General features: G+C 40.9%; 1 protein-coding gene across 1 annotated transcript; it reads right to left on the bottom strand.

The window, feature by feature from the left end:
• Nucleotides 1-17,920: 17,920 nt before the first annotated feature.
• On the bottom strand, nucleotides 17,921-184,190 carry NELL2 (neural EGFL like 2). Its single transcript, XM_034063122.1, has 20 exons — nucleotides 183,788-184,190; nucleotides 183,508-183,636; nucleotides 160,465-160,615; nucleotides 147,009-147,182; nucleotides 146,810-146,906; nucleotides 142,425-142,497; nucleotides 142,167-142,249; nucleotides 141,082-141,210; nucleotides 139,682-139,784; nucleotides 119,161-119,252; nucleotides 116,252-116,354; nucleotides 113,141-113,269; nucleotides 99,041-99,166; nucleotides 60,057-60,179; nucleotides 57,384-57,479; nucleotides 34,493-34,633; nucleotides 25,112-25,305; nucleotides 23,981-24,157; nucleotides 21,625-21,849; nucleotides 17,921-18,708 (listed from the first exon to the last, which is right to left on the bottom strand). Exons 1-20 carry the CDS (start codon nucleotides 183,840-183,842, stop codon nucleotides 18,658-18,660), a joined length of 2,451 nt encoding a protein of 816 aa, XP_033919013.1. The 5' UTR covers nucleotides 183,843-184,190; the 3' UTR covers nucleotides 17,921-18,657.
• Nucleotides 184,191-225,139: the final 40,949 nt, after the last annotated feature.

Here is a 225,139-nt window from a genome sequence, read left to right as displayed (position 1 = left end):
CTCTGCAGTTCTGTGATTCAGTGAAATAATCACAGTTTTGCAGATGTTTCAGTTTATGTCTCACCTTTTTCTTGTCTCAGTGAGGATACAGCAGTAACTCTAATAATGCCTTTACTATAGGTGCAAATATAAGAAAGCCTGTATACCTAGTGGATACTTGCTGACATGTAAGGCAACAAGAACACTGATGGCAAGCATTTTAAAGACCAAAGAAAGCTTCAGTGATGTGCTTGTGAATAAAAGTTTCCTATCTGCTGCTAGACAGGTTGTGATACATGTTTGTGCAACAAATATCCACTTCACAGATATGACCACCAGCTCATGGGTGACTGATCAGACTCACAAATACTACTTTCTGTACAACACTACTGATCACCATGAAACCATATGCCAGTTGCCATATAATGTAGTGAAAAGGGATATTCCATAGGGTAGAAACAGAGCACATGGAGATTGGCAAAAAGATAATTTCCTCCCCACTGGAGAAGATCAGACCCTACCTTCCCTACCCAGTGCTAAGATGCTGTTTAGTTAACCAGGGTCTCATTCCAGCGTTTCACCTCTGTGTGGAACTTCTTAGCTTTGGAGACACAGACTTGTCATAGTCCAGTTCGGGATTATCCTCCTCAAGCCACCTCTGGAAGTTTCCTCCCATGAGCTCCACCTTCACAACAGGGTCCACCAGGGTACTCCTGAGGTTCAGAACAGGTGACCATCTTTACTGGAGATGCCCAAACGCACCCTTAATCTCAGGCAGCACCAGGTTAATTGCTCTCACTGTCAACATGACAGGAGAATTGGAGCTGGGTGTTGCTAGAATCTTCAGATTAGATGACAAAGTTGTTTTCCCCATGACACTGTTGTTTTTGAGGTCATGGCATGGGAGTTTCCACAGGGAGGTAGCTCAGGTCTCCAAACTATGTCAGAGGGGATAGGAAGACATTTATCTGACTATTAGCAGCACCTAACTAACTGGCAATCACCCAACTAAGTATTTAGGATTGGTATAATAAAACAGCAAATAAATCACAATTCAAAACAATTAACAAATACCCACCTAGACATTTCTAAGTGTCCTTTCCATGACTAACACACAGGTAATCCCTCCCTATTGTTTAATTCAGCCGATGGTTGTCTCAAGTAAATGTCACCATTCCTACTTTCCTCATGTTACCAATTTTGGGTAACCACCTATCCAGAATGCATAGTTTAGTGTATTATGTTCACACCTGCTTTACACACTCACCTCATTACCACTTTAGCTGTTGTTGTTTGGGCATGCTACCAAGAGGGAGCCGTACAAACTCCCCCACAGCAAACTGCTGGTGGTGGGTAGTAGATGTGGCTGATATTCCCAGCATAAGCAATGGTCAAAAGACTACAGCAAATGCCAATGAGATCTGAGAACAGCAGGCAAGTGGGACTCAGGTTAGCCACCTCTCAGGTCAGCAAGGTTCTGCAGGTCTGGCTGAAGCCACTGGGATCATTTCCACCAACGCAGGATGATTGTCAAGTTTTTATTGTAATGTAGGAGGCTTTGGTGAACATGGTTAAAGGCAAGGAGCTGAGATGAAATTCAGCCCATTTTGTCTCCCAAGCTCCTATCTGTGTTAGCAATTCCAGCTAGCTGCTGCAAATCAACCATAGCATTAAGGGAAAAGACATTCCTTCCAAATAGTAAACATAAAGCACTATACGGCTGATCAGAGATAGACCTCAAACAATCAGAGATAGACCTCAAATGCACTTGAACTGAATGGTGTGCCATGCTCTAACCCACATAGATGTGGGAAAGAAAGAAAAAGGATGCAGCATGGGAAATCAGAAAGACATCTTCAGTGAGGGGAGAAGGGATGAAGATGGCTACAGCAACGGCTGCAGTGAGGATCATGTCTGCAGCTGATGCCAGCTGATGCCAGCAGACGTCTATGAGCCACTGATGAGCCCAGGGTGAAAGCACTGGCACCTGCTCTGCAGAACCCAATTCCAGAGGCAATGTTCTCAGCTGCAGGTTGAGGATGAGGGCATGTGCTGAGAAATGCTGAAAATTAACTGATGGAGATGACCAACAATTTAGGAAACAAGTCACAGCAGCACTTTGAAGTCTTCCCTCCTCCATACTAACTAATCACTTTTTCCAAGGCTGTCAAGATTCTCCCTCACAGCCTCCATACCCCATCTTGCTTACCATGTTTTCAGGTGTTCCTTTGTAAAGGGAAAAAAAGCAGTGAATTAACATGCTGACTGCAAACTGTCACTCAGTCCTGATTCTTGGCTGCTGCAACTTGTTCTCTGAGCCTCTGCTTGCATTGCCTTGCATTGCCTTGCCTTGTTAAACCCTTTTGGAAAAGAACTGTTTAATGCCCTGGGTTGTGGTGAGAATGGAGTTTCTCAACTGGGCACAGTTACCAATAACAAAAATACTTTCCTTCTTGTTTACGCTTGGCAGCTCTCAGCATTGTGCGTAAGTTGCTTGGTTATGGGTGGAAAAAGTAGCTTATAGCTACTTGCGTGAGTGATGACATATTGTCAAGTAAAAAATATAATTAGCAATAGTACATGAATTGAATGCTGCACTCCCATGGTTTGGTGCTCAGACAGTGATTTATGCTTCACAAAAATAGCTTATAGCGATGATCTCCATGCTACCATCACACCAAAGCAATATTTCATCTCAATCTGTAGATCCCCTGAGAATTTTAAGTGCAATCTGAGCATAGAATTGTCCAGAAAAGGAAAAAACATTGCTTTTGTGTCATGGTTTTTAATCCTTCCTTGACTCCAATTTCAGTCTTGAAGTTAGACCAGCTAAAAATGAGTTGTGCAAATGTTGTTTCTTTGCGCTTTGTGATGTCTGTGACAAAATGATCTTTAAATTCCATTTCCAGAACAGTACAGTATTCTTTATCAAAATTAAGCTTCAAGAAATACAGTATGGAACATTGTATTCTGGTTTTGCCTGTGTTGTGTGTTGATGTGTGCTGTCATTGATTTTGAGCTTTCAATTGATATTAGGCAAAATAGAACCTTTGGCCTGAATCAGCTACACTTCAGAAGTTACAAATGGAAGGAAAATGGATCCATGCCTCACTGCCTTAAATTTTGCAAAGCAGAACCTGGCTTCCATAGCTTCCTTTCAGTCATTTAAAAAGCTGTATGCAGTCCCACTATGTTTCATAGTTTTGCACAAGCATCGGGAAAGACTGTGTCATTGCTCCTGGCTCACATGAACACTGCCTCAGGTTTGAGCCTCCTGGTATCAGTTTTAGATTTTGAACCTGAAAACCCAAGGGTAAATGAAGGACCAAGCCCTTGAGCTTACAGGCTTGTACTGTAATAGAATACATTGGTCTAAGGTTGTGCCAATGAGGCTCCAGAGTAAGCAAACTCAGCCTGGGGAAGGGAAGCCTTTGTCACTCTGGGTGTGCAGGAGGACCAGCTTCCCCAGAGACCTCAAGGTCTGAAGAAACTATATGTAGCAAAGCAGAGGGAAGACCCAGGGTGAGCTTTTGGATTCATCACAGAGCTTGGAGTGGTCTGCATTTGAAGATGATTTAATACAAAATTGTTGTACAGATCTTGTTTGTATTCCGTCGCTTTCCACCAGCATATGAAGGGTCTGATTTGCACACAAATTCCCTTTGTGAGCTGAGCTGCCTCTGTAGCTCTCCTGATGGTGACATGTGGAAAATGGAGTACCTGCATTTGAATTTAAATTTCTTGTATTACAGGGGAATTAGGTATACTGATAGTACTTTACACGCACTAAATGCTAACATTCGATTTCTTGAAGCCAGCTTCACAAACATCTCATAAGGCAGTGATTTTGCTATGAAGAAACTTTCAAGGGAGACTCTTCATACACTCGGCCCCTGCTAATACAGAGGTTTTACAAGGATGAATCAGGCAAATGAATGCAGTTTCTTTTTGCCAAGCAGCATCTCTCTATGGAAAAAGTAATGTGTAATAAGCACTGTGAGTAGGAACATATTAAGCACTGTGAGTAGGATGGCCAACTGGAGCTAAACGGATAATTCTTATTTGGCATTCCCATACAATGAGTGAATCACTTGGCAATCACAAGGTCCAATTATCTTTTAATACTCTTTTTTGGATGTGATTATGATATATTGTGCACAGAAGTAGAAAATCAAAGCTTTCACTAATGATGTTTTTAATTTTATTAGTGAGTGCATTGCAAACATAACTTTTTTTAGCTCTCTTTTAAGTGTGAAGATATTTTTTATACCAATATTAGTGTTCTCCCTAATCCTGTTATTAAAAATCACCTGTTATTTTAATGTGTTCCATGACATCCACAGACCAGAAAACCACACTGTTTCTACTGCCAGTTGCCAACTTGTTCTTCAACAGATATAAAGAAGAGCTGTGCCATAGATCCATACAGGGAAACTAATTCCATCAGTGGGCATGGAAATGTAGTTGCCAGGCTTTTGTAAGCCAAAATCTCATGTCACCTTTGGGTTTTTTTTGTGAGGATCACCATGAGCCAGGCTGACTGTATATTAAGAATATCTCCTTTATTCCTTGGATAATCCCGACATTTAGCAAGCACATGCAAAAGTAAGAAGCACTTAAAGAATCTATAACTGTACTTGGCAGGTGGGAGGGAAGGGGGTAAGAAATACAGCAGAGCCAGCAAGACTCTAAAGCTCTACCATGATAGATCTTACCTGGAGAAAGTACTGCAAAGCTGTCAATAGCTGCTTGTAAACAGTAGAGCTTGGAATAGGGAAAACATGTTTTTTTCCCTGTCAGAATGGCACAAAGCCTTGGCTGAAGCTGTTGCCTGGCCTATCCATCTGACTGATGTGAGAAATGAGATATCGATTTTTCTTGAGCCATACGGTCAGAAACGTAGAGGAGCCACAAAGCTAGCAAACAACACACAGTTTATTCCACTCTAAGTGAGATGTTGGAAAACTTTTGCAACACACATCTTTCTTTTTACCAAATGCAACTTAATTCACATTATTAACCAAAGAAATGTAGAGCACACACTGTTAGATTTGCTTCTGCTGAGAATTGATATAGCTAGGAACACACAGGCTTATGTGCTGCAGCTTTCAATGTTACAGATGATTTGTTCACTAAAAGGAAATAATTCCTGTGTTAGAAATAAGCTGTAAGTCTGCAATTTTTCTGAATCACTCCATTAAATTAGAAACACGGTTGCTTTCTCAAGGAAATGGGCACATCCAAATCCATTCTGTATCCTTGAAATTATCAATCTGGGTACCCAGAATGATCTCTTATCTAGAAAACAGTATAAAAGAGGAAATCAGAGTGGAAATTTTCATATATATTATATAAAATACATATAATAAAAAAATGCAAGGTAAAGTCCCTGCTAGAAAGACACAGCAGCTTGAAACTTTCTTAATAAGCCAAAAAGTCCCAGAGGGCTGTGGTTTCCCTTAGGAGGTCTTTTAATGATAGACCAGCACTCACATCCTAAGCATCTGTTCTGCTGACTGCCATTACTTTAAATAGCCACTGCATTAGCCTGTCTGCATGTAAATAAGCAAAGGGAGCAATAGGGCCATTTCCATTTCTGAAAGTGTCACTGGTGAGATGGACAAAACACCAGCAGGATGGCCACAGCGAGAGACGTGAGCCCAGGAGGAACTGTATGCCACAGGCTCACAGACCTTGTTCTTCTCATGGACTGCAGGCTGTGAGCAGCTTTGTTAGGAGCACACTGGAGAACACGATGCTGTTCCTAACAAGCAGCTTTCTGGGGTCTGTTTCAAAGCAAGCCAGTTCAGAAGTGGGAACATTCCTCAATGTTTCCCCCAGAACTTGGACAAAAAAACAGAGTGAACCAGACTCTGCAATCATAATGAGAGATGACAAAAGAAGCAAAACCCAAGCCCAGCAATTAACGTAAATAACCTTCATAATGGAAGCATGAGGAACAAGCCTGATCATCTATAGAGATATTTAATGTGAGAAAAATGTAAAAGACAGAGTCCAACCCTTGACCAGCACTAAGCTGATCCTGTGCAGTGTGTGCAACCCCCTTCTCTGCTCCCCAGAGGTTTTCAGTTAGGGCAGTATACCCTATCCTGGGGCCTCCGCTGCCTAACCATGGTCTTTGGGTACCTCCTGGGCACATCAAGCAAAGAGCTTTTCCCCTCTGCGATGTTGTCAGAAAGTCCATCATCCCTTCAAACTCTCTGCCTTTTTCTGTGGGACCAGGTCCAGATTTGGTCTGGGCCCCATGAAGGCATATGGGGACTCCCCATGCTCATACTGCCCTGGGAATATCTACTTATCTCAACAGTGGTTCGCAGGTGGGTGTGGAGGCTGAGGTACCTCTTAGGTGGATTGCACCGTTCAGTTTTGGGGTTTGGAGGTAGGTCCTCCTGGTGAAGTGAACGGGGAGTGAGTGCTTTCCCAGGGAAAGAGAGATAGAGCTGTTCTTACCTGAAATCCTGTGTCCAAACCACTTGCTGCATTGACTAATAGTCCTTCTACTCTGTTTTGTTGTGCAAGAGAGTATAACTGTTTAGCTACAACCTGTTCTGTCCTGGAAAGCTTCACAGGACCTGACAGACACTCTTTTCCTTCTACTGGAGGAAATTTATTCTGCTTTAAATATTCATTACATCAATGAGAGGTACATAAGAATGTCTTCTCTGGTTAATTTTCGGTGCGTTCCTTGTCAATACAGAGCTTTTTACAACTCACTTTCAATGAGAGCTCTTTTGCTGAAGAATCCCCTGTGGCATATAGCCACAATAACCATGTGAGATCCAACTGGGTGTCGCTCTGAGCCAACAGTCAAGTGTGCTCTTGGATAGGGGCAGGTGGGGAAGGTATGGAGTGTAGTGTTACATGACTAAAGCTGCACACACACCTTCAAACATCACCATAAATCACACTGCCCAGCAACACCTGGGAGCTCACAGGGGCCACCAGCCCATGAAGGTTCATCCCTACAGCCCCAAAGGCATGCTGGTAGAGGGGCCCCAATGCCCTAGTCAGAGACAGAAGCCCCTCTTCTGCCCCCAGAGATGTCCCAGGACAGGCCCAGCCCCACAGGCCAGGGGTATAGGGCTTGTTGTGGGCTGCAGGGAAGAGCATTTTGGGACTGCACAGGACTACACAGGGAGGATTGACAGTGTAAAGAAAGCCAAATGCTTTACACCCTTCATGACTTGTGGTTCAATGAAAGCATGCCAGGAGGATTTCTCACTATTTAAGGGAGCCTGTATTCCCCAGTCTGGTGTGGCCCACTTCTAGTGATTTGTGATGCCATTTTTCTCTGCTTTAAGCTTTCAGATTCAGTCTTAGGAGTGTATTTGTTTAACTAGGTTCGGGGTCATAAATAATTGAAATATACTAAGGAGTGGTGGTTTTGGTTGCCTGTTTTGTATAGTGAGGAAAGTAGTGTGGTTGTGACCTTCTGACTCTATCTTTGACAGGCATATAATTGAGAGACAAGAAAGAGGCTCAAAAGCATGCCACTACATGGAAAACCAGCCACTTTTGCATATGAAGACATGACGTTCTTATAAATTACATCTCATTCATGCAATGCATAGTCTACATATTCATCTTCAACAGCCCTGTTGGCTTTTCCAGACATGCTGGATATTCCTCAGAGTCTTGTTTGGTTAAGTTTGGTTTTAGTGGTCAGAGAATATAGAAGCAATGCAAGCCTCTTGAGTGAAAGCATTGTGCATACAGTGCCAGGAACCTCAGCAGATAAACCCCAGGAACATAGAAAAGCACAAGCAAGGAAAGGAAAAGGCAGGAGGAAAAATGCTCAACCTGAGCTTTGGTTTCTTTTTCCTGTCCCACAAATGGCCCTCAAAGAAAGTCATGAAGTCCTTCACACAAACATTAATTCCTCTGGCTTAGCCATGGTGCAGAACCAACTCCCTTCCTGGTCATTTGTGCTGCCTGAGTTCATGCCCTCTGCAGGTTTCATTGGCTTTAAGTCTTCCATGTCAAAGTAAATTACTTGTGATCAGAAAGACCAGGTTCCTTACCTATCTGTTATCATCTGAACGTGGAGTGACTCTACTGTACCATAATACAAACTGCTACGATACCACAATTTCTGCCCATCTCCACTGATCTAATACTTTCAATCAGTTTATTATTTATGAAAACAATTTTAGGTCTAGTGTAAAATACATTTTTCTTTTGAAGAATCGATCCTCTGTGTATTATGCATGGATGGTATGGAATATTTTATATTGTTAGTGCTTGGTGCATATGAGGAAATGCACTTTGCATCAGTCCTTGCAGCCCTTCATGTCAATTTTTAATTAATGCTTCCCTTTGTAATTCTGTATTTGTTTTTAGTGTAGATGGGGAATAAAATAGGAGCTCTCCAGTGACTAATATGACTTTTTTAAATTTTCATGGATCTTAACAAAAGACTGTGTGGTCCAGTGAATAAAAGCTACTTCGTAAGTTAAAGTGATGCTGAGAGTACATCCCATGTGGATATTTTTCTTTTATTAAAACATAATTCATTAAAATCTTGTTATTTTCATGTGAGACAACATTCCCAAAAAAGACTTAGCAGTCCATAAATGAAATGGGCTAGTTCATGATCAGCTGTCATTCTGTCGTTTGATTAGCTCTAAATCTACATGGGTTGTGAGCACTGTTGTGACCCTGTTATCACTGGGACCTTGGTCTGCAGTATTCAGCTTTCTGTCTCCTAAGAGGCACTCACTAAAGTACATTTGAAAGCACCAACTTCAGGGCTTGGGGGGCATATGGATGGTGGGTCCTTCCTCTCGTCCACCCCATGCCCTGCGGTAACTGGACATCCAGGAATTCAAGTGTCCTGGCCACCAAGCTAAATACAGCATGGCTAGCCTCAAGGCTATGGCACTCAGGGAAAAGGTGGGGATAGGATCAGAAGGGTGCAGCTGGTAATGGCTAGGCACTTGCTTCCTATGCAACTGAAGGAAGAACAGAGTGGTCTTACACTCCAGGTTCCTCCATTCCAGAAGAGCACTGAGATGTGCCACTGCAACACAACTTGACTGAGTACAGCTTTTATTTAGACAAATAATTCTAGCTTGTCCAGAAGGCCCTCTGAAATGAAGCATTCACCTGATTCATTACTGCTCTCTGAAAAATTACAGTGTTGAAGCTAACATTTCAGTAAAAAAATCCCAAGTTCTATTTCTTTCTTTAGGCTAAATATTTTCTGATATATACTTTACAATTTCAGACCATGATAAATGGTGTTATTTAAAGACAGGATTTGGTTTGACATAATATGTCATCACCCTATGTCAAAAACATTGCCAGTTCTAACAATACACATTATCTGGTGAGCTTTCAAATACATTGAAAAAATGTTTGTTGTTTTAATGGGGTACATATGTAAAACTGTAATATAGGCCAAGTATGAAAGAAATACACATTTGAGGAACAGCTACTGTGCAGAACTAAAGATGAAAGTGATTAATAAGAAGAAATTGTATTCAGAGTTACAAAGCAGCTTTGTCCCAGAATAAATACAAACAAGCTTTTTGCTGCTTTAGGCTTGTAGGGTTTTTGGGGGGGAGGGTGTTGGGTGGGTTTTTTGTTTTGTTTTGCATTTGTTTTGGTTTCTTTTCCTGGGTTTAAAGCTATTATTCTGACCACAAAGAAGAGTGGGAAATTATATGCAGTCATACAAATAGGATCAAAAATTTGTTCCATTTGAACTTTAGCCTGTGAACTAAATAGGATGTGGATTAGCTCAGGCTGCAAATCTGAGCAGAGTTAGGAAATGTCACCTATGTTAATGAGCAAGCAGACATTTATCAGGGAACCACTGTGAAAGTAATCTTCTTGCTAAGCTATTGAAGATATGCCAACAGGTTGCATGTGTAATTGGGGGCACCAAGGCGCACAATTAGACAGACCGGACCCCTCTTTTCACAGCTGTGGTGTTTCAGTCACATGGCTGCAAGTCTTTCTTGTTCTTTGTGTCGAATTTTTTGCATCGCTGCCCCTAATTGTGCACTCTTTGAAAAGCTGCCCTGTATCGAATGGATCCTTTCTTCACGACACTTCAAGGGACACAGCCAGGGCCTTCCTGATGTTACCAACCCAAGCTCCCTCTCAGAAACCAGGTACCTTTAAAGCAGATAAGACATTTTTGCATTTTGCCTCAGTCAAACAAAATAGACAAACTTTATTTCTAGTCAACATAATTTTCAGGTTTATATATATTTACAGCCTCTTCAAACTTCATCCCTGCAGAGAAAGTGATGGAACAGCATGTCTGCACTGTGCCAGATACAATGTTTAAGTACTCCAACCCTACCAAAACCTATGGATTAATAGCACTCTTTCATTTAACATTTGCATAAATATTTCAGGGCCTCGGTCCTAAGATGAGGGAAATATCTCTTCTGACTTCCCTGGGTTTTGGATCCACACTCTGATACCTTCTTGGCTTCTTCCTGGCTGGAGGTCACCTCTCAAGACAGCAAACTGTTCAGCTCCTGAAGACCTTCAGCCACAGCACAGTAGTTGCTGTGTGCCTGATCCTACCCCACTGTAAGGAGAGCTATGGAGAAGTCAGCTGAACCACAGCAGAGAGGAGATGACAGCAGCATCCCTGGACTGCTCCTCCATCATCATCTGACCGCTTGTTCGGGTGCCTTTTAACCAGTTGTGCAACATGCCCAAACCTCAACACCAAAAGTTTTTTCAGTCCAGGACACTTTTTAATCTTGAAGGAGTTTTTAAATAGCTGACCCATATCTGTACTATTCAGTCAGTGCCATCTCAGGATTCCCTGCTGTATAGCACATAAATACACTATGAATTCACATCTCAGCTTTCCTCTGACGTTGCTCTCACTGAACCTCTGGAAAATTTATGACCTAATTCACTTGCAACCATTCTGTATTTTTATTTTTCTACATGGAAAGCGTTTTGGTTACACTGAAAACTGCTTCTCTGCATTGTTACAAATGTCCACGAGGCAATGGGTGTAAGCTGGAGCACGTTAACATCAGGAAGAACTTCTTTACTGTAAGAGTGACAGAGCACTGGAACAGGTTGCCCAGGGAGGTTGTGGAGTCTCCTACGTTGGAGATATTCAAGGCCCGCCTGGACAAGTTCCTGTGTGATGTACTCTAGGTTACCCTGCTCTTGCAGGGGGGTTGGACTAGATGATCTTTCGAGGTCCCTTCCAACCCTTGGGATTCTGATTCTGTCTCAGGCTTTGATTCACACCATGCAGTCAGTGGCTGCAGCTGACCTTCTACTGATTGATTGTTCAGAAACTTATAAACTAGAGTAATGCAAAACTGCTGGAACACAGCTGAAGAGCACAATAAAACAGAGGAAACAGTTCAAACACAAATCAAACACAAGTTTGGCTTCGCTATTATGTATACTGGGCCAAATTCATCTCTCTAGGACTTGCTTTTGCTGACCAGGTGTACACAAGGATATATTTCATAAATGAACCTTAAATTCTAACAGCTCAAGAAAGTCGAATCCACAGCTGAGAAGCTTTATGTGCAAATGGTTATTACCCACAAGAAGCAATTCAAATACATGAAGCATGCAAAAATCACTTGACAGCTACACAAATGACGACAACTTGCTATATAAGAAATAAAAATGCCCCTTAAATGGGCTGTATAAATGCCTGAATATCTATGGCTTTGCTGAGAATTGATGAAGCATTTTAGATTTTGGAGTAAGGCAATTCAAGAATTTAGACCTGTGAGTATGGGGGTGCAAACTGGCCACAGGGCTGCAGATTTTGGAAGCTGCTTCTGATAAAACAAAAACCCAAACAAAACCCTGGATCCTTGGTTTGCTTTAATCCACATTAAGAAGAAAACCAAAGATAATTAGGATTTCAGCAACCACTTCCTCACCCTGGTTCAAGTCCCAGAGCAATAGAAAATACAGATGAGTCTGAACTATGAAAACTGGGACTAAAGAGGGAGTTTGACTCCAAATTCATCCAAATTCAGTGATGTCAATTGCACAGCTTCTTAGGAACGTATAAAATGCACTGTGGGAATGTATTTAATTTTTGTGAAGGGATGATTCACAGTGGCTGAAACCTCTAAAACAGCACAAGGGATCTCTAGCCCAAGGAGTATAAGAAAGTTTGAAGGCATGGCAGAATAAAACGATCTGTTATGGGAATCATCAGTGCTGTGCTGAGATAGGTCAGCACTGAAAGTGATCTGCCATGTACTGATATTGGAGCCCTTAGAGGAGTCATAGGCAGAAGCAGCACATCATTCCCTGAATAAAAATACCAAGCAGAGGATAATGCGATTGCAAACCCCAGTATGTTGCCTCAATCTATTTCCAGACAGGAAGCTAATCCAATAGATTTATGGTGAAGGAGTTAATTTGTTGTAGCAGGGATGTTAAAAGCAAGTGCTTGTGCTGCTGAGGCTGGAGGGCAGGAGCTGCCCTAGGAGACAGGGACTAGTCTAGGTGCCATGTGTGTTTCTGCTGAGCTGTGCTGGTTTTGGTGGGATCACGGGCTCTGTGGGTTGCATCTCTCCTTCCTTTGAAGGCAGCAGCAGCTGAGCAGCCTCTCAAGTTTACTAAGTGAGGCAAGAATTATTTCTTCCCCCCCTGCTGTCTTCTTCACAGGAGCATCAGGGCCCATCAAATATAATTATTACCCAATGGAATCTTAAAATGGAAACCAGACTAATTAAAAAAAGATCACTTAAGCAATACCAACATTGCCCCCTCGTTTTGCCACAGGCAATGTCTGCAAGGCCAATTTTTCACACCATCTGCATTAGCTTGGCTTGCTCATCCATTTATCACTGTCCTGACCTGTCTGGGCAGGATAAGAGGGGCTGCAAGGAAGCATCTACAGGTATCTCCCAAAAACGGTCCTGTAGAGGAAAACCTGGCCATAGAAGAGGGCTTGCTGTCAGTTGACTGGGGTAGCTTCTGGAGATCTCTATGGCCATGAAACATGAAAGCAGAGAAAGGACTGCACACTGAGGGGGTTGTGAGCACTCATATGCTGTCCATGGCCAGTGCAAATGAGGCGAACACTAGATTTTTTACTTGGAAAACAAATAAGGGGGCTTGGCTTCTTGCCTCTTCCCAGGGAGAAATACTTTTAAGACAATAAGAACTTTTTGTTCCTGACTTGAAGGCAGGACTTGCCTTTCCTGGGCTATGGCTGCACATGTTGGGGTGATAGCAAAGCTCCTGGGACAGTCCTAATCCTACTCCTGTATCCCTCTGCATGGACAAACCACTTGATTTGCAAAATCCATCTAAGTCAGCCAAAAGGTGGGGTTTAGGTTTCCAGAGGAACCAGTTTCAGGTGGGTCATTCTGGTCAAAGCTCATGGAAGATCCAACTACACATAGCTAATACCAGGGCAGGACTGCACAAAGACACTTTTAGCTAGGGTGCTACCACCTGCCAGACTGGAGCCTGCAGCTTGTGGTGCAGTGCCTGCCTTTGAAGGGGGCCAGTCCCAGCCTTGGGAAAAACCAGTTTGCATTGTGGTCATCCCAAGCATTTTTTACATTTTTACCAAAGGCACCAAGAAAATAAACTGTGGCCCACTCAGCCAAATGAAATATTCAAAAGCAGCACCAGCTGAGGAGCTTCTTGCTCAGAACTAAGGTCACCAGGCTTTATCCCTCTTCTTGTTCAGATCAGCAGTCATTGAAAGAGGGACAGGACTGAGTTGGCATCGCTGGGATTGCTGGTTGATTTTCTGCTTTGTTCCCTAGTCCCCTCTATGAAATTGTCCTACCTCCCCATCAAAAGTTGGTACCTTGTTTCTGCTATTCTATTGAGAAGGATGCTCTACCTGTGGTGTTGCAGTTCTGGTTACTTTGCTTTTCAAATATGACTCAGTCTTAAAATAAGCCCTTAAACAACTTTTTTTTATGGTTCCAAGCAATACTGCTGATACAAAAATGACATCCTAGGATTTACATTTGGCTTCTAAAATGGTAAAATGAGATTAATGATAAAAGATGAAGGATAGTTATTGAGTTTGGCTCTCATGGATGAAATATTATATGATCAATAGATTATTATGGTTTGTAGTAGCTAAAGTTTCGTCTTACAGAAATAATCTATGAACAGATAAGTAGAATATAGGGTTGCAAATCTCCTGTTACAGTAAACAATGCCTATGTGGCATTTTACAAACTGTGTAAACTCTGGCAATAAGAAAATACTGATTAGCGCAGACCTAGATGAGTAATTGATTTTAACAATTGATTTTTTATTATTTTCCATTAGCACCATCCTGACAAAACCAAAAAACCTGAAATACACTAACATGCTCGTGGCTCTTCACATGGCTGATGAACAGCCACAGACCTCTGAGTAAAGGGGGTTTTAGCACCATCTTTTTCATTTCAGACTCTCCCCAAAACACCGCTTCTTATTCAAAAATTCAATGGTAACACTTTGTCTTTTCTCTCAGGGCAAACACTTGGCCAGATAAAGCAAAAAGAAGTTTTAAATATTTAATTAGAAATTAAAACAGCAGCAAAAGAGATGGCCTGGACTGTGAATTGGCAAATACAGCTGTGACTTGGAGACATGTCTGCAGTGGGCTTTGCTGATGCACTGAAGAGATGCTTCACCACGGGTCACCCACTCAGGAGATGCCAGAGCTGCTTGTTTTCTTATTCATATTACACTGAAACATTTTCTTTACATAATTGGCAAAACCTATCTGGTGACTTTTAACTTTAATTATTAACAGGTTTGGGGACAAGTTAAACTGCATTTGTCTGTAAGTAAGTTTTACTGTTAAAAAGGACTCAGTTGAGCCCTACTTTAAAGCTACTGCTATTTTTATCTGAGAAATCAAGGGAGCCCCTGACTGTTGAGAGGCTACGTGAGCTGAGCTCTGTCACTGTGCTGCAGTGAGATTCTCTTTCAGCTCGGAAGAGACCCACTGTCCTGGTTTCAGCTGGAACAGAGTTTGTTTCCTTCCTAGTAGCTGGTGTAGTGCTGTGTTTAGGCATTAGTTTGAGAACAATGCAGATAACACACCAATGTTTTAGTTGTTGCTAAGTACTACTTACCCTAAGTCAAAGACTTTTCAGTGTTCCATGCTCTGCCAGTGAGGCAGACCCATTCAAAGTGAGATTCACCATGTCAGTTGAGGAGATGTCACCCCATACACATCCTGCCTTTGAAGAGAGCAGGAAGATCCAGGCTCTGTCGCTCATGAGGATGTGCTTCTCTGAGGTGCCCCAGGGTGAATCTGCTGTAGCACAACAGAGTTAATGGTAAGACCCTATACTAGCACTCAATGAGGACAGTTCTACAGCACTCCCTGCAGGAACTTCTGCCTTTAGGCATTCTACAAAAAAGGAATGGCTAGTATTACAGTTAATGACCATGTTTCACCAGTTGCGCTGTTAAAGGTGGAGCTCCCACAGAAGCAAAGATGTCCTTAGACATAAGGATGACTGAGGCCAGCACCCTGTTCTTTCCTATGGCATATTTCTAAGGAACTGAATTTGCAGCTGCAGTTAGCTCCCTTTTCAACATTTTACAATACTGTTGCTTTTTGTCAGCTTGTTTCACTGTAGCATTGAATTCAGCATTGTAACTGAAAGACATCTCTGCCTTACTATCTGTAGGTCTATTAACTTAGGGCAATTATTCTGCAGAGAGGTGACAATTCCTTTATGGAAGTTATTGAATTCTGGTACTGCAAACAGTGCATCAATAATGAAAGGCCAGTAAGAGAGCAGAACGTACCTGCATTGTTCAGAAGTATAATTTTGCCTTTATGGACTCTATCATTTGACAGATAATTTAGGCCTAGAAATTGGACATCAATTTTTAATAATATTTAAATTTACTTTCCAAGGAAAATTAAAAACATGAGCTACTAATTACAGGCTTGAACGAACAGGAGGAAGATGGGGAAGAGAGGGTGAAAGGGAATGAAAACGAGGGTCACTGAGATGTCTCACTGGAGTTTGCTGACCTTTAGAACTCCCAACTGATTAGAAACCTTGAACATTGATAAATTAAACAATATTCACCCAACTCATTCCCATGTTTTATTTAGCAGAGACTTTTAGCTTTGTTCAGCATTATGACTTCTGCTCTTTACATACATGTAACACTGACTGTCTCTCCAAGGACTTGATTCAAGTTTTAGCTATTGAATTGTGTCTCAATTCCTGGCTTCTTAGCCTGCTGCTTATTGTATTACACAGTGCTTCACAAACCTACAATAGCAGAAAGATCCTACAAGGTCAGTGTAGGCAACAAAAGGAGAGAGTTCTTTTCCATCTATACACCATTTTATATGTGATTAAAAGCTGGGATTAAATACCTGTGTTACTCTGCCTTTGAGAAAGGATTGAGAAAATTTTTTATCTATCCATGGACCCAAAACGGGATGCTCTGTGGCTATCTGCCTTCTCTCTAAGTGCTCCATAGTTTTCCCTTAGAGCTTTCAGCAGCCTCTATCAGAGCCTGAGGATTCTGCCCTTGAGAAAAGTTTGCTCTTTTCAAAAAGAGAAGTCTGCTCTTCATGCATGTCCTGTGTCTATCTTATGCTTATTCTTGAAGGAAATTGATGTGCCATTCTTAAATGGTAACACTTTCTGCTAAACTTTCAGAAACAGGCATGCAGCTGCCACTGAAATCCACTGGAGATGGGCCTCTGTGTCTGAGAGGAAACCATGACCTCCTGACAACTACCATGCAGGCAAGAAACACTGTACAGAAAGCAGCTTCTTTTTCAAGGAGCTAACACTCTTCTTTAAAAACTTTGATTGCAGCTTGCCAGGAACTGAACAATACAGTAAAACCCTTGAGGACCTGTTATTTACAGAGTAGGTGAGGAAAAAGGTGTATTTAGTCTGAAAATCATCATAACTTTAATGGTCCAATGTAAACTATCCATTTGGGGCTTTTTTGCACATTTTTAGTTTCTTGGTTTTGTTTATTTGTATTCTTTACATTCAGTGGTCTAGCCTCTCTTGTATTCCCTGCTCCAAAAACATACAGTACTCCACAGACATGAAGGCGCAAGGGAATACCTACCAGATACATGCAGTTGCATGACATTCCTTTGATCTCCTGTTGTACTGGAAAGACTGTTAAGGAGCATCTGTTTGCAGGAAAAGAATTCTGTTTGGTATAAAACATATACATTCACTTCCTTGTAACTTAATAATACACAGGGGCAATATTAATGGAAGTTTTGCCTGTCCAGGTTGCATGAAAATCTACTGAACTGGTAAGAGAGATGCTGAAGAGCAGCAAGGCACTTTGAAAAGAACATGACTACTAAAGCAGTATTCAAAGGATGCTGTTATCTTGGGCAGTTTCCTCCTCTCCTGTTTTGCCTCTACTGTTTGTAATGCATTCCATAGAAATTCAGCCTTTTCAGCCTGTAATTTGTAAGCACTGCTTTATTCTTTATTTCTTTTCCAGACTAATGCAGCTTTGGTCATGTAGCCTCTTTTCTTTATTGTCCCAAGAGTGCAGAAGCGAAAATAGGGTTTGCATATTGAAGTGATCCCTGCGCATTAAGATGCTTTACACAAACAACTAAAACGGCTGTGGAGCTTACAGAACTCATGGCAGCTGGAGAGAGGAGGAATCTGGAGAAGATCCCCTGTAAATCTGAAGAGATGTAAGTTGCACAAAAACGGTCTGTACCCACTCTGGGTGACAGCACCCCACTGGCACACAGGGGCTGAGCTTTAGGCACATGAATTTGTTGATCAATCCACTGTAATGACTCAGATGCATGAATTTACTTAATGTGTTGTCAGAATAACAAAGGTAAGACATGACAGGCATAAAGTTGTGCTGGGCAGAAGCTCCCATGCCTAGGCGTGCTGGTAAAGAAGAAACAGTAACACACATGAAAATCACATCCTTGAAAAGGAAAAGGAGCCCAAGCAGAAACTTAACATAAGAGAAATATTTATTTAAATTTGCACAATAACGAGCTTATACTGAACAAATTCAATCAAGAAATAATAGTAAGTGCAGTAAAACAAGGAAATATTGATGACTTTTTCCATCAGAAAACATTAAGAAGCCATGCCTGTGCATCACGGGTTTTCTTTTTGTTTTTTTTTTGTTTGTTTTTACAATAACTTCTTTTTTTTTCAGCGCACATACTGTACATACCATATCTTAGCTGCTAGGTTCTTTATTCCTGAAGGCTTCATCCTTTTACTCAAATGTCTGCTAAGTTCTGCATTAAGCAATCAAACACATTTGTGCAGTTCCAAATAAGATTAGGTTAAAATCTCTGTATCTGGTCAAGTGTTAGAGTCTTAAAGCTTTGGAAGACCCTCTAAGAGCTCCTAGTTACTTTTGGATCTTGACATCGTTATGTACAGCATTACAATGTGTCACTTCACACTAACCTAAATATTCTGCACAATGATGCCAGACAGACAAATAGCCAGAAGATTTGGGCCTAACCTCATACAAAGGTATACACATCTGAGCTTGTCTTGAGTCCCATAAATTTCACTCTGATTCAGGTAACTGAGTTCATCACATATCTGCACTTTAGATGGACAAACCCAATCTAATTTTAGCTTTCATTTTGAATGATTTTTGGTCTAAAGGTCTTTATTGTGAAGGAAAATTCTTCAACCAGAAACTGCTTGTGAGAGATGGTTGTTGGTGTCACAGTTCCTGAAGGCACTGTGGGTCCACTGAGCAACAGACGTGGCCATTCTAAAGGGATGAGAAACAAAGAAGAATTGAAGCAAGCAGCATTTAGGACAGAACAAGTAAATTTAATAAGCTCAGCCATTTGAAAACACCCACCGGATTTGAATGTACAGACTTGTAAAATACAAGACATACAGATTCTGATCAGATTCATGACATTGTTGTCATGTCCTTCCCTTACCCAAGGGAATGGGCTACTATGATTCCATTAGTTGCTTGATTTGCTGTGCTCTGTATCCCAGAGCTACAATAATCAAACTGAAAGAAGCTGGCATCACTGGAGGAAATGCCCCCAACATAAAGGTATCAGGCATCTGCTCAAGTACACAAAGCTGTTGAACAAGGCAGGTCACTTGGGAGTTTTATTTAGGTCAGGCAGAAGGGACTCTGGATTTTATTGAGCCATGAATGCTTCAAGTTAATACATCCTGGCTGTAAAACCAGCAAACATTAATCCATAATTTTTTCCCTGATACTCCAGATATTCTTCTGAGAATATTAGCAATTAAGGGAACAGATTGCCTGTGGACACCATTCAAGTACCGGAGAAACTGTTTTCTGCATCTCTACTACTTCTTAAATCTGATTCTTACAATGCAAATAACAGCTGTTACAGGACATTAGACAATCCTACTGTCCATCTTCTTTACTTGTGATTTGAAATGGTTTTGTGGCTAAGTCAGCTTTAGCTGATGCCCAGGTTTCTGAATTCTTAAAGGATTTGTGTAAACCTATTTTGCTATAGCGTGCTTAGAGAGGCTTAGACCAGAGCTTTGACCTTCCATCTGATGCTCTGCAAGAAAAGACTGGGGTGACACAGGATGAAGGAAGAGAATGATTCAAAATGGGCACACAATTAACCTGAACCAGAGGGAACAGGCTGTTTGCATACAGAACTACAATATCAAAATGCTGCCAATATGAGCAGATAGTGTATTTTAAAAAAGACAACTGCTCTATAAAGAGAACTGAATAAGATTTAACTTGCTGAGGGACAGAGATACATCCACTGTTAAGCTGGTTCACACCTGAGCCAAAAACTGTGCTGTTTGGAAGAGTATCTGTTTTAAACTTACATGTTCAAAATGCAGTGATGGATTTTATTAGTCTGTGTATGTGTTTACACTGAATACAAATTAGTTGATGCTTAAGGTTAAGTCTTTGCTTAAGAGGAAAGGGCAGATGGCAGCAGTACACAGGTGGTCATCAGCAGAACCGATACACAGCTTCTGCATTGCCATTGATTAGCAGTACAACGAGAACACACTCCCCATCACTGAATCTCAAAAGCACTTTAGAGAAGAATCACACCTATTTGTTTTACAGATGGGAAAACAGATGCACATAAGCCTCAGCAACTTGCCCAAGCAAAAAGGAACTTCTAGCACTAGAGTTGGTATATGCCACCAGTTATATATCCCAAAAGCATGGGCTTCTGCACACAAGCTTGTTTCAGCATCCTTTGGACAGCAGCTAGCTTTCTAACCATTAGCCACTCTGCCAAATCATAGAATCAGAGAATGGGTTGGGTTGGAAAGGACCTTAAAATCATCTAATTCCAACCCCCTGCCATGGGCAGGGACACCTTGCACTAAACCATATCACCCAAGGCTCTGTCCAGCCCGGCCCTGAACACTGCCAGGGATGGAGTATTCACCACTTCTTTGGGCAACCCGTTCCAGTGCCTCACCACTCTTACAGTAAAGAACATCTTCCTTACATCTAACCTGAACTTCCCCTGTTTAAGTTTGAACCCATTACCCCTTGTCCTATCACCACAGTCCCAGAAGAAGAGTCCCACAGCATTTTCTTCTAATCACCATACCGTTCTGAGACCAGACCAAATGCCTATGCTGACTTGGTGCATAACCCTTCCCTCTTGAAAGGGACTATGCCTCAACAGCAACAACTACTGTTGCACACAGTAGTGAATCAGGCAAAATGGAAAAAGAAGGTGGCATTTAACAGCTCTGCTACATCGTCAAGTTACTCCCCATCTTTCCCAGAAGGAGATGTTGTAGTTACTTTATTTTTTATGAGAAACTTTTCAAAGTAATCAATTGTACGATGTACTAGAGTTTGGGAAGTATCTTGCTTGGGAAGGACATAGACTAAGGACCAAAATCAACTGTGAATTTCAGTAATAATTAAATATCTACGGATTAATCCTGCTGTCTCTCCTTGGCTACTGTGGATACACTCTTTGTCATTCTTCAGTATTGAATGGTGGAGAAAACAGTTCCCCTTACAGGCTTATTTTGAATGGAAAGATTTAATTTAAAGTCCTTTTGCACCCTTAAAAAGAGATGCCAGAATTCATAGTCCATAGCTATTAACTCTTCTCCTCAGACAAGGAATTACTTTGACTACAAAAACTATAAAATGTTTTAAACATTGTTTGTTATATTATTAATGTTATTATTAATTCTAAATATTATTAATAATTGAAAATTAATATATAACTAATTTTAAAGTAATAAAGGCATGTAACCATGTAACTAGTCCCTTAATTCTCGAAACAGTTACTATTCTCAAAAAACCATTTGATCACTTCTGGTGATGCTATAGTATGACAACAATTTATTGTGTGCAGCCTGGTCTTACATACCTATGTGTTACTGCATATGTTTCCAAGATAGCACGGAGCTATACAGTAAGAACTGCGATCAAACTTGAATTCAGCTATCCTGATGAAAAAGCAAAGCTCACTGCTGTGTCTACAGCACACTGCACCATGATCTTTTGGCTTGCTTCTGACCTGCTAGCACATTAAACCATCCTTCTAGCACACACAAGAGTAAAGTTGACTAAGCTGAACACTCTTATCTCTGCTGCTTTAAAATAAGTGTAGACACCAACTGGTCACTGACCAGACGTGCTGGGAAACAAGCATCTCGGCTTAATTTTTATGCTCTTTACCTTGCACTGGCAGAGGGTGCACTCTGTGCCATGCTTAATCCAAGAAGATCCAGTGAAGCGAACAACATTGGTTTCATCCAGGCAGGTTTTAGTGATGTCATTGCGAATAGTGTCTGCTTGGCAGGGGTCAGTGACGCAGTGAGGGCAGCACTCGTTTTCAGGGAGGACACTGAATTCACAATCCACCTCTGGGCATGGCAAAGGCCAGCAGTCAACTTCACCTTGCTGTTTACAAGTATAATAAGAGCGAGAGAACATTATTAGCTCTTGTTTTGTTTCATCATCCAGTCATCTGAATCAGCATTATTTTTCTTAGCCAGCTAATTTTGCCTATCTGGCCCTATTCAGAAGTCAGTGCAGAGAACACTGGAATTTGAGAGACACAGCAAGTTGGGTGCATTTTCTGCATTCTGTTCAGGAAGTGTATTAGATTTAACTTCCTTCAATACACTCTACATCAAACTGCAGCTGGCAATTCTCTACCAGTATCATGCAATGCAGAATATGGACCTGTCCTTGTGAAGTCCTACTTTTGCAAGTGACAGAAGCCTTAACAGGACTGCACTGCAAAAGTGCTTCCAAATAGCAGGTTTCACCTAGTTGTTACTTCTGTTCCAACTGTTCGCCACAAAAAGCCTTCAAATTGAGCTCCAGATGGGCTAGAGTTTGTCTTTCACAGTTACAAATGCATTGGCTGGAATAAGTATGTCAAGCTGCCAGCAGCTCAGTGTAACAGGAAACACCAGTGTATTTCCACTGAGAAGACCCCCACCAACTTACTATCCATTTAGGATGTTACAGTCAGAATACCTGAACTTCCAGACTTAATCACACTTCCTGCATGATGGGTTTAGTACAGCCAGGGTATGAAAAGGTTAGAGCAGAGATTTGCATTGGGCCAGAATATTCCTGGGGGAAGTTACTGTATTCCTGTACACAAATCTATATATGTCTAATTGTTCACATCAGTGACTAGAAAGTTGGGGCAGCTTCTCTTCAACTCTGGTCAAAGGCCAAAGTTTCAGATTTATTGGTCAAAAGAAAGACTTCACAGAAGTCAGTAATGCATATGTCTTCCGGAATAGGTCCATCTCTGACCCTCAATTACTTTAGCTCATTTGAGCACAGATTGAGTAGTCTGTTATGTATTGAAGTGGAGCAGAGAGAATTTGTGCCTCGGAAAGAAGTCTACTGACAAAAACCGTACCTAAGGTTTTGAGAATGAGGAGTCCAGTATCTACACAGCAAAAGCTGAAAAAAATTCCCAGGGATTTGCAATAGCTCCAGATTTACTCTTCTTGTTGCAGAAAGTATTGTCAAGTTACTCTTACAAAATTCTCATCTGGATGAATTTTCCTCTTTTTGAACCACAGGATAGTTAGAATGAAAGCGATCTTTAAAACCATTGACCTTGATATTTCAATTTATGTTTGCAGTGATGGACAGTACAAGGTTTAGACAATACACTGTCACAAAAAAAAATCCTTGACAACTGAAAGAAAGCAGACTTTAGATACAGAAGTAACATGTTGAAAAAAAGCCCCATCTATCGAGATCCCAAACTGTAAGCTGTTTTGGTTTGTTTTTAAGACATTTAATGAAGCATCTGGGAGACCATTTCATTGAATTTTAGCAATGGTAACACTGAAAGCACAGTGTCTACAGAAATAGGTTTCTGACTGTTATTTGTGATACCCTGACAAGGCAAAGCTGCTAGATGGACTAGGATTTACATTTGAGGATGACCTGTGATAAAAACTAGTTATTTTTATCTTGGGATATTTTCTGTCATAGAAACTTCCTGAGTGGCATTATTCAGAGTAGTTTTTGCTCAGGCTCTGAAACGCAGGCCTAGGGAAAAGATTACACACTTTAACAGATTTTATTTTTTTCAAACCTCATTTTACTGTTTAGAAAAATGCATCAAGTTGCATTATTTTTTTCTGTTACTAAAATTGTCTGAATGAATAAACAAATTTTAGTCTATCAGCATCTTTGAAATTATCAACTGGGATAACAAATACACATTTAGAATTTCCTTACTCAGCTTCATCAGTCTTTGAATAAGTGAACACATGAGTGCTGCTGTGTAGGTGCTATATCCAAATGACCTCCACTCTTTGCTAAAACAATCTTCATGATTGAATAATTTATATTACTCCTATTGTGTCAAAATGCTTTTTTGACTGGAACTTCATAATACCGACTAAAATCCATGAAAAAGAGATTTTGATTATACACATACTCCAGGGGAAATTAAATAGTTGCTAATGCATGAAAATTAACTATTCACAGATCAGAATATCTCATACCCTCCATCCCTCCTGTCTCTCCTGCTGTAATCAAGCAGCCTTACCAAACAGCGACACTGCTGACAGTTCTGTATCCAGGATTCACCGCTGTTGTAGGAAAGCTCCCCACTCTGATGTAAACATTGACTGCTGAGCCTTGGGTCACATTCAGGACAGCAAAAGAGGTCAACAGTGGGATTTTCACAGTCACAGACCATTCGTCGGCACATCACGTATCCACTCTGTTGTTGCAAGACAGACATAGAGTGATGACAAAAAAATCACAAAACTCCAGCAATGCTTTTACCAAAATCTGATTTTTTGGCTTGACTGTAAGCCACCAGCAGCTCACAAGTTTTTCCACTATACCATTTCTTTGTCAAAATGCAATTCAAACAGAAGCAGAAACCACAATACACACTCAATAACTGCCATAAATTTACCTTGTTGTCTTATATATATCCTTCATAAAACCAATCTTCAGGCAGCTCTCCCCTAAGGTGATAAAACCCAAGGGTGTCTTTCCCAAGGGTCAAATTTTAATGGATTGCACTAAGTTTATGTCATTCTCATACGGATGCTAGTCAAGTCTTGCTTTAAACTTCCAGATCAATCCCTCCCTTCTGTAATTATTCACACAAGCAAGTTGATAGGTAACCTGAAATTAAATTAATGCTCATGAAACCTGAGCTGCTGAAATGCTCAGGACTTTGTCAGCCGTGTATTGGGCATTTATTCTGCATCAGCATTTAGCTTGTGATCAAGCCTCCCACAGCAAACATTTGAGAAGGTTAAGCTGAAATACTCTGCAGATACAGAACCTACTTCTATTTGTAGCCATCTGTTAAAGATACTGGCATCAGTCATCAACTCCAATATGTGTCTAGACAGAGAGCTTCTTTGCATGAAAATGCTCCCACTCCCACCCAGGAAACACGGGTGGCATCTCTGTTAACAAAATAGCACTATCGCCTTTCTTCCAGTATCATATAATAAACTTCATGTGGAGGTTCTGCTTGCGCAGGTTGGAGTGAGCTCTCCCCACAACCATATATAATATATAATACCATTTTTCTGTAGCACCAAATGCACACCTGACAAGGCAGCTAAAACAGGAATTTCACTTGAATCACACTGCTCTTCCTTTCATCCCTAGTACCATCTTGCAAGAAGCAGCTCCTTCTATTTCTACTGACCTGGCATGAGCAGACAGAGCACCTGTCATTCTCCAGCACCCAAATCTGACCATTGTGCTTGATTTTGTTTTCATGGATACAGTCTCCTGTGCAGTTCTTGCCATGGGGACATCGACAGTCGTACCCACCATCCAAGTTAAAGCAAACAGTGTCGTTGGCACAGCTATGCCTTCCAGTTGCACATTCATCAATGTCTGCAAAAACATGCCATGTAATGCTCTTAGACCACATTCAATTAACAAAAATGTTCTTGCGGCACTCAATATAAATGATTCTTGGCCATTAAGTCTTCAGCGGAAATTTAATTTGCACTTCACCAGAAGAGGGAGAAATAACTTACAAGTTCACAAAAAAATATTCTTCAAGTCACATCAACTTTTAAAAGACAATACTCTGAGTTTTCCTGTACACCTTTTTAAGTGAAAGCTATTAGGTAAGGTAGTTAGAGTGAAGAAATCACAGGTAACATAAGAACAAAAATAATTCTTAGTTCCCTAAACATTCATGAGACATGTTCAGTGAAACAAGAAAAGCTGCAGAATCTTCTTTTCAAAACCTTTTGCTGGCTTTGTCTGTTATCTTTGAGTTCACTTGCTAAGAAGTTAATGTGAAAGTGACGTCTGACCTGTAAGCTCATTTAAACTAGCACACCACGCTTTAAGTTGCATCACTTATTAGGGTGTGCAAACAAGAATATTTCAATTATTCAACTTGCAGTGACATCTATAGCCCTTGTGTCTAGCACAAAAAATACAGGAAAAAAAGAATGTCTCCAGTGAATAAAAGCAAATGACTTCAAAACAATCATATCTCAAAGAATTCAAGAGTACCTTTAAAGGCCTAATTCATCAATTGTGCCCTTGCACGATTATTTTGCAAGGGCAAACTAGCAGCAAACACTGCCTTCTACTTGGATAGTCTTTATTTAGTGTTTTCAGCTGTCCATATGGAGAAAAGTCATCTGGGAAAAAAGCTTTGAAAGGGCACGAAATAAACAGTTATAGGCAATAAAACATGGAAAATACTGGAAAATACCAGATCTATGGTGACTGTAAATATTGATACACTGAGTTCAACTCCAAATACAATTTCACAACAGTCTGGCCCAAGCTCTTAATTAGAGTTCATTAAAAAGTAGCACTGCGATATTTAAATGTCCAACAGATCAGCACAAGACAAAATAAGCAATATGGTCTTGTATGTATCTTTTGCCATAAAAATATAATAAAACACTCAGCTTTGGGTTCAATAATGGAAACGAAACCTCCAATTCACCTCAAGTGCATTCAGTTTAAAGCAAAACAACACAATTATCATTTCAAGTGTGGCTGCAGTTAGAAAAAAAAGTAAACATGAATATGAATTGGGATGAAAAACAGCAGGGAAATTATTAGAATTCCAGGGTATAAATAAGCAGCATTGTAGGTTTCCTTCAAACACTGTGTGCAATAACAGTGGCACCATCTCAAAAAACCCCATATTGCAAAATTACTAGGGCTTATGGGAAGGATGAGGAAAATGTCATTTGAGAAGAACTGAAAAGAAATGGATTGTTCATCTCTAAAAGAACATTAGCAAGAAGGGATATAACCAAAAATAATGAATACTCCAGAGGAGACATGTTGAGAGCTTTTGTTCTCCACATTGCCAAACGCAGAAGGTAGGGGACAGGGAATGAAACTGAAAGACAACAAATTTAAGCCTGATAAAAGGAAATAACTTTTCATACAATGCATAAACAAACTATGACACTCACTGCCACAGAATGTTAAGAGGGGAAAAACAATTGCATAGCCAAGACCATACAAGGCTAGCAAGAATATTCAACTAGCAATGCTCACAGATTTTATAAGAGATTGCATTTCATGCATTAGGGTCTATGGTGTCCTTATTTACATATGAGATAACCCAGAACAGGCAAATCATCTCAGATCTCCACATCTTCTCTGTTGTTATATTCTGAAGCATTTGGAGTCAGCCACTGTTGCAACAGGGCAGAAAGTAACTGGGATCAGGAACCTAATTCAGTGTGGCTGTTTGCATGGACCTGAACTGCTGAAATGTCACAGGCACATCAGGCAGAGAAACCCATGCAAACTGTAAGGACACGTAGTCAGTGGAACAGACAGCCCTGTGGAGGCTGTCCAACCTCCAGCCTTGAAGGCTTTTAGACAAGAAGCTAACAGGAATGGTTTGAGTGATGCTGGTCTAGGCAGAGCAGAAGGATAGACAAGCTGCTCTCTCCTTCATCTTCTCTTAAATCCATACTGAAAGCAACACAATTCAGCAATTTAAAACTAAGATCTCCATATACTCTAACTGGTTTTAAGCTATGCAATACAGAGAACAAACACAAATCCTATTTAAATATAATGACACAAATTAAAAGCAGGATTCTTGGCTATCACTGAAGTAATTTTTAATAAATTACTTCCCTACATTTGCATTCTTTTGTTTAAAACACCCTTTTGTACAAAGCTTTCACACAGTCTGTGTCATAAAGGAGTAATACATCACTTCTCAACAACCTGGCCACTTAACTGAAAGCAGCCATACTTGGACAAAGTTCAGCTGTCATGTAAGTAAGAACAGTTTCCTTTAAGCAACAAATGGTGACCCTATAAACACGAAGTCTGCATTTGGCATTTATGTACAAGTGTATTTCACAATTTTCCCATGAGAAAAAGGCTTCTGGGGTTCGTTTTCCAACATGGTAATGGTTAGTGCTCTGTTACAGAAAACAATTGCTGAGTTTATTCAACAGCTCACAAAAATCCCAACTTTGTTTATTTCAGTTGTTTGAGTCATGAAAATAAATGTTCTGGATAGGGCAATTTAAATATCCCTGGTCAAAGCAGGAGCTATTTACATTTTGAATCTAACCTAACCAGAAACAGCATTGTGTTTATAATGCAACAAGAGAAACACAAAATTTGCTTGCACCAAATTGTCATCTGCCCTATTTATCCATATCAAACTTCAGGCATTATCTGCAAAGAACATGCACACAAATCATCCATACCAAGCAAAACTTTGCTCAGCTTTTTTTACTTTGTATTTGTAATGGATGGTGAATTAAGTTACTGACATTTTGTTTACAGCCATAACCAGCTCTCCAATTTCCATAACCGTATGGATAGGGGTACACTAGCCCCTTGGATTACAGGCTGCATATTTCCAGTATATCCAGACATAGAGGCATGTTATTATAAATCTCATACTGGTTTGGGGGGTGTTGTTTTTTTGGTGGTGGTGGTGTTTCTTTTTCTTTAAAAAGGATGACAAAAAACCCAACAAATAATTAACTTCAGGCTATTTGCAACACACTGCTTAGGAATCAAACAGCTCGAATGTTATGACATTAGAACAGTAAGTCTCAAAAGACTCCGAGGTTTGCCTCAGAAAGCAACAGAAACAAAATGTAACTAGTTATCTAGTGCTAAATTGAGAACCAAGACTTTTGTATCTAACCTACACTAAAAATTACTGCAGATATCATCTGGCACATATTTTAAGGATTTTAGTTTTATTACCATCATCCCTGGATCCAACTTAATGTCATAATGAGTGCCATGTGATGAAGAAGCAGTGATACATATTACAGAAAGCTGAGAGTTAATTGCATCTCAAGTAATCTCATGCCTACACGGGAAAAATACTGGGCAGTAAAGCCATAAACAATGGTGACAGTGCCTGGAATGACTAAACTCTATTTGCAGTATTCGAGAGACTGCAAAGGCAGAAAACTCCATAAAACTGGGAATTTCAATTGCCCCACCAGGTTGTGACCCAAGGCTGTATTTAACAGATTTACTGACTGTTTCTTGGAACAGACAATCAAAGGATCCCAGATGAACAAAGCACCATTTGACTTGGCCCTGTGCAGTGTGAAGGCTCTGATTCAAAATGTCTCTGCTGAGCAACTTCTCTGTGTTGGTGACCAGCAGCAACCACAGTGTATGCAAGTTCAACATCCTCAAAGAAATTTAAATGGCTGCAAAAAAAGAATCTCTGTGGTAGTGCTTAGTTTCAAAGAGGGTATTATGCTAAAATGATGAAGTTTAAGGATGTATTAAAACTAGCAACCAAAAGACTGTTTTCAGAAAGAAGAGTGTTTAAAGAAACCACATTATAGATTCTGAGTAAACTAAACAATATGTCAGATAAGATTCAACTGTAAGGTGCATGCGGAAATACCCATTCAAAAAATCAAATCAGTCCTTTAGATCTGTTCTGGATAGAGATCTTTGAGCCATTGTGGATATCTCTATTAAATGACACCTCAATAATGTTTTGAGAAAAAATCCCCAAACTACAACATTGATAACAACAGACAAGAAAACTTGTAATAACTCACAAGGAACATGAACAAGGCACAATTAGAGAAGAAAAAAACCAAACCAAAACCTGTGTACACCTTGCTAGGAAGTGACAAAGAGCTCAAAGATTCATTCTGATAGTAGCTGATGGAAAGTTGCAATTTTCTCTCCTCTGATGAGCTATCCAGACTTACATTCAGGATGCTCAAATAAAGCCCCAAAAGGCTCAGTGTCATCTGTGTAAAGAAGAGATAAACAGCTCCATCACTGAGAAATATGCTGCTGGAAGAGACAGGTTGGGAGGGTGGAATATTCCTTTGAAGCAACTGAAGTTTCCTGGTTACCTTAGCTCTGAAGCATTAGCTCAGGAAGGTGACAACATCAGGATATCTGAGTACTTTTTACTTAAGGCAATGAACGAAGGAGTGCAACTGATAGTGAACCCAAGACAGTCTGAGCAGAAAGTTTGGGGTTTGTTCTTTTCTTTCCTAAGTAAATCTATTGACTGATGTAATCACCCTACAAGGAGTGAATAATTTATTTGTGACATCATGCAAGCCATCTGTCAGAGTGCTTAGCAGATGTGGAAGAGGAAGAGCTGAGAATTCGGACAGCAGTAACACCAGCTTGACAGAAACATTGTTTCCTGATACAGTAAAGGTGTTCAAATTACTACCTTACAAAATATAGTGGTTGAGTTTCTGGCTTATTAGCTCTTTTATAAAAGAGGAGAAACTCTGCCAACTCTGTATTCTGCCCATGTTCCTGAATATTTAAATACTAATGTGTCTCTGTATGTGTCTTCTGTTTGGTGATGCTCAAGTTGGGTTCTCAAACTCAATAATGAAGCCTTAATGCCTATAACCCTTTTTGGGATGGAAAAAAAAGAAGTTAGTTTATTTGTTGACCTTTAATGATCATGAATAAAAGCAAAAGGATTTTGATTGAGCTTTTGAAAGCTAGTAAGATTTCCTGCTGGAGTAGTGATTATTTCCTGTCTCCTTAAGTGCTATCAATAACAACGATTCTGTTAAACATTACCAGCACCACAGAAAGATCTAAGTGTAGGACTATGAACTGACAGTGGTTTCCCAACTACAAGAAATTTCATGCACTAGTTAAAATACTGGATGTTGTGTGAGATAAATTCAGAGTTCCTGACAGTCTGAAATTCCTCTGCTTTCCAGATCCAGAGCCATGGATGCTGAAGTGACTATTTTGGACTTTGTTAATTCATAAAGGCTGGGGAGGACACAGGCTTGTAATAGACCTCCATCTTGTGGAAAATATTACTCAGGTAGAGCCCCAGCCCTCTGTATTGTCAGGCAGCCTGTTCTATCACAGAGAAGGAAGTGATTCTACTTCTGGATGCAAGAAAGCAGAAGAAAAACATAAGACATTTCAGACCAGAAATCTTAAACTGCAAGTTAACCCTTACAAATAAAAAAGATCCAGTTTGAATTGAACATTCTGGATTGATGCTTTCCAAACCTTTCATTTGCACCTGTCTCAATTAAGGAATGTGCTACCTGCTGAGAGTGATGGTATGTTGATCTCATATTCTGTACCAGCAACAGCTGGTATCTGCCAGATACTCTTGGTAAGTCCTAAGGTGCTGCATTAATTAGATGAACTACTCTTCAAATGTGGAAGCAAGCAAAATGTCCAACAACAGATGAGATATAACCTTCACTATTCTGATACTAACCAATAGAGCCTCTTTTCAACTGATTTTGGAAGCTTTTAGACATTAAAAGGGACAAATTCAAAGGAATCAGGATCTTATACATAAGCAGAGCAAATATTAACTGGGCCTGAACATTCTTATTTTAGGATTTTGCCTCAGAGGTTCCAGTTTTTTAACACAATGGAGCATGAGACTTCAGCATCTACTGTCTTAGCCTAGCCCTCTTTTATGTAATGGTACATGAGAGACAACCTTCAGACCACCAATAAGATTGTGTAAAGAAACTATAAAGAAAAGCTGCAGGGGCAAAGAGGAAGGTACCAGGTAATATAACATGTTGAATGCTATATTTATATATGTTTAAAATTTAAGACTTCCCAAAGCCATGTAATTATCAAAGACTAAGTGGCTGGTCTTCATCACTTTTCTGGAAATACGAGGATGTGTAACATAATTCTATTTCCAGGGGAAAAGCAGCAAATGCTACATTTCCCATCATTCCTCTCGGTAACTGTTATAGAGACCATAGGTCCACCCAGGAGTATAATGCGAAGCAAAACCCAGCAAAGGAATCTCTAGGTCTTCCATTGCCTGTAGGTGCAATAAAATAGGATTATGAATTTTTGCGTTCAAGTACATTAGTAAAAATATTCAGTATTCTCAGATGTGGCAAAGAAGTAGCAGTAGCCAAGGTCAATATATGTGTGAAACAGGCAATTCAGCAACTATTACTTCATTATTAAGCACTGGCTAAGTCTAATGCTGCCAAGGAGTCCACCTCTAGGTAGGAATATTTAGTACAATGTCCTAACGAGACCATTTTCTGCAAAAGAGGTAGGTGCAGATTTGGTATTCTGTTAAAATGAGGTTTTTAAGGAAATGCTCCTGTGCCTCTGTGATCTTAACAAAGGTGTTTCCACCTGGATTTTTAAAATTGGATGCTTTGCTCTAGAAAACAAGGAGCTGACTAACACTGATCACAGACTTGCTCTCTGTAGTACTACCAGCACATGTCCAGGGGACATAAACAGAAAAGGATTTGAGGCAGACCATATGGAAAAATCAAGAAAGAAGAGATCTGAACCCACACTTCCTCGGCTTTTAAAGGTTTTCACCACTAAAGGAGGGAACTTTCTTCAAAGCAACTAAACCTTTAAAAAGATGAGTCAAAGACAAGCCTATTATGTACTCTATATAAAACACTACTTTGAAGTAGTCTTCTCAGAAAGCTAAAGGGACAAGCTCTCGAAGAACATTTCCTAATCCTCCTGAGATTTAACTTTTTTGTTCCACCAGGAAATGAAGCTTCTCTTCTGTGCAGTTTTGCACTGTTCTTTCTACAGATGTGCAAGCTGTAGCACTTGCATGAGGCAAAAGCTTCAAGAGGACACTGGTCCTGGGTATACCAAGAGGCTCATACAGTACCAAGATTTGAAATCTGAGATTAGTATAGCATGAAAGCTGCCCCCCAATACTGTATCTAAAAGACCATCCAAAACAACTCAAAATGATCAGGTCTCACCAGGGATACTAGAGAAGTGACAAAAGAAAACCATTTCTTTATGTCTTTAAATCCAGCAGCGGAATCTCTCACAGTGGAAAGATCTGACAACAGAAAGGCTGACTGCTTTTGTGCTCCTGTGCTCTGCTACCGGAAGCTCAACCTTCCATATCGCAATCTATTTTAGGCTGTATCTTTATACCTTTTAAGGGTTTATTTTGTGTCTGAGACACAATGTCCCAGGCTTCAATCCAATAAAAAGTGATGTAGTAAAACTAATAAAGTATCTGACCTTCCTCCCCATCTCAAGTTGCCACACATTCCAAACTTTGGAGCCGCAAACAATCAATTGAAAGTATTCCGCTGATAGTGACTATGGTTATCAGCAATGAATATAGTTTCTTGGCATCTGTGATTTAATTCTAATTACTTATTATCTTCAGTGTATGTTTAATAAAGAGCTGTTGGTGCTTTGTAGAAAAGGTCAAAACATTCTAATAATTGCCACTTCTGTATATACATAAGCAATCCCCAGATTTATTTTTCCTTGGCTTTCCATTTGCTTGGAAATTGCTGCCTAATTGTTACCTGTTTGCACACATCTCAACAGAGTCACTTTGTATCATGTGCATCTCTTGAGATAGCATGTGCCAAACCATTAACTTCAACTAACAAGACAAATGTTATATTGATACTATAGACAGAACTTGGGGTATTGAGGGTATTTCCATAAATGCCTGGGTAGACTGTTACCTGTGCTGCGAGTGACAGAATGGCAACGTTATAATCAGAGGGATCGCAACTTCTTCTTTGCACCTTCTTGCCTAACACCTGGCCAGCTAACAGTGACATTTGGTTAGTTCTTGACAAAGAAAGCTTGACTTATGAAAGTATTGGCTGACTCAAATTGCTGATTCCTCCTGAGAATACAGGCTTTCAGCTGTGGTGAAAATGTGTTGAAATAAAGTATTGATGATGGGGATACTGAAAAGGTCATCTCGCTCCCAGAGAACTGTCTGTGTGTCTGCCTTAGTGAAATTAATTCAATTGCCTTCCCTTTGGGACTGATGCAGCCCACCAATGTGAGTTTGAACAGCAAGGTAAGAAAGATTACAGTGTGGGCACTGAATATTTCAGCACTGAGAGACAGAGGGAAGAAAAGTGCCTCATCTGCCCTTAGTCCATGGCAAAACAGAACAGTTTGTTCTCATTTAAGAGAAATTTATTGCCTCAGACCTAAGTCTGCTGAGCTTCCCAGTCTGCAAGGTTGTTCTTCAAACTGCAAGTTTCTACAAGCAGTTAGCCTATGCAAAGGAGAAGCACCACAGTTATTAACACAGGAGGGAGGGGGTGTAAGTGCTTCATAAACATTCTTTGCAATGGGAAATATTTTCATCACAGGCTATTCTAATGTCCATGGAATGAAGTGGAAGAACTGAGGTTTGGATTGAGACCCATTTCTACATATAAAGAATCTGACATATAAACAGATTACTGTGGAGTGACGGGTTATAGTGAGTCCTATCAGCCCATGGGAAATCACTTATGCAAGAGCCATGCACAGAAGCAGATGCAGGGCCAGCGAAACTGCATTTTAAGCACCATGCCTGACTTCACATGTTATCTTGGCCAATCACAGAAATGTCCGCTAATGCTCCACCTATGTGTTAGGAATAGTCACACTTCATATTCTTTTGCTTTTTGTTATAGTGCTTATTTATACTAATATTGCCTTGGGTCAAGGTTTAACTTCCAGTGATACAATGTCCAAGGCAATATTTGATCAGCATGGTCAGAGATACTAGAGATTCAGAGATACTAGACATTACTGTAATGCGAGTCACAACAATATCCCACCTTTTTTAGATACTGACCTTCACAGGATTCTCCACTTGGTGAAAACATCCCATTGTCATGGTAGCCGTCTCTGCATTCACAGTGGTACCAACCAGGCAGGTTAATGCAGTTAGCACGACTGTCACACTGAACAAAGCCATCTGAGCATTCATCAATGTCTGTTTAATAAGAACAACAATAAAGGAGAAAATTCACACAGAGGAAATTGCTATATTCACCTGATGGAAGAACAATGTCTCTGTATTTCTGGGTTTCACAGAACTATTTTCATTACCAATACTTGAATTTCCAGAATTATTTGCAGTAAGGTTTTGAATCACTTCCATAAAAAAACTTGGCTAATAGTGTAGGCGCTGCCAACCGTGGAGGTTCTGCTAATCCCAATTTACTGTTTACATATTAGCAACTCATTGTGTCACAATACATCATAGGTAATATGACATCTGTGAAAATTGCCCACAGTGTGAAGAAAGGAATTGGATCCCAGTTCAAATAACAAGATGTTAACCCTTTGAGAGGTGCAGGCTGCCTGATAAACAAACACTTCTTCTAAGGGCATATCAAAACATCAAACACTCACATTGGTCCTTGCTTATGCTTTTGGTCACACCAATTTTTGATTAGTAAGGCTTTCCTCTCTTGTGGAGTTCCTGTTGACTTACACCAGCACCTCTGACTCTCAACATAACTGACTGAAGTCTCTTACTGTCTAGGAGAACAGCTGGGATCCTAAACAAATGCTTAGACCCTGAAAATTAAATACAAGACATTCTCCTTCCCTTAATAATTCCTTTGGGATGTGTGGTGTTTTTTCAAATATCAACTTCCACTGACTAACCTTTACAGTAATAATTCACTGTAGAATGGATTTCTGGGTGCACTCGCTGGATCAAAAATCCACCAAAGCACATCCTGCAGACACCTGAATTTATGGACTTAGCAGAGATGCAGAGAACTCTGGGACATGTTCATTTCCAGTGGCTTCAATTACACAGTAAGTCATATTAAACAATAGGGGTGATCATACTCATGTTTTTAGAAGTTAGGGAATGTGAGGAATAATGGAGTCAAACACGAATAAAACTGTGTCCTCCCTTACCAGATTCATCTCATTGTCATTGTGTTTTATACTGGTGGTAGCATACCTACTTGAGGTGCCTATAAAACTAGCACAGAGGGAGCCACAACACATGCAAACTGCCTTCAGAAACAACAAGCTCTAAACCCTCCCACTGTGAGTCTGAATAATGAATAAACCCTCAATATACTGGCCATTCTATCCAAAGCAGGGATATAACCCTTCTTTCAAAGGTTGAATCTTTAAACCAAGTGGAAACTTTGAAACTAAGAACAAATTAAGCCTCAAACTCTTAAAAGTACCTCAGCAGTTGATCTAATATCCTCTGGGAAGCAGATATGAAGGAGAGGGAGGTGTGATGTGACTATTGAGATATATGTAAAGTATGTCAAAATTCTGCCCACAGTACTTGTTATCTCCCATTTATGTCATCTGTTATTTTTGTAAGAGAAAGTGTAAACTGGCTAAGAAAATAATTTGTGAGCTGCAATAAGGTAACAAAACTGTTTTCTGAGAATACTAATGTCTGCCTAGATAAAGATATACTCACTCCAGTCCCTTATGAATCCTATTCAAACACAAATTTAAAAGAAAAAACAGCGAAGCCTTCCTTATCCATCATAACCACTTTTATCCACGTTTGAAGGTAAGAAAATTATTAGCTATGTGAGGGACACCTACACAAACTATAAGGTGTCACTCAGTCACTCACATTCGGTTTTGAGTTGCATTTTTCTTGTACATGTCGGGAGTAGGTGGTACGTGCTCTGGGTATTTTGTTTACATGCCAAATACATCTCCCTGGAATTTCTTTGGAATAACTGTACAACCATTTCATAAATTTATTGGTTTTTAAAAGCTTTACAGATACTTGATGAAATTTCATTAGAAAATTTCATCATTACATCTCAGTCTAATTTTATATCAACAGCATCTCTAAGTAGCTGCACCTGGCCTACACCACCAATATTGTTGATGATAAAAATTGCTACTACTCCTGCTGGAATATTGCACCAACCAGATATTTTGCACTTTGTGTACCGCAAATTAAGTCATCTCGACTGGTTTAAAACACAGAATTTTCAACTCCACTATGAATTCCAGGATAATCATCGAAGTAGTCCTGCTGCAGGACTGAGAAATGCCAAACCTTTACAAACCTTCTGCTGCTCAGTGTGTCTTTCTCTAAACCAATATAAACTCTGGCCTTTTTCTTGTGAGCAGCCAGGAGCCAGTGGGACCTCAGAGGTGCTTGAGAGATCAGAGGAAGATCAATGAAAATTATGTTACTGTAGTGAGAAAAGGTTGGTTTGCAGTCTGTGCCTTATCTACTGCTATTCGCTCACACACCTGCAAATTACTTAAGAAAAAGGATAGGAAAAGAAGAAAGGACTACAATCTAGGCGTTCCTGTACCACTAGGGAATATGCTGCCTGGGAGACAGCTTGCCTGGCAGAACAGAATCTAGGTGACCGTGCTAAATGCTTGGGATCACCTGGTCAGTACAAGGCAACTTGTTAGGTTCACCAAAGATAGGAGCCCCAGGAAATCAATGAAGCATGTAAACTCAGAGGCTGAAAGGGAAAAGCTGTTGTTCAGACTTGATATGAATCTTTATACAGCCTACTTAATAATGTACATTAAGACACTAGATGGCATATATTTCTTCCATGGGAAAGTGGAATGTACTTATTGGTGGAGAAAAGAGTGGTCAAAGTAACAGATATGAATTAAAGAAAGCCTATGATCCTCTCTTCAGAATAATTTATTTCTGAATCTGTAAGCCTTTTAATTATAAGCGTGGTATTGCAGGCACAGGCTGAATGCATTCTGATGAACTCCCATACTGATTATTCAGGAAAAACAAGCCTTGAATGTCACATCAGTATTGGTAAACTGACAACAGAAGAGGCTTTTCTGCATTTATTTGCAAACTAGCTGACAAACCTAGATCACAAGAAATATTACTTGGGATAAAATGCCTTTACAGATGCCAATAAACAAAGAAATACATTCTTCTGGTTTTGTTATGGCTGCATGCAAAGTTCAGTGGAGTTATATAAGAAAGCCTACAATAATAAGCATGGGTGGAAGCATGCTGCTGGTCTTGAAGAAACATACTATACCTGACAGATGGTTTGCCTGAAAGCATTTCATTGGAACCATTGCTGCATTGACGCTGAATAACCCATTCCTCCTCACATGATTTTGCAGCAAACAAAAGAATTCCAAAACAATTCCCATCACCACCTACATTTTAGGCAAGCAACAGTGTATAGCACGTGCCAGTGGGTTTCAGAATATAGACAGATGTTCCTTATGCACAGAATTCTGTTTTAAATTTCCCAGCTAATGCCAATTATTAATTCCAGCACAGCCTTGCTCTGTAATAGGACAAAATGTAACTGTTGCAACACTGTTAAACAGGAAAGCCAGCAGAAATGTCTTGCAAAGCCAAAGCACTGATTTCATGGAAAATTTTCTTGACATTTGGATAAAAGGATTTCTATTTTCAAATGGGCATAGCATGGCTCAGGAAGTGCTGCAAAAGTATCTACAACTGAAATTATCTTCTTAGTATGGGAAAAGCAGCCGGAAATAATTTTTCTCTGTCCTATGGTGAAACCTTCTCTGATGAATCATCTTGCAGCTGCTCAGTAAGAGGTGTGAGCTGACAAAAGAAGAAAAACTGATTGAAGTTTAGCTTGGCTAGTGGCTATGGTGTATCAGTGGGCTATATGGAATATTAACAGCACTAATGAAGTCCTGTTTGATGCTATACTAGAAAGGTATGAAAAACAAAATATTACTCTACAGAAGGATGTTACTTTATATTTTCACTTATGAAAAGAGTTTAAGTACAAGAAAAGGAGGGATATATATTTTTCAGTAGCAGGCTTTCATTTTTAATGAAATAGACAAAACACATTCTAAGTATGTAAGTTCTGCTCATTAACTGGCTACAAGAAGCTGTGACAAAGTGGGGGAGAAGAAAAAAAACACCATGGATGTGGCATTTTTTTTCTATTTTTCTCTTCACCTAAAGAGCACAACTGCACATAGCAAATCTGAAACACTGGTACCAGTCTCCAGGTTTGGAACAGAAAGTAATACCAAGACAGTTACTGGAAGGAACTTTCACCCCAAGCTGGAAAGCAGCCACACTACTGTAGCACTTCAGCACCACCTGCTCTGGCTGTGCTTCCACATTATGGCATCTGCATGGCAGATGATTTGTGATTTTGGTGCTTGGAACGCTGTGTCTGGAGAACACACACACACCCCTGCCATGAGACTGGTGAGGCCACAAAACACCAGGAACATGGGGACTCTACTTACCTTATGTAATTCATGGATGCATGGCAATACTGTACATTCCCTACTGCCACAAAACAACCAATTATTACGCAGTTATGTTGCACATGATTTGATTTTCAAATATTCAGGTTTTCTCCTGTGCATTTTACTTATGCTGAAATCAGTCAACCTGCTTATTTCCATATTTTGCGACCTGTTTTCCACCAGAATAAAACTTCTTGTTTTGCTACCTGAAGCCCCACTCTAATAGACACACAGCCACAGGCATTTTGTAAGTTAAATATTGTATACACTTAGCTCACCTTGACATGAAACTATCTTGCTCTTCCAAATCACCTTCTTTATACCTCAGAATCATTCATTACCTGAACTGTGGCAACAGTTTTTGCTATTATACCCCTTGCTCTTGGGGAGACTGAGAAAAGTCTACTCCCTGAAGAGTAAAATAAGATCATTAGCAAATTATCCACTGGTACAGTAAGAAAAAAGGAAAGCTAGCTGTCATATGAATATTATTAGAGAATTTCTGTATAATAAGAGCTTTTGAAGATTGAAAGTGGTATAAAATTGTCAATTTGAAAGATAGCAGTGCTCTTTCATCCAGCAATAGGACCAAGCTCTTTCTAATGTGGTCAAGCTGCACTCAACAAATAACCATGGCGTGGGGGAAAAGAGGGGGGGGTATGTTCTATCATTTTACATTACTCACTTCATGACTGAAATATTAAGCATTAAATCCTCTCAGAAAAAGCTGTATGCCACTATCAAGCACAAAGTTACAGAGACACAGAGCTCAACTTAGTCTTTCTTTCATAAACTGCTAGATCCAGGTCAATACAAACCAAAGCCCCAGTAGCCCTTTCCTGACAAGAAGGCAACACCACAGACTGCCAGCTGTGAATACTTACAGTTTAGTTATTTCCATCATGGAAGTTTTTCTGGGACAGTATAATACACAGCATTCAGCTAAGACTGCCAATTAATACAGACTCCCAGATGCAATAATCTGTCCCAGTGCTAATTGGGTTATTATCACTGGATATACTTATAAAGATTAATGAGCAGCCAGCAACCTCCATAATATTCAATCACTACTGACTTCGGCTAAATTTTAGATCTCATTTCAAAGGCAACAGCCTTTCCAGCCTAATGCTAACCTCCAAAGCCACCTACATCACAGCCCTATATACAGTATGAATAAAGGGCAAACACTGAAAGAAAAGAAATAGATCACTGAAGAAGTGGTTTAGAAGCCTGAGGCTGTTTAAAAAGATAAGCGTGTTTTTTTCACGGGTACATCTTGAACAGTCAGACTGAATGTCTTTGCAAATGTCATGTTTTCAAGGATGTTATGTCTGGCTTGGATATAAAAGACCTTGTCCTAACTATTCAGACTTATGCTCAGATAACAGAATGCCCAGTAGGATTAAGACGATGTCTGGGTTATCTGATTTTACTAAGTATATATGCAAGGGGGAAAAGGCCTTATTCAGTAGGACAAAACAAAAGTTCGCTGTACTGTATAATGTATCTGCTGTCAAAACTCAATTTTCTGGAGTGGCTTTGAAAAGGGTTCATTATCTCTACTGCAAGTTCTAGAGTCCCATCTCTCACATTTAACAAAAGTGTTTGTGTTGGTTTCCATGTGACAGCAGATCTCTAATATGATGATACTTGAAAAGACCCTGCTGTTCAATCAGACCTTTGATTTGAGATCTTATGCAAAAACAGGTATGTAAGAGCCTGAGGCTAGCTCAATATGCTGGAACTATCTTGTTGCTAAAATAGAATACCAGCTTTCGGGATTTCAATCCCACTACATTCGCATATAGCACATGTATATAAATATCATACAGCAAAATAACAAAACCAAGAATACAGAAGCTGAGACTGCTGAAATAATCCAGAAAGACATCAGTTATGCCAGAGAACCGAAGTTGTTTGGAATGTCCTTTAAATGTGTTTTGTAAATTCTGATCAGCTCCTTTCTTCTAGACACTGCTGCCAATTCCCAAAGGAGCTTTCTTCCTTGGTCAATAAACGTCCTAGAGCCTGATTTTGTTTACAATCTTGCTACGATTTGTTCAGCTCCCAGTAACTCTTCAAAAAATATGGTATTATATTGTGAGTACTAGGACATGCTTTTCACTGTACGTGTTCTCTCATCAAAGTCCCCATTAAACTACAGAATATCTTTGATTCTAAGTGTGTTTGCATCCCAACATTTCATTCAGTTACAAGCTTAAATCATGAAGGCCCAGACTACAGCTGCTATGTGGAGCACAACAAAGATAAGAGTCACCCACAGTTTTATCCTAGCATAACATAGTTCTGTGAGCAAAAGGACTTCCTCTACACAGCAATTAGAAACATCAGTTACCTTAGATACACCTTTTGGAGAGGAGTGAAGACCACAGTCTTTCCTCTCCCTACTCTCCTAGATAATTAATTAGGTCTGTGCTGGGGAAAAAAAAAAGCATTTTAAATGCCTTTGGAGTTGCTGCTTCTATCTCTAAATCTAGTAGAAATTCTGTCTGAGTCACTTTTTAACCATAATCTGGCTCAAAGTGCAGGAAACCAGAGCTGGGGCTATAAAAGTCATGTTAAAATCGCTTCAACAGGTTGAGTCAGTGCTGCAAATATGCTCTTTGCTAAAAATTTCCAACTGTCACATTGCACGAAAAAATAACTATTGTTAAAATAGGCTTCTCCTTTTTTGTTTTTAATCCTAGCAAGACCATGATTGCAATTTTTAAAGTACCCTGTCCATGGAAAACCAATTTAGTTCTATTAATGAAAAGGAAGCAGAATGTGATTGAGGATGTAATACAGAATTATAGTTCATTAATTCTTCAAGTATGTAATTTTCCAGACTCCTGATCCCCCATTGATTTCTTCACACCCCCATAGGTCCTGCTAAATGCCAGCAAAAAGAAATTCAATCGTGTTGTTATTTCATGTGTGACAGTAGCGGCACTCCAAAATTAGATAAAAACGTTATGAAAGGGAATTTTCCACTGAGTGCTTCACCATGCAGCCCGGTTAATAATTCTTTGTTGTCAAAAATTGATCAATCACAGACCCCACCGATAACTGGAACTATGACAGTCTCTCATTACACACCCAGTATCATCAGAGGATGTGGTATTTGTAACAGTTGAAGACGGTAATTCAGAACATCTAATTAGCCATGGTGATCTAGGAGCATCCATGAACAGCGTTAAAAAACAGAATTTTCAACAAGTTTCTGTCAAAACCATTGTGCCAATCCCCATTTGAAAGAGTAATTGAGATGTATTGGGTCTGTACTTCTAGTCATTGACAAAGATGTGGTTTTGCTTTCACTTTGTTCATCATTCTCAGTACAGTGCCTCATCCTAATTGTAGCACACACTTCTGTTTCCTTGTTACTCCTATGTTGATAAAGAAGTAATGATTTTCTTTCAGATAGCAAAAGCAATATTATACCTTGAAATACACTAACAAATCCATTTTAGATACATACTAGTGTTTGAAAATTACATAGCTCTATTTGCACATGTTAGAAAAATAGGACTAACACACCAGTGCTACTCGTTAAACGTCTCTGTGTAAGAGTAGCCAAGTCAAAAAAGAGAACAAATTTGTCTGAAAAGAGAAGAGCCAGTTTGGCCAGCTGTTGTCTGTTTTCTAATGGGTGGGAAGCAAGGCTTTACTTGCCTTGTACTGACCAAAGATCTTGAGTTTTCTCAAGTAAGGGTCAAGTCGGTCATAACCACGAGCTATGAATCAGTGATAGCTTATGAATCAGCTTAGTTTGGGTTCAGCGCTGCAAAAAGCTGTTTCAGATCAGCTCTGGTATGAATTACAATAAATTTCTAAGGATTTAGTTCAGAAGCCATTTAAGGAAAAAAAACAGAAACACCCACAAAGCACCTCAATGCAAATTATATACATGCTGAAGTTTAAAATATTCTTCCCCATATTTTCATACAGTGGCTTGTTACCATGACTCTCGGTCCATAGACCGGTGACCATTAATTTACAGTGGCTGATCCTGAAGTGTAAAATCATGTAGAGATTGTGCCAAACTGCTGAAGCCCAGAACAGGAAAAAAACACTGTTCCTTTGCTTGGGCTATAAACTTATCATTGGCATATATCTGCAGAGACTGCAGACTCCTGCATGTTGACAGCAAAAGGAAGGACTCCATAGGGACACGGGGCAATGATTGGCAGTGTTATAGATTTTAATTCCACTAATAGTTGAACGGCTCGTAATTCATAAAAGAGAGAGCTTACAGTGAGTGATGAAGGTCATCTCTATCTCCCCTATATAACTGAAGGAAATTCTATTATAATGCTGCCCAGCTGCACTATTCACATTCTATTTATAGCCCACTGTATTTTAAGAACCTAATTGAAATTTTAGTTTTCATGTTTAGCAAAGGAAGTTCTTTCCCATAGCAAATAACACTCAAGTAGTGGATGTATTTTGATGTTTTTAACAAAAAAATAAAATAAAATAATCCTGTCTTCTCAAAGCTTTTTTTTGTAGCTTTCTCTTTTCCTTGGTTTTTTTTTTGTGTTTTTTTTTAAGCTGCTACATATAGGATGTGGTGTTGCAACAAGCTGAAGAAAATATAAAGAGAAAAAGATAAGTACTAGTATGTGGCTCTTCAGCAGAGAAAAGAAATCTTTTGTTATTTAAAACTGACAGGGACTCTGAGGGAGGAAAGAAGTGAGAAACTGTGTCAAGCAAGAAAAATGAAGGGAGAAAAAGATGCAGAAGGATGAAGCAGCAAAGCATCTTAATCAACCAAACAGAAAAGATGAGGTAAGTAGGATTCATGCCTAAATCCAGAATGTTCATCAAACACAATGTGGACATTTTTTGCTTAATTTCTGACAAATATTTACTTTGTGAATAAATATAAGTTAAAATATAAAGCAAAGTAAAGCATCCCAAGCTTTTGAAGTCACCAGCCCTTGTCTCAGTGCTCATTTTTGTGCTTTTTTTACCATATCTGAGAAAAATTCAGGTGGTAACAGGATTAGGGTCACCTCCCTTCCAGACACTTGCAGCCAAGCAAAATGCATCCCATCCATAGGACCCTGGCTTTCCACTTGACTTACTGCAAATCCCATAGACAACTTTTAAACCTTTTTCTGCAATTTAATGAGCTAGCCATTTTAGAATACGGCCTTTTTGAAATTCAAAGGAAAAACATTTTCTCAGGTTTTATGAATTGACTGCCCTTCCCACTCAGAAAAAAATACAATATAAACTCCATGTCTTCTCTATCTACTGACATATTGAACAGAGGAGCAAGGGGAGCAGAAGTTAGATGACCTGTATCTCATGGGGACTTCTGTTACTGCCTTCTTATGCAAACCCTGTCACCTATTCAACTTTCCCCATGAGTTTTGACTTCCACATCTGTAAAATAGGGAGAAAGTGCTTCTGCCAGGTCCTATTCTTTGTACATAAACAACTATGGGTAAAGAAATTTAATTAACAATGTTGATTTGGCAAATACCACAAATGATGATGCTAAGGCATGGGCTGGGGAATAGTAACACACTGGGAATCAGGAACTAGAGAAGAGGCCAACATCTTCTGGGGAGAGGTGAGAAGAGCATTAAGCTGCAGAGATGGAGGCTGCACCCCTTGGCCTTTCTCCACCACTTTATTTGGTAGCACAGACAGAACATAGAGGTCACAAGGAAACTCACTGATAGTAACTTATGTCTCGAATTGTTTGTTTCAAACAGATCTCACAATGTAGACCACAAGTACTGCTTTTAATAGTCTCCTGTGCAGTTCTGCTGCACTCTAAGGAGCTTTAATTTTTATGGATATCTGAAAGATATAATTAACTTCAGATTATTATACACGTTCAGGGAAAATATTTGGAGAAAGAGAGGAACAAGAAACTATTTTGCATATCAGCACACTGAATTTCAGAATCTTACATACAAACAGCTTATCTATGCCATATATGTCATGTTTGCTACCATGTCCTGGTTGTAAATGTCTGCTTTTCTTTAGCCTGAATTAGCACTTAGAGCATTGTTAAAATACAGTATTCCTTGCAGGAATGGCTCATTCTCCAGGGGTTAGCCGAACACCTCCCTACTACAGTTTCTTAGACTGTCAGTCATATGAAGTCTTGGCTGTTACCTGGACATAGTTACCTGAAGTTTGTTGGCAGGACCTGTGGAGAGAGGAGTCTACACTGGAGCAGTTTTGCTGCAGGACTCATGACTCCAGGGGGGACCCACACTGGAGCAGCCTGTTCCTGAAGGGCTGCCCCCCATGGAAGGGACCCACACTGGAGCAGTTCATGAAGAACTGCAGCCTGTGGGAAGGACTCATGTTGGAGAAGTTCATGAAAGAACTTCCTGATGGAGCAGGAGAAGAGTGTGAGAAGTCCCCTCCTGAGGAAGAAGGAGTGGCAGTAACAACATGTGACAAATTGACCACAACCCCCATTCCCCTCCTCCCTGTGCCAGGAAGAGGAGGCAGAAAAATCAGAAGTAAAGATGAGCCTGGGAAGAAGGGAATGGTGGGGAGAAAGTGTTTTAAGATTTAGTTTTTATTTCTCATTACCTTACTCTGATTTGGTTGGTAATAAATTAAACTCATTTCCCCAAACTGATTGTGTTTTACCCATGACAGTAAATGCTGAGTGATCCTTCCCTCTCCGTCTCTCCACCCATGAGACTTTTGTTGTATTTTCTCTCCCTTGGCCAGCTGAGAAGGGCAGTGATAGAGTGGCTTTGATGGGCACCTCACATCCAGCCAGGGTCAACATACCACACATGTGGTGGCAGCCTGGACAACCTTCAATTGTAACCTATTTCCTACCAGATTATTCCTCAGACTCTACATAAGGTTTGTAGTTAACAGCTTTACCAGCTGAGTAAGACCCTTATCAAATCTGTGTTGCTCCTCCTGTTCATTCCTTAGCTTTCATCTTGCATCTGGATAAATTGTCCCCTTCCTTCAACCTTCACCTCTTTCTTTGAGCATATTTGTTTCAGACAGAGTGCAGGACATGCCCTTTGCCACCTACAGTCCCTGGGAGCAAAGCTGCTACTGCATCATGCATTCCACACACTGCTCTCTCTTCTACCTCCACAGGACTTCAGCATCAAAGGAAATGGCAGTTAAAAGAGAGGTACAGTCAGAAGAGTTAAAATTTTTGTCTTGAGTTAGCCTCTGACAGTGTTTGTTTCTGCTTATGTTCATAAGTGCAACTGAAGCCCAATTTAAAAAGTAGAGACTGCAGTATTTGCCTCTTTAGTGCTCATTGGTCCTTAAGACATTATATCAAATGCTTTACAGTGATTGTAGACTTAGAGAAAGCCAACATATCCTTCATTAATCCATTTAAATATCTTGATGCACAGTAGATGATGCACTTTCAAGTGCATCACACTTGAGATCTTTTCTGGGTCTAAAGCCTCTTTTGCCATCAATCCTATCTTGACTTTTTTCAACCCATTTTGTGCCTATTGTTTCTAACAGTACAAGCACTAGTAGCGAGTTGTTTTATTTTTACACATGTTGGACTGGGCAGCTCTTCACCTATACTACTAATTAGCTATGGGAGAGGCAGATGATTTATGAATAAAGCTATGAGCACATTGCACATTACAGTTCCTTCAGCTAGACTCAAACTTAATGGAATTCCTGCTCCACCCAAGGCCTGACTTCAGAAATATGTGTAAGAGTGAGCATTACAACAGCATGCCTTGTGGTCCTTTTTTTCCTTAGGGTTGGTCAAAGATATCGAAATAGTCTTGACCACCAATGGTAAAGAATCATTTTTGCATCAGCACAAATGGGCATTTTAGAATGACTCATTACAACTTGTTCTTATCATTCCCTAGTAGAAATAAATAAGAGAAACTAGATCATATGCAAAGGAAACTCATCAAAAGCCCATAGCTGTGTATACCATGAGAACTGTGTCAAATTTTATCAGTTGAATACAAGGCCCAGTTTTAGTGAAATGAAAGCATGAGAGGTAGATCAGTTGGGAAAACAGTTGCGGTTTATCACATTTGTCTAGAAACCAAAACAGATGAGAAGTACAGCAAATAAGACAACCACTAATTCTGAATTGCAGAAAAGTGGTTCAAAACCAATAATACTTTATATATTTAAGAAAATACCTTTGGCTGACTTCCAAAGACCATAACGGAGGAATATAAACCATTTCATCAGCAGAACCCTACAGGACTTTCAGTATCAGTTTTTCAGTAATACCCATACAGCTTCAAGCTCCCCCCTTGCCTCACTTAGTGTCCAGGGTTCAGCTGTAATGATTATTTTTCTTCTTCCTAATAACTGGTGCAGTGCTGTGTTTTTGACTTTAGCCTGAGAACAGCGCTGATAACACACTGATGTTTTAGTTGTTGCTAAGTAATATCTACTCTGATCATGGACTTTTCAGTCTCATGCTCTGCCAGTGAGAAGCAGCACAAGAAGCTGGGATGAAGCAGAGGCAGGACTGCATCACTTGTGTTTATTTGTTGGTTGGTTTTTTCCTTCCCTTTTCAGTTTTATATTCTCTCCCTTTGTTATTTCCTTTATCATTATTATTATTGCTGGTAGCAGCAGTGGTTTGTGTTACACCTTAGTTACTGGACTGATCTTGTCTCAACCCTTGGGAGTTACATTCCTTCGATTCTCCTCCCTACCCTGCCTGGAGTGGGGGGGGAGAAGAAGGATGGAGTGAGCTAGTGGCTGTGTGGTTCTGAGTTACTGGTTGGATTTAAACCACAACACTTAGACTTGGGGAGTTGAAAAAGCATGAATTCAAGACCATAATTTGACAGCTTTTTTTCCTCTTCTCTTTCACCAGATGGATCATATGAACAAAGCTCCTGACCAGAACAGAAGCTGTGAAGATGATAGCTCCTAAACTCATGGTTTTATGTAAAGCATATCAACAGGAACACATAAACAAAAACACAGGAACCAAAAGCTACTTTGCATTCTCTGATCTAGAGCTGCGAAACAAACTTGTTCTGAGACTTTCCAGGAATTTCGGGTTTGACAGTATAAATTAGGCCTGTCTGCCTGGAACAGTCTTTTTTACTGAGGCTATTTCCCCCTATTAATCACCAGTCAGCAGTAGATGCAATACATTGTGTCCTAAGCAGTACATCAGAAAACTCTATTAACCAAACAAAACAATGCAGAAGCATGTAAGCAGTGCAGAGGACCAAATTTCTAGCATTACTGTTCTCAGAAACTATTTATTTCACATTGAGGCAAGCCAAAAAACAAAAAAAAAGAGAAGAATGGATATGCCTTCGAAGTACGGAAGGGACTTGGGGGCACCACCAAGGTACTGGATTAGTTGATTCACTGGGGCACAGTGGGGAACAGTATGTGAATCATTGCTCTTAGGCACTCTTTGCCTTCAGTAGCTCAGAAGGCAAAATATGATAGCTTTTACCGTGGGCATCAGGAAAATTATAGTAAGTTGACCATGCAAATTACTGTGTTGATTTTAACCTATTCCATACTAGTGCTTGTTCAAATCTCAAAAGCCACATTGTATTTTGAAAACAGCAAAAATGTTTGCAGCCAGAAGTAGTGCATAGATTTTGGCAATCACGTATACTGGTATGGCTTTGTAAGGAAATAACTCGTACAGTCATATCTTGCTAACTTCTCTTCAAGCCACCAAAAAAATTCTATGGAAAGATGCTTGTTTCACATTGCATAGTCGTAGTTCAGTGATAGGACTGCAAAACACAAATTATGTATTTCAAAATTCATTATTAGGGTTCCGTATCAATTGAAAAATTATCATAGTGACATATTAGTCTTTGTATGTAGGATTAGCTGTTATGCTTAAAGAATACATAGAAATTGATATTATAGGATGCTTCCCATAAGTTTGCCCATGATTCTACAATCTGTTTTTCCTGCAGCAAGACAGCATTTAAAACGGAATAACAGAATAAGAGGTGGCATCACTAAACACACTACTTACAGGCATTACCTCAATAGACCAAGGCCAGCTCAAGCAATACTGTTCTTGCCTCTGAAATCAGTAACTGACATGCAAAATAATAATTTTTGAGAAGGCCTAGACTGTAACACGGACCACTCTTTACCAAGCCTGTGCAAGCTGGGCAGTGACTTTACATAGCAAAAACACAAGTTATAAAGCAAGATGTTTCAGCATCCTCAGCAAAATAATTACATTACTTTTAGTAGCTAGGTCACATCTTTTTCTGCTGAAATAGAAACCAGAGAAAATATTAATCAAATAAAGGCAAGTGCAGTAATTCAGAAGTGTTTTCCTTTCAGAGATTCAGCTTCTGAGAATAGAAAGTACAATTCAATATTTACTGTTCAAAGTTTAAACAGGATACTGAGTACTCTGTCTCCATCTACATCTACAATATGGCTGGAAAGGACAGACTTACCAACCCAACATGCCACATGCCCATATTTCTATAAGACACTTGCCAACAAAATAGAGAGCACTTGGAACACATTTCTCCTCACTCATGGAGGAGAAATGGCAGTGGTTCCCCAAGGCTAGGGCACCAAAATCCAGTGACAAGCTGACTATGTCAACTCCAGCATCTTCCTCACTCTTTTCCTCCCACTGCTGGGTTCTGGGTTACGCCGGGACCTAACACCAGACTCAGCACTGCTTCAGGGCTGTAGCAGCATGCAGCCCAGCATGCAAGCTGGACCTCAACAGCTTACAAGCCATAATCTAGCTTCTCTGGGTTTTGTCCTGGATGACAGTTTTTGCTTGCACCAAGGGAGAAGTTTTGAACAGACTATGAGCTTTGAAAATTACTGACGTTGAAATGCCAGACTTGAGTTACTCCAAAAGACCTAACTTTCAGAATATGATGAGCTCCTACTGCACACTGGGGCCTACTAAAATGTTTTACACTGCAAATCATGCTCGAATACTATTGGTTTGTAAAAATTGTATCCAGGCCCTAAAGATTAACTCATCATCTTCTTATTGCTGTGAATTGGAGTCAGCTCTTTAATGTAATGAAACCATTTCCTGCCAGAAGCATGTCCTAAGTCTCAAACCTAGGAGCCTCCCCAAAAATGGGAGCCTGAATTTTCAGGACACCAGGATCCAAGCAGGCCAGGTGGGTTATGAAAGCTAATAAACTGTGGAAGGCATTCCTAGTTCCTACAGCTATTGCTCTTGACAAGTCTGTGCCTGTGCTACCTTCAAGGTAGCTCCACTTCGCTCTTGCCCCTTCTCCTCCTCCATTCAAAGGTCCATGAGACACTTAAAAGTTTCAGAGCATAACATGATTAACCCTATATACTTTATATTAAAGGATTTAGTATGTTGTTCTGGTGTACCTCAGCATGCAACCGGCTTCCCCTGGTTAGACAATGAACTATTGAAGGGCACTCCTCCTACTCTAGGTTTGTGCAGGACCTTGCACTGCAAATTTGAGCCTCTTCATATAACTGTTGTACATCCCAATCCGACTATCCATAATTTATGTCTTCATCGTGAAAATAAAACTGAACAAAAGGCAGATTCCTGAGTTGTTGGGAAAGTTTTGATACTTTCACATCTTACAGAGAGTTTGCAATAGACTGGAGCCAAGAAATTGTAAGAATTCCGCCAAAAGTAATTCCAGTTCTTACAGAATTGGTTCAGTGCTCTCTGGGCTTCAAATGCCATTTGGGTCACAGCTTTAGCTTCAGAGCCTACCTGGCCACAAGCTGATTGTGGTTGTTTTAGCTGAACATAACGGATCAAGAGCTTAAATGGAAGCAGTTCTCTCATGATGGTAAAAGTACTAAAATACTTCATTTTTGCAAAATCAGCAAAGTTAACAAGCTTTCTGGTTACTTTGGCAAAGCCTTCTATTCCAATAGCAGTAAAATTATTTTCCTAATAACTGGGGTATCAGAATTAAAAGGTTTTCACAAGCTTCCTTTGGAGCATGAATAATAATAGTCTTCAATAATCTGAAGCCTGCTATTACTATAGTCAGTGCACACAAACTACTTAATTTGGATTTGCTGAAAAGACCAACAGTCACACATGTTAATTATTTAGCTTATCTAGAAAGTGGCACAAAACTCTAGAGATCTGGTCTATAACAATTTTCACCCAAATTACTTGCCTGAGTTGTGTTTCAGTAGTGTGAGCCACAAATGTTAAGCACAAAGTTACAAAAATTTGTTTTAGAAACAACATTCTTTTCCTTCTCCATGAAGTACTCACAACACCCACACTGTTTTTGTTTGAGCTTTCCACACATGGGGGAAAAAAAAAAGAGGGAATAAATAGAGAAGAGCCAAATAGTACATTTTCGTTGGTTTTGGCTCTTTCTGATAAGAGATCTGATATGAGGGGGTGATTTCACATAGGCGGTGTTCATTATTTTTTTCATAAATTCAGTTATCCATTTAATTAAGCCAACTGTTAGTAATAACATATGGCTGAATGAACATAGGATCTGTAAGTTAGACTTTTTTCTCAACAGTTCCTTTCAAAGGTGACAGCTTTGTGTGCTGGTTTATTTTCAGCAGCTTGCCATGGATTGTTTAAGAACAGGTGGACATGATTCCTGGGATATCCAAGGAAAGTTCATTATCAGGAACTGCAAGTTACAGCTAATCATCCATAAAAACGCCACATACTTCCAACCGACCTGTTAACAAAACCTACACCAAAACACTACTAGTAGCGAAACTCTGCTATGTGATCGCATGCATGATCAAAAGCAGTCCAATACTCAAAGCACAAATACTCAAGAGAAGCTGTAATCGTGTACACACACACTAGCAGATATGCATATATACTAGGAGAACAAATCCACTCTTAAAGCTCTGTCATCAAATTAAAGGGGAGCTACAGTAACATCGAGACCTAACACAGTCATCTTGTGCTGGACTCTAAAATAACACTTTTCAAATACAATTTAAGAGAGCATTGAAAAATGCCATTGAAGAATTAATAACTTTGCAATCAAACAAGGCAGTATTTAGGTATTTCGAAAAAGTTTAACAGACACAGGTATTTTTAGATTCCCGTAATAGTCTCAGGTCTTCACACTGCAGAAGGTTGCCCTACTGGGTTAGCTACTGCTGTGCTTTGTAAGACTTGAAAAACTGTTTAACACACAACCCACACCTCCCTAAGTCAATAACTGCATCCCCAACATGAACAATGCCCAAACCTACATCCATTGGTAACAGAAATAGGATTTCTCCCATGTCTCATTTTTATGTCCTATTACCAATTTAAAAACAAAAAAAAACCCCAAACCAATAAAAAGTTGCTAGAGGTTGATATATCTGCATAATTCTTCCATCTCCTTTTCGTTCCAGTGATCCATTTCCACAGGGCATGGGCCATGATTAATCCAAAAAGCTTCCAAGAGATCATTCTGAGCTGTTGCAAGGCACTCCACAGTGAATATTTCCTCTCATGGAAGTACCTGACTAGCAGTAGTAGTTGATTCTCCTTCTTATGTTTCTGAGAGATGTGGCTCCTACCGACACTACAGAGCACCCGTTTGAAAGCAAAAAAATTCATGAAACCATTAACGTGTTTAAATACACAGGATTTTAACTCTCTTTGCAAAAGCTGCATGAGTTTAAGGGATATGACATAGCCCTTCCATGGCAGCTGAGTGGTGAAAAGAGTTACAGCTGTGCCTGTAAACACAAGCTTCTGGTGATAATCCACCAGAACTGTGAAAGCTGCTCTGAGTTCGGTGTGAGTTTGCCCTGAAACCACATTTCAATCTCAGGGTAATTCAATCAAAAGACTTTTGACTTTTGACCTCTCCCATCAGAAGCAGGCTTTCTACTTCCTACTCAGTGGTGCCCTGTTGATCACTGCTTCCACTCCTCTCTGCTCCATTAGAAGGCTTTGAGGAGCTGTTATTCCCATCACGGAAAACAGTAAATCTCCCCAGCCAACAAGAGCACCAAGGAAATAGGCCAGGTCTTTGCCACTCTGTAGACAGCCTCATTGCAAATGTAGGGGGATGCTCTGAACACCAACAATTTCAGCTATATCAGATCTGGTTGATTCTTGTTCTTGGTCAATGGTCTGTCTACAACATAAGCCTGGCTCCATAGGCAGAACCTAAGTATGGCCAGAATCATCCCTCTCAGGATTTAGGAGGAACACAGAGACACAAATGTGCAAGGATCAGTTTTGGAATGCAGATGGAAAACAGTGAGGTATTCAGGGCTTTCTCCATCTTGGTCTTTACTGGCAAGTTTTGCCTTCAGGAGACCAAAGTTGCCAAGACCAGTGGGAAAGTCTGGTGCAAGAAAAAATTACCCTTGATGGAAGAGGATCAATATATAAATAAATTGGGAAAAAAACAGGTTGATTAAACCTGACAGGATGCACCCAGGAGTGCTGAGGGACCTGGCTGATGTCATTGTGAGGCCAACCTCAATTATCTTTGAAAGGCCATGGTGTCTGAGAGAAGCTCCTAAGAATTAGAGAAAGTCAAATATCCATCCTATCTTTCAGCCTCACCTCCACCCTGGAAAGCTGATGGTATCCCCCTGGATACCATTTCCAAACATATTAAGGAGATAAGGAGATTTGGAATAGGCAGCATTGATTGAGTTATGAAGAGGAAATCATGCCTTACCAACCTGATAGCCTTCTAAAATAAGGTGACTAGGTTGGGGAATGAGAGCAGTGGATGTTGTTTATTTTAACTTTAGTAAGGCTTTTGATGCTCTTGTAACACCCTCAGACAAGCTAAGAAGTGCAGGCTAAATAAATGAAGTGAGGTGGAGTAAAAACTTGCTGAATGGCTGTGCTCAGAGGGCTGTGATCAGCTATACCAACGTCCAGTCGTAGGCTAGTCACTTAGCAGTGTACACCTGGGTAAACAGTGGGTACTGGGCCAGTTCTGTTTGACATTTGGACAAGAAAGCAGACCAACATGTTTGCAGATGATACAAAATTTGAAGGAGGGGTGGCTACACCAAGTAATTGTGTTGCCATTCAGAAGGACCTCAACAGGCTGGAGAAATGAGCCAACAGGAATGTCATCAAGTTCAGTGGGAATGCCAAGTCTTACAGCTATTAAGGAACAGCCTCAGATACCAGTACAGGTTGAGGACTGGTCAGTGTGAAAGCAGCTTTACAGAAAAGGATCTCAATGTCCTGGTGGACACCAAGTTGAACATGAGCCATGAAAGTGCCTTTGCAGCAAAGAAGGACAACAGCCTCCTGGGCTGTGTTAAGAAGAACATTGCCAGGAGGTCAAGGGAAGGTGATCCTTCCCCTCTGTTACATGCTGTTGAGGTCACATCTGGGTGCTGGGTCCAGTACTGGGTTCCCCAGTACAAGAGAGACATGGAGCAAATCAGCGCTGTGAAGATGATTAAGGGACCAGAGCACCTGTCATACAAGGAGAGGCTAATAGAGCTGAGCTGTTCAGCCTGGAAAAGCCCGAGGAGGATGTTATCAATATGTATAAATACCTAACGGTGTTGCGGGAAGCCAGATGCTTCTCAGTCATGCTCAGGAAGAGGACATGGGGGATGGGAAACTGCATTTGAGCATAATGAAAAGAAATATTTACTTTTCTTTTTTTTTTTCACTGTGAGGGTAACTGAACACTGGAATCAGCTGCCCAGAGACCTTGTGGAATCTCCAACCCTGAAAACACTCCAAATCCAGTCAGGCACAATTCTGAGAAATCAGCTCTATTTGACCCTGCTCTGAGCAGGAAGATTAGACAAAACGATCTCCAGATGCTCCTTCCAACCTCATCCTATGACTCTGAGAAAGGATTTAAACAGAACTATTAAAGGCCTTGTAAAGGGAAACAGTAAGAACTAGTGACTGTATTTTCTAGGTTATTCAAACATAGGGTGTGGATTCAACCTCCTGTTAATAATTCATAGACTCAGCAGCTGAATAAAACATATATTTCTATATATGTTTATGGCAAGTTAAAATTGCCAAGATTCTTCAAGAAGCAGTTTTTAAATATATGCAACATAAACAGAAGTAAGTAACATGAGATTGAAAAATAGATTTGGCAGCTTTACATCAATCCGTAACTAAAGATGTCTGCCTAGAAAAGATTACATCACTTTTGTAGATACAGTGACTCTTCAAAAAGGTAAAGCCTCCAGCATAAATTATTTGTAGTGTGAATGTCTTGAATCACTTCAAGCCTAACAAGAAGTACCTTTGGGAAACTCTGCTGCAGGCACTGGGAGTGATATGTATTATCTGAAGCTTGGGTTTTCTTTTATGGCTGTATACAGCCCCATTTTTCTGACAATGCCATCTCAGAGCAAACCAGCTTTTCCTCTTTATTGACAGAACAGTCCTTCCATTTGCCACTCTGACAGCATTTCAGACCATATGTTTCAAAGCCATGTTCAAGTAGATTACAGTCCTACCCCTGCACATCAACATCCAAATGAAGTAACCAGACCCATACCCCTGTGGCTGCTTTCTAGCATTAATTATTTCACCAGTAAGAAAAAATATGATGTTCAGTGGAGATCTACCAGGACAGAGAAACTTCTGCCAAAGCTGACCTAGGAAACTGGTTTTGAGCTGGCAAACTGACGGCAAAACATAACAGGAACATCACTACCTATGGACTATCAGGTCACTGCCATACTAACCTTATGTTAAATACTGAGATCAGATATTCAGAAAGCATCAGATCTGGTCCAAGTCTCTACCTGCCGTTCTATACGTTTCTGAGGGGCAGGAAGGGTTGTCAGTTAGGCCAGCAGTCCAGTTGCTTGTGAAGGACATTTGGGGCTGAATGCACTTAAGCTTAGAATCACAGAATAGTTAGGGTTGGAAAGGACCTTAAGATCATCTAGTTCCAACCGCCCTGCCACGGGCAGGGACACCTCACACTAAACCATGTCACACAAGGCTCTGTCCAACCTGGCCTTGAACACTGCCAGGGATGGAGCATTCACAACATCCCTGGGTAACCCATTCCAGTGCCTCACCATCCTTAAAATAGTTTAAGGTGCCTGAACTTTCCGAACCAGGAGCAGTGTCCCTGGGTTCTCCTCTAAAGAAGAGAGAAGAAAGAGGACTTCCAAGGGCAATTCAAAAAAGCCAGTGAAATCTCTCTTTGACAGTGGCTGTCAATACTTACTATACAAGGAGAGTAAAGCAAATATGCTTCTAGTCTACACATTTCGGGCAGGAGTTATAAAGCTGGAAAGATGAATGTGAGCCTTGAAACTATACACATTATGTTTAGTTGACAAGAGAATGCTGCAAGGAGCATATAAGACAAATATTACTAAAACAAAGTAACTGTTTTAATACTTGAACATTATCTTAGCACACAATTTGTTCCAGGCAAAAACACAACAGTGTTACATTGAAGAGACCTTGGTATCCTGTACCACATTATTTGCAGTCTGTGAAACAGACAGGAATACTTGAAAACTTGCTCTTTTGACATTATTCAAAAAACAGATGAACAATCAGGGTACTGCTTTTCACACAGCATCCCTCTTGTGCACTGTGGTAATATCCGCTCAAATACAGAAGAATGAAAACAATCACATTTCTCACCTCTCAAATGGACGAGATAACACAGAATTCAGATCAGTCTGTGTTTTTCATTAAACTGGACATGTTTACAAGTCAGATGAAAGCAATACTTGCTCAAATGACCTGCTTTCTTCTGTTTGGAAGATTTATTGAAGGCAATATAGAACCGCAACAACAGTCAATCATAGGTGGCAGACTGGCCTTTTATTAGGCATACTGAAGCCAATTAATCTAAGCAAGCTTTCTCTCTTTCCCTCCTGGAGGCATGCACAGCTAGAATGCCTTTTAAAATACTGCAACAATAAATAAAAGTGCTGAAATAATTCATTTGAACTTTGAGAAATTATTTACAGGAACTTAAGATGCTAAGTATTAACATTCTGCATATTCTTCTGGGCAATACAATTCTACTAGATCCAAGACTTAAAAAGCAAAGCTCTAAAACAAGGCTTTATGGTATTGCCATCCTAAGGGACAGGAGGAAGAGAAAGGAATGCTTTGCAAAAGGAGGCAAAAGCAGTAGGAACAATAAAAACCTGCCTTAAAACTGAATAAAGAAGGCTGAGTTAATCAGAAGTCTTCAAATAAGGTTGAAGGTGGGCTACTGAGCCAGTCACAAATTCACAGCATAGAATTAATCAATTACTGGAATTTATTTCTAGATGTCATATTATCAGTGATTTATAGAAGCTACCAAAGGCCATTTGAGGTGAAAAGCAAGTCTATAATAATCTTATTAATTATGAAACATCAAAACCCAAGATGTCTTAATTCATGTTCTCATTTTTGCAGTCCATGTGCTTCTAATTAGAACTGCTGCAATATATTCTCTTGGGAGGCATATAAGAAAAGTAACTTTTCAGTAGCAGCTTCCTCTTTCAGGGCACACGTTTAAATAATCCTTTATTCTTGGATTACCTCAAACATCCTCCTTGGATTACCTTCATCGTAAATTCAGTTATCATCTTACCAGTTTCGCAGCTGAGCCCAGTGAAGCCTTGTGGGCAAGCACACACATTGGAAGCGATACAGGCTCCTCCATTCCTACACCCATCTTTGCAAAATGCTGCAAAATACAAAATCACAATGTATGGGTAACAGAACTACACTCAGCAACTACACAGGCTGCCACGGGCTGCTGGCAGTCTGACATGAGATGCTGTCTGTGCAGTAATATGTGCAGAGATGGCCTTCTCCTTAAGGATAGAGGTCATTAAGAGATGGTTTATGCCCCCGCCTCACTGACCAGATGGGCTGACAAGCTACAGAAGGAGATTAGAGTAAATCATCTGAAGACAACAGCTTACATATGTGCTCCTTCACATGCACAGCGAAGCAGTGAAAGGCAGCATCTTCTCTAGGAACAGACACTTCTTAGAGCAGTGCTGGTCTTCTCTCCTGCCCAAATAAAGGCTGGGCATAATAGGCATAACTGAACACTGAATTGTCTGGGTACCTTATCCCTTGATTAAGCAATTACATTGAAACAATAAAAATAGTAATTTTGCCTCAAGGGATTCTGAAGAATTTAAAAACTTCTGCTATTTACAGTTTTAACTCAGTCCTGGATTTTTCTTTGGCACGATGCAATCTGAGAAGCTGTGCTTACATATTCTGGCGCAGCATTCTCCAGATACAGTTGTGAATATGCGTAAGCTTTAAAGAGAACCCTCAGCAGACAAAGAAATGTAACCATTCTGATAGAAAACACAGCTGCTGTTAAGTGCTCTGACTGCATCTGCAATACAGAATCAGAAATTCTCTGGTCACAAGAAACTGTAGGTGAAACTAGGCAGATGGAGGTTATCACCAACATGAAGAGTTGCTCCAGGGTGCTGATCTAGCCCTGCACTTGTAAACCAGCCACCAGAGATGCTAGGCTTCAGGTTGAAGCTGCTCTGTGTGACACACCATTGATGAGGTCTTAAGGCTCATCTGAGCGAGAATATGAGTGTTACCGATTTGAGCTTTCCACCTCTCAGTTTCCAGGCACCAGCCTTGTGGCGTGAGATCCCCGGCACTGAGTGAGACATCTAAGCTCCCCAGTGAGGGATGACATGGTACACAGGAGCACAGCTGGCAGCACCATGCATGAAAAGCTGCCAAAGGCCTGGGGACAAGAGGCACATCCAGGTCTCTCTGAAGGACACTGGCATCCAGCCAAGGGCTGCAGAGTAGTACATTTCTCAACAGATTGCAATAAATGGTCTCAGAGCTTTCTCCTGCATACCATCTCTTCTGTACTGAAAAAGGAGGGAGGAATGCACTTTTCTTTCACAGCAAAGCCAGGTGCCCTCTGAAATGTCACACCTGCATTCAGAGTGCTTATTCAGGGAACAGAAGAGCTGAATTCACTGCTTTTAAGGTTAGGCACCTTCTCTTTGACCCAAAATCTCAATTACCTGTTTGTAAGCTAACATATCTCCAGCAGAAGGATTGAGGAACACTCCCAAGCACAGCACAGGTTAAGCTGCACTGGCAGACCTCTCTTCTGAGAGGAGTGGCTCTGGGTTTCAACCTCCTCAGGCTAAGACTTTTACCCTTCCCAAGAGGAGGGAGCCCAGCATAAAAGGGCATATTTGCAGGCATCTCTCCCTCTATCCATGGGTTTGACTGGAAGCAGACCAGGTTTTGTTTTACAAAGTGCTCATTTATGTTAGGAATATTTAGAAAAATCATACTGTGACTCAGGTGAGGGAATCTAAGTACTAAGATCTTAATCAGGCTTAGCAAATAAAGAAATTGTGGGTTGCTTAGCTTTGATAATACACACCAGCAAAAGGTATTTATGGGATATTACCCATGTTAACTCCATCCCTTTAGATTCTGACACCTAACAGATCAATAGGACTGCGGCACAATTTCAAGGACCACTGGGTATGTTATTGCTGCAGCTGGACCACTTCTTGAGTCTAAGCCCACTGCCCTGCAGCTACACTACTTTTATTTCCAAGCATCCTCTAAATCCTATGCTCAGAGCCTGAGGATTTCCAAGGATTTGGGCCCAAGAACTAAGTAACACCTCCTCTGATATGAAATGCAATGGAAATAAATGCAGTGCTGTATCTCTGGGTAAGCATCTTACTAAAACTAGAAGTATAACTTTGAACATTTACCAGTGAATGAGAACATTAGAAAGCAAGGCACCACCTCACGTGCAGCAAAGGTTTTGTGCATGTATGTCTACCGCTTTTCCCATTTACAATAAAAAGGCAGAGCACATCAAACAAATTTCAATTCATCCAAGAAAAATAGCAAGTGATTGACAACACACAGCATAGATATGACAGTGTAGATCTGACAGTGTTTTCACAGATGTAACTTTGTTGGTAACTCTGGGCTTTCTTGAATAGTGTAGCATGTATAGAAACTGTTAAATTTACACAGAAATTAAACATAATTACTTCAAATTTTAGAGCATACTATCTATGTATGCATCATCCTCAAATTACTGTGAACACTGCCAAATGCAAAGTCGTTTTATATCTGTCTGTGAAGATCTTCTTATAGGGGCAGGACCTAAATGCCTAGCCTAGCAATTTGTCTGTCTTCTTCAAGGCACGTGCCCAGATTTGTATCAACTATGACAAAGCACCTCATGCAGTACAAAGACTGCCGAGCCCTGGGGTTTTCAGCAGCTTACCTTTGCAGATGGTACCATTTCCCGTGTAACCTGGTTTGCAGACACAGTTGTGCCCACCAACAGTGTTGAAGCAGAGAGCATTTTCATCACAGTTGTGCTGGTTTGTTACACACTCATCATGCTCTAGAAAGAAAAAAGAATTGGATGGTCCTGAATTTTTAAAACACAACAAAATAAAAGCTTTGTATAGGCTTCCATATTAAAAAGAGATAAACACAGTAGTAGTTACAGACAACAGGGCTATGTGAGCATGTAACCATGGGATAGCCACAGTTTGTATTTTTAGCACATACTAGCATGTGATAACTGTGCTGCAGCATAATTCCACTTTCATTAACAGGGAGCCACTGTCATTATACTTTCTATGTGGGCTACAGTGTTCTTGTAAACATTTGCCGAAGAGCCAGCTAGCATACTGAAAATCCATATGCTGGTTCTACTATATAATTTATTCATGCAGTTTTATCTTATGCAGGATTCACGGGGTTTCCTTCAGAAAGCTGAGTAATGGTGCAAGACACAAGCTCCAAACTGCAAAAGATACAGTTAGCAGAAGGCAGGACTTCAAAACATAGCCCATGTTTTCCATCCCTTTGGTGCAGATGCAGCACTTAATTTAGATGAAAAAAACCGAAAACAAAGGTCTGCCTGCTGTTCAAGGGACTTTTGATATGGTATGCCCCAGCACTAGAGTGTGATGGATGAGACTCCTTGCTCAGGTGATTAGACTTAGATACACCACAAAATACCCCTTTTGGGTAAACGGAAAGTCTGGACAATATGGTTTTGTATTGATTTGCAATTCACTGCTCAATCGGAAGCAAACAAACAAAAAAGTGTGTTTAGATTACTAAACATTTTACTGTTTCCATTTGTGGTGTTTAAGGAATGGAAAATGCGATTTCAAAATAAGATGCCCTAAAGTAACATTTCAAAATGCTACACGAAATGCTCTGCTGTTTTCAATATGCAGTATCTTAGTCTGTAGTCATCAAAATGAAATGTTTCCATTTTCTGGAAATATTCCTTGCATTTTCCTTAAATAAACAGTATTCATCATTCAGAGCCCTGAAATTTTAATTTCAGGAAAAGCAACTGTTTCTGGAACATAAAGGCACCTAACTTCAATCAGCACACATGGACTAACCTGCATGTGAGGTTTTCATAGTAACCATTTTGCCCAAGATTTAGCAAATTCTATTATTGCAGCTTATGCCAGCTCTGGCTATCTGACACAAATCTGGAGCTGAATCATCTTTCTTCCCTCATTTTGGGTATGTCACACTGTTCTGAATCCTCCCCTTCATAAATAAAGTCTGCACAGACTTGTCAGAAAAATTAATTTCTTAACATTTTCAAATCACTATGGAAATATTCAACTTGCTGTTTCAATACTGGCCATAAACTGTAAGAGTATAAAACTGACAGAACGGCACATCTCTAATCCATCAGTAGATATAAATCGTCCTCTTGGTAATGGCAAGAGCCTATTGCTTAAAAGGGAGGGAAAGTCACCACAATGCAGCTAATCAATTTTAAACACTACCTAGATTTAGATGTTTGGGTTTTTTTTGTGGGTTTGCTCTTGGTGTTGTTGTTGAGTATTTATTTGGTTGCATTTTTATAATACTAACCTAATATCCCCCTTCTAAACAAGTATGTATGTCTCTGACATCATCAGCAATGCCCCCCTCAATCCTCAGCCTGGAGGCACCAACACTTACTGAGCTGAGTCCCTCACTGGATGCAGCAGAGCACAGGCTTCAGACCTCTGCCCTGAAGCATGAGATTTAATTACTTTGCTCTCAGCATGAATAACTAAAATTGTTATTGTTCACCAAATGATCCAGCACTTTTAAAAGCCAATTACAATATTTGACTCCAACCTCCTAATACAGTGAAATCTCTTGTGGTGGCCAAAACAGTATTTGTGCTAAATCAGTCCATAAAATAAAAGAAAAATAAAGTGATGACCATGCAAAATAGGCAAAAACTGTTATCTGTACAGTAATAACATCCTGCCTTGCTCAGTCTGTGTTTATGTTCTTATTTAAATATGGTATGCTATTTAAGTATTAAATATATACTGCTTTCTCATTTATAAAGTTTCTGCAGTAACATACAATAGGAAAATAACTATGGAAATGTGTGAAACGTCAGGCACTCAGCAAGCAAAAAAAAAATCTTGCAAAACCATTATCTTTGTATGTTAGAAGGAAGGGTCTATACAACAATGCACCACACTGATAAACTCAGCTCAAATCACTGAATTTGACAAACTAAGTTTATTTAGCTTCCTCAGTGAGGAAGTGTAGCCATCCACCCCATGCCTTAGGAATTCAAAAGCATCCCTGGCACATATGGCAGCTCTTTACGACAGATAAGAGTATATTAGAGGAAAGCAGGCGATCATAGACTGTCACGCTAAGAGGAACACCTCTATGCACATGGCTGGAGCAGCTCTGAAAGCCTATCAAGGCACCCACAGGTAGGGCAAGTGCTCTGGCCTCAGTGCCAAGAAAACTTGCTATTGGTATTCTAGTCCAAGGTATTAATCATATTTATAATACCCTGCATTACCAGGGCCTTGAAGATCATTTGCACAGATGTATGTCCGTCATATAAAAAGATGAATGTCACACCTGAGTGTGCCTTCCTAGCTGTTACTCTCTGGTATAAGAAAAACTACTGAGTCTTTAAGATGGATTTTTCTTAAAGTGTACAGTAGCAACAAAATTAATTTTCCATCAGCTAAGTAATGGGGCTTGAATCAAAGATAATATGCTTGGTTTCCTACTCTAAAGAACCTTCAGTATCTTATCCTCCTGGAAGAAAGTTCACAGAAGAGGCTTGCTAACAATTCAGGAGGCTCGAGCATATAATCCAAACTGTATCAAACCAGACAGCACTTCTGCTTCTGTGGTTATCTGCTCAAACTTCAGGTCTATTTTTATTTAAATCAAAGAGTAGCAACTCATTAAAAATTCATACATCTGATAAATGATTCTTAAATTGAAGTTTACATGTCTTTTTTTAGGAGGAAAATGCCTTGGAGCAAGAGGAAATTTTGTGATTCAATGAAGGAAGCAGAGATTTCAAAATTATAGGAATGGAAAAAAACAGCAAAAAAAAAAAAAGGATCAGGATATTTTACAATGCATATGGATTTGTCACTATATTATCTGAGCTTAGCTTCAATAACACACTTAAAACCATCTAAACATAATACTTCTTAATATTCATTCCCATAGAGGCACCTAATAGAGCAGTCACCCTACACTGCAGGACTGGCTCTTATATGGATTAATTACAAATAGTTAAACTACACTCATAATCCTGTACACAAAGCATCTTACTACCTTCATTCTTCCAGCATATGGCACACTATCCACACCAATTTAAGGAGATCATCAGAAGTAACTTCTTCCAGAATTCCGTATTAGTAACAAGTTGGACTGTCTAGTTTTATTAAAGATAGAAATACTTATTTATAATAAGAAGGGTGGTGCTTCTTTGGTAGCTCTTCCATTAATTCATGCTTATCACTTTGGTTGTTTTTTTAATCATGCACTTGCTAAGCCACCTTAAATAACGAATGCACTGCAGAGGCTGAGTTCAGCAATCTTGTATGTCAAAATAGGAACTGTAGAAGCAGATAGGACTGTGCATTACAGAGAAGCAAAAACGCTATTTCATAGAATCATAGAATAGTTAGGGTTGGAAAGGACCTTAAGATCATCTAGTTCCAGCCCCCCTGCCATGGGCAGGGACACCTCACAATCTCTTAAAGAGAACCATTAATATGATTTTTTAAGTTCAAAACCCAGTATATAAACATTATTTGCTTTATTCAGAAGTGTCAGTACTGGCCAAATGTATTTCTGATACTGCAAGAAGAACACTGAAGTAATCTTTTTCAAGCATCTTTAGAAACATTTAACAAAAGTTCTATATTGTCTCACTGGACACCATAATGAAGATGTGGAGAGGCCAGGTACAGTAGTATTACAGAGGCAAAGAAATAAGAATTACTTTTGCACAGAGATTTTAATGATCAACAAACCTGAATTTGCATAAGCATTTGTATAAAGACCAAATGCACTAGTTTCAATGATTACTTCTAAAGCCTTATTATCTAATATATCTAAATTCCATTTTACACTGTTCAGGATTCTGGTCAGCAGTGTTAAAAATTAATAACATCTCTGTTCTGGGAATCAACCAGAATTTTAAATATGGTATGTATATTGACTAACCTATCTCTGGAATGAGGTCTTTCTTGATAGAAAAAAATTGTCAGCTCCAAAATTTGCTCCATGGTAATAACAACAGTAACAGTGAGTACGAATATTCCATTAAATAGCTGTTATGACATAAATTGACTCAGAGATGCAAAAAAAATATATGGCAACATAATTATTTCACTTATGCACATTTGGGTGTGCAGAAAATCAATTGTTACACATACACAAGCACATATGTATATGCACATACAGTAATGGCGATGTACTTTAATTTGTTTTGAAATCATACTCCAGAATATTCCATATAGTTTGCTTGACAAAAATGTTGTTACTTCAGAAGGATATCTAGGGTGAACTACTGCATCCTAGGGAAAAAGGATGCTGGCATAAACTGATAGGAACTCACTAGATCCTGTGATATATGTCAAGGCAATGACAGCTGCGGATCTATCTTAATGAAGTTCATTATCTGTGTAGAGATTCTTCCAAAACCCAGTAAAATTTAACGTGCTGTCCACGAGGTGTGTCACCTGCCTCCTCCTTGATACCTTAGCACTATGCCACATCCACATCAGCCCCTAACATTCCGGCTGTGTATTTCATGATTAAAAATAAACAACAAAACTCAACATATTTCCTACTTTCATATCGCAAGCCTTCCCAACATTTGCCTTAAGCAAATACCTCAAATATCAAAGAAAAAAACAAACAACCAACACAATTCAATCCAACAGCAAAAAGGAGCAATGACTTGAGTTGCATCATTTACTTACAGGTAAAGAACATTATGTTGGCAGTTTTTCTGAACCATCTATTACCACCATTGGAAAAGAATCGACACACTTAAGGTGCAGAAAAGCATAAAAGTGCCCCAAAATGAAAATAAAATACACCCTTCTAATTGTAATCATAGAATCATAGGATCACAGAATAGTTAGGGTTGGAAAGGACCTTAAGATCACCTAGTTCCAACCACTCTGCCATGGACAGGGAAACCTCACACTAGACCACATCACCCAAGGCTTTGTCCAACCTGGTCTTGAACACTGCCAGGGATGGGGCATTCACAACCTCGCTGAAAAACCCATTCCAGTACCTCACCACCCTAACAGTAAAGAATTTCTTCCTTATATCCAGTCTAAACCTCTGCTGTTTAAGTTTCAACCCGTTACCCCTTGTCCTCTCACTAAAGTCCCTAATGAATAGTCCCTCACCAGCATCCCAAAACATTCCATCATTCCTTTTCTTCTACTCTGGCTGTGCTCCAGACACGGTCTGGGGTTTGTCCTGGTGTCGCAGGTGAATTATTCAGGGAAGCCATCCTTAGTGGGTTAAATAAAAGGGCTTTCTTCATGATGAAGCAAAGATCAAATGGTAAGGAATCAACGACTGAAGGAAATCACAGCGTAAGCAAATGGGGATAAAGTAACAGCGGAATGTGAATGAGAGTCACAGGAACCATTTAGGTTGGAGAAGGCCGTAAAGGTCATCGAGTCCAACCGTTAAGCTAACACAGCCAAGTTCACCAGGAAACCATGTCCCTAAGCTGGCCCTTGACTCTGCACTTGCAGGTGGAGCAGCCGCCCCACTGACCTGGGTGCCAAGGGCTCGGGTCCCTGCCTATGCTCTTCACAGCCAGCCCCAGGTGACCTGTGGGTCACAATGGGTGACCCAGGTCACAATGGGTGCTGTGCGGCCGAGGGTGCCCCTGCCCGTATCTGGGGCACACCCAAGCCAGCGGTGCTGATGTCACAGAGGCCACAGTGACTGGTGCCGGGGGCAGGCCTATAAAAGGGGGAACGCAGGGCACAGTGCATCCCTGCGACCTGGTGAGGTGCGGGGAGCAGAGGGCAGGGACAGGGCTCTCGGGGGCCTGCCCAGGGACTAGGGGGTTCCGCACCACAGAGCTCTGGCCTGTGCTGCAAACTCATCCGTGTCTCTCTCCTGCCTCAGAGGTAGCAGAGGAGCATTTGGAGAAGAAGCCTCAGCGCTGCTGCGACAGGGACTCTCCAAACCCCCACCTTTGACGTCTGACACCTCCGAAAGGAGCTGTAGGACCCCTGACGCGATGGAGCAGGGTGAGAGCAAAGTCCCCCTCCTACAGCCTGGCACAGGGACTCCTGAGGCTCTTGGCATGGACCGGGAACGTTGGCAGGGGGAGGCAGGAGCTCCAAAGACACCCTGAGGGAGGGCTGCTCCTCTCCTTGGCAAGAGGGACCAGGGCTGGGCAGTGCGCACCCTCCGGGACACCCACGCCTACACTGCCCTTTCCTCTCCAAGGCTTCCAGCCGTGCTCAGCAGCAAGCTAGGCAGGGACAGAGCAGCCCTTGGGGGCAATCCCTCAGGGATGCATCCCTGGCCCCACGGAGGTGCTCATTCTCAGTGGCATTTGCTCTCTCCCCTCCAGCATGCGTGCTATGTTGCCGCGCAGAGGCAGACAAGGACATCTGCGGGACAAAACTGAACTATCCAGGGTTCTGTGCCCATTACTTTTGCCTGGTGAGTTCCTCTGGGGCTGCTTTCATCTTTGCAACGCGCCTGCCCTGCCACATGCCCCTCATCTGCTCCTTGTCTCTGCTCTTCTGCAGCGTTTTGCCACTGACTTTCAGCCACAAGGGGCGCAAGCGGAAGATCGAATGAGATCTATTTCTACGGATGCTCTACGTAGAGTCGAGCAGGCAGCCCAGACGGTGAGGATCTGAGATGATCAGGGTGGTTTGTGCCAGGAGAGCTCTGCGGGAGCTTAGTGCAGACACCAAGAACAGAATCCCAGCCTTTCCACCCAGCTCTGGGACAGAAGTCTTGCTCCCAGCAGCTCCACAGAGGCTCCAGCACAGGAGCCTGCTCTGCCAGCTGGATCTGTGGCCTGTGATCCAGCTGGGGACACATCCTGCGCCCTGCCCCGAGCTGTGGGTCTGGCTGTGGAGACCGTTAGGCTGCCGCTGATGGCGGCTGCTCTGCTCTTTCCAGGTCTGCTTTGTGTGTGGCGAAAGGGGGGCCACCATCACCTGCCAGGGGACGGGCTGCGACCGCAGGTTCCATCTCCCCTGTGCCACGGAGGGTGGATGCGTCACCCGTTACTTCCTGCCGTACAGGTACCCCCTCTACCCTTCTCCCCATCACCAGGGAAGGACCCAGCGCTTCTCATCTCACCCATCCCTTCCCTCTCCCATAGCTCCTTCTGCTGGGAGCACCGCCCACGGCAGCAAGACCTGGAGGTTCCAGAGGACACCGAGTGCCTCATCTGCCTGGACCCACTTGAAGGCAGTACCACCTATGGGACCATGGTGTGCCCAGCGTGCAAACACGCCTGGCTCCACAGGGCCTGCATCCAGGTAGGAGCCGTTCCCTTGCTCCAGGCACAGCAAGCTCTCAGCAGCACCAGAGCCTCACTCACGCTTTCTGTTTCTCCTGCAGGGACTGGCCATGCGTGCTGACAAGTTTGGCTTTCAGTGCCCTCTCTGTCAAAATACGGAACTCTTTCCAACAGAAATGCTCCTCATGGGGATCCGAATCCCCACAAGGTCGGTGTCCTGCCAGCCAGCACTGTGCCACACCTGGACCTGCCCCTGCAATTGTGGCCCTCTGCTCAGCCCCAAGTCTAGGCTTTAGCTCCATGCAGGAGCTGGAAACAGGCTGTCGGGGGAAGAGCGGGGAGGCCCTGCCTATGCCTTATGCTGTGGCAGCAGGGGCTCATCAGTTTTCCTTTCTCCATCAGACAAACGTCAGCGAACAACAATGCATATGCAGAACTCTATCAGGGGTACGGGAGCTGCGATGCCAGGGAGTGCCTTTGTCCAGGAGGCAGGGAGGAGGCAGAGCCAGACGGGTAAGTTGCCACAGATGCACCCTGGGGCTCAGCATGGGATCTCCGTCTCAGCAAGGGCTTGAAGCAGAAGGGCTGAGAACAAGAGCTCTGCTGGACAATCCCGTGCTGTGGGCACTTTATCCTTAGAGACATGAACCCATTTCTTTTCCCAGGCCCTGGCAGCTGTTCCTGTGCCGCACCTGTATTGCTGTGGGCACTCACAGACACTGCTCCTATCTGGGCGACAGCGATGAGGCCACATGGGATTGTGACATCTGTGCTGGCCTGGGCAGCTGTAAGTGTCAAAGCACCCGACTGCTCCTGGGCTGGGGCCAGTGGGCAGGCAAGGCCTGGCAGCGGGTGCCTGGTGTGGGCCTGGCAGAGCCTGAATGCTCCAGGAGGGCTGGGCCACCGCTCTGGCCTACCCTGCCCCAGGCCTGGGAGCCAAGCTCTTAATGTTCCTGCTTTCCCTTGTAGCCTCCACTGCCAGCTCACAGCTTCCTGGTCCCAGCACTGCTGGCCCAGCAGCATCGGGGCAGACTCTGGAACCTCAGGCACAGGATTCCAGCAGCCCCAGCAGCAGCACACAGGGGCCATCAGCACCACAGCACGGTCGTCCAGTGTGTGAGGGCAGCAGCCGCTCCAGCCACCCGGGGCCTGACCGACGGCGACACCAAACACGGAGCACCCGTCAGGCCGAGACACCCTACACGTGCCCTACAAGGCTGCACGAGAGAAGCCAACGGCCAGCAACACGCGCTGCCAGCAACACCCGCAGCCAGGATGTGCCAAGCCTGTCACAAGGCTCCCCATCACCTGACACCCACAGGCACAGCACCACCGGGCAGCAGCCATCGGCGCCATCCCCTGACTCTGCACCACTGCAAAGGAGCGGGAGCAACAGATCCGGTGGCCCTATGCGGGCACGAGACCGCTCCCGTGTGCAGCGCCGAGCCCGAGCTCCCTACGCACGGCCCAGAAGACACTCCCAGGGCAGCAGCTCGAGCTGGGAGGAGCCCCCAGCAGGGCACGAGCGAGCAACAGATACTTATTTCTGAGTGAATCAGGATTAAATTAAAATAATTTAAATAAAGAGAATATATTAGCTATTTTCTTCTGTTGAGGCCTTTGTAGTCTTGACCTCTATTTACTTTTGGCCTCCTGTCTCCTCGCCACTGATTAGGTATAGATCTGTAGAACCATGGTGCCAATCTGACTATCCAACATGGCAGTGACAACAGATAAGAGTTACCTGAATTATCAATAGCTGACACACATAAATGCCTACTTGCAATTTATCTTAATTAAAGCTTATACCATTCATGCACAAGATAAGAATTAGCAGTAATTATATGGGTAGTTTGGAAGACTTATTCCATTAAGATCATTTTTCCAATTTAGAGACAAGGATGTCGTGTGGGACAGTGTCAAATGCTTTGCACAAGTCCAGGTAGGTGACACCAACTGCACCATCCCTGTCCATCAGTTCTCTGTCATTTGCAGGTCAGCCTTGTGGTTTCGTTTATTGCCAATAATTAAGCAATTCAAGGTAGATTATTTCACTCACAAAAAGCAAATATGCTTTGGGAAAGCTGTGCTGCAAACCATTCCCGCTTTTTGTCTCCACATAAACTCCATGCACATCACCAGAAATCAGCTACCTTGTTCCTCACTGACGTAAAGGAAAAAAAGGACTGTGGCTTCCCACAGAGCTGCAGAGTCACTGATGCTGCTAGGTACCTGTGAGGATCACCTAGTTCAACCTCAGCTCAAAGCAGGGTCAGCTACAGCAGGATGCCCAGGGCCATGTCCAGCAAGGTTTGAATAGCTGCAAGGATGGAGAGGCCACAACCTCTCTGGGCAGTCAGTGCCAGTTTTCACACACCCACATTCTGAAAAGCTGTGCGTTCTGGGGGTTTTATTAATGGCATTTCCTAAACTTCAGCTTGTGCCCATATCCTCTTGCTCTTTCACTGGATACCACAAAGTCTGTCTCTGTATCTTCCCATCAGATACTTATACACATGGATAAAATCCCCTGAGCCTTGTCTCCTCTGGGATGGTTTCTTCCCATTGTCTGAAGAAGGAGTCATCTCCTTCTTTCTGATCTGGTGGTCTGTGGCGAACACCCACCACAGCATCACCTCCATTGGTCTGCTCTCTGAGGAGTATCACCTAGCAGCTCCCAGCCAGCTCATTGTTTGCTCCCAAGGCAAAGTTCCCTCACATCATGTGCAAAACCTGCTGTGGTTCCTCACTGCCCTCCCCTGTCATTGCTGTGATGGTTTTGCCCCACTTGATCAGGAAGATCACCTTGCTTTGGAGACACCTTTGATCCCCACAGAAGATCCCATATTCATAAAAGCCCAGCCCTTGCTCTTGACACCAAATATGCAAACAGTTGCAGACCTACAGGGTCTGTCCACTCCTTCTCTAGCCCTACCCCATAAATGAGAAAACCATCTGGGCCACATGTCCTCAACCATGACCTGTGAAAACTTATAGCCATAACTCATATGCTCCGGGTGCCATTGACTCTATCACTGATGCTCACCTGAAGTGAGTGATAGCCCAGCGGCTGGACAAGCCCAACCAGTGTGTCTACAACATCCGAGATCTGAGCCCTTGGTAAGCAGAAAACATCCCCTAGAACACAGGTTGGGTTGACAGATGAGGACTCCATCCCTCACAGTCACCCATGGCCACCAGCCTTCTTTCTCAGGCTCAGATGCTTTACTGGACAGAGCTCCAGCCCCGCATCAGCACCCACAGAACTGAAGCTATTCTGTAGTTGCATATCTGCAGGGGGAGCAGAAGCCTTCCTCCTGAAGCCAGAACTCACAGGCTTCTGCCTCTGCCACCATGGGAATCTTCACTTCTGTATCAGTGCCTGATAAGCACAGAGTTCCATCACATTCTTCAGTACAGCCTGGGGCTCAGGCTTTTGTATCTTCAGGGTCCCAGAGAAGAACTAATCTTTTCCTGGACTACTGCATCAACTGCTACCCCTGGGAGCTGTGTTTTAAGGCCAGCAGCTGCATAGGCTTCTCCACAGCACCTGCTGAAAGGGTGCATGATCTTCCCAAACTAGGAGGCAGCTGGAGAAGGAGAAAAAGCTCAAAGCACCTTCTGATCAGACACAGCTGGCAGAGCTCATTACAAGTTGCCAGAGCCTGCTGGAACACAGGCCTCCTGTAGTTATCCCTTCCCAGCTGCAGCCAGCACCCTGAAAACCCTTGAAGAGTTCCCAGGTCTCCAGCAGCCCCACAAGTTCCCAGGAGATCTCAAAGGAAAGCAGAGAAACTGCTCATCTGTTAGCTGCCTCTTTTAGCTGCGCTCACCGCACGAGTTTCATGGAGTCCCCATGACTGCCACGACCAACAGCGGCTTCTCTGTTTTTATGGATAAACAATACACCAGCCACTAAGTGGACCTTTGAAGGTCCATCCAACCCAAAACATTCCATCATTCCTTTTCTTCTACTCTGGCTGTGCTCCAGACACGGTCTGGGGTTTGTCCTGGTGTCGCAGGTGAATTATTCAGGGAAGCCATCCTTAGTGGGTTAAATAAAAGGGCTTTCTTCATGATGAAGCAAAGATCAAATGGTAAGGAATCAATGACTGAAGGAAATCACAGCGTAAGCAAATGGGGATAAAGTAACAGCGGAATGGGAATGAGAGTCACAGGAACCATTTAGGTTGGAGAAGGCCGTAAAGGTCATCGAGTCCAACCGTTAAGCTAACACAGCCAAGTTCACCAGGAAACCATGTCCCTAAGCTGGCCCTTGACTCTGCACTTGCAGGTGGAGCAGCCGCCCCACTGACCTGGGTGCCAAGGGCTCGGGTCCCTGCCTATGCTCTTCACAGCCAGCCCCAGGTGACCTGTGGGTCACAATGGGTGACCCAGGTCACAATGGGTGATGTGTGGCCGAGGGTGCCCCTGCCCGTATCTGGGGCACACCCAAGCCAGCGGTGCTGATGTCACAGAGGCCACAGTGACTGGTGCCGGGGGCAGGCCTATAAAAGGGGGAACGCAGGGCACAGTGCATCCCTGCAACCTGGTGAGGTGCGGGGAGCAGAGGGCAGGGACAGGGCTCTCGGGGGCCTGCCCAGGGAGTAGGGGGTTCCGCACCACAGAGCTCTGGCCTGTGCTGCAAACTCATCCGTGTCTCTCTCCTGCCTCAGAGGTAGCAGAGGAGCATTTGGAGAAGAAGCCCCAGCGCTGCTGCGACAGGGACTCTCCAAACGCCCACCTTTGACGCCTGACACCTCCGAAAGGAGCTGTAGGACCCCTGACGCGATGGAGCAGGGTGAGAGCAAAGCCCCCCTCCTACAGCCTGGCACAGGGACTCCTGAGGCTCTTGGCATGGACCGGGAACGTTGGCAGGGGGAGGCAGGAGCTCCAAAGACACCCTGAGGGAGGGCTGCTCCTCTCCTTGGCAAGCGGGACCAGGGCTGGGCAGTGCGCACCCTCCGGGACACCCACGCCTACACTGCCCTTTCCTCTCCAAGGCTTCCAGCCGTGCTCAGCAGCAAGCTAGGCAGGGACAGAGCAGCCCTTGGGGGCAATCCCTCAGGGATGCATCCCTGGCCCCACAGAGGTGCTCATTCTCAGTGCCATTTGCTCTCTCCCCTCCAGCATGCGTGCTATGTTGCCGCGCAGAGGCAGACAAGGACATCTGCGGGACAAAACTGAACTATCCAGGGTTCTGTGCCCATTACTTTTGCCTGGTGAGTTCCTCTGGGGCTGCTTTCATCTTTGCAACGCACCTGCCCTGCCACATGCCCCTCATCTGCTCCTTGTCTCTGCTCTTCTGCAGCGTTTTGCCACTGACTTTCAGCCACAAGGGGCGCAAGCGGAAGATCGAATGAGATCTATTTCTACGGATGCTCTACGTAGAGTCGAGCAGGCAGCCCAGACGGTGAGGATCTGAGATGATCAGGGTGGTTTGTGCCAGGAGAGCTCTGCGGGAGCTTAGCGCAGACGCCAAGAACAGAATCCCAGCCTTTCCACCCAGCTCTGGGACAGAAGTCTTGCTCCAGGCAGCTCCACAGAGGCTCCAGCACAGGAGCCTGCTCTGCCAGCTGGATCTGTGGCCTGTGATCCAGCTGGGGACACATCCTGCGCCCTGCCCCGAGCTGTGGGTCTGGCTGTGGAGACCGTTAGGCTGCCGCTGATGGAGGCTGCTCTGCTCTTTCCAGGTCTGCTTTGTGTGTGGCGAAAGGGGGGCCACCATCACCTGCCAGGGGACGGGCTGCGACCGCAGGTTCCATCTCCCCTGTGCCACGGAGGGTGGATGCGTCACCCGTTACTTCCTGCCGTACAGGTACCCCCTCTACCCTTCTCCCCATCACCAGGGAAGGACCCAGCGCTTCTCATCTCACCCATCCCTTCCCTCTCCCATAGCTCCTTCTGCTGGGAGCACCGCCCACGGCAGCAAGACCTGGAGGTTCCAGAGGACACCGAGTGCCTCATCTGCCTGGACCCACTTGAAGGCAGTACCACCTATGGGACCATGGTGTGCCCAGCATGCAAACACGCCTGGCTCCACAGGGCCTGCATCCAGGTAGGAGCCGTTCCCTTGCTCCAGGCACAGCAAGCTCTCAGCAGCACCAGAGCCTCACTCACGCTTTCTGTTTCTCCTGCAGGGACTGGCCATGCGTGCTGACAAGTTTGGCTTTCAGTGCCCTCTCTGTCAAAATACGGAACTCTTTCCAACAGAAATGCTCCTCATGGGGATCCGAATCCCCACAAGGTCGGTGTCCTGCCAGCCAGCACTGTGCCACACCTGGACCTGCCCCCGCACTTGTGGCCCTCTGCTCAGCCCCAAGTCTAGGCTTTAGCTCCATGCAGGAGCTGGAAACAGGCTGTCGGGGGAAGAGCGGGGAGGCCCTGCCTATGCCTTATGCTGTGGCAGCAGGGGCTCATCAGTTTTCCTTTCTCCATCAGACAAACATCAGCGAACAACAACGCATATGCAGAACTGTATCAGGGGTACGGGAGCTGCGATGCCAGGGAGTGCCTTTGTCCAGGAGGCAGGGAGGAGGCAGAGCCAGATGGGTAAGTTGCCACAGATGCACCCTGGGGCTCGGCATGGGATCTCCGTCTCAGCAAGGGCTTGAAGCAGAAGGGCTGAGAACAAGAGCTCTGCTGGACAATCCCGTGCTGTGGGCACTTTATCCTTAGAGACATGAACCCATTTCTTTTCCCAGGCCCTGGCAGCTGTTCCTGTGCCGCACCTGTATTGCTGTGGGCACTCACAGACACTGCTCCTATCTGGGCGACAGCGATGACACCACATGGGATTGTGACATCTGTGCTGGCCTGGGCAGCTGTAAGTGTCAAAGCACCCGACTGCTCCTGGGCTGGGGCCAGTGGGCAGGCAAGGCCTGGCAGCGGGTGCCTGGTGTGGGCCTGGCAGAGCCTGAATGCTCCAGGAGGGCTGGGCCACCGCTCTGGCCTACCCTGCCCCAGGCCTGGGAGCCAAGCTCTTAATGTTCCTGCTTTCCCTTGTAGCCTCCACTGCCAGCTCACAGCTTCCTGGTCCCAGCACTGCTGGCCCAGCAGCATCGGGGCAGACTCTGGAACCTCAGGCACAGGATTCCAGCAGCCCCAGCAGCAGCACACAGGGGCCATCAGCACCACAGCACGGTCGTCCAGTGTGTGAGGGCAGCAGCCGCTCCAGCCATCCGGGGCCTGACCGACGGCGACACCAAACACGGAGCACCCGTCAGGCTGAGACACCCTACACGTGCCCTACAAGGCTGCATGAGAGAAGCCGACGGCCAGCAACACGCGCTGCCAGCAACACCCGCAGCCAGGATGTGCCAAGCCTGTCACAAGGCTCCCCATCACCTGACACCCACAGGCACAGCACCACCGGGCAGCAGCCATCGGCGCCATCCCCTGACTCTGCACCACTGCAAAGGAGCGGGAGCAACAGATCCGGTGGCCCCATGCGGGCACGAGACCGCTCCCGTGTGCAGCGCCGAGCCCGAGCTCCCTACGCACGGCCCAGAAGACACTCCCAGGGCAGCAGCTCGAGCTGGGAGGAGCCCCCAGCAGGGCACGAGCAAGCAACAGATACTTATTTCTGAGTGAATCAGGATTAAATTAAAATAATTTAAATAAAGAGAATATATTAGCTATTTTCTTCTGTTGAGGCCTTTGTAGTCTTGACCTCTATTTACTTTTGGCCTCCTGTCTCCTCGCCACTGATTAGGTATAGATCTGTAGAACCATGGTGCCAATCTGACTATCCAACATGGCAGTGACAACAGATAAGAGTTACCTGAATTATCAATAGCTGACACACATAAATGCCTACTTGCAATTTATCTTAATTAAAGCTTATACCATTCATGCACAAGATAAGAATTAGCAGTAATTATATGGGTAGTTTGGAAGACTTATTCCATTAAGATCATTTTGGAAATGACAGATGGTTAATTTCTTTAAGACTTCATATTAACTAGTTTAAACTGTAATTGGCAGGGAAACTTGAAGTCTCAGTATATGCACACCAACTTCAAAGAGCAAATGTTGTAAACTTATTGAATTATGCTATTTGCTGGAGTGGATCCAAAGAGGGGCAGCAAGCTGGTGAATGATGCAGAACACAAGTCTTATGAGAAGCGACTGAGGGAACTGGGGCTGTTTAGTCTGGAGAAAAGGAAGCTCAGGGGTACTTTATCACTTTCTACTACTACCTAATAAGAGGTTACAGCAAGGTGGGTATCAGCCTCTTCTCCCAAGTAACAAGCAAGAGGAGAAGGGGAAATGTCATTGAGCTGCACTAGAGCAGGTTTATATTGGATATTATATATAATTTCTTCACTGAAAGATTTGTCAAGCATTGAAACAGACTGCCCAGGGAAGTGGTGGAGTCACCTTCCCTGAAGGTACTTACCGGATACATTGATGTGTCACTTAGGGACATGGTTTAGTGGTGGACTTGGCAGTGTTAGGTTAGCAGTTGAACTGAATAGTCTTAAAGGTAATTTCCAACCTAAAAAATCCTATGATTCTGTGTTTTCCATATATTTTAATGCTAAATTTTTGGATTAACAGTCCCAATTCAGGTATGCATTCAGGTATGCCCCAATTCATTCTTCTTCATTCTTCATTAGTCTTAGAGTTACTGTCACAAAGTTTACCCTTAGTTAATGCTGAAGTTCTTAATGACCACTAGCAGTTGTCCTCTATTCAAAGATGGGGTTATGAAAGGCCAGATCTCCCTACAACAGTCTATTCACCACTCATCCTGTTGATTTTCACCTTCATCCACTTCCATATATCCATGCTGATCTTGGTCCTCATTTTTTAATTCTTTCTTCAGTGGAGCCTTAAACAATAATTTCTGTAGATCTATGTCCACAGTTTTCCTACTTTTTTATCTTAATTATGTTGATAATAAAAATAGTTCTGGCATGTGCATGCTCTATTTTCAAGGTCTGTTTAGAGACCATTCTGCTTGCTGAAATGCCGTTTCTGTCTGTAATTACTAGTCCATTGTTGTTCTTCAGGGAGAACAGCTGAAATCATCTCATCCAGATGTCTAATCCCTTTTATCTATTAGCTTATTTGATTATTCTATACATGATGCTAATACGAAGAAAAGAAAAAGGAAAAACAAGAAAACATTACAGAAGCCTTAGGAAGAAAATCCTTTTCGGGATACAGCCAAAATCCAGTGTTCCCTTTCATATACATTATGAGAAAGCTCTAGGACTGTATCCTAGTTGTACTGCCAGGAAGATATAACAGGGGAACCTGGTTTTAGCTGAAATACAGTTAATTTTCTTCCTAATATCTGGCACAGTGGTGTGTTTCGGCTTTAGTCTGAGAACAATGCTGGTAACACCAATGTTTTAGCTGGTTCTGAGTAGCACTTACCCTGATCAAGGGCTTTACAGTCTCTCATGCTCTGCCAGTGAGAAGGTGGCACAAGAAGATGAGAGGGAGCAGAAACTGGACACCTGGCCCAAATTAGCTAAAGGGGTATTCCATACCACAGCACGTCATGCCTAGTATACAAACTGGGGGAGTTGGTCAGGAGGAGCCGATCGCTTCTTGGGGACAAGCTGGGCATCCGTCAATGGGTGGTGAGCAATTGTATTGTGTAACACTTGTGTAATTTTTCTCAGGGGACAGGGTTTACTCCTTCCTCTCTCCCTATTTCATTTTACTATTATTATATACAATTATTATGACTATATTTTAGTTTAATCTCAATTATTAAACTGTTCTTATCTCAACCCATGGGTTTTTACATGTTTTTTTCAGTTCTCCTCCCCATCCCACTGGGGAGTGGAAGGGAGTGAGCGGCTGCATGATATTTAGTTGCCAGCTAGGCTTAAACCACAGCACAGGGAATACATATTACTAGCAATTATTGATATAGGATTAAAAGCAGATGAAAAAACACTTGATCAAGAGAAGGAAGGAGCAATGATTCTGTGCTTGCATCTGCCTGTGAAGGTAGGAGGGCTTTGGAGAAAGCCCCAAGAGAATGCAAGAGAGTCTGCAAGAAAAATCATGGGACAAGAAATCCCTAGAGAAGTACTGCATATGTATATGTAAATTTAACTTAAAACATGAGACACTCTAATCATAGCAAACACTAGTTTTCTGAAAACTTATTCTAAGAAGTTTTTCAATTTTAGACTTTATTTTACAACAGACTGTCATCTAAAGAAAGCTATTTCACTCACCAAAGCATCACACAAGAGGCACATACCTTTTTCCACTACCCTTTGACTTTAAGACTTTTTTCTTTGCACAAAGTCTCTTTTCATAGTTTTTTTGTTATTCCTGTTCTGGGGTTTCCTTATTGACTGAAGAAATATGTAACTCTTAGCTGTAAGTCCCTTCAAACTGTTCACTAGTAATCCTGCATTTTGAAGCTCTAATGGATTTTATGGCTGTAAGCAGGGTATGCTGTCCCCTAGGACTCAACTTGAAAAGTGTAACATATGACTTGAATATTGACCAGTCCACCATTTCTTTGGTACCTGCACACCAAAAGGTGCATGCCAAGATCTCCTGGAACTCAGGGAAGACAAAAATATTCTCGGTCTCAGCCACAACGCACAGGCTGATGGGTAAAGTACATATTTCAAGGTAGGCCTACCAACACTCCCTTCACCTTCCTCCACAGCTGTTCAGCAAATCCTTTCTTAAACCCACCTAAGTGTTATCATCTTCAAAATGTGTCTTGTAATTGTGATTTGAGATTTCATTGAACAAGACATATTTTTGCAAAACAGTCACACTCCTCTCATGGGGGCTTCTATTGTAGTATTAATCAGTGTTACTTCATGTAACATCCTGTGAATTTTTACACTTTTCAACCAGTTAGGCAGAAGAAATAGAATGAAGAATATTTAAGATGACAGCTAAAGTTAAAAAGCTTTAATTTATCTCCACTTCCCTTCATGTCTGCCATTTCCTATATTCCTTCTTAGCAGAAAAGTTTAAGGGAAAGATTTTCTAAAGCGCTTAGCATAGGCCTGTTTCCCCTAAAGGAAAATCTGTAACCCCCACTGATTTTAATGGCAGGACTGTAATGCAAATGCAAAATTATTTTGAAAATCCCACCTTAAGAGATTTCAATCTAGACATAAGGTCTGCGACCTTGTCACCCACTTCTTTCTTGCCTTAATTCAAACTGATCTCTTAATATCTTGTCTCTTTTACCACTGACATTTTAAAATAAGGTTTCTATCTTTAAAAAGGTATTTCATCATGTAGACTTTCTCCATGGATTCATCTTTCTTTTTTTATCGAACCAGATGCGTTATTTGTTCCTAGGTAAATCTTTTTTTTAGAATTCCAACTTGTATTTTACACAAAACCTCCAGGCACTTATGATAAACTGATGCTTTCAAAATCTTCTATTATGTTGTCAAAAGTGACAATGATAGCAAATTCCACATCCATAGTAGTGTTTCCTACTTTATTGCTAGTAGAACAGCCAGACCAGAGCTGTAAATATGCTACTCCAATCTCCTCAGCCAACTGAAAAAATGTTTATTTTACTACTTCTCCTAATGCCAACCCTTTTAAGCCTTTTAAGGCTCCATGTTACAACAAGTCTGCCACCAGCAGGAGACACATGTTGGATATTTAGCCTCCATCCTACACCTATTTTGATTATCCAAAGAAAGCAATAAAGTGGCTATCTGACTGCTGCTGAGGATCCTAACGTGCTGCCTGTTCTTGTATTTCACTAGTAACTTACAGACCATCTACACAACCAGAGGGCTCTACAAAAGCACCTCTGAACAGTTTTTCAGCACAGAGATAACAGAAGGGTGAATATACAGTGGGACAGGAGAAAGATGTCTCATGAATCAAGTACTAACCAAAGTTGGTTTGATAAAATACAGGTATACTCAAAGCCCTCTAAGACACAGTTATTGCCTTTCTTCTAATCTTTTGGGGATAGCATCGTGACCAGGTTTTGCCAGCTCATTCCAGGGGCTCCTGGGATAATCACAGTTACAACGTACAGCACCATTACCAAGGACAGTGCTTGCCAGATGAAGAAAATTAGAGGCACCACAGTGATGGATGCAATGCTGCTGTTGCTCTCATCCACAGGAATCTGGAGCAATTTACCTAACCATAAGTACTGGGCAACAAATAAAGTTTCTGTCCTCTTATGCAGCAGGGAGATTTCTTAATGCATGAGGTGGTTCCTCTTATTTCCCTTGCGGTACTGTGACACAGACACTCAAATGACTCACTGGATATCAACTAGAACAGTACTATTTTTGATAAGACAACTGTAGTGCTTGAGCTCTATAGGGAGAGGAGGGCTTCCTTAGTTGCTGTTCATCTGATTTTGAAGAGGGTTCTTTACTTGAAAACTGGGACGAAGATATGCTTCAGTGACAGTAAAGCAGAAGAATACTGATTCTTTGCCCTTAGGTCAGCCTTGATACCATCTCTAATGATGCTCCTCATTTTCCCTAGGGCACATCATCCCTGATAGTTTAGGAAGGCACACCAAAACAGCACAAATGTACACTTCACAAACACTGCACCTAAGCCACCTTTCCTGGAAACAAACACACCTGGAGAGAATGGTACAGCCAGTTCTCACCATAGCATAGTGTCAGGGAAAAGCTAACATACATATGCATCCTTGGAAGCCAGGAAGTCCTCCTTTCTTCTACAGTTTAGATATAGCCCTTGATGTCAGGAGACAACTTGCAGAGCTATCTGTGCTGCTTCTAAAAAGCCAGCACAGCATAGTAGTGGAGATGCAATGAAACTAGCTTTTATCTTCCTTTCCCCACCTGCGTGATATGAAACTCAGCACTGGAGGGCTAACTTGTTTCATGGGTAGATATTCTAGCCCACACCATGCTTCTGCTGCCACAGTTCAACCGCTGGTGTAAACAGAGCTTACAAATAATTATTTCTGTACTTACATATATGGATACTAATGTGCATTTTATAATAACAAATTAATATTTGCACAAGCACATTTTAGTAAACTTTACAAATCTAAAAAATTCTGCCATCAAACCAGCTGTCCTGTTTAAAAACACTATGAATTGCTCTAATAACCAGAACCACAGATTACATTAATTCTTCATTATTGTTCAGGTCTCAAATATTCAAACTATGAGAATTTGAGAAGAAATATATTCATATGAAAAATAGAAAATTGGGAAGAAAGATGAGAAAATATGAGAAAAATATGAGAAAATTGAGAAAACATATATTCATATGAAAAGAGAATCAAACCACAGAGTTAAGAAAAAAAGTAAAATCTAACCAGATATTTCATATTCCTAATGCTCATGACATCCAAGGATGATTTCACAATTGTAATCGTACTTCCTTTATAGAATCACAGAATAGCAGAATAGTTTGGAAGGGACCCCCATCTAGTCCAACCCTCCAGCAATGAGTAGAGACATCATCTAGATCAGGTTGTCTAGAACTACATACATCCTCTTCTTAAATATCTCCAGGAATGGTGCATGTACCATCTCTGGGCAACCTATACCAGGATTTTGCCACTCTCATTGTAAAGGATTTCTTCCTCTCATCCAGCCTGAATCCCCCTCTCAGTTTAAAACCATCACTCCTCATGGTATCACAACAGGCCCTGCTACAAAGTCTCCTTCATCTTTCTCATAGGCCCCTTTTAAGAACTGATAGGCCACATAAGGTTTTCCCGGAGTCTTCTCCAGACTGAATAACCTCAGCTCTCAGCCTTTCCTCACAGGAGAGGTGCTCCATCCATCTGATCAATTTTGGGACCTCCTTTGGACCCTCTCCAACAAGTCCACGTCTTTTCTGTACTGAGGACTCCAGAGCTGCACACAGTTCTCCAGGGAGGGTCTCACCAGAGCAGAGGAGAGGGGCAGAATCACTTTCCTTGACCTGCTGGCCACACTCCTTTGGATATAGCCCAAGGTACAATTGGCCTTCTGGGCTGCAAGTGCACATTGCCCACTCATGTCCAATCATTCATCCCCCAGTTCCCCCCAAGTCTTTCTCCTCAGGGCTACTCTCAGTCCCTCCATCCCCCAGCCTCTATTGATACCGGGGGCTGTCCTGACCCAAGTGCAGCACTCTGCACTTGGCCCCATTGCACCTCATGAGGTTTCCATGGGCCCACCTCTAGGGCCTGTCCAAGTCCCTCTGGATGGCATCTTGTCCCTTGGGCATGTCAGCTGTACCACTCAGCTTTGTGTCATCTGCAAACTTGCTGACAATGCACTCAATCCCACTGTCTATGTCACTGATGAAGATATTAAACAGTACTGGTCCCCTAAGTACTGACTACCGCTATAAGGAACATTTAAAGCACAGTGTTCCCAAATCTGACATTTTTGGGGGACATGAATCATCAAGCACCAAAATAGAGCTTCTTTACACGTCTCCTCTTCAAAAAATTCAGGATTAAGCTGAGATGCTGTGAAAAAGTTTGGAAGACTTCAAACTAAGACGAAGCCCACTCCATGGAAGGTGCTGTAAGTGAGTAAACACCGAGTATTCAATCAGATTGGAATATCCATTCCTACAATGGTCTATTTACCTCCCAAACATTAAAATGATGTAGACAGAAGTTGAATTCTATATCCATTTTCACTTCTGAAGAGCTAGGAACTAGGAAATAAATTCTTCCTATCAAGCATATGCACACTCTGGATTTATTAAAAACACAGGAAAAAATGAAAACAGATTACTCCTGATAGACCCACACCTTTCCAGAAATCAGTCCTCTTATGTTAAAAATAACTGTCATCTTGCCCGCTTTGAACTTTGTGAAACCTTTATCTTCTTTTTTTTAATTGCACCATCAATTAAAGGATTCAGTTACAGGTTTCCAAACCCTGAACATCAAAGTTAGCACTGTGTGACAGCTGGCAGGTTCCAAACTCATCACATTTACTAGTCTGTAACAGGGTAAATGACACAATTACCTGCTGTAATTACTGTTGCTGACAATATATTTTCCCTAGTGATTGGTCTGTGTGACTCAGAGCTGCTTATCTTTGTCAGTCCAGTCTAAATCTCCATTTCCATGTGACTTGGACATTAACTTAGCAAGTATTTACAAATTAGTTTCAGTATCTGCAAAAACAGATATTTGGGATAGTATAACTTCATCTTTCATTGCATGATTAAACAGTCTACCACTCTAATATGATTTTGCATTAGAAAATAAGTATTCACAATGAAACTCTGTTCCCCATTTAAATTAAATTCACAGTTCTCTTATTAATATATTGGAAGGCAAACATTTAAACAGGTAAGTAAAACGAAGGAATAAATTGCAAATAAATAAGTACATTGACATTCACAATATGCTCATTCCCAAAGCAAAATGTGAGGTAAAAAAAAAAGTGATAAAACATTAAGGTACTTTATTCTCATTGTCTTCTTGTGACAATTTTAAAGAACACCTACAAAAGACAGCAGTGATCTTTCATTTGGAGCAGAATGAGTTATAAGCCAATCAAGCCACTTGAGTGCAAGTGTTAACCAGCATACCTTTTACTTTTAAAATATAAAGTAGATACAATTCCTTCAACCATTTTTCCTAAGAATATACTAAGATGATGTGAAAAGATTGCAGCATATAATGACAGTAGGAAACAGATACAGTCTTTTTAAGATGATTTGGAAGCTTTTCAGGAAGAAAAAATACTCCTACAAAAACTCCTACAAACCATTTAGGTAGAGCAGCCTCCTGTTTTACTGCTAAACTTGTTAACAGAGCTCCTGGATCTCAAGAGAAATATCAAGAATGTCAAAGTTTTTTGTTATTTGCTGGGGAGGGCCTCAATTATTGGACATCTGATTACATAAACTGCAAAGGGGACTTATTTCAGGAAAGTAAATTGATTACCACTTTGGAATAATTTCTGTTTCCAGTTTTCTAGTTCAGTCTTGAAGATGCCTCAAAACCCCTGGTGTTTTCTTAAAAAAGGGAGAAAAAAAAGGCAAGACAGAACAGTTCTGGATATTGAGAATGCCCTCAGGAAAAATATAATGTATCCTTTCTAGAAACAGTACTTTCAGAAACACTGCCTCACAATCTGCAACTTCACTCACTAAATGGAAATTTCACCCAAGAACTTTAGGATTATGTTACACAGGAGCACACTGTAGACAGCAATGCTTCCCTTTGTGTCAATGTGACTTCTCAAATTAAAGAGGATGATTTGGTCAGTGTTGCTTGGGGCATCAGCAGAATGCTGATGGGTTCCCAATATATTTTTTCAGTAGGTGCTATCTGTTCCTCCTTGTTGGCCCACTCTTTCTGAGTGCTGTAGAGAGATTCTGTCAATTATTCTGTCTTTATTCAGTTAGATGAGCAGGCAAACACAGACAGAGCAAATTCAGGAACTGAAACAAGTTTTAGACAAAATTAGAATGGCAGAAGAAGCATGAGTTTAGCTTCCATGTTATGCATCTGTGCATCTGTGTAGGACCGGCCACAGACTGGCTTCAGAATCATCAGCACATTTCACTATGAATCAGAAGTTATATATGGAATTAAAAAGATAAGCCTTTCTTCGGGATTACACATAGGAACACAGGCACCGGATGAGTCAGCAAAGTGGATAAACCCATATGTTTACTTTGTACACCAATGCATTTCAGGGCAGATTTCAGCATAATTCTATGAGCAGATAACTACCAAGGATGCAACTCCTGCTATGGTCAAGGGGTTTATGCCGCAAGCAAGTCCACTACTCAAACCAGAAGTAAAGGCACTACTCAAGCACACACCCAGAAGAAAGGGTTGCAACTCATAAGGCTACTTCTGAATTATTCTGGCTGTAGAAATTAATTTCTTATTTGAAGAAGCACTCTGTCTGATTTTGTAAGTCAAGAGTCATCAGTTCAGAAGACTGACAAAAGGGAGTCCTATTGATAAAGATTTATTGCAGAGACAAACCTAGGGAGGATTTGTCAGAGAAGATGACAAATACTAAATTATAATGACTGACAGTATAAAACATGAGTGAAAGAAACAGTTTGCCGTTTAGCATAAAGCAGCTTAATCTCTTATAAAAATTTCATGAAAAACAAATGACACTTCTAAGTTGTTTCAGGAGTCAATGACTACTGCACATGCCATGTGGCATGCAGTGAGAACCAAAGGATAAAGAATTACAAGTTTCCATGCTCACAGATTGTCTGAAATGAAATAATTCAGGGATTCTTATCTGTCCAAACAGGAAACTTTCATATTCATTCAAAGAAAAATCTTGCAACTAGAATATTTAAAGAGAAAGCTTTAAAGTACTGGGCAAAATTAAAAAATGCTTTGTCTCCTCTTACAAATGAGGACAGTTCTCTCTTTTATCCTCTGCCTTTTCTTCACCCATGTTATGTTGAGTTTGGATTTCTTTTCAACAACAGAATGCAAACAGACATTATAACCATATAGTGTCAACTGTATCTACCCTTAAAACCTGTCTAATTTATACCATGGCTATAGTCATCTTGATTTTATAGAATCATAGCATCATAGAACAGTTAGGGTTGGAAAGGACCTTAGATCACCTAGTTCCAACCCCCCTGCCATGGGCAGGGACACCTCACACCAAACCATGTCACCCAAGGCTTTGTCCAACCTGGCCTTGAACACTGCCAGGGATGGAACATTCACAGCTTCACTGGGCAACCCATTCCAGTACCTCACCACCCTTACAGTAAAGAATTTCTTCCTTATATCCAATCTAAACTTCCCCTGTTTAAGTTCTAACCCATTACCCCTTGTCCTGTCACTACAGTCCCTAACGAAGAGTCTATCAACAGCATCCCTATAGCCCCCCTTCAGATACTGGAAAGCTGTGAATGTGTAGAAAACTGCTGACTTCACTACAGCACGACCACATAACCTTAAATAACTCCACTGTTGCTTTTTAAAAACTTGCTTAATAGAGTAGATCCAGTCTCTCACTGACCTTGACTGGAGCCCCTCTGAGAACAGGCTATACTCTCCTCGCATGAGGCAATCACCAGCTGGCTTAGACATGATGGATGTGACACATCCAACTTTCTTAATTTCTGGCTTGCTCAATGAGTCAGCAGCAGATTCCCATCTCCTGAGCCAGGAAGATCCTTGCAACTTCAAAGAAACTGTCTTCAAGGTTACACACTGGGTTTCCTGATCTTTGCAACCTATCTTTCATAGATCATCCACAGAAAGATGGGCCAGGGAAGGTCCAGCTATGAAAGGCTGTCATGTTGCAGCTAATACCAGCCATCCTCTCACTACCATTCCCACAGTCAACAACTACCACCCAGTATTGGGATGAACAGATGAAGTTTTAACCAGATAATACCCCATGTAATATTCAGTTTCTTATACTAGCTCTTACAAAGAAAAACTACATCTGTTTGGCTGCTAGTAATTCTGAGTGTAATTCAGCTCCAGATTTAGATATCTAAATACAGTGTCTACGTGTGTGTTACTAGGCAAGATTCCACTGCATAAACATGCACCAAGCTAGGAAGTCACATCTAGCCTGGCACCTCATGGATATTCAAGACATCAGCAAAGGCTCTATGGGAAGAATATAAAAGCAGTTGGAGAACAACTAGGACACACCACAGAATCTAAAAAGGCAATACTAGACCTATAACTGGGCAACCAGATCTGGCTATAGACATCTAAGTTCCCATATCGGTCAGTGTAACCTACAGAACTCAGTAAGTGCAAATTAGATACCTAGCATTAGATCGAGTTGTGCACAGATAAGGTGCTCAGATCCATGGAAAGAGGTAAATTACTCCACTTGCACCCAGCAAAACTCAAAAAGCTTACCTGTGTTGGATCTGCTAATCCTATGATGACTGCTGCCTAGAACCTGTAAATGGACAACTGAGCTGGGTCCAGCTGAATCCCTGACATCTGTTTATTACAATGTGAACTTACATGAAGACATCTAGATTGGGGTGTCTTAAGTGTAAACAGAATTCCACCTCCTGGGTCAACTTAAGTAATATTCTAGCTTGACGAGCCAATGTAATTAGCTATTGAAATGAATAATTCATTCAGTGCTGTATGGTCTGTTAGATTGTCTATTCTTACAGTATACTCTGCTAATTTTGCTATACCCCTACGTACATCTCTAATTTCCAATCATATTGTACTGACACAGCACATAACTGCATTGTAGAAGTTGTCAAGGGACACAGGGTGCTTGGAAGCTGCAGAAGGGTTCAGAACACTGAGAAATGGGAGGTATACTGTCAAAATACTGCCAGATAAATATTAAGTAATGTTAATGTTTGAAAATACTGTCATTTCAGAATTCCTATAAAAGAAGGTTCTCATTCTGAGTTACTGTTTCAAACTGAGTATATTCTCGTTGATACCTGCACATTCTTTTATATATTGAAAAACTCCTCATCATGCTAACAAGGCAAAATATATTCCTTGTAAAACAAAATAATCAATTCTGATGTCAACAGATTTTAAACAGTATACAGAAACTGCAGAAACACAAAATAGTTAAACACCTGGTTTTGATATAATACCTTTCATCATCCTCTGTTATGAAAGCAAATAGGTACTCCAGCTCTATAATGCATTGACAGACATAGATATATACACACATACATCAAATACATATATATTAAAAGAAATATTTCTGTAAAAGAATTAGGCATCCAATATTGAAGATTTTGTCAAAGGAATGCATTTGCTGTTTAACAAGTCAAATCATATTCTACCAAGGACCCTTTAAAAATGTGTTAGATTTTGATCAGCTCAGAAATCAATCCTGCTATAATTTCATAGCCAGATGAACAGTTGTCATGATCTAGGTCTGTAACCAAGGAGGAAATAGAACCTAAAAAGTATCCTCTAGGAAAAAAAAGGTCTCATTCCAAGTTGAAACAACCTCCAAACTAAGTTGCAAAGATAACCTGATTCAATCCAAATAAAGCATAAATGAGTTCCGTTGTGTAAGATATAGCAGATATATAAAAATGACTTGTGTTGTTATCTTAGTCATGCAGTCACATAGCAACAAGCTCAGTCTGAATGATCATTCCTTTATTAGCTTTGTGAATTATCTTACAGCTAGAAAGTGGATATTGGAAAGAATTTATCCTGAAAGAGGATTGAGAGCTTCATGTAGGCTGACACACTATAAAGCAGAATGGAAACTGGGCCAAGTAATAGAAATCAAAATCCAAAAGGTTTTAAATTAGAAATGCTCTTTGCATTCAAGCTGGCTTCTGGGGTGTTTATGACTTAACCCTGACAATATAGCTGGACACCATTGCCTCAGTGGAGTTTGGATTACACTGTGTGATAATTCATGTTCATGCATATTACTTCTAATATAACTGGGGAAGGGGTCATCAAAATCAGGGATGGAAAAGACAGATGGTTCATCTTGCCCACATCATTCTAAATCCAGAACTGCATGTTTTCTCTGGTGGTTTGCTGACTAAAACATTTCCTTACTCAAGTATGTCACTCCAGCAATGTTAAAACAAGCCCCTGTCAGCACGCTTGCTTATAGCTCTGTCCCTTGCACTACACTGTACAATTATTCTGGCTATATTTAAGCATAGTCAATGAACTCAGCTGTTGTACCAGCTGAAGAATTTGAGGAAAACTTGAAATGTTGCTGAATTCAACAAAATAAGTCAAGGGAAATAAAGAGGAAGAAATTAGCTTTTTTTATTGTCATCATGTCTCCCATTGCTGTATTTTCAAATAACAAAGCTAGTATACTATAAACATATGACTAATCTGAGGTCACAGACTTTCTTTTTACCTTCTTTGCAGCAGTGAAGGGAAAAGGGTATACAGCAGTGCTGAATAAAGTTGCATCTTGTGGCCATATTTAGTCACTTATTAAAGTAGCCTCATTTACCAATGTAAATGAGTGCTACCAGCTCTTATTATTCTCAGGATGACTTGTGGATGCTCTTGTGTGTCTGAAAAAGCAGGACAATTTTATACTGTTAATTAACTGAGGACAAACGTGCAGCTTTAAACACAGAAGCTGGATGACTTCATTTAACTCTGAATTACATCAGTCTTACAGTAGCTTTTCCTCCATGGAATCTGAGGCAACTATACCACTCTTAGAAGAGAGTGGTGCAGGTGCTACAACACAGACCACATTCCTTGCATGTAAACTAGATTTTATTCTTCATTTTAAATAAGGAGAGCCATTCCCTTTCAGTTCTCAGAACGTACTTGTGGGAACATAAATGTACAGTTGGATCAAAAATAACTAGTAGTACATGACATTGTAAAATATCCACACTTCAAAGCTGGCTGGAATCCTACCAGTGTACAGTGATGCAAACCCGTTTCCTCCCCCACGTCAGAGCCCATCGTTTAACCTCTCCTGAATATCTAAAAGGAATGCATTGCAAATCTGGAATTTTACCTTGCCTGTGCCCTAGGGATTAAAGATGGATTCTGCCTTCAGCATCCTCACAACCAATTCAACAGAACTTTTTCTCAAGCATCCCTGCTACTAATCATCACTTCTGCCACACAGGACAGGAAAAGGAGATTTCTCAGTCTGTTGATGTCTCAAACAACTGGCAGATTTAGAAGCTAAAAACAAACCAGCAAAATCTACACAGAAGCCAACAGGCAAATGAACTTATATGAACCTGAGTTTCTAGATGCCAAGAGAATCATTCATCCAAAGTGTGGCAGAGTACTACGTTAATAAAAAAACACGTGACAGGGAGTATATTCCCCCCCCCCTTAAAAATAGCTGTATCTTGCAAGAAGCAGAGAGTAACAACTGGGCAGCCATCAACCCCTCTGATAATCTGGGGATATGAATCATAAAGGATATGAGTTGCATTATTTCAGTAGGTCCCTGCTACTGGTATTTCCAGTCCATCCAGATACAGACTGGTGGTTCTCATAGTGGGGGCATCTGCACTCTAGGGATAAAGATGGGCTGCATTAGCATTGCAAAGACACTGCCTCTGTTTCCTCAAAAGCATCCTCAGAAGACTTACACTGTAAACAAAGTGTTAATGAAGGAAAAGGAGGCAAGACTCAACTGTAGCTATTTGGCTGTCACTATACAAAAAAACAAACAAAATCCAAACGGATATGAGTTTATTCCCTGGCTAATAGGATAGTGAAAACTGAGCACTGACACATATAAAGCAGATCTTTTTATAAGATGTACACAACTAATACTGATTCTTTCAAAGATGCAGAGAGAAGGGAAGGGGAAGGGGAAGGGGAAGGGGAAGGGGAAGGGGAAGGGGAAGGGGAAGGGGAAGGGGAAGGGGAAGGGGAAGGGGAAGGGGAAGGGGAAGGGGAAGGGGAAGGGGAAGGGGAAGGGGAAGGGGAAGAGAAGAGAAGAGAAGAGAAGAGAAGAGAAGAGAAGAGAAGAGAAGAGAAGAGAAGAGAAGAGAAAAGAAGCCCCTACAGGTAACCTCAATTTCTACTGAAGAGTATCACTATACTTTTAACACTTCATGTTCAAAAAGAGTGGAGAAAGTTCTAAAATAAAAGTTTCTCACTCTCTGGAGAACAACATTAGCCCATCATCTCCTGGCCCAGCACCAGCATGGGGATAGAAGTGTTCCAGAGATGTTTCTTTAAAATCCTTCTTCATACACATACAGTCAAAAATCCTACAATGTATCAAGGCTTATCCGAACACCAAACCAACAGATATTTTTCTTAAGTGGGGACGCTGCAGTGGCATTAGCTAAAATCCAAGCAAATGTGTAGGTGTCATGTGTAAACACAACCACACAGTCTCTTTCTCACCCCCCCCTTTCTTTCCTTTCCTCCCCCCCCCCCCCCAGAGGGATGGGGAGGAGAATGAAAAGAATGTAACTCCCACGGGTTGAGATAAGAGCTGTCCAGTAACTAAGATATAACACAAACCACTGCTGCTGCCACCAATAATAATAATGGTAAGGGAAATAACAAGGGGAGAGAATACGATACCACCTGCCGAAACGAGCCCGACCCAGAAGAAGAGCGTGCCCTTCCAGGTAACTCCCAGTTACCTCCCCGGGCATGACGTGCTGTGGTATGGAACACCTCTTTGGCTAGCTTGGGTCAGGTGTCCTGTCTCTGCTTCCTCCCAGCCCCCCCTCCTCCCTGGCAGAGCATGAGACTCACAAAGTCCTTGGTCAGAGTAAACATTACTGAGCAGCAACTAAAAACATCAGTGTTATCAGCTCTGTTCCCAGGCTGAAAGTCAAAACACAGCACTGCACCAGCTACTAAGAAGGAGAAAAATTGACTGCACCTGCTAAACCCAGGACAATAGGTTATTTATAAGCCGTGACTATCTACAATGATGAAACCAAACAGAAGAGGAGGTAAGTTTGATTGCTGTGGGCAAAGCAAATTTAAAGTAAATCACAATGATGTGGCTTGTTAGAAAATCAAAGTAAGGAAACATTTAAAGCTGCATAGGAAAAAAAGCCAAGTATACGTGAGAGAGTATCTGGTATATGAGTGCTGAATGGGAAAATGTGACTATCTGTTTTCTATGCATTATGTTGATGTGAATTTGTTTCAGTCATCCCGCAGTGTCATTAAAGAGCAAAAACTACGTGTCAGATGTGAAAAGCTAACGTCAGAAAGTACTGGGCACTGACCTGCAGCAGTGCAGGCCTTTCCCCTGCATTTTCCCCATCACTATTGAAACTGCCAAGTCATTATGAATTAATATTGTAATCATAATTCCTGCTTTTTGCACATTCATCATCATTATGCAGCTAATGTGTAGTTTTCTCCTTAAACCTTTCCCATATGTCAAGTCAATCTCCCCAGACTCTTAATTATTTTAATGTTGATCTTGGAATTCCTTCCAATTTGCAACAGATTTGTGGTTTAATTTCATTTGAAAAATATTCAGAGCTGCCAGTATTCCGAAGAACTAACATTTGAGGTGTCACTCAACTTGCTACCACCATGCTTCCTGGTAATTTATGTGGAAGTAATTATTAGACTTCAGTTTATGGTGAGACTGTAGAATACAGTGAGAGGCTACTGCTAAAAAAAGAGAAGAAATTAAATGTTGCTAAATGCATTGACACCATTTTCAGAAAAGTGTGAGAAAAAATCTCTGATACTCATAACAACTTAGATGGGCCAGGGCAGAGGAAGAGGGAGGCCTAGCAAGGTCCAGCTAGAAACACCTAGTTAAAGCCCAGTGAGTTCAACATATCTTTTGTTGCTTTGAGTAGGTCTTCCACATGGCAAGGTCAAAAAAGTAAAGACAAAAACCATTCATCTGTTCCACTCAGTCCTTTTACTTCTAAAGGAGTACTTCATCCCCCCACCTATTTAGACTCTGAAGAACAAACCCTGTAAATATTCCCACCACAGTCATAGTACGCTATAGGAATATTCTCCTCAATTTTCTTTAAAAGCCAGAAAACAAACCCAGGAGCACAAACGTGATGGTACCAGATTGTTACACACAATAACAGCCTCACAGACTTAGATTCTCCACCTATTTCGCCATTTCCTTTGGCTTCTAAGCTATTTCTTTCTAAAAACAAGCAGTAGTAAAAAAAAAACAACCAGCATGACTTGGCTTAAGTGAAAAAGAAAAGACAACACTGTCTGGAATAGATTCAGCAAAATAATTATGAAAAAAAATATAAAGTCTGCATGCTATTAAAATATGTACGTGAGCACCTAGCTCTGCACATGGGGGTGGTCTCAGCACTGCCATGGGGATGGACATGTCTACTCACGTGGCTGGGCCATGCGTGGAAGAAGTAGGCCATGATCTGCAACATGCCTGATATGCTTTTAATAATTAATCAGTTAAGAATTCACACGTATTTCCTGCCAAAGTACAGTGCAATTGTAAAACCTCAGTGCTGTCAGGGTACATAGCTGTAGATCACTCCTCTCTCAAACTAAAATATGAGAGAAAAACAATTTAAAACAGAAATACAGAATGGATAATTTACTAAGCTTCACAGATGACAGCACATAAAAACATCAACTCAAAGAATCTGGTTTATACACTAAGGCAGTCCATGCTTCATATGTCCATTTTACATTCAGTCGTTTACCATCCTACCTAGGCCACATGCACAGGGAGAGTCAACTGAAGACACCATCCCAGGATACTTACAGAGAGCCCAACACCTCCCTCTCCAGTTCCATTAAATGTTAAACATATAACAGCCTCTGGGGAGGAATTCTCTAGGTGGTTAACATGAGCTGCGTTACCTTCCCCACATCACTTTGGTACTCCCACCCACAGGAGAGGCTGAGCACATCACCAGCACTTCTATCATTTTTACACTGAAGGTGTCCCATGAGCTTGCACAGAAACAGCTTAAAAAATCATTGGGGGCTCAGAAAATCCATGGCTCCTCCAGCCCACAGCATGCATCTTAATATGATCTAGGGATGATGCACTAAATCTCACAGGGTCTTTCTTCTGTTCCATTTATAATGGGTTACTTAGATGGGTGAGTGGTCCCAAGGCAGGAAACTTAAAACAGCCTAAATGTGATTTACTCAGCCTAAATGTGATTAACCATCCACTGTGCTAATCAGAATTCCTCACTGTTATAGCAAGTGTGAGAAAAAAAGAGTTCTCATCTCTCATTTTCTAACTTCTCCCTTTTCAGTTAAAAAAACCCATTATAAAATGGTGCAGGAAAGGGTATGTATTGTGCTGTTCAGAGCTCTGCTACCAGCTGTGGATTACACAGCAGCCTGAAAGACTGGAGGGAACACTGGCTACATCCTTGAGTCTAGAAGGAAAACTCTGTTCTCCAGCCAGGGAAACAGCCCATGCATTTTTGTAACCCCAGGCAGAGGAAGCACGTAAGTGTTACTATACCAGAAAAATACTAAGACATTCAGATTTAATCATATCTAACAGTGATGGTGTGGCAAAATGCTACACATAGAAAACTACCCCAGCAGAGACTCATGCCTTTTTCTGCCTCCCTTCCTTCAGCTAAACACCATTACATTTCAAGTTCTGTGAAGCAAAGTGGAAGGGGAATGAGATGATACCAATGCAGGGAAAGCATGGTAGCCCAGGGCATATTTTTTATGCCTTTAATTTGCAGTTTGTGCACCCATCTGGCATATGGGTGTAGATTAGGACTCATCTCCCCTTCTCATACCTATGATTGATTTCTGAACACAAAAATCAGTCACGAATGGAATTCTGTGTAAATATGGTTGTGACTAACTCAATCTAACCCTGTGAATTGTGCTCCCAAGATGAATACAAATAACAAAATCTGAAATTGATGTCTTCATTACATCCTTTGTTGTGAAAATATAAAAGTCATTCAGATCTATTGTAAGCCTTGCAATAAACATGCCAAGAAGAAACAGACTGGAGCTGCTTTGGAAGCAACTATATGCTGTCTAAATCAGTCTTTTGTGCCCAGGACTCTGACACAGATAGATAGCACAGATTTCTTTTGAAATGTCTCGTACAAGAGAAAAACTCCTCAATGTCACTGATTTTATGTCTCTTTTCTATTTTGATCAATGACTGCTAAATTATATATGTGTGCATAGAATGGAACAATAAGACATTTTACATTAGTCTGCCAGCAAACTGTGTGGATATCACTCACATCATAACCTGCCTAATCAAGGTTCAGGTATGATTTTTCAACATCTCTTTCTTGTGCTTCAGCTATCCTGTGCAAACAATGACATATTACTGCCAAGCCCCAGACCATTTTTTTGCTGCTTACTAGCATTCCCAAGGATGCGCTTCCAGAGATTCTGGTCTAGCTTACAGTAAGTCAGTTATTTTATGCACAGCTATGGTTCCATAACTGGACTTGATTACACAGCATAGCAAAGAACAGTGTGACCTAAAACACATTTTAAAAATTTAACATTTAGTAACACTCAGGGTCACTTTTTCCTTGTTTGCCTTATTCTTGTTACTCCTGAACTGGATTAAAAATCTCCCTCTTCTTCAGATTCATTGATATTTCAGCCAGCAAATTAAACCCAGAACTGTCAATGAGGCAAACAGAGGCTTGTCAAGAGCTTTAAATTCTGCAGAAGGCAAAAAAGGGTTGAATACCCAAATTTAGTTCCAAACACTGGCAACAAACAAAGTGCATTGGACAACAAACAAAGTACATGAGTACCGAGAGACTTGAACAGAATTGCATACTATATAACCACACCAATTGTGTGAGGAGCCTTCAGTAGTTTTTGTGGCATGTCTGCCATGGAAAAGTGCCCCTAAAATACTCAGGATTGCCTCTGCACACAAGAGATGTCCCTGTGAGGCTTCTGCAGTGTGGTTCTCATGAGTACTTGGCCAGAGGCATCTTTACAGAACCCTTCTGCAGAAGCTGAAAACTGATGCTATCAAAGCTGATGCTTCCAGATATCTTGAGGAAAACAGAAAAGAACAATGCAAGTTAGGTCCTACAAGACCCACTTCTTGCACAGATTACTTGAAACAGAATCTATCCAATGGTATAAATGTAAACATATTTTGCATATCAGTGTTTAAATTGGTTTTAAAATACCATGACTTGTGCAGACATCCTTCCCACTTTTCAGTTTTGCCAGATGTAAACACCGGGTTTTTCTACGGACTATGGAATACATCAACTATTCTGTGCAGCTTTTACAATAAATCCAATTATTAGAACAGAAAAAAAAAAAGGAAAAGGATATGAAAATCCCAGAAAATTCTGTTACAGACAGTGCACAGCCTTATTTTCACAGACATGCCAACTTAAACAGGGTATTCTTCACAAACCCTTTCGAAAATATCACCTTAATTTGCAGAGCTTTGTTTCTTTGGTCTATCATGATTGCTTTTCTCCTTACTCTCTTGCTTTCGTGCTAGACAAAAAGGCTTGGTTTATGCCCTTAACTTCAAGAACTAGCACCGTGATAGCAAGAAAATTGAGCTTAACCAAAACAATTCCCAGCTGTAGTGAATATGCTGTGAGCTCGCAATGAACAGTGAGGCATGGTGGGCATGGACAAGTGGTATCTTGATTCTCAAAGTGCAAAGATTTCTACTTGCTGCTCTCTAAAATCATGAAAGGCAGATTAAACTGATAGAGCAAAGTTGCCTGAGAGAGGCTGAGATCCCTAAACACACTTCACTGCCTTGATTCTCTATTTGGAAAATACTTATCTTTCTCAAGTCCTAGGTACCATTTCTAGCTGAAAGTCATTAAGGCTCCACTTCAATTAGAAACAAACTCACAAACAGACAAACAAAAAAAGACAATAAAGGGAAGTATAATGGATTTTTCTTGTAAAACACTTGCCTTAAAATACCACAGCATGCTGTAAGATAAAAATCATGAGTATAGAAACTCAGCTATACCCAAGCATAACAGTCAAGGTCTGACTGCAGGACAGCAAAGTACTGTCATTAGCATCATACTCCCTCCCACTGTTATTTTCTTAGAATTATGGAATGGTTTGGGTTGGAAAGGACTTTAAGACCATCCAGTTCCAACCCCCCTGCCATGGGCAGGGACACCTCACACTAAACAATATCACCCAAGGCTCTGTCCAACCTGGCCTTGAACACTGTCACGGATGGAGCATTCACAGCTTCCTTGCATAACCAATTCCAGTGCCTCACCACCCTAACAGTAAAGAACTTTTTCCCCATATCTAACCTGAACTTCCCCAGTTTAAGTTTGAACCCATTATCCCTTGTCTTATAACTACAGTCCCTGATGAAGAATCCCTCTGTGGCACCTTTTTAGGTTGCCTTAGGATACTGGAGGTCTCCACGCAGTCTTCTCCAGGCCGAACAGCCCCAATTTACTCAGCCTGTCTTTGTACAGGAGGTGTTCCAGCACCCTTATCATCCTCACAGCCCTCCTCTAGACTTGCTCCAACAGCTCCATTCTTATTTTGCATTGATTTATTAACATACACTTTTCCCAGCAATGTTCTGTAAACACGGTCAGTGTTTCTACTGCACAGAACTTTTTGCTGGTTCTCAGAACAGAGCAAGTTTCTTCAACAGAGACAATGCTAAGCAACCTTGTAGTTCAAAACTTCCATAGACTCTGCTAACAGCCACACTGACATACTCTCCCTACTGGTTCTCACTTTACCTCTTTGATTTCTATCTGGGCATGGAATGCACATGGAATTTTCCAAGCTCAGAAGCCTTAATAGATGGCAAAACCAGCAAAGAGCAAAGCATATGCTGAGGGATGAAAAACCTATGGCAGTCTCCTGTACAGATATATACACTTGCCACCTGTTTTAATACAAGTGCTATAAGGTAAATGTTCTCAGTGTCACTCAGACATATTAAAACAAGCACAAAATGCCATTTACTAATCAAAGCACATGAGTTTAAATGTATACTGTGTTTCCTTTGATTTTTAAAACATAATTGACCTTTCACTCACTAGTTGTTCAGTGGAAATGTCATACAAGCGTCTCATAAGTCTACTTACACTTCAATAACTGACCAGTGCCTCCACCAGAGGTACTTACATTAGTCACAGAACCAGAGAAAAAAACCCTATTATTTTGTGACTTATACACTGATGTGAGGTTGCCATTCGTGGAAATGCTACCAACCAACAGGCACTCCATGCCCCTCAGTGTCCAAAATTCACTGTAGTTTAACTCCAGAAAAGCTCCATGTCCCAAATGACAGTGAATGGTATTGCTCAGACATACAGAAAGTGACTGCATAATTTACAGCTCTTCTGGCCTAATGAGTCTTAAGATTGAAATCTTATGAAACTATTTAATCTATTTTGCTGCCTTTTGCATTTACTTTTCCCACCTTAATGAAGGGAAAGCTGGAAAAGAAATAATTTGTCACCCATCAGGCTGATTTCACAGGAAACTATTATTTACAAATGTGAAGCCAAACTCAGTTTGCAATGTGAGATCTGTAATTGATTTCCATCAAGTTTTGCACCAGTTTGACTGTCCAGATCTTCTGAACTATACTGAATTTCACAACAGTACCTTCCAGCAAATAAAAGAAATGCAATGTGCAGAGTAGCATTAAATACCCTTATTTATAGGCACCAAATGCCCCTGTGAAGTTGCTTGCCATGGTTTATCATTTCCAGAGTTCAATCAGAACAGCAAGTTAAGGGAAGCAAAGCAGAGAAAGTATCCCAGTGATTTAGATAAAGTCAGTCCCAAAATAATCCCAACATTCGCACTCAATAAGTAGTGAAACAATTGCTTTACTCAGCTGAGAGTAAAGTGACCAGAAAGATACTGGTTGCAAGCAGCCGATAACTTGGTCCTTCAAGAACTGGACTGCAGGAAAATAGTGCTCACCAGCGTATATGAGGTGAATGTCAAGTACAGGTAACACAGTAGGCACACAAATCACATATAATGTGGTTTCAAATCCATCTCCCCAAGTGCTGTGCATGTTTGGGCAAGCAAATTATGCCGGCTTATGAAGCAGCTGTTTCTGTAGCAAGACATACCATTGAAGCTCAAAAATGCCAAGACATAATGAACAAAATTAAATAAATTTAGAAATTAACTTCACAGTGCTGTCTCCACATTCTGAATACACTCATTCATTTATAACCAGCTTCACTGATAATGTGAACTCCAAGCAAGTTTTACTGAATAAATATATCCTCTTATAGAAAGAGCTAATTCATTCCCCTGTGCACACAAATTAGTGGCATTATTTTGTTCACATATATTTGTCTTCACTGAATGTGCCACATCTTTGAATCACATTTGCTTTATCTGTCTAGTAGGAAAAAACACATTCCTTCTAGGAACACATACAGTCAGTCTGGCTCTGATAAGGAAGGCTGCTTTAAATGTCCAGCATTCATATCATAACCCTACAATATCTTGCAATAAAAGAAGACTAGAAGACAGAAAATCAGTATGAAACCAACACCTCCTCTACAGCATCCACTGGCAGCAGAACAAAAAGGAGAGATCCAGAGATAAGTCTGACCATGTTGTAAGGAGGCTCAAGGCAGGCAGAGCTCCTGCTCTCTGAACTCAGGATTCAGTTGGGGAGCCTCCCCAGTGCCAGTTCAAAATGAGGAAACAGCCATTTCTAATATGTATCAAATTGAACACCATCAAAAGTTTGCAGAAGAGTGAAGTTATTCCAAGTGAAGTTATACTGGTGTAACACATGAAAACTCAGTAACTCATTGCACTATTTTTGCTTTCTTATTTTTCCCTTCAGACCCCTCCTTCCTTCACCTTTTCCATCAGCAGCCAAAACCATGCAGATATACAGGACCATCCAGACAGCCTTACAATTTCAGGCAAACAGTACAACATATTAGCATGTTGCAGTGCACTGTATCCTTGTAATTATTTTGGTGTTTATACTGTTTAACATTTCATGTAGACATTCTGTAACTCTTAACAAAGATTAACTTTAGAAGAATCTCATCAGTGCTTGTATATACCATCATCTTGTTATTTCCTTTCACAAATGTACAGCTCTTACCTGTACATGAATAATCATCAATGCGTATATACCCAGTTTTGCAGATGCACATGAAGGATCCTGGAGTATTTACACACATGGTATTCTCACGACAGTAATGTCGTCCTTCAGCACATTCATCGATATCTGTCAATAAGGCAAAGAGAAACACGAGTTAAATTCAGCATCATTTTTCCACAATCTTAATACACTGCTATTCACTTCTGCCAGTAGTGGGTTAGATTTAAAAGTTTCTTAAAACAGCAATGCATTTTGGCAAATTTCTTTGTTTTCTCCTTCATAAAACCTGCTTGAAATGTTTAAACAACAGAATTAGCATGAGGTTTCTCTGCACAGCTGTGAGTGGAGTTACAAAGAAGGTTATATTGGCTTACATCTTTCCTTTCGAAGTGCCTATGATGTTATTTCTATGATTTAAATAAGAACAAAAAAATCCTGGGGTCCTGAACAGCAGACCAACTGCCTCAGCACTGCAATGTCATCCATCACTGTACCTGTATAGTCACTGCAGTCATCGGTATACAAACACACTGTTATATGCATAGTACATACCTTTGATCTAACAGGTATTATTTGGGAAGAAACTCTACGGAATATATTAAAATCTGAAGAGACACCAGAACTTATAATAAGTTTCTCTTGGAACTCTAAAGTAGCAAATTGGTAAATTCACTATATATAAACACATAAATCTATGTCTGTACGTATTAACATACATATGTATATCGGTACATATACACACATATCTGAAAGGAACCTGAAAGAACCTAATTTGTATAAAGAACTGCTCTGACAGAAAAAATTGCAACTTGATAAAATACTCGTTGGGGTGGAATACCTGCTGCAGTACAAAGTCATAGAGCAAACTCCAGACATAAATCACTGTAGGTAAGGAATTCACAGCCTGTTTGGTTCTGTTACTCCCTTGGGCTGTAAAATTAGATGCATTTCTTGTAGCAGGTTATATATCAATGGTAAGACAGAGAAAGCACCACAAGTAAGAAAAAACCTGCATATGATTATCGTGCTGTAAAGAAGAAAGCTATATTAATTTGGTAGTGCCTAGTAGCACGCTCTTCCTGTAATGCCAATGATAAAGACAGCATTTCTGAGGTGCTCTGTACATCTAGTTATATTGTCATGCAATGTGCCTCTGAACCTTGCTACAAAATACATTAAAAGTCAAAAAGGTGGATTGTTGGCTTGTTTATTTGTCTGGCTTTTTCTTTCCTGCTTGTCAGTTTTTATTTCCTCCCTGTTTTCAGTGATGTTTACAGCTTCCAGAGCTGAAAATAAAACACCTGGATGGAAAACTGTTCCAGAGTCTGGTGACTGTTCAAAACAATAGACTGGATGTATAAACTCAAATTAGGGTTGATTTCTTAATGCTGTGATGCTAAATGTCAACAGTGTTAACTCCTGTACTTCTGTCTAGGTCATATGCTTATCTGCCATTTCTTCCTCTCTTCGCAATGTCTTTAAATTAATAGCTACTTGACAGCTGTACTCATTGCCTGCTTTTCTGCTTCCTTTTTTATTTCCAGAATAAAATTTGCCTGGAATTCACTGGAAGTACAAAACAACAGGATACACTGGATATTAGCAATCCCACAGAAATTTCCTAATTTCATTCAGTTTTGAAAAAGATTCTATTTCCCCAGTTTCTCTGGCCAGTGCAACTGCTCTGTTGGGTTTTGATGGAGAAGCTGTGGGCACTTGGCTATGAACAATGAAGGTGTCCACTCACTGAGCGAATGCTCAGGGCAGAGAGCCCAGTCCACTTTACACAAATTCAGTTCCTTTGAGTTTCGATATCCTTCAGCTGGTTTCCTTCCCTTCTTTTCCCTATAAGCTCTGCTGGCATGGAGGAATCATAGCTTTAGTAGGGTGCTGGTTCAGAAAAGTTAATTTTAAAACTCTCCTACACCAAAAATGTCTATTTACAGCAGGCACAGTGAGCATACTAAGGCTCAAATCACATTTTGTGAGAGTCATCTACAAAAGCAAAACAAAAAGTGAAGCTATCACAAGACTGCCACAGAGGCAGCTGGTTTTGCACAGAAAGTGGAAAATGGCACTGATCTCCTGATGCACAGATGTTCTGTAGAAACATAAATGCAGAGTTCACAAAACCAGCCAGCAGTAACATACGCCTCAGCTACCAGCACAGACAATGCAACTTGTGTCTTTCATAATTCTAGTTCACATCTCCATATTAAATTAATGGTGTTGATTTGTATTTGTATAACAACATCAGTTTTCCAGTAAATTAGAGACCTTATGTTCTTGATGTCAACAGACTGCCTAGAAGCTAGCTTTAGCACTCTCCAAAAATTCTACTTAAAAGATCCAAGCCCTCAAAAGCATTAAATAGAACTTTCTGAAAACTATACTAATGATTGCTTTGGCATGTAAATAGCCACAGGAGACCAAAAATGCTAATCGTTTTCATATTGCAGTGAAAAACTTAAAGCCGGAGCCACTTTTATTCAAACTTCCTAATTCAGGAGTGTTCAAAATAAAAGCTTTCGTTTTGCCAATATACCACATATTGAGATTTTGCAAAAGGTTTTATTTTTAGCTCACTTTATTTCAAACCCTTGTTTTTTCAATTGTTACAAAAAACCAACCAATCAGAAACAAACAAAATGCCACAAACAAGACACCACAACCGATCAGGTGACCTTTGAAGTGTTTCATTTGAACAAATCTAATAGTATTTTTTCTCAGACTGATTTGCAAAGATATTGTCCACATCTTTTAAACCCTCCCTGGAAAACAGAACTCTTTCCCACCCAGCTCTCTGGAAAAGCTATCCAGGATGCACAGGAAATAAGGTGATTATTACTGCTACTGTCACATTATTATATTACATTGGCATCTAAAGACCTTAATCGAGTGCCAAAACTCCACTGCTCTACACTGTGGATGCACAGCTGATAAGCTGCTTTTACAAACAGTTTGCAACTTTAGCAATAAATCATATTGCCACTGGACACAAAAGATAATTAATACAAAAAGTAGCAATCAAATGACAACTAGTCACACAGAGATCAAGTATATTAAAACTATGTGATTCCATTCCCTCCTTTGCACTCAATACGCAAGCTTTGTATGCATTATGTTAAGGTATTACACATCAAGGAAGACTGAACTGGGGCAGAGAGAAAGCCCAACATCTGTTCCCTTTCAAAGCTACCAAAACAGAAGCCTTTTCATCCTGCTTACTGGTTGAAACACTGGTGTAGCTTTTTATCCACCTTCAGATACAAATGCAGTAACTACAACAGAAAACCTGATGCATTTCAATATCTAAGGAAGACTACAACATTTATCTTCATTTTCTCCTGCCAAAAAGCCTAGTTAGCATATTAATGCACATTAATGTCTTACTGTTTAGTCAGTAAGATGCTAAAATCAGTTCAATAGGATGAATGCACCACTCCAATGGCTCTACACATTCAACAATAAAGACTTGTGTGCTTGAAGTTTGTGATGTGATACTGAGCCACCAGCTGTGATGTACAGACAACAATGTAGTCATGGAGATCATCAACCTGCTTTATTCCCAGTGGAACAGACAAAAGAGGCATCTCTGGGAAAATTGGTTAGTGCAAAAGTGTTTGGAATCTGCACTTCAATGATTTATTTATACTTGCAAAAACATCAAAACTGAAAAGTCTTCCTTTATCCCCTCAAGCACTCAAACAAAATTTATGCAAAACATATAACCCAGGAAAAGTTTCCCTCTACCCCTTCCTCCTGCACCTTAGTGAGTTTGCTTCCCTAAAGTGAAATTCACAGTTATGTTTTACAATCCCATTAGTAAGAAAAGAACTTGAACTGCAGTCTACAAATCATTGTTGACCAAAGCCTCATGCTAACAAAAAAGCTTCTCCTTCGGCCTCACTATCCATCATTGCCGTTATCCACCACAAAAGCCTGCCAGAACAAATGAGTCTGGTACTAAGTCAGTAAATCTGGGCTGTAAAGAAAGGAGGCTGTTTCCAGGACTTTATGGAGAGTGTCCTGCCTCCAGCCATTTCCTTTAAAACTCAATGGTATCTAGCATCAGTGATCTTCCTGGTCACACTTACAGAGGCATATGGTGAGCAGGGAGATGCTCTTGCAGGATTTTTGCAATAAATTATATGAAATACCTAAGAAGAGAGCAAACAGGAGCATAAAAAGCTTTATTTATAAATAAATATTTAATGAATGCCTGCACACAAAAGCAGAGCAGATTAGGCCTACAACTTAAAACAACCCCACATTTTTTATGTTAATGAAAGATTCTGTCTTCACAGCCCTTAAATATGAAACCCGATATTTACCCACTGAAGAGGGTAATGGTTTTCCACCTGTCCTGCACACACCATCAGCAAATCTCCATCCTGACCTGAGGGCTCCACTGCTAAGAGCAAGGGCTTCATTTACCCATCGTTCCTGTGAATCTTGGGTCTGTCTGCTGGGAATCCCAAGGATAGATGCCAGTTAACAATGGCTGGCATAAAGGATCTTCAGGCCCTTATTTTTATTGCTGCTGACCTGACTCACACAAAAACAGACATGCTGGGAAAGGTTGAGACTTTCTCATCTGGTCCCTGATCTGAAGGGTATCACAAAATCAGCAGATGTTGCTCACCCATTAGGGAACTATGAAAGAGTCACAAACAGTGACTGATCACAGCAACCAATACAACTGAAAATGGTAAACATGGATTAAAAAGAAATACAACCTTTCCTGGACAGGGTCACAAAGGAAAAGAAGTTCTGTCCTTTTTCTCTCTCTCTACTGACAATAGCCCTTCTTTTCTCACCTTCCTCTGACATTAAGCTTCTCTGCCGTTTTCCTTCCTCACCCACTTTCTACCCGAGTAAGTTTGGTCCTGCCTCCAATCTTCCTCACTTTGTCTCTCCAACTGTCTTCAACCCATTCCCTGAACAGCTCCTCCTCCTTAAAAAAAACGCTAGACTATAACTTTGATAACCATGATAACCAGCTTACCCATCTGTGAAAGTATGGTTGTTTTTTTTCCTTTCACCACCAAACACCTTAATTCATCCTCAGATTCTTCCTTCCCAGTTGCTCAAGTGTTTAGTACATTAAAACTCCCCAGCCTATTGCTCCAGTAAGAACAGTATTAGTAGGCTCTCTCCCACTTTGCTGACTGTATTTCCAAGCTCATATTATCTCCAGACTCCCTTCACTTTCAGCTATAATCTGGTTTCAGTAAGTCAAGTGCTTTAATTTCCACATTATCTTCCTATGCATCTGCTCTTGCCTATGCCCCTTCTTACTTCCTGTCTAAGAGGACAAAATATGTCTAGGCACTGGAACAGCCCTCACTCCTTCTCTTCCCACTACTATTTATTTCTAGGCTTTCCATCACTAGGCAAGCCTATGGTTTAACTACTATTGCTACTCCAGTCAGTCACAAACCGATCACTGCACTTTGGTTTTGCTTTGCTCTCTTAAATCAAGTTCAGCAGTTTTTCCAACTGACATATTCCACAAAGGATGTTAGCAACAACTTCAAACAAAATTGTGTATTTGCTCTGAATCTTCTGCGCCATTTATTCCAGCTGACTGCACCACCATAGGTGTCAGTATCACTCATACCCTCTATAGATAATCTTTGACTTTTTCTTCTCTTTATGGATATATATAGCCCTGTGCCTTTAGTGCTACCAGTTACCAACAGCCAGAAAAAGCCTAGCTCCAACAGTAAAATTACTGTCTGGCCATATGTATATGATCTGCTTCTGAAACTGTGGGAGGTTTAGTTGTTTGGGGGTATTATTATTGTTTTTGCCTACCTTTCTGGAGTCGTGTGTCCCTTCTCCCTCAAAAGAGAGAAGCACTAAAGACTAATGAATCATAATATAGCTAACCTTGCGTACCTACAGCAAGAATACACCCCATGTATTGAGTTAAAACAGAATCACAGTATCACAGAAACATACAAAAATAACCTCAAGCATGCACAAAGACCAAGGAGAAAAAATAAAATGGCTCTCCACCATCTGCTCTCAAAAAAGAATTTGGGCCACTAACAACTCACTGTAGCAATGCATAGGGAGGGAAGAGAAAATGGGCAGCTACAAGTGTCTATTGATTTTTATTGAATTATTAATGGACCTTAAGAGAAACTGAGTGAGTTGTATTATAAGTGTTAGCACCATTGTAATTGAGCTAATAAGAGGTTGTTATATCTTGACTAGACTCCTAAGCATGAATTAGACTAAAAATAAATTATAATTATTGGATCCTCACACAAGGTGTGTTTTTTCCTCGCCCATAACTAAACTGCATAAGTAACACATACACAGATCATACACATCCTGGTGCTTGTCCCTTCACTTTATTTTAAATCTTGATCTTTGCTTAAGTTTGCTTTTATTTTATTTTCTGTCCCAGTAGCCCCCTCTCAGGCTGCAGGAGATGGACAGAGAAATCACAAAGTCACTCAAGGTCTACATTTCTTGACAGAAGCTCTATATAGCTTTGAAAGGATGCAAAACAACATTACAGCACTTCAAAAATATCATTTTTTAACAGTACAAAGAGTTGTTTTTATTTCAGCTTGCCCCAGTTTTTGGAAAGGAAGACAGATTGTTCAGATAAAACTGTCCTTGTTAAACATGCAGCAGGAGATACTGTTCAACAGCTACTCATGCAAGTGAGACTCTTGGAGGAAAATGAAATCTTCATCTCAGTCTCATGGAAACATCACTGGACACCACATACATTCTGTAGTTAATATATAGATATAAATATGAATAATACGAATATAAATATATATGCATAAAAATAAATTTTTGCAAACAAATATTGTCTGCTATCATGTAACGTTTTACTTGGCAAACTACATCTTCTTACTACTTAATATCTTATAATTAATGCATATGGTAGTGTATACATGATAAAACAAGTAATTATATATAGCTATCTGTCAGACATGAAAGCATCCTAGGGGGCCTTTCCCTAGGCACCAAATAACTGGTGTGATGTACTGGCATACTGAGAATAAAAAGGATGTTGTATATGATTAATTAGTGAACTCTAAAAATCAGGCTTACTGAGACTCCAATTCATGATCTATCCCCCTTCAGCGCAGCACTCAGTTAGAAATAGGTCTTTACATTTGAATTACAAAATAATCTTCTTTCCCCAACCCCCCCCCATTTATAACAGATTCTCATCATTTTGAACTGGGAATGTCAAGAATTTAGAAATACTTGCCCCTGTTGGTGTTTTTGTTTTCCCCTATTCTAAAAGGGGAATAAGGAGCATTTATGTTTTTATACAGAAATCACAAATATGTATCAGATTCTTCTTAGGAAGAGGCAGCACAGATTGTATTGCACACGGGTATTTTAAAACTCCTTGCTGGAAGACAGCTGCACACATAGTACCTAGAAGCTGTGGTAAGACCCCTGTTGGTGGGTTAGACTGTATTTGGGGTTTGAGCAGGAACAGCGCATTCCTGCAAGCTATCCATTAGACTACTGCCTGTTGTACAGGAACAAGTGCCAGTATCACAACTCAGCTGTCTCTCCAATGGTGTCACGCTACTTAGAGGAGCATAACAGACACAGACACTGTGGCTGCTATTGCTCTGCACTCTTCATAAAGGAATATTTATTTTAAGTCTGGTTTGATTTAATGCCAGGCATTTCTGTGTTTTTGTTACAGCTCGTGGGATCCAGATTCCACATATCGTTAGACATGTCGCACTTTTAGACTGAGGTTTTAAAATTATGAAAGAAACTCAACAAACTGCCTGTGAGTACTTTTTTCACAGCACAGGGACAGCATCTAATTCTTTCAGTAGCCCCTTCCCAGCTCCTAGTGAAAGCTGAAAAGGAAAGAAAACAAGACCAAAATGAAGACTTTAGTTTCCTTTCTTTTTTGCTTTCAGGTTGCTGAGTTAAGCAATTTGTCTGAAAAAATTCATCTTAATTTCCCATTTGAACCAAAATGTAACATAAGCTTTTATTGCTGGTGGAAAAGGGCTCCTCTTGGTACACTACAGCATCTCCTGGCAGCACAGAGAAGTTTAAGAGTTTCCAAAAGGCTCCCTTTATATGATTAGTTTCAGCTTTTTTTTATCATAGTAACAACTGTCTGTCCTGGCTATGACTAGATGATAGAATCGGTGTGAACATACTATCTGTAGAAGCAATTAAAATCAAATAACACTGAATCACATCCTGCAATTTCAACACCTACAAACTATCCTGATGCTACAGGCAGTCGTGCTATCTGTACCCTGGTATGCATCGCACTCTATGAACTGGTGTCAGGGATACTACTTGCATGCTTTAAGTTAGCAATATGCTTCAGTATCTTTCTGTGTAAGCACCGTGAGGAGAAGAAGGATCTGTCCCACTCTGACACACTGACACATTAGAAGTGGCTTGATAATTCTTCCTATTTAGATTTCTCAGTAACATAATGATGGAAACAAGATGACACTTCCTTTGCTGAGAAAAATTATTAATAATTGATACCATATTAATGCCATTTAATATGAATGTTTAATTTTAATATTAATAATGCTTAATTACTTTTTAATAGAGAATTGGAAATAACATTCTACCCTCCTGGAGTGAAAGTTTTTCTTTCTGCTTGATTAGTTTTTCAACACAACCCAAAAATGACAAGGTAATGACTCAAACACTGCCAGTTGATGGAGATGGAAATCTTCATTTCTTAGCTATATGTGCTGTTATTACCACATCACACTTACAAAAAAGAATTTATGTATGAAAAGAGAAGCTTGGATAACCTCCCCAGTTTCACAAAACTGACAGCCCTGCAGAGCTCCTAAGTAGGGCTCTCACCTAAAATATATGGTGCGTAGCTAGCAAATAGCCCAGCACTGGTTATTAAAAACCCAGAGGACTTAATAGAATATTTTTTAATACTCTGGGATTTATCTCCATTACATAAGTCTCTATCTTACTTATGCTTCAAGAAGAAATGTATTTTTGATCACTTGGCCAATATGCTGCAACACATATCCTACCGCAATTTGATTATTACTGTTTCTCTTCTGTAAGAGGTCTTCTCTTCACTGCAATCAGTAGAAATCAGACTTATTCTGAAAATATACTTTACTTTTGTTATCCAGTAGTTAAAAACAAGATTAACAGTAAGATTAACAATAGATGGTACTAACTAGGAAAGTGAAATTGTGCAATGTTTTTATTTTGGGGGAAGAAGGCTGAATAAAGCATTAGTATTTTTACCAGAAGGCAGGGATAAATTAGTAAACCCTTCCAAGCAGAATGCGATTGTACAACTCTGAGCTAAGCAAAACCTGATAAAGTCCAATGGAGTGGCACTTCCAGCATGCTTCAGATATCTACTCTGGAAAGAGACAATTCATCCTCTAAGACTGCCTATTTCCCTCTACTGCTGATGACTCAAATCAAGCCAGTTTATTCAAAAGCAGATTTATAAACTGTCCCCTCAGGGGACAATCTGTGAAGCTGATGCAATTCTCAAATGTAGATGAAGTCACTCAGTCTTTGGTCTCATTTCAGCTGCTGCACTTGAAAAGGGGACAAACATGGCAACAGCAGAGAAACTGGAAGAGTTAGGAGGAAAAGGGATACATTGGAATGATAAGGGTTTCACAAAAATCTGTTTAATAATATTGTACGATCCAAAACTATTAAGATAAGTTAGCTAGGTTGTGTACTGTGCAACTTGTATAACTAAATTCCCAAACCCGAAAATAAACATTATGGTCCACCATAAGATAAATAAATTTGTGATGTGGTTGACCTTGGTCAGCGTTTCAGCACCCACCAGTTGCTCACTCACTCCCCCCTCCAGTGGGATGGGGAAGAGAATCAAAAGAGCAAAAAGTGAGGAAAATCTCATGGGTTGAGATAAAAACTGTTAATAAGTGAAGAGGGAAAGGGGGAAAAAAGTGATTCAAAGGCAATCACTCTCCAGCTCTCAGCAACACACTGATGCCCAGCAATTCTTCAAGCAACAGGCACCTTAGAAAGGGTACCCTGTTTTTACTGCTGCACATGATGTTGTATGGTCTGGGATACCCCTTTGCTCAGCTGGGCTCAGTTGTCCCAGCTTTTCCTTCCCAATCTCTTGTCCACCCCCAGCATACTCACTACTGCAGGGAAGTGAGAAACAGAGATGGCCTTAACACTGTGCAAGCACTGTTCCACAATAGCTAGAACAGCCCCATGTTATCAGCATAGTTCTAGTCACAAATCTAAAAAATCACAAACCTAAAAATCACAGCACTACACAGGCTGCTATGAAGAAAATTTACTCCACCCCAACCAAAATCAGTACATGATGTAAAACAGCCTCTGCATCACACAAAACCCTCTTGATAAAGAAACAAATCATCTCTTTTTCTCAGCTCATGTTCAGTCCTGGTGCTTACAAAAGATTACTGCATTATCCTGTCTTTCTTCTTGAGCCTACTCTCCTCTCTAATGAGCATTCCTTGGCAACACCTCTGAAGTGAAATCAGAGATAGTTGAGTGCTACTCTTAAATCAGAAAATCAAGCATCAAACAATCCTTCCAAGTGCAGTCTCCAAAGGGTACAAGTAACACCTCCTCCTCAAACAAATCTTTTGAGACTGCCAAAAGTGCATGACATGGTGCATGAAAACAGCTTAGGTTCAAGGAACTGAAAAGAACGCCTAAATCTGCCACCAGCAGACTGTTTGGAAACCAACTGTATTTTAAATATGGGTATATTTCATTCCTCTAGATGTATCAGAATATCTTAGTAGCCAAGAGTAACAAACTCCATCCTTCAAATCTTTTTCAGCGTAACTCTACCACAAATGTAGTGGGAGTTGAACATGGTCTGAAATATATCCCAAAGGGTGATAATCAGTTTGTGAGCACTCCAGGTGTTGCTTTGGCAAAAACTAATTACACTTCATCAGAACATCTGGTTTTGTAAAGCGTTGATGCTAGGCTATACACCAAGGATGCTGTATTCAGAAGCACCTACACCTAGGCAGCACAGCAGAATCCGTACCTAAACTGCCCACAAGGTATTTCAAACTGCGTAATAATCTGACAGAGAAAGTAGGTTTCAAAGTATTTGGAATAAGGCTTACAGCACATAAACAAAGGAATCCCAATGTTCTAAGTGCTGTTTTTACACAATCCTTCAAGGGAAAACTGAAAGTGACATAAGTATTAACAAATATTATTATTATGAAACTAAAAGGTATCCATCATAACAGTATCCAGAGACATCATACAGCTTTGGAAAAGCACCAGTTCTTTCTAGGACAGAAGCCAAACTCTTCCATCATTCAGATGAAATACATGCAGTTTTTCCAGACCCACACTGAAACCAGCTTTGAATATTCTTATTTTTGCTCTTCTGCCTTATGGAGGAGTTCTGCCAATGGGAGCATCGTTACTTCTGTTTATTCTTTGAACTTTGACAGTGCTGAGGCACAAATCAGGATTATATTTAGTGAAGTTTGGCTCTAACACAGAACCAAGGCATCCAATTTTGAAGTACATCTGAAGTTTGTGAAGCGCAAACATTGAAACAGCTATCCTATCCGCAGGCTCCAGCCATTACAAAAAGCCTTCTCTGAAAGGCTTTGTGTTAACTCGACATTTCTACTCTTGGCATTGCTCGTAATTAAAGCCACAATAATGGCATGGTGAAGAACAGGTATGTGCTGAGAAAGGCAGGTAGGGACCATTTCAGCCTTTCAAGATGAGAGACAGGACTCTGAAAAGATTTGGTGTTATGCTATTGCTATTATGCCCTTTGCTACTACATTGTTTAGTATTAAGGTAAGAGTGTCTTTCCAGAGATAAAAAAAAACCCTCAGTGTTCAAAGAGACATTTGGGCTGGTAAAAAGGATATAATACTAAAAGCACAGCGCTGAGGAAACAAGGATATTTCAATCCTTGCTGCTTCTGTTCCACAAAAACAATCCCAAATTTTAATCCCTAATCTTATTTATTTCCCTTTCTTCCAGCACATCACCTGCACATTCAGGGACAGATAGCCAAGGTCATGTTTGGACCTGTGTACCAAGTGTACATACTTCAAGCAGTGTCTACACTGCAGCTACAGTACGTAACTAGCAGCAAAACTAGACTGTTGTGCCTGCTGAGTTAGCTTTGCCCTTGGCTGGGAGAACTTCATCTGGCTGGGACCCAATCTCATGAGTTCTGCTCACATGGGCACATCTTCCTAATAGGACTTACTGCTGCTGTTTCCAATGTAAGCAAGCGCTCTTGGATCAGGCCGCAAATCATACACGTTTTTAAGAGAAAATTTAAGGCATCCAAGTATAGTAACATATAACATTATTATTTTTATGTAAATAATGTGTCCCCACCTTTTATTCACTTAGGTGAGTTTATTGAAAGCACGTAAGCAGGCTGATAGTTACCACCCAGAAACAATGCCATTTACCTGTACAGAAGTAATTGGGCCAAGAAATCCTCTCGAAAAATCATCATACTGAATTCAGGTACTGCACAAACTGGTAAATCTACTCATAATACAAATACATAATTCTTACATATGATAATCTACTTTGTTCTCATCTAAGTATTTTCTAAGCATTTCATCACCAATGCCAACCAAAAAGCTTTGTCTGGTTTTTGCTTATGACATGCCTGGCAAGTTCCACACATAGCAACAGACTCTAATTTGAGTGACATGTAGATCACTAAGAGAGCATAATTTGGTTTTTCTGCTTTCATTCAGCAGAGTAACAATAGAGCTGCAGAAAAAGACCTTCTTAAAGCACCTGATTTCAGCATAAGTCCATTGCTCCAGTGACCCCCTCAAATAGGAAATGGCTGATGAGTTCCCAGAAATGAGATCTGCGACCTAAGCTTCAGCATAGTCTCCAGGAACTATAGGATAAAAAGTGGCTGATGCTGCAACACAGAACAAGCTATACAGCAGGTCCTGATGTCAGATGCCTGCTGGGACATGATGAGGTGCAAGGGTTTTGTTTCTGCATGATTTTTAGTTCTCAAAACAGGCTTCCACCAGAAGGCTTGCCACAAAGATTAAGCAGAGGTGTATGTGAATCTGAATTAATTACACACTCCTCTCCTGAAAACAGCCATGAATTCTCAAATCTAAATCTATAGGTGATTGTTCTCTCTGACATTAATGCAGCTACTAACTCAAGCCGCAGGCATTAACTTTTGTAGAATTCAGCCGCAGGAACAGTCTTGAAATGCCTTGATGCATCCCATTTAATTGTGCATTGCCAGAGAACGATCCACATATTAGATGGAGCTGCAGAGTACCTTAAGACTCTACTCACACATGCTGACTTTCAATTTAGCAGGCTAAACCTGAACCAAACTGCTTATTAGTCAAAGGCTATCCTGCTTCCAACACATAAGCTGCATGGTACAAATGGCCTGATAGTACGCTAGTATTACGTGTTTGAAGAACCAGGGTTTTCAGGAGGAAGAGTAACAGCTAGCACAAAAGCTAGGAGACTGCACAGAGGAATTTGGCTCTTGCTCATCCTGTGAGGATGTGGTTTTTTTTCCACAGGATTATGCTAGATTGTAAAAGCACAAACTATAGAAACTTCTCTTGTGATTAAGTAGCTTGCTGCTCCCTGATACCAAAAGAGCAGCTCAAACAATAAATCATTACTCAGTATGATTAACAACACTAGTATCTAGTCTATAGCATTTACTTACTTCCCAGGGAGAGAGAATGGGAAAAGGCAGCAGTGAAAAGAGAAACTAAATGTTATACCTATGTGTTATTCAGATGGTTGACTTTTAGGTTGCCTGAATATCTGAATATTATGAAAAAAAAATAAAGGGAAAAAATTTCCTATAGAAGCATGTTTCTAATTCAAGACCTCAGCCACACCAACCTGCCACTTTGACACTGAGCAGGTTTTTAATTTCTGTCCTTTTAAGAACTAAATTGAAATGAGAATTCTTTTTGTTGATTAGTATGCTGTATATCTAATTCATTGCATTTAAGAGGTCTATCCCTTTGACAACTTATGAAACAATATGTTCATCCCATAGTAATTTATACAGAGGAGTTGAGTATCTATACAAGGCATTACCTTCACAGTAAGCATTGTCTTCTCGAAGGGCTCGGAAGCCATCTCGGCAGCTACAGACAGCTCTGTCATCTAGGTTTCGGCAGACCGAATGCTCCATACAGCTATGTCCTTCAGTGCAAAAGTCATGGCCTGTACAGAAACAAATATGATTGAGAGTTAAAAAGAATCCAGGGATTTTAAAACATCCCTGTCAAAGACAGTCCTATCTTTTTCTCAGGTCAAAGAATACCTTTCTATTGTCCATGAGATATAGAAAAATAAATTGTATCAAGCATGAAACAGATGAAAAGAGTAGTAAAGGCCACAAGAACAGACTGTCTCTAGGTCTTCGATTCAATTTCAAGTTATGGCATTGATCTAAGGCAGCTGAATAGGAGGCTTACTTAAATCCCCTTACTGTCTCCTTGCCACTGTAAAGTACTTTTACAGGACACTTCTTAATATTTCTTTGTTATTTCTTTTTAGGACGTTTATAAAAGAGCTCAATCATTTGGACATTTGGTAGCTCATTTACAAGTGGCCTCACTTCTTTTCCTACCACTTTTTGTTCCCAGGTGTGTTTATAAAATCCTCCCACATTTAACAGAAAGCCTTTGATTAACATTGCCTTGTTTTGCTTTTCTCTTCCCCATATCTTTTCCTTTCAAGCTCAACTGACTGAATACTGATTGCATCATCCTTTCCATTTCAGAGAAAGTTATCTTTAAAATCTCCCCTTTTAGCCACCCCTATTTCCCATTCTCCCCCGTACATTTTTCATTAGTGTCACCATTTTGAATTGAGCCTTAATTACAAATTTTTAAGAATCCAAGTTCTTCTGCAGGCTGGAAAATTTAGATTGAACCTTTCAACTCAGTAGCTGTTGGGGTTTCTTCTAATTCCTCCTGTTTGCTCTCATGAGATCTAATGCTGCTCTGCTGCTGAATACCATTAAATCATCTTTTATTATGCTGAATTCAGGGTGGTTGTAGTAACTGACTTGAAGCTTCTGCAGTTTCCACATCTGTCTATAAAGGTGTGGTGTTTGTCTCCTTCATTGTTTTCTCAAGAATTTCATTTGCTTAAAGCTTCCTTCTTTAGCTGAAGCATTAGAACTGAACAAGCAGCAGTACTTCACTGTTGTTTTCCAGTAACTATTTTCTTCTCTCAAAACCTCCCACAGGAGAACGGGGGAATGTGGGTCAGGCTCAGGGGACCATGCCCTGGTATAACAGCAACAGCTCCAGAATGCAAGCTGGAATCAGGCTGCAACAGAGGTCTCTTACAAAATAACAAACAAGTGTTTGTTGGCAGTAAGGATTATTATTTTTATCACTACACCTGGCTTCTGTTTCATGTTTTGCTATGAAAGAGCTTCTATCCCTAACTCCACTGAAGCTATGTTAAATGAGTACTTCAAGGACAACAGCGGAGTCTGCTTGGAGGTCAGGTCAGAGAGCTGTTCTGCACTTGGGCAGCTCATAAACAGTGCGAAGCAAGATAAACCAAGCAAAACAGCATAAAAGAAACAGAATAGCCCATAAAGGCAGAATGTTTGAGTACTGAGACCCGGAGACAGTCATGATGCAAATGTCAGAGACCTACAATGATATGAGAGGTTGATTTTTTACTTCCTCCCCTTCCTCCCACTGTGGATTGCCTCCCTGTAACCTAAAGATATATTACCTAGATAATGTTACTTAAATGTTATAATTCACTGTCACTAACACAATGCTGTTATCTAACATAGGACATTAGGAAGCAAAAAGCTTTACACTTTCACTAGCGTTAGAGGACCTTCAATAGTCACTGATGACAGCAGAATTGTGTGAGTCAAAAGCAACCTCTGGCCATGACATCTGCTCTTTGCTTTTTTTTGTCTTCCTCGTTGAAGCCCAAGTTAATGACAAAGCAATAGTCTTAGTTTTTTGATTTCCTGACCTGGATTGGTTTGTATCAGATTTTTGCATTAAATAGCTACGAATATACATGTCATCCAGAAAGGGTTAGAGCTTTTTTACTGATTTTTTTGTTATTCTGAAAATTCTCAACACTTCTATATCAGCTGTATTAATAAACAAAATACATGCTACTGAAGAATAGGATACAGCAGCTTCTTCTTTAATGAATAAACTCCATAGCTCATGAGAGACCAAGCTAACATGGTTCAGGGAGGATAAAATTGTTCAGAAAGTATTTATCCAACATATATTCAAATTTTCTAGCTATACTAAGCACAATAAACAGAATTTTTTTCTCTAAACCACTGAAGATTTTATAGAAATTATCATTTAAGAAAATCCTTTTTGACTGTGATAGACTTCAAAACTTGTCTTCTCTTAAGTTCTTTTCTTCTACTTTATCGCTTTGCTTGATGTCATTAATCAAATCCTTCATGTTTGCATTGAGTAGCATGGAAGACACTATAGATGCACTTGGTCTTTACACCAAAGTATACCTAAAATCAGCCCAAGAGTCTAACATATTTTTTCATGCCAGGTATTGATTTATCTTATTTATCTACAGAAGAAACAGATGTAGCCACTTGACGATGCAATTGCTCATAGCTTTGAAGATACCAGTATTAGTCCAGATCAAAACAGTGGGCTCATCACTTCCTGCTCCTCTCCTCCTTTCATAAGGATCAGACTAGGTGCAACACACATAGGTATACAGCATACAGAAATACTCCCAAAAGCTTCTGCTTCTAGATGCAGACTACAACCCCAAACAGGTGAACAAGTTACTCCAGTCTTCAAATAGCTGCATAGCACCACAAGCCATCTCAAAGCATTTCAGAAAGATGCTGGTGAACATGGGTATTTCTCCAATATCATTTTGTTTGGACACTGGAATGCATGAAGGGTAAAAATTACTGATTATGTATATGATTTCTTTGACTTTTCACCTTTTTTTTGGCTAAAATGAAACACATTCTCAGAATCTATACCATTCAACATCTACAAACAATTTTCAGTTGTCACAATGCAGATGTTATCTATTCAGCTTCCCAAAATTTAGTGATCACCATGCGTAGAAGTGTCTTATTCAAAATGATCAGAAAAAAAGTTTATATAATCAGTAAGAACAGAAAATTACAGTGAGCTTATATATATCCTGCTATTACCTTACCTTTACAGATTTTGCAGCAACTGTGAGATAAGGGGATCTGTTGAGATTCTGGGCAGTTCAAAGCTGTACATCTGTCTTTTGGAATACGCTGCATTTTGTGGTTCTGTTAAATTGAGGTAATCAATTAATATAGTGAAATATGAAAGAAAGATAAATTATAACTTTAATGGAGTTTTAGCATTATAGCTTACAAACAAAAAACGCCTATGCCAAACTTCAGGTGCCTTTGAAAACCATTTGACAGGACAATGTCACACAAGAAAAGCATCAGGTACTCCCTATACTCAAACTTTTTCAAGCAAGCAGAAGTGTGGCAATGGCTCTTGTTCTTTTCTTATCCTAGATGTCAAGCAATTTGCCTCAGACGTTTCTCCTGAAATCATGCCTGACAGAGTAACTATGGTTTCTAAGAAACTGAAGCAGCAGATTCCACTATCAAGGGTGCTCATAATGAATACTCTAAAGTAGCTGTTATTTATATAGCAAGTAAAACCAATCTTGAATATCTCTGATCTTCACACTGTGGTAGTAACACTGAAGGAAACCAGCACTGATTTCCTGTTAGGAAAGAGAGGGCTTCTCAGCTGAGTTTGGATCAGGCATCTGGAAATGTCCAAGGCCCTGAGAATATCTTCAGGCAGCTGGAGCAGGTCACACACAACCATTTCAGCATAACCACAGGAAATGCCTGCCTTAGCAATCCAGATACTGCAGATGTACCACCTTTAGGCTCCCTTGGGCCCTAATTAATGTGTCTTGCAGTGCTCTAGTCATGCTATGGCAAAGACAGAACACAAGGCAAACAACAACATGGTCCTCAGAGGCATCTGCTTTAAAATCAGAAATCTGGTTACAATACGAGCTCACTGAACTCATGACCCTATTATTTCTGCATGAAAGAAAAGTGCCTAAAATCATGCATATGCCATTGCATAGGTTATTATTATTATTGATATACCATTTAATTTCAAATCCTCTTTTTAAGCATGAAATATAAAGATGAAACACAAACACAGTGGCCAGTATCAAAATTACCACTCAAACTTAACCTTAAACAATGTTGACAAAGAAAGCAACCTTAACCTGGTAATCCTGAACCAACCACAGATGTGTTGTACACCAGGATAAGCAAAAGCCAGCAATCCCACAAAATAAATAATAATAATTAAAAAAATCTTTGATAAAATAATATTCATTGTAGTAGTCTAAATTGCATTTAATTCTTCTACATATTCTAATATAGAAGATAATTTTTCATTTATTTATTTGTTCATTGATATTCAAACAGAAAAGTGCATTCCTATAGCAGGCACAACTGCAGCAGTGAAACAAAACAAAAATTGTGGTTAGAATTACATGCAGACAAAAAGAAGAAATTCCCTGCACTGCCTTGATAACATCATTATAAGCCTTAATGAATTAGATCAGTATTTGTGCCTTTCCTATTAAGTTTCTCTTCAGCTGGACTCACTAATTAAATCCTTTTATGGGAACTCCTGCAGTAATAAAATAGTGCCCACCTATGACTTAACTGACCAAACACAGCTTACAGTATGCGGATTTTCTCCTCTGAATTATCAGTCATAATGCTGTCCTTGAGAAAGCAGCATTTGAATCTGCCAAAGTTGCTACTCAGTATTTCTACCAGGACAATCAGGCTGCCCATCAGCAAAGAATTATAATCAACAAAATACGGAGTAGCACAGCCAACAGAGGCAGTTTGTTCATACAGTATTGCACTTGCCCGCTGCAAAAAACACAAAGCAACATCACATAACAGTTGTTCCCTTCTAACCCAAACTATTCTGTGGTTCCATTCAATGATTCTATAACTTCTGATGGTTGCTAATTATATTTTAATTCATCGTAATTGTTAATCCATTGACTAATCACAGAATTCATGTCCCAGATGTCCTGTTGAAAATACAAGCTCACAGTCCTGGAAAGTATACAACCCAAAGTTACCTCTGGTCATCTTTTCCTTTCTCAAAAGGGTTTTAAAGCATCTATTCCAGGTATAAAGCTCACAAAGATTAAAATCAGCAGCAGTAAGACAACAGTCTACTTTATGTCTATTTTAGGAAACACACTTTTTCATAACTGTATGGAAATTTTTTGAGATTTCCAGGAATTGGGAATAGAGAGCATCAGCATGGCCAGAGGAGCCAGCTCTGTCTGTGCCCTAGAAATGTGCATTCAGGTCTACAACTCCACAGCATGCAGCTCCCTAACCAGAGGGAATTCCTCCCCATCCCTCCCCCAGAGGAGCAACGTGGGACCCACTGCAGCAGTTTGTTTAATTCTCAACCCACAGCCATTCCTGGGGTATATTTTCTCCTTAAAGTGCATTTGTGCCCTGAAAAGCAATTCTGATTGTGCAGCTGGACAAGACTGACTCAGCATCAGACGTCTGTCCACAAATAAAACAGCCCTTTTCCACTTTCATCACTAGAAATACCAGACACCTGGTGTGCCAGCTCTCTTCCTTTTTTTATCTAGCTTTTCCTATAAGAATTATCCTGAATTCCAAATTAAGCCCTCATCACATTCATGCCTCTCCCTTATCTAAGCACCTAACTTTTTACAATAACATTGCACATGTGTCAGTGGAAACATAAGGTAGTCTTCTGGGTTTTTTTGTTACTGATGATGTAGACAATACCTAAGGAGGAAAGAATGCAGCTTGATTGTCAAGCTGCCTAATCAAAGCTTACAGCTATGCAAAGTAAACTTGGCTGCAAAATCTGATGTGGAACACAGTAAGACAAAATAAACGCAGGACCGCTTAGATGCTTTTCTATTGCCATTTCCTAAGGTAGTCCTGTCTGAATTTCAACAATTTCTTTCAGTGGGACTTTGATATTTCTAACATGCAAGATTTTTATGTTCTTTAACATCAACAGTCTTACCTTGCACTCAAACAGAACACAGTCCCCTGAGCTTGAATACACAGTTTCTCTTTGTCCTTCAAAGTAGGTTCTGCCTTCAAATATGCACACGGCTTCAGTAGAAAACAAAACAAAACCACACAACAAGTTTGTGAGAAAGCATTAGTACTCTGCATATAGAACTGATGCATTTTCTTAAAGATAACTGCATTTCAAAATGAAAACATTGAATCAGCTGCAAGAATATTCTAAACCCACCTGCAGGACTCGATGTCACAAGAAAAAAAAGAGGAGAAAGAAAACCTCAGAAGAACCAAAAAAAGCACACGCATGGTGTATAGATAGCTACTCAGAGAACAGAAACTGTCCCAGGTCATGCCAAGGAAGCTAAGACTGCCTGCAACACAGCTCAGGGCAAAAAGTCAAATGGAGCTGTGAGAGCAGTGCAAGTGGCATTAATAGATAATCAGTTTCTTGAAGAAGAATGTTGCATGACAAAGGGCGCTCACATATTTATTAGTTATCAGAGTCCTTGGACACTTCATCACCCTACATAGTTATTTAAACATTACATGTTTGTATCTTATCCCAGTTATTTACCATTACCTGCTAAAGCATAAGGTTTATGAATTTTGTTGTACAGGACCTGACCTTCAGTGACTATCTTCTTTTTTTCCCCCAGCAGAAGGAGTATCAAGTCTCCAATGATCAAATGACACAGTGACCCCCTTAGGATCAGTGTTTGTTATACCACAGCCTGGCCTGGTGCCACCCCTGTGCCCTGCCACTAGCAGCTTTATAGCAGCGTGTGAACTGAGCTCATACTGGATTGCTCACTGAAGTTACTATGCAGTATTTAAGGGTTACATAAAATATCTTCACAGCAAACTGTTTTAAATGAGTCCGTTACTGCAGCTACATTATGCAAAGTATGAAGGCTAAGTAATGTAACTGCTAGGTATAGAAAATCAGATGTCTCTTGCTTAGGACACAGCTAAGGCTCATCTAATAAGTGTAATCATGAAATAGCAAGAGTAGGTTACCGCTTTTCAAGTTCTAGATTACATGTTAGAGATCTGTCATGGTTTAAGCCCAGCTGGCAAACTGAGCCACATAGCCTGCTCGCACATTCCCCCACTTCCCCCCCTGCTCTCCTGGAGGGATGGGGAGGAGAAACAAAAGAATGTAACTACCCTGAATTGAGACGAGCAGTCCAGTAACTAAGGTATAACACAAACCACTGCTGCTGCCATCAATAATAATAATGATAAGGGAAATAACAAGGGAAGAGAATACAACTGCTCACCACCCGTCAACCGATACCCAGCCCGATCCAAGCACTGATCTTCCCCTTCTGGGTAACTGCTCCCAGTTTATACACTGGACATGATGCACTGTGGTATGGAATACTCCTTTGGCTAGTTTGGGTCAGGTGTCCTGTCTCTGCTTCGTCACAGCTTCCCCTCCTCCCTGGCAGAGCATGAGACTCAGAAAGTCCTTGGTCAGAGTAAACATTTGAGCAGTAACTAAAAACATCAGTGTTATCAGTGTTGTTCTCAGGCTGAGAGTCAAAAAACACAGCACTGCACCAGATACTTAGAAGGAGAAAAATGACTGCTACTGCTGAACCCAGGACAAGATCTAATTTGCTAATCAGTTATTCTACAGTTCATTCACATAGAGATTTCTCGATTCTGTTTAAATAGACAATAATCTGTAGATAATTTTAAAATACCTAAATGTACTAGAGTTTTCATTGTGTGACCTATACTAATTACCATCACTGCTCTTATTTTCAATTCTCCTTTACTTTTTAGCTTGCAGCTCCTTGATTTTACAAACTCCTTGTTACTTTGTCAGCATGTAAATGGCAGCTCTTGGAACTGATGTTGAAAAAGACATGATGGGCATAGTCACAAAGAAGTTTTTTTATTCAAATTCCAAATATGGGTTATTGTATATTACAAAATAAAAAGTATTTTGTGTGATATAAGCCTGCAGAGCACTTTCAAGCAGTAATATCACAGCATGTTGTAATGCTCCAAAAACTATGAATGGCAGAGTTTGCAGTCAGAGTTAATAAAGTACAGAAAAAAAGCCACAGAAGAGAGCCCTAGGGCTAACAGAAGGAGGAAGTTTGTACATCATCCACGAAGAAAGGTCAGAAAGAGTCAGAAAAGCTCAATACAGTGCCTCTGTCCTCTCCCAGAAAACAAGGTCTTCTAGAAGGATGTGAAAAAAATCCTATATAAATCTTTACTGGGGACCAGCAGATCTGGAATTCACAGAGGATGAGACAGCGATGCAGTCATATATATCACCTCCTTTGTATTACAGGCCACAACCCTAAACTGAAATACTCATATATTAAGCCCTTTCTTTTGCTTCATACATTTCAAGCTTCCAAAAACAACTACATGTGGCAGGAAAAAATGAAGTATAGTAATGCCTTAGGACCACACAATGGCAATGGACTGATAACACATCCTCATGTTTCCAACAGGCAGACCACACCTGTTCACAGGAAAGGCAAAAAACAACAAAATTGCTGTCATTCTGTCTAGGAAGAAAACATTCTCCTGAAGCAAAAGTACTCCTAACATACAAATAAGACCACCTAGGCATCTTGAAAACTATATATAACTATACCAACTCAAAGCATAGTCCACTGAATCCAATCTTCTCATCAATGGCGACAAACCTCTGATTCCTCAGAGAAACTTAAAAAATAATGTACACAGAAAAAACATCAAAAGAATACATCCAGCCTAGTGTGAAATCATGCAGTTATTTCTTTATTCCACCAACAGCTTTTGGAAGCCTTGGCATACACAATCCTTGTAATGCGGTGATGCAGCAATGCAAACACTTGCTGTCAGCAAGAAAATCAACTCTTCTCTATGAAGGCTTGGAAACAATAAAAAATTACAGATTTCAGGGCCGTGAGAAATGGCTCTGCCCAGAGAGCCCTTGCCCCTTTCCTGTGGGCCTTCATACATGCAAAGATTGCTTTCTCAAAGGCTAGAACGTGTCAGGAGAGTGCATGCATCTAGACACTTGCCTGTGTGGGTCCCAGAAATTTCAAGCAGTGCTCACATCCCCACCTCCACAACCACAACACCTGGCCATCAAGCAGCTAAGAAAATCAGATTTCATTCACTGAATGCCCTTAATAAACGTTGGGATTTTGTCAGCTAGGCTATAAAGCCCCCAGGTATCAGGGACCTGCCTATATAGAGTGAACAAACTATGTTTAAGAAAAAAGAAAACCTAACCTAATAAATGCCCAACTGAAACTAAATTGAAAACCTGTTAACCTGAACAACCCGAACACAAGTTTACAGGGATGCTAGTGAGGGACTCTTCATTACGGACTGTAGTGATAGGACAAGGGGTAACGGGTTCAAACTTAAACAGCAGAGGTTTAGATTGGATATAAGGAAGAAATTCTTTACTGTTAGGGTGGTGAGGTACTGGAATGGGTTGCCCAGGGAGGTTGTGAATGCTCCATCCCTGGCAGTGTTCAAGGCCAGGTTGGATGAAGCCTTGAGTGATATAGTTTAGTGTGAGGTGTCCCTGCCCATGGCAGGGGGGTTGGAACTAGATGATCCTAAGGTCCTTTCCAACCCTAACTATTCTGTGATTCTATGTTTTCTTACAGACTGCTGCTCTCACTGACTACATTCAAAGGGGACATTTCTCCTTAAAATCATCAAAATCAACACTACCCGGATCATTTCTTTCCTACTAGTGTTCTCTAAAACATGAAGGATTCTGCATTTGGGCAGTTCCCTCCATTAAAAAGCAGCAAGAGCTAAAGTACACTGAAGCTGTAATTCAGAGCACTATCGCTTGTTTTTTTCTCCTCACCTATGCTAATCTAAGCCAAATGAGCTTACGAATACCAGACAGGCACTTAATCTACACCAGTACCACTGGCTCCATGTTTATTTAACAAGAAAAATACTAGTGGGTTTAGTGATGGTGTACATTTGCTAGTACAGACTTTTTCCCCAATACCCCCTTATGTGCCTCTGTCTCTCCTTTTCTCTTGTCAGCCTGCTCTTCTACTGCCCACATCCTGTTAGACAGCAAAAGATAAGTTTACATCAGGCTACTTGAAGGCTTCTAAAAGCCTCACTCTAAAGTTGTCTGGTTAGGTGGGCATAGAGCACACTTGGAGAGGTTTCTAGCAAGGCAAAGCTACTAACTTTCTTCTGCTCCACTTTTCTCCTACAACAGCAGGCCCATGTCCCAAGCAGTGTAGAGCAGAATGTTTCTCCTGCCTCCTGACAGCAACTGTCACAGCCAATATGCATCCCATGATGGTGGTGTTTCATGTCTTTATTTTCCTTCAGAAATCAAGATATTTCAACAACACGAACATCTGGACTAGAACTGTGTAATTGGAAAGCCCAGCGAAGATTTAATTTCTGCTTGGCTAGATGCTTCCCACGATACTTTGATTAGTTTGTGATTGGTGTTTCTCCAGGGAAACATATCATCTTTCATCTTCCTAAGCCCTTTCATTCAACAGACTGAGTCACTGTAAAGAAATTAACTGATGATTAGTTGTTCCAGAATCTGATAGTTATTGCCTATGTAGGATTTCATCTACAGCTGAATTACATCAACCATTTCCTTTTGCCATCCCACTTCCACATTCCCCTAGTACCTAAACCAACATATATTATTCAAAGCACAGGTTTCTAAGAAGATGAAACAGGAAGTCTACAAATCCTGCTAGGAAGTTTGGCTACTCTTCATCTATTTGTATACAGAAGGTGATCAAGTATTACACTGGCAGTCGTCAGTACAGGGTCTAAAGAATTATTAGCAAGGTCTGCTTATATTTATGCAGGTGAGTGATGACACAGGTATTCCCTGTTGTATAATTTAATATATTGTGATGACATGGCATCTTCCCCATATTCATTCAGCAAAAGGAATACGATGGCTGTGTTCACTCAGTGAATTAGCAACAGTTTGTCAAACCATCACCTCTCTTCCACAGCCCTTGTTTCTCCCTACTGGCCTCCAAATGACACTTTCCTTGTCTATTTCTTAGAATGGCTATGCAAAATCCATGACCCAGCTAATTCCTTCCTTCCATTCGCTGAGTTCACAGGTTGTCATGTAGCACATTTTCTCATTTATGTATTTATCACCTTTGCTATTTAGATTGCACATACCTTCCTCTGAGGAAGTACACTTCCAAGTGGTATCTAAGCTGATTTTGATTCAGACTTACCACCAACAGAAAGCAGGAAGTTTAGCACACTGGAGAACTCCTGAAAGTACTTTAATTTCTTGTATTCATAATTGCCCAATGAGTGGCAGATGTGACTTGAAGTTCTGTGAAATTTGCCAGTAATTTTCAATGTACGATATAAATCTGGTGACTAAATCTATGTTGCTGCATTCTTTGTTCACAAATGTTGAGTTTGGGGGTGTGTGGGGGGGATCATCCAAGAAAAGCATACAAAAAAAATAACCCTGCCTTATTCATTTAATTTTCCAGCCTCCTCCTGGGGCTCTCCTTGATTATATTTCTACTATTCAGAGATACAGCCTTAGGCATTGTGTAAGTTCTGCTAATCCTACTTTGCAAGCTTACATGGTGCAAGACCGCTGCGTGGCTTTATCCTTAGAAATGCACACAGAGATAATCGTCACCTTTTCTGAATGTCTCTCTCTTGACTGCCATGCCATTACTAGTATTGCTCTCATCCCTTTCTTACTTATCTTTGCAGGGATTCGGCATTACTTTTTCTATGCTCATCTTCTGGAGAGCACAAATTCCTCTGTTACTAAGTCAGTGAGGCTGGAGACTTGCTTTGGGTCATGCCATCTCCCTCAACAATTCTAAGCTATTCCAGATTCCAAGCTGGAAAATGTATTGCTAATTTTTCTAGTCAATCACTGCTCAAAAGCTGCATATATCTGCTTCTGCTTCCTCGGCCAAAAAAAAGTAAAATCTGATTTGAAACTTCATAATGATTAGGAATCAATTACTATTAGCACCTTGTTCCTTGTTAGACAGAAAAGCTACATATCTCTGTTACCCTGAAAACATGCAGTCATTCCACAGTGCTCTTGCAATCATTTAAAAGCATCTGTGGTGTGAGCCACCTCCAGCAACACTAACATGCTGTTCAATCACATTGGCAAGGAGTCAACCTAAAATTATAAATTCTTTCACCTACCTGTCATGTTTCATATCTTTACATCAGCTACTACAGGGGAATGACATAATTCATCTATCCCATGTGTTCTTGCTGGGATATCTTCTGTACAATACATCTGAGCCCTAGAATGAGGGCTCCTTGAGGCATCTTTTAAGACTAAAAAAAGCAATCTGAACACTGAAAAAGCACATCAGAATGTGACTAAAGACTCTGTTGGTAGCAGTTCAGCTGAGGCAAACAGACCTGACAGGTGAAGTAAAACTTTTAAAGTAGGCTGCCTGACAGGGAGCCTGGGAAAGAGCTTGCAACCAATCAAAGCTAAGCAAAGACCCAGTCTGGACAACGTGTTTGATGTCAGCTGCTCTTAAAAATGGCATTACTGCTATCGTGGTAGTAATACCGCCATTTTTGGCATTTGGCTGCCATATTCAACCAATTCACCTTGGTTGAATATGGCAGCCAAAATATTTCTAATGATAGACATGCACAACTTCAGCTTTAGAGCAAGGGACCATATTCTGCTTATTAAACAGAACTGGAACATTTTCAACTCTAAACATGGGATTCTGAAAACTTGACTAACGCAACCAAAATGCCCATCCATTTTATGCCAAATTAGCTATGTTGTCCATTCAATACTCAAACAACTTTTACTGCAAAATGTCAAACGATCAAATGCCAAGACAAAAGCCTTACATGGTGTCAAGATAAGAAAATCAATTAAGGTTAATATTATATGAACACTCTATTACATTTATAAATAAGAATTAGAAATAGCAGAACAGCCTGCCAGACCAAAAGAACTCCAATGCAAACATTACATGCCTGCTTAATTCTCATAAAAGTAGGATTAGATATTATCTGATGGACTTGTTATGTCAGCTATCTGCAATAATAGTGACACAGCTGTATTTAGTGAAGGTGCCAACAGATATTGTATCAAATGCTGATAGCTACTAATGACAGACTTCATGTCTGAAAACTCTGTTAAGAGAAAAATGGCACAGTGTAGAAAACTAAGTAGACACCTCCCTAGAATGCCTGGTACGTCGTGACATGATTAAACTCACACATACACCCACCAGAAAGCCTCAAGTCACAGCGTCCCATATGCAAGACAAAATCCAATTAATAGATTAGAACTGAGTGTTGAAAGTTTCTGAAAGTAATGAAAAACTGCTAAAGACCTGTGCACTTTGAGTCTCTACTTAAAATCTATGACAGCTAAATAGTTATCACCCATCAGCATTAACTTACTGCATAAAAAGAAGGTTGTGTTCTCCACTGCCATGTTGTAAAACCACCTATGGACATGATAAGGGAAGACACCTACTCCTGCAACAACACTTACACAGGGTAGGTGTTACTCTGCCTCACAGAGGCTTCAAACAGGGCAGAGGTAGAAATAAAGCATTTTATTTATTGGGATATTTTGCCCAGATTTGCCATGAAAAAATAGAGTGCACCAATTATGCATCATTTTTCAAAGACACCTTTTTGCACATGACTACTGAAATAGCCACTTTCTGCAGCCTTGTGGACACAGATCATGAGAGCATTTTCAGTAAAAGGTAAGTACTTCCGCATGGCAACACTTTCAGACATTTTGACAGTGTTTCATTCAACAGCATTAAAAAACACCAGATGCAAACACCAAAACTATTTGGTTCACCACAAAATAGTAAATCTGGAATTTATTTGAGTAAAAAGAATTTGGCATTGACATTTCCACGCTCCAAGCATTTATAGCTACTTCCAGCAGCAGTGGGGGTTTCTGACCAGACAGCTTGCCACGCTATTCAAGCACCCATAAAATACACCCATATATGAGTGACTGCCATGGACCCTACAGATGCTCCCATTCTCAGTCAGACTCTGACTCAGCACTATTTTCACACTCTTTGGTTAGAAATTCTGCACTGTGACTTTAATGCACATGCCTCCCTGGCAAAGGCATCCTGTGACCTGGCATCAAATAGCTGTATTTCACTGTATTTAGTTTCCTATTCAAATTCAAGTGCTTTCATTCCCCATACAAATGGCAGGCCCTTGTTAACTTCGATATTACAGTAATAGTCACGTATGCTGTGTCTGCATAATGGCACAGCCCAGTCTAATGTGCTTAAATATTCCCAGGAGTGGATTAGTGCACAGGTGGAGCACCATATCTATTGCTGTTGTTAGATCTCACTTCTTTCAAAGCACCTGCATCTAGCTGCGTGCAGGGTTTCACACTCCCAACTCTTCTTCCACCTATCTCTGCTCCTGCATAATGAAATCTGCCTATTGCCCTGTCTCTCTTGGGAGACCCATCATCTTCCTCCCTCATTTCAGCAAGAATGACAGGATTAGTTGGCATAATCACAAACACCCTAGAGAACTCTACTTAACATTCTTAACCTAAGTCCTTAGCATTAGTTCAGCAAAAGGTTTTCAACACAGACAGCAAGGTAAACACATTTTTTGAAATCCTGATTAAAGTCGATTATGCAAATGGTTTTCCAAATTTGTTATATATTCACTCTTAACATTCATTATCAAATAGCATTTAATCAAAAAATCTAAAAAAAATCTGCTGATACCAATACTGTTGGAAATCTTCAAGACAACTTTAAATAGAAACCTTTGTACATCTAACATCATGACCCTGTTTCTCAAGGCTGCCAGAAGCCACTGTTCTCCACTGTGCATTCCTAAACAATACAACACTTCATGTCTGAAGCCAGTTCAGGATTTGAAATAATTAAAAATGTAAAAGTAGCTGGAGCAGATGCTCACAGATTCTCCTTTGTTACAGCTAATTTCTCCAGAGTGCATCGGTTGATGCTCCAACCCAATAAGAAAAACAGTAAGCTGGAGTTCATAGCAACTGTTAATGTGATTATTCTTTTTGGTTTGGGAACTACATCAAGGAAAGAAATCCTTAGAGTCACTGATAATTAAGAAAAAAGTCATATCTATGCTACTATTCCTATCATCTTCAAGTGGATCTTTCCAGATGTTACACTCAGAGTCCACATGCTTATGTAACCAGGTATGCTTGTCTAAAGGGAGCTGCAGTGTATGCCAGTCTCTAGGAGAGCTGCAATACTTTCATCTTACTGATACATCAGCCAACTCACTTTGTGCCTATTCCTTTGTCTACCACTACCACTATATGGAAACCAATAATCAGAAAGTACAATTAAAAAACAGATTTCACTTTTAATTACTGCCTATTAACATTAAACCTGCATAAGGCCAAGTACAATTCTGCAATTTTAATGGCAAAGAAAATGGTACATCTTTAAATGTAATTCCTTTCATTACCAAGAATCTCAGAAATGACTAGAATAGGTTAAGTAGTATTAAGATGAATTTTAAGAAACCCATTCCCAGTGTTTTTCAGTTTTTTCAAACTCATGAAAACATGAGAATAACAGCAGTGTGCATTGATAAATTCTTCAATTTATTATCAATATGTCAGTAGCAAAGACCTTGTTTGCATCTATATTCAATACACCTTAATCTCTTAAAGTCTAAACTGTCAAATCCTACAGAACAAAGGACTTTCATGTGTACAGTAACTAGACTGACAGGTTTTAAAGCTTACTACAAGCCATTGATAGAAATAACAAGTACAGCTCCTTAACTGAATTGGCTCACTACACCTCCCTGCTTGCAAGTCAAACATGGTCTGTTAAGAACTGCATCCAAAAAAGCAACATCTGATTTGTTTTGCAATTTGACCTTCATGATTTTGGGGGGGGGCGGTTTACCCTGTTTGCTCACAATGTAAGAACCAACCTGTTTATTCCATTGAGTTTTCATGGGTCTCAAGAGGTCACACTGGAAAGGTTCAAACATGTGAATGAAGACAGTTAAACCTGCATAAAAATTAAGATGTGATGCCTTTATTTATATGTCTATTTTAATTTTCTGGCTTTAAATGTATTTATTTATTTATTCCCATATTTCTTCAGAGCGACTCTGCAATAAAGTACTGCAAAATTAGCAAAAGAAAAAATCTGTGGTTAGCTGCTTACACCAGACTGCCAACTCTACACATACAGAGCCACAGAAGACCATGGACAAGATTTAAGCATTCTGAAGTCATATGCAACTACTACTAAGAAACCTGAGAACTTCACAATTACCATACGCAGGATTGTTATCTCTTCTATGCTGTACTCAGATTTGATGTCTCATTTAGGTGTCTTAAGGATCTACACAGTTTCTGGATGTGGCATGAGGAAAACATCTACAAAACAAACTCCCTCTTTACAAGCCTATAAAATTTGCATTGAGAGGATGCTGCACTTCAGTGACCATGAATATAACCTGAAGAGACATCCTAAGGGAATAATTCCCAAATTTAAATCTCTCTATCAAAGTAATAATGATATAGAGAGAATCACACCTGTTCAACTTCTCTATCCTCAAAGTATTTAAAGCACTCACTCTCTAGAAAAAAACCAGGTATGTGCCTATTTTCCACATGAGCTAAGTGTATTTTCTTGCTTTGCCTTCAGGAATGGAGGGAGAAAGGGGAACCCTAATAATTGAAACTAGGTGTAGTCTGTGCCAACTTATTACATGAAACAATGATGTTACTGTAACATCATTCTAACTACAATATGTAAGTATGTACTGGAAATCATAAATGGGCAAGATAAAAATAATCCTGTTCTTCACCATAATAGCTTTTGACAATACAAAACAGCAAATCTAACTATACCTTCTAATTTTATTCACCTGTCAGGAAAAAAAAAAACACAACAAAATTAGATATCAAACAATTTTAAGGGATTTTAACCAAATGTCATCAATTAAAAAAGCCAATCGTATCCTGCGCTGCACCAAAAGGAGCATGACCAGCAGGTCGAAGGAGGTGATCCTGCCCCTCTACTCTGCTCTCATAAGACCTCACTTGGAGTATTGTGTGCAGTTCTGGTGTCCTCAACATAAAAAGGACATGGAACTGTTAGAACAAGTCCAGAGGAGGCCACGAGGATGATCAGGGGACTGGAGCACCTCCCATATGAAGAGAGGCTGAGAAAGTTGGGGCTGTTCAGCCTGGAGAAGAGAAGGCTGCATGGAGACCTCATAGCAGCCTTCCAGTATCTGAAGGGGGGCTACAGGGATGCTGGTGAGGGACTATTCATTAGGGACTGTAGTCCAAGGGTAACGGGTTCAACCTTAAACAGGGGAGGTTTAGATTGGATATAAGGAAGAAATTCTTTACTGTGAGGGTGGTGAGGCACTGGAATGGGTTGCCCAGGAAGGTTGTGAATGCTCCATCCCTGGCAGTGTTCAAGGCCAGGTTGGATAAAACCTTGGGCGATATGGTTTAGTGTAAGGTGTCCCTGCCGAGGGCAGGGGGATTGGAACTAGATGATCTTAAGGTCCTTTCCAACCCTAACTATTCTGATTCTATGATTCTAAAAAGAAAATGAAACCTGGGAAAATGGTAAAAATTCTTCTTGAAAAAAGTTTGCATAAACTTTTTCCAGAAACAAGCAGGAGAGTACCAGAATTTTCATTTACAAGCAGAAAGTTAGAGAAATAATTTCAGCAAGTAGAAGGAAAAAATACTAGTCAGCTACTCTGTACAGAAAGGCTTAGAATAGGCAACTACCCTCTCAAACAAATGGACAGAGCCTTCTTCTTAATGGAAACTAGTACCAAATAAAACCCTCCAAAAAGACACAAGTTAATAAAAACATTCTCTAAACTGGCAAAGAGGCAGACCAGTTATACATGGGAATTACCAAAGATACAGTTCTGTGCCTGGTACAGTGAAAAGCAGCAAAATGGGGGGTTGGAACTAGATGATTTTATGGTCCTTTCCAACCCTAACTATTCTATGATTCTATGACAAACAGCAGAAACTCTTCAAATAAAGATGACTGCAACAATTGCTTTGAAGGGATCATGAAGAGAGTATGAGAAAGGACTGTTACACCATAGCTGATGAGATCTGTTTTAAAGTTGTGTCTCACACGGGACAATGTAGCTGATATTTGAAGCCAAACATACTTTATGAGCTGACAGATGTAGAAACAGTGATCAATAACAGCCTGGAGGTCTATGCATCAGTTACCTGCAAGTGATGGCTAAGAGAAGTAAACCACACAGCAAAAGGTTTACTTCACTGTGTGCTCCCACTGAAAAGCTTTCAAACTTCCACAGTGCAAAAGACTGAATGCCACTGGCCTGAATCATTATCTTTACAAAAAGACAAATAAAGGATAACACTAAAAATCATTTAATGTGACTCTCACTGAACCAACTTCATTTATATTTTACATCCCTTCCTTAGAATGACAAAGAAATAAAACCACGTTATTATTGATGGTTTTGTGGTGGGGGTTTTTTCAATATTTCATTTATTGAGTTTCAGCCTCCACAACCTTCCCATTTTTTTATTTCACATGACAGGCACTGTCAGAAAACTGTACGTGTTGTCTTCTTTTACTCCCATGGCTCCTACCAGTGTCTCCCTTATGCCAGCTTTACACCCAGATGACCCTTGTCAACATAGCAATCCTGTTAGGAATGAGAGTGTCGGATGCAAACTGCACAGGCCTCAACAGGCCATGAATCCTGGTTGGTTACCTGTGTTTTGGTGTTTTGTTCTATCCAGCTCCAAGAAGTGCCTTCTGTCTCCAACTTGTTACTTTTCAGTGACCCTGTCCAAAAACTGCAGTTTTGGGGTTTTCAGCTAAAGAAAAGTTCTGCTCTTTTCAGAACACGTGTCCATTAAAGATCATTGTTACTACTACAGAAATTTGCAAGATCTACAGAGGAAAAGCTCCAGGCAGAAACTAGGACATTGGCTACAAGCTGCTAATTTGGCAATGTGCTCCTGGCTGTGGGACCAAAAAAACCACACTCCAGTGATGCAGTACATCACTGGTGAGAACAAACATACTAAAATCAGCACATAGCCACATGAACACATATCCTAGGTGATTTCTGTAATTATAAATAGAAGCAGAGGGGTTTTTTAAACTATTATTTCATAGCCACCTGACTAAGCAAATTCTAGTGAAATCAGCATTACTAAAGTCAGAATAGTAACTTACTAGAGACTGGAACACTGCCAGTCTGTCCACTCCCAGCTGTCTGAAAGCAAAAATATCCATACCTAACATATGTTAATGTTTCATTTTCACTGGAAATAAACTAGAATAACAATGCACTGCAGGTATTTTGCATTTTTTAACTCCCTAGTAAGAACATAATGAGAAAGAAATAGAAAAGGATAGGTTCTTTTCCCAGACAGCCTTGCCAAAATAGTTTATAAGAAGAGCAAGGAAGAGCAGAGCATGGCTTACAGCAAAATTTCCTAACCCTAACCCTAATCCTCCAGATCTGGAGTCTTGCAGTGGAGTTCCACAATGCACAGGGTCCAGAAAAGCTAGAAAGGCACTTGCCTAGGAGGGAACCGTGCTTTGATGCATGAAAAGCCTGACTGATGCACAGTGCACTGACACCCCCAGTCCTCCTCTGCTAATGTGGAACAATGAAACTCAAAGGATATGGAGGAGGCAGAGGAGGAGGAGGAGGAGGAAAGGTAACGCAGAAGCAGAATATTCTGAGAAGTCCAATTACTGTGAGCTGTATTTCAATTTACAGAGACCGACAGGCATAGGAGGAGTGAGTTTCCTGCTCAGCAGGGAACTGCAAGTGAAAAGACTCAGGGTTTCCTGTCTAAATGGAGGTATACTCCCTAACTTACAAAGGTCAATTAGAGACTACAAGTTCTGCACTGAGAAGCCCCCGATAATCCTGCAATTGGATATATAACAGGCACAAACCAAACATATTGCTATACCTTTACCATGAAAAATATAGTGACTGAGCAGCTACGGTCAAGGGTGAGATTGTCCTTGCCTACCAAAGCCAAGGGGATTCTTTCCACTTTCTTCATCACAGGAAAGGCTTCAAAACATTTTTCAGGCATCTCAATGTTCAGCTTCTCAAGATGTTAACAGTTCCCAGAGAAGGCTCTGAGATCTTCCCGAAGTGTGCAAACTACTGATGGAAAGGAATGAAGATGAGAGAGACTGACTGTTTTCAGTCATGCCCAGCGACAGGACAAGAGGCAATGGGCATGAATTAAAACACATGAAAATCCATTTGGACACAAGAAAGCAGGTTGTGTTTTTTTACTGTGAGGGTGACCAAACACATGCACAGGTTGCCCAGAGTGGTTGTGGAGTCTGCATCTGTGTAGATTGCTTAGTCCTGGGCAGCCTGCTGTAGGCGGCCATGCTGGAGCATAAGGGGGTTGGACCAGATGACCTCCAGAGATCCCTTGGTACTTCAACCATTCTGTGGGACACTGAGATTGTAGGAGCTATGCTTCATTCATGCATCAATTATGCTTTTCCACTATAGTTTTGCAAATCTAAAATAGCATCACTGATTTTATTCAAGGATACATTTTTTTCCCTTGAAAAAGATTTCTTTAGAAAAAATGTGTCTAAATGAATATAAATACTGCCTTTCTTTTGAAGACACAGAGTGGCTGGAGAAATAAAAACGTATAAAATGGGCAGTAAAGTACAGTGTTATCTCAGCAATACAAGCATGCATATAATGCTTTTTATCTGTCATTACAATGTGATACTATCATGGTATGTTTTTCAAAAGCCTGAGAAATAAGGTTGATGTGAACCATTTCAGCACAGAAAATCCAGAAAGTAGAGGCTAAATGGACACTATTCTGCTAAATGATAAATACCATTCATAATTTCTGCATGCTGACTACAGTAGATTTTAATAAATAGCATAGCTCTAGGTAATAATCCAGTGCTGGCTACATTTCAGATATCTGCCTGCTCTGGTCTGAACTAAGCTAATTTATCTGATTCTTCCTAATAAAAAAAAAAATCAAAATAATAGAATTCATGCTTTATTTACATTTGTATCTTGAAAAAGCCACATATAAATATTCATTATCAAAAAGCAACTAAGCTTTTGCATTAGCCAGAATGTTGCTTCTTCTTTATATTCTGAAGTGTGCATTCTTTTAAAAAGCTATGATAAATGCCTAATCATGACTTCACTGCTAAAACCTGCCTCTTCTTCCTCTAGTACTGATGCCTGTTCTGTCGTTCAATCATTTCTCTGCACTGCAGCCTCTTCTCTGTGCCACATTGAATGCAGAAGCTCCTTCAGCACTCAGCTGATCAAGGCAGGGGCTGTTGTGTTACTGTGCCACTGATGGACATTACCTAAGCCAAGACAGCACCACTCCTTCTGCCCAGAAAAAAAAGCTGACAATTTTGTGGAAAGGTGAAAAACTCAGTGAGCAGCACAGGCTTAAATCCATAATACCTTGAATCCACCTGGATAAATGGTGAATTTCAGAGAAAGGTTAATGAATATTCCTGAAGTTTTTAGGTAAACATTTTGCACTCTTGCAGATGGTCGGTTGCTGTGCAATGAGAAGCAGATGGGCTTTCACAGTTCCTTCATTCTGTGTCAATAGGCTACAAGGAGCCTGCTTGTAGGAGCTTGCAGAAGAGTGTAGCTTTGGGGTGGAAAAAAACCAGTGCATCATGAAGAGCAAGAGGGGAAATGCCCTTAATTTTAATAAAAACAATAGAAGTTTCTGTAAGCTAACAAGACAGGTCACTGCATCAGAAACCCATGCATGTTGTAAGAACTGCCATGTTCGTATCTGTGTCTTAATTGTTTTGTTCAAAAATCCTTATGGAGTTATAGCACCCCTTTATACACTCTTTCTTTGTGCCTGCTAGTAACAGGAGAGTGAACTGATCCAGTGCAGTCCAATGCTTCTCATACTTGTGTTAGAGTGCAGATTTGGCTAAAATGCACCAGAAATCCATCAAATGTCTTGTTTAATAAAAAAAAAAAGCAAGTACATGGGATAGTCACACGCTGCAGATTTAAACATAATGGCTCAGACTTTAACCTCCACTGATATCTGTTGGGATAGATTTAAATAGTTTGAGATGAGGTCTGTAAATATCTATGGTATCACTGGGAGGAGGACAGTGATAAGAAGAGAACACTTTCTTCGTGGAGATCAGTCTGGTGATGGGAATTATTACTGCACCAGATACCGTACAAATATCACTTCATCTTTAAAAAAAAAAAAAGGCAAATATGAAAAACACCTGTTTTTTAAAAATGCACTCTCTCCCTTTAAAAAAAATATATATATATATTGCATAAGCTATTGGAAGCAAGGCCTTAGTGTTAATACACTGACTAATAAAAACATTATCGTAAAAAGATTTGCTGACCCAGTACCAATTGTCTCAGCTAAGACATTGGCAGTCCTTCCACAGTTCACTTGCAATAAATGAACTCGTCCTTGTACTTCTTAAGCCAAGTCTGTGGTCTAAAGCAATACTTTATAGGGTCACTAAGGGAGCTTAATCTCTCCCCGATTCCTATCAGTGCCTATCACCACATAGTGCATCTGTCTCTTCAGAGGAGAATTTAACGATCTCTTGCACATACCTTCTCAGATAGGTTTAAAATTGTATTGGGAATAGAAAAGAAAGTTGTCTCTGCCTTCCAGCTTCAAACAATTCTTCACAGGAAGCTCCCATTGATCTAAGATGTATGTTCTGATAGCTGGACTGATTTTTGAGTTGAATAGCTTGTCTGCAGCTGAAACATATACCTAATACACTGGCCAATTTGTGTCCCTTGAAAAATGTTGCTTCTTTTAGCCCATTACGACTAACAGAAAACACAAAGAAAATTTGCATGCATTGCCATTCCTTACACTACCAGCATCAACCTTCGACCAAGACAAAACAGAACAAGTTGTCTGAATACCCTCAAACAAAGGTACAGAGTTAGGGAAGAACATTAGGGTTTTAGGTTGTTTGTTTTGTTTGGTTTACAAGAAACACCAAAGGCAAAACAATGATGATTAAAGATAAATCTACAACATTCCTTACCAGATGTTCTTCCCTGAGCTAAACATTTAAGAAAAACAGGAAGAGTCAGCTGTGCTGAAATTTCTTAAGTGTTGAACTCCATCGAACAAGACACATATCGGACAGTGCAGCTTTGTTGTAAATGCTGGGCTGGAATTAAATTCCTAGGGCTTGGCAGCTTGGTAGGCTCCCACAAGCCTATTAGCATAAGTGCTAATGTCAGAATCAGGTTTAAAAACCCAGCACTTTCCATTCCTAGCTGACACACATTACAGTAACTGATGGAAAGATTAACCTCACAACTACCTGTCTAGAAGTTCGGTATCTACTCTAATCACCTGGGCTCCTTTTACAATTCATGGAAAGAGATATCCACCTCCAAAAGGCAATTCATTCCATCCCTTCCAGCTTCCTCTCAGCACCAAATGTCCTCTGGAGATGCCAATCTCTTTCACTGGCTATCAAGAGAGCTTAACTGATGATGTCCATAACTAATGAATGAAACACAACAGGTAATGAAAGAGTAAATGACAACAGGCTTAAAAATGCTTGATTACAGTCTGCAATCCTCCATGCAGTCTGAGCATTAGCACAAATCATGACACTGTTTTGACCTGTATCAGCCAACATGCTCTGAAGCAATGCCAGGCATGGCTAGGGGAACATCACTGATCAGAGGCCATTCCCAGTCAGCCATCTGGATGCAGATGCTTTGTTGGAGGGAAGAAAGTTTAGCCATGTAGGTGTGGGCCACATGTGCCACCTGGCACCACGGCCACAGGACTGTGCCTGCCCTATTCTATTTACCAGTACAAATGAAGCCCCTTCAGACTGTATTCACAAATTCAGTATGCTTAAAGCCATGCAGAAAGAATCCATCCTCAGTCACTCAGGGGAAAAAAAGAACAAACTAAATAAACCAAAAAACCTGTGAAGCCTGCTTGCTGGCCACTGTAAAAGCCTTAAATGCTCTACACTTTCACTCTGCTACACCAGCTGCCATTAAATCAGATCCCGCTTGTTTCATTTTTGGTGGCTTTCTTTGAATACTAGCAGAAGAAAGGAAGTGTGGAGGGAAGCACTCAGCCCCAGGTAAGACAGCCACAAAGCTACCACAGCTAACACTGTCTGGGCAGTTCAAACTCACACAGCAGTTTGGCAGAAACAACTCATCATCTGATACACAGGACCACAGATACCAGGAAGGAAACAAGAGATATTCATAAGTGTTCAACCTTGAAACAAATACTAAGCCCAGCTAAAGAACAGAGTGTTAGGCATCACCTTTTCTCAGCAGTTATGACTGATGTCCAATACTAAGAACAGGGGCTCCTGGAGCAACACAACCCAATTTGCTGCCTTTCCAATTATAAGCCATCTGTGTTCACTCTACATAATCCAGTCAGATCCTATATCCCCTGATGCTGTTCTGAGAACTGAAAAAAGTTATTCTCAGAACCTATCCAAACCGAGGAACTCAGCTTTGACCCCTTGAGCAAGAATTGTGATCACTGAGCACACTGACCTCAGTCAAGCTCAGATCTTGAGTTGAAGGCACCAAAAAGACAGGATACAGCTGTTACATATATACATGAGCTCAGCAACAACTCAGCAGTTCCACCAAACTGGCCCAGAGAAAATGCAAGGCTCCTGCAGTCTCCATTGCCTCTAACTTCCATCCTCAATGCTCTTTTCACTGGAATTTAACTACCCTGTCAATGGGACTACAATTTAGACTCTCCATCCTTTGGTCCCAGGGATTTGGCCACTTTAAAAAGTTGTTTGGTTTTTTTAAAAGCACTTTAAATAACCTAGATTAAATTAGGCATAATTTTGCAAAGCAATTTTTGTTTATATTTTTTGATCTAATAATTTTTCTGGTAGTTTCTCAAGAGAGTTATACGTGCACATATTAGTTATAAACTGAATTATGCACTGGCATCAAGTTAACAACACTGGAAGCTAAAAGGCTTTTGGTAATATTAAAAATATCAAAAAGGCAGTATCAGAGTAAACTTCAAAGTGGCTGTCCTAGCACTTGCTTTCAATTAATTGAAAGGAGAGTAGCACTGCTGTATGACAAGGTCAGTGTCCATATGCTCATTCACATTTCTTGACCTTTATCAAGACTTCCAATAAAAGTAACTTCATAATAAGTCATACGATGTGAGCATTTCCCCATTAACATCTGGATGGTGAATTCCCAACTCAATTCACAGGCAGTACATTGCAAAAACATACTTCAGAGGATCGGATTTTCAAACTCTGCCAACATGGTCAAAGATCCAAATAGAGGCTTGAACTCCATACATCTCACATCCCTGAAATGCCAATGCCCTGAGCCATCCAATATGCATGGAAATTCTGTGCAGCTGATTAAAAAAAATAAAGTATTTGAATTCTCATTTCCTCTCGGTTAGAATTAATCTACTTGAGTAAGTTAATAAGGTTTCATAAAATGGGATGGTTTGTGTAACTTCTAACACAATTAAATATTAATAAACTCCTGTGGGAGAGAGATCAATGGAGTATAAAACGTCTTCCTGAATTTTATCTTACAACATGTCATTTTAACCAGTTATATATTTCTCTGTACTCTGTAAGAAGTCTTAGACAGCAGTAGAAGAGTGATAAAACCACAGAGAAAAATCTCAGCATTTACAGAATAAAGTGTGTGCATCTCGTGCTCAATTTCAGGAATGGATTCCTCCGTAGCCTAAAATAAATAACCATCACATATGGCACACACATCCATAATCAACCTAAAATATTGTATCTAGTCCATCTAGACAGTGATTAACCTAAAATTTCCCTTCTCTGGCCCTATTTGCAACAAAATCAAAATGATATAAACCCAAAAGGTAACCACCTATCTTAAATGACAATATTAAATTACCTCTTTCCCGTTTCCTTATAATTCTGTCTGACCTTTCGTGAAAGAACATTTCTAGGTGTCTGGTTTTTGGTGCTCTCTTGGGTCTAGTATGAGTTTTCCTTTAATTACAGAAGAATCATAAATCTGAACCTCCATTTCTAGCACTACAACATAAGGTTGAAAGTACATTATTCTTGTGATAGAGGTCTTAGAAACACTGGTAAAAACAAACGCCAGGCAATGGTTCTTGAATTTCAAGCAGTTTGGTCTAAAAGACAGACTATAAAAGCCTGCAGAAAGTTCTTTAATTTATCTTTTCTTCTTAAATATTGATAGGAAATACCTATGATCTAAAAAATAAAAATAAAATTAAATACACTCACCCAAAAAATTAAGACTTTCTGGTTATCAATTTCCAAAAATATTTCAGAGAAGTCAAAGTTCCCCCACTCCTTAGCTCAAATATTTCATTCCCTGACCAGTTCTTCCACTGACATGTTTACAGAAAGGTTTCTTTTCTGTACAGATTTCAAAATATTCACTGAAGGAAGCACCACGGTAAAACTTACATTGACATTCTTTGCAGCACTTGCCATCCACATATGCCAGGGCAAAGTTAAGCGGGCAGTCAGAGAGGGGGCAAATCAAAGCCTCGCACTGCACGGTACCATTCTAGAAGAACAAAAGGTGCACCATTGGTAGTTGCACCATTGGTAGTTATATTTAGAAAGAACAGAAATGTTCTCAAATACAGGAGCTTAAAGTCTATTTTTAAATGCAATGAATTTCTAATACTACCTAAAAATACATTTTAACATGGTTCTTTTAATAACTACAAGAACAGAAACTATACCTTTACAATATCATGCATACAATCTTTTAGACATATATGATGTGTTCTTTGAGATGATAATGATCAAATTTATTTTTTTAGAGGCAAATCTATTTGGAGGTAAAACATTCTGCCAGTCAACAGCAAACTGACAGATCAGTGTGAAATAACAACCTCACAGAACAATACTCAGCCTCCTGATTTTCACATGAGACAATACATGCCTAAAAGGTAGTAATTTCACAGCTGCAACAAAAATCTGAGACAAAAATACCTAATGCATTTAACACTAAATTCAATATCTAAATAGCTATCAGCCAGATTTCATACCATGGACTAAGTCATCTTCTCATCAAACACAAAAAACTGAAAGCAAAATTAATATCCCTATGGAAATATAAAGATCAAAATCATACTGAGCTTAAGGAGAAACATTTAACAAACTACAGATAGCAGCAAATCAATCTAAGGTGCAGTACAGACAACAACAGCCTTTTCACTGATTTCTAATGGCCTTTGGATTAGGCATTTAAGGAGTTCAAGTGAAATTAATGAGTTTTACATAAATGGACAATAACAAAGATTTCATGATCTGGTACCTGAAAGGACATCAGACCATGCTATCACTTCTGCAGTTATGATACCATTGGGAATCTTCCATCCGCCTAACAAATCTTTTTCATTTGTGATATAACAGAGCATGCATATAACCCTGACTTTTTACTTTGTATTACTTACTGAGATGTAACCAAAGGCAACCAAAGAAAATCGGACACAAGGGATCAGTTAAATAATTTGCTAAGAAAAAGGCTACATTTATAGTGACAAAAAGCAGAGAATTCATTATCCAGAGAAACCATTGGCAATTGAGTGCATGGGAATAACATGATAGCTAAATATATTGCATAGCATCTGTGTATGATGACAGGAAATATAGGTGACCTACATATGCTGGCACTGCTGAAACAATAGGAAAACACATTCATTAATACTATTCCTTAGATGTAGAATAGGTTTTCTAGCACTTTTTTGTTACTACCAAGCACACACCTGGAAGTTCTCATTATTTGCCTCAGTAAAACTGCAATCAGAGGAAATACCAGAGTTCCCGACTCTCCACTCAAACTATAGCCATACCATGCAAGTGCAGTTCTTACAGCCATCTGTCCAGGATTCAAATTCTCTGTAAGTCGTGCCTTTCATTGTGCAGGTCCTTTCACAGTAGCACTGATCCAACTTGTTCATCCTCTGCTCAGCTTGAGACAACTGTATTTATAATTTACAAAGAAGTTTTGAGTTTGTAAATGGTTTCCACATTAGCATAAATGTGATCATCAAGCATGTAGATGAAATAATGTACATAGGCAAATGCAGTCAAAGACAATAAAACATGGTAAAATACACTATGATTAAACCATCAGTCATTCAGAGATGGGAATTAAGAAGCAAGACAATTCATTTCGTCTTTCTCTAACATGAGGAACACCATGAAACAAAACAAGTAGGCTTGCTCTACATTAACTACTTGCAGATATTAGATTATACACAAAAGATCTGAATCTGAAGAGAGGCAAAATTGGAGATAAAGCTCAAAACCAACATGTTAGCAATTGTTTCTCCACTTCAACCAAGGCATTTTTAACATTTCTGTATCAAATCAGCCAGGTAACAGCATTCCTGCAGATATCTATAGAACTGACATTTAAAACTAGAATACTTATGTTCACCAGCAGACATTAATGGCTTTTGTGCAATATTCTAGGAAAAATAAAAAGAAAATGCTGCTTTGGATTCTTAATTCTTTGTCTTGTATATATTTTGCCTGAACATGCTTTTGCAGCTCAGGTCTAGAAAAATCTTGGACCAAGAAATCTTGCTGCAATAAGCATTACAAGCACAGCAACCTATTTCATTCTAGATTCATTGACTTATTACTCTAATAAATATATATTGAATATCTAGGAGCCCTTTCCCTGCTCAGGGATTTTGATCCTGTTTCCTATTGAAATACATGATTTTATAAAAATATGAAAACACCAGAAAGCTTTCTGAACTGGGAATTCATACATATAGACACTAGGCACAGGTATATAAATACAAACATAGAAACAAACCATGCAGGGATGTTCCGCACACTCACACACACCTCCCCACATAAGCACAAATAACCTAAAAACCAGAGTCCTCATTTCTCCCATGCTGTGACTCCCAGTAAACATTACCTTAGCTGATGTTTTGGCTAAAATGTCTTGCAGTTCCATAATTTTCTGCACAAGTCCATGGAAGTCATTACAAGTTGGGCATGCTAGAAAAACAAAATATGCATATTAATAAAATACAAACTGTATTCACAGTAGGCTCAATCATGTCAGAGTAGTCAACCAATGCGGTGAAACTCAAGGTTTTAAGAAATCTTGTAGAACAGAAAGTAGGTACAAAGTACACCTTTCATTTTATGGCATAAGGATTAACAGACTTACTGCGATTAAGATCTGGGCATTGAGAAATAAATCCTTGAGGCATGACAAGTAATTGCACATCTTGCATTATGCCCTATGTGTAAGTGAAGAGAAAAAAAAAGAATACATTATTTATACCTGTCAAAATTATGTTTTTTTCATTCACCATGCAAAGCATTAAAGACCACACAGAAAAACTGCCTGATAAAAACAATACTTATACAGCTTCTTGCCTTGATCCAATGCAGTGATAGAAGAATAAACACAAAGTAAAATAGAAATACATACAGACACACTGCACCATTTTTAAAGACATAAGAGTAAATGCCAAGATGTAATTATGTGGCAAGAATTTGGTGGGTTTATTGTTATTTTTAGTTAGCCATTTGAGAAAAACTTGAAAATGACCTTTAAGAGTAATTTGAAAAACAGTTGCAATTTCAGTTACTTTGAAACACTTATAAAATGCAAATCTCTTCCTAAGCTACAACTGTCAAAAAGAAGTGAAGATTAAAGGAACTTGAGTCAGGAAAAACACATTCATGTAAACCCTGTATGGTTTTGTGCTGGTTTTGTCTGGGGTAGAGTTAGTTTTCTTCAAAGTAGCTAGTATGGGGCTATGTTTTTGATTGTGCTGAAAACAGTGTTGATAACACAGGGATGTTTTCCTTCTTGCAGAGCAGTGCTTACACATCCTCAAGGACTTTTCTGCTCCTCATCCCATCAGCAAGCAGGCTGGAGGTGCACAAAGTGTTGGGAGGTGGTGGCATTTGTCTTCCCAATTAATGGTTACTCATGATGGAGCCCTGCTGTCCTGGAGGTGGCTGAACACCTGCCTGACCCTGGGAAGTGGTGAATGAATTCCTTGGTTTGCTTTGCTTTTGTGAGCAGCTTTTGCTTTACCTACTAAACTGTCTTTGTCCCAACCCACAAGTTTTATCACTTTTACCCTCCTGATTCTCTTCCTTCAACCCCCCACAGAGGAGAGTGAGCAAGTAGCTCTGTGATGCTTAGCTGCCTGCTGGGGTTAAACCATGACAGATTTTGATGGTGATCCTTCCATAAAGCATGCAGAATGCTGAGAAACTACATGTCTGCTACACTGCTGCAGAGTTGTATGTTGGCAAGAACTCGGGGGAAGTTTAGCATGAAATTCACCTATGCCTTAACCTATAATTAGTAGACACTTCACTGCTCTCCGAAAGCAAAGGCCAAACAGCAACTTTGAAGTCAGCCATCCTGTCATATCATTCCAGATGTTCCTTTCATCTATGACTTTCTGCATCTCCAAAACTCTTTCTCAGGAAGAAAAGTAAAATAATTACAACATGCTTCTAAAGAGAATGTTTCATGACACTAAGAACACAATGCAAAAGTCCACATTTCATCCACATGCACAGGGCATTCAATACAGATGTTGCAAAAGTTGCAAAGTCAATAAAAACACAACAGAATTTTGACTTCAAGTGAATGACATGGGCTGACTTAGCAAGCTAAGTGACCTACAGAGAAAGTAGGTGTCACTAGAGGGCAACTAAGAGGATACTTGAATACCATGCCTGCCTTTCTCCCTTAACAACACAGCTACAATCTAGGGGGATCAGATGCTTCCCCTTGCTACACAAGGAGCTGCAGTGATTTGCCAATTGTGAAAAAAACAGGCATGCCTGAGACAGGGCTCCATGTCAGGACCTCCCCACAGTATGTGTTCTGCAAGTCAGAAGCAAAGACTTCTTCGAAGAGTGCACCAAAAAGCTCGCTGTATTTATTTATTCTCCCTTCCATCCCCAGCATTATCAAGTTCCAACTCATGTCAATCCAAGTAATGGCACTTTTGTGAAAAAGAGATATGGCAGGGTCCGATCCATTCAAGTTTAAAACACTCTTCACTGAACACAGGGGAGTATTCAAACAATTTAGCTATTAACCACCAGTAAAGTTTCTCCAATTATTTGAGAAGCTTTATTCATCATGTAACAGCTATTTGATTTGAGCTGGGCTCTGCTACTCGCCAAGAATTCAGGATCCTTCTTATTCTCCCAAAGTAACAAAAGGGAGCTGTGACACCAAGCCCACCTGGGCTCCCAAATCAGAACCTCCTGACAATTCATGAGAGGCTTTGCACAGGCTCTTAAAGAACCTAGTATTTCAAATTAACACACCATTGCTGGATGCCAGGTACTGAGAGAAGTTACACAGCACCACAAATCAGATTGGCAGAACTGCTCTCTCAGACTTCAGACCTTAAAGTGAAACAGGTACAAATACATCCCAGTGAATATGCCTACAGCACATTGGTTTAGTACAGTAACATAAGGTTCAAAATCAAATACAGCCAAATAAGATCTTTTTCAGAGCGACTAATGATCTCGACTACTTTGATTCCTCTGGACAATCCATTTAATCTGCTCAAAGCAGCCTGATTCTCAGAAATAGCTAAACACAGGGCCCTCTCAAAATCACACCAGCAGGAGTTGTCCCACAGTGACTGCCTAAAAATACATGCTCTCCAAAACACTAAGAAGCACTGAAAGTCCTCATCTTCTAAAGTGCTGAAACCCCTGTACAATGAAGTCACATTTTCAGATGGAGTTTGACCACTGGCTCTGCATTTTGCCAGAGAAATCACAGCACAGTACATTTTGACTGCATCAATGCTCTTTTAACAGCTGTACATTTCTGTATTTCTGATAAGCTGGTTTATATTTGTAACCAAGACAAAATTCTCCATGCATTTTTGTGTAATTTTATCCTTCTTGAAAGGAAAGAAAAAAGGAAAAACAAAATACTGTCCACTACTGGGGTGTTCCTTTTTCTATAACTAATGAGTTTCTTTGCAGTGACTATGATTTCGCAAAAAAGAAGAATATAATCAAGTCAAAAACCGAGAAAGCACAAGAAAAATAGGAGAATAAAGATTTGAGATTGGTTTAAATAATGCATTAATATTTTCTGATTTTATTGTTGGAGTCAACTGTTTATTTAAGCCAGGAATAAAAGTTTGCAACTTGTTTAGCAGAAATCCTCTTAGTCTTTTGGAGGGAAAGGAAACACATATTGAGTTGATAAACAAAACTAAAGTCATGCTCCAGTTTTCAAATCTGAGCATCCTACTGGGCCTCTGTACAAGGATATATATTAGCATGTAAGTATAGGAAACACTATTTCAATATCCAAAACCTGGTTTTAGTACAAAAGCACAGAACTTGCTGTGAAAGCCATAACCAAAGTGGTTTACATTGGAAAAAAAAAAAGGATTTAACAGGCCATATTTTAAAAAAATGATTGTGTCTGTGATCAACATCATCAATTCTATTTTGCAGTTCAAGTAAAAAGATGCCTGCTGAGAGGAAAATGGGACTGCAGTGTGGAAGGCATCCACAGGGATGCCATCATTTCTTATAGGAGCTCCAGAGAAGACAGGCCAAATGACAGACAGTGGCTATGACCAATGTGTGCTACCTAATGGACTCAGAGGAATCAAAATTTACACTCCAGTTCAACACAGCATTCACTTTCTCAATCTTGCTATACACCAGGTGCTTGCTATATATACATCTCTAAAGCAGAAGCAGTAAGCAAAACACATGTACAAATATTCTTCCTGAGGGAAAAAACATTTTCATCATTGATGTTAGTCATCTCATTCATTTCTGAGCAGAGAAGATACTGTGATGAGATCTAAATCCTACAGAGGAAATTAAATTGGACTTCCCTAGACTGTAGTGTTCTGTGACACACACAAAAAGAAGCATTTATCTATGAAACAGACAATAATCTGACCATTTATTTCCTGGAATTCTGTTGCACTCAGTCATTTATCTTTCCCTGTCTTCGGCTGCAGTTGGCTATGTCACTTTGTGACACTGAGCCCTATGCATCTGGCTCTGCAACTTTATTTATTGATGGAAACACAGCTCACTGCATCAGATAAGCTGCTACACAACACACCATAACACTAAAAACTGTATTATGATTACAGAAGCACAAACTAGTTGAGACTGGGAGGCACCCCAAGATCATCTACATCTTCAACTCCCTGCTCAAGCAGGATCAACCACAGCAGGTTGCTCGGGACTCTGTCCAAATGGCTTTTGAATATTTCCATAGTAGTCCTACTTCAACCAGCCCCACAGCAGAACTGTTTTCTTAAGTTCATATGGAATCTCAGGTGTTTCAGGTTTTGCCCATTGCTCCTTGGCCTGTAAATGGGCACCACTGAGTCTTGATCCCTTACCTTCATTCCACACACACTTTCAGGTATTTAAACATACTGATGAGATCCCTCCTGAGCCCTCTCTTCTCTAGGCTGAACAATCCCAGCTCTCTCAGCTGCTCCTTATATGAGATATGCTCCTATCTCTTCATCATTTTCAAGTTCGCTCTTCCTTTCAGGGAATGCATACCTTAAAATAACCATGTGCATTATTCCTTTGTCCCAGCCAAAAGGTTGTACCCAAAGGTAAGTCCATGAAGGGCTTCTCCACAACTCTTTCATAAATTCTGAAAAGGAAGGAAAAATATAGTCCCAAGTTGGTATAATTTAATTTGCTCAGAGCTAGAATGTTTCAAATGTGAAAACTTCTTATAAAACATTTGACTTACTTATTGCAGTCCACATGCAAAATCAAGTGAGAGGCACTGATTGCTAAGGAAAGCCTGTGCCATTTATCGTCTGCCAAAATGTATGGGAACACTTCTGTGTGGGAGCGATGACTGCCTGAACGATAATGCAACCTGATTTCATTTCGATGACCGCTGCTTTCCAGCTCCAGGTACCTGTACCATAAATGCATCACCAGGTCATGAACCATTCATATCAGCACACCAACATTTTACATAAGACAACTTTTCATTATCATGTAGGAACTATTTAGAAAAGGGAGAAAGACAAGTGAGGAGATACAAAGATGAAAGTAGACACTTTTCAGAAATGCACTGCATGCTTCTCAGCAACACGTAATAGCAGGTTCCAACTTTCATGTAAGTACACAAGATTCCAAGCTAAGTATTTTTTTCCTCTACCAACACCATTCTCCATAACAAGATTTGATTGGAAATATAATTACCCTATTATGAATAATTGCCTCATATCCTGAAGCACAGTGAGGGTCCTCTGTAGACAAGAATGCACAAAAGTTTTGCTATAGGGACATCATTAGCCATTACCAACCAAGGAAGTAAGCAAGAACTGAGACTGAACACTGCTTTGTTTGGGTTTGGATGTACTGTTAACATCTCCTTTCATTTTTGCAATGAAACTTCTCCAAAGAAACACAAAATCAAGAAGAGCTAATTCTTCAACAGAACTTCTATATGTATATTTATTTGTTTTGTTAAATAAGTATCTGTATTTGTAGGGTATATGTGTACATACACACATATGTATACATATGCATATATAGGTATATATGAGGTAAAAAAAAAAAACAGCATTGCAGCTGTACCATACACCAGGTTTGCAGATCACAAAAACAAGCTTAGCTGGTGGAATTCCAGCAGACCCATTTAAAAAGCACCCCATAACCAAAGTTGGTACTTAGTCTCGCAGGCCTGTCTCTTGCATATCTGACCTCTTCTGGCAACAAGCTTGACAAACCAAACCATGTTCCTTCCAATTACTAAGTTTCTTATTTTAAAGTTCCCCCTTAAAAAGCTTTTAAAACAAGAAAGAAAAACAGAAATTGAGATTTTCTGATAATCATATGGAACCTACAGCTAAAGTACAAGGAAATAACATTGTATGTGGGGAGATGCACAGCTGGGAGAATGGACAACTCATTTTCGTCTTTTTTTGCTGCTACATCTAAAATCAGGCATGACGGGTTTGTACTCTGAGTGCACATGTGTTGTAGGGTGAGGTCAGTAACTTTAACACTATCTACATTAAAGACACGACAATGATTGCCATTTTTAAGGGTGAAGATGAGACTGAATCAAACCATCTTGCACAATCATCATCCCTAGGATGACGTTGGGCTCACTACACCCTCCTTCCTTCAAGGTGTTTCACAGTGGAACGTACCTCACGAGCATCAAACCAACTATCCTTTTGCAAAGCTGACAAAGGGCAATTTCTTCTTTGTCCCCAGTATTAACAAAGCGTTTAACTAGAGTCAGCAATAAATTTTATAACCTGAGATAATTTACCTCATCATGGCCTAAAAATAATTTCTGCATTGGCAAGAAATGTAAACGAATTGAAAACCTGGCTGGAAAAAAAAACCTGGGCGATACTGGCAAGACATCAGTCAGCTTAATAACCTCCTTCATAACTCAAGCTTCAAGGATAAAAATAAGGTCACCCTCAACCTAAAAGAGAAAGGGAACATTATGGAATTGGGCTCCTCCAGCAACTTTTAAGTGTCTCCAACCAGTTGCAAATACAATTTTGAAGAAGAAAGGCAGTGGATATGCTGAAACATTGTCTCTTGGTAACTACTATAAACTCCAGCAGTAGACACACAGTCAGTACAGAAAATTTAAAACCGAACACTCATGTTGCCCCTTGTGCAGGTAAGACAATGAAAACTCTGAGAATGAAACATAGATTTCCCAATGAAAAGAGGACATTGCTGTAAAAAAATGATGAATTAAGAACTGCTGAGAGGGATGGTGACATTCGGTGAGGCTGCAATAAGCAAGGAAACCTTCCCACATGAAGCTAGGCAAAAACTGTGGACACCTGGAGCGTTGTTTTAACTTTAACACACTGTTTCAAGATACACAGAAAAACTCTTTTGCTCTTTCATTTGGTAAACTAGCAAATGCATTTACCTTCCAAAGCTTGAGATGATTGTTAGAGAAAACACATATCAAAACAAAAAATAGTAGCCATTAGGAGGAGTAGGAGAATAATTCATGTTTTACTGATAATCTGTAGAGACAGCAGCTAAATGCAAGTAGAAAAGTGTAACAGATGCCACAATAGCGCCTGCAGCTTGAACTAACGCCATGACACAAACACAGGGAAGGGAAAATGAGATCTTGACACTTCATTTTTTACAAAATATTGTGCTTCCTCTTCCACTTTTCTAAATTTGTTCAACTGCCCAAACCTAAACAGCTCTGCCTCAGTCTTGTGAGTTCCAGAAGATGGCACAAGCCTCAGCAGTGACAAACAGACACAGCTAGAAAAGCAAAGTCTGCCTGCAGCGAGGCTTCGTGTGCCATCTGTGAGGCTGTAACACTTGGGTATATGCTTTCCAAAGGTCTGGAAGAGCTTTTGAGAAAGTAAGCTAAGCATGAACAAACATACCTGGATTTCTAAAACTCATTTACAGTGACAAAAATACACACTCAGGATTACTAATCTTTTGAGAGAAAAAGAGGGTGATCTTGGCTTCTAAAGGAAACAGTAACTGCACGGTATTGCAGTCTTCTCCTAAACAAGAAATCTCATTACTGAAAAGTTTCAGGGGGACCTCATCAGCTGAATCAGTAGTTTCTTATCCACACCAGCCCAGCCCACCCACTGCAGGGAGAGCAGCAGCCAAAGTTGTCCCATTATTAATGCCACTGCTGGTTCTCCCAACACTCTCTCTAAGGTGCTCTTTCAGGCTGCAAAAGGCAAACAGCTCTTGGAGTGAAAGATAAAAGTAAACACACTACAACAGGAGAACCTGCTTCCCCCCTTACCACGATCTCTGTGGTTGCTTAATCAATACAAACCTACTTGATTTTAACCCCCCAAAAACCACACAAATACTTTGGGTCAAACAGATTTAACTTCACAGGGAGATGATATGTGCTTAGGTTTACTATGTGTGACATACAGACAAGAAAATACCAACCTGAATAAAAGGGGTTGTTACTCTCTGTAGATCACTTTGTGCATGCAGTCATTGCAAAGGTAAAAGGCAAGGCCAGCGTAAGATCAGATGCTCTGCTTGGAAATCAGCAAGCCAGAAACTCCTTATGTACTGACTTAAGTCTGACCCTATCTTCCTAAGATGAAATTTGTTTCAAATGCCCCAGAGGAATCAGAGACAGAAAGCAGAGATGTTTTCTCTGCTGCCAGCACTCTGGTAACTGCTGGATAAGAGCTGAGAGTCAGCAGGTCAGGATGTACAGTAAAAAGCTGGAGAATTAGGAGTTGAAACACCAGGTGGTCCTAGTGTACCTAGTACAGGTATTAGAGAAGAGCGAGGTATGGCCCTTCCAGCTAACAGCCACATATCAGCCAGTGCTGGTAACCACAAGCCTTTGATGTCTCACTCGTTCATTTGGCATCCCTGCTCACACACCAAACCCACACTGCAGCTGCCCACTCTGACTCCAGGCAACTAATAATTTCAACTTCAATGTACAGCATGTAGACAAATATTTTAGAAGCTATAGGCAAGATATCATGTCTGCTGCTTATGAACTTCTTACAGGGTTGTCTTTAAACTTCTACTACTCACATTTATAGGTGTAGTGTTAAGAGAGTTCTTCATCACTTAGATCTACACTAAGAAAAGAAAAACCAATAAAATTAAAGAGGAGTATAGGAGTATGTACTGAAGAAAAAAAATAAAACCCTTATATCCATTACTTATAAAAATCGTTATCTGAAGATTTTTAATACCAAAGTCCTGGCTTTTTTCATTAGGTGTAATTACATAAAACATCAAAAGAGATCCTACTCAGTAGACCCTATTTATTGCAAACTATGGCTACAATAGCATTAAGCAGTTCTGCTGGATGTAGATTATGAAGATGTAAAAGCAATTCATGCAACACAGCCACCACATTACCACATTCAGTAATGTGTTACTTGCTATTTTCCATGGTACAATGTCTGGGCTGTCAGCATGAGCCATATTTTTTGTGTTTAAAAGTAACACTTTAAGTGCTCTGAAACATTAACTTGGAATTTTTACTGCTTGGTACATTCCCTAGAACAATACAACACCAAAAAATTCCCCAGTGGATTTTAAATGCCAAGTAGCAACTGCACTATACCTGTGAAAACCTAATCCCCACCTCTCATTTACATTACTGCTTGGCCTTCACTGGCTTTGCCCTTTTCCCTGACTATCTAGAGCTCTACCTAGGCAACAGACGACTGGCAGTTTTGCCAGAGAGTGATAAATAATGGTCTTTACTGTTCAGCATAAATTAGTAGCAACTACTGCAAATGCACAGTGGTCAGGAAAGCCACCAATTCAGTCTCTGTCCCTTTCTTTCACGGAGTAGTTTTAGAGGCAGAATTTTCTGACATCCGTTATTTTTGCTCAAAAACGTTCATTCATTAAAACAAAACCTGTTGATAGAAACAAACATTCTTGCAGCAAGGCTTGTGGGGTCCAGGATGAAATGCTTGTTAAAATGAGAGACAGAGAGCAAACTTAAGGCATGTTGAAAGACTCTCAAATACTCTTTAATCCTGCAGTTTTTACTTATGTGAAAGCAGAAGCTGCAAGTGAAGACAGGTCAAAATCAGAAGAGGGTATTTCCCATATCAAACCAGAGCGCACAAACAATGGGACAGGAGAAACAGTCTCCCAAGTGAACTTGATGAGGCTTTTCCATTACACAAAATTAATCCATCCAAAAGATTAAGCTAGGTACAAGAACAACCTAAATTCAGCAAGTTGAGATCAAGTCCTATGGCTGTTCTAATAAATAAAGCCAGCAAGGTCTACTGCCTGGCCTTGAAGACAACTATTAACTGTAGTGCACCACTACAACTCAAACCCACATGGGTGCTCCCTCCCGCTTTTTCCCTGAAATTGATGTTTTTTTCCATGCCACCTGTTGGAAACAGTCCCTGGCCAATGCTGCTCCACAAACCGTGCCTTGACATCATCTGCAAAGGTGCTAAAAGCATGCCAAGGAAGGCGCAAACAATTATGCAGAATAGACAACAGCAGGCCAGTGCTGCAGTCTGGGCACTGTTTGGTTTACTGGCTTAGCCCCTGCCAGGCACTGCCAACAAAGCTTTTTACTGCACTGAGTGAGGAGGGGAAGACAGAGTGGCGCTGCTCAGGACACTTGTCTCAGATGGAAAAGAATCAAGTTCAAGTCCCTCTCCAAATCAGGCACAGCAGAGATTAACACTGCAATGAAAAAGCCTCTGAAGCATCTCAGGCATAGAGCTACTGAGCTCTTCTTCCACCACAAAAGAGGTCAACCACTTCAGCTCTGCTCCAGAGCAACACTGCTCATTGTACTGAATAGCTATGGAGGACAAGTGGGGAGGAGGAAGGTGTGTTCTGATAAGCACAGGAGACAGAGCCCATGATGGGACATGCATAGAGGAACACCCTCCATGTTGGAATGTTCATGGGAGAGAAAAGCCAGGCAATAGGTGACTGGAAGGGCAGAGACACACCATCCACACGCATTCACCCACACAAAACTGCACAGTATTGCAGCTTCTCTCCAGCGAGAAAGAAGCCACAGCACAACATAGGTCTGTCACTAGTCCCAATTCAATCTACAGGATCCAGGCTCACAAGAACATTTTCTAAGAAGTTCTTGACCAAATAATAGAATCATAGAATAGTTAGGGTTGGAAAGGACCTTAAGATCATCTAGTTCCAACCCCTGCCATGGGCAGGGACACCTCACACTAAACCATGTCACCCAAGGCTCTATCCAACCTGGTCTTGAACACTGCCAGGGATGGAGCATTCACAACCTCCCTGGGCAACCCATTCCAGTACCTCACCACCCTCACAGTAAAGAATTTCTTCCTTATATCCAGTCTAAACCTCTGCTGTTTAAGTTTCAACCCGTTACCCCTTGTCCTATCACTACAGTCCCTAATGAATAGTCCCTCACCAGCATCCCTGTAGGCCCCCTTCAGATACTGGAAGGCTGCTATGAGGTCTCCATGCAGCCTTCTCCAGGCTGGATTAGTCGGTGAATACGTGATCTTAAGGTCCTTTCCAACCCTAACTATTCTATGATTCTATGACAGTTACACTCAAAGAGTTGTGAACAACAGCTCAATGTCCAAGTGAAGACCAGTGACAAGTGATGTTCCTCAGGGAACTGGTACTGGAACCACCACTGTTCAACATCTTTGTCAGCAATATAGCAAGTTTGCCAATGACACCAACCTGTGTGGTGTGGCCAAAACACTGCAGGGAAAGGATGGCATCCAGAAGGACACTGACACGGTTGAGAAGTGGGCCAATGCCAACCTCATGAAGTTCAACAAGGCCAAGTGCCAGGTCCTACAGGTGAGTCAAGGCAAAACAGGATGAGCAGACAATGGATTGAGAGCAGCCTTTAGGAGAAGGACTTGGGGGTGTTGGTTGTTGTGTGCACTGCCAACCATATCCTGGGCTGCATCAAAAGGAGCATGACCAGCAGGCCACGGGAGGTGATTCTCCCCCTCTACTCCAGTGAGACCCCACCTCAGTACCGTGTACAGCTCTGGGGTCCCCAACATAAAAAGGACATGGACCTATTGGAGTGAGTTCAGAAGAGGGCCACAAACATGATCTGAGGGGTGAAGCAGCTCTCCTGTGAAGACAGGCTGAGAGAAGACAGGCTGACAGAGCTGGAGGTTTCCAGCCTGGAAAAGAGAAGGCTCCAGTGAGACCTTGGAGCAGGCTTCCAGTACCTAAAAGGCACCTACAAGAAAGCTGGGGAGAGACTTTTTAGAAAGGCTTGTAGAGGCAGAACAGGGGGGAATGGCTTTAAACTGACAGAAGGTGGATTTAGATTAGATATAAGGATGATGTTTAAAGACACTCAAACAGGTTGCCCAGAGAAGCTGTGGCTGCCTCATTCCTGGAAGTGTTCAAAGCCAGGCTGGATGGGGCTTTGAGCAACCTGGTCTAGTGGAAGGTGTCCTTCCCATGACAGGGGGATTGGAACAAGATGATCTTTAAGGTCCCTTCCAACTCAAATAATTCTGTGATTCCCAACATTATTAAAACTTTAAACTGAGTATAACATTTCCATTCAACCACACACTCAAGGATAGAAGTTAATCTCCTGAACCAACAGAAACAAGCAAGCTTTCTCTTTTAGGGTTAGAGGAAAGAGCCCAGCCAATCTGTCAGTATCTACATAGAGAATCCTTTGTCCCATGGAATGAATCTTCTCACACACTAAAAAAGCAGTGAAAAAAGAAAATACTATTTTTTTTTCTTTTTTTGACACCTTTGATGAAAAACACAAACTGCATCAAAAGAAAAGAGGGCTGATAGGAAAAGAGTTTTAAATCGCTAGAAGAAGTCAGCTCAAAAGGAACTTGATAGTTATGAACAAATTTAAGAGGGTTCATAACTATGGTCAGACCAGTAAGAAACAACAACTAAGGTATACTACCAAAAAACCCCAAAATACAGAGTCACAACCCTCCACTCTTCCATCAAAGAGCAGCAGAGTGGTTTAAAAAGCAGAAATATGCTACTACTACTTTTGGCAGAGGGAACACCCATGTATACCTTTAACTTCTGAAAATTAATCCCATGTTATTCTTGCCTAACCTCTGCTCTGCAAGTTGTTGATGGGAGAATTCCCTCAAACCCAACATAGCTCGACAGTATTGGCTTAAGTGGTAAATATTGGATGTTATTCTCAGTGTAATGCTTTTGCAACAGATTTTGTGATGCCTGAGAGAACACTTCACACTAGCTCAGAAATACAGACACTAATACATCAAAAGTTGTTCCACCTCTATCTTAATGTAATGGTCAAGTGACAGAACAAACACCTCTGGCAACTTATCTCCTTGTACACCTAAGTTAGTAAGAAAGAACTAGTTCCAGATAATTTCCTCCTAGATACTGAAAGAGGTCTGAAACTATTGTTCAGTGCAGTCCATTTGACAGCAGACAACCACAAGACACCAACAACTGTGAAAGAAAGTGCTAAGTAAGGTAGAAACTGAGTAAATTAGTAGAGATACACAATTAAGTGTAGGGAATGTCTGTCCATAATATTCTATTGATTTCAGTATTCTGTTTCGAGATATAAAGAGCATTAACTGAAAGAAAAAAATTGGTTAAACTGCAATCCAGTGATTTCATCCTTTAAGAGCCCTAATAGACAGGATCTCAAGAGATATGAATATAACATTAGTTACATAAAGCCATCTAACCACAAAGGGAGGAAAAGCTTTATTACATCTCTCCGCTGTTGCCAGTTAAATGAAAATATACAATGGAATAGTGAGACCTAACATATATTACAGCCCCCTCGCAGATTAAAATCATCTCTCTGCTGATTCTTCCATCAAAAAAAATAAAAGGGAGACAAATTCAGAAGTGAAATGAAGAGGATGATACAGCTTAAACTGAAGGCTGAGAGCAAACACACAGCAATCAGCATTTAACAATGCTTCCACGTGACTTAAGGCAGCATTCAAAATACCTTGTAATTATAAAGAACAATATATTTTAGGCAGGGCACTCTACGTGGTCAAGGTGATACTGTCAAGCTAAGAAAACATTTGTAGCTTCTGCCTTTCAGACATGTTCCATACATAAATCTGCCTAGAAAGATGAAGAAACTCATCTGATGGATCATTGATGTGCAATATGGATTCCCTGACACCACAAGAGTTTTCTTGAAAGTATCACCTCCAAAGTATACTGAAAACTACCACTGCCTGAACATCTTGGTGGCTTTAGTCAGTGGCAAGAAAGCTATCTCTGAAGAAGAATATGAATAAAGTAGAAAGAGAGAATAGCAGGTATCATTTTAGATTCATTCACTTTAAGATTCAAAGCCAGGCTGGACAGAGCCTTGGGTTACATGGTTTAGTGTGAGGTGTCCCTGCCCATGGCAGGGGGTTGGAACTGGATGATCTTAAGGTCCTTTCCAACTCTAACTATTCTATGATTCTAAGATCATTTTTAATAGATTTGATTATATTGAATACTAGAGAAAAACATAGTCATCTTAAAAGGGGAAGACACCTTTGACACTCAACTAGGAAAAGGGAAAAAAAAAAAACATTCAGTAGAGTAGAAAAAGATTACTATGTCTGCAGAAAATCCTTTCAGGGACTACTTTTTGTGGTGACAGCAACAGCTCAGCCTTAGCAAATGCCCAAGCCTCAGACTTACATGAACTTCTGCATCTCTCTGATAGCCTGGGGACAGTATTCACTATATGACATTAGAGGGGAAACTTTGGGAGAGCAGTCCTGTCAACTTCTAAGACTCAAAGCCTTAAGTAGTTGCATGACCATATCTCAGTAGAAGTATTCAATTTTTACATTCCTCACAAGGGAGCCAGCAAAAAAAGAACAAAACACACACAGAGAACAAAAAAAGCCCACAGAACTAGACAACACAGACTGAATCAGTAAACTCTGAATCATCTAAACTATTTTAAGTATACAGTTTTAAAGAGGACTATAGAACTTTAAAAGTGCCTGCAATTTAGGAAATGTCCTCAGTTGCTGTAAATTAGTGCATTTGCACCATAGATCCATTCAAAGACAGGATGAGTTTTTACTCCAATTTATTTTCAAAAACACATATTTCCCAAGCCAGTGAATAAATGAACACACCTTTTTCCACTTTTAAACAAACATTTTGGTTTTCTTGTACCCTACAGACTTTTATCCCAGAGCCATTAATTGTTATGAAACCTCTGTAAAATAAAACACAAGTGAAAAGTCACTTGTGTGATAACTGATTATATCCTTCAGTTACGACCACCTTCAGCCTTCCTTAGCACCATAGAATCATAGAATAGTTAGGGTTGGAAAGGACCTTAAGATCATCTAGTTCCAACCCCCCTGCCATGGGAAGGGACACCTCACACTAAACCATATCACTCAAGGCTTCCATACCACTCTTTGCTTCAGAAAAGTCTAGTACTGACTTCTATAAGTTAAAGACTACAGCCAGGTGTAATTCCATCCCATAACACAGCAGCTAATACTAGTAGCATGACTTTTTGACATCAGAGGAGCTATGCAAGGCTAAAGCTGATGCAAAAGAATGGAGTCAGGCCTGACATTGCTCTTTCCCCTACCAACTATGATGACTGCTGTGACAGGGAGGTGTTTAGGAAATAAAGGACTGTTACAGGCAAGTCCTCTGTCAGAAGTGGGCATGGTCAAAAAGATGGAAATCCAGTACTGAAGAAGCAGTTATGTAATATAAGGCATTCTAGTGCTTATTTTTAACTACATTCTCTTGTCTTTATTGTCATTCATCATAAAAGAAAATTAAAGACACAGGAGATACTACAGAAGACTCAGAAATGCTAGACTAATTCCAGTATTACCCACACCTAAGTCAGCCCTCATTTTAACACCATTAAACTGATCAAACACTACTGTAGCACACAGACATCCTTCTGTATATCCTGGCAGAGAACAGACCAGAATGTGCTCATTAAAAGCTTAAAGGCACATCTAATTTAATAGCCACAAGTTCTTTCTGGCCTTACTTTTGTTGAGACTGATTTTACACCTCCTGAAGATAATGAAGATTTTTTTTCCTGACTGTAAAGGGATCAGATTAGGTCTAACATTTTAAAAACAAATTCTTCAAGTTTCTTTTTAAATAGGTTACATAATATTCCCCCAAAGAAAGCAATGAAATATTCGCAAGTAGATTGTTCTTTAGCTGCCTCACCCAAAGCTGACCTAATGAGCTGCCCAAATCACCTGGAATGTTTTTATTCTTCCTCCTTTTTGATTACCCAAAGGCTTACAAGGAGATCCCTAAAACAACCATAGAGCATACATCCCTATAGAAAAATTGTAAACACTAGGCATTACTTAAGAGGACACAGTAAGATAAAGAGGTCACATTGGCTAAAGTGGTGGTAGGAGGGTTTTTTCCCAGCAAGATATGAACTGGGTAATAGCTTAATTTTTCATACCTCTAACATTATAATATTAAAGTACAAAGGGTTGCCATGGTTAAAGGAAAAGGGGCCTCAAAAACACTCATCAATGCCACAGTTATACATTCACAGCTAAAATACCTATACACATAATGGAGACCACCTGATTTCAGCTATAAACCCTGACAAATGTTTTCCCTTGCAGTTAAACAGTTCAAATTCCAATATGCAGATAAACAAATACGATAAAAATGTAACAATAAAACCTCGATTATTTAAGGTATAAAAGAAATTTCTTGAAAAAGTATCAAAGTTATCAATATATTGTTAAAAAATCTATCACCCACCCCTAAGAATATAAAATATAAAATAATAGGATTTTCAGAGTCCTTTTTGTCACCCTTTTACAGCCATATTATATATGGGCATAGATATATGACATGGACAGACCAGATCCAAATTATATAAGCAGCATTATGTTCGTTTGGCCACTTGACCTGGACAACAGGCATTGTTCTAGCCTTTTCTTTGCTGCTGCTGGATAGAATCAATTTAATGCATTCTTGTTCATGTAAGACCCATACTGGGTCTACTTGCCCAGCTTTACTCACATCAAGAATTACTTTCCCAAACAACATCTCAAATTCTTCTGCAACCCTACAATGAAAGTTCATTATTTCCTGTAATTTTATCACTCTTCATCATCAAGTGGCAAGTGTCTTCTCCCCGCTCACCACCCTCCAACTTCTAGTTTACTGAGTTTTGCCCCGTTACACACTAGACATTTTCTTGATCTTCTATAGCATGTCTCTTTCTAGATTCCATTCTGGGGGCCAGGAAAGGTTTTCTAGCAAACATTGTCTCCCTTCAAAAGCCTATGGTTATTCTCTTCTCCAGAGTCTGAGAGTTTCACATTGGTGATCTATTTGCCCACCTCTGTAGCTATTTTGGCACATGAAGGTTTCATCTCTAATTTTGGTATTTTAAATATAGTTGCTCTAGCAAAACTAATCTATGTTCATCCTTCAAATGCAGGAATAGGCTTTGTCAGGGCACAGCTGGCTCTGCAGACCTACCCTCTCATTTGAGACAGAATAAACTTTAACATAGGGTATACACAGGGTGATACAGTCTGATTTTGAAACTTAATCACAGCTGCTCAAAGACACAACTTTGTCTCTTGCAAATTGCTCACTTCTGTAGATGAGAATTAGGTAACAGTTAACAGAGAACTCCCATGGTGGTTCTATGGTATAACATCTGTAAACACCATCCAACAGGCATTCAAAAACCCCCTTGCAACACTTAAAGATGTTTTTACAAAGTGGGCATATAATGATCCTTGGGAATGTTTCCCCTTTTCTTCTTTTTGTCTGTTTTGTGTTGTTTGCTTTTTTAAATAGGTAAATTGCAGAAGATGGGGCCTCTAGGAAGCAGGAAAAAAAAGTAGAATTGGAACATCTTCCAGCACAAAATAATCACCATGATGCTGCTAATGACAACTTGTACAGTGATGTGAAAAACAGCCATTTTGCTTTGCTTGAACATCTGTCTTCACCTTTTGTTTCTTTTTTGCTGTTTTGTATTGAGACCATCATCAAGAATTACTGGGCTGTACACAGGAAAATAAAAAGGACTATGAACCTCAAGCAGAGGTCATCTGTTGCTCATGCTAATGCCTGCTTAGAAAGTGCACATTTGAAAGCACTTTTTTATTCTGTCACAGAATCATAGGGCAGTTATCTTTAATAGCTGTTACTCAGACAGATACATAAAGAATATCTTATTTCTCTAGCAGTCGTTATCCTATCAAAGGGATAATCCTCAAATGCTCCACGTTATTCACTTTAGCTTTTGACAACATTTTGAATAAAGTGCTCTGCCATTCATGGGAGGTGTAAGCCCAGAAATTTAGAATTTTTTGCCTTCTTTTAAACCGCTTGCAGTGTTAAATACCAACTGGTGAAGAGGTGGATGTACTGGGCCAGGCTCTGTGAATCAGCATAGCTGTATTAATATGACAGTTTTATACCAGCTAAGCATCTGGTCCTTATGCTTCTGAATGACAAGAGAGAACTGGCTTTTCATGCCCTCAGTTGCAAGAGACATTTAAAGAGAACAGCTGTTCCACTCTCCCTTCACTGATTTGGACTTGTGAATTTTTATGAATCTGCACAATATGCCTACTATAAATATTTTCAAATGACCTATTACACAACAATTTTGCTCTAATTTATGCTTAATTTTTGCCTGTGTTAATATACATACTTCCATTAACTAGCATACAGGTAGCATTACTTACCTGTGATCTAAATGATGAATAGAGAGAATAACTCCTGAATTCAAATGGGCTTGTTTTAAGGTCACCAGGATTGTGAATTCATATTTATTTCTTAACTTCTGAAAAAAGACTTCAGCTGTTTCTGGAGATGCCTTCACACTTCTTGAAGTATCTGGGGGGGAAAAACAAAAGAACCAGAAAAAACACTCATATAAAATCTTGCTTTACTTTACATCCCCAGCTCAGAGAGCTTACAGAATAACAAGCTGCTTCTGAGGAGCACAACTGAACATACAGGACAAACCAGGGACCAAGGTATTTTAAGCACCAGCTTGTACAATCAATGGGATCCATTTCAATGAAAGAGAACACATTTTCTAGGACACCTAGAAAATTCTATGCTGGGTATGTGTCGTGGTTTAAACCAAGTCCCCCAACTCCTGGAGAGTTAGGAAGGAAAATCCAAAGAATGTAGCCCTCACGGATTGAGATAAGAACGGTTTAATAGCTAAGGCATAACACAATGATAATGATACAGCCAATAACAAGTGAAAAGAATACAACAGCCCACCAGCCACCGACCCATAACTCACTCCACCCTGCCTGGCCGAGCACCGCTGCTCCCTCCTCCATTTTCCTCCAGAGCTCCAGCTCTCTCTCCCCCAATATGCATCCTGGGCATGATGTGCTATGGTATGGAATACCTCATTGGCTAGCCTGGGTCAGGTGTCCTGTCTCTCCTTCCTCCCGGCCTTGAACAAAAACACCCTCAAAACATGCTCACTATCAAGCAACTGTTCCCAGCCCAGAAGTCAAAACACAGCACTGCACCAGCTACAAGAAGGAGAAAAATGACTGCCACAGCTGAACCCATGACATTATCCACCCCTTATTCCATACCATTCACGTCATGCCCAGATCTCATATTTCCAATACACCATCACTCGTAAGTCCACCCCTCGATCATGAGACATCTCTATGTTGCATCTCTGGACTGATAGTCTGAAGTATCTGGGCCCACCAGGCTCAAAATCATTCACCGTCCCCTTCAGCAGTTCTACAGCTTGCTGCTGGGGACTCCATACAGCTGCCTTCCACTTCCAATGCTTCCAAAGCACTGGAGGGGCCCAGTGGATCAGATACCTGGCCATACTGTCCCACATGCCCTGCCACTCATGACTGTCCAGCCCTGGGGACAGTCTCCTGGTGCTCCTATATACTTGTCTAACCTTAGACAAGTCCCAAACCTGATTCTGCCTAACTTTTGCGACTGGGGCTGATGTAGCTGCCCTGCTTGCCAGTTCTCCCACCACCAGCTTCTCTTCTCCTGAGTCCGGATCTTCCTTCTCTGCCTTGCTGGGAAGTGCTGCCTGGTCTCCTGTATCCTGCTGGGGCTCAGCGGGTGACTTCGGGGAATGTTCTCGGCCGCTGCGGGGTTCGGAACGGCGGCAGGACTCGGTTCCTCCACTGCCTTGCTGGGAAGTGCTGCGTGGTCTCCTGCATCCTGCTGGGGGTCGGCGGGCGACTTCCGGGGGACACTCTCGGCCGCCGGAGGGTCAGGAACGGCTGCGGGACTCACCCCCCCAGCTGCCTGATCCCCCTGCTCAGCTACCACCCTGCTCCGCTCCTCCCCCGCCTGCTCCCGCTGCTCTGCCACAGCCGTTTGGCTCCCCGTGCCGCTCTCCCTGGCAGCCTCAGCTGCCGGCAGCTCCTGGGGCCGCTCCTTCCTGGCTTCACGCAGCTCCACGCAGACGACGACGAGGATGAGGACAAGGACGGCGAAGAGCAGCGGGACGGCCTGGTACAAGTCCACGGCCATGTCCATCCCCCCCTGCTGCCGGAGCCCCACCGTATTACAAGCCTCCGACACAAAGTACAGTGAAACAAAAGCTTTAGCCCAAGCCCCATGATCGACAAACATAAACACAACCAATCCATACACAAAGTACCCGGCAAAATCCCGAAACCGCGAGATCCAGAGAAAAACCTCTAAGAGCCAATAAATCAGCATTGTGACAAGAGACCATAAATCCGCTCAGATCTGTTCTTATCTCAATCCCTCGGGCCCCACGTTGGGCGCCAAAAATGTCGTGGTTTAAACCAAGTCCCCCTACTCCCGGAGAGTTAGGAAGGAGAATCCAAAGAATGTAGCCCCCACGGATTGAGATAAGAACGGTTTAATTGCTAAGGCATAACACAATAATAATGATACAGTCAATAACAAGCGACAAGAATACAACACCCCACCAGCCACCGACCCATAACTCACTCCACCCTGCCTGGCCGAGCACCATGTGCTCCCTCCTCCATTTTTCTCCAGAGCTCCACCCCTCCAGCTTTCTCTTTCCCAGTATGCATCCTGGGCATCGCTTGCTATGGTATGGAATACCAGTATGGATGGGTTGTTTTGTTTTTTAACACAGGGCCATAACCCTTTTACTTTCTCCGTGGATGGCCAGATGGTACCTTCAACACCTCGTCCAAAATGTGGACTGAGTGACAACATTGGGTATAACTTAAGCTGTGAAGCATGACCTGGGCAACTTCTTAATGACTCCTACAAAAATGTTATGCTTAATAGCTATGCACAGTTAATTAGGAGGGAAAAAATGGAATTAAAAAGAGCAGCATCTCTTGGGGGACACAATTTACTCAACTTTAAGTAACAGTTATAAATTTACTTAAAACCTCACCATCATTAAAAATACATTGTTGCTAATTAATCACTATATACTTCAGTTGTGCAGCACATTGCTGCTGCTTCTTGCACAGGATGTCATAAGCATTTGTTAGAGTAATTACACACACACAATTAAGATTTTGCTTTTAAACCCCCCCACACAACCAAGACGTGAAGCAATGTTTCTGCTGAATTTGCACAGAACATGCATAGGAAATAAAAAGGCACAACCTTAAGCCCTCTAGAGAGAGAATTTGCAAAATAAGACGTCAAATGCTAAAGAAACAATTCCCAAGGTTTTCCATAGTACATTATACTAGGAAAAAAAAAATAATATATATTTTTAATGCACAAAATCAATTCATTTAGCACGTGTAATCAACTGTGTAGGAGCTAAATGAGTCCACAAGCTTCTTGTCATTGCAATTTGACCACCCTGCTTTAACTCAGTGACACTAATTCAGGGACAGCCACAGCAGTAGAGAGCTAACTGCAATAGATTCTCCACAAGGTGATTTTCTTGTGGCAGTGATGGATGCTGAGCTCTCAAGTACACTTACACCACAGTTCTTAAAAACAGGTTTAGTCTTTAAGCTCTACCTGTGAAGATGCTACTCTGCATTAACAGCACAGTTTGTTGTGGTTCACGGATCAGGAATAAAACCCTGAAGTCCTAACCAACATCCTGCACACTGTCACACCACGCTGAACGCAAGTCATTTTTGATGAAAATTATACCAAATACCTACGATATTCTCATTAGTAACTGATGAAAGAAAGTCTATGCACTGCTAACATTACACAAGGCCAGTTCCAGTTATACATAATTATCTATCTCCCCCTCCTATGTGCACTTTTTTCTAACTGGAACTATTGGGATGCAAACACTGCACTACAGATGCCCTGTTCTTTAGCAAGGAAACAACCCCTTGCCATCCTGTGGAGCTCTCCAGAGCCCTCCCAGTCCTCACTGCTCCAGTGGGGCAGGCAGGGGAAACAGAGTTGCCTCTCCACCCTCAAGAGAGGAATCATTTTTGAGATTTACTCATGTCATCCCTGTGACATGATAGGATTCCATCCTTTTATCTATATCTATTCCATCCTTTTATCTATAAAACCTCATCTTAACATAATTCTTATATTAACCCTATAATTATTCATCATGGCCTTAGACTATCTTCTTGTATATAGACAATAGCATCGAGACCTGATTAGATCATGCTGGAAGCCTATACATAAAGATCATTGTCACATTCCTTCTAGGGCATTAAACCGCCTAAACACGGGGCCATTCCGGTTTGGTATTGCAAATAAGTCAGTTCATACTTGCTGCACCAAAAAGCTACACAGCCTTTTGAATTACTACTCCTCTGATGAAACACCAACACCGTTTGCCGAGGGCAGGCACCAGGTGGATTTCTTAAAGAAAAACAATTGAAGGGTCCTTGATCTATTAGATCCATTCTTTTTACGCTAACGCAACCGTGCAAATCCTTCATTCCAATTGCCTTTGAACATCAGTGGTGGGTGCTTGACAGACCACCAGCTGTGCTCAATAAATACTGATTCAGGCTTGCTCTTGACATTTGGTTTCTAGTAATCATTTTTAGCCCAGAGGAAAACACTTTACTGGAACTGGACTTCTTCCATGATAGCCTGGAAAATCAAACTGGTATACCTCAGGTAACAATTTGTGGTTTTTCAACAGTTACATTAAAATGTTATACTGTGAACATTTCTAATATACAAAACCAAAGGCATAAATCTTTTCATATAAGAGGGCAAAAATAAGGAGAGAACTATTAGTTTGAATGAGAAATTTGTCTCTAGCCATGATACCTGTATATTGTGTTTACTTTCCTAGAACACTGTATGTGTTTGGTTTGAGCACCCCACAACTCACAAATCCACAGTGTTAACAGTCTTTATAGGAGGATGAAGTTCAAAGTGACAATGAAAGAAACAAAAAAATACAAACTCAGAGCACATTGCGCTCCTCATTCAGGTCGAAGTTTATAGCATGGAAATGCTTATAGAAGGAATAACCCTCACATGGTAACACATGAGGCTGGGCTGAGACATTCAACTTAGCAAAAGTACTGAAAAAAAAGATACAACAGGCTGAGGGAAAGAGGCTGGAGGAAGAAAGAATTAATTCATGCCATGGTTGGCAATGATAACAATTTGCACGGATACAGACAAACATAGGTGCTGATCAACCTTCAGCTGCAACACCTTGTTATGAGGTGGATCAGCCAGCAACAGGCACAGAAAACCAAGTCTTTTAAGATCTAACATTTCAAGCAATCTGAAGACCCCATGAAGAAATGCACTGACCATAGGACCTGCAGGAACTCAGCCCTTCAGAGGACAAACAGTGATTGTCTCTACCCTGTGTTTGAAACAGCCCTCACAACTAGGACATCTTCTCCCCTCAGGACAATCTGCAGGCAGAGTTTTGCAGCAAACACCTAAGAAATGCACGTGTTCCCTGAAGGTGTCAGTGCAGATACTGTTGCTTCACTCTGCTCATGAGATGATAATTACTGCACTATAACCAAGACAGTAAGTCTAACTATCAAAAGGACCCACTCCACAGCCTAAACTGATGCTGCAGAAAGAGGTGGTTCTACCCTTTGTTCTGTCACCAGCCTTTAATTGCTTCTCCTCATCCTTATGGTGGTAATTGCACTCATGGAAAACATATGAAGAACCATATTAGGCAACCTAATCCAGCTTTAACTAGCCCAGACATCCCTTCTCCACCCAAAAATGGTGTTAGAAGCAGCCATGGAAAAGTTACTGTAGGTCAGCAGGAAGACTTCTGTGTGCAGCAGTACCACCTTACTAAATCACACAGTGGAAAGACTACATGCAAACATGGGTTTAGGACAAGCCATTCGTTACAGATGTTTTCCAGTTCATAATAAAAACAAACAGCTACTAAATGGAATGGACAACTTGTCTTAGCAAAGGGTGTGCTCTTGAGTTTCTGAAAGTGCATCTAAAGCTAAACATATACTGTATGAACTGAATTATAAAACAAACTCCTGCAGAACAGTCTTTGAAGGAGGCATCCTAATTAATTGAGCTCCAGAGTTTGTTTCGTGTGCACATAATCAGCTTTTAATAGCAGCATCTATAAATCAATTCTGCATCTGACTGTAGGTTTGCTGAACTACCCAAATTAAATTTTAGTGGTTTGTGAGCAAAAGGAGAAGGGCTGCAGGCTAAAAAGGGTCTGAAAAATGTAATAAGGCGAGCTTGATTCTGTTTCATTTTCCTACACACATTGGGATCAGTGTTACAAGCATATATTCACACCGTACCACTTCCCCATATTAATTTTTTTGACTGGTCTTTTCCTGAACTAGGGATTTCACACAGACTACAAACAGCAACAAGAGACTGTTCACTTTACAATGTTCTTTTATTCAAATAACCGACTTCGGCTAAGCTGCTCCCAGCCTAGGGGCAGCAAGCAATGCCAATCCAAAAGCAGAATCTTTACAAGGTTGAAAGGGCACAGCAGGTTTTTTAAGTGGAGCACAGCACATTCAAATTCAGGAGCTGCATTCCTGTAATGAAAACTGAAGATAGAAAGAAGTAAAACAACCTTTATTAGACTAAACCCTTGCTAGATGTGTTATGCTTTAGGTACTTCAGTGGGAAGGTTGATTGGTTTGCCTGTTTGTTTTTCTCAGTACACCTGATTCTTTATTTGCACCGATACATAAAATACTGGCTGATAAAACGTTCTGAGTTATTTTTCCTACGCATTTATTCATCCTGTTCTCATGGATTGCAAATCATCACGGACAGAACAGCAAAACTGGAGCAGATATATTTTTTCAAACCCACACAAACCTGATTGATTTCTCCAAGGTTGAAGGAGCTCTGTGGAAGTCTGGGGGAAGGTGGTGTAGTTCCACATCAGGTTTAAAAGACTACAAGATATGGGGCAAACACTGATCCTGTAAAGGTCCCATGGGGCCACTCCCAAAGGCCCAGAAGCACTGCCCAGTTCCCAAGTCTGAGTGAACACTGGGACTACAATTCTAATCATATGTCAGCATCCCACTAGGTCTAGAACTTAATGCACCCAAGTGTTCCTTACAAACTGAGTACGACCTGGTCCCACCAGAACAAAACCTCACAAATGCTGGGACTCAGCACCTGAGTAAACCTCCCAGGTTGAATGATCATGACCTTGGGATACTCCAGAGACACCACCGCAGTGACCACCAGTTCTGTGTGCCTCCCTTCTTATTTCCATTAAATAAATACCTCAATAAGGATGCACGCAAACAGAACTGCAGTGGATGGGAAGAAGAGGAGGGCAAAACGCACTTCAGCTGAAATAAAACAATCAAAACAAGAACTGACTTGAAGCCAAATCATTAAATCAAATGAAAACAAGGGGGAAAATGTCACAGTTTGTTCTTGCAGCATTTGGGGAGGTTCCAATTGCCTTTGTTTTGTAGCTTTCTCTATTCTGAATGTCAGCTACAGCTTTGGTGTGTCATCCAGCAAGGGCTGTCGTCCAGCTCAAATGATACGCAAAGTCCTACAAGTCACAATGGACTGATGCAGGAGGCTAGAACAAGGACCTTTCTCTAAACAGAAACACAAATACACATTTTTCCCTCAACTGTATTGACCATTCATACTTATATCCTCAAAAAACATTAATCATATCACTTCTGGCCAGAACTCTGGCTCACCTACAAGCGATACACTTGTGTGTTTAAAGTTGTTTGAGCACAGCTGAGAACACAAATCCACTGTGGGACAAGAGGGTGAAAAGGTAGCGAGAGCTTCAACACACGTGCTTAAATACAGCTGCAATGTCTCCAATCTGAAATAACCAAACACTATTAAGGACCTAACTTGCTTGTGTAATTGGGAGCACTTTGTGCATTTGCGTAAGTAATTGTTCATTCAAAGTGCTTTGTTTGTAATGTTTTCTTTGCCATGGTCAAAATCCCCAGGGAATTTTTGCTTGGTTTGTTAAGCTTGTTTACTTGCTTTTTTAACTTTTGAGGGTTTTTTAACGTAAAAGAACATTAAAAATTGACAACTATGCACATGAAACTAAACCAGAACATATTTAATAGAGGAAAACCTTCTACCCAATGTGATAGAATGAGATAATTGAGTGGTAGCAAGATAACCATTTCTGCCAGCTCCTGGCACTGACTTGGATGGCTGTTTAGGAAAGAGCTTGCAAAACCAAGACTGAGGCAAGCTACAGCTGTAATATATTATGCATTCACTGTAGATTAAGAATAGTGCCACCAAAATCTGTCCAAAAGCATTCTGCTAAAGAGATGATACAACATTAGCTTGACAGTGATTATACTAGTGGCTGGGTTAAGCCTCTCAACTTATGTATTGGCTTCTTCTAGAAACCAAGGAAAGTCACAGCAAGCTAAATCTTTCTGTAATGTTAAGCTTACCTTCCCACAGCCCAGCTACTGACTTCCCCTGCCAAAACAGCCTCTTTTGCATCCCTGTGAGACTACAAAACAAATTGTTCAGGTGCTAGCTACTAAAATACAAACAAGCTCTTTCAAAACATGGACAACCCCCTGAGATGATCTTGAGACTGGGGCTATGAAATCACTCTTTAGGACCAGTCTTGTTTAACATCTTTGTCGGTGACATGGACAGTGGGATTGAGTGCACCCTCAGCAAGTTTGCCAATGACACCAAGATGTGTGGTTCGGTTGATACGCTGAAGGGAAGGAATGCCATCCAGAGGGACCTTGACACACTTGTGAGGTGGGCTGATGCCAACCGCATGAAGTTTAACCATGACAAGTGCAAGGTTCTACACCTGGGTCAGAGCAATCCCAGGCACAGCTACAGGTTGGGCAGAGAAGAGATTCAGAGCAGCCCTGCAGAGAAGGACTTGGGGGTGTTGGTTGATGAGAGAATGAACATGAGCTGGCTTCATTGTGCACTCACAGCCCAGAAAGCAACCGTATCCTGGGCTGCATCAAAAGGAGCATGACCAGCAGGTCAAAGGAGGTGATCCTGCCCCTCTACTCTGCTGTTGTGAGACCTCACTTGGAGTATTGTGTGCAGTTCTGGTGTCCTCAGCATAAAAAGGACATGGAACTGTTGGAACAAGTCCAGAGGAGGCCACGAGGATGATCAGGGACTGGAGCACCTCCTGTATGAAGACAGGCTGAGAAAGTTGGGGCTGTTCAGCCTGGAGAAGAGAAGGCTGCGTGGAGACCTCAGATCAGCCTTCCAGTATCTGAAGGGGGCCTACAGGGATGCTGGAGAGAGGGACTATTCATTAGGGACTGTAGTGACAGGACAAGGGGTAACGGGTTGAAACTGAAACAGGGGAAGTTTAGATTGGATATAAGGAAGAAATTCTTTACTGTAAGGGTGATGAGGTACTGGAATGGGCTGCCCAGGGAGGTTGTGAATGCTCCACCACTGGCAGTGTTCAAGGCCAGGTTGAATGAAGCCTTGGGTGATATGGTTTAGTATGAGGTGTCCTTGCCCATGGCAGAGGGGCTGGAACTAGTTGATCTTGAGGTCCTTCTCAACCCTAACTATTCTATGATTCTATGTGTTGTGTGGAATGGGGAAGGTAGATTTTTCCCTCCAGCCCGGCCACCTAGTACACAAGCAGAATCCAACTGGTTCGGTGAAGCTGTGAAATGAACAGTGTGGCTGTTTGTCATGATTCCCTGCCTGGATTACAGATCAGGGAAATGTCCTTTCAGTGGTGGTGTGTCTCAGCATGTCAGCAGCTCAATACAGCCATAGAGGGCAGCTTTGCTTGGTCTGTAGATCTGTATGACACAGGCAAATTGATGAAGGGAGAACTAGTGGTTGATTTACACCACTATAGACACCCATTTGAGAATCAGGACTAGGTATCACAGCCCTCTCAATCTCAGGGTTAATTTGTCAGAGCACAATGCTAAAACACTTAGACATCTCTCATCCTCCCTTGGCTGTGGTCCCTTCAGCAAAGGAATTTGCACCAGGATTACAAGTGGGAACCATTTACTGTAAGGTAAAGCAGCCCAGATGCACTGCAACATATCAGGTATGCTCTTCCAAAAGTATGCAGAGTCCATAACAGAGTCCATGACTTTTGGACTCAGTAGGCAAAAAATAAAGACACAAATAAATACAGTAAAGGTTCTAGAGACTGCATATACAATAGTATATTCCTGATGATTTTTCAAACCTTTTGCAAATGAAAGGATAAGAAACCTAACAGATTCAGGACAACCTGAACTTTGAACATGTAGGTGTCCAGATTAGAAGTCTGTAGCCTTAGCACAAGAGGTTGAAACAGCTGATTTGTTGCTTCAATGGTATTGCAAGCAATACAGATCCTAGCACACTAGATTGTTACTAAAATAACTAGTACCAAACTGTTGAAGAAAACATTTATGTGTGCTCCCAAACATTTCTGAGAGGAATACACGGAATGTGCACATTGACACATTCAGAACCACATCAATACAACCAGGAATTTTTAAAGGCATACATGATACAGAAAACCACTCGTTGTTGCCATAAGAAATAGGGTTAAACCCTTTCACTGTAACTACATCATCATGCTAGATACTACCACCAGGAGAGAAGGTGCTACTCAGTAGGGACCTATTACATGATAACAAAGCGATGAAGATAAATTATGACTTCTGTTCTTGTTACAAAAATTCCACTCCTAGAGAATTAAAATGTGTGATGCATAGTAAGTTCTGCCCCAGGTATTTATTACTGTAATGCTTTCTGGTGATTTATAGGTTCCAGGTTATCAATTATACGATGCAATGACTTTTCTGATTACCAAATTCTCTAGTTTATATCCCAATACTATTCTCAGTTCCTGTCAAATTCTGAAGACTCTTTTTATGTGCTCCCTCATAGGTAGTATCAAATATTACTTGCAATAATGTTGGTTAGGTTTTTCATGGCCAATACCACTATAAAACCTATTATGTTTGAACAAGGACACAGAGGTAACCTAGAGTAGGATTTCTGTCTGCTTCTCCATTTCAAGACAGGTTCCAGCTACATTTTAAGAGGTTGCAGCTACTATAGCTTTATAAAGATATATCTGTATTTATACATGCACACATTTACAGCCCTTTAGGTACAAAGTAGTTTTCTAGAAGCTGCTTTGAGAATACCTTGAAAGGTGTGGAGAAAATCAAGCCTGTCTTGTTTGCCTTGCTACTGGCAGCTGCGGCACAAGCACCTAAGTTATGCTTGGCTGCATACTGTCATAGGAGCACTTTGTGTCAAACTGACCTAACAACAAACAAAAATATCACACCAAGAAAGGCTGTTAACACTGCAACATAGACTGAAAAGCATAAGAAAATACATTGCCTTCCAGCCTTACTGCTACAGTAATAAGGGCATGACACACATGAGAACTGCTAAAAGACTGAATTTACTTCTAGTCCCCAGTCACATAGCATGGTCAAGATGAAAAAAGCTATGCAAGTCATGACAACAGGGAGGACATGAGGAGGAAGCAGTGTTGTCAGCCTTTTCCAAATGAAAAAGCAGGCTACTGAAGGTAAACAAAGCCTTATCAATTAAAAACAATAAAGTACAGTCTTCATGGCAGTAATAAACCATACAATCAGGTTATGCTAGGCATAGATGCAGCTGGATTACATTAACAACCCTTCTCTAAAAAGACAAAACACAATTCAAGCTTCTCAAAGATATATTTTGGGGGTGAACTGGGTCATGCAATGACACACTGTAAAAGATTAGCACTCACCATGGCACCTCTGGATTAGGATAATGTTTGGTGTAGATACTCCTGTACCCTCTGAGTCACACACCACAGCTCTCCCTCTCTTGTTTCTCACCCTGCAAGTGTCAGCAAGACCTACTCATGCCCTCTGCTCAGTCATTTTCACTCAAAACCTCCTTTCCCTGTGGTCAGTTTGCTGCTCCTGAGGACCCACCACCTGCAGACTGTGTTTCACAGAATCACTTCGGGTGGAGGAAACCTCATGAGATCATCTAGTCCAACCCCAATCATTTGTGGATGCCCTGGAGGGTTTATGTTTTTTTTTCCCCAGCAGAACTGGTTTATCCCTCTTTGCAAAGGTTCAGATCTCTCATTCTAGTTGAGAGTCACCTCTGGCTTTGTGGGGTATGACTGATCTTTACCCACATTAGGGTTAATTACATTTAGCTCTCCAAACTTCTAAGTGTTTAGGCTGATTGATTTTCATACAGCACAATAGTGAACTTGAAGCACTAGTATGAGAGCCATCCTAATTTCCTAAATTACCACTATGATGTGGTTTCCACGAAAGAGTAACTTCCAACACAAGAACAGTCAACAGACACAACTCAGAGCTCCAGAAAACCCAAACCTTTATTCCCCACAGCAGAAACAGCACAGTGAGGCAGGGGGAAGGAGGCCACCAGTGGAAAAAAATCACATCTGAAGCATGCCAGACACATCCAACAACTCTGTTGCTAGCCACAGGTCTTCAGCAGCAGACTTAGCAAACAGCAGCAGATGGGAGGATAAGGCAAGAGACTGTAAAGAGAATTCAGGTACCAGCAGAAATGAGGGGGAAGTGGTAGAGGCACTGCACCTGAGAGGAGAGGAGGGACACCCATGCCACCAGCTATACTGGCATTGTTGGAAAAATCTTTACTCGTGTGATACTTGTTTTAATGCCTGGAATATGAAAGGTTAAAAGGGTTTTGAATCAGGAACGTGAAAGAGTCGGGATATCAAGGAATACTATACACACAACCCAGCTATAAGAAGGGCAGACTGACAGAAAGCAGATGAAGGGGGAGACAAGCTACTGTTGCCTGAGGTACAAAGGAAGCTGGGGAGGACCATAGCTCAGGTTCTTCAGCAAGAAGTTTTAAGCCAAATATTAATGGAGTTCATACTTCTGTGAATGCGCCTGCTAGCCCCAGTGAATCAGCTACAGCTTCTAAACATAGGCCCAATTTATAAACTTGGATGAGTTAAAATTAGAAACGCTTCCAAATCCCTATTTCTTTGCTTGCGTAGTCTTGTTTTAACTGAGTACCATTAAAAGATACTCAAGTGCCCTAAAGAATAGTTTTAGGGAGAATTCAAAGGCACCAGTTTGATTATTGAGTATCAGGTGTTCGATGCCCCTTCGTGTCATTGAAAATCTCTCCCTATACTACAATTCCACCAATGCTCCAGATGTCCAGAGTTCAGAAAGACTTACACCCATCCCATCCTTAGCACATTAACTCAATATCACACAATGACTACAACATAACTAATGTTTCATAGATTTTTTATTTCATGCTATCTCCTACAAAATCAAAAGTCTGAAGATTTCCACTTCCTTTCAGTAGCTATTCCACAATCTAAAGTAGTTCATTGTGAAAGGTTCCTTTTATCTTAAATCCTCTCTATTTATAACACCATTATGTTACTCTTACCTCTATCTCTTCAAACATTAAATAATTCCTTCATTTTAAACCTCTAAGAATCTTCTAATAGCAGACACTTATACAACACTTTTGTCATTCTTTGGACAAGCTCTACATACACAAGTTCTTTCAAAAGCTTTCTTAGTAAACCAGTCCTTTATACTGTATAATCAGGTTTGATGTTGCTCTCTTCAGAAAAGTGTCAGTGAATTCTAGAGAAACCCAGAGTGAATGCAATAACCCAGACACAATCTCAGTTTTTCAAAATCTCAGGCTCCCAGATCACACTACATTTCCTTATGCTTCAAACATTAACAGTGTACGCAGGGATTCCTAAGATCATCACTGAACAGGGTAGACAGGGCTTTCCCCAAGTCCACCCCACTCCTTGAATGGGTGCTGAGCACACTGCAGACTGTTTCAAGTTCAAGGGATGTTAGCCAATGTTACAGACAATCTTATGAGTGCCTTTGGAACAGCTGTGGCCCAATACTCAAATGCGTGCTTAGGGAGTTATTAAAATAGAACTTATTGACTTCAACCACACAAAAGCTCCTTTGGAACTTTCTGGATCATTACACAACTGTATTTAGAGACTGGTAGACTTCCAGCCATGGAGTCAAGGCTGGCATGTGTCATCTTCTCTTGATAGGATAAACAGTATGGATGTTAACACCCTCTTATTACACTTAAATAACCATTTAAGCTGGGGAAAACATAAACATTGCTCTATCAGAGAGCACAACTCTAAAACTGGAGGACTTTTTTATTATACTCCCTCTATGTTTTCAGAGAGGTGAAATTGCCACTCACATTCCACTAAAAGATTTCTCAGTTATGGATCACTGGCAATATTGATTGTAATGGCTCCTTTGGAAATATTACAGTCTATTGTAGCAATGCTGTTGCTGCTGCAAATATGTTAATCCGCTAAAAACCTTGTGAACACTTTCTCTTAGTCTACTTTTCCTTTTAGACCATGCCCATTGCTTCAGCACCTTGCCACAGCATAGCTGTGAGTAGCATCTGCCAAGATGGCTCAACAAAAATATCAGTTTCCTAAGCTCACACTTCTCTCTGGAGTCATCAGGATCACACACCCCCAAAAACACATGCACCAAAACAGGAAAAGCAAACAAAATGTTGTCAAACGTAACCAATAATGAGAATTCTTGGCTGCAAAATTCTTCCACGTTGAAAATGGCTACGGTGCTTTTTCCCACCCAAACACAGATTTGGTTCTGGGCAACCTGATCTAGCTGAAGGTGTCCCTTCTCATTGCAGGGGATTGGACTAAATGACCTTTGAAGATCCTTTCCAATCCAAACAATTCTATGATTCTATGTTTTAAAAGGGAAGGAAAAAAAGACAAAAAAATAAACATTTGCATTATAAATGGGCTATAACTTGAATAACTTATTTGCTACAAGCTTGCTTTAAGTTTTTAAAGTTCAGTAACATCTACCTGGCATACCTGAGTGAACATTCATAGTGGGTATTTATGATGGAAAACACGACCAGGCAAGGAAAAAATAAAACCCCACAAAATTAAAGTACCCTTTCTTACCATATTTCTTCTCAGATTTTCCAGAGAAGAAATCCTTTGGGCAAACACCAAGATGGAAAAATTATCAATTCTCAAACACTGAGACAAAATATGGAGGAATTGAGACAAAAGATTGACAGGAAGAAAAAAGTCAGCGCAAAATAATTTATTCAGCTGTACTGCAGCAGTGCAGGTAGGAGATCTGCACCTTGGCACACAACCAGATGGGACAATGCACAGGGAACTGAAGAATCACTTACATGGAAGTACAGTTTCCCATGACAGCTATATATAATCTCCAGCTCTTACCCACTGGTTTTAAATAACTTATAAGCTAAGCTCTGTACCTCCCTTAAGACTCAGTGGAAGCAGAGAAGTTAGCAATTCTTGGAGTTATTTTTCCAAGCCAGCACCTATATGCCCTGGAGGATAGAGAATAGAAGAACATATGCAAGGCAGGGGAAAGTAAGAAACCTATTCCCCACATCTTATAAGCAAGCAGTAGGGGAAAAACAGACATTATGACTGATTTAGATGAAGGGACATGCAGGAAATGCTGCGGTCCTCTGTGAATCTCACTGGAGAACAAGCCACACTGCAGGGAGGGGAGAAACCATAAAAAACCCATTAACCCAGCTAGTCTCAGCCATGCTTCGTGATTACAGAACTATGTCACAGCAAAAGCAATTACATAAGAGCAGCAAGACCCCATTTTCCCTTGTCACTACCCCTTGCTAATGCAATCCTCCCCCAGCAATATGGAAAGATGGGCTTTGACAGCTTCCCAGAAGAGTCACCATCCCTCTCCCAGAGTACACAGCTGCAGGGGCTGGGTTCTCTCTGGCACACAAGACAGAAGCTGTCCTGCTGTTAACATCACATCTTTAACTTCAGCCAAGGCCACTACCAGGAGCAGCTGCACAGTGAGCAGCCATCTGCACTCACCTGCTCCTGATGGGAACATCAGCTTGGAGAGAGACCTCCTTGGCCTCCACTCCTCCATCCTGACCCTCCTCACAGCACAAACCAGGGCTCTGCCCTGAACCACTATACTGACACCCTCTTCATGTGTCTGCCTTCCATACAAGCACATCATACTCATCTTCAGCTTTCCAACACACCAGGTCAAGCCCTGAGATAATACTAGGCTCAACAAGGGTTTTGTCCTTGCAACATTTTAGAAGAGGCCTCGCTGTGAATGTAGGAACAATGCAAATGTCATTCAGCCTGTTATTCATCAGTAGGAACTGGTTTCAGTGATACTGAACATATGAAGAGATCATGGTTATTTGAATTAACCTGAACAACCAAGTTCTCTTTAAAAAAAGTTGTAGAGAATCAGAATTGTCCCAGTAGAAAATAAATCCCCTGGGGCTTCAATTTGTTGCAGATAATAGGTACAATCTGACTGCAAAAACCCCTATGTCAAGCCCATGAGAACACAATAAAATACAACATCCCTCTAAATGGAGTCACACCCTCACCGATTAATAAATGTGGACACTAATTCACTCCAAAGGTTGAAGTAGCAGAGGCTAGAAATGTCAGCTGTCCCACCAAGCCCAGGCAAAGCCATAGAAGCCATGCTGCTTGGCAACATTTCCCTGCAGGATCTGGGCAGGTAAGGGACAGTGCCTACATCAGCAAAAAGGCATCATTCCTCTCCCCACATGGAGGCTTCTTCCAGAATTCATGCTCTTGAGAATTCAAGAGGCTGAAAACTGAGTGGAGACCTCATAGCAGCCTTCCAGTATCTGAAGGGGTCCTACAAGGATGCTGGAGAGGGACTCTTCATCAGGGACTGTAGCAATATGACAAGGGGTGATGGGTTAAAACTTAAACAGGGGAAGTGTAGATTGGATATAAGGAAGAAATTATTTACTGTGAGGGTGGTGAGGCACTGGAATGGGTTGCCCAGGTAAGTTGTGAATGCTCCATCCCTGGCACTGTTCAAGGCCAAGTTGGACAAAGCCTTGGGTAACACGGTTTAGTGTGAGGTGTCCCTGCCCATGGCATCAGGTTGGAATTGGATGATCTTAAGGTCCTTTCCAACCCAAACCGTCCCGTGATTCTATGACAACAGCCCATATCAAAACACATGTCAAGAGACAAAAGTATTAAAAAAAAAAAAAACGGAATATTTAATTTCTGCTTATTTCCTTTCCCTCCCCCCAAAAGCCCACTGTAGAAAAACCAAGGAAAGAAATCCATGTGAAACATCTTTTCATAAACAATGACATAACTTTTAGAGCAGTACTTAAAACAACTTCATTGTTCTACACTTATATTTTTGTGATTCTTTATATGCCTAATATACACTCTCAGCAATACTCTGAAACTCTCAGCATTAACAGTGGAATCCCCAAATTCTACAAGCCAAGTTTCCTGACATTCCTTAACATTATTTCTATCAACTACACACTAATGACTACATACAGGGATCACAAGATTTTCTTCTCTGGAAGCCTGCATTTCCTTGTTATCTGCCAAAAATTAGGTTCCCATTCACTTTCTCACCCTCTGCTGCACCATTACAAGCATCAACCATAAGTTTGCAACATTTCAGGTTTTTTCTTCCCATAACTTTTTCCACTTCTTTTTCACTGATAAGCCAGCATGGCAGTATTCGCCAAGCAGCACATTCTCCAGTATTAGACATATTCATGACTACTCAACAGTGTCTGGTTACACAGTGGGTAAGTGCACCCTAGTTCCCCATGCTTTGTAACTCAGTATGGTTTAGGATGGGAGCTGAATGCAGGATTCTCATACTACCTCCCCTCCTGTTTTTGGGCAGGCTCTTCAAGCAGCAGACACTTCCCAAACACCTCCTCTTGGCACCACAACTAACAGGAGGAGGAAGAGGATGGCAAATATTCAGTTCTTCTGGAGCAAGGGGATACAACATGGCAGCAACCCATGCTCTGCAGGCCCCAACAGAAGCAGCCCAGCTCTTCAAGGAGCTCTTTCAACATCCAGCTCTATTCCCCAGCAGCATCAGTCACCACCCTGGCAGTGCCATACCACAGCGGTTACTGTTTGCAGGAGTGCAGAGACTACTTTGGAACATGCTAGAGGGGGAAGAGGATAGAACCAGTGTGAAGAAAACATAAGCTGTTGCTTCAGATACAGCAAACCCTGGATGTCTCTGGCTACCACATTGTCATAGAGTAATTGCTCACATCAGGCATTTCTAACACGGAGACACATTCCAGTACTTCCCAAAATTAAACTCTATTATTTCAGTCTTTCTGAAAACTAAGGGGTGAAGGGTTTTCTCTGTCTCTGAAAAACTCTTTATTATCTAGAGATGATCACAATGCTGGAGGTCCCAAATTTTGAGGATTCAGTGATTCTGAGAGAAACCAGCTTGCTTCCAAGGCAGAAAAAGCTGCAGATAGGTATTCACTCTGCAGTCAGCCATGCTAGTTGGCAATATTAGCATCTTCTCCCCCAGCTGTCTGTTACTGCTCCTCTGGGAGACAAGTACAGCTAGCGAGAGGGGATTTTACAGGACTCTAATCCATGTCACTGCAGTTACTCAGGTTCACTCCTGGTGCTGGCCAACTCCGCCATCAGCAGACATGGGAATGCTCATATGATCTCTTGCTTTGGCAAAGTTGTGGGGACAGTAACCTCTAGCTCCCAGGTGGTGGCAAACAGCTGGGAACAGTAATATTTTCAGCAGGCTCAGCTGGAACCTGGAGAAAGCATCTGTCCATAGCTTCAGTGACAGGTGGCAAGGGAAAAAAAAAGGTGTGTGTGAAGTGCATAGGCAATGGAAACCCTATTTCTATGGGAGAAAGTTAATGTGCGTCTAGTTTTAAAGCTTTATTTTTAGCTCCTTTATTTAGCAATGTCCAGAGATGATGTCAGGGGCCAAAACCTGTGATCTTTCCAAAGGGTACTAGATATATAGTAATATTGTCTCACTAGCATTTTAAAATAATGGACTAATGATCCAGTCATGCAGCAACAGGTAACAAATAATTTACAAATAATTTACACCAAGAAGATTATTTTAGGGGTTTTCTTTCTGTCAGCAGTTTATGCCAGCAAGTGCCAATTCAAAGAACAGGAGTGCTGGGTCCTATCATGCATCCCACTGACAGATTAAATTGTTTCTTTGGTGTAGCACAGCACATCTTGTTCCTTATCAGAATATACCATATCTTGCCTCTAGAACTCTCCCTCCTCATCAGAAATATCAAATATTATTTATAACCATATTGAGTTACATATCCTAACTGGCAGAGGAAAAAGCTCATCCTCTGAATGAGTTCCAAGTTCTGCATTCACATACACAAGCTCCCACATCTTCATGACTACCATGTATTTTTCTTCTTTTCCTTAAATACATGTTCCTGTGCTTGTAACCATCTGACCGCACTCTTCTGTCCACCCTTCAGTCTCTTCTTTGAGGAGTATATACATCTTTTGATGGACATACACTTTTTTCATTTCTGGTGCCTCTCATTACTTGATTGACAGTGTACCTTTCACCACCCTCCACTCCTGCTGGAGGTGGTTGGAAATGTCCCCATAACTACACCTACACTCTTTGGGCAAAGATAGTCTGACACATAGTATTTGTTCTCAACCACAAGCAAGATCCAGAAAGACTACCAAAATAGTGTTTCCACAAAATATATACAATGCAGAATCTAAAGGGAGGAGGGAAAGTGGCAGAATAATAGTGTAGAGGAGTGCCAGAGGCAACCAAGTTATTCTTGTAGCCCTTTTTTTAGATTCTCACACCCCAGAACATCCATTTCCCACTGCAAGTTGAAATGCCTGGCTTCATGGGGACCTTCAATCTGCTTAAGTCCCCTGCGCATAGACTCAGATCAGATAAATATGACCCATCCAAAACCTTCAGCACTCTCTGGCCTCTGTTCAGTTTTCCCTGCAGTTTCATATGCAACAAGTGCTCTTGCAGCAACATGATTTTCATATTTGCACAGGAAAATGGCTACCCTGACTTCCATCTCCACCAATTTCCTTAAACTGTGTTAGCAGTACATTTACAAAGAATGGCAATTGGTACTCCTCCAAGAGCCTTCTTTAAACACATTAATTACACTTCAATCCACCCACCTGATTTGGGCTTCACCTTTGGTATCAGCCCCTTTTTGCAAAGGGAAAATAAAGGTATTGAAAACTGCACTGACTTATGTAAACAGTCACCAACAGAGGGAAGTCTGTGGTGTAGATATTCTGACTTTTGTTCTGCTGCTCTGACCAGCAGAGGAGTAATTTTCCTCTCAACATATTTTGACATCATAATATCTGCTGTTGGCTAGGAAGTGCTGGCAGATGTTCACACACAGCTACACTCACTTTTTGGAAGACTTCTTCCTGTTTTCTATTCATAATTCCTTCTTCCCACAAGCAACAATTACTTTGCAAATCCCATTTCCAGAAAGAGAAGCTCCTGCAGCTAACTAGAGCTAGATTACGATGGCATTCCAGTGCTGCCATCCACTACAACCAAGGAGCTTCAGGCACCTAAAAAGCTTTAGGATCGAAGACCACAGTATCTAATCCTGTTGAAGGCAGTGGGAAGAGTTCTGTTTCTCAAATCTTTGGGAAGAAAAGGTTTCTTTAGGATTTGTACAGTGATGGAGCACACAGGTACACAAAAAGCAAGTCCAAGTGACTGCAAATTTCAAGTGGCCATAATTATTTCTAAATGAGGAACTGTATAAGAAGCAATATAAATGTTCTTGATTGGACTGTAACAGACTAAAACTACCCTTAGAGAGTAATTGCTTACTGTGTAATATACCTTTGAAATATAAATTTCTTTGAAAATCAATTATGCAAAGAAGAATTTGTCAGAACAGCCAATTAGATGCTAAATCCCTTGTATTGAAAAATGATGCTACATCTAATTAAGCAGTCAAAACTGACTTTTCACCTAGAAGCAGAAAGAAAGAGACTACTCTGCTTTAGCTGTACATGCAATTTTCCCATCATATACCTTTAATTGGCAGTTCAACCTACCACTTTCATAATTCCTTTTCCAAAATAAAGAACAGCATTTAGGCTTCTTGTATGTTTTAAGCATATGTAAAGTAAGGCTTTTCACCAGCTGAGAATGCTGCCTATCAAAAAACCAACATACTAAAATGTTGTAAATATGCATATGGTACAATAAAATAATCAGTATGTCAAGAAACCAAAAGTCAAAGGATCACAAGTGCAAGCTTCCAGAGTACGTTCACAGACCATTTGGAGTCATTTGTGTCCTTTTCACAAAATCATTTGTGTCTAGGACTAAAGCTTTAGCTGGAATAAGGAAAAAACACATAGGCAAAGCCTAAATTTAAAGTCAGCATGTACATACCCTTGAAATTCACACACTGCAAGTACATACTTTAAGAGGCATATATTGCAGCAATGTTCCTACAGCGCGAGCTCCAACAGCAGAGCAAAAGTGACTTAAGTGGACCCAGTGGTCTGATCAAGGAAAGAAATGTCTCCATTTCTAAATGCAAGTTTGACAATGAAAATCTGTCTGCTCAGTAAGGACACCATGTACTATAAGAAAATCAGCAGCCATCGTATGCAACAGCAGGAAAAGTATCTCCAGCCCTGCAGGGCACTGCAGACTTCCCAAGGGATACTGAGTGACTTCAACCACCATTTCAACCCAAGTGGTTTTGTTCTTGTTATTCCCCCAGTTCTTCTCAACTAAATAAAGGTTGGTGTGAAAATGCAAAACTCCCATCTCCTTTGTTACAATAAACTGCTAAATCATTCGGGAATTATGTGCACTCATAATTACACAGAAAGAGGGAAAAACTTGCAGAAAATTCCTTAGCAACCCAGTATTTTTTTTTGAGCTAACACTGAGAAAATACACAATAAAAACTCTTATTCTCACAAACCTCTAATCCTGTTACTACTGAAGTCAAAGGGTGATTTACTTCCTCCTCACCCCAACCCATTATAGCACAAAGGCCTAAACTCAGAGCCATACCTTAAAAGTCACAGCTCTTTTAGGACACAAACCCCAGAGCCCCACAAACACGTTGCCATTCTAAGCAGTCAGAGGACTCTGCTCTGCAGCCCCAAGCCCACCACAGACGTTTCAAACCGGCATGTGTCAATGTTTCCGAACGTCTATGCCTATGCACTTCCACATTAATGCTCAGAGTGACACATACTGGCTGTACTGGGGAAGAACACCGCTACAGAGGTCACCTCAAAGTGAGAAAAAAAAAGCCTTTGGCAACTATTAGCTTCTGATAAATTAGCTCATTAATGCAAACATGAGAAAGAAATTCCCTTTCCAGATCTTATCTCGCTTGAATTACAACTCTTCTGTATGGGAAACACTGCCTCTTGCCTGTTGCGCTGGAAACGCTTTCAGCTCCGAGCTGAAACTCCTGCCATGACACAGAAGCCAGCAGTCAAGTCTCCCTATTTTAAAACTACAGGCTGATGTAGAGATTTGCTCTTGCTTCCTTAGATGTTGAGCCGTATTTTTGGCCTTGTTTTTTATGTTTCTAAGGGTCATTTCATCATCTTTCAGAAAAGACACTTGCTTCTAAAGGCTATATTGAGGCTTTTTTAAAACCAAGATAGAGGGGGGATATCCTGAAGATGTTCTTGACTCCAGCTTCACTTAACTTATAAGTATGTTGTTAAAGTTTAATTCAAAAATACACTTACAACAAGCAAGTGTATGCAATATAATATATGCCAATAAATTCAGCTAGCCAGCAAGAGTTATTTTACAGTCTCTTATGAGCTACAATATAAGGAAGTTTAATTCTTTTTTAATAAACCTTCTAAATGTATCTCTGAAAGACAGAACAAGAATACTATTTCATTTCTATTCCCAAAATAAGCAAAAAACCAATCCCAAGCACTGAGAGAGCCTAAAACTCATTCTTTTTTTTCACGAGGGGTATGACACAGAGGCTCACAAAGGTCACTTTACAGTGATAAAAAAGGGTATTCTGATTTTTAGCCGTCTGCCTCTCTCCTTCTGGGCACTTCATTTCGGCGTTTTGCTCGATTCACATGAAACTTTCAGTGAGCAGCTCCTTAGCTGGAACTGGGGTATGTTTAGCGTTTCCCAAGTAAAGCAGTCAAGAGTGGGTGGTGCTATTATTCATCACTGCACCCCACGAGTCACAAAATAAGCCATCTGCCATCCCCGTTCCTGCTGTACTTTAATTAAGCGTCTACCAGTCAAAGAAAAAGAAAGGGGGGGGGGGGGAGGCTGAGAGAGAAAAAGATCGGGGGGGGGGGGGGGGGGGGAAGAGGAATGGAAGGAAAGGGGACAGGAGGGGAAAGGGAAAGACGACGGGTGCCTGCCTCGCTGGAGATGCGGGAGAGCCCCCGGCGCCGAAGTTCCGCGGTGCCGGGAGGGCCGTACCTGAGAAGAGGAAGGCTTTGCTCCCGTTGTGCAGCCCCGGCACCTGGCGCACGCCCTCCACGGAGCCTCCCAGCTGTAGCTCGGACAGCACGTCTATTTGCAGCGAGGGGTCCACGCCAAAGCCTGCAACTGACCCAGAAAGTGCCGTCACCCGACCGGCCGACACGGCAACTTTCCGAGCATCCCACTCCTCCCGCCGCCGCTCCCCCAGCCTGAGGCCGCCCGGGTATCCGAGCATCCCCGCCGCGGTGCTCTCCCGGCGGGTCCGGCATCCGCCTACCTGGCCCCAGGCAGAGAAGAAAGCAGAACGTGCTCAAGCGGATGCCGGACTCCATGGTACACCGGTGCGCTCAGTCCATAGTCCCCCTCCTCCGGCTGCTGCGGGTGAAAAACCTCCGGGGCAGAGGCTGTGTCCCTCCCCGCCTCTCACCGGGAGGAGCGGACCCCCCGCCGCCCCGCAGCGCGCATCCTGGCGGGCGCAGCGCCAACCCGTGCCTGCCGGAGCACACAAAGGCGAGGGGCGGGCGGGCAGCGCAGCCCTCTGCCCGCGGGCAGACAATGGGGGGGGCACTGGAGCCGCCTGCTGCTGCTGCCGTGCGAGTGAGCGAGGCCGCGGCTACCGGGAGGTGGAGGCGGAGGCGGCTCACCCGTGCCCCGCAGCCCCTCGGCCGGAGCGGAGCCGCCGCCGCAGGCTCCACCCGGCTCCCGCGGGAGCTCAGCTCTCCTCCCCGCCGTCCAGCGGGGACAGCGGCGGCAACGGGCGGGGCCGCCGGTTTATGCCGCGGCCGCTGGAGCCGCCCACCGCCTCCGCCGGGCCGGGAGGAGGCACCGCCCCCCCCGGCGGGCAGCGCTGGGCGCAGTGGGGAGAGGGACCGGGGATCCGGGCGGGCTGGGAGCGCTGAGACGGGAGCGCCGCTGGGAGCTCGGAGGGGAGCTGCAGGGAGGGCAGCGGGGCCGGGGCCAACGGGTACCCCCGCGGCAGGCAGCGGCTGTAGTAGCCGGCGGCGCTGGCGATGATCCCTCTGGCGCTCCCGGCCTCCCGGCGGTGCGGCCTCGGCGCTTTGTTGTTGTTACCCCCGTGCTGAAGTGACCGCTTGAACTCCCGTCCCGAGGCAAAGCCGTCCAGGCTCTGGCGAAACCTCAGCCCGATCTTTGAGCAGGTGATTCAGGAGGGAGGGAACCGGGACGTTTCTAGTAGTTGACTGAGAGCATGCGGAGCTAGCTCAGGGCTGTTAGACGAAGGTTCCCATTTGCCCTGTCGTGAAGGACGATTTTACACAGCAGTCCTGTCCTCCTTAACAAACTCTTCTCACCCCCAGCAAGTGACATTTCTATGCCTTACTCTGCGTGCCTATAAAGGGGGCTAAGAATAGCCTTATTCTTCCATTCCTTTTCATAGACTCCCAGCCTGCAAGGCAGAAATGTCTTGTTGCCAGTTTGTCATATTTGTTACATAAAGGTTTATTTTTTTTTCTAGTTTCACATGCATGTCAGTGAGACCCTGATGTCTGCTGGTGATCCCAGTGTTGTTTATTGACATCCCCCAAATTCATCCTCTATGATCTTTACAAATAACAAAATCTTTGCAAGTAACCTTTACAAATCTTTCCCAATCATAAATCCAAAGGGTGAAAGGAAAAGGGTTTTTTTTCCCTTTCTTTTCTTTCACAGATGAACCTGGGAGTCAATGGTAAATCCTTTTTCCAGGCCAGATTAACCAACTGGGATCCTAAACAACAGACAAAGCAAACACTTTCTTTCCTATAAGGAAAAAAAAAGGAGAAAGGAGTTTTCGAAAAGTGGGAAAATGCAACTCATCCTTCAGCCCAAGTCCATAGCAGTGCCAGTGTGCTGCACCACCCATGTCACCCTCAGAAGAGGTACAGGCTGCTCCTGCAGGTGGTGGAGACAGTATAGCCCCATGAGAGATGCTTCTCCAGCCACTTCCCATTGCAAGTGGTCTAAATACCAAAAAAGGGATTCAGCTACTGCTACCACATGTGTAACTGGTCACAGAGTGGCCCTAAACTTAATGTCTTGCAGGAGCAGAGGGGATAATGTCATTGTACCCATCCTCACCAGCCTAGCACCTCTTCTGCACCACAGCTTTGTCTCCAGCCTGTTAGTGACATGGAACCATGCTTCTGAGCTCATGAAATCTGCTGGCTGCCAGAGTGGTCTAAGGAATGATGCGTTTCCTTGCAGGAGTTAATGGACAGCAGCCACGCTTTGGTGATTGCTTTCATGCTCTTTCAATCACATTGGTTACAGATAACTGAACCAGAAGCAATTAATTTGAGAAGAAATGGCTTCAAAATCCAGAGCAATAATGGTGCATAATGAGCCCCACCACCAGTTGAGTCAAGCACACAAGAGCACAAACCAAGAGGCAAACATTTGCCTTGAATTCTTTGCATCTGCCAGGAGCCACTGACATTTTCCATTAACTGGTGCTGCTGGAGTGGAGGAAGCATGTAAATCAGGTGGAGACCTCCCCTTTGAAAATCCATTTCCCTCTCAATAGATCTCCAGGGACTGGCCACTCATCTTCATGTCACATACATGAAACATCACTCAAAATGCCATCCAACCTGCTTTATCTCTTCCCTCTTATCCATATGGAGCCTAGGACAGACATTATACACATTACATATGGCTGTGTTTCCGCTATCGGAGATGTCAATAGTGATTCAGTTCAGCTAACTGACAAGTAAGTGAACAGCAAAATAAGAATTTCTCCCAATATCTGGAATATGATGTGGATGATTAGATCTTTCAAATAGTTGGTTAAACCTAATACATATTTCTACCCATGGAATCAGTTCCTGATCACTCTAAAAACACAGTTTCACAGTCTTTCTGGGCATGTCCCTTCTTAAATCTGGATGTTACGGAAATACCTAAAAGAAAGCAGGTTTTATGCCTTCATCTGGCTGCAATGCTCTTCCTTTTGATGGAAATTATGTCTTTTAGCCAAGAGATCTGCATATACTTCATACTGATGCTCACAATAACCTACTTTCACACATGGCAAAGGGTGGCAGACCTAAGAAAATAGTATAGCATATACATATCTGTAATAACTACATCGATGAAGCACAATATCTCAGTGCTTTCTATACAAAGTAAAGTCTCTGTCTAAAGAAACCCATTTCAGATATTAGTCTTTACATCGCTCAGAAAATAATCTTAGTTTATTTTTCTGTTGGTTTCTTTTCTTTCGGGGGGGGGGGGGGTTGTGGGGAGAGCTGAGGTAGTTCTGCTCCCTACAAACACAAGAGGTGGGATTACTCAAAGGAATATCTGCAGTGTACAAGGCTATCTGGCTACAGGACTTCTGTGGCTTTCTATAGAGTATCACCTGGTCGTAGGTATTACAACATCTACAGTGAAACAACCTGCTCTTTATGAAACCTCTAAGATGAAATGATACCCTGGAATTCCACAACAATGGACATGTCAACAGTACCACACTTAAGAGTTTGTCCAAGTGTAAGTGAAAAGGCTTTTGAGGAGCTGACACTGGACTCAGCTACCAAGTCTCCTGAAAGAGAGAATGTCTTTTTTGGGCAGGGATGTCCCTGCTTGACAGGTAAGTGAGCCTGAAGTCCTTCAGTCACATTAGCAGGAGCACACTGGGAACACAGCTTTGATGCTCTGTAATATAAGTGGCTTATAAAAAGTCTCCTGATCACCAGTATTTCAATTTCAATGAGATTTTTGGATTAAATAGATATCATGATGCTGACATCCTGCTTACCAAAAACCCTACTACATCCTAAAAATAGGTCTTCTGAATAATGGCTAATATTCACAACAGTTTTCATGTCAAATGAAGAGTTAAGGGATGTGTTACAAGCCCCAAATTCATGAATGATTTTATTGCAAAGGGAATCTCATATTAATTACACTCCTATTAATTATGTGCTAATAAACTGAACTGAGTAGAGCTCTTAAAGCATGCAGATGACAATCTTGCACTGGGAAAGCATTACCTCTCTTACTGAAGCTTATCTGGGTCTATTTATTTTTAAAGAAAAACATGAATATTTTATTCACAGTAGTTTTACCCATGTATTCCTATGCCGGAACCTGGAGAGTCCATGTGAATGTAAGAAATACATAAGGATTGTCACTGACCTACTTATAAAACACTGATGTAACTTTCTTTTAGAGAATATAGGAAAGAGTCTTCCTCATATTGCAAAATACACACAGTTGTTTACTCAACATTATTGTGCTTTAATGCAGCATTTATACAGAAAAGTATTTGTAAAACATGATGTTCCATAATTAATACTTTTTGAAGTGGAACAAGGAGAATAGTCTGTTGTCATAGAGAAGCAGCTTTTTGAGTAAATTTGATACTGCTAGGGATGAGGGCTTTTATTAGTTACAGTCAGTGAAAATGCAGGCAAATTATGCTGCAGCGGTTTCTGTTAATACCCTTCAACGTGGACTTCTGTCTGCACTATGATATGATTATGATCCAGACTTTTCATCTACAAAACCAGTGTATAAAAACTGTATGATGTGTAAAATGCCATAGGGGAGTAAGGTGAGACCACCAAACTCATTTTCACTTGTTTTCCAAATGATGGCTTCAACAGTGAGGAACAAAGCTCAGACACTGCTGTTCTTGAATAAATCTCAGGTGTTTATTATATAGATTTTTTTTCTTGCTAAATTCATGACCAGAGGTAGGAACGTCACCTGTGTCACCCTTTCCCTCCAACACATGAGTACATCTTGTTTCTATAAAGCAGACAATTTATTTTTGCAGCTTCATTAGCCTCCTCACAGTTCCCTCCTCCTTGCTTAGTCTCCTCTTCCTGATTCCCCAAATGCTTTCTGCCCTTTAACAGCTTTCTCCCACAAAGAGAGGTGCTGCCTCTCTTCCCCCTTTCTCACACAGAAACGTGCATGAACACCCACTCCTTGGCACATCTTCTCTTGCAATTTGTCCATCTTGCAGCCTCCTCTAGGTGAGAGCTGGTTTTAGCATCCTGCACACTGCAGGTTCCCATCTCAGAAATGCACTCTGCCTTTCTGACCAGGAAAACCTCAGAGAACTTGGGATTTAAATGCAGCATTTGGCAAAGACCCAACAGAGACTGTCAAACTGACTGAGCTACACCCCCAACCACGGCAGTACCAGCCCCCTTAAAAAGCCTTGGCATCAAAAGCATTCCTCTCAAGCACACATCAGCTGAGGAGACATCACCCATTTTAGTTACAGTTATGAATGTTTCATAAAGATTTGATATCGCCCCACTTGTAATTGTGGAATTACTTACCATCAGAAAACAGTGCTGTGAAACAAAAGGCTATTGCTATTTAAGGAACACACTTCATGTCTCTTAAAGTTTCATGTCTTCCTGGGTTTTTATACCATCTTTGCTTGAGGATACATCACATCTTGAGCCTGTGGTTGCAGCTTTGGCAAGTGGACTGGTGCAGTCAGAGTGGAGAATCAGCATCAGGAGCGGTAGAAATTACCAGGTGGTTGTTACAGCCACATTCTTTTGAGCACAGAAAGAAATGGAGGCAGTCACATTAATGAGAGGTAGAGATGAAAGTACTTCTCAGAAGTTCTCCCAAAGATACTTGTTTGGTTCAAGGGCAAGGAAGAAAGGCTGGAACTGCAGGCTGTGCTCTCTTCTCCCTGAATTTGAACTTAGGCTCTTTGGAGTTGGAAGGTGCCCACATTAACCTTTCTTGCTAGAGCCTTGTTTTTCATACCAGCTTTATTTTCTTCCTCCAAGAGGGTGCGTATCCCTTTGATATAAGGTAGAAGTGATAGACTGCCCTGCTGGCAGCCTTCACACATTATGATGCCTAAAAATGTCTTTTCACAGAAAATGTCAGCTAGGAGTGCTGGTGGTGTATTTGGTGCATGGAACCATATGAAGTAAGAAGAGGATAGTTCACAATAAGGATTTAATTATCCCAGTTCTGTCAGTCCAGAGTGCAATAACAATTAGGCAAGATTAGAGTTAAATTACCTTGACCTGAGTGTGCTCAGTGTTTTGATCATTTTACTATCTGAAGTATTATCTGTTATTAAAAAATGGATCATCATATCCATCACAAATATTTATGATAACAAATCTGGCATGACGGGTCCTTAATCCGGTATATTTTACTCTTGTAATAAAGAAAAAGAATCTACACAGCCCTCACTGGAGCCAGACACTGGCTGGAATATGAGTCCCTGAAGGAAGCTGGGTGCAGTATTTTCCTTCTTCCACCACCTAATGTAATATGGTAATTCCATCTGTGAGTGCCAAAGCAGGGAGAAGATTTCAGATAATAGAAGACACTCCTGTAGAAAACAAAGGGAAAACAAAATCTAGAAGCTGAGAATCAAATCAGAACAAATCCATAGCTGACAGCAGAATTTGTTAATGATTGCAAGAGGCTTGAGGAATTCTCCAGGCTTTATTTTCATTAAAGGAAGATGCCATTTTAGAGAACATGCTGTGCTTACAGGGTTGTCACAGACATTAGGAGATGACATTTGCAGCTTACTGTGATGGCTGGAGTCAAACGAGAAGTTCCAGGCAGCTTTGGACCAGAGACCAGATCCAGACCTGATCCTCAGGCCCTGGTCACTGGAAAGGAACAGCAAATACTTGTGGTACTGGGCTCTGCTTTCCTTCTCATGCACAAACTGCCATATCAACATATTTCCCAAATCAAGCTCAGATAATTTAAAAGAAATACAATCTGCCTGGTGTGTCACAAGTGGAACAGAGTATTAATAACTGACATACATCCATTTAGTTTTCAGTTGTGCAAAGACAGATTTTGGGTCTTGCATTGTAGACAGAGGAAAAAATAGTTTAAAATGTGCTTATGACCTCAAAAGTACAAATTTAACGGTTCCTAGTATAGACTAATTGCTTCTGCAACATTGGGAGAGAAAGTGTCACAGGAGCTCTTACAATACCTGACAAATAATAGGCTTTTCAAACTTTTCTGTACAGTTTTCATACCCAAAGGCATATTTACTGGGCAAACTAGAATAGTTTCAATGATTCTACCAGTCTATCTGACGATGAAGGCCTTTAAATAGCATCAGGTTGTGTAGCAGCATTAACACATCAAGCTCCAATTCTTAAAGGAATTCATATTTTTACTGCCTAGGGAACAGGGAGGAAAATGTAGAAGAAAGGGAACAACTTGGGTTGTGAGGGACTTGTCTACATCATGATGCAGACACCTAATCTGTATCAGCCCCTCTTGCTCTGAGACCTGTGAAGACTTGTTAGGTGAGATGTTGTGCTGGGACACTATAGGTGGCTTCTGGACCCAAGGAAGCAACTTTGAACAGCACTGCACCCTGGCATGGCAATGCCTGGGGATTTCCAAGCCCTGCTTCACCACGGAGACCAAACATGCCCAGTGCCAGTCTCACCACACTTTCCTACAGCTGAAGAGAGACCCAGCTTGCATCATCAGGAAGAAGAAATGCATGCTGAGCCTTAGCCCACCCTTTGTTAGTGTAGACCTACAGATGTAATAAAAGAAACCCCAATTCCAAAGAGCCAGAACCGACAGTCTAGTAATAAATTTGATCAGCAATTCCTAAGTGTAAATGTACATTAGGTATTTCAAGTTTTGTATCATTTTAGCATTGCTTTTTAAGCCACAAAAATCAACTTCTCCATTAATTAATATAGCAAAATCATCATTGAACATGATACTGATACTAATTCCATTAATCAATTTTTGAACAAACAAAGGGAAGAGTGAGATTTGGGCCCATATTTTCTTAAAAATTAGCATCTATTGACTCATTTTAACACATATTTTAGAACCTACTCCTTGTTCCCTTAATAGCAGAAATGCATGTAAGGCTAGGAGGACCGGGTTCAAGTACCTGCTTCATCTGATTACAACATATGCTTCATCCTGGGTTATCTCTATTGCTCGTGAGCACCCAACTCTTGAGTTATTTCTAGCAGAAAATTATTTCACTATAAAATGCTTGATTAGTCCTAATCTAAGTGGTCTGTTTTTCAGAAGTCTGAGCACAAGACATTTCTCATGAGCATCGCTTGCAGTTTTACTCATTACTTGCTCAAGCGCGTGTAAAACTAGAGATTCTGTATTTTAACATAGTCGCTTGGCTATGGGAGTTAAACTAATGGTGATCTGCAGTAGCTTTAATACATAACTATTGATGAAAAAACAATTTTAGAAGCTGGGAATTCCTTGCATTCTTAATCTTAACTACAGTGTAACCTCAAGAAATAAAACACCTAAATTAACATCAGTGGTTTCTTCTTGGATGAGAAGGAGGATTCAGGAGCCAGGCATGCTAAATTGCAGGTGTGTAAGTAACAGAAAGGTACAGAGGTACAGGAGGGGAGTTACTGATGGGTGAGAAACCAATACCAGGCTGGGAAGAAATGAAGCAACTGTGAATAAGTAATGTTTATTAGAAGGGAAGATCAAAAGACATTCAATGATTATCAGCTTTTTTAGAGGAGGATAAAGGCAGTAGGAGTTAAAGTGTGTAACTTCAGTGGTCTCACTGAGAGGAACTTGGGGTGTGTAGGAGAAGCTGACCGTTAACACAAATTTTAGACCCTAGAAAAACAAATCCAGTGCTGTAAACACACCACGTACCTATGGATCAAAATGATTAAGCATGAAGGAATACTATATGCAATAGAGCTCATTAGCTTACTAACAGCAGGGTTCATTTCAGAGAGTATGGTCCCAAGTGCAATTTACATGAGTATTTCCCTTGAAGCTGGTAGAATTAGAAGTATGGGAGAATGGAATCATATTCAGAACAAAAAGAAAATTAAGCAAAATATCAGCATTTTTTAAATAAAAAAATAAAAACAGGTCTTTTTCTTCCAGATAAATAATTATTTTTTAAAAAATGTGATGTAAAACTTTAGAGTGGAAGCTATTTATAACCTGTGTTTCAGCAGATCTCCACAGTTCAGAACAAGGAGACAAGGGAAGACATAGGATAATTAAATATTAAAATTCAAGGATTAATTTTGATCCCCAAAGCATCTTTCAGGAATGGATACCCAGTTAAAGCAATGCAAATAAAATGGAATATTTGGCAGGCAAAGTAAAAATCATACAGTAAGATGAAGCTCAAAAAATATGCAAAAACAGTCAAATGCGTGATAACAAATAAGTGATGCAAGTAAATCACATACAGAAAGCTGACTATTATATGTAGGCTTGCAAGACTTCTAAGTGTAAAGGAAGAAAGCACAGGGTGAGAAAAATTGCAGTGAAGATACATGATTTATCTGGTGTCAGAAAAGAAGGGCAGGCAGTGAATCTTTACTCTGAAGTTGCATGTAATGATGTGAAAGCCCTTCTAGATAAAAGATATTAAAAATATCAGTGGTATAACAACTCCAGAAATATATGTTCCAATAATTAATGGTACAAAATGGAGCTCATCAGAGATTCTGAGGAAATCCGAAGAATGAAGCATAATTTCAGCCTACCATAATTTATCATTAGAGATAGGTAGTTTGTCATTAAAACAGCCACTCTGGTGGATATCTGGAAAATGGCCAACACTGGGGCAATCTTTAAAATAGGTCTTAAGACTGCCCCTCAGAACTAAAATCTAGAGAGTCTTCATTTATTAATGGGGAAAATAGTTGAGAAAATCATTTAAAATAGTTATAAAACACCTACAGGTAAAATGTAGCAGAGAAAAAGTCAGGATGTATATACTGCAAGTCAGCACAGATCAGCAGAGATAAATTGATATACTTATCAGTGAGGATAAATTGTGCTTTCCTAACCTGTTCAAATGTTATAAAGACTTCGCAAAATATTGACTAAAAGAGAATCACAGGAGATGCATTTACAGAGACATTTGATAATATCATTCACATGAAGCTTTTAAGGAAATTTGGTAACCCTGGGGTAGAAGATAAGGTCTTTATTATGGGTTAAAGAGAGAGAAAAGGATGAGGATGAATGGCAGATGATTGGGATGAAAAAGTGCTAAGAGTCTGATGCACAGGGACTGTACCAGAGGACCACTGCTAGGATTAATTCCACTTTTTCTCTGGCCCCATCTATTTATTAATGACCAGGAAAAGAGGGAATACAATGAGATGGCAAAACTGCTGACAACACAAAGCTGTTAAATTAGATGAAACTGAGGTGTCTGTAAATAACTCTCGGGACTTGTTGCACAGCTAGCAACAGGAAAGGAAATGATGTTCAGCATAAGCAACTGCAGAGATATGGCCATAAAACAAACTGCTTAAACTGCTTATACTCATTAATGAGATCTGAATGAATTACAGGAGAGTAATTTGTATTTGGGAGTGATTTGTATTCGAGAGAGGAGAACTACTATGTTTTGTTGCTTATTTACAGCTAGAGGGACTGTTTTAAAACAGCAGATAGTACAATGTACCTTTTTTTTCCCCTTTTTTTGATCTATTTGAATTATTTGGGTTTCATTTTACCTTAACCCTTCCTAATCTCTGCACAGTGCTCAATACTATTGGCACAGTAGCGTAATAGTGATATCACTAGGTATATCAATAGGTATATCACTAATATGGCACAGTGCCATAGTGATATACCACCAATGAGAAGGGCAGTGTCTGCCTCTCTCTTCATAGCTGAGAAATCTTGGCAAGCAAATGGCTCTGAACGGTGGGGCCAGCTAAGCAGTCTGTCATAGCCTCATTCCTTTGCCCAGTCTCAGAGCCAGAGGACTCCTGCCGTGGGAGCTTTTATATCTTTTCATTAAAAAAGACCAACGACATGCTAAAGATAGCCTCTGCTTCCATGGGACGAGCCAAACTGCACAGAGAATGAACAGCCTGTCCTTATTGCAAGGTATTTTTACAGATTACACTGCTGATGGGAGAGGGTTTGCTGAAAGCTCTCATTGCCCAACCCACTGAAGAATTTCCTTCCCTTCTCCTGACCCCAAGTGTGCCAGGAAACATGAAAGACAGTAGGAAGAGGAGGAAAATGCCAGGAGTGCACTGAAAACCTTATGCTGAGCTCAGTCCTTTTTTTATCTTGCACTGATGTAAATGTGGAGTAGCTTGACAAAGACGTGCCTCAACAATAGGGTGAGAGGGAGCAGCATGTGGATGGACCAGCACTTGGGTGCCAAGCTGTCATTGCCAGTACCCACCCCCAAAGTGTGGACACTGCTGGCATCTCCATCACTCCTGCTCATCCATGTGGGTCAGTTCAGCCCTGAGCTGGTGAAGAGGATACAGCTGACAGGATGCTACATGCTTGCCTTGATATCCTGCTGTAGCCAACCTCTAATGAAGTTCTGCATCAGTGGAAATGGAATTCACTTCTTCAGCTCTTCAGGTGACTGGAATATCCCTTAGGGGATGGGAATAACTCAGTAAGAACAACATACACAAAGAGCAGCAAATCTGGTATGAAAGCTTGGGATGAGGCACATGACACAGAAATGGTAACATCACTGCTACCCAGCCTGACCTTTCTACTTGTACTTACCTGCCTTGCTCTGCATTTGTTCTAGTTTAAAGTGTCTTTCTAACAGGTAAGTAGAAGTGCATACAATCTTCTGAGCCCAGTGCCTTTTACACTGCTACTGACTCCTTCCCAACGCAGCTACAAATACTCGTCAGGTACATTTTGGAGCATCATTAGGTGTTTTCACAGCCATATAGCACAGAGGGGCTTACGGCCATCCTAAGGTCAGTCAGTTTGTTCATTTCTCCTTCCTCTGGCTCATGAACCCCTTTCCTACAGCAAAAGTTCTCGTGATTAGTCTTCAAGGGCATGATTTTGCACTTTGGATTATTAAATTTCATGCTGTTTCTATTCTGCTGTTCCACAAGGTCATCTAATTTTTCCTGCATAATAATCAAGTCTTCCTCTTGCCTGTATTAACTGTACGTACCAGCTTTGTGTTATCTGCAGATTTTGTAAGTGCACATCCAGTTCTTGCACCAAGGTCATGAAAAAGGCATCAAACCGGATGAGGGCAAGGCTGCCCTCACAAGGAATGTGAGTACTGTTCTGTACTCCTGTAATCCAGCAGGCTCTTCTGTCCTACAATTTCATAATTAACTTCTATCAGCTCTTACTTAAGTATTAGTTCCTGTGAGGCACACCCTGTCTCAACACTTTCCTTAAATCTATATAGATTCAGTCCATTTTTTATTTGCCTTTTCATCCATATTTTCTCCCTAAAATCTTTTCTGGGGTTCATACAGGACAACATCAAACCGAGCTGTGATTGTCTTTATCTCCTTCCTCCACTCTGTTGGGTTTTTTTCTCCCTTTGCTCATGCCATGCAGCAGCATGTTTCTCGCTAGAAATGGCAGGAGGAGAGGTGCCAGCAGAGAACAAGTGCTCTGCCAACATCTCCCAGGGAGAAAAGGAGCTACTGAGCACGAGAAGTGTCAGGATAGAGAGAAGTAATGTTTGGGATATCACCCAGTCCTACTTAGGTGCTGTTTTGGGGTGGTTTTTTCACTGTATCTGTGATAGATTTAACAAACATTCAGGTTCAATAGTATTGGGGGCATTTCTTTCAAAGACCCTGAGAGACTATTAATGAAGGGAAAGATTGTTCAGAAAATTCTCCCTGTACTGGCAAGGACTCCATGCAGATCCTGGCTGTCCTTGCTGCTTCTCCAAAACAAATGAGTGCTGGGGCACAGAGAGGAGGGTTCCTGGGAAAGGCAGGGCTGAAAGCTAGGCCATAGAATCATAGAATAGTTAGGATTGGAAAGGACCTCAAGATCATCTAGTTCCAACCCCCCTGCCATGGGCAGGGACACCTCACACTGAAGCACAGTAAAACTGCAGCCTGAAGACAGACAGGGAGCAGAGAGGGCAAGACTGCTGAGTAATGACAGTGGATATGCTCATCTACCAAAAAATGAGCAGAAGCAGCTTTAAAAGACCAACTCCTACATCCAAAGGCTTCTCAGCTGGATGGAGGGAGTCAACCAGGTTGCCTTTTAGATACACGGGTAAGGCTCTGACAGTTCAGGTCTTGCAGCATTTTTAGTATATATGCAGCTGCCTTAGTTTCTGTAGGGTAGGGAAGCTTTAGCTCTCTGGGCTCCTCACTACCCCACTAAATGTATCAGCCTAGCAACCAGCAAACACTTCACACCTCACCCAACACGGCAGTGGAGAAGAAGATGTGGTCAGGATTATTGCCAACAAACTATGTGAAGTGTTTGCCCTGCTCGTGGCAGATTGCTCAGGTTTCCCCTCTCAATATGTTTAAACACTACAGTAAAGTTTCTGTTTGCCTAAGACCATCTGCCTAACTTGCAGTTTGGGAGCGAAGAAGTGTCGCTTGCTGCATGTCCAGGCTGGAACCGTTTCTCACATTTCCAAGTGGGTGATGAAGCCAGCCTTACTTCAGGTTTTCACTAAAGACAGCTCAAAACTGGAGGAGACCTTTCAAGCTGGCAATCAGTACTTGGTAGAAGGGCTGCATGAAAGCTCTGTTTGCTTTTCCATTGTCATATGTGTTAGTTCGCTGCTGCTGCCACACTGGTGCAGCTCAGCAGTGCCTACTGCAACACTGCCTCCCAACGGGACAGACCACAGCAGCCTCACATCTGAGCACTGCACAGCATACTGTGCAAATGAGCCCTCTGTTTCGTTTTTGCCTCTGGAAAGGATGACTTCCATCACCCTGGCATTTGCATTCCCATCCCAGCACTATCCCCTTCCAGATCCTTGGAATAGGATTAATTTACTGTTTGGCCTTACCAGGATTAACCTTTCATTTCTATCTGTCAGTCAGCAGTTCCCACACTTCTTATCTTTTTGTTCCCTTTTTATTTCACAGGATACAGTATCTCCTGCTATTTATTTTAATTTTCTTCATGAGGTGCACCTCAGCCAGGTTTTTGAACATTCTCAGTTTATCTCTGCATTTTCTGACCTTCAAGACCCAGCTCTCCCAGCTGTCAGTTCCTTTTCCATTAGAGGCACGTTACTTCTCACTCCTAAACACTTTCTGTGGCTGCTTATTTCTGCCAGATGGGTCAAGTTTCCTTTCCTACCATTTCCCCCTTCTGCCTGCAATACGCAGGAAGCCTCTTAAATAATACACACTTTTGACTTAAATGAACTCCAAGCCTCCTTCACATTAACATTCTTGAGCTCCTCACTCCACTGAGCCTTATTTCACAAAAATTGCCATTCTGAATCCAAAACTATAGTTACAGACCTGTCTTAACTGATTTATAACCACCTGATCAAAGATGACTTTTGACAGCCAGTTTCTTTATAACTCTCTGAGTATCTGAGTTTAAAGCAGGATCACAGTCTGGTTGATATACTGACCCTGTAGCAGAACATGCAGACGTTCATATCCAAGAATAGCAGGACTTTACAGTTACTGGTAGCATAACTTTCCAATCTATATATACAAGTTAAAAACTCCTACCAACAGATAATTCTTCCATCACCTTACAGAGATCTCCACCCGTATCCACAGCTGAGCCTGGGGAGATCCACAACAGATGGCTCTGACAGAAACATATTTCCTACTCTCTGCCTTCTGTTCATCAGAAAGCTTCTGTTTCTGTACCTCTTATTCCCACCATAAAGCCCTGCACTACTTACTAACACCTTTACTTGCCCTTCGTGATTATGCAGTTTCCCCATAAAAAGCCTAAAAAGCAGAGAAGTTTTGATGGCTATCTTGGCAGCACTCATATTTTACTTTGACTCTTGGGATGTTTGCTGTTTTCTGAAAGCCAGAGCTAGCAGCAAGCAATTGCGTGACTCTATCAGCTTCCATTAAAGAAAAAAAATAGAAAAAGAAAAAAGAAGAGTATTCATCACTTATATTCATAGATAAAAGCTTGAAAATATGACTCAGATGCACCTAAATGCTCTAAAGCGAAAAAAAGGAAATTAGAAGATACCTGAAATTAGGGTGGGCTTCTTTGAAGCCCAATGTAAGCAATGTCAGGAGTTTTTTGAGAGTGAGCCATGGTTTTTGAGCATTGAACTTGGTGGTAATATCGGGATAAATGGAGGGACAGACAACTGGAGCAGGCCTGATGCTTGTGTGCACTGTGGAAAAGGAAAGGGAACCCACGCACAGAATGGACCTGTAGAATCATAATTCTGCTATTAAAACTGCAAATATCCTTCTATCATTACCTCCATAATGGAGGCACCATGAGGTGAAGCAGATTTCATAACCTGAAAGTTCTCTCAAGCAGCCAGGGAAGTGGTACAGAACATAGTTTCACATGTAATAGACTTCAAGATATTTTATTACAGATGCAATGATGTAGAAAATGGTTTAATCAACTACTATATGCTCCTTATCTAGGCAATGTTTACCATACTGTTAAGATACTGCAAATAAGCCACATGGACCATTTCATCCTAATAGTAAAAATGCTGGAATAGTCCAATCCATGAAGCAAATATATAGCAGAAGGAAAACCTTTCTTCCCTTGATCTCAAAGCTCTCTGTGACCCACTGTATTTGGAGCCAGTAAAGGCAATACAAAATTTTCAGTGTTCATTTTTGTGTGTATTAAATAACTCTGAATAAAATCCTTTAGAAAAAGATACATTAGCATACAGTAGGTGTTACAAGAGAAGCATGTGAACTTCTGACAATTAAATTAATTACACAAATGGATCTTCAAAACCTTGGCAACTAAGAAAGAGCTCATCCAAATACATAGCAGTAACAATCTTCCTTTAATTTCTGACCTAATTTTGGAAACATTTTCTCTCCTTTGTTCCTGCTTTTTACTGTTTTTCCCATCCTTGGATGTTAATGATACACTGGATTCACTTTTCATCTTTATGTAAAGGCCATGTGGATGCCATCTCATCTTACTGTTCACAAGGTTATCATAAATAAAACAACATGGAACATTAATAAGGAACAGAATAACATGTATTGTGAGTTTGAAGAATTCACACCACTGTTATTCATCTTCTGTGATCATTTAATAGAGCAGGTGTCTGAAAGGACAGATGGGAATTGAAAGCAATGCACTTGGAAAAACATGGAGATTACAACTATCCCTCCCATTATTTGAAACTGATTCTCAGGCTTCTTCAAAAATAAATGCAGTGCCCAGGGTCATAAAATACATTACTTAGAATCAACCATTAGAATGCAGTACAGCCCCATAGCAGATTTTGCAGTCTGCAGATATCCTACATTTGTCTTCATCAGTAGTGGAGTATCCAGGTTACTGCAAGTGCCTTGAAGTACTGGGCTCAAGTAGTTTATTGATTGCCATGTACAAGTAGCTATGCAATCGTAGCAAAACTGCAAATACCTTGTCCATCACACACCAGGTCACATGTATCACTGCTGATGGATTCTGTAGGTCTGCCTCACTGTCTGATAAGCCACATCTGTAAGTGCTGGCCAATAATACAGTGGGGAAAGGTTTCCATGACAATAAGCATCACTCCTTTCTCTCCGTTCCACTCCTGCTTCTTCTTACCTCCTCCTGGGTTGCACTGATGAGAGATTTATCTGCAACAAATCAGCAGCATGTTGAAGATGTCTTTGGATACTAGCCTATGAGACACAATAACTCTGCTCCCTATTCTCTAGGGGAGGTAGGTGACCATGGAGGATCTCTAGTCATAGAATCACAGAAGGTTTGGGTTGGAAGGGACCTTGAAGATCATGCAGTTCCAACACTCCTGCCATGGGCAGGGACACCTTCCACTACACCAGATTGTCAAAGTCCCATCCAACGTGACCTAGTCCTTTAGGAGAAGGTAGGCAAGATGAAACTACTGTAATGGTTGAGCTCAGAAAAGTGGGGAATAATCTCTCCAACTCATAATTATCCCGTAATTCAACATCAATCAGAATGTAATTTTTGAACAGCTTACTACACAGCCTTGCTTTCTCCAGAATCACTATTGCATTCTGGTTTTAGGAGAGAAACTTCTTTTCTTTTGGATTGCTCAGCACATTTCTGTCTTGTACTCATCTGTCATCTATGGTTTTGACCAGCAGTAGTCTCTTTCTTACAGCTCTGTGGAAGCAGATGGCAGATCTAAAGTTTCAGCTGCCCCCAAATTGTATCATCTCCTGTGGGAGAGGGATAGACTGGGAGAGAATTTGCATTGCTGCTGCTGTTGCTTGTACCAAGCTAGCAGCAGCTTCCTTGGCAGATGGTCTCCCCTAGCAGTGAGACACCCTGACACTGAATGTAAAAATGGGGATAGACAGCAGCAGCAGCAGCATCTTTTCTAGCCCTTCTTCTGCCTTTTTAACAAGATGGAGCATTGCACATTGACCAGATACATAAGGAAAAGGCAAAAGTCAGGGATGCATTTTGTTCCGTGTATGTCTCCCCTTGCACACTCCAGACCAGCTGTAATGTCTTCCCCATCTCCTCTGCTGTGTCATTGCCTTGCAGTCCAGGTCCAAGTGACTTCACTGCTGATTGCAAGAGACATACAGAGAGGCAGCATCAATACTGGGAGACTTAGCACAGCAGCTCCAGGGAAGTGTGAAGGGGAGGGAGAGACAGCAAGGGGAGACTGATTATGCCCTGTGCCTCTTTCAGAGAGGAGCAGACCCCATGTGAACTGTTTAAAGAAACCAGAGAACTCAAATAACTACTCTAGGATTAAACAAAGCAACCAGATGGGGTGCCAGGATTCTTCTAGCACTTGACCCAGAATACCTTTCTGACCTGTTTCAGCCTTCTCTCATGCCCTGGGCAGTAGCTGCCTTTACTACTTAGTCTTAGGGTTTTTAAACTTAGGGTTTGGAAAGTGAAGGGTGGCTGGATGCAATGCCAGCTACATCACTTCTGTCAGTGCTGTTGGTCACAGTCACGTGTCTTGGCCATAGCAGCCTTCTGGGCCACCTAAGTGCAGGAGGACCTCTGCATTAGTACAGTATACATAAGGTTTAGAGTTCAGAGAAATTGCAATTTCCAATAAAAAGACCCCAAAAGGTGAAGTCTTGAGGATCTCAGGTTGTTACAGGGGTATTTAAAATATTTCACGCCTCTAGCCCCAGCTTTATCCTATGCAAATCCAGGATTTGTTTCTTGCACTCAGGTAGGATGAGTGCCAAAGGATACTGCTCATGTCCAGCTGTTTTACAGGTCTCTGACATCAGCCATTGTGCAGCAGCTTCTCTGAATATGAATGATTCCTCCTCCTCAACCTCATCCTCATCTTCATCATCCTCCTCCTCCTGCTCCTCTTCATCCCCCTTCTCCTTCTCCCTCTTCAAGACCATACTTATTCACCTTCTGAATGAGCTTTAAAATTTCAGCCTCGATCCTCCATTACTTCATCAGAATAGTTCTGTCAATCATGTGTCTTTGCAACCATGGCCCATTGAGAGAGTTCTAGAAACGAGTCAAACCTAGAACCAGCATATAAAAAGCAAAAAAAGAACCTCAAGAGGTACTGAGCAGAATAGCAGCAGACCACAATGCCGAGGAATCAAAACTGAGCTGGGTTTGGAGGTTATGCCTCATTTACCCATTCCTTGAAACTTTACTGCAGAGCTTACACTGTAAGAAAACAAAAATCAAGTTGTTCTCCTAGAAACTAGTGGGTGTGAATAGCGGAGGCCTACTGTCATTCTGTGTAGCAATTACACTGAAGAAAGCTGTTACTGAAATAAATATGGGACCGTGTCCTTCTGGTCTTACCTATTTTGTCAGTTACATGAAAGTTGATGGTTCATGTGAAAAAATGAGAAGGATTTAGCTTCAGGTGACAGCAGAAAAACCCTGAAGCAATGGGAGAATGGAAGTGAGACTGCCCAAGATTAGAAATCTAATGCTCTCCTTAGTTAAATCTGAATAGTGAAGACTGAAGCTGTGCGGTGTTCAGCCTACTGTATAGCAATCCGTCATTAAAAATAGAAGAGGGGGAGAAGAAAAACAAGATGAGGAAAAAGTAAGATTTTCAGCAGATAGGTTTCTTAAAGGTACCTTTTTTAAAACAAAAAAAAAAAGGCTTCAAGGATGTATTTGCATATTTAATCATTGCTTTTGAAAGCTCTTTCCACTTCTTTGAAATTTCAAAGCATAAGAATTTATTAGTAAAATGACATTTCGTATTGAGCTGTAATATATTATATCTTTGATGATAACCTTTATACAACAAGAAAGATTTTTTTCAGATGTACTCTCATTTAAAATAGATACACATTCTGTGCAGCCAAGTGTTTCGTTTGCTACAAGTACGGCTGCCATTTTTATTTCTTGTAAAAAGCCTCTAGAACTATGCAGATAAATCATGGTCACCTTTGCTACTATTTTCATGAACAAGCAGTCTCGTTTCATGTACATTTTTAAAGGGAATCTGATTTTGCATTATGAATGTTTGGGGGAAGAGATGGAATCTCACAAAGACTTCAATGCACTGGTCCACACCAATTCTTCTAAAATACATGTGAAAATCTGTAGAGAGATTTGTGATTTTCCTGTAATCCGTTCACCTTATTACAAGTATAACATTTAGGGATGTTGTTCTATAAAGGATATGGGAACCAGTTTTAGATACCTTATGGTACCTTTGCATGGAACAACTGAGCCACCTTGTAGCCTGTCAGGTTCATTTCAAGTGTGCATAGTGTAAATTATACTTTTCCCTTTTGCTATCTATTCCCTATAGTCACGGCAGAAACAGCTTGCACTAAAACTGTCAGTTTTCTAGCAAAAATCTCTCAACATGTAACGCATATTCTGTGCAAAGATGTCAGGGTGCATTTTCCTGATGTGCATGTCGCGCATCATTTTCATCAAGCTTTTATTTTTAGGAGAGCAAGAAGAAAACCTCTTTTTTTTCCTTTGCAGAATAGAAAGAAAAGAAAGCAAGGACAATTTAGTTAACTTTACACATGATTTCCATTTCCTTCAGGAAGACAAAGCTTTGTTTCATCTTCCAGTATATACTTTACCAACTGTACACTTGTCTCTGAAAATACTAAGAAAAAACACATCACAGTATCAGCTGAATGTCCAGAGTTTTGAATCTTAGGTCTTCTGTCTGACAGCAAAGTGTCTCTAGAATTATTCATTGTTTGTGCCAGTTTTCTACCTGGTTAGACTTCTGCGTCATACAAATGCTGCTTGTGAGGAAAAAGAAGAAGTATGTGCCTTGAAAACTGACACAGAATTGATTAAAAACCTAAGCGGAATGTTAATAATTTTGTGGAAGTTTATAATATTTCACATCAGAATATAATCACTGCATGCAATAGGGTGATAGGTACTGCCATGCCACCATGGCCCATCTAGGAAGCTGAAACAGGTATCCTGACACTTTATTTGTATGCGTTTGGGGCGAAGAGATTACGTGTAAAGACAAGTGGATGACAGACATTATTCTTTCCCCATTACAATTGATGAATAGCACACTGTATTTTGATATCAGCTCTCATTCAAATTGACTTCCCACTGATGAGAGTAAAGCAGGTATGGATGTGTTGGATAGAGAGAAGGGAAAGTTAGGAGGGGCTGTAACCACTCTACTTCACCAACAGCATGACCTACTACAGCCCATATGTCCCTCATCCCAGGACATAAGACCTTGTGATGTAACACAGTCTTTCTGACTGCACCTGATTGGATTGTGACTTTATCTTCTTATGGAGGAAAGCATCAAATTTTTCTCCAGTACTTCTCTTGTCATAGAAGAGCTGATAAAGTGAATAATTTTTTGTTAATATGGACCACCATCAACAATTCAACAAGGTGTTGTTCAAGATAAACTGTATCATGCTTCTTGCAGAAAATCATTCAAGATATCTGAGGTTTGAGCATTCTAGAGAATTAAGACCTTCTTGCTTTGACAATCGATGACCTCAGATAGTCCAGTAAACATGGCCCAATAGAACTAAAGAAATTAGAAGGTAGGGATAGAATTCTTGAGACAGCTTCTCAGACATCTACAGGACACAACCCAGGAAAGAAAGGTCGATAAGCAGATACATTTTGCCTCACCTGAGACATTTGCAATACATGTGCTTCCATCTAAGCTTATTATGCTAAATTTCCTTCATCTGAAGGAGACACTTCTAGGTGTTGATTCATCTGACCCATTTTAGATGTTGGATTCAGGGTGAGATAATAATAGCATAGAAGGCCCCATTTCTCTCTATAAAGGATGTCTAGATGACCCACTCAGACCTAGATGCATACCAATACATCATCAGGCAGAACAAGTTTTTCACAGCACAAAGCAAATTAGAAAATTGATTCAAGTTCTACCACCAGCTTTGTCTTATGAAATTAGACATCTGTATTTGCCAGAGATGTATGGGTCTGTTCTGAAAGAATAATTTTAAAAGGCTTAAATGGAACTTCTATCAAGTACACTGAATTGTCTTAAGAAATAGTATTTCCTTAAACTGAGATCAATGAGCAGTATAGTACTAAGTCCCAAGTATCAACTTCTGTTCTCTCTGGAATTTGGGTAACAAGTGAAAGTTCAAAAAGACCCTTTGTGAGCTTATTCTGTTCTGTTTGGCCCCATGACTTGGACAGTCACTTCTGCAGCCCAGTTACCTTTGTGAAACCATTTTCTATCTTTCTTACCATGAAATCCCCAAAGTTTTACAGACAAACTAAAGGATTAAAGTCCCTGAAGCCCTAGAGAAGGCAAAGTGAAACTAGAATTCTTTACACTGATGACTGTTCAAAAGCTCAGCTTTCCCAATTAAGTCCTCTTAGAAATAAGTAAGAAATCATGGCTGGCAAAGGGTATGTTCATAGTGTGTCAGTGATGAAACAGCAGGACACTTAGTTGAACCCAAGGCAACCTGGCTACACAGAGCATCAGTAGAAGCAAGACTCAGCAAAGAAGGCAAGAAAATCAAATCCCGATCAAACTCAAGCACATTCACACTGCAGCTTCTTTTTGCCCTGCATAGTGATCTACTGAGGAGCCTTTCGGGCCATAAACCAACAGGGAGGTTGAGCACAATACTGCTGATAGGGAAGGTTTGCTAAGGCATCTTTTAATCCGATTTAAAACCCACCTCCCACAAACTGTTTGCTTTTTTGGGGGAAGCACAGCATATGTTCACCTTGGAAGGAGGTTGCTGCAGCAGAGAGAACAGCTTCTCAACCAGTCCTTGAGGCTTACACCCACGAGTCCCTGCTTTTTGACACTCTCCGTGATCCCTTCCCCCACACCCGCTATATATATTCCAGTGAAAATATGAGCTGTGAACTAACTAGGCCCATTTTCAGAAGAGCTCCTTTCCCATAGGAATGACAACAGATACTGTACCCAAACACAATTCATTCGCTGGAGGACGCTCAGCTGCAATGGTGACATGATCCAAATGATAAACCACGTCAGCTGAATTCAAGTAATAATTTCTAATACATTCTCTGAATTCTTTTCCTCCTGGTGTATTTACTTTAAATGACTTGTCCTCTTGCAGCTGCCCTTTCTTCCTATACTTGTGCTCATTTCAGTCATTTTGGGTTTTATGCTTTTTTCAAATGATTTTTCCAATGTACCCCAAATGGAGATGGGGGAAGAGAGTAATTGAAGAAACAGTGAAGTGGTGCAGAAAATGAAAAGTGAAGTGGCCGGCTTTTGGGTTTTGTCTTAAATCATTCTAATAGTTAAACATAAGCCTAGCTCTGTTCTCTTGTAGGTTGGGGATTTGCTTCCTTTTTAAACTGGAGAGGGACTTCTTACAAGGGCATGTAGTGATAGAACAAGAGGGAAGATTGAGATTAGACTTTAAGGAAAAATTCTTTACTATGAGGGTGGTGATACACTGGAACAGGTTGCTCAGAGCAGCTGTGGATGCCCCATCCCTGGCAGCATTCAAGGCCAGGCTGGCCAGGGACCAACCTGGTTGAGCAGCCTGCCCCTGCCTCTGGCAGGAGGGTTGGAACTAGGTGATCTTTAAGATCCCTTCCAACCCAAACCATTCTATGATTCTGTGATTCTAACTTAAGCAAAAGCAAAGCAGAAGATGGTTCATGTTTCTCCATTATGCTGGTGAAAAAAAAACCCTTCTTCACAAACTCATGTGTGTATAAATTCATGGTTTCCTATGTATTGTATAATCAATAAGGATTCTGTGGCCATGATCTCCAGGCTTTTATTATCAGAGGAAACCACAGTCAGCGTTGCAGCAGTGTAATTACACTGTTTCAGGGAGGAAATCTGCAGTTCCTTGGAATTTGATTGACTACACTGAATTAATGACCTTCCTGGACCTAATCACAAACAATGCAAAGAAAAATTAAAGCAAGAATTACCCATTTCCTGTAAAATCTGTCTAAATGATGCAAATACAGCACGTAATTGCTGAAGACATTTTTATGACTGGAGGCACAATAAAACACTATTGCAGTTTTAGAAACATTTACTCAATGTCTCTGCATGTTTATATCATAGTACCAGAAGCTCTTGGTAAAAAGTTCCATGGAAGGTGCTGAAAGAACCAATAAACAATAACAACCTGACTCAGGTCACTGAGTGTGAATTTTCAGCCTCTAATCATAATAACCTTGTTTAATGTAGGTTTAGGGATACAGAAACTATGTGGAGTTTTAAGCAGAGATTGACAAGAAACAAAACGGAACATGAGCTTTAAAGGTACCTCCTAATCTGCATGGTTCTGGTGATACAGAACCTAGTTGAAAGACGACCATGTTGGATGGAGGTGATCACAGCTTACAGCCTGGGATGTAAGCAACATCGTATCACATGCATGGGGGTGATCTGGGCCCTGGTGAACTTATTGTTATTGCTTGGTAAATATTTAATAGAAGCATAAGGGAAGAAAAGTCATTAGTGAAAACAAATGCATGTTATTTAAATCCAATGCTTTTCTCTGTGGGTGTTTTCATGCACAGTAAACAGATGTTTTCAAAGCTCAGTAAGTTTTCGAATATAAAAGTTCTTTATACCTGCTTAAGTCAGGACTTTGCATATAATGTGTGTACACAGGATTTATCTGTATTTGGCAAGCCTGGATATTTATTTAAGTACATGACAAGAAACTTCGGGTTGGTTGAAGGAGCATGAGGCACTGCCAAGTTCATGTGCAGCATGCACTGCTCTACATATCTGACAAATCCTGTAGAATCATAGAATAGTTAGGGTTGGAAAAGACCTTAAGATCATCCAGTTTCAACCCCCTGCCATGGGCAGGGACACCTCACACTAAACCATCTCACCCAAGGCTTCATCCAACCTGGCCTTGAACACTGCCAGGGATGGAGCATTCACAACCTTCCTGGGCAACCCATTCCAGTACCTCACCACCCTCACAGTAAATAACTTCCTCTTTATATCCAATCTAAACTTCCCCTGTTTAAGTTTGAACCCATTAGCCCTTGTCCTGTCACTACAGTCATTAATGAAGAGTCCTTCCCCAGCATCCATATAGCCCCCCTTCAGATACTGGAAGGCTGCTCTGAGGTCTCCACACAGCCTTCTCTTCTCCAGATTGAACAACCCCAACTTTCTCAGCCTCTCTTCATACAGGAGGTGCTCCAGTCCCCTGATCATCCTCGTGGCCTCCTCTGGACTTGTTCCAACAGTTCCATGTCCTTTTTATGTTGAGGACACCAGAACTGCACACAATACTCCAAGTGAGGTCTCACGAGAGCAGAGTAGAGGGGCAGGATCACCTCCTTTGACCTGCTGTTCATGCTCCTTTTGATGCAGCCCAGGATACGGTTGCTTTCTGGGCTGTAAGTGCACACTGAAGCTGGCTCATGTTCATTTTCTTCTTGACCAACACCCCCAAGTCCTCCTCCACAGGACTACCATGAATCTCTTCTCTGCCCAACCTGTAGCTGTGCCTGGGATTGCTCTGACCCAGGTGTAGTACCTTGCACTTGGCATGGTTAAACTTCATGAGGTTGGCATCAGCCCACCTCACAAGTGTGTCAAGGTCCCTCTGGATGGCATTCCTTGCCTCCAGCGTATCAACTGAACCACACAGCTTGGTGTCGTCGGCAAACTTGCTGAGGGCACACTCGATTCCATTGTCCATGTCAGCGACAAAGATATTAAACATGACCGGTCCCAACACCGATCCCTGAGGGACACTACTTGTTACTGGTCTCCAGCTGGACATTGAACCATTGACCACAACTCTTTGAGTACAACCATCCAACCAGTTCTTTATCCACCAAGTGGTCCACCTATCAAATTGATGTCTCTCCAATTTAGAGACAAGGATGTCATGTGGGACAGTGTTGGATGCTTTGCACAAGTCCAGGTAGATGACGTCAACTGCTCCACCCCTGTCCATCACTTTTGTAGCCCAGTCATAGAAGGCCACCAAATTGGTCAGGCAGGAGTTTCCCCTAGTGAAGCCATGCTGGCTGTCACCAAGCACCTTGTTGTTTTTCATGTGCCCTTAGCATGCCTTCCAGGAGAATCTGCTCCCAGATTTTGCCAGGCACAGAGGTGAGACTGACTGGTCTGTAATTCCCCGGGTCATCCATTTTCCCCTTCTTGAAAATGGGGGTTATATTTCCCTTTTTCCAGTCATCAGGAACTTCACCTGACTGCCATGATTTTTCAAATATGATGGCCAGTGGCTTTGCAACTTCATTCGCCAGCTCCTTCAGGACCCACGGATGGATTTCATCAGGTCCCATGGACTTGTGTACATTCAGGTTCTTAAGATGGTCTCGAACCAGATCCTCATGTACAGTGGGCCCAAGGTCTAGGTTTTCACAGTCCCTGCGTCCGCCTTCCAAGACTCGGGTGCTGCAGTCAGAGCCTTTGACAGTGAAGAACGTGGCAAAGAAGCCATTCAGAACCACAGCCTTCTCCAAGTCCTGTGTAGCCAGTTCTCCCGAAAGCTTCTGGAGGGGGCCTACATTGGCCTTAGTCTGTTTTTCAGCCGCTACATACCTATAAAATCCCTTCCTATTATCTTTAACATCCCTTGCCAAGTTTAGCTCCAATTGGGCCTTAGCTTTCCTAACTTGGTCCCTAACTACCCAGACAACATCCCTGTATTCATCCCAGGCCACCTATAAGCCTCTTTTTTCCTGTGATTTTTCCTCAGCAGCTTCTTATCCATCCAAGAGGGTCTCCTGGCCCTCCTGCTGCACTTCCTTCTAGTCGGGATGCAACACTCCTGAGCTTGTAGCAGGTGATCCTTGAATATTAACCAAGAGTGTAGAAGGCAATGTCAGAAAGCGGGACGAGTCTCAGAAAACAAACCATCTTACAAACCATCTTGCAGTGATCTGTAGCAACTAATACTTCAGGAACAGAAAATTCAGAGTACCTGCTGAGTGGCAGAGAGATCTACAAAGATGAGGGGAGGAAACAACATGAACAACCTTATACCTTTGTGTCAGGCTCCTGGAGCTTGGATCCTATGTTTTCCTTTTATGTCAGGTAAGATGATGTGTGGGCTTACCAAAGAGCAAGGTTTCTAGTTCTAGTAGGGGAAGGACTGTGTTTTGTCAAGTGAGCTGGATAAAAATAAGGGTCACTGGGGAGCTTCTTGATGCTCCAGTCAAAACATAAGGCAGATTCTAGAGTAGACACTGACAGAGTGCTATGAAAAGCACTTGTGCTCTGGAAACCTAAACTTCTCAGAACCTGTAGGTATTTTTGTCTTTAAGCTTTCGTCTGAGGAAGATGATCTGCATCACCCCACATACACATCTCATGGGACTTTCATGAAGATCACATTGCATATATAAGATGTTCTGATGTGATGAAAAAAGCCAAAGTGGAAATGGATAATTGTTGTCTGAAAAGGGTTCAGAGTATGAAGGAAATCAGGCACTAGACCTCATCTGCACATATGTATTTGTCTCTCCTATGGAGGATGGTATATATGTCCTTGTACAGACAAAAGTCTGTACATAAAACTGGAAATAAGTTTCAGGTGACATATACATGTAATCTAAAGACTTGCCATTAATCTTAGGGTTCCTCTTGCAGCACAAGGGTTATATGATCTTCATTGACCATTTCCTCCAAACTTGCTTCTGAGTGGCTGCTTTCCTATCCTTATCCCTAGACTATTTTTATTCCAGCATTTCACTAACAAGTACAAATGATTTTTCTACTTCTGTAGCTCTTTCTAATTTCCTCTCAAGATTCTTTGTCAGTCTCTTTCCTCTCCATTCAGTACATTCATGTTTGCTTTTATAGAAAATCTGTATTTCCACATCTCAAATTTCTCATTTCAGTGCTAATTCTCCTTCCAGAGAGTTCTTTTCTCCCTTCATTTTCTCTCCAGTCTGTCTCTTCCTGCCAAGTAATACCCAGTCTCAGCCTTTACATTAGACTCACACAAACTTTTTATCATGTCCTTGCTTCCTCTCCAGTATCTGGCCTCCTTCCTGAGGCTGCTGGGCAAAACAATCACTTTCTTGACAAATGGATGGGCTGCTTTAGCCAAAACTGTTAAAATAATTTTGCTGAGAGGCTGCAATCTCAGTATGGAGAATTTCAAGTAAAACAGACTTTAGTGTCACCATAAAAATGGTTAAAATTGTCATTTTTATTCAGGCAGGCTTAGTGGTACATAGTGCTACAGGCCCATATATATGGAAGAGTCAGTTCTCTAAGGTTATTGAAGCAACGTAATCTATTAAAAGTGTTACACTGCACCAGAAACACTTATTCCAATTTATAAAACAGAGAGTTCCACGGCCAGTATTAATTTTCTTTTGCTACAATACACAGTTTTATTTCATGCTTCATTAACAAGTGTAGGTGTTCTTGACACCAACTCAGTCCTTTCCAGCTAGGTCTCATGCATTTATGCTCTTTGTCGTACAGTGCAAAATGAGGAGCACAAGGTGATTGTTAAGAAAAACATGGCATCATTTTTTACTTGTAAGCCTGAGAAATTTTAGTTTCTGTTTACAAACCATTCCCAGCTTGGCAATCTCCTTAAGATGGAGGTGGTCAGCCTGCAGCCAACCAACTCAGCATCCCTCCTACTTCGAGACCCTGCTTGGATGCTCCCCAGTAGCTGCCCCAGGGCAAACACTTTGTTCTGGAGGCAGAACTGAGTCACTGCCCCTCCTGAGGCTGGCCTAACCCATGTCCTGCCCCTCTCCTGTTGTGTCATGGGGTTCCCAGAAAGGCACAGTTGAACCAACTCATCCAGCCTCCAACCTGCCCAAACAGATGGAGTGGGGAAAACTGGGAAGAAACCCTAGGATTATTCTGCCACTAACAGGATGGGTCATTGCTGTATGCCTCCTTTGCCAGGGCTGGTCTTGTGGCAGCAGTTAGAGTTTGCATGCACATACCCATAGTGAATCCAGAAGCACTGAAGGCTGCACTGGGCAGATGCAAGGGTGTATGGGGAGGAGATGAAGGCAGACCATGGGACAGAGACTGCAGTGTCTAGCCCTTGCTAGACACTAGAGGAAGCTTTTGGTCTGCTTGCTTGCGAAGGCTTAAACTAGCAAAAAAACTGTCGCTCATGCATCAAGTGTGTTATTTTTATGAACAAAGATAAACTTTATGAGAGCAGTTCCCCAAAACCTGAATGGTTTTAGAAGTTATAGATCATGCAGTACACTGCAATCCTCCATGCACATGTCACTGTAGCTCCAGTTAACCTCACTTACTCCTGTACTGACTGTTGATAGTGATTCAGCTAAATAAAAAGCCTGCTTGTAACACTTTATACTGCCAGAAAAATGTGCTGTTGTTAGAGTAAAATGGTGAGATGAAGTATTCTGGGAGGGGGGAAAATAATCTCCATATTAGCAAGCACCTAAATAAATACAATGTATAACACTAGACTGATATAATAAATTCATGAGCAAAAGTCTTATCTAACACAAGATTACCAAGTCACACTCAAGTTTATTCATACAATGATAGTGCATTCAATTACTGTGTTAGCAGTATTGCAGTAGTAGCTCGTTGCAATTTAGTCAAGTAAATTTTGTAAATGTACAGAAACAGAAGCATTTAAAGTTCAAAATAGATGGGATATCCAAATGGGAAAGTAGGCATGAATTGGAATTCTGCTTTCAGAGATAAGGACTGAGACACAGATGAAAAACTATTCTCCCTGTTCTTTATCTCTTTGACTACAGTGTCACACAAAAGTGTGGCAATGAGCAGAACTGCACAAACCAGATTTTAACCATGTCCGACCTGAAGCAGATTTTGCAAGTAAATGCAACAATGAAAATGAGACATTTAACATATCTTACTGTACTTAGAGAAATTTGTGTCTCCCTAATTGCCTTTAATATATGCCAATTATATACTGATGGCAGGCATTGTGTTTTAAATCTTTAATAGCAAAACAGGTTTTTAAGTCAACCTTTTCAAATTACCTTTGAGTGCCTTTGGCTGTACATAAAAATAATGGAAAACTCATTCAAGGAACTTTAAAAATAATGCAGCTTACCACAGCCCTGTGAAGGAAGCATTTAGAAGAACCATCTATGGTCCCTGTCTCATCTTGTTTTCTTACCTTACTGTCTTTAATTCATTCTCTGAGCTGGGATTTTTCATTTCTTCACCAAATTTTATCCCAGTTGGTACCTAGATGGAAACTTCTGGGCCATTGATGAAAGAAAAAAAGATCCCAACAATGCTCTTGCTGCAGGGAGACTGAGGAAGCTAAGGAAGTGCCAGGTGTCAAGCCACATAGTGGTCTAGGATCTTGTATTTGCAAAGCACTTGGGTATCACTCTGACATCCAACTTTCTTCCAAGCAGTAGAAGTTTGCATTTAGGTACACGCAAAAGAAATGTAATATATATTATTATTATATAATAAGCCATTCGTATATTGCAGCCACCGGGGATGCATGTAAAGTGTATCACCACAAAAATCTCCCGCTTGTTGTACAAGTCTACTCAATAGAACTATTTTTATGCACCAAATAATTAAACAGTTTGCATGTTCTTGCATAGGGTGAATTGTTTTGGCTGTAACTGTGAATAATAACAGTTAAAACAACCATCATGCCCCTTTACCCTAAACTCTCAAAGCTGTTGGAAACAGACTCTTCAAAGCATTGCTTTGTGTAGATGTTCTGAAAGTTTCTGCCTAGAAAGAGAAAATCAAGTTTACCACTGTCCCTCCTTGTTATCTAAAGGATTGCAGTGCCATCGTGTGGCAGAAAACCCCATTTCAAACTGCCGTTAGGTAGGTACCGCTTGTGGCTAAGGAAATAGCCTTACAAACTGAACAGAGAAGCTGATTTAAGGAATAACTATCCCGTGCTGGAAGTTCTCTAAAAAGGTGCAGAAGGTATTAATTCTCTCCACTCTTCATCGCATTTCCACTAAGGGTTTCTCAAGTGCCTAACAGTGGCCTCTTCTTGACAGGAGCTTCTTCCATTGATTCTTCCATTGAGCTTCTTCCATTGATGTCAAACCCACCAACAGATGACCTTCAATATTTTAAGCACTGAAAACAGACAAACTTCTTGACAACACTGGTAGCTTGAGGTACCATCCCCTAAGACAACAGTCCCAATTTCACATCTTCAGGGTGCTTTTGGCATCCACAGAACCCTCAGAAAGCTTGGCTGCTTTCAGAGCCCCATAAGCAACCCCAGATGTGTCAAACACCTGGTAACTGCCTCTGACACCAGCCAAGAAACTCCCCAGCATCTTATTCTGTATGATGAACCTGACAGCAGCCTGTCTCCACCCTGGCCCTAGCATTTCCACATCTCTTTCTCTCACACATATGAAGATATATATATTGATTCAGGTAGGTTATCATAGATATGTTGATGATATGAAAAAGTTCCAAGATATTTCTATAATGTACATCTCATAGAGTTGCTTGCACCAAATGTTATGTGAAGAATCATGAAAAAAAAGCTATTATATTGTAGTTTTTATATTTTTTTATATTTTTAGTTTTGCTGAATAAGCATGTCATCTGCTTCAGAAATGCTGCTACAACAGTTACGACTGGAGCCTACTCTGGCACTGTGAAGCAATCGGGAAACCTTCTTCTGCAAACCTTTAGTTTAGAGACCCTCCCACCCCCTTATGAACAGATTCAAGCTCTGGAAAATCCCTGCTGAGCTCCCTTAGCATGTGTTTCCATACCTTATCATAACAGGCTAGAAAAGCTCATATATACTGCTGCTGTGTTGTATCAGTGCTTCGATAAAGTAGTCATCATTCTGCAGACATTCTCAATAAGTCAGTCTAAATGAGAAAGAAAACAAAATTCACTTATTTGTTTGCAGACTCCTAGTTCTGATACAGAAAGTAGAAAAAAATATTAAGCTGTTGAATCCCTTATTTTAAAGGATCATAATTTTTTATATATATATATTCAGTGGCTATTATTAAGATAGCTGGAGACATTGCACTGGTTTTGAGTGTTCCAAACAGCAAGAATGGCCCAGCCCATTACAGTAAGTAACAATCAATTTTCAAAGGCAGAGACAAAGTATGTGGAGCAGATCAGGTTCCACTCACATGTGTGATAAGCTGAGAACATTTAATTGCTGTCACATCTAATTCCAGCATGCTCACAACTAGATAAAAAGCATTATACAATATGTTAGTTATTTAGATCAGTCTTAGTTCCTCTTATGTGCTAGAGGCAGAGATACTTGAAGTACCTGATAATGAAAAGGAAAGAAAGAAAAAAGAAAGAAAACAGAAGTAAAAACTGTGGCAAATGTAAAAACTAAGAACAAAGAACAAAACTGCAGGATTAGACTAACACAGATTGGGCAAGAGGGTAAAACTGATGGTACTTTCCAACAGTTATAACCACTGACTTGGGAGATGCAGACTCCATTTCTATTTCATTTGGTCATGCAATAGAAGTGCTAATAAAAGCCTTGAGTAGATCAGACTGAAAAGATCAGCAATGCAGAAGGTCTGTTAGTGACAAAACATGACTAAGAAAGAAAAAAGACATAAAATGGAACAATACTAAAATCTGGGAAAAGAACATGTGGATAAACAAGGTAATAACAAAGTTGAGAGTCTTTCCTCAAAAGCTTTCTTTCAGTATAATTTTTCCATAACCAACAGTGATCTAAAGGTTCATGCTCTGATATCCAGTTGGTCCAACAAAAATCAAAGACAATGAGTAAAGCTCCAGTCCTTCAAATATTTATGCATATCCCTAATATTTTGCATAACTCAAGGAGACAATTGTCAGACCAAAGTAAATGAAACTGAATGTCTCAATGGAAATGCAACTTCTGTGGGCTAGGGTTGAGGAAAGTGTTCTGATCTAAATTTTCTGGAGGTTTTTTTTTCCAAATGAAAAATAACTACTCCTTTTCATTATTTTAGAAGAGAAAGAGAGAAAAGATGAATGAAATGCAATCCATATCTTCCGGTGATCACCTTGGCAAAGAAAAAAGCCTTAACCTTAAAGAAAAAAAAGGTTTGCTTGTTGAGGAGGCTGCATTTTTTCTTTATCTGGGATATATTGCACTTTTACCAGTTCTCTGTCAACTATATTTATGTCTTAAATAAGGCATTAAATTTGCAGTGAAGCAATTCCTGAAGCCATGGCCCTTTCCCCAACAGCTGGGTTTGAATCTCAATTTCTCCTTTACTTTCTGTCTTTAAAAATGTATTATCAACAACAGGCTAGACATGTAGGTCACATCTCCAAAGGGCTCTCACCAGGACCTCTCCGTTCATATATGAATAAAAAACAGAGTGCTGACATTTAGGTCCTTGACTGCATACACAAGTGTTGCCTGTGACCACAATGCAGAGTTACGTATCAAAACGCTGTTTCTTTTGCCATTTGGCTGAGGAGAAACACGAGCACTGAACTATTTAAGATATTTTTTCCCCTCTAGAAACATTCCAGACAATTTACAGCTTGTAATAATAATGTCTATAAATGTTTTAATATATTTCAGGTTATTTTCCCTATTACGGCTAGAAAAGCTGTCCCAAGAAACCTGACATTTTCCAGTGAATGACAGGTTATAAAATCGATAAGGGAAGAAAAGTATGAAGTTTTATGAAGTGTTTTTCTAGGAAGCTGCACAATATTTTCTTCAGTAACTGCCTAACGATGGTAAATATAGTGTGAAATATTTTTCCCAATTGAATAAATGCTAAACTCTTCTAACAATAAAAGTGTTTCTTTTGAAGTAAGTCTTCACCTCCATACTTTCTACATTTCTATGGAAAAAAGGGGAATATCTATACACATTAAACTAAAACATCTCCAGATGTCATAGAGGCTTGACATGTTTACATTCAATTGAGGGTCCACTGTTTGAATGGCTTTTTACTTTGACCGGATGAATCTTTAGACTTTTAGAAACCACACTGTTCTATTCATTCCTTTGTATCAGGAAACCACCACATTTATTTGGGTTCAATTTATTTGGGTTCAATTTATTCTTCCCAGAAGGGCTGAAAAATGATTTTGCTTTCAGCTGTTGAGTTCCGTGTAATTTCAGTTTGCTTTTCATTTGTATTAAAATACTGTATAACTTCCACTGAAGTGGATGGCTTATTGACTTCAGCAAGCCAAAGCAAGCACTATCTGTCCATCTTTAGTAATTCTGCCACCCTCAGTGACCCACTCTGCTCCTAAGTGAACCAGCCCTGCACTTTTCTTTTCCATTTCCTCTCTTAATTGTGCTCTTTTCTCCACCCAGGTCCACAAATACCATCACAAATTGACTGAATAGCCCCATCTTTCCCCCTTGGGCTTCCTTTGAACCATGTCCCCTCCATCCGCTTCCCACAGACCAACGGTGAGGATATCTGCCTGTACTCCTGTCCTGTGTCAGTGTGCCCTGATTGACAGGACAAGCAGTCGCACTATTCCTCAGCCTGGTTACACTGTCATTCTCCCTTCCCATTCCCCCCACCTCTTTATTACTGTTCTTCCTGATGCTGCCTTTCATCAGCTTTATTATCACTGTATCTGGTCTACTGCTCAGTACTAACACAGGATTCATCAGAGACACTTTGTCATCACCTTCAACCTTGCCATCCTGGTCCTTGATCCTCCTTAAGCTGTTCAAATTGCGTGTAAAATGCTATGCCACTACTTTTTGCCCCTGGAGGCAAGGGGTGCAGATAACAGGAGGCTGGTATTTACTTGCTATGTAATACCTAGCCGTAGCTCTGTGGAAATATTGATTCTACTGTCCAGCACCCACATCTGCTTAGTTCACTGATCCTCTTGGTTTTCTCTTTTCAGAAGTGTTATGGAGTATTTATCTTCAGACGAGAGAAAAATACTAACCTGCAAGAGCCAGAAGATGTGCTGCTTATAGCAAATACAATCCCATGGAGGTCAGTGATGCTGTGTCAAATGACTATGACAAAAATCTGAACTAACAGCAAAGGCAACACTTACTATGTGCAATAGATATGAAGCATGTTTGCTTTTGGGGGAAAAAATCTAGTTGCAACAAAATAAACCGCTAATACCATACTGTCTTTGGATTTATTGCTTATGGTTGACTTGAGTTTGGTGGCCTTTGGTATCTTTTGATTCAAATCAACTTCACTTTGTCACATAACTGACAAATACCATAAATTACAGCAAAAGTAGTAAGACCAACATCCAACATCAAAGAATGATGAAAAATTAAGTATAAAACTAAAAGTCCTTATTGCCTAACTGAAGACTACTGCTGCAGGTCAAAATTAAGGTGAACAATGAGCAATGGAGCAATGGAGAAAAACCTGTGTTGTGACCTCCTCCCCTTCAAGACAGAATAAACCCTAGTACAGGTCATCCTTATTTAACCTTCCATTATGAAGTGACTCATTCGATACCTCCTAATCACGATATGGACACCAGTCAAAAATTAGTTCCATACGTGTCCATGCTTGAAGCACACTTTTAATGACTTGAATTGTATGAGTCAGATATTTGCTAATGGGCAAAGACAAAATATTAACTTGTTAAACAATCGACTGAACTTCTCAGATGATATTTACACATTACCTAACAACAATTAAAGCAAACATCTTCAAAGACCCTGAGTCAAGCTCCAGCTGACTTTCCCATCTCTTTGCTGTTCTGTTTTTCTGTCCCCTTGAAAAATCATCTGGTAAATGTCAGACTACTTAAGCAACAATGTGACTCCAAAACACAGATGTCTCCCATTAAAGGATATACAATCTATGCTCCAGAGAAAATAGCAAATCAGCCTATTCACCAGCACTGCAGACTTTAATAATCCTCATTCTAGTTAATATTATTTGTCACGTCACTGGCATTATGAACAGTCATTACTTCAATCGAAGAACTCCTTTAAAATCTCACCTGGGGTTAGTTTTGTATTATTACTGGATTTGAATAAGAATCCCAAGTACAAAGGAAGATCTCAGCTGTGGGTATTTAATTTCAGCTGCCATCTCCTGGAATACCAGAGATGGTTCTTCAGGACTTCTTTGTTGCCATCAGTCTTTCATACCACTGTACTGGGGCTGGATTCTCCACAGCTGCCCGTCTTACCTGGATCTAACCCTTAAGATGTCAAGCTTCAAATCCAAAAGGTACTCAAGTGGAATTCTGAGTAATCCCACAGCTGTAAAGCTGATCAGTCCAACCAGCATACATCAGTAGTCGCACATACATTTTCCTATTCTGCAGAGCTTACATCTTTGTATTAATTTTCTTTGACAGTTTTTCTCTTCTGAAGACACACTCTGTCACTGATAAAGCAACAGACAACCACACCATTTTAATTATGTTATTTCAGACCTATCTATACTGCAATTCAAGCAATACTTACTGTGACTCAGTATGGCTACTTAACCTCACACTTAGTGCCTTTCATGTTTACATACACGTGATAGACCTGACAGTGGGAGAGAGAGGGTTAAGAAAGTTGGGGCTGTTCAGCCTGGAGAAGAGAAGGCTGCGTGGAGACCTCATAGCAGCCTTCCAGTATCTGAAGGGGGCCTATAGGGTTCCTGGTGAGGGACTGTTCATTAGGGACTGTAGTGACAGGACAAGGGGTAATGGGTTGAAACTTAAACAGCAGAGGTTTAGACTGGATACAAGGAAGAAATTCTTTACTGTTCGGGTGGTGAAGCACTAGAATGGGTTGCCCAGGGACGCTGTGAATGCTCCATCCCTGGCAGTGTTCAAGACCAGGTTGGATGAAACCTTGAGTGATATGGTTTAGTGTGAGGTGCCCCTGCCCATGGCAGGGGGGTTGGAACTAGATGATCTTAAGGTCCTTTCCAACCCTGACTGTTCTATGATTCTATGATTCTATGAAAGAAATTCTCTTCACATGAGGAAAGAGTTATGATAGCACAGCTATAGTTCAAAATCCATACACATTTAAAGAAAATACAGAACTGTTCTTGCTAATCTTTGGATTTGTAGTATGATGATTAACGGCCCCATTTAAATAAGAAAGATGGTGTGACAACATGCTTCCCTGTAAAAGTCTCCTAGTATTTGGTTCAGTAATTCTAAACCAAATACATTCTTGGCAATTAGGTTTCACTGTCAATATATTCTGTCTGTAGTTTAAAGAAGTGAGCATTAGCTAATGAGTTTGCCTGTAATGGTTCCTTCAGGGTTCATGTGTTCCACTACAATGTCTCGGACAATTTTTCATTGATAGGAATTGTCAGTTCTAAAAGACCATTAATAGCTAGTGACACACAATTATAACTTATATCTCAATGTCATATACAGTTTTCCATGTGATCCTGTGATGGTTTACTCATTTCTGTACAAACATTCATTAATATACCTGCATACCTAAGAACAAGTGAAAACTCCAACCACACATCCAGTGTGAAAACCAGTCTTGCGTTTTCTTCTCTTTCATTTCCTACAGAATTTGTTTTCAGCTGACCCTAAAAAATACAAAATCAACTCTACGAACTTGGAAAACATAAACCAGAAGGGCTGGGAACACAAAGGTTTCTCTGGCCTATCTCAGAGCTGGAGAAAACTTTGTTCACTCTTCTCACTTACATAGTGACAGACGAGTCTATGCAGTGAGCTTGAAATGCTGAACATTCTGCCCCCCTGGTATCCTCCTCCTGTCACCAGGGTAGCTAGCCGTCAGAACTGCTTCCCTTCCTATTTCTCTCATTCCTTCCAGGCTTCACATTTTTCTTTGTCATTGCAGAGAAAAGCAATCAGAGCATTTTTGCAGGAAAGTCCATTGGTTCCTTCCAGCTGGGCCTATGGTTTCTGTAGCACTGCTCACCTTTTCCTTCTCAGATTTTCTTTCAGCCCAAGCCAACTTTTTCCAAACCATTTTTTCTGCATTTCTTTCTTTCAAGAAATTTTCTTTCTTTTCTTTCTTTCAAGAACATTTTCTTTCACTTTACTGTGTTGGACACTCAATGAGAAAAGAAGTTGATGTTATTCAGATATGCCTGAAGGCTACTGAAGAGACAGTCACCTACACCTTGGACAGACTTACAAACCCCTCAGAAAGGGATGTGGCTGAATGGAGTGGTCAGACCTCATGCCACACAACACCACAAGACTGGTTTGGCTTGGAGTCTTACAACACCATGGAATTAATCAGAAACACAAACCATTACACTCCATAGCAGGCCTTTCCTTGGTTACTTTGTCTCTGCTCACATCCCTCTTCCTTCTACTTTGTCTTGTGGTCAGGCAGATCAAAGGAGTCAGGAGGAGGAAAAGTCTTATCCATGCCAGTGCTGCATTTGGCTATGAACTGCCTGAAGCTGCAGCTCCCCTTGGGCTGGTCCCAGGACTGTGGAGATCTTGGCAAGTGACACATTGGTCCCTGCAGCTCAGTCCAGAAGAACCCTGCAGTTGCACAGAACCTATTTCCAGAATGGAAACTAGTAAAGATGATTACTCCTTCTCTCAGAAATATGAGAAGATAAAAAGGCAGACTGGAAGGATCTTGTACTCCTGCTTAGTTATGCTTGGTTCAGGGTAGGAGGGTTTTTACTCTGCACTTCTTTCATGCAAACTTAGTTATAGCAGATACACAGGGGAAAGCAAATTTTAACTCACATGACTGCTTCTCCCTCTTGGAAGGATATTCTGGCCACCCATTTTAAATAATTCCTATCATGAGAATGCAAAAGATTATTAAGAAATTCTGAAATGAAGCCTTAGGTTACATTACAGTAATTTGGTATTTAATGATTTCCTTTGGCATGAGTTAGATACAAATATATGAGCGTGATAATTATATATATACACAATTACTCATTCCAGTTTCTTTTATTATAAGTATGTCATTTTTTATCCTTGTCAACTACAACGCACAACAGGACCAGTGGGCTCTTAACATTTGGTGGTAGGTTTATTTTTTCCAAGGAGTTCTGAGAGAGACACGTGAAAGGCAGAAACACATTCCATGTGACAGTAAACAAAATTAGACACAGCAGCCTCTATAAATAATCTATGTTCATCATCTTACATAAGAAAGTGGAAGGTTAGCCACTTATTCCAATCTTTTAAACAGTTTGCCGCAGTTTGGTAAGAAAACTTGCATGCTTTCTCACTATCGTTATGCTGTCATGTGGCTGCAGTCAGGGGATGACAGAAGAATAAAGCCCATAAGCATGAGAATATAAATGGAAGTACAAGTCAGTGATTTGGAAACACACACACACACAAAAAAAATCAAGAAAAACATGAAGAGAATAAGTGGGAGCAATTTTTCTTTTCTGATCCCAAATAACTTGTCACTTATACAAGAGTATAATTTGGAACTTCCTGCAGATCCCAGAACACAAATGTCAGAAGCAAATACACCAGTCCTGCCTCAGCAAGGAGCCACCAGTCTGTTCAGGAGAAGAATCCTCTCCTGTGATCTAACCTCACAGAGAGGAACTCTTGCTGAAAGGCAGGGGAGTGGATTCCTAGCCAGGAAAACTTGCAGCACCTTAGGTCTGTCACTTTTCCACTCAGTGTTTCTTACATCTGTAAGTAATCAGAAAATACCTCCTGAGTGGAATAGTGCATACTGTTAATACTCCTAGGAGAAAGAGATCTGGTTCTCTACCTTCTGTGTTCAGAATGGGTTTGAATGGTGTGCAGTAAATAAGGCATGGCAGTACACACTGAACAGCAAAAGAAAAATCAAACTCTGTAGCTGCTTATTCAGCCGAACACAGTATACTAAAGCAAGAAGAAACTATGTGAAAAAAAATACCAGTCATGTCATTAAAGATATTACACTTGTAGGCACAAGGAGTGTGAAGGAAGATTCCACGGCATGCTTAGTATTTTCAACTGCACTAAGGAGCATTTTATAATAACAGATTTCTTCACAATACTTGAGAATATGAAAAGCATACAACAGAAACTATGAAATATTTGACAAAATGGGGGACTCAAATATTTATGTCATTTTGCCCATGAGTCCTGCTATAAAAAAAGCAAAGCCTGAGATCTTGCAAACTATGCTGTAAAACATTATGCCAGTGGGAAAGACACAGCTTGGCAACACCTGACAGTAGCCAGATGTTAAATGAGCTGCAGTTAACTTACGTCCACACTGCACTCATAAAAAACTTGGACCTTTGTTATCTTTGACATGCTTCTCTTCTACAATGATGATGATTTCAATATGGTGGCAGATGGGAAGTCACAATTTAAATGAAGTATCACTTCAAATCTCTGGACAGTCCTGCCACCAAAAATAGCATAGGGTAATGATAGTGTCTGCTTCCCTTCTCCACTAAATGCTCTAAATAACTTAATTTCTTAAACAGAGGACATACCATGTATTTTATTGCAGATGGGTATTACAGAACTAACCCTGGGGGTTACAGTTCATTTCCAACTGTGCTTGTTTAACAATAATATAGACTCAGGACCTAAACCCCATCTCTGTGGCACCAGAGTGAACTAAAAGTAAATTCATTAAAGTGAGTGTAGTTATACTAGCATGACACTCTAGTCCAGTATTTATTAAAGTCAGCTGAAGCCTATTAGAGATTTCAATGGGCACAAGGGCATCACCTTGAGGTAGCCTCCAGTGCATGATGGAGATATCTTTATTTCCTTAAAATTCTCAGAACTGGGATAATGACTTTGCCTGATATTTATGTCCACATAATTTCTGATCATGAGCTAAAGAATGCATTTGTGCTTGATGCACTTACACACATTACGTGTATAATTTTATCTTTATCGACAACAAAGGTTGCTCCAAATACAAGTCCATCTCCTTTAAAATTTAGCACGTCTCTATTATGCTACTGCTGATCCTGCTGACACAGCAGTGATACTTTTTATAGCAGGAGAAACATGGCTAAGCTTGAAAAATTTCATATTGTTATAGCACATTAGAGGTACTGTACAGACTATCCTAAATGGACACTGTAAGGAGTAGAAAGAATGTTGATGCACCTTTATAGTTTAGTTGTGACTTACTTTGAAAAGGCTTCCTTCTTTCATAGCAGTTCAGAGGAAAATTCAGTTCCATTGAAAAAACACCTCACAAAATCTGTAGCAGGTAAAATATGATACCTCTTATCCCTCTGTCTTTTTTAGGCAGTAAGATCATTTGTAAATCTTCAAATAGCAGGATTCAATCTCACCTTTCTCTTTTTTAAATCTATTTTTGTATTCTTTTATTTTTATATTTTAGGAATGTTTTACATTTGTACGTGAATGCATTCTTCAATGGAATTGTACATCCCAGAGTACAGAGCTTATTTCCTCCTGAACTCCCATTGTTTAAATAATAGTAAGTATTTTAATTATTGATTCTACCTTTCATGCTCAAATTCTGTAGTTTGTTTCCCCAGGACACTTTCAAGCATTGTAAAGTTGAAATATATACTATCTAATATAAAATATGTAACATGTTTGAAAAACTTAAATTTCATAAACAAAAATTAGTGTAGAAAAGGATCTAAAATTCAAAGTCAAGACCTTGTAGGGAATATCACCATTGCAAGTTTCAAGAGAAGATCAGAGTTTTCACAGAATCCACCTTTCCCTATGATTGGATCAGTTCCTCCAAATCATAAAGATTAAATAAATCTATCAAGCGGAACTAAGTTCACACATATAAGCAATCCACTGAAGTCAACAGAGATAAGAAGAGAACGTTTTTCCCTTAAAAAATTAACTAAAATAATAACCAAAAGAAACATCACTTCGTAAATAAAACATAGAGACATTGATTTTCCCATTGGACTTTGTGACACTTATGGTGGAAGCCATTGATTTACAGTAATATCTCTTTAACATAGCTTAATTTTATTCTCACACATAGACACCAATCCATCTATACACAATCAGTTCCACCTTTTTAGCAGGATATATAATGAAGGACTCCAAAACTTAAAGTTCCTGAATTTGTAACTGGGTTTTTATCTTCCGTTTCACTTAATCTTTATGTGCGTGCACATCTCCCCTAAAATAGCAGAGCCGATCATTCTGAGGAGTAGTCAGCAGATCAGCTAACAGATTCATTTTCTCCAGAGGGTTGGAACAGAGAAGATGTTTTGAGAACATGTTTCTCTCTGCTTGTGTGCTAGCATCACTATCACAAACAGTAAGGAGGATGTTTACCTGTAGCCCCAGAAGAGGCAAACATGCAAGATCTGTAATAGGCTGTCCAGAAGATGAGCAGCTGCAGAAGCAGCACTCTTTTTCCATTCCATGTGTCAAGCACATACTCCACCAGCTCCTGGACTACATTTGCAAACAGAAAATGAGATTCCTTTGCCCTGACTTAAATCATAGAGACTTAGTCTGTACTTA

The sequence above is a fragment of the Melopsittacus undulatus genome, chromosome 5 (assembly GCF_012275295.1).
Source record: "Melopsittacus undulatus isolate bMelUnd1 chromosome 5, bMelUnd1.mat.Z, whole genome shotgun sequence".
Taxonomy (NCBI): domain Eukaryota; kingdom Metazoa; phylum Chordata; class Aves; order Psittaciformes; family Psittaculidae; genus Melopsittacus; species Melopsittacus undulatus.
The sequence above is the reverse complement of the archived record's forward strand: the minus strand, read 5'-3'. Positions and strand labels throughout refer to the sequence as shown.

Bases quoted from the DNA above. Each gene is read 5' to 3' on its own strand.
- NELL2 (XM_034063122.1), bottom strand. From the start codon at position 183,842: ATGGAGTCCGGCATCCGCTTGAGCACGTTCTGCTTTCTTCTCTGCCTG. The intron at 116,355-119,160 runs GTAAGACTGTTG...TCAATTTAACAG, and splicing joins GTGTTCTGTTTGAGTGCAAG to AACCACAAAATGCAGCGTAT. The intron at 34,634-57,383 runs GTAAGATGATAA...CTTATTAAACAG, and splicing joins TGGGCTCAGCTGCGAAACTG to ACATTGATGAATGCTCAGAT.